General features: G+C 36.2%; 2 protein-coding genes and 2 pseudogenes across 2 annotated transcripts; 2 read left to right on the top strand and 2 right to left on the bottom strand.

Annotated features, from left to right (window-relative positions):
- Positions 1-70,200: 70,200 nt before the first annotated feature.
- On the bottom strand, positions 70,201-76,526 carry LOC124994679 (L-lactate dehydrogenase B chain-like; annotated as a pseudogene).
- Positions 76,527-134,646: 58,120 nt separating this feature from the next.
- Positions 134,647-224,307, bottom strand: Arsj (arylsulfatase family member J). Its single transcript, XM_047566950.1, has 2 exons — positions 223,296-224,307; positions 134,647-136,844 (listed from the first exon to the last, which is right to left on the bottom strand). The coding sequence occupies exons 1-2, from the start codon at positions 223,706-223,708 to the stop codon at positions 135,446-135,448; spliced, it is 1,812 nt and encodes a 603-aa protein (XP_047422906.1). The 5' UTR covers positions 223,709-224,307; the 3' UTR covers positions 134,647-135,445.
- On the top strand, positions 140,361-140,476 carry LOC124995198 (uncharacterized; annotated as a pseudogene).
- A 26,446-nt stretch (positions 224,308-250,753) lies between the features above and the next one.
- LOC124994179 (arrestin domain-containing protein 3-like) lies at positions 250,754-252,235 on the top strand (the record flags this gene model as incomplete). Its single annotated transcript, XM_047565992.1, has 1 exon — positions 250,754-252,235. A coding segment is annotated over one exon (1,188 nt), but the record flags the coding sequence as incomplete, so codon positions are not given.
- Between the last annotated feature and the right edge of the window lie 36,123 nt (positions 252,236-288,358).

Genomic DNA, 288,358 nt, shown 5'->3' with positions numbered 1-288,358 from the left:
CTTCAACTCAGCTAACAAACCACCCCCATACCGGTTCCCTGCAGCAGAGGCCCCTCCTGCCCCTGCTCCTCCATCTCCTTGCTCCATTCTGTTTCTGCTTCCATTCCCCTGCCCAGCCCACCCAGTCCTCCTGCCACAAGGTCCCATGCATATATTCTAGCCCTCCATGGCAGGTGGCTGGTGTGGAGGGAGTAACCCTAACCAGCCCAACAGCCAGTGGCATGTCACAGTAAGGAGTATGATATAGCAGCCCCATTCCTCAAAAGTAGTGGGAGATAATTTTTCATAATTTTCTGCATCCAAACCTGACCTGATTCTCAACCAGGAAAAGCCCTAGGCAACTCCCCCTGCCTATCCTTTCTGAAGCTTACGTTGGAATGTAGACTGTAGCAGGCTCAGCGAGGGACCAACCTGAGACTGAAGAAAAAAAGTGTCCATTTTAAACTTCTCCTGGACTGTAACACAGAACTCTCTCTCTCCCTCTTTATTTTTTTCTCTCTCTCTCTCCCTCCTCATACCCTCTCCCTCCCCCCGACCCTTCCCTCCCTCACTCTCTGTCACCCCCACTCTCTGACTTTTTCTTTCTTGCTCTCTAATGTTATAATTAATGGCCATTATCATTTTTTTTCTTCTAGGACTCTTGTTTTGTTTTTCTTAAATGCTATATTTTTCAAGCTCATAATTTTGATCGTACATACCTAGGTTAATGATTTTTTGATCAGTTCAATTTTATGCAACTCTAGAATTATTTTTGAACATCTGTTATATTATATTGCAAGAGATAAAAGCTACAAGGCCTTTGCTTTTGGGTTATGTGTATATCCTGTTGTCTCATATTGTATTGTCTGTCTATATATGTGTATTCAAATATAGCACTCATACAATTAAAATTTTTAAAATGGATCCAGATACCTTTAATTCACATGATTTAAAAGGTTCAATTTAAATTGGGTAAACAAATGAAAGTAAAGGGTCTCTGAAATTACTTACCTCACAAGTATCTAGGTTGTCAAATTAATATCTATAAGATGTCTAATATCAATTGTTTTTAGGATTTTTCTTTCATAGGAGATGGCAGATACTATTCAATACACTTGTCTGATATCTTGGTTTACAGTAAAGTCAGTAGATTTGACATGTATGAGATTACTCAAATGTGTTTGTTAGAGACATCTGATTAATTTACAAAGTTAAAATGCTAACTCCTTAAATTCTGTGGGGTAACATACTTAAACATTATTGGTGTTTTCATAGATTGGTAAAATTGCTTTGTGTCATCACTAAAAACAAGATTACTAAGACTTAAGTTCTAATAGGTATAATTCTAAATACAAAGGGATCCAAAAATTTCAACTGTGTTCCAATTAGAGTACTGAAAAATAAAAGGTTCTACTTACAAAAATATATTTAGTAGAAGTGAGAAGAAAATGTTTCTGGGTAGGAAAGTCTTTCTGTGATGAAACCTGGGACGGGATCCATGGTCATTGCCTGCTGGCTCTCCCCTCATGGAGATCTGAGCCACCTTAATCATGCCCCCTCCTCCCTGGCCAATATCCACCATGGGAAGTTTCTGCCTTTTGCCATTGCCAACCTCCTTGCCCACCACAGAATTCGACGGTGGACAGTCTTCCCTCTACTGGTGGTGAGTCCTCAGATCTCTTCTATGGTGGCCCTGAACTAACTCTCTCTCTCTCTCTCTCTTTCTCCAAAAACCCTAGCACTGAATCAGGGTCTCCCTCGGTTTCGGCCGCAGACCTGTCATAGACAGTAACATGATGATCTACTCATACGTGGGAAATCAGAGAGGTTGTGGGGACACCCCTTCCTCTCCTGTTTTCCTTCTCCGGGCTCCTAAGAACTCTTAGCCATGGGCTCTGCCCAATCTAAAATTCTCTGCAACCTCCACCCCCTTGGTTGTCTCCTCAGAAACATTTGACCTCTCCATTTGACTCCAGATCTCAAACCCTATAGTCCCATTTTCTACTGCAATACAGTCTAACCCCAATATAAGTTAAATAATGACTCCTCTTGGCCAGAGAATGTGACTTATACAACTTCTGTCACCGCAGCAGCAAACCAGTAGAGATTCCCTATGTTCAAACCTTCTCTTCACTCTCGTCCTTCTTTGTGTCAATAAGAATAGTGTTGGGGATTTACTTATTTAATGTTCTATAACAGAACCTGTTAGAGCCTGATTTGTTTAAAGGTTAATATCCTGAAACATGAAAGCATTTTGCCACTTTGCCACACAAAAGTAAAGTTAAAAGCTCTCTCAGTCATTCTTTGATTTATGTTTTGGATGTAATGTCATTATGTTAACTAACATTCACAAAGACTCAGGAAACAATTTATGTAAACTTCTTAAAATGACATTTAAAAAAGAGGTAAAGATCAGCTTCATAACTAGAACACTTCACCTAAGATTTGTAAAGCACCCCGCCTTACCTGAGATAAGGCTCTGCCTCTCACCCTGCTGCATGTCAGAATGGCTCCAAAATAAGCCAGACTTCAGCTTATTTAAAGTTATATTCAAAAGATTGTGCTTTTTTTTTTGTAAATAAAAGTGGGTAAATAACTGTAAAGTCATAAACATTAAAGTTAAAGCCCAGTACTCTTACTTTATGACTGGTGAGACTGGCTTGCTGGATGTTTAAGACCAAACTTAGAAACTTAGATTAAAATACACGGGGCAAGAAAACCAATATTTGGTTCTTGCCCTCTGAGTCAGCCTGAACACAGGGAATGGGAGAGCTTTCTCTAATGAGCTTTGTAACTCTGGGTGACATGACCTTCTGATCAGGGAGATTAATAAGACTACTAGAGGATGAAAAGACAATCAGTGCACCTGCTGCAAAGAGGAAGGTCATTGAAAAAGGGAGACATCCCTGATGCTTCCAAAGGAAGTCACCTCACCAGGGAAACCCGACCTAGCAAATAGCACTAAAGGAGCTAAGAAGCTGCTCTCAAGTTCTCCATGAGTAACCCCTGTAGGAACTCAGGTGACCCTTAAGAGCAGACAAGAACGAAGTCAATTTGACTAGCTTGATCTTGAACACCTAGCAAAACAGTTAAAACCAAAATATAGCCATTCCTGGGCATTTAAAAGAAGAAATAATAGTTAACGTAACTTAAGATGTACACTTATGTTAGCCCCAAGAATAAGTCAGACTGGAGGCTACTAAAGAGATTCTTAGGCAGGAGTGCTTGATAACCATCAAGAGAAACTGTCCGAGTCAGAAATGTTTGGTCATTTTAACGTCTACATATCTTCGTAAACAGGACCATGCCTGCTAAATTGCCTACAGAAGTTCCTACAAGATCAGATATACAAGTTCCAGTGCTGGTGGACACACACAAGTTCACCAATTGATCAGTCAATCAACTGCTTCTCCTTCAAGACTACCAGCCCCTGTCACCCAAAGCCGAGACGTGCAAATCACTATTGACACCTCTGACTCCAAAAACTTTGCTCCCACCTAAAACCCTCCCTAATCCTCTTTCTTTACAGGAATGAGACTCTTCACTCCTAACCAGCAGGAAGAAGCTACAGAAGAAAGAACATCGTCCCACCCCCGGTATCTGTAAAAACAAAAAGGGAGGAATATTGGCATCGGATCTGCTATTTTGCTGCCACCATTATTCTGCCTCCCCCACACACTTTATAGCCCAGACTGTTAGCCCGCGAACATCCTAACCAGTAATTGGTCCAGACTGTTAGCCTGTGGACTTCCTTGCCAACCATTGGTCTGTTGTTATTAGTCCACAAAATTCGACTAGTTAAGAATAGCTCCCCTGCCATTTTTCTCTCTCTCTCCTCCTGACTTTCACTCTCTCTCTCTTTCTCTCTCTCTTTCTCTCTCACCCTGCAGGGAGACACTCTGCCTGTCCGCTTAATAAAGTCTCTTGCATAAGTTCCCACATCTGGAGTGGTTTCTGGGTGCTTTCAATTATCTTCCATATTTCAATTAATTTCTTTATGCTGCAGTAAGATAATCATAAATATACTGTATTTTTCAAATGGACAATGTTGAAAATATTTAGTTACTTGGGTTTGACTGCTGTTTGAAGAAAAAGCAGAGTCAACTGAGCAAATGGACTATAGAAATAATTTGTCTTCAGGGAAAACAAGCTAAATATCCTTCTTCACTAATTAGCTACCATCGTCCCTAAATGTCAATATTAGCTAGTCAACAACTGTTTTTCCAGAGATTGTTGACTTGTGTTCTGAGCACACTGCTTCAGTAGCAGTCACCTCCAGCTCCAGAAGTTTGCCTGAGTCCATCTTTTGTCTCTCCCTGCTAGGTCTCATCTTCAATTTCTACTTCTCCATTCTTCATTCAATTTCTTATTTTACCTTGGGATAACTCAGGTCTGTAAATTTAGAGTAAGTGGTAAGTGGGGAAGGGAATGACAAACTCTTAAATCTTTACTAGATATTCCAGGGACTAGAAGCAAACACATTCTCTTATCATTCCCAGAACAGCTCAATTTCTTAGCACATTCCCAAAGTTCTCAGCACATTAATTCAGGCTCTTCTAACAGGCTGGCAAAGCCAGAATCCAGGTGTTCCTCAGAAATGTAGAGAAGGATTCACATGCACGTGGGTTTTGTCATGGCTACCACTGCCCTCTGTTTCAGTCTTGTGCCATCTGGCTTCCATCCTTCTACCACTCTGAGGGTCATTCGAATGACCAAGCACTCCCAATGAACAAATCTAGGGAACTGACTTAAGTCTCATCCTCATGGCAATCTGTAGAAATCTATATAGCCAATTATCACTTGTAAACTCTTTTTTACTCAATTCAACTCATTTCTATTCAATTTTGATACTAACACTCAAAGTTAGTTGTCACGGGTTGAGGGATCAGACCCACTGGATTGAATCCACTTCAAACTTGTCTCAGTTTGCCATCTATATGTATAACCAACTGGCTATAAATTGGGGACTCCTACAATTTGATAATTTGCTAGAACAACTTGTATAACTCAAGGAAAAACTTTACTTAATTTACCTATTCATTACAAAGGCTATTAAAATGAATAGCCAAATGAAGAGGTCCAGAAGGGTTCTGAGCATGGGAGCCATTCTGTTCCATGGAAATGGGGCTCGCCACTTTCCAGCACATGGATAAAACCAACTTGGAAGGTCCCCCAGACCTATCATTTAAAATTTTTATGGAGATTTCATTACATAGGAATGATTGAGTAAATCCTAACAATTTATGATTGATTCAATATTTAGCCCCTCTCCCTTCCCTGGAGCTTGGAGAGTGGAACGTCTCAACTCCCAGATCCTGCCTTGGTTTATCTGGTGACCCAGCACTCAACCTAAAGCCATCCAGACCTCAGTTACCTAACCCTTATTAACATACAGAAGATACTCTTAGGTTTTAGAGTTGTTGGGGTTGTGTGCCAGGAACTGAGGACAAACACCTAACATGTAAATCACAACATCTTTGTTTAAAACTGTCTTCCGCAGACTTCCTCATGTCCCGACCCGCGGGACATCAACACGGGACCGCAAACCTGAGAGAGAAGGAATGAAGGGACAAGAGACGCAGGGAGAGGCAGCAAGACAGGAATTCTGATCAAGCTGCAAATTTTTATTGTTCACACAGGGGTATTTATACTGAGGGAAGGAGGGGTGTGACAAGGTGCAGGCTGGTTGGCTGTGTTCTTCTGCTGGGTTCCTGATAGGGTGCAAATTCGCGCCGGCCGGGAGGTGAGGTTCGCGCCGCCGGGAAGGTGAAGTTTGCGCCGGCGGGAAGGGAGGGGCGCTGCTGCTTATTGTAAAGATCAGAATGTTCTCAGAATAAGAACTTCTTGGTCCCTGACATTTCCCCCTTTCTTATATAAAATTATTGACCATTTTTCGATAGCCATATTTTAAGGGGGTGATAGAGGCTATGCGCTGAGGCGGGGGCGCGGCTTGCCCGAACAGGTACAGAGCTGGAGTGACAATCCCTCGGGAACTGCGCCTGTCTTAGGTTGTCCGTGGCAGAGCAACATCCTTACCCGTCATTGGATAATGAGGCTCTAGCCCTCATTTCCTGTCTTAGGTTGGTATGAGCTCTCACGAATCTTACCCGTCATTGGCTGTCCAGTTCAGCTCACAGGGGTGATGGTCTTTTAAGATCACCATCACGATCCATCATCTCCAGTCGATGGTAATGAACCTGAATAGGTTTCGCCTGTATAGCCTCAATTTGAGCTTTAAGAAAAGCCATGATCTTGTTGAATATCAAAGGACCTAGAGATACAATAAGCAGCAAGCAAAGGAGGGGACCTAAGAAGGGAAGAAGATAGGGAAGGAGTCCACTGAATCCAGTCCATAGTGGATTATCAGCCAGTGCTTGTCGGTGTTTTTCTGAGTCTTCCTGCAGCTGTTTGATCTTGTCCTTAACAATTCCTGACTTGTTGGCATAGAAACAGCATTTTTCCTGCAAAGACAGACAAATGCCTCCCTGTTCGGCAGTTAGAAGGTCTAAACCTCTCCTATTTTGTAGGACCACTTCTGCTAAGGAATCCACCTGATCTTGAAGATCTTGTATGGTGCTTGAGAGTATCTGTACATCAGAAATCAATTGTCTGGATAATTTTGTATATTGAGTAAGAGAGACCCCCAAACCAGCAGTACCTGAGGCCACTGCTGTAGAGGTTGTGCAAGAACAGGGTCTGTCATTCAGGGGATTTTTCGCATAGATTGTTAGCTGCATCTATAAGAGAGGAAGATTCATCCTCAGGGGGAAGGTTTCCGTCCCTGGGTTGTGGTAAATCATTGACCTGTTTGACCAGGCGTTCTGGTAACCATCTTGGGGCTGCTTGTTCTTGATCTAAAATACAAGCTGAGCCTCGTCCCCAAATGAGGACGGGATCTGGGCCTTTCCATTTATTTGTTAAAGGATCGCGCCACATAACAGATGGGCGAGCAGAACTAGAAGAGGGATGCCAATGTCTGTCTGCGGTCGAATGTCCTTCATTGTCTAGGGTAAGAAAGTTAAGAGCAAATAATGCATGATTAAGGCGATCCCTGGGAGTGGTAAATGCAAGGGAAGAGGCCTTAAGGCGGGTAAGCCAGGTTTTTAAGGTGAGGTGTGCACGTTCCACAATGCCTTGACCTTGAGGGTTATATGGAATTCCAGTAGTATGAGAGATTTGAAGAGTGGCACAAAACTGTTTGAACTTGGTACTGGTATATGCAGGGCCATTATCTGTCTTAATATGTGCTGGCTTTCCCATTATGGAAAAGGCTGAGACAAGATGAGAAATGACATCCTTGGTAGCTTCTTCGCAATGCGGTGATGCAAAAATAAAGCCACTAAAGGTATCTATGGAAACATGTATGTACTTTGTTTTCCCAAATTCAGGAAAGTGAGTAACATCCATCTGCCAAATCTGATTGGGCAGTAATCCTCGAGGGTTAACACCCAGATGTTGAATAGGAAGGGAGACAACGCAAGCAGGACACGCTTTTACAATTTCCCTTGCTTGTTGCCTGGTAATTTTACAAAGTAGCCGAAGGCTCTGAGAATTTAAGTGGTGAAGTTTGTGTAAATCTGTGGCCTCTTGGATGGATCCAATAAGAACTGGGAAAAGGGACCGAGTGGCTGCATCAGCCTGAGCATTACCCCGTGATAGGGGACCGGGAAGATCAGAATGTGCTCTAATGTGTCCTAAGAAAAATGGATGTTTTCTAGCCTGAATTAGTCGTTGAAGCTGGTTAAACAAAAAGGCTGCGTTGGAGGAAGCCTTAATGGCGGGTGAAATCTCCAATAGGGGCACAGAATGGGCAATGTAAGCACTGTCTGTATAAATATTAATAGGTTTATCAAAAAATGTCATAAAGACTTGTGTTATAGCAAACAATTCTACAAGCTGTGCTGATGGATAGGCAGTGTCAAAGGTGGTGGGCTGATTATCAACAACAAAGGCTGCACGGCCATTGCTGGAGCCATCTGTAAAAACGGTAAGGGCTTGTGGAATAGGAGCCTTCCGAGTAACCCGAGGAAAAATAAATGGATGTAACTGAGCAAAATGCAAAAGGGGGTCATTGGGAAGGTGGTTATCGATTATTCCCAAAAAGCCTGATAGAGCAATACCCCATTCATCCCTCGTCTGTAGCAAAAATTGGGTTTGATCCTTAGTGTATGGAATCAGAATGCTATCAGGGTCTTTGCCAAAATGTTGTCGAGAAAGCAAGCGACCTTTAATAATGATAGAAGCTACCTGAGCAGGATAGACAGCAATAACTTTAGAGGATGTGGCGGGCAAATGAACCCAAAGCAAGGGGCAACCTTTATTTTTAAAATGTGGATCCCGCTGCCAGAATAGTCCCGTGGGTGTATGAGGGGTGTGTAATATAACCAAAACCAAAGGAAGGTTATAAGATATTTGTGTAACAAATTGTTGAGCAATGGCTTCTGTGACTTGAATTAATGCTTGCTGTGCCTCGGGAGTAAGCTCTCGAGGAGAAGAAGGGTCAGAATCTCCCCTTAAAATATCATTAAGAGGCAAAAGCACATAGGTGGGCAGTTTTAAATATGGTCTTAGCCATTGGATATCCCCTAGTAGTTTTTGGAAATCGTTAAGAGTGTGGAGATGGTCCACACGCAATTGTATATTAGGGATTTGAATTTGATTAGTTTGAAGTTTGAGGCCCAAGTAGGTGTAGGGGTCCTGTGTCTGAACCTTATCAGGGGCTATCTGAAGCCCCAAGGCAGTAAGGGCTTTATAGAGATCCAAATAACAATTATTAAGATCATAGGTATTAGGTGCAGCAATTAACAAATCATCCATATAATGTAATATATAAACTTGTGGCCACCGCTCTCTCACAGGGTCTACTGCTTGAGCAACATATTTTTGGCAAAGACTAGGGCTGTTAGCCATACCCTGGGGAAGGACCTTCCATTGAAATCTTTGCATAGGGCCCTGAAAATTGATGCGGGGGAGGCTGAAAGCAAAATAGGGTCTGTCATCAGGATGTAAAGGAATAGTAAAAAAGCAATCTTTTAAGTCGATGACCATTTTATAATAGTCCCTAGGAATAGCTACCGGTGTAGGGATGCCTGGCTGTAGTGCCCCCATCGGGCGCATAACCTTATTGATAGCGCGCAAATCCTGTAAAAGGCGCCATTTGCCTGATTTCTTCTTAATAACAAAAATAGGAGTATTCCAGGGTGAGGTTGAGGGTTCCACATGGCCGGCTGTCAACTGTTCCTGTACTAACATGGAGGCAGCCTCTAATTTTTCTTGGGTAAGGGGCCACTGATCCACCCACACAGGAGTTTGAGTTTCCCAAATAATTTTGTCTGCATGGGGTACAGGAGGGTCAGGGACCGACACTAAAAATCCACATACCCAAGTCCAAATTTGTCTGTTTTTTGTATGGGCTGTACAGGCTCAACCTGTCCTTGTCCTAGCCTCCCAAGGCCTGTACCAGGGATAAAGCCCATACGAAGCATTTGATGAGTGACTAAAGAGTCGGGACTAGCAAGAATAACTTTCATTTGGCTTAGAATGTCTCGTCCCCAAAGGTTGACAGGGAGATCAGGAACAACAAAGGGGGTAACGGTTCCTTTATTCCCTGTGTTATCTTTTGTGTCAGTCCAATTAAGCACCCTGGAGCTAACTAAGGGGTTTCTTGATTGCCCTATTCCTTTAAGGTCAGTTAGTGATGAGGTGAGGGGCCATTCTGATGGCCAATATTTTTGAGAAATAACTGTGGCATCCGCACCAGTATCTAGGATCCCTCGGAATTTCTTTCCTTCAATAAATAAGGTAAGAGTGGGTCTTTTGTGGGAGATAGGTTGGACCCAATACACATCAGAGGAACCTAAGGAGGCTGTGTTTCCTGGTGAATTTCCTGAATTGAGGGGAAGGAGTATTAATTGTGCAATTTTTGTTCCTGCAGGGATGGCAGCTACTCCGTTAACAGCTGTGGCCAGTATTTTAATTTCTCCAGTGTAATCATCATCAATGATGCCAGGGAAGACCTGAACACCTTGTAAGGTGGTAGGAGCTCTCCCAAGAATAAGAGCACACATATGAGGTGGAGGGGGGCCTACAACCCCAGTGGGTATTATTTGAGGTCCTTGCATAGAGTCTAATATTGTATCGGTGGAGGCACAGAGGTCCAATCCTGCGCTGCCTGGGGTAGCACGTTGGAGGGAGGTGATTGTGGAGAAGGACAGGGAGCCTGGATTGGGTTGGGAGTCTGAGAGGGAACAAACCTTATTGCCCCTGGGTTTGCTCTGGGGGTGGTCGGGGCCAGGGGCTGGCCCCGAGAGGAGTTTCCTGAGAAGTTAGAGGGAATAGGCTGTCCAAGGGCATTGGTCTTGGATCTACATTCCTTGGCCCAGTGGCGACCTTTACCACATTTAGGGCAAAGGGTGAGCGGAGGTGGTTTAGCCCCTGTTTGAGGAAATATGGGTCCTTGACCCAGTTTCCCTGTTGGGCAGTCTCGCGCAAAATGGCCAGGTTGTTTGCAAGTAAAGCAAGTACGTGGGCCAGGGTGGTGAAGGGCCTTGGTGAAGGCGGCACCAATGGCGAGACCCATGGCATGGGCTGTTCCTACCCCGGCACACAGCCTAATGAAGTCAGAAAGGTCCCCTTTATCTTTGTGGGGCCGAAGAACATCTTGACATATTGGGTTGGCATTTTCAAAGGCAAGATATTTTACAAAGGAGCTCTCGTTTTCACTTGGTCCAAGTAGGCGCTCCGCAGTTAGATTAAGCCGGGCAACAAAGTCACTATAAGGCTCGTCTGGACCCTGATGAATTTTTGCTAGGGAGGTGGTGGCCGAGCCCTTTTGAGGGAGCCGTCTCCAAGCATGCAAACCAGCAGTTTGAACCTGCGCTAGGAGCCCAGTAGGAAAGCGCGCCTGTTTAGGGTTGGTATCAAATGGCGCATTACCCACTAATTTAACATAGGTCCAGGATTTAGAGGAAGCCTTGGTTGAATTTTTTTGGGCAGTTTCCCGACAGTATTCCCTAAAGTCTGCGTTCCACAACAGGAAGTCACCTGCACTGAGGGTGGCTCGGGCCAAAAATTTCCAATCATTAGGGGTGAGCCACTGTGTACTATGGTTCTCTAGCAAGGCCAGTGTATAAGGTGCAGTGGGGCCATACTGTGTACAAGCCTTTTTAAGTCTTTCAAGAAAGCGGAGGCTCAGCCTTTTATAAGAACCAAGGGCTCCACTCTGTCCAGAGGTGGGCTCCTCCTCATCCCCTGATTCCTGGTCCTCCTCTTGTTCCCTCTCTGGTTCTACCTCTTGTTCCTCCCCTGGTTCCTCTTCCTGACTTCCTTCTAAATTCTCTGCTTCAGTTTGGGGGGGCTGATCTGCTTGACTGCGAGTGACTGGAAAGGCAAGAACAGGCTGACCACGTGGCTTCACCTTACGAGTATTAAGGGGTTTTGGGCCAGTTTGTGTTAACTCCGTGCCCAAGGCCAGTGAGCGAAGCTCGGCATCAAGGGCTTTTAGTTCTTTTAAAAGTTGGATTTGTTCCCGCCTATGTTGGAGAGACTCGCGTAAAGGGGTTAGATTAGGCAAGGGAAGCGGGGAAAAAATGTCTGGGGGGGGCAGTAGGTCTCTGAGGGACCGGAGCACGAAAGGCAGGGGGTGTATAAGTGGGAAGTGGATTTGTAAGAGGTGGCAGGTCTGGAAAATGGTGTTGAGCCACTGCCTCCTCCAGGGTGGCCTCATCCTCTGGGGTCAACTCATCATGGGGATTTAAAACTGGATAAATCTTAGGGGGATTTTTAGGGGACTCCTTTGGTAAGGTGGGGTCTGGGAGGTTCCCAGGGTCTGGGAGGGTCCCAGGGTCCTGAGAAGCCTGAGCAGGGGGCATTTGAATACTAACCGAAGGGCATGCCGATGGGGGGCGAGAGGTAGATTGCATTGCCTGCTCCCCAATCTTTACAAGTTTTAAAGTACCACTGTCAAAGGGTGAACTTTTAAGAATCTCATTAATTAAATTCCAATAAGAAAAGACAGTGACGGGCACCTTTTGAGGACCAAAAGTCTCATAATAATCTTTGAGGCAGTCTCCTACTCTGAGCCACCTTTTACCATCAATCGATCCCTCGAGGGGAAACCAAGGACACAAATCCTCTATGTATGAAAAGAATAATCTTAAATCCTTTTTCTTAACACGCGCTCCCCGAGTCTTGAGGGCCTCCTCGAGACCCGTCAGAAACAAATCATGTGACGAGACTGCTTGTCCCATGGTACGTCACTTACCTTGCGCTGACCTCACTCTCCTCCTGGATCTGACTCCCGGTTGCGTCTACCAGGGCGATCCCGAATCCTGCTTGGCCAAGTCTTCCCCGGAGGGCAGCGTTCCGCTTCTCAAAGTTTCCAATCGACCACGTTGGGCGCCAACTGTCCCGACCCGCGGGACATCAACACGGGACCGCAAACCTGAGAGAGAAGGAATGAAGGGACAAGAGACGCAGGGAGAGGCAGCAAGACAGGAATTCTGATCAAGCTGCAAATTTTTATTGTTCACACAGGGGTATTTATACTGAGGGAAGGAGGGGTGTGACAAGGTGCAGGCTGGTTGGCTGTGTTCTTCTGCTGGGTTCCTGATAGGGTGCAAATTCGCGCCGGCCGGGAGGTGAGGTTCGCGCCGCCGGGAAGGTGAAGTTTGCGCCGGCGGGAAGGGAGGGGCGCTGCTGCTTATTGTAAAGATCAGAATGTTCTCAGAATAAGAACTTCTTGGTCCCTGACATCCTCAATTATAGTCTTTTTGATTTTCCTTTTGCTAGGAATTTTTCCTTTATTATTCACTTTTCTGCCATATTCCTTACTTTTCCCTTAAATTTATAACTTTCCCACTACTCGGAGAAGACTGTCAAAGCCCTGTCTCTTGTCTGCCTTTAGATTACTCCCCCAGCTCTTTTGAGTTGCTCATTTTTTTCCCCATTTCTTTTTTTGCTGCCAAAATATATCCCTTCTAAAATTTCAGTTTCTGTTGATAGTATCATTTCTCCATTTTTTTCTAACATGATCTTTGGAGAAATAATATTGAACTGCTTTCTTTCCTTATGTTCCTCATTTCCAACACATACCAAATCCTGTAGGTTCAATTCTAAAGACATTTTTCATCTGTTAGGATTTATTGCTTTCCACTTATATACAATCATCATAGAGGAAGTCTTTATTGTCTTGGTGTTTAGTAACTGACCTGATCTCCTTAGTGTTTTACCTTTTGAGTCCCCTCCTCCAAACCACCAGCCCAGTTCTCTAGTCTTCTACAAATTCCATTAATCACCTTCCTTACTAAAAGTGAGAAACAAGAAATAAAATTCTAAAAAAAATTCAGACTTATGTACATCCCTTCAATAATAACTATTATTTATTTAGCATCTACTGTGTACCACTTTGTTAAAAATGTTACATGTATCTTTTTAATCCTTTCAACAATCCTGAAAAGTAAACCTTATTATGCCTTTTGTACATTTGAGCAAACAAGATTCAATTAATTGTATATTTGTTTTCATAACGTCACTCTAGAAGGGAGACATACCTGCCATTTGATCCAGCTCTCTTGGATTCCAAAGTCTATTCTGAAAATTTAACATATTATACTACGGCTACAGGGCTGGGGCCTTCCAGAAAACTGAGGCAGTGTGAAGACCCCCCCACACACGCTTCAAACCCTGATTCTCACCATCAAGTCCTAAAGATTTAAGACATCTCCCTCAGAGTAATAGGCATTAGTTTACTGAAGGGATAGGAAAAGGGAAAGAGTACACTCTCAAGGGAGAGAGTGAATCCTCTCAGAGTAAAGGGACAGTGTGCCTCTCTTACAGTCTAGTTTTATTGGGGATTACAGAGAGTCCCACCTAGGTCTGCCTATTGGTTTTATTTATTTTTTTGTTTTGTATTTTTGGCACTGGAGATTGAACTCAGGTGTGCTATTTGTCCCATATCACTACTCAGATACATATATTAAAGAATCAATACATAAAAATGAAAATATTTGTTTTATATGTCACTGACATTAGAAAAAATTAAAAAAATCTAATGATGGTAAAAATATTACTCTCTAGAGCTTTTTATTTATATAGAATGAAATTCAATATAAGTAGAAGAAAATTGATATTGATACTTTAACCTATTCTTAATTTCCTAGCTCAGATTCAAGAAATGGTCATTTCTAGGTCAGCCAAGAGTTCATTTAGATCTAAACTGTGGTTGTTAATGGTGAGAAGGAAAGTCCTCTCACCACAGTGAGAGTCCTGCAGTGGTGGGGACATTCTCTGGGAGATGTCATGTAAACACATGATTACAAAAGAGGCCTCTAAGGAACTATGTACTCAAGTGAGTTTGCCTCTAACACATGATGATAAAAAACAAAACAAAACAAAACAAAACAAAAAAATGAATTCCCCATTCCTCCAGCTGGAGGAAAAGTAAATATGTGCATGAAAATGGCTCTGTGAACACCCAAGATGCCACAGTTTATGAAGAAGTAAAACTTTTCCCTTCCATTGGTAGAGATAAAAACAATCAAACAAATAAATAGAAACAAAAAACTTCAGGAAGTCATAAAATGACTACCCTGAGAGGGCTTATTAACAAACACTTTACGTGGTTCACGTCATTTAAGCTGCATTGGTACAAAAGCTTCTGATTCTTTTCATACCACCTTTCCAATTCTATGTTCACCAATTGTTGCAAAGAAAAAAAAAGGCATTTTATATTAAACAACACAGCTTACTGTCTAGCTTGAGGAATCCTTGTGCATAGGAAGTGAATCAAAACTGAGTTCATTCTGGATGCAATTGAAGGCCAAGCTTTTTGTTCAGTACACTGGAGAAGGATTTGTCAATCCCAGAAACCCTGAGAGACCTCAGCATTTGAAAAGGATCTCAAGAAATCAATATAAAAATAAAAGACAGGCACTTTGACATATTCAAATTCAATTCGATATAAGTTATTGCTAGAATCTTATCAGAATCCACCAGTGATTCCTCGGACATTAAAGCTGATACTTATATAACTAAGTATAATATATATTTTTTTTTACTTCAAATGTGTAGAGAGAGTATTAGCTACCGTAAGCAAAATAAAATAATGTATTATAAGAATTCAAGAATATTTGAAAGAACAGAATGATAGGAATGACCCTTATCTCAAAGAGGTTTAAAATTCAGAAATGGAGAAACATTAAAGACCTAAGGACCTTTGCTACCTCCACCTCTTATTTGAACACCTGTTTCTATGCTTTATTTTGCATGACGTAAAATGGCAAGGCTATACCTTTAGGTTGTACAGGTTGCTCACTGCACAAGGGTGTCCTGCCAAGGGAGTTAAAACACAGACCCAGTTCCGTTAGCCAAGCTGTGAACCCTCAGGGCTGAGTTGTCCTAGAAAGAGCAAATTTTTTTATTTCTAAAAGACAGCATATGGTCAAATGGAGGCCCCATTGAATGGTCATGGGTTTGCATGTGTCAGATCTAATCACCCAAAGAAAATGAATATGGTTCAAACTGCAAATCACCAGAGAAGAGATTTTGATTGAATGTTGCTCCCCTCTCCTGGCTCAGTTAGCTGTGATTCCGAAGGCAAGAACAAAATTTTAATGCTGTAAATTGGATAGAATTTGGTGGGTAGAGAAATTATTCACAATAGTTTTACATTTTTATATTTCAGACCGTTAACTAACCACAGAAATTTCCTAACAGTCAATTACTTTTGAGATTTGTATCAGAATGGGAAATATGCCAACTGTGGTAGAAATGATCTAGATTTGGAGGAAGTACTTTTTTTTGATTTTTAAATTTGTTAAGATATACATGACAGTAGAATATATTTTGACATATTATACATCCATGGAATACAATTTATTCTAATTAGGATCCAATTCTTATAGTTGTACATGATGTGGAGTTTTGATACTGCCATTTACCGGTGGCGAGTTCTGCTTCCTCAGGTGTTGAAGTATAACATCAGAGAAGCACACCAAGGCAAGCATATTAAGCAGGTTTTATTTAAAGGTAATATACGGACTTCTCCAGGGAGGGAGAAGGGGGCCATGGCTGATGTTCTAGAGTCCCAAGAAGTGAGCATGCCCTACATCTTTTATAGGTTAAGGTCTCTTTTGTTCTCCAGTTCTCTCCCTGCTTATCTCTCTTTCCTGCCTATGTGACTAGGCCCAGTTTTGCAGGTGAGATGCAAAAATTGAGAAGCAGATGGGCAGGGGAAGGGCCAAAGTGGTTCAGCCAGGTAAGGACCCAGGGGGTGTTAATTAGCAGTCCCCTGCCTGTAGTCCTTGACAAGGCCAGGTAAATTTGGTAATCAATGGGCTCTGGAGATCTTTGACATTTCATTCTCCCAGGGGCAGTCTCCAACTTCCAGAGGCAGATGACTTTCATGGTCTCCATTTCCTTGATTTGACCCGATCCCCTATTTCTACACTAACTACCTGTCCCCAGTTCTGACCAGTTTCACTGGTCATGTGTTCATATATGCAGAGAGGAAAGTTATGTCTGGTTCATTCTACTGTCCTTCTTATTCCCATCCTCCCTCCCTTCCTTCCATTCCCCTTTGTCTAATCCAGTGAATTTCTAATCTCCTCTGTCCCCTTCTTACTGTGTGTTAACATCTGCATATCAGAGAGAACATTAGGCTTTGTGTTTTTGGAATTGGCTTATTTCACTTAGCATGATAGTATCCAGTTCCATCCATTTATCAGAAGTGCTGGGTTAAAAAAAAAAAAAAACTTTCCATATGCATAAAACTCTTTACAGGTTGGTCTTACATTTTGAGGGGACCTAAGTTCATTTATTTTTCAATTAAAATGTAAGGTATGATTGTTGAAATACTCATTTTATAGATTTCCCTTCAAAATAACTTTTAAATTCTTTGTAGGTTTACCAAATTTAGCACATAAAACTACAGGGTACTAAGATTAATTTGAGTTGCAGATAAAGAGCAAATAATTATGTAGTATAAGTATGTACCTGCAATATACAGTACAGGACATATTTATATTAAATAACTATTCATTGTCTGAAATTCAAGTTTAACTTGGTATCATTTATTTTATCTAACAATCTTACTTCTTTATTATAAATTGAACTTTATCTTACTGTAAGAAGTAAGAATATGCAGACCTAAAATATAAGAAGCTGTTAGGTTGAAGATAATTTCAAGGACACAGATGCAAGAAAGCTCTCTGTCCTCTTTTTATCTGCCTAAAACCGGACATAGATTTATAAAGGTTTAGATCCTCTTATCTGGAGATGATACCAAAGGTGAATGGTTATAGAAAAAAATAATATTCCTATAAGACAGCTCCCCAAGAAAATGGAAGCTCGGAAAGTGGGAGGGGAAATTGGCCAAAATTAAACTTCTCCCAGTGCATTCATGATAACAATGGGCCCTAAAGGAAAGGGGCAGATATGGAATGTCAGGCCCTAAACCTTGGCCTTCCCCAAGTCAACTTAGTCCTGAATGACAATGGGCAAGATTTGAATAGTTATTGCTTGGGGTCTGGTTTTAACCTGTACAGCTAGCCCCCATGGTCAGAACTGGTCAGAACTGCATGTGCACGGTTTCCGATGATTACATCATCCTCATCATACCCTATAAAACCAAAATCCCTTCTGTAACTGGTGGCCATTTTCCCATCTGGAAAGTGGACCCGAATGGCACCGGAGTCCACAAAGGAAAAGGCTTCTCTGAATCTGTGGAGATCTGCTTGCCGTCCTTTTGCACTTACAAAAGGAACCTACACCAAGGAGCTTCACTAACTAGCTTTTATCTGCCACTTATCTTCTCTAAGTTGCTGCCCATAGCCAAAGTCCTCTTCCTTGGTATTCTCATTTCTCTAAACATTTACTCTTTGTTGAATATGCTGAGTATGATGGAATTCGAAGGCACCTTTTTGAGAACTACTTATTTCCTGGGTGTCTGCCATGGTATATATGAAATTCTCATGTTAAACTGTCTTTGGTCCAGCTAATAATCTATGGGGTTTGGAGGGAAAAAACAGTAGCAAGAGCAACTCCCACAGTATTTTCACACATTTTGAGATCTAATTTAGGCAGAGGGTTGGGTCAAGGTAATAGAAACAGGCATATGTCCTTGTATTGAAAGGCAAGTACTTGATGGCTTTAACATAACATAGACATAGTTACTTGTCTACATAAGGATGAAGGCCTGTAGTTTCTTTAATGAAAGAAAATGAAGGGAGAATGATATGTTGTTTTCTTTTCATAGTATTTGTTTCAGTCAGCTATTACACAGCTGGACTAAAGGATCTGACCAGAACACTTTTAAAGTAGGAAAAGTTTATTTGAGGGCTTACAGCTTCAGAGGTCTTAGTCCAGAGAAGGCCAGTTCCATTCCTTGGGGCTTGAGTTGAGGCTGAACATCATAGTGGAAGAGTGTGACAGATGGAAGCAGCTCACATGATTTCAGGAAGCAGAGAGAGACTCTACGCATCAGATGCAAATATATATACCCCAAAGCCACACCCCAATTCCCACCTCCTCTAGTCACACACTACCTGCCTCCAGTTACCACTCAGTTAATCCCATCAGGGATTAATTTATTAATTAGGTAAAGATTCTCAAAATTCAATCATTTCTCCTCCAAACCTTCTTACATTGTCTCACGTGAGCTTTTGGGGGACACCTCACATCCAAATCATAATAGTATTATTTGCATACTCAGTTACACAATGGAACAAGTTTTTTTCTTCTGTGAAAAATGCCATTGAATTTTTTTCATTGGTGCATATTAATTATACAGAGTGGGTAGTATCATTGTGGCATATTCATACATGCTTATAACATAATTTGATCGGTTTCATTTCCCATTACCTCTCCTTACCTACCCCTCCTCTCTCTCACTTATCTCCTTCCTCTATCGCCTAGGTTCAATACAGTATGAAAAAAAAAAAAAAGTAATGCCATTATGATTATTTTCCATGCAGCATATTCGTCAAGTTACAGATTTTTTTTTTCTTTTTGGTTCGAGGTATTGAAACCAGAGGTGCTTTATCACTGAGCCACATCCCCAGGCCTTTTTACTTATTTATTTTTTTATTTTGAAAGAGAGTTTTGCTAAGTTGCTTAGGGCCTTATTAAGTTGCTGAAGCTGGCCTTGACTTTGTGATCCTCCTGCCTAAGCCTCCCAAGTCATTGGGATTACCAGGCCTTGGTAAAATACACATTTTAACTTTATTTTCTTTTCATGATTTCTACCAGTAGATATTAGGATCTAAAATTTAAAACTCTATTAGAAACAGGGGCTTAGAAATTTTTATTATCTCCTCTGAGTAACATTCATAAATAAGTGGTTGCATCTGGTCCTAAAGCCTATGTATTTGATACACCAGTACTAAAAATAAATTTATTGTGTTACTAAATATTTGGCCCATCCTTATGGGAAGAAGTACTGATAATTTATCTTGGTTTCTTGATTTTTTTCTTATTCCTAATAAAGATATATACATGATTTTGAGAATTAATGGACATTGGTAAAATTTTTTTTTAATCAATAATTCAACAGAAACTGTGATATATTGTGTAAGGATACAGATAATGTCTAGTTTTCTTTTGAAAGAAAATGTTTGTAAGTTATGATAGTTTTTTCTTTTCTTTGAAGAATGCTGTCAATTTTAGATAATGAACCACATTAAATTGACCACTAGAGGGCTTGAAATTTGCCATCCTTCAGTACTGGTGGACCTTTCATTGAGAGCTAGGGTAAATTTTGAAAAGGGAAATCAGACAGACTGACTCCAGGGTTCTCATGTGATAAACAAATGTTATAATCAAATAACAATAATTTTAATATTTTTGGAAACATTAAACAATTCTAAGCTATTATGCCATTGGAATAGCTATTTTAAATTTCTTATTTGATCAATTTCCCAGACAATCTGAACAAAAGTAGAAGATAAGTCAATTGAAGCAAAGTATTAGAATAAAATTTAGAGAGAAGAACTTAGAATACCTAGTGGGAAGAGAAGCCAATAGATTATTGGAAGAGACTCTGGATAACAGAGAAAAGATGACAATCAAGAACAAAAAACCAAAATTGAGTATTCTTCCCTTAGATGGATTAACAAGTATTTAGGATTCCAAACTGATTCAGGGTTTGAGAGATTTGGCTAATAATAAAAATAATTATAAAAGCGACTTCTCCAGAATGTGCTATACCAGAACTCTTTGACATTTACATATATTAACTCATGATATTTATTTTATTATTCTTTTTATTTTACATATAAGCAAACAGCCTTCCTATGCCCCCTCCCCCCCACCACATTTAAAAAAAATTCAGTTAGGGTGATGGAGACACAAAGATGTTTTTCTAGAATCAATGAATTCTGTCAAAGACTCGGGATTTGGAGTTTATTGAGTTCAAGATATAGGAAAAAACAATGGTGCCAGATGTGGATGAATCCATTTTAGACTTTGGGAAAACTGAGAAAATATAGTGTCATTTAATAATCTCTGTTCAGAATGGGAAGTTACCCTTAGTCTAAAATCTTGCATGGAAGATGAAGGAGTAATATAATGATTAATGAATTAACAATGTTAAATAACTAAATACTTAAAGACTGACCTAAGTCATAGATTCTTAAAGGCTAAAAACGGTGAACCAAAGAAAAACACAACAGAAAACAAATACCTGCTACACTAAATATATGTTCTGTAGCAATTTCTGGTAATTAAATTTCTTGTTTCAGCTACTGATGAGAAAATTCTGCATGTTTGGTGCTCTCTGAAGACCCCAAAAGAGAGGTTATACCACTGACTCATAGAATGTTATTTGGAGGGAATTCTTTGTAAAAATGCACTTATGATAGTTTCAAATACAAATATACTGAAGGCTGCAAACACGCAATTATAGGTAATATGCCTACAGGAAAAAAAATTGTTCCAAAGAGGAGGAAATGATAGTTGAAGACATAGGATTAGCAATTGTCTTTGGCAAGACGCTGTTCATGCGTGACTCCAATGAGCATAATTATGTAATCTTCTCTATCAGTGTTCAACAACTCAAATGAAATGCGTGAACAAGTGAATAATTAGTTGCTTTTGGCCAGACTTAAAGTTTTGCGAGGAAATAATGATTGCGTGAGAAAGAAAAAAGAAGATAAAGTAGTTACAGAATGGAATTAAGTAGTTACAGAGTGGGATCATAAAAAACAAGATGGATAAAGGTGACCCATGAGAACGTGGGGTTTATGATAAATGAAAATAACTTATAAGGTCAGTGAATTGGTAGTGTTAATGAGCTGCAGGATTGCAGAGTGAAGTACCAGAGTGAGTGAAAGGAGCAGACTTGGATGTAGTGGATGGCAAGTCAAAAAGACATAAGTGTCACAAGAGCGCTAAGAGACGTAAGTGTCACAAGAGCGCTGCACCAAGGAGATAAGACACCATTTGGACCAGAATTGGAAACAAGCCAAGAAGAAGAGTATATAAACTCTCCCCTCAGACAGTTCCTCGGCTCAGCCCAGATCTCCTGGCGAATCCACGTCAGCCAGGTTCGCGAGCCCACCGATCATCCGTCCAGACTGCGGATACTCCACGGCTCTGACGGCTTCACGACCAGCGGAGCCTGCCTGTCCTCGATTCCACGGGAATCTGCCGGCCATCGTCTTCTCCCCACTAGGATACGTCGCATTCAGGGTCGTGGGAACCGACAAGGTAGAGAGGACTTTGGACTATTTGATTGAGGTGTGTTTATTTGCCATACGATTTGATTGATGTATGATATTAGGAATATTAAGGTTTGTGTTATCCTGAGTGTATCGAATAAAGCCAACTTGTTTGGAACCAAATTCTAGTCACTCGCCTCTCTGCCGCTCCCGACAGTGAGTACGCTGAAACAGTAGGAGATGATGACAGAATGAAATGTTTGGAACTGAAATTCAGAGATGGTACAGAGTGAGGATGAATCCAGGTAGGTCCTGTAAGTGGTCTTAGAGAAGGATTAGGGCAAGATTACTGGAGCTAAGGAAACAAAGGAATGTAAAGGCTTAAGTGTTAGTTGGATCATCAACTTGGATTTTGAAATTGATAACCAATGACATGAAAGGTACTGATGAGCAAGGAACAAGGATGCAGAGATCCATAAAAGTTAACAAGGAAGGAGTACAGGTAGGGCTGCAACGTGGAATAGCATATGTTTCAAAAGATTTGAGCATTTAGAAGGAGGAAAGAGGAGTGAAAGTTTGGAAGCAGTAACTGGAAACAGAGCTCTACCTCAAGCTCCAGGCATATGGAATACTTAGAGTATAAGAGGAAATTTTAAAAAAATATTTTCCCTTGAAGGGTTCAAGGGTAAGAAGTGTCTTCAGGAGTCAGGTTAAATTTCAGAAAAAAAATGGGAAGAGTTTAGGACATAAAAGTATTTTCTCAGGAGAGGGAATAATTATTGGTAAAAAGAATGGATGGCCAAGAGTGGATGTGGTCAGATGCTAAGAGAAGGGTGGTGATGAATAGCTACAAAACTGAATTACTTGGCAAGCTTGGGCTCCAACGGTGTTGGAAGTATGATGAGACAGATTTGTTTCAGAAGACCCACAGCATCATGATTTAATGTTATGGGGTGACGGAGCTTTCCTACAACTGGAGCAAGAGTGGTGGGGAGGTGGTGGCCTCATTCATGGGGTATTAGAGCAGGGGATATCTGGCAATCATGGATCCAGTGTTTCTGGAGAAAGAGCAGTCATTCAGTGACCTTTTCTTTCCCAGTAAGTTCTTTCTCAGTAACTGTATTTACTGGAAAATCTCCCACAAAATCTAAAAGTCCCTTGCTCTGTGAACCCTTTCCAAACCTCCACATCCCATAGTTAAGTCATTTCCTCTTAATTCAAAGCACTTTATACAAACATCTCTTGACCTTAATGGCATTCCATTATAATTAGTTGTCCATCTCTCCCATCATATACTGAACACTGTGACCCAAGATCTCTGGCTTACCTTTGTATTTATGTGTCATAAAGTAAATCACATTCATAAACTGAATCAAAAACTCAGGACCTATCAGTTGTTCAATAGTTTCTGAGGAATAAGTGAATTAAAAGACTGCTTCAAGATACAGTCATGTGATCCTATACAAAGGTGCCAAAGACATATGTTGGAGAAAAGGTAGCATTTTAAACAAATGGTGCTAGAAAAACTCAATATCAATATTTAGAAGAATGAACTAGATCTCTAGCTCCCTGCTCCCTGCACAAAAGTCAATGCAAAGTAGATCAAAGACATAGAAATTAGAGCAGAAACTTTACAACTGCTAGAAGAAAATACAGAGCAACACTCTAACATATAGGCACAGGCAACAACTACCTCAACAGGACTCCTAAAGTTCAGAAAATAATACCAAGAGCATATAAATGGAATGGCATCAAATTACAAAGCTTCTGTACAGCAAAGAAATAAGTATGTGAAGATAACCTACTGGATGGAAGAAAATCTTTGCAAGCTACTCTTCTGACAGGTGATTAATATCTGGAATGTAAAAAGAACTTGGGGAAAACACCTTACTACCAAAAAAAAAATAAAAAAACAAATAACCCACTCAATAAATGGGTAAATGAACTAGATAGACATTTTTCAAATGAAGAAATTCAAGTGGGTAACAAATATATGAAAAAATATTCAATATCTTCATCAATCAGGGAAATGTATATCATAATTGTACTGGGAGATTTCATCTCCCTCCAGTTAGAATGATAGCCATCAAGAATACAAACAGTAATACATGTTGGCAAGCATGTGAAGGAAAAGAAATATGTATACAATGTTCGTGGGATTGTAAATTAGTATATATAACCATATTGGAAATCATTATAGAGATTCCTCAAAAGACCGGCTATGCTGCTCCTAAGTGTTTATCCATAAGAAAGTCATCACAGGGATATATGAGTCCCCATGTTTATAGTAGCACAATTCACAGTAACCAAGTTATGGAACCCACCTAGGTGTCCATCAAGAGATGGATATATATAATATTATACATATTATATATATAATATATTATATATATGTCACATTATACATACAGAGAGAGAGATTTTTTTCAACCATGAAGAAGAATGAAATTATGTTGTTTGAAGGTAAATAGATGGAACTGGAAAGCATCATTTTAAATGAAATAAATCAGACTCAGAAAGTCAAGGGTCATATATTTTCTCTCTTTTGTGGAAGTTAGAGAGAAAAAAAAAGAAAAAAGTGTCTCATGAAAATAAAAGGAAGACCGGTAGAGCAGAGGAAAGGAATGAGTGGGAGGGAGGAGGGAAATATAAGGGGAAGTAACAGAGAGTAAAACTGATCAAATTATATTATGTATATATATAAATATGTCAAAAGAAACCCAATATTATGTATAATTATAATGCACCAATAAAAATTAAAAAAGGAAAAAAAGAAAAGACTGCTTTAGCTGTGTAATTATTATTACTAGTTGTTGAGGGTTTCCTTTGGGTGAGCATTATGCTAGTTGCTGTAAATACATAACCCTGATTTCTAAGATGCTGGTTTAATTTTGCTTATGTTCTCATTCTAAGAGATGAGTCTAATTAATCCAGCTGCAGATTAGACACTGCAGTGATAAAGACAGAGAAAATGAAAGTTGATAATTGTATCATGATGTTTATTATATATTAATTTAATTGTTTTAAAACAAATGTAGCGCTATGGAAAATAAAATGGCTTATATAATTCAGATATGACTAAAACTTATTTTGGTTTATAGGACAAAAATATAATAATTATGCTGTGTTTGCGGGTAAACTAAGATAGAAATATGTAAAGAACCCTCAAACACTAATTCCACCCAGACAGAAAAAACATGCAAATGCCCTATAGTGTCATGAAGTTTCACAGAAATTTTGGCATAGGTATTAAAATTAGAAGCTATATTTTGCATTTAAATTATTTAAATGTGTAGCAGTCTTTTAGAATAGAAGAGGCCAAAGAGCTTCACGTGCTTTTAAATTTATAATAGTCTTCTTCATTAAGAAGAATGCTTGGGGAATACACAGGGCTCATGGTGAGCTTGTCCAAGTCAGAATCCCATAAGGTCACTGAGGTTGAATCTTATGAGTTAACAAGAAAATCATACCAACTTCCTCCATTGGTGAAAGCTTACATGTTTAAGATCGGAGGGGGGTTTCTCTGACATTTGGAAAAGAGCAAAATATGAGTACGTCTCATATTTCAGAAGCAACAAAGAATCCTATTTCTATATTTTATGGGACATTAACAGAAGTTTCATATTCGGGCTGGAGAAATGCACATATTCCATGAACTCAGTGATCAGAACGTTCCATGTTGGTATTACACATGTGACAATTCCATGACTGTACCTGGGGTGCTAGGAAAAGTAACATCAGCAACACCAAGTATTTTTCTGAAACAAGAAAGGGTTTTAAGGTTTGGTGACCATGAGTAGGTCCTTGACATATTAATCATTTATTTAATTAATTTGATTCAAGTGGCCAGTAAATCAAATGAGTCAGTAAAATGAAGAAAGTCAGTAAAACAGATGGTGTTGAATTATATAGTACAGTGATTCACATCCACATAGGCAGATAATGTGCAAATCTTTACTTCGTTTGGTACTTCACAGGCATATCTTGAAGTTTATAGGACGGAAGAGTAGTAGGTTCATTATATAATTAAAGGACTATGGAAGAGGTCATATTGTTAAAATTAGAATTTAACTGTGTGGGTCACAATGTCTGAAAGAAAGTATTTAAATTTAATTTGCTAATCTGCCAAAACTGTTGGACTCTGAATGAACCTTAAGATGTTTATGTAGGGTTAGCTATCTTAACATCCAAAAATTGTTGTTTAGACTAAACTGGATGAGGCAAACTCACTAACATATCTACTAGACACAACTTTTTTTTTTTTTTGATAGCAGTTCTTCCTAAGACTATGCAATTCTTTTTTTTTTATTTCATATTTTAATAATAATTGCAGCTCAAATTATAACACGTATTTATGTTCCAGGAGCTATTCTAAATGATTTACATATATTAATTCACCTAGTCTTCATAGTAACAATGTGAGGTAGATATAGTTATTATCCATGTTTTAAACAGTCACAAGGAATTTAAATAGCTTACATAAAATCACACTGTCGGGGGCTTAAGCCCCCTTGCTCTTCTTGACCAGCGACAAGGGAAGGGGACACTCCCCAACAAGGTCAGACCGGGATAGGTAGGGTCAACTGACCGCCTGCTCCCAGCCCTCTGGGCGGAGGACAATCAGAACCAGGGAGACCATTCACAGCAGGAACTCGTTTATTGAGGAAATCACACAGCTTTTATGTAGGGTGGGGACTAGGCAGGAACCAATCAGCTTAAACGTCAACAAGGCATGGAGGATTCACGCAGGTGAGAGTCCCATAGGACTATATGGCAAGCACGAGCTGATCACGTTCGCGGAACTGTTGTTAACCAATCCCTGAGGTGGTCCGATTTATTGTCATTAACTATTGAAACCGCCTTTGAGGACTTAATCTTGCTCACTCGCCAGGGAGTAAGGAGTTAACCTGAGTTAGTTAACGTGTCATTAGTCCCACCATCACACAACGAATAACTTGTGTATCTTGGATTTAAAATTAGGCATTCTTGCTCCATAACCCATTCTACAGTCTTTTTTTAAAATTATAAACAAATGGGGTACAACTTGTTCCTCTGTTTGTACATGAAGTAGAGGCATACCATTTGTGTAATCATACATTTATATAGGGTAATGGTGTTTGATCCATTCTGTTATTTTTATCCTCCTCCCTACCCCTCCCACCCCTCTTTTCCCTCTATACTGTCCCTCCTTCCTCCATTCTTGCCTCCCTCCCACACCCAATTATGTATCATCATCATCCGCTTATCAGAGAGATCATTTGTCCTTTGGTTTTCTGAGATTGGCTTATCTCTCTTAGCATGATATTCTCCAATTTCATCTGTTTGCCTGCAAATGCCATAATTTTATCATTCTTTATGGCTGAGTAATATTCCATTGTATATATATGCCACGGTTTCTTTATCCATTCATCAATTGAAGGACATCTAGGTTGGTTCCACAATCTGGCTATTGTGAATTAGCAGCTGTGAACATTGATGTGGCTGTATCTCTGTAGTATGCTGATTTTAAGTCCTTTGGGTATAGGCCAAGGAGTTGGATAGCTGGGTCAAATGGTGGTTACATTCCAAGCTTTCTGAGGAATCTCCACACTGCTTTCCAGAGTGGCTGCACTAATTTGCGACCCCACCAGCAATGTATGAGTGTACCTTTTTCCCCACATCCTCGCCAACACCTATTGTTGCTTGTGTTCTTGATAATTGCCATTCTAATTGGGGTGAGATGAAATCCTAGGGTAGTTTTGATTTGCATTTCTCTTATTACTAGAGATGTTGAATATTTTTTCATATATCTGTTGATTGCTTGTAGATCTTCGGTGAAGTTTCTGTTCATTTCCTTAGCCCATTTGTTGATTGGGTTATTTGTATTCTTGGTGTAAAGTTTTTTGAGTTCTTTATATATTCTGGAAATTAGCACTCTATCTGTACTATGAGTGGCAAAGATTTTCTCCCACTCTGTAGGCTCTCTCTTCACATTGCTGATAGTTTCCTTTGCTGAGAGAAAGTTTTTTAGTTTGAATCTATCCCAGTTATTGATTCTTGCTTTTATTTCTCATGCTATGGGAGTCCTGTTAAGGGAGGCTGATCCTGGGCTGACATGTTGAAGGTTTGGACCTACTTTTTCTTCTATAAGATGCAGGGTCCCTGGTCTGATTCCGAGGTCCTTGATCCATTTGAGTTGAGTTTTGTGCAGGGTGAGAGATTACTAGACACATCTTGATAGAATAGATTTTGTTGAATATTTGAAAGTTTGGACAGGAAAAAGGAGTAAGAATTACTAAATATTCTCAGGTGTACTAAAGTTATCAACTATAATCTCCGAGTTCTATGTTCACCTTTAACTTTTGTTTGCTGATGATTCATCAGAGTTTTAAATCTTTTCTTAAAGTCAAGTATCCTCCTAAGACTCAGATGGTGAGGTTATAGTATGAGTTAAAAGATGTTAGGACTGAAGTTGGCCATGAACAAATGTAACTGACTAACAAAGGAAGGGAAGAGATTGTGTTTAGAAGGTTTGGTTAGAAAACAGAAGGACAATACAACATATTAAGAGTTTCGAACTGTCAGATTGTTGGGTCTGGGCTTCCAGGCTTAGAAAGCAGGGGAAAATGGTCAGAGACCTAGGAGGAATGGAAAATAGGAGAGGTGAGGTGCTTAAACTCCTGGGGGTATGTGGCAGGAAGCTACAAGATAAGATCATTATTATTAGTTGTATCTATTTGTAGTTATTTTAATTAACTTTGTGCTAAAACTGTTAAATCAAGGTTCTTACAGAGCTCTCACATAAGGCCTTAAAGTACTGAGACTGGATGAACGGCTATTCAGAAGGGTGGGTAGGGAGCTAGATGGTTTTCCTACCTACAAAATTCCAAAAGAAAGGGCTTAGTTTCTCATTACAGCTCCATCACATACTATTTGTATGACTAAATATATTTAATCATTCTCTTAATATTTGAATATAGGATTGCTATGAAATTAAATGAGATAATGGTTTGACTCCATGTCAGATTCAGAGTTGCTTCTCAATGAATGTTCAATTCTATCATTGTTCCTTGAAAGTTAAGCACACCTTCATTTTCAGCAATAAGTGTACATCTTGAACGTTCCATTGGACTCATTTCTCCTTGATGATAAGAAATATGTACTGGCTTTGAGTCGCTAGGACTTGCCTGGCACATAGTAGGTGATTCAAAATATAATTTACAGACACAGCAGATCTGGAAAGTACTCTTCCTAAAAGACACCAGGAAGATAAAAAATCACCTAGAACCTGAGACATTCAAAAACATATCAAGGAGTTAAACAACAACACATACACCTTTATATGTTCTTAGATAAATGTCAATAAAATTTATTAAAAGAGACTGATCAAATTCTTTGGCAGTAGGAATCAAAAACTTGGTCAATTATAATACTCCAAACTGGGCCTGCTTCCCACTGAAGCAATTGAAAATATTGGTCTCTTTTGCTGCTGATAGGCACTTCTCTAAAAAGACATATACCCCCAGTCATGTTAAGAATGGCTTTGGGGGCAGTAGGGACTTGAGGGAGATTACTGGGACAAGCAGTGATCCTGAATGACAGACATATTGGTTGCAGAGTGGTGTCCTTCATGAATCAGTTGTGCTGCATGATTTTGGACATTTGTCATCAATCTTTTTTCATCAACCTCCCTAGAGATTCTGTGAGCAATCAATACTCTTTTAAAATATCCAGTTCTACTTGCAGAAAGTCAAAAAGAATGGACTTTAAATATGTTTTTACCTAAGGTGCTCGGAACTTAGGTTTTTTTCCTTCGTATTTGACCATGATGGTGGCATAATGCAGGGTATCTTGCAGGAGAGAAGGAAAGTTTTATGTTGATATGCTTAAAACAAATTGTTATTTTGACAAGTTGTAATTGTTTCCAACAAAATGAACAAGGACAGTCATACAAAAAAAGACTGTATAATTGTTTAAAAATCGAAGGTGAAATACCAATATGCTGTCAGAAATTTTAAGTTTGGTACTCTGGGAGTTAAGTACTAGTGATTAAGATGAGGGTGTATTCAGATGAGAAAAGTCCAATGCAACTGATTATGTTAGTTCCGTTCTGTTCCTCAGTACAGTTGCTGGCTACCCCCAGAGCACATTCAAATCCATGTACTCCAGAAACTTTGTTCCCCCATTATCTTCACATTTTCGTGCTCTACTGGATCATTTGAACCAACAAGCACATATTCTGTAATGTACAGTTCACCTAAAAAAAAAAAAAAAAAAAAAACCTACCTTTTTATTTCATCTTCTGTTCATAGTATATTCCAGTTTTACCAGAAGTCAAGGAAGCCTTGCTTAGACTCATCTTCATTTCCTCTATTTCCATTTCTTATTGAATTCACTTCACAAGCCTTCTTTCCCATTCATCCGAAGATGCTCTAGTCAAGACCATTTGGGAGGACTGGGGCTGTCACTCAGTGGTAGAGCGCTTTTCCAGCATGGGTGAGGCACTGGGTTTGATCCTCAGCATAGGATGAATAAAAATAAATAAATATTTTAAAATATTTTAAAAATAATAATAATAATAAATAAAGATATTGTGTCCATGAACAACTAAATTAAAAAAAAAAAAAACCACTTGTGAGCCCCTTGCTGTTCACTTTAACAGTCCATCTTTAGTCCTCCAATTACTTTGCCCTCATTATCAGAATTAGGCACAGTTAATTAGTCTCTTGCTTTGGAACAACTTTCTTTATTTGAACTTTAAAATAATACTGTGTTTTTTTCCTTCACTAATTGTTCTTTCTCTGAGTCCTGTAGCTTTTTCCTCATTTTCTCTATGTCTACGTTTTGGACTTTCCCAAAGCTCAATCCTGGGAATACCATTTTCCTCTTAACTGTACTCACTCTCTGTATGATCTCAATGCACTTTTATACTTTAAATGCTATAGATTCCAAAATTTTCCCTGACCTTCAGTGCTATATATATAGTTATTTATTCAATGTCTCTATTTGGATGTCTAATAAACATCTCAAACTTAACATATCTCAAAAGAGACTCCTGATTTCTCCACCCTAAACTTTAGTATCAGCTCTTTCTGTAATCATCTTCATGTCATTATACAGAATGAAAACTCCATTTTTTTCTAATTGCTACAAACAAAACTCCTGTCATCCTTACTTCCTTTATTTCACATTTAATCCATCAGAAAAATTTGTCAGTTAAACCTCAGAATATATCCTAAATCTGACCACTTCTTGATATCTCCATTGTTATCACTTTGGGTAAATATTCCATTAGCTCTTGCCTGAATTACTGTATGTCTAACTGGTTGACCTACATCTGCTGTACACTCCTAGAGTCTACTTGCCACACAGAAATCAGTGTTAATTTTTCAAAACATGTCATTTCTTCTATGTACAATAAAATAAAAAACCTGTTCTCTGACCCTCAAAGTCTGATCTGCCTTTCACTACCTGAGTGTATTAGCCTGACAAGAACAACTTAGAGGAGGAAAAGTTTTTTGGGGGGATCATGGTTTAGAGGTGCAGTTCATTGTCTACTGATTCCATTGTTCTGGGTCTGAAGTGAGGCAGAACATTATGGTGGAAGGACATTGCAGAGGAAAACTGCTTATCTCATGGCAGCCAGGAAGCAGAGAGAGAAAGAGAGAGGCATGGGGAAAGAGGCCAGAGAGAGACGTAGTCCCCAAGGGCATGCCCCCAGTGACCTATTTCCTTCAGTCATGTACCACCTATGGTTTAATTCACTGGAAAAGTTACAGCCCTAGTAACTGACTAAAAGTCCCACCATTGAACATGCTACACTGGGAATCATGGTTTAAAACATGAGTGAGGACATTTCTAGATCCAAACCATAACATTAAATTTTAACTATTTCCATTTTCTACTTTATTCCTTGGCTCCAGTTTTACTGGTTTCTCTGCTATTTGCTTCTCTTCAAGCACCCACATAATTTTACACTTGCCATTTTCTCTGCTCAAGATATATATGACCAAGGCATGATTTTTCTTCCCTCATTCCCTTTTTCTCTGGGTTTAAATGTCACCTTATTGTAAGGCATTGATATTCTTAGACCTTGTATGTTCCTGAAGTTCTCCAGGATACTGGACTATGGTCATTTTTGGATTATTGGCTTAAACCTAGGCCTCAGAAGCTGTTCAATTGCTGCCTAGACTCCAGTGTCTTTCCACACTCCAGTTAACTTCCATGGCCAGTACCCAGCCCTAGCTTTGGTCCAGTTTGACTTAGATCACAATTAAAACCAGCTGCTCACTGGAACAGTCGCTCAAATAGGCAGCTCAGTCTTCTGGCCTATTTCCTTATACTGCTATGGTTGTTGCTGTCCTTTTGAACTTTGATGATGGAAGAGGGAAGTCTATAGGAATTGTACAAAACAAAAAGCAGCAGATGTCTTGGTTGACTAGGTTTCACAGGCCTTACACAGAGTAAATATTTCCCTAGAATTTCTTTTGCAAATCAGGTGCATAATAATGTGCCCAAGAAATAAATATTTTACTTAGGCAACATTCACATTTACAAGAATATAAATGTCTTGGTATAAGTAGAAGATTATTATTCAAGAAGAGGAGAGTTTAATCAGTTTTCAATAGATACTAAATTAATGTGTGACGAGTTCTATTAGTATCTCTCCCCTATATAAATGTAGAAGTAGCATAGGCAGGTTTATAAAAAATTGAAGGAAATGGAGAATACGTAGGTTTTAAGTTTAAAAATTAAGAGACAAATGGAAAGTCAATGACAAAGGTGTAAAAAAGAAGAAAGGAAGGAAGGAGAAAGAAAAGGAAATGCTGATTTGGACAAGAGTTTTACAGAGAATTAGATGAAATAAATTCAGATAAATTTCTAACTACAATCCATTGCCATTGTTGTTTGAATAGCCTTTTTTTTTTTTTTTTTTTTTTTTTTTTGCGGTGCTGGGGATGGAACCCAGGGCCTTGTGTTTGCAAGGCAAGCACTCTACCGACTGAGCTATCTCCCCAGCCCTGAATAGCCTTTTAAATGATCTTTTATATTGCCTTTATATTTTTCTCTGACCTTCCTTTCTATCAGCAGTGATTTGTTGTAAATATGCTACTACTTTGTTTAAAAAAATCTACTGCACTCCAAATCCTAAAGAACCAAGTCCAAAATTCATTGTACAGCATGCAAGTTCTTACTTTTTAATACTTACCCAGTTCAACATATCTGTTTCAGTCAGTTTTTTTTCACTGATATGACTAAAAGACCCAACAAAAACAATTTTAGAGGAGGAAAAGTCTTATTTGGAGGCCTATGGTTTCAGAGATCTCAGTCCATAGAAGGCTGGCTCCACTCCATGGGACTCAAGGTGAGGCAGAACATCATGGAGTAAGCAGTTCACATGATGATCAGAAAGCAGAGAGAAACTCCACTCACCAAAGACAAAATATATACCCAAGGGCACACCCCCAATGCTTACCTCCTCCAGTCACATTCTACCTGCCTATAGATACTACTCAGTTATTCTCCATCAGGGATTAATTCACTGATTGGTTTAAGGCTCTTATAACCCAATCATGTCACTTCTGAATATTCTTGTATTGTCTCACACATGAGATTTTGGGGGACACCTAATATCTAAACCATAACAATATCTTTAACTCTATTTATTTTTGCTCTTCTGGGCCTCTGGTTGGATTATTTTCCCAACCAGCAATGTCCTTATACAGCTTTCCTGGCTGGAGAAGTCTTCCATGTTGTTTGAATGCTTTCCCCCTTTAAAACTCACATTGAAACTTAACTGCCATTATAACAATATTAAGAAGTAGGGCCTTCAAGAAGTTACTAGGCTATGAGAGCTCTGTTCATGGATAGGATTGATGTTAAAAAAAGGCAAGTTTGTGCCTCTCTTGCTACCTTTTTGCCCTTTCACTTTCCATCATGTGATGACATAGTAACAAGGCCCTCATCAGATGATAGCACTTTGATACTGGACTTTCATCCTCCAGAACTCTAAGCCAAAACATTTCTGTTCATTATGAATTACACTTTGTGTCATTCTGTTATAGGAACACAAAATGGATGAAGACATTAGAAGAGAAAATGAAATTAAATATGATTTGATCAAAAATACTTAGGCTCCATTGGTTGTTTAACACACCATTAGCCCCTAAAAATACAATATGCTTATCCAGATGTTTGCAAGGACCAGAAATGAACTAAAGGCACTGAAGCAATTTCTTGCTTTTGGAAGTGTTTATGACTTTTGAAATATGCATTAAATTACTGATGTTTTCCTTTTCTTCCTTCCTTCCTTCCTTCCTTCCTTCCTTCCTTTCTCTCTCTCTCTGTCTCTCTCTCTCTCTTTCCCTTTCTTTCTTTTTCTTTTTTCTTTGTTTTTAAGTGATCTCAGACCCAGTTAATGTGTTTTGGAAGAGTCATATAGATAAAGGACTCCTTGATAAAACTGTAAAGTTAGGCTTCACTCTGCTTTTAAATTTGGTTATTCATATGAACTAATAGTGTTTCATAGATGATGAATCCAGACAATTTCTTGAACAGCTGGGTAGTAAATCCAGTAGTCAGCCCAAGTTCTTCTTTGTCTTGATGATGTTTCTGATTTTATAGCCAGAGTAACGTCAAGCCAAATGTTCAAATAATGTGCCTGCTTCCTAAATGTGCTGGCAGGTTCTGGTTGGCTGGCAGACAGGCCTCTCTGGCAAAATTCAGACCTCTCATGTTCTAGGAAAGGAAAATGTTGTTGATGGCTGGTCCTCAGGCTTTGATTTAGAAGGAATCTGAGTCATGATGGATATACTTTTAAAATTTTTGCCAGCATTGTAGCCATTTCATTCAACACTGTAGAAAACATACACCCCACCTCACACACAAATGTGAAATATACATTTTATGATATTTGTTTCCCTAGACATAGGGGGCATTACCTGTTACTTTCCTGTTCAAAGGAAAAGTCCATTAGTGAAAATTGTAACAAAGAAAAGGGAACCCTTATGTGAATTTATGAACTTTCTGGTAGTTTTCATTTTAGATGACATTTTTTAATAGTTATGAAAAATGGAAGAAAATAAACTTAATTTTAAGTATGATTATTTCCATTAAATTTAATGGCTATATTTTATGATTCAGAATATAAAGATCTTAATCATGCCAATAAACATTTGTAATAATATACAATGTAACCTATTTTCTCTTCCCAGTTTCATTTATCACCTTATGTTCCTAGTGACTGTATGCCCCTTAATACCTAAAGGATTCTTATACCTATTACATATTTTCAACACTATCATTTTTAATGTTATTCTAGAAGTTTAAATAAAAATATAAAATATCTTTAAACAGTCTAGAAAAGTGGATATTTATATGTAATAATTGTAAACTCCCCTGTTCTATCTTAATAATATTGCTTAGGTAAGAAGTAAAGGTCTATAAAAATGCGTTAAGATTGAAGTGATTTTTAGCAGACTTGATGGAGAGAAACCAATTTGTATGTTATATAAATGAAGTTAAATTTAAATTTAATTAATCAATGGTTTGATAGAAAAATAACTATGGCCTTAGTATGTGTAAAAAAATCATAGCCTGAAAGAGCTATGAGTTTCTGTCTTTATAATGATTATTAATTAGGCTTTATACTGGAGTCACAATAGATTTGGGTCCTGCAATTGATTTGTGATAAGGAAAATATGCAGTGAGATTCAAAGAACAATCCATTAATAGCTGAATTTTGGGGAAATTTTTTTTCATGCTAAGTGTAATAACCAAATGGACTCAGCGATGAGATTCAGGTGGTCACCAGAGCTGATAAAATTAATAAAATGTCTTTAATTTCAGGTGTTTTTACTTCTTCTAGTGTTTTAAAGTGTAAATGTTAGGAGGGTCATTTCAACATTTCTGGAGGTGAGAGGTATTACTTAATTACTTGAAACATTTTTTATTTAATTCTATGTGCTGTACAGGATCAATAAAAATTGTTCTTTGATAACTAATTCAAAATATTGAATGCCAATGGAGGGCAATATAGTCTGTCGTGGATATACCCTGTATTAGTTATTTATGGTTACATAACAAATAATCCAAAAATTTAGTGTCTTAAAGTAGTAAAGATTTATTATCTTCTAGTTTCTACTGGCTAGGCATCTGTGAGTGGCTTAGTTGTACACTTCTGAAGGCTCACCTAGGTGAGGGTTTGATTTTTAGTTTACTTATGTGGTTGTTGACCCCTTTGGGCCGGGGTCTCTGTCCTTCACTGCTGGTTGACTTCTCTCAGTTGGTTGCTACGTGAACTTCTCCACAGAGCAATTCTTGACATAGTGGTTGTTTCCATCACATTGACTAAATGAAAGAGCAAGAGAGAGAATCAAGATGAAAGCCAGTCTCTTTGTAGCATAACTTAGGAAGTAAAATGCCTTCTAAAGCTATTAGAAGTGAGTTACTAAGTCTAACCTATACTTAAGAAAAGTTTTTACACAAGGGTATGAATATCAGAGGGTGGGAATATTGGAATGATCTGAGAGGTTTCTTACCACATGCCCAGTTAAAGATGAAGAAATGCTCAGAGTTAGAGTAACTTTTTTTTTCTTTTTTTCTTTTTTTTGGTGGAGGTTGAACCCAGAGGCACTTAACCATTGAGTCACATTCCAGTCTTTTTACATTTAAAAATTTTGAGATAGGGTCTTGCTAAGTTACTTAGGACCTCACTAAGTTGTTGAGGCTAGCTTTGAACTTGTGATCCTCTTGCCTCAGCCTTGTGTGCGCCATGAGTGTGACACTGCATCCAGCCTATAGTAACATTTTTAAGCAAAACAAATAGCAAATTTAGGATCATCAATCAAAACTGAAGCCTGATCAATGTAAAAATCCAAGATTATATTGCAACAAATTTCACTCCTATGTTACTGGAAGAATAAGTGCAAATGACCTGGGGAAACCTGGAATGAGTCAAATAAATATTATTAAGAACTTTTTAAAAAAGAAACTAGATTATACCTCAAAAGATCTTCCAAAAGAAGAATGTATTATTTGTATTTGTAGGAGATATAGAAATAAAGTACAAAAGAGGAAAGGATTGATTGTCTATAACTATTTCAAACAACTTGTATGAATAAATATTAGAATTTGGTAAGTACAATTGGCAAGTTTGTACAAAAATTTAAAATTCATTTGAATTACACCACATGTTTAGAAAATAAAAGTAAAATACTATTTAGGCTGGGCACATGTTGCACCTCTATAATCCCAGTGGCTCAGGAGGCTGAGGCAAGAGGATTGCAAGTTCAAAGCCAGCCTTGGCAAGAGCGAGGTGCTAAGCAACTCAGTGAGACCCTGTCTCTAAATAAATACAAAATAGGGCTGGGGATGTGGCTCAGCGGTTGAGTGCTCCTGAATTCAATCCCTGGTACTCAAAAAACAAAAACAAACAAACAAAAAAACCAAAAAACTATTTAGAATGGCATAAGAAATTAAATGGGAATAAGTATTATGAAATGTGTAAGACTTCTACCGAAGAAATCAATGAACCAATATTATTAAAAGAAATCCAAGGGCTCCAAAATAAATGGAGTGATACACTATGCTCATGGTTTGGAAGACTCCATATTATAATCTATCTATTCTCAAATTGTTTTATAGATTAAGTACTTTCCAAATAGTAAGTCCACTGCTGTATGTGTGTGTGTGTGTGTGTGTAGTTGCAAAATGATCAACCGTAAGAAAACTTTAGTGGAAATAAAAAGGATCCAGAATGGCCATCCAACATAACCTGGAATAAGAAAATATTGTAAGATTTACACCTTATATGAAACTTATTTATGTGTCATTGGTGCAAGAGTATGGTATTGGACAATAAAATCAAGGACACAAGTCCAAACAACATGTCAACACATATATAGTAACTTAATGGTGACACTCATAGCAATGGAGAAAGAAGTATCCTTTCAGAAAATTGTACTGGATCAATTTGATAGCTGATATGAAATAAAGTGAATTCCACCATATACAAATATCAATTTGTAGATCAACAATTTCAATTTTTGTGCTACTTGGAATTGAACCAGGGCCTTGTGCATGCTAGGCAAGTGATCTACCACTGAGCTACACCCCAGCCCAGCAATAATCTTTTAGAGGAAATTATAGTGAAACATCTTCATGATTTGGGATAGGCAACAATTTCATAAAAGGAACACCAAAAGCACTAATATAAATAAAGATTGTTAAATTGGACCACAAAAATTTAAAACTTCTTTTAGTACACTCCAGTAGGAAGTGAAAATTGGAGAAGATATTTACTATATTTACAACTGACAAATGGCTTCTATCCAGGATCTGTAATGAACTCCTTACAAATAAATGAGATGGAAAAACCCTAATTTAAAAAAAAAAAGTAGGCAAAAAAATTGAAACAGTACTTCAGAAGATCATATCTTCATGGTAAATAAATAGATGAAAAAAAGATTAACCTCCTTGGTAATCAGAAAAAGCAAATTAGAATTACAATTAAAGAACCACATGGCTATAGAATGTTTAAATGCATACAAAATTAAACTGATTAATTTTAAGCATTGGTGAGGATATGTGCTGGAAATACCATACTTTAAGTGCGATCACTTTTAAAAACTGTTATGCCTAATCTATTAACTGTGAACCCATGTTACCAGAAATCCTAGCTTTGAACAAAGCAGATACAGTACATAGGTACATCAAATAAATACTCAGGCATATCTGTATCAGTATGATTTTAATAGCTCAAACTGAAAATAATCCAAATGTTCATCTATACTAGAATGGGAAAATAAATAGGATACAGTAATGAAAAAAGGATAAACTACTTATACTTAAAATAACACAGAGCTGGGCACAAGGCACATGCCTGTAATCCCAGTTGTTCAGGAGGCTGAGACACAAGGCTCACAAATTCAAAGCCAGCCTCGGCAATTTAGCGGGACCCTGAGCAACTTAGTGAGACCCTGAGCAACTTAGTGATCTTATCTCACAATAAGAAAATAAAAAGAGCTGGGATGTGACTCCATGGTTAAGCACCCCAGATTCGATCCCTTGCATCAAAATAAATAAATAAATAAATAAATAAATCACCAATAATTCTACAACATAATATTGAGTGGCAGAACCCAGACATAAAATAGTATATCCTATCAATATGAAGTTCAAAATTATGCAAAAACAAATCTGTGTTAGAAGTCAGCATAAAACATAAACAGAGCGCCTACAGACTGGGAGAAAATCATTGCCACCTGCACCTCAGATAGAGCATTAATCTCCACAATAGATGAATATATGAAGAACTCAAAAAACTTAACATCACAAAAACAAATAACCCAATCAAAAAATTGACAAAAGAACTGAACCGACACTTCACAAAAGAATAAAAATGAATTGTCAACAAATATATGAAAAATGTTCAACATCACTAGCAATTAGAGAAATGCTAATTAAAACTACACTGAGATTCCATGTCATTCCAGTCAAAATGGCAATTTTCAAGAATAAAAGTTAACAATAAATGTTGGCGAGGATGTGGGGAAAATGGTATACTCATACATTGCTAATGGAACTGCAAATTGGTGCAACCACTCTGGAAAGCAGTATGGAGATTCCTCAGAAAAGCTGGAATGGAACAACCATTTGACCTAATTATTCTACTCCTCGGCATATGCCCAAAGTACTTAAAATCATCCTATTAGAGTGACTCTGTCACATCAATGTTCATAGCAGCTCAATTCACAATAGTAAGCTATGGAAACAACCTAGGTATGATGAATGGATAAAGAAAATGTGATACATATACACAATGGAGTATTACTCAGTCATAAAGAAGAATGAAATTATGGCATTTGCTGATAAATGGATGGAACTGGAGGCTATCATGCTAAGTGAAATAAGCCAATCCCCAAAAACCAAAGACTGAATGTTCTCTCTGATATTCAAATGCTTACTCACAATAGGCAGGGGGCTTGTGGGGGCAGTAAGGCAGTGGATTGGATGGGGGGAATGGTGGGAAGTGAGGGGGAGTGGGAATGGGAAAAACAGTAGAATGAATCACAAATAACTTTCCTGTGTTCATATATGAATATACCACAGTGTAACTCCATATCGTGTACAACCACAAGAATGGGAAGTTATATTTTATCTATGTACAATATGTCAAAATATATTCTACTGTCCTGTATAACAAAAAAGAACACATTTTAAAAAAGAGTAAAAAAAAAAAAAAGTCAGTATAAATTTGAACCATGGAGTAGGGAGTAGGAGGGCACACAGGGGGTTTTTGGGATATTAGGGATGGTTTATTTCTTTTTCTGTTGGTGGTCACATGGACACATACACTTTGTAACAATTCATAGAGGTGAATATTTATGACTTACTGCAAGTGTGCTGGAACCCAGGATTGTAGCAAGAAGATTGTTGTAAATGTTCCTTTGGTTTAGAATATTGGCTACTTTATGGACAAACCACATCTTTATCTCATTTTAATCCCTATGAAGTAATATGATTGATGTCACTCAGGCAATAGGCTGGATCCCCATTCAGGGCATCCACACTGGGAAAAAAGCTATGGTCTGGGTGGCAGAGTTAAAGGACAGAAGTACAATCATATGAGATGGGCAGGAACAACGAATGAGATTGTAAGGGGCCACAAATTGGAACATATTCTCTGAGGAAGGGGTTCAGCAAAAGGCAGCATGTCTTTTTTATTTTTTATTTTTTAATTTTTTTGTGCTACTAAGAACTGAGTCCAGGGATATTCTACTACTAAATTTTATCCCCAGCTAATTTTTATTTTCAGACAGGGTCTTGCACAGTGACTGAGGCTGCCCTCAATTGCTGTCCTCCTGCTTCAGCCTCCTGAGTATCTGGGATTAGAGGTGCCAACCACCATGCTTGGAGGGCAGCATATTTTAAGGTGCCCACTGTTTTACAGTGGAGCATGAAAATGAAAGTGCTAATGGTTTACCCAAAACTAAAAATATAAGGATGCTAAAAATTAATCATAGAATATCTGTGGTCTCTGGACTGCAATTTTCAATTCTAACACTGCATATGTTTTAGCGTTTAGATAGCACATTATTTTTTACTGTAATCAAACCTATGCTATGAAATAGACATGCCATTATTGATCATATTTTCCATATCTATTTGAGTTCATTATGTAAGAACTTGGATGTATATTCATACATCTCTAAGTTAAATGTTATTTGTCTTTAAAATCTTTTTCAATAGGATTTATTATTCTTTTAAAAGCAAAAATTACTTAGAATTTAAAGGACACAATTAAAGGTAAATGAATTTCATGTATCTTAATCATTTCTTAAGCTGATGACTAATATAAAGTGATGGTCTATGTAGACTAATTACTTATTTTTATACTTTTACCAACCATTATATATATGTGCTTGTAGCATCTGTTTGATTTTGAGATCTAGGGAAATAAAAGGAAGAAGACGTTTGAAGGGTGGCAAATAATACCACTCCATACTATGCCACTTAGGTATAAAGATTATATCAAGCTAACAGCAGCTAAAAAATTCAGGAGGTGGAAGAAGGGCACTCTGATCTTCCCCTTTTCTTCCTGAAAGGAGGAGATAAAATTTCTGTATGGAAGACCTCCTTTCTATACCAGGAGAAATATAACTTTCTTATCACCAGGGATGAGAAGCTGAAGCTGAGAAAAATCAGTACAAGCAAACCTTGTTAAACTAACCTTATATTCCTACTTACTTTTCTACCATTAACTGATCTAGTCTGAGGCCCTTTGCCTTATCATATTTTATAACTTGCTACTCTTTGTACTATTCAGTATATAAACATTCAACTCTAATTGCTTCCTTGGGTCTTCGCTTCCTCATGAGAGCTCCTGTGTCCATAGCATTTATATTAAATAAGTGTGTACACTGTTTTTTCCCCTCTTAATCTGTCTTATATCAATTAAATTCCCAGACCCAGTCAAAAATTCTAAGAAGGTAGAGAGAAAATTTTGCTGCCCCTACATTGTTTTTCTCAGGACAGCTGTGTTTTAAAAATAACTATCCACAGTATCACCAAAGTGCTGGCTTCTATTATGTGATTTAGAGGTGACCTAAATATCTCCAACCAAAAAAGCTAGAAAGTTCTTTTCTCATAGGTACCAGCTGTCGACTATGGCAATGTTTCCCACCCTGTGATGTCGTTTAAAAGGGAAATAGAAAAAAAGAGCCTTAGGATGAAAGAAGAAAGGTTGCTGCTGGGAGACAGAGACGCTGCTGGGAGACAGGGATGCTGCAGGCCACCCTGCTTTACCCCACCCTGCCCTAGGCTCTGCCACAGGGTCCACAGGGAAACGCTGCATCACCAGAGTACTCCCCCCTCCCCCCGGAAGTGTCCTGCACTGTCTATCCTGCAGAGCTTGGCCAGTTCCAAGCCCAGAATCATCTTACTGAGACATTTCCAGGAGGCAGAGTATCTCTTCTGCCTAGCAGATCTGCAGCTGCAGTCCACTCCACCCCGCATCGACCGGCTCCCCCCAGTGTTGCCCTTTAAAGGGGAGTAGTAGTTCTGAAAGCCACTAACAAGCATAATGATCCAGGGTTTATTATTATTATTTTTTTGACTCAAGTCCTTTCAAAAATTCTTAACGTGAGTGAATTTAGGGGAAAAAAAAATCCTTAGAATAAATTATTATGTGAACCAGAATTCAGAACAGAGGGTGTGAATTACTACTATTAGGTGTTTTGCTATAGATACAAAGCTTTAAAATAAATCCTAACTAATTCCTTCTTTTAGAATTTTGACAGAATTCTTTATGCCTTACTTTTTAGAAAAAATAAAAAAGAAGATGAAGAAGAAAAGAACTTTTCTGCTGGTAGAGTAATGTGTAACAAAAAGCCTTTTCAGGATCTTGAGAAATTGTAAGCATAAAATCCAAAGTACTGCAGTTTCATTACAATGGCACTGAATAATCACCTCATTGGTAGTGATTATCTGAATATTAATAGAAGTTTCAGACCCACAGATTCTTCTTGCAAATGTTTAGCATGATTGCAATAATGTGCTACAAAATGTAGCTATGTATTTTTTACTTGCCTTAGTATGGAAGGAATGTGTGGCATGAAGATTTGTGAGATACTGAATGATGTAAAATTTATTGATTGTAAGAAATATTGTTTCAGGAATTGTACCGCTTTTTTTTTACACTCTGGAATCATTCCCCTGTGTTGCAAATAGGAGTGTGTTTGAGTTTACGTGTGTGTGTGTGTGTGTGTGTGTGTGTGTGTGTTTCTCTCTTCATCATTTATTTTCATGTGTATTATCACATACTAAATCAGATTGCATCTTGAAGATAAATACTAGCCTTAGAAGCACTGTATTTTGGTGCTAACTGATTTTGCATATTATGTGTGTTCAGCGGTATAACTGAAGAATTTTCCCATATCTGAAATTTTAAGTCACCAAATATTGAGAGTTAGAATCTCTTTTCTTTCTATTTTCCACCTTTCGACTTTTAAAACCCTCTCTTAGTAATCCGAATTTTCCTTTGCTCATTGTTTTGTTAGGGACAATTTGGAGAAGAACCAATATTTTGTCTACTGAAGACATCTTTCCTTTTCATAAACAATTGTTTTTCTTAATTTAAATAACTAAGACATTTATCTCGGTACTTTTTAAAATTCAGTTAATTAAACAGCACTGTTTATTAGCAACAACAACAGAAGCCCCAAACAGTATTGCTTAATTCTTTATTTTCTACTCACAAAATATGGTTATTTTGCCTTCCCCATTTCAATACACTTTTTAACCTTGTTATTTATCATCTTAAGGAAGTAAGAAAGTCACAAGAAGAAAAAAAGCTGAGATCAAACTATGAAACTGTCATATCTCTTATGCATTTTAACATGTTAGTTACTAGAAACAAAAGCCAAGAATTTAAACCTTTGTTCTTTGAAAGCTGCTTAAAATAAAATGATTTTGTGAGTCAAATTAGTACTTTGGAAAGAACCCCGGAGTGATTACATCATACTTAAGCCATGGAGTCATCCCCACATTGGTTGAAATGATTACTTATTAAAAAAGTGTTTTGGAACACTGGAGATAGCTGGCAAAGCATTTAGCATTATATAATCAGAATTTCTACTTAAATGTATTTTTATTCTACCAAGTATATCCTATAAAATCTAAAAACATCTCTTTGTAGAACCAATTCATTATAATTCCCTTTCTATTTCCTTTGGATATAAATTGACAAGACTATCACCATTCTCTAAGATGCTTGCTAGGGAACATCTCAAACCTAGCCCTTTATGATGGTTTCATTGAAGATTTGAGCAGTCTTCTGCCAACTTTAGAAATCAATCTGATTTAGGAAATCATCTTATGACAAAGTAGTCTTTATTTATGGCAACAGATTTCTCTGAGTTTCCCTTCCACATTTCCCTCCTTCCCACTTTCTTCTGACTTTTTTTTTTTTTGAGAAAACTTAGCAAGAATAAAGTTCAACAATAACAACGAAAACAAAATAGCTACATAATGAATTTTCATGAGAACCTTTTAGAAAAAGAACCCATCCCTTTTGGAGAAACTATGTCCTCTCTGTTTGCAAACAGTATGTTACAGACTGTTTCTTTTTATCCCAATGATGCAAGAAATATGTATGAATGTTGGCCTTATTTTAGGAACAATTTGCAAACACCATGTTGTTTATATGTTCTATTTAAACAGTGAAGAAATCACAATGAAAAGAAGAGATGACAAAGACAAAGGAGAATCCACAGGATAAACCTTTTCTATATACATTGATATTTAACAGGCTGCTTGGAAAGCAGCTGTAGAACATTTGGACCTGTCTGTTAGGTACATTTATAAATTAAGTTGAATTGGAGCCCTGTTGAAGCAGACAATTTGTCGGCATTTAAGAATTAAGACTTTTGGCACGCTAGTAATAAAAACACAAGTTGGACCCTCTGAAGTGGAAAGTTACAACATCTGATCATTGATTTTCTGCCTCTTCTTGAAAAGAGACTGACTGAAGTCTGAGGAATGCCCCAATTGAAACATCAGTTCTCACAAAATACCCTGTTTCTCCAGAAGATGAGCACATTTCATTCCAGGTCTTCCTTATTTTCAGTGCTTAAACATTCTTGTAAATTAAGAATGAGTATGTGCTCAAGTATGCAAGTAGGCATGGCAAAATTTGAGTAGAAATGAGCCAGCACGTTAATATTCTCATGAGGAAGCAAGATATTATAGTGCAAGGAGTTTCTCCTGCTTTGATTAACTATAAGAGTTATGCAAGACATGCTTTGAATCACAGGTTTTCCTTAATGTTTTCTAGTTCCCTGTGACTTTCTTCATAGTCTTCCTGGAAAAACTTTTAAACAAACATAAAGAACCATGATAGAAAAGCTATCTAATGTTCCTTAACTCAATGTTTTGGTCCCTAGTGAATGTAATATTAAATAATTTTCCTTTGTATGGTAAATCTAAATCAGGAATTAAGACTCATAGGGAACTAGGGAAGAATAGAGGTACTTAGTATTAGGCAGAGGGGAGCAAAGGGAGGGGAGAGGGTATGGCAGTACAAAGATTAGTAGAAGGAATCAAGCATTGATACCCTATGTGCATACATGACTGCATGACTGGTGTGTTCCTACATCATGTACAATCAGAAGAATGAGAAGTTATACTCCATTTATGTTTGATGTGTCAGAATGCATTCTACTGTCATATGTAACTAATTAGAACAAATTTTAAAAAAGACTCATAGGCAGCAGTATTGCCTTCATTTTGCTTGTTGGCATGTTTCAGAAGATTCTGATATCCCTTGGTTAATATAATTTCAGAGGAAATTAATGCTTTTGATCTACAATTAGTCTTTTATGATGCTCAACATGTGGCTGCAATTTAGCACTCATTAAATTCTTAAAAATGAAAATATTTGAACAGGGAAGGGAGATTTAGATACAATCTTCCATTTCTTTCATTCTGTATGTGAAGAAAGACAAGTCCTCACTAGATATTCATTCTTATCAAGAAAGGGAAAGTTAAGGTAACATTTACAGTACACGCAGTCCTGATATAGCACTTGCTGAAGGAAATCAACTAACCAAAAGACCAACTAACTACCCACCCACATATCCAACTAATTAACCAACTAATTAACAAACCAACCAACCTGCTAAACAACCAACCAACCAACTATACAACCAAAGAAACAAAAAGACACTTTGTTATGACAGTAAACTTCTTACTGACTATATGAACTTTATGCAAGAAACTTTAAGACCAGTTTCTTTATTTCTGAAAGAGAAATGAAAATTATAATAGAAACAATCTCATTGAATCATTATGAGGATTCAATGAGATAGGCAAGTAAAGTGTTACACACATGATACGTGTAATGGACTGAAAGTTTGTGTTCCTTAGAAATCATTTATTGAAATATGAATCCTGATGTGATGGTATTTGGAGATCAGGTCTTTGGTAGGAAATAATGTTAGATGAGGTCATGAGGATGGGACATAACTGATGGAAATTGTGCCCCAATAGGAAGAAACCCAGGATAGTTTGTTCTCTCTGAGGGCTCGTAGGTAGCTGGTTGCTACAATCAAGACAAAAGGAGTGAGAATAAAACTTAAGTACTGGCAGCTTAATCTTGGACTTTTTAGCCTCCAGAACTGTGAGAAACACATTCTCATTGTTTGAGTCACCTAGTCTATAGAATTTTGTGGCAGCCCAAGCAGATTAAGTGTTAGTCATGATAATGATGATGGTAGAAAAAAGGCACCTAGACTCCATCTTCCCTTTATTCATTACTTTATTATGCTAATTAGTGAAGTATCATCAGATTCTTGGAGAAGAGGTATTCTGTCTCCTGTCTTGTGTTCTCCTATTTCCACAATATGGGACACAAATTGTGCTTCAATGCTGAAGTTGTACCTAAAAATCTGACTCTGTTAATTTGACTATCTTTCCTTGTAGAGGTTTCCTGTACCATCCACCCATAATCTTTCTCCATATCTGTTTCCTTATTATCTTAGTCATAGTTTTACAGAGATTCTAGACAAGTTAATTTTATACCAAATTTCATGGAAAAAAGTTTGTGCATCCTATTTTCTTTGTGTGAGCATGTGAACAGAATTTTAACCTATCTGACTACAAAAAAGACTTCTGCTCTTTTATGAGGGTCCAGTGAAAGGAGCTGCAACTGTTTGGATGAGAATGAACTGCAATGGTATGGCAGGTCCTGACTCACGAAATGTTTATTTGCATGATTTAATCAGCAAAGCTGATTAAATTTGAATAATGAAAGAATATTCTAAATATTTCATTAACTTCTCACTGTGCAAATTATAGAAATGAAAAAGCTAAGTCCCACCTAAAGCGTAGGTGCTGCAGTAGCAATATCAAATATATGATTTTGCACAGGCATCTTTTTTATATAAGAAATGATGTGCCTCATCAACAACTATGGTAGCAAATCATGAAAAATAATATTTTTATTTCAAAACCTAATATTACCTAAAATCAATGCCCAATTTCTTGTGCTTTTCCTTTTCTATTCCTGCTAAGTCCAACAATATTTTTGGCTAAGAAAAAACACATCAGAAAGGGTCTAGCTGTGTTCTCACCCAAGAATATTCAACTAACGATCAATAGTTTACTAACAGAAACAATCACCATGATGGCAGGATAATATTTATTGAGTATTTTCTGTGAGCAAAGCAAAATCAAAGATTAAGGAGGCTGAAGTTTAGCTTTCATAATAGTTCAATGCTGTTTTTCCCATTTACACAGAGAGCCTATGATACAAAGAGAGGCTAAGTCACTTATCCAACCAACTTCCCACAAACTATAAATTGATTTGAAATTGGTCTCTGTGTTTACAAAGCCCAGCATAAAGAGCAGGTTGGCTAGGAGAAGAGATAAACTTTGTACACAAAATGACACCATGGAGAATTCAGGGGATGTTGTTTGTTAGTGTCCTCATTGCTGAAAATATCTCCATCCAGGTTATTTAGGAAATACACTATATAGGACAGCAGTATTCTTTTCTCTTTCCTTTGTGCAAATATGCATAAAATATGAATATATAAGATATATATAATATGAATATATAATATATAAGATATTGTGTTCAGTCATTTCTATGAATTATATATGGAAGTTTTGACTCCTTCTTGGCAAATCTCTGGGTAGAGAGGAATGACACCATCATTTACTTATTAGCTATGAAACCAACCATGAGCAAGTTATTTATCCTCTAAGGGTATCAGTGTTTTAATTTGTAAAATGAGTACAATAATATACTTAGTCATATAGTCTTTATCAGATTAAATGAGGTAATAATACTGGTAAAACATTGAGCACAGAGCTTCTTATAGTAAATATTTTATTGTTGTATTATATCATGACACCTTTATAAGGTGTAAGGAGCAGAGAATCTTGGTTTTGGGGTCTTTTAGTGCTTCTTCCCAACTTGTCAGAAGACATAGTGGATACTCTTTTTTAGATGTTCAGAATAACTCTTGTGGACTCTGGTCTTTAATTTTCGTAGTTTATTTTTTGTTGTTGAAGTCACTTTTATTTCTTCATTTTTTCCCACTGACCTATTACTCTCTCTCTCTTCCTGGGGAAAAACAACCCAGTAACAATCCTGCTGTCCTTTTCTTCCAAAGTTCTGTGGTATAAGCCTTTCCACTCCTCCTAATGATGGTCTTTGATTTTTTCCCTCTCCTACCTCTTCAGATTCCCTACGTCTTAATGGAACCAAATTCTACCTCATTGGGGATTCTAAGAGTAGAGTTTGAATAGAAACAAGAATGAAGCACATAGGAAGAGATGTTACTCTCTCGATTTCTGATGGCTTTACATTTATGGGTTCTAGTTCTGGAGACTGGAGTGCATTCTCTTATTCTTTAAGATAATCCATAATCCTGTAATATATTCCTTTTTTTCCCTAATATGGTGAGCTGTGTTGTTGTTCACAATATAATAAATTTAATTTATATTCTTGACTGACTAACTAGTGCAAGATGAGCTTGGTAAAGATGAGCTCTAAGACTTTGAGTATGGCTGATGGTTGAGGGCTAGAAGAAAACTTAAAATCTTAGAAGGTAAGGAAATTTCTTCACAGAAACTTAGAGCATGTGTAGATGAAAACAACATTGAAAGAAATGGAAAAATCACTCTACCGATGATGAATTATGGTAGTAATGCTGAAGATAATGAGAGCATGCCATGTAGTGAGAACCTACCTTGTATTTATGAGATAGGGAATAAATGTAGTGGCCCCCACTGAAGCATCTTTCAGACTCCAAACTATCCTGTTATCCATATATACAAACCCAGTTATAAGGGAAACAGGTTCCAGGGACATGATCTCTCTCCTATATCCATAACTGATGAAAGTTTTCATTCATCTGAGAGGATTAACTGGTCACATTTAACTGTTTTCCTAGAATCAGTCCTAAAACATCCTGAGTTGCTAGGCCTGTTATTGAGCACCTATCATGAAGAGAGGGCAAATGCAACAGCCATTATTTCTACCCTCATGGGGCTTTGACCTAGATGGAGTGGGCATCTGATCCAAAGTATTGTGCTTTATGCTTCAATATAGGTTCACTGTATTGCTCATGATAATCCTTCAAAGTAAGTATTATTATTCTTATTTAATAGAGTCCCCACTCCCACGTACTCTAGGGAGTTAAGTTGCTAATTACTGAAGAACGGATAAAGGACTGAGGCCAAAGACAATTCTATTCTAATTCTATACTTTTCTTAAATCTTTGTCCTCACCAATCACATCATTCATGCCCCATCAGTAGGAAACAGGAACATTTAGCTAGAAGGTGACAGCTTCTATTGTTGTTAGGATAATCAATGGGATACCTTGATGTGGAGCTGGACTGCCAAAACCAGCTTAACCACCTCTCCACATCTAGTTGAATGTTACTGCAATAGACTAGACATCTCCCTAAATATGTTTGCTAGCAACAGCAGTTTATAGAACTTAAAGATGGCCTCCTCTTCACTCCTGCCTTCCAAATTTGCCTAAGTACATCTTATTGTGGGCAGCTCTTTTGCATTCAAAACCTAACCTCTAAGTGAAGCAGATAAGTAGGAGGGAATAAATTCCTAGCAATCCAGTCCTTAGAATCTGCTATTTCATTTACCTTTCTACTGGGTTCTCAAATGTTTGCAAAAGAAGTATGACTTTTGTTTTTGGTGGTGGTTGAGGGGTACTGGGGATTGAACTCAGGGGCACTTGACCACTGAACCACATCCCTAGCCCTATTTTGTCTTTTATTTAGAGACAGGACTCACTGAGTTGCTTAGCACCTGCTTTTTGTTGAGACTGGCTTTGAACTCTGAATTCTCCTGCCAAGTTCCTGAGCTTCTGGGACTATAGGCGTGTGCCACTTCATCTGGCCTTTTTTATTTTTTAAAATTTATTTCTTATTGATAAGCCTGAACATGCAGAGGATTGTCTGGAGCTGTCTGAGATTTTTCTGGGGTTTAAGTTGTCCCCCACCCCTTATTTTGGTTATGGAATTAATTACCTATAACAATGAAAAGTAAAGCAGACTTTACAATGACAAGTCCAGAAAAGCTGAACTACCTGGGAGTCAGAAACCTGAAGTTTGTCTTCATATATATATATATTGTCTTCATATATATATATATATATATATATATATATATATATATATATCCCCCACCTCCAGGCTCCAAATAACTGTGTGTCACCTTCAACAAGATATCTAACCTCTATGGGTTTTTCAGTGTTTTTCTCCACTATAACAAGAATAATGGTTCTCAGCACTTCCCTGCCTCTAGGGATGTTGTCAGAATTAATGAGACACCAGGGTGAAAGCCTTTCCACTTTTTTTCCCCCTCTGAGAATGCTGAAATATAAATAAAAGTAATATCTCTATTTTGTGAACTCTTTTTTCCTTCTGTTTGTCTTAATAACATTCAGAAAAGAACTTACAGATTTTTTGAAGCAACAGCAATTACTGTAGGTGTTACATATAATAAGAGAACTTTATCTGCCAGGAAAAACAAAGGAGAAACCAAAAACTTGAGTCAGAGAAAGTCTGCTTACTCTTTAATGGAATCAGTAGGAGGGCCGGGATAATCGCAAGTAAAATATTACTGCACAGAGGGCAGATGAAGGTGGGAGGAGAAACTGCTTAATTAAAGTTGCCATCCTCAAAGTAGAAAGAGAAAAGACTAGCTGCTGAGGCGTCGCTGAAATGTTCTTAGAAATACTGGAGAGAGAAGATAGAAGCTGGAGGTCAAAATATTTGTGTCTTTAAGGGTCGAACTGCTCAAAGCAATGAGAATAATATTGCTGATCACTATAACCAACTGCAAGTTAAACTCTAATAAGTTAAAAATGTTTTCAGCAATTTCTTTGATTAATTAACCCATATCTGTTAACATAGGTAATGTCTGTTAACATGGGCAACAGGTACTCTTACTAATTCTGTCACTTCAATGGAATAAAATCCTCTGTATTTTGATGGATGTTAATACTGTCAAAAATATGCTTTGGGGATTGGGGTTGTTCCTCGGTGGTAGAGTGCTTGCCTAGCATGTGTGAGGCACTGGGTTTGATTCTCAGGACCACATATAAATAAATAAAGGTTCATTGACAACTAAAAAATATTTTAAAAAATTTTAAAGATATATACTTTGGGGTTGGGGATTGAGCTCAGTGGTATGACATATACTTAGCATGTGCAAGGCTCTGGGTTAGATTCCCAGTTGTATATCTGTCTACACATGTACACTTCAATAATATTTATTATTTATCATCTGTAGATAATGGATTCTACCTACAGCTATTCTCAGGGATAGAAAATACCCAGCTTCTCGGGTGATTATAGTACTTCCCATATTTTAATAAAATTGCTCTTTGTTTAGACTCCTTCATTTTTGAGTATTAAGCATTTAGGAAAACATCATAGGAGCACATATAATTATCATTTCTGATAAAGTACAGCTAATCAAGGATGGACCAAATATCAAAGAATGAGCAACCAGAGAGACTGAGAATTAAATTTTCTCACTCACTGACCACGCTCTCTGAATGCCACCTGAGAAAACACCACCAATTGTTGCTTCTTTAAAAGGGACTTTTTTTGAGTACATTATTCTTAAATGTATTTAATTCAGTCAGGCAAGGTGGCACACACCTGTAATCTCTGGCTCAGGAGGCAGAGGCAGGAGGATCACAAGTTCAAAGCCAGCCTCAGCAACTTAGTGAAGCTCTAAATAACTTAGTGAAACCCTGATTCAAAATTAAAAAAAAAAAAAAAAAAAAAAAGATGGGAAGGAGAATAGGGATGTGGCTCAGTGGTTAAGTGTCCCTGGGTTCAATCCCCAGTGTAAGTACAAATGATCAAAAATGGGAGCAGACCTCAAATGGATCAGCAAGCTCTCCTTTATTCAACAGCAGAGTCAGTTAGGCATCGGAGGGGCTCATTTTTGCGGTTACAGAAAGAGTCTGTTTTTATAGGTACAATGAGGGTGAATTAATCATTGGAGGATGAAGCAGAATGTGTTGGTTTGGGCAGTCAGACAAAAGTCGTGAAAAATCCGACACTTGTTGTTACTGGTAAGGTATGAAAGTTCAGAACTCAGAAGATAAACTCACTGTCCATCTTCTTCCTATGGGACCCAGTGTCACCCAGAGCTTCACTATTTGCTTTTCTCCTTCCAGGACTCATCAGTAATGGGAGAGGGTGAAAGTCCAGGACTGGATGTTCAGTGACTGCCTACTCCCTTAAGGACTCATTGTCACTGGGTAGGCATGAAGGTTTGCCTTCTCCCTCCCTCCTCCTGGGTCACACAGCTTTCCTGTTTTCCCAGGGGTTATCTTGGGGGATGTTATTTTCCATAATCCTCCACCCAGTAACAAAAAATTAACTGATTAATTAAATAAAATAAATGTAGATTTGAAAAAAGTATTTTATTCAGTTTCAGAAAGTTTTCTATTTTTTAACCTCTTTTCCTAACTCAGATCTAACAGTACTAATTATTTTCAGTAACCATAGCCCTTTTCACATTTGTCTAACAATACTTGGGAAAACAATCAACCTACTAGGACAACACTTAATAAGTTGAAAATATGACTTTTTCTTCTAATAGGTCTTCACATCTTCACATCAAATTCCTCAGGTTCCACATTCTCTTTAGGATGATAATATTCTATGAATACCATATAGAGAACTTTTTAAAGGTAAAAGTGTCATAAAAACTGGGGCCCTGGGAAGTTTAAGTCTATCAGGAGTGAGGCTTTGTAGAGAATATGAAGGTTTATTTTACTTCAAATATGAATAGGATTAGGAAGTAAAACAAGGTCCAAAAATGGTAATTCAAGTTAGCCTTTGTTTTTCATTTTTTCAAGATCATTCAAAAAAACAATATTTGGAGCAAACAGTAATTTGCATATTTTTAAAAAAGGCATTTGTCTTAGAGCAAGATAAAGAACCAAAGTAAAACCAATAAGGGTGTTGGAAGTGTGTGGAGTTGAATGCTCAGAATGAGACTTTGGGCTTGAGTAGAAGTGCCTAAACGTAGGTCTCAAAGTTGAACAGGTGTCAACATGAATGCCTGTATGATTTCCTTGAGTAGCACTAATTTATGCAGAGGTATATGTTGATAATACAACCTTAGAATTCATAATTTTTGTGATTTGGTTTGGTAAGGCAAGAAAAAGATAATAAAATGTGAGAATAAATGGGGCAAATAGGACAAAAGCTGAAATGATCAATCAGGTCCAGGATGCATGGGTAATGAAGAGAGACTCTTGTAAAAGCTGGAGAAGAGGGTCTAAGAGTGATGGAAGTCTCTGAACTTTAGCAATAAAAATGAAAAGATCAGATAGGAAATCTGCTCATAGAGCAAGATAGTTCTCTAAAGTAAGATTTCCATGAATTTTACTTTCCAAGGAGTGAAAAAAAAAAAATAAAAGGTATGAAAATGGGTAGCTGTAATGAAGGAAATGCAAAGATAAATTAATGTATTGATTGTTTACTTCTGTGTAACAAAGCATATCAGGCTTAGTAGTTTAAGACAGCATTTATTTTCTCACAGTTTCTGTGAGTCAGGAGTCCATATAGTGCTTAGCTTGGACCCCTTTATAGGGTCTTAGGGATTTTTTTAAGATCTTATGATACTGCAATCAGGTGTTGGTTTCACTGTTGAGAAATATATCCAAGCTTATGCAGATTATTAGAAGCATTTCCTTGCAACTGTAGGATCAAAAGCCCAGTTTTTGTTTTTGTTTTTTTGCTGACTGAGTGATTGAGTGATGGAGACTGCTCTTATCTCCTGACATCAAATCTCATCATCTAGAGTCCACCCCCACCCCCCACCACACCATTCTTGGAGGTTGCCTCTGGACCCATTCCTAGAGGCCAATTATAGTTCTTTGCAATGTGAACTTTTCCAATATCACTTCATTGAACCAGCAAGATGCTAGAGTGCCATGCCATTATCTTCGCTGTATTTTGTTGGTTAGAAATTAGTCACAGGTCCTATCTGTGAGCAGAGAATTTTGTATTTGACTGGGAAAGTAAGGCAGAAAGCAGCACTAACTAGAGAAGGCAGTAGATTAAACCAGGACATACTAAGTCTGAGACAATCAGTAGACTCCACTGCAGAGGCTTCAGGGAAGGTGGTAACTGGTTAAAAACTAAGAAGGGAAGAGATGATGTTGATGTTGTAAATAGGTTGATATATGAAAAATACTGTTTACCATGGAATGAATTGAAAGAAACCAGTGGGAACATGAGTTGAAGAACAGTAGGGAATTGAGTTAACTTGGATTAATTTTACATTTCCTTCTGGTTGATTAGTACTTACTTGTCTCTATACCTTTATTTTAACCTTCTTTTGTTAATTGTACCTTTTATAACTATATACACTTGTGTTTACTCTTATGCTAGACTTAGTCTTGCTTTGTTTAAAGCTTCTTAGAATTCTTTTTATATTTGGTGTGCTTATTTGTATGATGAAGTAGTCTTTGCTCCATTTTTTCCCCTCTATTTTCCACATCCTATCTTCTTTTTTATTGTTGTATTGTATTCTCTTGTATGGATGTACTCTAGTTGGTTTACTCATTTACCAACTAAAGGGCCTGTGAGTTGTTCCCAGTTTTTGGAACTCATGAATAAAGCCAATATTTATATTTGCATAAGCATTTTTGGGAACGCAGTTCTCTTGGATTAATATCTAAGAGTGAAACAGAAATTGCTCAAAAAATTGCTAAAACATTTTCCAATGTGCTTATGCCATTTTGTATTTATCTCAGTAGTTTTTAATATATTAATTTTTATTTTTTGATGAAAATTTCAATTTGCTTCCAAACCAGTTAGATTAATATTGATATAATTTAGCTGTAAGTTAAGATAATTTATCTATAAGTTAAGTTAACCAAAATATGACATGGTTATTCACTCCAAAATTTATATTTTAGAGAATTATACATTATAATACACCTTTCTTCATGAAAAAGTTACTCATTTATGATTATATAATCATTAGACAAAAAGAAGAGAAAAGTTTGCTGAAATGTTCTCATTGATCTCTGGATTATCAGTGTTGTAGTTAAGATGCTTTATTGTAAATCACAGAAAATCCAGTTGAACATATTGACTGTATTGGTTCTTATAGCTCACATGAAATCCATGCATGAATCTAGATTCAAGACAACAATTGTGTTGAACATTTACAAACTGCTTCAGTAGCATTTCCCTCCATCTTTCCACTTTGCTAAAGACTATTTTTGGCTTCATTCTTTATCTTCATATTGTGGTACAATGGTTACAGAATTTCTGTCTTAGAAAATAATGAAAGTCTTTGTCTTGACTGTCCTGAAATTCTCTTTATTTGGACTGTTTTAGTGCATGTTCCCATTTCTGATGGAGTCCTTGTCTCCAGGGTACTGTGTAGCTCTGGTTGGCTTATGCTTTAGTCATTTGTCCCATTCATGGGCTTAGTGATGGCCTTATTATGGTTTGGATCTGGAATATCCTCAGAACCTTATGGGTTGGAAGCATGGTCCCCAAAGTTCAGAGGTGGGGTTTTAAGTCAGTGATGAGAGCAGTAACCTAATCAATGGATTAATTTATTTGATGTGTTAATAATTTAAATGAACTACTGGGTGGTACTATAGGCAGGTGGGTTATGGTTGGAGGAAGTAGGCTACTGAGGGGCATGCCTTTAGGGATTACATGTTGTCCCCGGCTCCTCTTCTCTCTCTATCACTCTGTGTCGCTCTCTTGTTCTCACTCTCTGCTTCCCAGCAGCTGTGAACTGAGGCTCCACCACAACCTCTGCCTGTTGTTCTGCCTAACTTCAGGCCTAGAGCAATGAAGTTGGCTAACCATGGACAAAACCTCTCAAACGGTGAGCTCGAAATAAATTGGTCCTCCTCTAAGTAGTTCTTGTCAGATATTTTGGTCCCAGCGATAAAAAACTGACCAACAGAAAAACTTACCACACAATTTGAATAGAAAGGTGAAGAGGGTAGGATGTATCCTGAAGGAAAATTGGAACTGTTGGTACTATGGAGGGCAACCAGTGTCCATACTATTATGATTATGAAACATTCATGTATGTGTGTATATACTTAAATGAAAATATACTATATACTGATACTATAAAATGTATACATTGTATTCAATAATACACATTATTGTGTATAAAATAACTGATGCCTACACTTTTATAATTATGATGTTATTATTCAGACCTAAATATTATATATCATATATTATATGTCATATATTATATATACTTCTATTCACACGTATCATATAATCTCCACACTACACAAAATTTTATATGCATACAGAATATATTCTTTAATTGATGTGTACCACTTTTAAAATAGGAAAAAGTAAACATTAATGAAAAATATTGTGGCATCCATTATAATCTTGGCTAAGAATTTATCAGGTTAAAAAAGGTAGGAATAGACATGTGTTCAGATAAAAAAATTTATGTCTTCAGGTCTAGACAAACACCAAGAAGGCATGGATTTCTAAAATGAGATCAATTATACTTTATGTGCCTAAATAAATGATACATGAATCTAAATGCTAAAATTTAATAGTGGCTTAACACTGCTTCAAACAGGCACACTGAGCACAGTTTGGAGTTGTGCGTCCACCTGAACTAAGCTTCAGGGTTAAAAGATGTATGCCTGGCTTCCGCATAAGGAGTTCATATACTAAACAGCTTCTTTTAAAATTAGTCCCATTCAAAGAAACATTTTACACATAATAACTTAAACGACTCAAATAACAAAAATTGGAGTAAAATCATGCTATTTATTTGAATACTTAAAGTGGCTACAAAAGAAAAAAAAAACGAAGGAAAGAAAAAAGAAAGAAAAGAAAAGGAATAAAGAAAAAAGTTATTGAGATGGTCCAAAAAATGAGCTTTGGAGTAGAATGTAGAGATGATGGTCAGGAACAGCCCTTGTTGGATGACCCTGACTGGTTATGTAACACTTGGCAGATTCAAACTTGGAATTGCCCGTGTTTAGACACCATGTGTGCAGTTATTCCTGCCAGAATGCCAATGGTGTAGCTGTCTTTTATTGAAGCCTATGCTGGTGTCCTCCAGGTGGTCAATGCTTCTTTCCACTTCAATTCTTTGTTGATTTTTACAATGCCTAAGATATTTAATAAAAGATTATGAAATGCAACAAAATTGAGGAAAATCCAAACACCATTATGATAAACTACATACCAGTGTTCCTAAGAGTTAAGCATACACATATGCCTCACTGCCTACTCCTGACTAATTTATAATCTCTCTGCACTTGTATATTTTATTTTCACATTTTGTCTCTTTATCAAACACTTATTTCATGCCTACTATATACCAGACACTGTTCAAGGTGCCCAAATATAGTAAGTACAGCCTGCCATAGTCTTCATGGACTTATAATCTGAAGTGGAGGGAGGCATACATGAATCAAGTAATTATAAACAAATGAAATTAAAATGCTTGAAATACTTCATGGGGAAGATACCTGGCTAGACTTCCTGGACATGGTTGGCAGATAGTGATGGTGGATCCTCTATGACCGTTATGGCTAGGCAGTACGTTTGCATCTTCTTGATGGGAGAGTGTTCTCATGCCAATTCCTGACCTATTCAGTCCCCCAACAATTTTCACAGACCCCATCCACCTTCTAAGCTCATATTTCTGCACCTCTTCCTCTGTTCTTCCACCTTCTACATCAGGTGTCTGCCTTTACTGAGCTTCTGAATCATCTTGTTTCCAGGAGCAGAAAAGTTCAACTTCAAACCTGCTTCCTAATCTTCCTTTGCAAACTGTCGCCAAAGACTTCATTCTTTGGGTCTTTGATTGATGGGTTTGGTTATGGGTTAGAAAAAGTGCTTTCAAAGAATTGAGAAAGCAGAAGGAGAGGCAAAACTCAAAAAAAAAAAAAAAAAAAAAAAAAACAAACCCAGAAATTAATACTGTGAGGTATAATCTTGCTATTTTTTTAAAGCAGATATGTAAATGGTATGGAAGGAGGAATAGTGGGTTGCAATCAGTTATGAAAACAGAATAGAGTGCACAGCAATTATCAAAGACATGCATGTGTATGGGAGGGAAACAGAGTAGCTGCAAAATGGAATCCACATCTATTTAGTTGGGGCTTGATGACTGTCTGAAGTCATATCCTGGGCATTCTAGTGGTTTCTGTGTCAGAAACAAATCATGGTACTGCAGTCTTGATTCCTATGGTTTTAGTTGCCTATGATCCACCTTGTGTTATCTCATGTCATCACAAGAGAAAAGATGAGTACAGATCTATATTCACATAACTATTGTAATAGCTGTCCTATTTTATTGTTAGTATTAATATCCCACTGGGCATGATTTTTTAAACTTCATCATAGGTCCATGTGTATAGGAAAACACACTATATACAAGGTTCAGTAGTACCCAGGTAGGCCCTGGGGTTCTGGGAACATATTCTCTGTGAATACTACTGTCCATTTGCCTAGACAGAGCAGGCAGAAACAAGTATCAGTGCTGCACAGCAGAATTGGGAGGATGAAGAGACTCGGAAGAAACTCCTAGTGAAAGCTTATCAACATCATATAGTTCTAGGTCCTGTTGAAGGCTTTTGAAATAATTATATACACTTTAATGCTGGAATAAAAGCAAGCTTCTATCTCAACATTTTGTCTGGAAGAGAGATGTGATTATTGTCTTCAAATCATTAAAGGGCTGTAATATTAAGAAGCATTGGGTTAATTGTTTAGGACTCCAGGTAGAATTTTTGTCAAGTGAATTTTCTGACAGCAACCACTGTTTCAAAATAGACTTGATTACCTTTTAAGTCACCTAGAGTAGAAATATCCAGAGACTTGTGTGTCCTTTCATTAGGGATGAATAGAAATTCGTGCATTAACCACAGGCTTGAAATGCAATCTAAGCTTCCTCCTGCTCCAACACTTGCAGAATGAATATTCCCAACAAGGAGTCTCCTCAAGAGGACAATGGTTTAATAACTATTTTTAAATACTCAGCCATAAAACATTTGAGAAATATGACACAATAGAAAAAAGGCATATGAAATTCATTTTGATTTTGAAGTTGGATTTTTCTATCTTTACATTGAACATGCTGGTGTGTCTTAAGAATGGAGTTGGAAGACTGAATTAGAATGTAGAGAATCAGTTATTTTTAATGTTGGATGTCCCAAATGGTGTTTTGTTGTGTTGAAATTTGCAGAAGTTTAGTTCTCAACTCCATTATAAGCCAAATAATTCAATTTACCATTTCACACAAAATCGACATCATGTTTTTCTTTTTTGCTTTGGCACAAAACACATAGTTATATTAGGTAATATAGGAAGATTTGGAAATGAGTGCTTCTCTTTCTGCCCAGTGTTGATTGTTAGAGAGCCAGCACATACTCTTTAATTAAGACAGGTTCTCCAAAACAAAACATAGTCACTGATGACTAATATATACTGTGATATATGGCATGGTATATACCAGGCATATAAAAAAATGTCAATTTAAGCTTTATAAATTGTACATTTCTATGACTTATATGGTGTTTTTCTGAAGATATGTTCCATGTATGATTCTTCCTACTCATTCATACAAGCAATATTTGTTGATATCCTCCTATGTGTGCAAAGCAATATTTAGACACCCTGAAAAATATGAAGATGTATAAGAAAAATAAAACATTTTTTCTATTTGGTGAAAAATAAGGTAACCCACACAGAACCGTAATTTAAGGTGGTACTGGATAAGCACATTAACAGTGTGGTATTCAGGAGCTTCAGAGAGGCAAATCTTATTGGGAAGACTAAGTTGGGCTTCCTGGTGGAAGGATTATTTCACTAGAACTTTAATCGATGAGGAGGAACTCATTAGTAGAGGTGGGATGTTGTGTCGAAGAAAGGAGAGAACGGAATGTTCAAGGAATAGTCATTAGATGTGATCTGCTGATTTTCTTCAATGGGGTAAGATCAAACATATGCTTAGCAACAAGGTAAGGGGTCTGGACCTGAGTTTGTGAAATGGGATGATGGAAACAGGGCTTTAGGAGAGTCAGACTGAGAACAGTATACAGGGGGAGATCTGAGAGGCAGAGTGAACTGTTCAGAAGCTGCTGTTGGAGTTCATGCATGAGGACAATAGTAGCAGACATGGGATGGTATGAAAGATATTGGGGGCAATTAATCTATTGAGCTGAGAGTATTAGGGAGAAGTGACAAATAAGAGAATGAGCAAGTCAGAGTTCACAGTAACTCTAAGGTTTAAAGTTTGGGTATTAACAAAACATTAATAACTAATAGAAATAGTGGAGAGAGGGCAAATTTTGTATTTTAGATTTTTGAATTTAGATGTCTTGATTTTGAAATGCTGACAGTGTATGGGAAAATTTTTAAGACAAGAAAAATGTAAAGCACATAAAGAGATCAGATATTAAAATAAGAGGTACTTATATTTGAATTCTTTATTATTACTATACATTTCAGGAATTTACTTAGTATTCCTTAATCTAGGTTTCCTAATCTGTTTCCTTATCTGGAGATAAATTTAATGTCTAAAGACCAAATTATTTTATTAAATAAAATCACTGATGTAAAATTCTTCTCATGGAGTGTGATATAATATGCTTCAATAGTAGTCGTCTACTATTTTGTTTGTCATATTGTTGTTAGTAGGCTGGGGGAAACATGAGTTTTGAATATGTGAGAGAAGCAAGGACTAAAGGTATAGTTTTTCTTGTCATCCATGAAGCATGACTGTTTGAAGTTCTTTTAGTGGTTGAAAACAGATTATCAAAACTTGGGGAAATATCTGCATTTAGGAGATGGGAAAAAAGATTCATGAAAAGTGTCAGAGAAAGAGTAGTGCAAAATTTCAGAATAAATGCTATTATAGCTAATGATTGAGTACTATACATTTCAAGGTTGCTAAGAATATATTTCAAATATTCTCATCACAAAAAATTTAAATATTTGAGGTAAAGGATATGTTACTTAGCTTAATGTAATTATTCCACATAGAATTCTAAAATCATGATATTATACCTCATAATACAACATTTTGTACATTATAACAAAACAAATTGAAAAAACAATGAGTAAAAGCACATGGAAATTAGCTATTTTGGTAGGAATTATCTAGTTATTTAGCAAATTTGCTAATTTTCACTCTATAGCTATCATTAATACAGAAAAATAAAGGCATTAAATTCTATTTTTTTTTATTATAAAATTGTAAACAAATGGGATACATGTTGTTTCTCTGTCTGTACATGGCGTAAAGGCATACCATTTGTGTAATCATAAATCTACATAGGGTAATGTTGTTTGATTCATTCTGCCATTTTTTCCCTTCCCCCCCTCCCCTCCCACCCTTCCCCTCCATCTATACAGTCCTTCCTTCCTCCATTCCTGCCCCCCTCCCTAAACCCAACTCCAACCCCAACGCTAACCCTTCCCAACCCCCATTATGTGTCATCATCCACTTATTAGCGAAATCATTCTTCCTTTGGTTTTTTGAGATTGGCTTATCTCACTTAGCATGATATTCTCCAGTTTCATCCATTTGCCTGCAAATGCCATAATTTTATCATTCTTTATGGCTGAGTAATATTCCATTGTATATATATACCACATTTTCTTTATCCATTCATCAATTGAAGGACATCTAGGTTGGTTCCACAATCTGGCTATTGTGAACTGAGCAGCTATGAACATTGATGTGGCTGTATCTCTGTAATATGCTGATTTTAAGTCCTTTGGGTATAGGCCAAGGAGTGGGATAGCTCGGTCAAATGGTGTTTCCATTCCAAGTTTTCTAAGGAATCTCCACACTGCTTTCCAGAGTGGCTGCACTAATTTGCAGCCCCACCAGCAATGTAAGAGTGTACCTTTCTCCCCACATCCTCGCCAACACCTGTTGTTGGTTGTATTCTTGATAATTGCCATTCTAATTGGGGTGAGATGGAATCTTAGGGTGGTTTTGATTTGCATTTCTCTTATTACTAGAGATGTTGAACATTTTTCCATATGTTTGTTGATTGATTGTATATCTTCTTCTGTGAAGTGTCTATTCATTTCCTTAGCCCATTTGTTGATTGGATTATTTACATTCTTGGTGTAGAGTTTTTTGAGTTCTTTATAGATTCTGGAGATTAGCGCTCTATCTGAAGTATGTTTGGCAAAGATTTTCTCCCACTCTGTAGGCTCTTTCTTTGCATTGCTGATAGTTTCCTTTGCTGAGAGAAAGCTTTTTAGTTTGAATCTATCCCAGTTATTAATTCTTGCTTTTATTTCTTGTGCTATGGGAGTCCTGTTGAGGAAGTCTGGTCCTAAGCCGACATGTTGAAGCTCTGGACCTACTTTTTCTTCTATAAGATGCAGGGTCTCTGGTCTGATTCCGAGATCCTTAATCCATTTTGAGTTTAGTTTCGTGCATGGTGAGAGATATGGGTTTAGTTTCATTCTGTTGCATATGGATTTCCAATTCTCCCAGCACCATTTGTTGAAGAGGCTATCTTTTCTCCATTGCATATTGTTGGAACCTTTGTCTAGTATGAGAAAATTGTATTTATTTGGGTTTGTGTCCGTGTCCTCTATTCTGTACCATTGATCCACCTTTCTATTTTGGTACCAATACCATGCCGTTTTTGTTACTATTGCTTTGTAGTAGAGTTGAAGATCTGGTATTGCGATACCCCCTGCTTCACTCTTTCTGCCAAGGATTGCTTTAGCTATTCTGGGTTTTTTATTCTTCCAGATGAATTTCATAATTGCTTGCTCTATTTCTGTAAGGTACATCATTGGGATTTTCATTGGAATTGCATTGAATCTGTATAGCACTTTTGGTAGTATGGCCATTTTGACAATATTAATTCTTCCTATCCAAGAACATGGGAGATCTTTCCATCTTCTAAGGTTTTCTTGAATTTCTTTCTTTAGTGTTCTGTAGTTCTCATTGTAGAGGTCTTTCACCTCTTTTGTGAGATTGATTCCCAAATACTTTATTTTTTTCGAAGCTATTGTGAATGGGGTAGTTTTCCTAATTTCTCTTTCTGAAGATTCATCGCTTATATATAAAAATGCCTTCGATTTATGTGCATTGATCTTATATCCCGCTACTTTACTGAATTCACTTATGAGATCTAAAAGTTTTCTGGTGGAATTTCCTGGTTCCTCTAAGTATACCATCATATCATCAGCAAATAGGGATAGTTTGAGTTCTTCTTTTCCTATTCGTATCCCTTTAATTTCTTTGGTCTGTCTAATTGCTCTGGCTAGAGTTTCAAGGACGATATTGAATAGAAGTGGTGAAAGAGGGCATCCTTGCCTTGTTCCAGTTTTTAGAGGGAATGCTTTCAGTTTTTCACCATTTAGAATGATATTAGCCATGGGCTTAGCGTAGATGGCCTTTACAATGTTAAGGAATGTTCCCACTATCCCTATTTTTTCTAGTGTTTTGAGCATGAAGGGGTGCTGTATTTTATCAAATGCTTTTTCTGCATCTATCGAAATAATCATGTGATTCTTGACTTTAAGTCTATTGATATGGTGAATGACATTTATTGATTTTCTGATGTTGAACCAACCTTGCATCCCTGGGATGAAACCCACTTGATCATGGTGCACTATCTTTTTAATATGTTTTTGTATGCGATTTGCTAAAATTTTGTTGAGAATTTTTGCGTCGATGTTCATTAAGGATATTGGTCTGAAATTTTCTTTCCTCGATGTGTCTCTGTCTGGTTTAGGAATCAGGGTAATATTGGCTTCATAGAATGAGTTTGGGAGAGTTCCCTCCTCTTCTATTTTCTGGAATACTTTGAGAAGTATTGGAATGAGTTCTTCTTTAAAAGTTTTGTAGAACTCGGCTGAGAACCCATCTGGTCCTGGACTTTTTTTTGTTGGTAGGCTTTTGATGACTTCTTCTATTTCATTACTTGAAATTGGTCTATTTAAATTGTGTATGTCCTCCTCGTTCAGTTTAGGCAATTCATATGTCTCTAGAAACCTGTTGATGTCTTCGAAATTTTCTATTTTGTTGGAGTATAGATTTTCAAAATAGCTTCTAATTATGTTTTGTATTTCGGTCGTGTCTGTTGTGATATTTCCTTGTTCATTCCGAATTTTAGTGATTTGGGTTTTCTCTCGTCTTCTCTTTGTTAGTGTGGCTAAAGGTTTATCAATTTTGTTTATTTTTTCGAAGAACCAACTATTTATTTTGTCAATTTTTTGTATTGTTTCTTTCGTTTCAATTTCATTGATTTCAGCTCTCAGTTTAACTATTTCCTGTCTTCTACTACTTTTGGTGTTGGTCTGTTCTTCTTTTTCTAGGGCTTTGAGCTGTAGTGTTAGGTCATTTATTTTTTGAGTTTTACTTCTTTTATTAAATGCGCTCCATGAAATAAATCTTCCTCTAAGTACCGCTTTCATAGTGTCCCAGAGATTCTGATATGTTGTTTCTTTGTTCTCGTTTACCTCTAAGAATTTTTTAATTTCCTTCCTAATATCTTCTGTTATCCATTCATCATATAGTAGCATATTGTTTAATCTCCAGGTGTTGGAGTAGTTTCTGTTTTTTACTCTTTCATTAATTTGTAACTTTAATCCATTATGATCTGATAGAATACAAGGTAGTGTCTCTATCTTCTTGTATTTGCTGACATTAGCTTTGTGGCATAATATATGGTCTATTTTAGAGAAGGATCCATGTGCTGCTGAGAAGAAAGTGTATTCACTCTTGGTTGGATGGTATATTCTATAAATGTCTGTTAAGTCTAAATTATTGATTGTGTTATTGAGATCTATGGTTTCTTTGTTCAATTTTTGTTTGGAAGATCTGTCCAGTGGTGAAAGAGGCGTGTTAAAATCACCTAGTATTATTGTGTTATGGTCTATTTGGTTTCTAAAATTGAGAAGGATTTGTTTAACATACATGGATGAGCCACTGTTTGGGGCATAGATGTTTATGATTGTTATATCTTGCTGATTTATGCTTCCCTTAAGCAGTATGAAGTGTCCTTCTTTATCCCTTCTAACTAACATTGGCTTGAAGTCCACATTATCTGAAATGAGGATAGATACTCCAGCTTTTTTGCTGAGCCCATGTGCATGGTATGTTTTTCCCCATCCTTTCACCTTTAGTCTATGGGTATCTCTTTCTATGAGGTGAGTCTCTTGCAGGCAACATATTGTTGGATCTTTCTTTTTAATCCAATCTGCCAGTCTATGTCTTTTGATTGATGAATTCAGGCCATTAACATTCAGGGTTATTATTGAGATATGATTTGTATTCCCAGTCATTTGGTTCATATTTAAAATTTTTGACACATCTTGGTTCCTCCTTTATTTGACAGTTCCTTTAGGATAATTCCTCCCTTTGCTGATTTGCATCATTGTTTTTCATCTCTTCCTCATGGAATATTTTGCTGAGAATGTTCTGTAATGCTGGCTTTCTTTTTGTAAATTCTTTTAGCTTTTGTTTATCATGGAATGATCTTATTTCATCGTCAAATTTGAAGGTAAGTTTTGCTGGGTATAAGATTCTTGGTTGGCATCCATTTTCTTTCAGAGCTTGAAAAATGTTGTTCCAGGCCCTTCTAGCTTTTAGGGTCTGGATTGAAAAATCTGCTGATATCCGTATTGGTTTCCCCCTGAATGTAATTTGGTTCTTTTCTCTCACAGCCTTTAAAATTCTGTCTTTATTTTGTATGTTAGGTATTTTCATTATAATGTGCCTTGGTGTGGGTCTGTTGTAATTTTGTGTATTTGGAGTCCTATAAGCCTCTTGGACTTGATTTTCCATTTCATTCTTCAGATTTGGGAAATTTTCTGATATTATTTCTTTAAATAGATTGTTCATTCCTTTGGTTTGTTTCTCTAAGCCTTCCTCAATCCCAATAATTCTCAAATTTGGCCTTTTCATGATATCCCATAGTTCTTGGAGATTCTGTTCATGATTTCTCACCATCTTCTCTGTTTGTTCAACTTTGTTTTCGAGGTTAAATATTTTGTCTTCAATATCTGAAGTTCTGTCTTCCAGCTGTTCTATCCTATTGGTTATGCTTTCTATGGAGTTCTTAATTTGGTTTATTGTTTCCTTCATTTCAAGGATTTCTGTTTGGTTTTTTTTCAATATCTCTAACTCTTTATTGAAATGATCTTTTGCTTCCTGAATTTGCTCTGTTAACTGTCGATTGGTGCGATCGTTCAATGCCTGCATTTGCTCTTTCATCTCATCGTTTGCTTCCCTAATCATTTTAATTATGTACATTCTGAACTCCCTTTCTGTCATTTCTTCTGCCATGCTGTCGTTGGATTTTATTGATGTAACATCTAGATTTGTTTGGGGCATTTTCTTCCCTTGTTTTCTCATATTGTTCAGGGATCAGTGGGTCATTAAGATATTGCAGATTTCCTCTATCAACTTATAATGTCCCTGAAGATTGCTAGTATATCCCCTCTTATCCTTCAGTAGCCTGAAGTCTTGGAGGAGGTTGATAATGCAGAGCTCCACAAAGAAGCTGCCTCTCTAGGTGTGGTAACCCTCAGGTGGCGTATATTCCCTGCTAGTGGGCGGAGGTGCCTCCACTTGTTGACCAATGGTCATCCAATGGGGAAGTAGACTGTGGGCTGAGGCAAGGCCTGTTTGTGCCTATGTCTCTGGCTTTACCGTCCCTGTGGGAAAACCTCCCCCGGCCGGGAAGAGTCACTCGGTGGGGACGTCTCGCTAGTCAGTTGCCCTCCTAGAGGTTCCCCTCAATCTACAACTACCTCCTGGGCTGGGCTGTCTTCTTCTGCAACGATCCCAGGGGCCCGGGCCTACGTCCTGGGCCTGGGAGCCTCACCCTTCGCAGGCGAGTCTCCTTAGGCTGCCTCTCCCAGAGAATCTGGCCGCCGCCCTGGAAACTTCGCTCCGCCCCTAGGCGTGTCTCTGTGCGGCTCTTCCAGCAAGAAGCCACCTAGCTCCTGGGACCCTGCTCTGCACCAATCGCCTGGCTATGCAGCCCCTCCCCTGAGCCACCACCTGGAGCCCCGTACAATAGCTCCGAGACACAGAGACCCGCCACACACCTCCTCCTCCGGACAGCCGCCCGGTTTCCGACGCAGTCACTAGGAATCCAAACAACTCACTTCGGGTCTCCTCCTCCCGCCAACCACCCGTAGCCCTAGGCAGTCACTCCAAGTCCAAGTGACCCGCCCTGTTCCCTCTCCTCCTCCTTGGGGTAGCCCCCCAGGTGTTCAGGAACGGTGGCTCCGAGACCAGGTGACTCACCACGCTCCTCCTCCAGGCAGGCCACCGGTGTTCAGGAGCGGTTGCTTTTAGTCCAATCAGCTCACCACTCGCCTCCTCCTCTGGCAACCGCCTGTGGTTCTGATGCAGTCACTCCCAGGCTAAGCGTCCCACCGCTCTCCTCCTCCAGGCAGGCCACCAGTGTTCTGGAGCAGCTGCTCCGAGTTCAAACAGCTCGTCATGCAGCTCCTCCTTTGGCAACTGCCCGCAGCTCTGATGCAGTCACTCCCAGGTCAAGCAACACGCCGCGCTCCTCCTCCTCCTCCGGGCAACCTCCCGGCACTCAGGAGCGCTCGCTCTGGGTTCAAACAGTTTACCACGCAGCTCCTCTTCTGGCAACCGCCTGTGGTTCTGATGCAGTCACTCCCAGACCAAGTGTCCCGTCGCGCTCCTCCTCTTCCTCCGGGCAGTCCCCCGGCGCTCAGGAGCGCCCACTCTGAGTTCAAACAGCTCACCACGCAGCTCCTCCTCTGGCAACCGCCCGTGGCTCTGATGCAGTCACTCCTAGACCCAAGCGACCCGCCGGGCCTCTCCTCCTCCTCCGGGCAACCCCCCCGGTGTTCGGAAGCGGTCACTCTGGGTCAAACAGCTCGCCACGCAGCTCCTCCCCAGGCAGCCATCCGGAGCCCCAGCGGCTGCTCGAGTCCAAGCGCTATGCTGAGCCGCCGCCTCTACGATGATCCCAGTTGTCCGTGTTTACCGCTCCAGCGGGGGGAGGGGCGTCTCGCCGAGCAACTCCACTTCACAAATTCCCTGCGTTCCGGGGCTACCGCCCCATCCGGGACGCCTCCCCAACAGGAGAGACTCACCCGGCAGCTTTGAGTTGGTCCCAAGTCTCTCACTATCTCCTCTTTTGAATCTTGCGTCCTGGAGCAGCGTGAAATGCAGCCGCCCTCTAGTCCGCCATCTTGCTCTCTCTCGGCATTGAATTCTAAACAGGTACATTTCTAAAAGTAATGGTAACAGAGCCAAACAGTCTTTACTAAAAATCTCAACCAGGATGTGGGTGGATAGAAGGCTACTGAATGATATGTAGGTCACTGGTGCTATTGGAAGGCATTTATCAAAGAAGTATGTTTCTAGATTTTTGACCTCTGGTCAGACTTCCCCCAAACTGCTTAATTGGTAGTATCATATTCCATAGTATTAATTATGCATATCATTCACCACCTTGTATCTACAAGTCTTAAACACTCCAGTTGAACATAGAATGGTTTGGGAATTTCTAAAACTTACAAATCTTAAATAGCCATGGGAGACTCTTTACCAGCAGCCATCAGTTTTATGTTTGGTTAAAATGAATATAATAACTTTGAAACTGAATGGCACTTTTGATTTTAATGCATGTTAAATGATAATTAATTAAGCTAATTAACTTAATTTTCAATTATATTATTAGGTAGACGTATTGTGAGTTCTCATTTTATTTGCAAGTGTACTGCAAAGAAAATATTGCAGTATATTAAAAAGTGAGAAGTGTCATGGCTTGTATTTAAAACTTAGTAAAGAATTTGCGTTAAAATGTGTACTGGTTCATTCCCTTCTTTACTTACTATCCTTCCTTTTTATAAACTTTCTATTTTCTCATTTTAAAAGTCATTTCCTTCCTTCTTATATTTCTTTCAATTGCCATTCCTCCTTTTATTCTTTATGAATTACTTCACTTGATACCTCATATGAGTAACCATTTTAAGGCAGAGATGTTAGTCCAGGGTAGACTTTTTTATTTGAGGCGAAAGAGGCATGGTGAACTCTTTATGTAAGCCCTATTTTGGCTCTCAGAAAGAAAAGAAAGAGAGAGAGAGAGAGAGAGAGAGAGAGAGAGAGAGAGAGAGAGAGAAGCCCTGTGATTATCTTTCCCATGCTGTGCTGCCTCACCTTAGGCCCAGAGCAATGGAGTCATTTGATGACTGAGACCTCTGATATCCTTATAAAAATTTAGAGATCACTGTACTCCTTGGCAGAAGTGTGACCTGTAAGGGAAGTCACTTTTGGAATGCTGCCAAGGACTTAGAGGTGGCCAGCAATACAATCTTGATGAGTTCCATCTTTTTAAGGAAAATCATAATTACAATCTAAAAGAACTCTGGACACCCTAACACCAACATCTCAGCTCTCCTTCTCAGATTTGAGGCATTCACAGACATGGTTATTTAGCAGAAGAAATCATCAGTACACTTGGCAGAAGGGCACAGCGGCATGGGGATTGAAGTCAGGCCCTGTTCTTTAGTAACTGTGAGGAGGACGAACTGTATGTACCCTGTGAACCTTCAGTCTTTTCTTGTAGGTGGGTAGGGGTAATGACACCAAAGTGGCAACATTATTTGAGAATGACTAACTGTACTGCATTCAACCCTCCATATTCATGGGTTTGGCATCCTCAGATTCATCTGACCATAGATTGAAAATACTAAAACAAGTATTCAAATTGTATCTGCATGAAACATGAACAGACATTTTCTTGCTAAAATTCCCTAAACAACATAGCATAACACCTATTTACATAACACATCCATTGTATTAAGCTTTTTTTTTTTTTCACGCTAGAACAGTTAATTTTATTTGATCAGGAGCTCATATTGCAAGCATTAAAGCGAGTGAGCCCGGGCTTTGATCCTGTAACCCATATCACATATTAAGGAAGAAGCAAACTGATCCATGTACATAGATGAAGACTAAAGGCTCAGGGTTAATCAATCACATTGTAGTTTTCCAATTTCTATAACCTGCAACTCGGTAGTTACAGGTCTTTTAGGTGCTTCTGGATGTCCCACAGGGTATCTGCACTTTTCTTGAGCTGAGCAAAGTCATCATCCTTCAGCTTCTGGTGGATAATGCTGTTAATCCCTGAGCATTAAGGACACAGGGAAGGCTCAGAAAGACTTGATTCTCAAAGCCATAGATCCCCTCAGCATGGTTGACACTGGATGAATCCTGGATAGATTTTTAAACATGGATTCAATGAGGTCAGCCACACTTAACCCAATAGCCCAGTTGGTGTATCCTTTTAGCTTGATGATTTCATAGACACTTTCTTTTTTTTTTATTTTTTTTTTATTTATTTTTTATTTTTTTATTATAAAATTGTAAACAAATGGGATACATGTTGTTTCTCTGTCTGTACATGGCGTAAAGGCATACCATTTGTGTAATCATAAATCTACATAGGGTAATGTTGTTTGATTCATTCTGCCATTTTTTCCCTTCCCCCCCTCCCCTCCCACCCTTCCCCTCCATCTATACAGTCCTTCCTTCCTCCATTCCTGCCCCCCTCCCTAAACCCAACTCCAACCACAACACTACCCTTCCCACCCCCCATTATGTGTCATCATCCACTTATTAGCGATATCATTCTTCCTTTGGTTTTTTGAGATTGGCTTATCTCACTTAGCATGATATTCTCCAGTTTCATCTATTTGCCTGCAAATGCCATAATTTTATCGTTCTTTATGGCTGAGTAATATTCCATTGTATATATATACCACATTTTCTTTATCCATTCATCAATTGAAGGACATCTAGGTTGGTTCCACAATCTGGCTATTGTGAACTAAGCAGCTATGAACATTGATGTGGCTGTATCTCTGTAATATGCTGATTTTAAGTCCTTTGGGTATAGGCCAAGGAGTGGGATAGCTGGGTCAAATGGTGTTTCCATTCCAAGTTTTCTAAGGAATCTCCACACTGCTTTTCAGAGTGGCTGCACTAATTTGCAGCCCCACCAGCAATGTAAGAGTGTACCTTTCTCCCCACATCCTCGCCAACACCTGTTGTTGGTTGTATTCTTGATAATTGCCATTCTAATTGGGGTGAGATGGAATCTTAGGGTGGTTTTGATTTGCATTTCTCTTATTACTAGAGATGTTGAACATTTTTCCATATGTTTGCTGATTGCTTGTATATCTTCTTCTGTGAAGTGTCTATTCATTTCCTTAGCCAATTTGTCGATTGGATTATTTACATTCTTGGTGTAGAGTTTTTTGAGTTCTTTATAGATTCTGGAGATTAGCGCTCTATCTGAAGTATGATTGGCAAAGATTTTCTCCCACTCTGTAGGCTCTTTCTTTGCATTGCTGATAGTTTCCTTTGCTGAGAGAAAGCTTTTTAGTTTGAATCTATCCCAGTTATTAATTCTTGCTTTTATTTCTTGTGCTATGGGAGTCCTGTTGAGGAAGTCTGGTCCTAAGCCGACATGTTGAAGCTCTGGACCTACTTTTTCTTCTATAAGATGCAAGGTCTCTGGTCTGATTCCGAGATCCTTAATCCATTTTGAGTTTAGTTTCGTGCATGGTGAGAGATATGGGTTTAGTTTCATTCTGTTGCATATGGATTTCCAATTCTCCCAGCACCATTTGTTGAAGAGGCTATCTTTTCTCCATTGCATATTGTTGGAACCTTTGTCTAGTATGAGAACATTGTATTTATTTGGGTTTGTGTCCGTGTCCTCTATTCTGTACCATTGATCCACCTTTCTATTTTGGTACCAATACCATGCCGTTTTTGTTACTATTGCTTTGTAGTAGAGTTGAAGATCTGGTATTGCGATACCCCCTGCTTCACTCTTTCTGCCAAGGATTGCTTTAGCTATTCTGGGTTTTTTATTCTTCCAGATGAATTTCATAATTGCTTGCTCTATTTCTGTAAGGTACATCATTGGGATTTTAATTGGAATTGCATTGAATCTGTATAGCACTTTTGGTGGTATGGCCATTTTGACAATATTAGTTCTTCCTATCCAAGAACATGGGAGATCTTTCCATCTTCTAAGGTTTTCTTGAATTTCTTTCTTTAGTGTTCTGTAGTTCTCATTGTAGAGGTCTTTCACCTCTTTTGTGAGATTGATTCCCAAATACTTTATTTTTTTCGAAGCTATTGTGAATGGGGTAGCTTTCCTAATTTCTCTTTCTGAAGATTCATCGCTTATATATAAAAATGCCTTCGATTTATGTGCATTGATCTTATATCCCGCTACTTTACTGAATTCACTTATGAGATCTAAAAGTTTTCTGGTGGAATTTCCTGGTTCCTCTAAGTATACCATCATATCATCAGCAAATAGGGATAGTTTGAGTTCTTCTTTTCCTATTCGTATCCCTTTAATTTCTTTGATCTGTCTAATTGCTCTGGCTAGAGTTTCAAGGACGATATTGAATAGAAGTGGTGAAAGAGGGCATCCCTGCCTTGTTCCAGTTTTTAGAGGGAATGCTTTCAGTTTTTCACCATTGAGAATGATATTAGCCATGGGTTTAGCGTAGATGGCCTTAACAATGTTAAGGAATGTTCCCACTATCCCTATTTTTTCTAGTGTTTTGAGCATGAAGGGGTGTTGTATTTTATCAAATGCTTTTTCTGCATCTATCGAAATAATCATGTGATTCTTAACTACTCTGTTGATATGGTGAATGATATTTATTGATTTCCGGATGTTGAACCAACCTTGCATCCCTGGGATGAAACCCACTTGATCATGGTGCACTATCTTTTTAATATGTTTTTGTATGCGATTTGCTAAAATTTTGTTGAGAATTTTTGCGTCGATGTTCATTAAGGATATTGGTCTGAAATTTTCTTTCCTCGATGTGTCTCTGTTTGGTTTAGGAATCAGGGTAATATTGGCTTCATAGAATGAGTTTGGGAGAGTTCCCTCCTCTTCTATTTTCTGGAATACTTTGAGAAGTATTGGAATGAGTTCTTCTTTAAAAGTTTTGTAGAACTCGGCTGAGAACCCATCTGGTCCTGGACTTTTCTTTGTTGGTAGGCTTTTGATGACTTCTTCTATTTCATTACTTGAAATTGGTCTATTTAAATTGTGTATGTCCTCCTCGTTCAGTTTAGGCAATTCATATGTCTCTAGAAACCTGTTGATGTCTTCGAAATTTTCTATTTTGTTGGAGTATAGATTTTCAAAATAGCTTCTAATTATGTTTTGTATTTCGGTCGTGTCTGTTGTGATATTTCCTTGTTCATTCCGAATTTTAGTGATTTGGGTTTTCTCTCGTCTTCTCTTTGTTAGTGTGGCTAAAGGTTTATCAATTTTGTTTATTTTTTCGAAGAACCAACTATTTATTTTGTCAATTTTTTGTATTGTTTCTTTCGTTTCAATTTCGTTGATTTCAGCTCTGAGTTTAACTATTTCCTGTCTTCTACTACTTTTGGTGTTGGTCTGTTCTTCTTTTTCTAGGGCTTTGAGTTGTAGTGTTAGGTCATTTATTTTTTGAGTTTTACTTCTTTTATTAAATGCGCTCCATGAAATAAATCTTCCTCTAAGTACCGCTTTCAGAGTGTCCCAGAGATTTTGATATGTTGTTTCTTTGTTCTCGTTTACCTCTAAGAATTTTTTAATTTCCTTCCTAATATCTTCTGTTATCCATTCATCATATAGTAGCATATTGTTTAATCTCCAGGTGTTGGAGTAGTTTCTGTTTTTTACTCTTTCATTAATTTGTAACTTCAATCCATTATGATCTGATAGAATACAAGGTAGTGTCTCTATCTTCTTGTATTTGCTGACATTAGCTTTGTGGCATAATATATGGTCTATTTTAGAGAAGGATCCATGTGCTGCTGAGAAGAAAGTATATTCGCTCTTGGTTGGATGGTATATTCTATAAATGTCTGTTAAGTCTAAATTATTGATTGTGTTATTGAGATCTATGCTTTCTTTGTTCAATTTTTGTTTGGAAGATCTGTCCAGTGGTGAAAGAGGCGTGTTAAAATCACCTAGTATTATTGTGTTATGGTCTATTTGGTTTCTAAAATTGAGAAGGATTTGTTTAACATACATGGATGAGCCACTGTTTGGGGCATAGATGTTTATGATTGTTATATCTTGCTGATTTATGCTTCCCTTAAGCAGTATGAAATGTCCTTCTTTATCCCTTCTAACTAACATTGGCTTGAAGTCCACATTATCTGAAATGAGGATGGATACTCCAGCTTTTTTGCTGAGCCCATGTGCATGGTATGTTTTTCCCCACCCTTTCACCTTTAGTCTATGGGTATTTCTTTCTATGAGATGAGTCTCTTGCAGGCAACATATTGTTGGATCTTTCTTTTTAATCCAATCTGCCAGTCTATGTCTTTTGATTGATGAATTCAGGCCATTAACATTCAGGGTTATTATTGAGATATGATTTGTATTCCCAGTCATTTGGTTCATATTTAAAATTTTTGACACATCTTGGTTCCTCCTTTATTTGACAGTTCCTTTAGGATAATTCCTCCCTTTGCTGATTTGCTTCTTTGTTTTTTATCTCTTCCTCATGAAATATTTTGCTGAGAATGTTCCGTAATGCTGGCTTTCTTTTTGTAAATTCTTTTAGCTTTTGTTTATCGTGGAATGATCTTATTTCATCGTCAAATTTGAAGGTAAGTTTTGCTGGGTATAAGATTCTTGGTTGGCATCCATTTTCTTTCAGAGCTTGAAAAATGTTGTTCCAGGCCCTTCTAGCTTTTAGGGTCTGGATTGAAAAATCTGCTGATATCCGTATTGGCTTCCCCCTGAATGTAATTTGGTTCTTTTCTCTCACAGCCTTTAAAATTCTGTCTTTATTTTGTATGTTAGGTATTTTCATTATAATGTGCCTTGGTGTGGGTCTGTTGTAATTTTGTGTATTTGGAGTCCTATAAGCCTCTTGGACTTGATTTTCCATTTCATTCTTCAGATTTGGGAAATTTTCTGATATTATTTCTTCAAATAGATTGTTCATTCCTTTGGTTTGTTTCTCTAAGCCTTCCTCAATCCCAATAATTCTGCATTATCAACCTCCTCCAAGACTTCAGGCTACTGAAGGATAAGAGGGGATATACTAGCAATCTTCAGGGACATTATAAGTTGATAGAGGAAATCTGCAATATCTTAATGACCCACTGATCCCTGAACAATATGAGAAAACAAGGGAAGAAAATGCCCCAAACAAATCTAGATGTTACATCAATAAAATACAACGACAGCATGGCAGAAGAAATGACAGAAAGGGAGTTCAGAATGTACATAATTAAAATGATTAGGGAAGCAAACGATGAGATGAAAGAGCAAATGCAGGCATTGAACGATCGCACCAATCGACAGTTAACAGAGCAAATTCAGGAAGCAAAAGATCATTTCAATAAAGAGTTAGAGATATTGAAAAAAAACCAAACAGAAATCCTTGAAATGAAGGAAACAATAAACCAAATTAAGAACTCCATAGAAAGCATAACCAATAGGATAGAACAGCTGGAAGACAGAACTTCAGATATTGAAGACAAAATATTTAACCTCGAAAACAAAGTTGAACAAACAGAGAAGATGGTGAGAAATCATGAACAGAATCTCCAAGAACTATGGGATATCATGAAAAGGTCATAGACACTTTCGACCACCAACTTATGCACTTCCTTCCAGTTTTCTCTATTGTTGTCCATTCCCATTTCTGGATTTAATTCCTGGAGAGAAACACCAGTCATGTTCACTCCACTGCACACATCCACACTTGAACCTCCATGTTCTCCCAAAATTCATCCATGGCAACTTCTGGGATGAATGCCAAGTTTCTCAGCCATAAGATAGCGAAATCTAGCAGAATCCAGATTATACCCACTTCCAATCACATGGCACTTGGGTAATCCACTTAGTTTCCAGGTAACATATGTAAGAATGTCCACTGGGTTGGAAAACACAATTATGATGCAATCGGAACTGTACTTGACAATCTGAGGAATAATGAATTTGAAGACATTGACATTTCTCTGCACCAGATTGAGACAACTGTCCCATTCCTGTTGACAAACTCCTGAAGTTACCACCACAATCTTAGAATTGGCAGTTACAGAGTAATCTTTATCTGCCACAATTTTAGGTGTTTGAAGAAATAAGCTTCCATGCTGCAGGTCCATCATTTCTCTTATGAGTTTATCTTCCAAAACAATCACCAGGGCAAGTTCATCAGCCAGAGACTTTCCCAGAATGCCAATGGCACACACCATACCAACTTGTCCAACACCCACTACCATGATCTTATTGTCGGGGACTGCTGCCTCTTCTTCTGCAACTGGTGCAATTAGTTTTTCCTTAAGGGTTGCCATTTTTAATAGGCAAGAGAAGGCTCTGGAGACCACTGGAAGAGTCTGGTGAAGACAACGTCAGCTGCCCCATTGTATTAAGTTTTATAATTAATCTAGAGATGTTTTAAAGAATATGAGATTATATTCATGGAATACAAGCAGATACTATGCCATTTTATATAAAGAATTTGAGCATTCATGGATTTTAGTAACTGCCTGGAGTCCTAAAACCAATTCCCCCCCCTGGATACCAAGGGATGACTTTATGTATTTTCCTAGACAACATTGGCATAAGACAGGCATTTAATAATGAATGTTTATAAATTTTGTTCATTAAAGTTATTTGTAATAATTTCATTTCCTTTAAAAATATTTTATGGATGTACTAACACTCAAAGAATACAACAGTTGAAATATCATTGTCATTTTAAATAATGCATTAGATCCTTTCAACACATTGTTGGGAAACTAGGATATTAACTGTCATTTAACCAAAGAGGAAAATCTTGTTAATGATTAAGAAATATGGTAATATTCATTTTAAGTCATGGCCATATTGATTTTAATTAACCTTGTCTTCTAAGGAAAATAACTACTGAGAATTTATTTTTCCTGGGAGCTTGGTTTATTTGAATTAAGAACAATATCACCATATTTCCATGCCACAGACTTACTATGGTATTTTTCTCTTAGGGTTTCTGTTCACTTGATCAGTTATTCAGAAGTCACAAGACTATTGCCTGGCTGTGAAGCATAAACCCATACATATTAAACATCATCAACATTTTCACTATTCTTTAAAGAAAAAAAATTAGCTTTTGTTTTATTTTAAATAAGGAATGTGTTTAAATGCAAAAAGAAACACACTACCTTATGATTAGGGGTTTAGCAAAAGCACAAGATGGTCTTGGTTGCCATGGAGACCACCACAACCGCTGCTTTATATGCAAATAATGTGCAAGAAGGTTAGGTAGGAAGATTAGACACAGATATAGTTCACAAATGGTGAAATGACAGCAATAAAAAGACCACTGGTCTTAGGAGGGAGGGTCAGTTAACACAAGTAATGCAGGAAGAAAACTGGAGGCTGAAATTGAGGTGAGGGTCTTGGTTGGAAAGTTCAGACAAGGTTTTTGAGAATGCTTGGGCAATAGTCATTTATGCTATGAACAAATATTTCTGGACATCTTTCTCCTGAGTACATGATAGGAATATTACTTCTAGCACCTTTTTGGGTGGGAGGAGTCAGCTAGTTCTGGCCAGTCACATATAAGCAGAAGTGACAAGTGTCATTTCCAGTCCTAGGATTTAACTGCTGGCATGATACCCTCTGGAATTCCATCTGTCTTCTACTCCAGTGATTGGCAATACCCATTAGCTTGAGTCCGTGAGCAATTTATCTTTTAATATTTCAAACTGTACCCTATACTTTTGTCTGGATTGAACAAATGGTATTGAATGCTTACTAGTTGCGAAACATTCTCTCAGGGGCCATCAATATACAAAGGCAAGTTAAATATCTTCCTTTTTTTATTTGTTTTAGATATACATGATAGTAGAAGTGTATTTTGATATAAATACATAGAGTATAACTTATTGTAATTAGGATTCCATAATTGTGGTTGTATATCGTGTAGTTTCACTGTGATATATTCATATATGTACATAGGAATGTTATGTCTGATTCATTCCACTGTCTTTCCTTTTCCTACCCCGCCTTCCCTTTATTCCCCTTTGTCTAATCCATTGAACTTCTACTCTTCCCTCTCTCACTTTTTGTGAGTTAACAACTGCATATCAGAGAGAACCTTCAGCCTTTGATTTTTTGGCTTATTTCACTTAGCGTGATAGTCTCCGGATCAACCTATTTACCAACAAAAGTCATTCTTTTTCATAGCTGAGTAATATTCCATTGTTTATATATACCACATTTTCTTTATCCATTCATCTGTTGTAGGGCACTTGTGTTGGCTCCAAAAAACAAAGAATAGCATGACCATTTGACCAGGTTATACACCTCCTCAGAGGAAAAGTTCAGTGGAGAGAGGACTGACAATGGCTCCAAAGATGGAAAATAATTTGCACATGAAAAATATTTAACATATTCTGTTACACAGCTCTCAGAGTTGCTTTCACAGGTAGGCTTGAATAAGTACAACTTCAGCTCTCCCCTCTCTCATTTTGTTTGTTTTTGTTTTCAGTCTTACACTGTGACCACACTTTCTTCTTCTGGAATAAACTGAACATATGTTCTCATTTGGGACCTTTGCTCACACTGCAGAGATTTGGTCCCCCATTTCTATCCACTGAAATATTTCTCATTCTTAAATTTCAGCTTCAATACTACTTCCTTGGCAGCTTAAATAAATACTCTTTTCCCTTCACATCCTTATCACTGAGATTTTCCATTTCTCTGCCTTGCTTCTGCTTCTAAATTCGCCTTCTCCATCACCTTAAGAAGATTGTGAATTGTGCTGCTATAAACCTGGATGTGGTTGTGACATTTGCAGTATGCTGATTTTAACTCCTTTGAAGCCATTGTCACTCATCTCTCCATGATCTCATAAGTTTCTTCAAAATCATCTCTCAGTGAATGGCTTCTCACTGAATGCTATTCTCTTTGGTCACAAGCTGCTTGTCCTTCTGGCAGAGTCTTCATTAGTTATGTGCTTCCACAAATAGACTACATTGCAAATTCATGATAATGTAGGTGGCCTTGAAATATCAAAAAAAAAAAAACTTAGAGATAATTATTAAAGGAACAAGTAGAGAATTGTTCACTAATCTCTTATTGTGTTATTGAAAATAATAATAATTCTTTCTGGGTTAGTTTTCCATTTTTAACACTCTTCTCCAAAATAATCCCCCATGCCCCACCCCTGCCTCTGCTCTTCTGTCTTTTCTCAAATTACTCAAGATCCATTACCTATTTGTTTCCTGTTACCCATCATGAAATGTCCTCTGGTTACAGCATCAGGGATTAAAAGCTTTGCACTTGCAGTAAAATACTGTCTCATCAGGATTATGTATGTATCTTGTCCTGACCACTAGGAGAGAGTGAGTGTGAAAAGATCAAATAGAAATTACTTTGAACTACTGTTGCTAGGAGTACTTAATATATTGCACCGAAAGTAAAATGGCACTGGGCATATGGATCGAATGTCATTTTAGGAACAGGAAATTGCTTTCTTGCCTAAAGGTGTTTAAATCCATGTGAAGTTTCTTCAGGATGGAGAAGAATATTAGTTTTTCAGAAAGAGGGTAATGATTAAAGCAGAAAACACTGATTCTGGTCCCAACGAGGCACTTCATCACATGGCCTGCAGGTTAGGGTTTATCAGGTGAGCCTGAAAAGTTCTGTGGAAACTGACTGAGTCTGAGAAAATCAACAGATAAGAGTTCTGACACATAATAGGAGCTAAATAAATGTTTGTTAAATTAAAGAAAGACAAATACTTGAATCCTGTGTTTTGGCTTAGGACAAAAGCATAACTAAAACCTATTGATAAGAGCCTTGGAAGAAGAAAACAGATGTGTCAGATCCAATTTAGTTGGACCACAGGAGCATATAGAAATAGACCCATCCTAGCAATACAGTTAGAAAATATCATCAAATCCTCTAGGAAAACATACTAACATGTCCCATATGTATAGTACATATAAGGTTGCATGGTAGGCTTGGAGCATTTTCCATTATACATGTAGGTTCAGTTAAGTTACATAAACATTTTTGTCATTTTCATGACGTTCACAATAAAATGTATTGGAGATAATGTCAGGTATAGATTCTTACATAAGTTGATCATGTCTTACAGTTAAATTCTGGTAATTTGATAGACAAAAACCAGAGAGGGAGGTAAAAAACACAATTAGGCCTTTATGAAGTATGTTACATGTTTTATATTTATTTCTGCTAAATTGGAGATTAACTTGCAACTCAGGAAGCACAAGTAACTTGACCAATGATACCTACAAAGGTAGTATAAAGAAAAACAAGTATCCAGGTATAAGATTGTCTGGCTCTCAAGTTTAGGCTGTTTCCATTATTTGCTATTCAACTCAAGCTTAGGAAATACCTCAGGCCTTACCCTTGAGCCTCTTTAAGGTGTAAGGCATTACTTTATGATAATTATCCTGGCGGGTGGAAGCAGAATTCTTCTATTTACTCACTGATTATTTTTGCTCTGGATATTGAAACTCTCTAATATTTAGTTGTAACGTAAATCCCACACTATTTTTCTTTATTTATACACTTAATGTTGAGAGCCACAGGAGTTTTAAAATGATGCTGCTGAAAATAACAATTCTTCACTTTAATATTTAAGAAAAATGTGCAATTTGTCTCTGTCAGCATTCTTAGAACTTTCCTGTTTGAGTAAATTAGAAGTGTTTCGCTGAATTTATGACTGAAAATGGTATTCAGTAAGAGTATTAAAGAAGGTGATAAATATTATACAGTACAATCTATCTCTGAAAGGTCATTCTGGTTCAGAGGAAAGAATCTTGGCTTTATGATTACATAAGTATGCCAAAGTGTATCTGCAAGAATGAATAGGCAACTATTGCTCTATCAGAACAGCTATGACTTTGGCAAAATGCATAACTTTCAGAGACTCTCAGGATCTAAGAGAAAAAGACTCCTTAGAGCTGCAGACATTAATGATGTCTGCTTGGAAAGATATTTTCAACAGTTGGCACTTTTAGAATTGGCATTAGCTTAAATGCTCTTAATCTGTTCACATGAAAGAAAATTCTATATCAAAATGCTCAAAGCAATGGAGTTTTTCTTTAATGAAGTCTTACATCAGGGATATGATAGAAGCTAAACTAAATTGCACAAAAATAAACAATCTCCTTATGGTCTATATTCTTTCTCTTTCACTCTTGGCCAACTCTTATACAGGTATCTTTAATATTATGTCAACTACTCACTCTTTTTCCACAAGTATTTATGAAAATGATGCATAATATTCCCAAGAAAAACAAATAGGTATGGGCTATTTTCAAGGACATTTGGCCCATTAGCAATGGAACTGACGTGGCTAATTCAAAGATTTAATGTTAGCCTTGAATAAAATGGACGTAACTGGATTACCTTGCTGAATTTCACATGGTTAATTTAAAATACAACTCAAAATACAACTCAATGATTTAATGATAAAACGTTACACCATGTCAAATGATGCAGTTGGATTTAGTAATAATATAATTCCTAATATCTCTAAATGTGTGTGTATGTCTCAAAGGAAAGCATTAAGACACTCTAATGAAGGATAGCAAATACTTTTTACAACTAAATATGCTGCAGAAATGTATTTGTATCACTAAGTATATATTAAAGTTTTTAAAAAGAATTTTTTACTAAAATGCATAAAATAAAAACTATAATTTGTAAATCTAAATGTATATACATATATAACTGCAGATAAAAATAGCATCACACTGAACTATTTTTAATTAAGATTTTTTAATTAAGAATATACTCTAATTGGAGAGACTTGAATAATTTGAACCAGAAGGGATACTGGTCTTTAGTTCTACAGAACAATGGGAAGAAGAAAGAAGCTGGGCCAAAGCTGAGGAAATTAACTTGTTTTTTTTTCCTCCCAGGTTCTTAGCAGAAGGGATGGCCAGCAGCCAACACATGGTGTCCAAAGGGTGATGAACTCGGCTTGAGAGGATAAAGCAGGATGGGTTTGCAAGAAATAGCCACAGGCAGTGTGGGGTAGATGGACACATCATGGTTCCAGATGGTCTCTCCCTAAGCCAGGATTATAGAGAGCAGGATGCAGCCCCTAAAGCTGAGCCAGGGCCCCAGGTTCTATCCCCAGCAGGGGAGAGTGCTACTGAAGGCTGGAAATGCACAGTGGTTAAAATGGTGTGCAGACTTCAGAAACAGTCAGACCTGGATTATAGTCCTGGCTTTCCAGCATACTTGTCATGTTTTGTGACCTCTTTATCTTTAACATCGCTAAATCTGAGTTTTATCTCTGGTAAATTAGTGGAGCTAAAAATACTCAGGATTTTTTTTTTTTTTTTTTTTTGAGGATTAGATGAAGTGTAGTAGAATCTGATGGTTATGAATGGAGGGATTGAGAATGTTCCGATTAAAGTGTGGGTCCTGGAACTAGACTCCTTGAGCCTGCATGCCAGTTTCTGACTGAGGCCATTTTTCTTAACTCTCTTAGCCTGTGTTTTCTCATCTCTATGAAAGAGATGCTAAGTGAACCTATCTTTTAGAATTATTTTGCTAAAACAGTGTCTACTTTGTAATAGTAATGAATAAAGTTAATTATCTTTATCTCTAACATTGTTCAAACATACAAAAGATTTTTATTTTATTACTTTTATTGTTAAGGCCAATCATACTAATGGGCTAAACACTGGCTATTAAAACAAAGGCCTGAGGACCAGGGCTCCCACAAAGTCTTCTAGACATTTCTCTGGCACCTGCTATTTGTATGTGATTTGCCATTGCACAATGTGGCTCAGCCCTGAGTGAGGCCCTGTTCAACAGAAGGTCCTAAGGTAAGGCTGAGCAATGGGAAGTGAAGAAATACAAGACCATGTGGCTGGCACTCTATCTTTTAAGGAGAAAACCAGATATGGGTCTGCTAAGAATTGTGTTATGTCTTTCTCAGAATCGTGACTTGTTCTGCTCTGCTCAGTGACTGCCGAAAATGTGTCAGAATAATTCATTCCTCACTGGGACCATCCCTTTAATTGCATTTCTTTTTGTATTTATATTGAAGAACATTAGAGACATAGCTTCTAAATGTCTTTGTTTCCTTAGCTATAAAATCAAGGGATTGGATGACAAATTCTATGATAATCTTTCAATACATAAATTATACAAGTCTATGATCACATATTGTATTTGGCTTTCTCTACAAGGCCACCTTCAGAGACCAGGACATACGATCATTGTAACCACATTTTAATAAAGTCATTATGGAACTTCATGTAACTAGAAACCTTTGGATTAGGCCCAATGTTGCTAAACTAAATTCTGGGCTGTAGTGAATAGTATCTCTATTCAGTAGAGATTTTAGCTTATAACATGTGTGCATTAAATAAAGCAGTTTATAATGAATCAAAGCCTGAGAGAGATCTGACTATTTTTCAATATGTTCTGTCTTACTAATTTCTAGTAAAGGAAAGTTGCCTAGAAACTTATATCATGATTCATATTGGAAACTTCTCATTTCCCTTTGTTTAAATTAAGCCATGTAGCTGCTCTGAGGTCTGTATCAGGTAAATTCTGGAGTACTCTTGGTTTTACAGATATTATATGCTTCCATAACCATTATTCCTTTTTTTTTTTTTTTCCTTTTTGGCACTGGGGGTTGAACTCAGGGGCACTCGATCACTGAGCCACATCCCCAGCCCTATTTTGTATTTTATTTAGGGATAAGGTCTTACTGAGTTGCTTAACTCCTCACTGTTGCTGAGGCTGGCTTTGAACTCCTGCCTCAGCTTCCCAAGCCTCTGGGATTACAGGCATGTTCCACCACGTCCAGCCACTTTTATTACTTTTGAAAGCATTTTATTTCTTTCTCCTGTGATGTATTATGTCACCAAGAGAGAGTATGAGGCAAGTTCTATGCCCAGTACATTTAATCTTCAAGGAGCCTGCAAGGCAGGTACTAGCTTTGCTTTACAAGTGGTAAAGTTAGGGCCTTGACTACCAATTCATACTTTTAATTGCTCAGCTTTCTAAAAGGGAAAGAGGTGACAATGTGGATGGGAAAGTCCCTGAATTTAGATGTGTCACCTTTACTAATGAAGAACCTCCTGATTTTCAAGTATACGTTATCTGAGCATTGTAGCTATTTTAGAGTGCTTGGGAATTTTCTTATGGTAAGTATTTTGCTTTCTAAAAGTCTGTCTGCTGTGTTTTTCCCAGACAGACAAATCCATTAACACCTATTTTCTTTATCAAAACTAACAATTCATCCATGCTTTTGAAAAATTTGGTAATTATTTCTATTTGGTAATAGCTGATAAACCTTCCCTGGGGCACCTTTTGCTTTTTATACTTTTGAAAAATGAATCACCTTGAATTTCTTGTTTTTAAAGAGCTATTATTGCTAACTGAATCCTTAGCATCACAAATAGGTTAATGGGTAAAAGACTTTTATTGGTACTGTTCATTAAAATATTAATAGATAGAAATTTAAGATGTAGTTCCTGTTGAATGTAATAGAGCTATTATTGCATGTGTATCTTTTACCTCTTTTTTTTGAGGTAATTTTCCAAAGTGTAAAATGTTTTAGTTAGGTCTTGTAAGTAGGATGCATCCTTTTACTTTGGTGTAGGGTCAGAGATAAAAAGAGAGCAGATGATGGAAGCCTTTTTTTTTTTTTAACCTCCTAATATGCCCTGTCAACTAATATTTTATCCAATAATTGAGGCATAGTACAAGGCATTGGTTTTAGTACTGTGACAGAAATTTCTTACAGAAAGATGCAGCGTCCACTAAGTTCCTGTAACCAAGCTTTCAACCTTGTAGCTCTCACATAAGAATCATTTCCTGTATTCTACCCTAAAGGTGACCTTCCAGGTAAGCTTTCCAGCAAAGACTAGGGTTTCCTTTTTATCCTTTTAGGCAAATAGAGTTCTGTCAGACCACAGCCTCTCCTGGGAGTAGCATGCACCTTCCTCACTTCCCTAAAGTTATGATATTTAAATGGATACAAGGAAACATAATTTACAAGTTAAAGAACTAAAAGAAGGTTAATTTAACAATGTTAGGGTATTTTCTTTTTTAAAGTCCCAGAATGTTTTTTTGGAATTTAATCTTTTCGGTAGCCATTTAAAAATTCTAACTGCCCTCTCCTAGACTTCTGGGTGCCTATGTGAAAACTAAAGACAGTAATAATCACTGTGCTATGGGAGAAATGAATGAGTTAACAAATGAAGAATGCTCTGAATCAGCAGTTCCACTTTGGGAAAATATATTTTGTAGCATAAAATACTAATAAGTATGATTATTTATATTTATGTTCTGTGCAACATTGTAGGGGTAAAAAAAAAAACTGAAAAGAATGCAAATAACTATCCAACTGTGTATAGTTCAACAAATATGGTACATAGACATCACAGAACATTATGCAGTTGTTTTAGACATCTCTTGGGCATATCACATCCTTTCAGTTTGCATTGCACTCTAGCTGTTGCTATAGCAACGAGTTGCTTGTAGGTATAATTAATGGCACTTTCCTTCAGTTGTATTCCATATTTCTTCCTTTGTGTCCAGAATCACTCAGTTAACACTCAGGACATTTGTAGGTAAGAATTCAACCTTTTTAATACACATGAAAACATGAAATTGCAAAGGATATGGATCTTCTTATATAAGGGTGTGGATCTTATATACTGGATCCCTGTCTCTAGTGGTCAGAGTTTGGCCAATATATAATTTTCTCTTCTATTTCTTATCCAGACTGTTCTGGGATATGTTCTCCAATTCTCAGATCCTAGCTTCCCACAATTCTGTTTGACTTTCCTGCCACCCCTTCTTCATTCTTGCACATCTTCCTTAAGCTAATTTACCAGAATAAAATGCCCATGGGCAAGTCCTTGTGTTAGGGATTTTTGATGAACCCAGGATAAAACAGTAGTTTAAAAAGGAAAAAAAAAAAATGTGTCCTAATGTTGACCTCTTGGGCTATCCATAGAGGATTGTTAAGTGAGGGAAAGCAAGTTGCAGATTAATGTGTGCTGTCATTTATAAATTCAAGCAACTAGTAGGTATATGAGTGTATGTTTGTGTGTGTGTGGTGTGATGCATTTCTATAAACTTGGAGAAAGATTAAAAGATGCAATCAAATTGTTGGCATTGGTTTCCTTGGGGAGATAGAGCAAATTGTTAGTTTTTCCTTAATTTTTCATTGTGTCCTTAGGTACAGTGAACACATTAACTTCAAAGTTTAAAATATCTTGAAAGATATTTAAGTCCTTTGAAAAGAAAAATTGTCTTTAAAACTAACAAGTCAACATCCCAGAAAAAAAGAAAAGAAAACCTTCCAACCAGGTTATAAAATTGAAAAGAGTTCTGCTGTTGAACTTGAACGAAAGTGTAAACTCTTACCACATGACTTTATATTAACCTTGGACAAGAAAACAATTTCTTGCCTGAATCTGCCTTTGTAGAACAAATACTCAAAGCTGTACTCACAAAACTAGTATACTGCCTGTGACTGAGATACACTCCAGAGATTCCTGTATGAAGAATGAGCCACTCAATAAGGACTCAGAATGATGAATAGATAAGCAAATGGAAGTCCACTTCTGTAGTACTTCCAAAGGTGTATGTAGTCAGGACTCTGTTGCAGAATGCGAAAAACAAGACCGATGGAAAAGAAATGTTAAAATCTCAGATGATGTTAGCAATGCTAATATCATCTGCAGTTTGAATTTCTTGCAACTTTGCATAAAGAAGCAAAGAGTAACATTCCATACAAGACTTTATAAAAAGTTGAAATCTAATCTGAATAAATTTCCATTAGCCTCATTTGTTTTTATTCCCTGTGGATTCATTATGAATTGCTTTAGGGGAAAGAACATTGATTATAAGGGATGTATTTTAAGGAGGATGCTTTTAAATACCTCCCTACAAAGCCAGACCTCGGTTTAGCATCTAGTTCCCCTAGTTAAATATACATAGGATGAAAAAAAATCCTTTAAAATTATCAGACAAAAGAATAAAGAGAAACATAATCTAAAAGGTATATTCTGTCAAGAAATATTTGAGTTGGGTCCAGAAGTTGTATTTTTCTATCATACTAAATAAGTAGTCCAAGTAGGCAAATCCTCTCATGCAAAGGCTAAGATGATTTTACCACTCTGATGGTTAATTTGTGTCACCTTGGTTTAGCCACAGTGCCCAAATATTTAGTCATGGGACTTGCGTATAGGCCCTCAGTAGGTATCATACTTCCTTTTTCCCTTTTTTTTTTGTACTGGTGATGGAACCCAGGAGCACTCTATCACAGAGCTACATTTCCAGGCCTTTTTTTATTTTTTATTTTGAGACCAGGTCTCTCTAAGTTTCTTAGGGCCTCCCTAAGTTGTTGAGGATGGCCTTCAACTTGGGATCCTCCTGTCTCAGTCTCCTGATTTGCTGGCATTACAGACATGCGCCACCATGTCTGGTGTGTTATACCTTTTTAAATTTCTTTTAAATTTATTCTAATTAGTTATACATGACAGTAGAATTCAGTTTTGCAGGGGAGAACTCCCAGGTCCTGACCAAGATAAGAGACCCCATGTTCACTAATCCTCCTTATGTTTTAGATGACAAAAAAGCAACCAGTTATTAGGCAGACAAGGGAATGGGCAAGGTCAAGAGCATGTGTCTGGTACTAGATTACAAAAGTTTTTGAGAACAAAATAGCTCAATTTGTATCATAATGTCTGAGAGTATCAATAGCCTTTGTATCGTAATGTCTGAGAGTGCCAAAGTAAGGATGGTATCATATTTGTTTTGTGACCCTGGTAGTAAAAAGATGATTTTCCAAACACAGTGGAAGAAGTACTAAATCAGATGGAACCAAGAACAAACAGGCAATAATATGAAGACTGCTTATGAGATGAAGATGGGGAACCTAAAGAACTTTTAATCAATTCAATTCGAACTTGACTGCAGTTGTCAAGTTCATATACAAGGTCATAATACTATGAAATTGCTTGATTTAATGAACCAGACTTCCAGTGAGAATAGTCAGTGTATAATTGGTGAACTGGAATATATGGGATGCTGTATTAATTTTCTACTGCTGTCGTAACAAATTGCCAAAAATGTAATTTCAACAAAAAATTATTAACTCATAATTTCTGTAGTTCAGAAGTCCAAGGAAGCTCTGATAGGGTCCTTGGCTTAGGATCTCACAAGGTTAAAATTCAGGTTTTGGCAAATCTGCATTCTTAAGTAGAAGTTCTGGGGAAAAAACTTCTTCCAAAATCATTCAGGGTGTTGGATGAACTTGTTCTCTTCCACTGGGAGTGAGGAGGTCTGGTTTTGTGTGTGTGTGTGTGTGTGTGTGTGTGTATGTGTTTTGCTGACTTTCATTTAAGGGCCAGTTTTCCTCTTTGGGTTGCCTGCATTCTTTATTACAGTTTCCCTGGAGTCCCCCACAGCAGTCCTAGGTTGAGTCTCTCATACTTCCAATCTCTATGAACTCCTTTTCCCACATCTTTCTGACTCCAATCAGAGAAAATCTCTAATTTTAAAAATTTGTCTTATAAGGGTTGGAAATATGGCTTAGTGGTAAAGTGTTTACCTAGTATGTATAAGGTCCTGGGTTTGATCCCCAGGATCACACACACACACACACACACACACACACACACACACAGGGAGAAGAGAATTTATTTGGTTAGATTGGACTCATCTAGATAATCCAAGATATTCTCTTTAAAATCCAGTGACCTTAATTACATCTACAAAGTTCCTTTTGCCATGTGATATAACATAGTCACAGATCCCAATGATCTTCTTGGGTGTTCACCTACTTTTTACATGTTAGGATAGCATGAATAGTAGTATGCTAATGGAAACTCAGGAAGAAAGTGGTAAAATTTTCTGGAGAAAAGTCAGTTCAGGGAAAGACTTCAGTAACAAAGTGATATTTGAATTGTGTTTCTACAAAGAATGCACTTTCCCTAGGGAGAGTGGGTAAATTCAGGATATGGTAAGCAAGTATAGAGTCAGGAAGACAAAAAAACACTTGGGCATGTTTATGATTGGCAAATAGTTTATTGTAGCTAAATTATACCTGAACTTAAATACTAGCTGTGCTAATAAAATGTTTAATTATTAATAATAAATAATATCTAATCATTTACATATTTAAGTATGAACTGTGTAATCATGGGCCAATCCCATAATATCCTAGCCTTAATTTCTTTTTCTGTTAGAGATAATAAAATTATTTATTTTGTGGAATGTAAGAAATAAATGCACTAAAATATGAAAGTATATAACATGCAAATGAAATATCGAAGAGAGCTACTATGATTAGTTTTCCCGTTATTGCTACTACTAGAGGTAGAGAAGAAGTAGAAAGAGTGGAGACAAGCCAGTATTGAGTGAGGCTGAAACTGTAGGCTGGATCAGAGTGTGATGTTAGAGTGGGACAGTATTAGTCACTGTTTCTTTTTGATCGTTTTCCTCTTTTGACTTCTCTGACATCACTCTTCTGTGGGTTTTGTCTTCTTTCTGAATGCCACATCTTAATTTTCTCAGTGGGTCACATCCTGAGACTCAGACTTTTCAGGTTCTGGGTCCATCCTTTCAAAACTTTAGCTCACTTCATGGATTGAATGTCCATATCTTAATTTCTTCTACAGAAATTCTCCTTTGAACTGAGACCTACTCTGGAATATTTCAACGTAAATATTATGCCCCTTTCTGTCCCATTGTTCCTGTTCTTTGAACACTCCCTATTCTCCCTTTTTCCAATACCACCATCTAACACCATACTCAAGAATGACTCCTGATTCCAGGTTTCTGTATCTCAAGCTCTTGGTATCCAGGTTCTCAACAATAAAAATAATTGAAAGCAATAGTCTCTGAAGTGTTGCTCATTCATATGAACCTTCTTTATGCCATTCCCTTTGTTTGGCAGACACTCATCTGAAGCCCAGACATATTTTCATTGGAAAGCTCCTAAAATAAGTGAATATTCTATATTCCATATTCTGATTCTATATTATATATTCTGATTTTCCTAGAATTCGAGTGTGGATACCATACTTCATAGTGAATGTAGTAGATACTCAAAAAAAAAAAAAGACTGAGTCTTCCCTGTAGGCAATAGGGAGTGACCGAAATCAATTTTTTGGTTAGTGAATGGCATTAGCAGATAAGTGTTTCAGTAAGAATTCTGGCAGCAATGCTGGATAGGTTGGAAAGAAATGAGAGACAGATAGAAGAGAATCTATTTAGAAGGTTTATTTATAATCCAACGAGTGCAACGACTGTGGAAATGAAAAAGAACAAATAAATTTGAGAGATTCTTAGAGGAAGAATTTCTATGATTTATTTAACAACTCTACATTTGAGGTTAGGGAGAGAAATCCAGGACAACAGAGCAGTTTTTGGTTTGCCTGACCAGGTGAAATAAAGATTGAGATGGGAAACAGAAAAAAGATTATGTTTATGGGGTAAAAATGGATATGTTAGAACAGAGTGCTGAGGAGCGTACTGGTAGAGGTGTCTAATAGGATACTGGAGATAGTATGTTTTAAAAACATTGTTTCAAATATGTATATTGATTTTAAGAGTCCTTAAATTTATGAAGTTTCTCTTACCCTTTATTTTCTAAAATCATAGTCTTTATAGTTGGCATTTTATCACTTCAGTGAAATGTATGAGGCAATCGATCTATGAGGAAAAGAGGTTCATCTAGCTCACAAGTCTTAGGTGTTCAAGGGCAGGTCATGGGCATTGACTCAGATCTGGTAAGGGCCCTCTCAGTTGCATCACATCATGGCAGATGGCAATGGCAGAGGACGTGGTCTCAATTCATGAAGTCAGAGAGATTGGGTGGGGCAGGCTCAGACTGTTATGACAACCCTTTCTCCAGAACTAGCAAGTGATCGCGTGAGAAGTACCTGACTTCCTTCCAAGGGCATACCTTCAATGACCTATATATCGTCACCTCTTAAAGGTTCCAAGGTCACAGGATGTTGTCACCTTCTTGCCCCTCCTTCATTCCAATCTCTTCATTGAGGAGGAGCAGAGACACACACCACTCATTGCCAGAGAAGCAACTGACACACAGAGGTGAGAAATGGAAAATTGCCAATGTCCTATGGGAATCAATAGTAGCCTAACTACATATCCTGACTCCCAATATTTGTATTTCGAGGGAATTAGACAAATATAGTTTGTGCCTAATGATGTTGTAGAATCCATCTTTTCTCTCTCCTCAAGGATATAACAATAATGTCTTAATGACATTGTTTCTAGAATATATTATGACATTAGCTCTTTAATTTGTCTATACTCTCATGATCCTTGATGAGACATTTAGAGCCACCTGTCCTTTGTGACTCCAATTCTGCAGAAGAGTAAAGTGAAACATGTTTCCCTGAACATGAAGGAAAAGAGAATTGTGAAGTAAGTAGCATGAGGCAGAGTAATTTTCTTGAAGAATGTGATTACAACATTCATGTTTTGTGCCTGCTTAGTGTCTCCAATGTGGATTTATCTGTCCTGTGGTAGCATACTCATACTTACCAAGGATGCAAGAACAAGTAACAGCTTTCTCACCAGCAAGCCATCTTATTTGCCTAGCACTCAACTGGCTGCATAGAAACCACAGACAATAAATCTCTCTTGAACATTTTTGAGATTTCTTCCTAAAATGCAGAAAATTATCCCTCCTACAAATTGCAAACAAATCTAAACTCTCCCCTAAGAGGTTCCTCCTTAAATTTTTTGTGCCAAAATGCAATTTATTTTGAGTACACTTGAGTTTCTTAGGACTTTAATGAGTTTAATGAATGTTTGACTTTAATGTCTCACATCCGTGCTATTTTCAATAGCCATGAGCTTTAGGGGTTAGTTCTTTATTATAGTCTATCAAACCAATTGCTTCCATGGTGTCAAATAGACATGAGGCATTTCGGAAACCATTTGACTCTGAGTGTCATAAGGTACAACGATAAAACGAGTTTAATGTACTATGATGTAAGGTCGATGTCAGAAATAGAAAGAATTCCATCAATGTCAGCACCTGCTGGTATTCCCTTTTCCAATCTTCTCAAGGAGGACAAATACCTATGAAGGGTCACTAGGGACACAATGAACAGGAGCATCACAAATGGTTCTATATGCATGCAGATGGTGGGTGGGGTACACAATAAGATAATGTATCTTTAGCTAGAGGTTAAAGATTTTATATGAGAAGTGTGGGGATTATAAATTCATGAGTCCTGGAGACTGTCTTTATTCATTTGTCGTCTGAGTGGTCAGGGCTTTGTGCTGGATGTACAATGCACAGGTAGGAAATCTTGGTTTTATAGAGAGAAGTGCCAGAGTGGGCTGTATGGGAAAAGGAGAATCAGACTCCCAAGACTGGTTTGACCCTAAGCTTCAAGGAAAAGTGGCCAGAGGGAGGCAAGTTGGTCCTTGAGGCTTTAGTATTGTTTCACTTGGCCTAGGAGAAATGATGTAGATTGGAAGCAAAACCCAGGATATGAATGAGATGTGTACCCGGGACGAGACCACTGCAGGAACTCAAGGATCGGCACTCACTCAGATAAGGAGGGAGATGCCCCAGCATCTGCCAGATCAGCTTAGGGGTAGAACAACATCAGTGACATCCTCAGAACAAACTGCAAAATGGAAAAACAGGAGTTGTTTCCAAAAAAGATTACTATGTGCCAGACCAGAGCATCCTGATTTAGATATTCTTATTTCTTTTTAAAACGGCAATTATGAAATTTGTTGTGTGGTATTGAAGAAAAATCTCCTTATTCGGTTCTAGGAATCTTCAAGATGATTTGGTTTCCACCTGGCTGCCCAAAGAGAATTGCTTGGCTGCTATAGCAACTGTGTCTCTGGATATATGGCAGTTGACAAAAACACTCTTTATATGCTGATTTTTATGCTTAGAAACGTAGGTCGGGCTGGTGGGATGGATAAAATAACAAGCTGGATGATAAAATTGCTGTAAGACAATGTGCTACAACACTCCTTTATCTTATACCTCACATCTCATTCATCAACACATCCTGCCAGCTCCCCCACTGTGACCCTGGCTTAAGCCTCTACCACCTCTCACCTGAATTCTTGCAGCAACCTCCAAACTGACCTCCTGTTTCCCCTCTTGTCTTTTTCTGTCTATTCTCTAAGCAGTCATCAGAGTGGTCTATACAAAAATCTAATAACTACTTTATTCCTTTGTTGAAACCCTCCTATAGTATATCACTCAGATTTTGTTTCTATAATTCTGTTTAACAAGCCACCCTGACTTTCAGTGGTTTGCCATAGCAAACATTCATTTTCTTCCCCACTCCCAGTTCAGTTAGGGTGACTCTGCTTCAGGTTTTAGGATGGGTTTTTTGTGAGTCTGATTCTGGGGTCCTGGCTGAATGAACAGGGACAACATGAAGCCTGCTCTTTAAATGGGAATCAGAGTCATGTCTCCAAAGCCTAGACAACTCTTGTGTGCACATCTAAGGTCTCTGTTTCACATTCATTAACATTCCTTTGGCCAAAGAGAGTCGCATGCATTGATGGTGTGCAGAAATACACTCCATCCTCATGGAAGGGCACAGTGACAATAATGTGGGCAAGAGTTTGAGTGGATAAACCTATTACAGGCAAGTGAAATATTGGGACCGATAATTGAATTTCCCCCAAATGGCTTCTAATGGGCTTTGGGAAAAACAAACAAACAAAAACAACTATAACCCTTACAACAATTTACGAGGACTGTGTGATCTGGCCTCCGGCAACCTTTCTGAAGAATTCCTACACTTTACAGTTTTCACTCTGGGTTGCAGATGACTGTTCCTTTTTTCATTCCTTGAATCCTCCAAGCATACTTTTGCTGTAGGACTTTTGCCTCCATCCTTCCTTTTGCCATAATCCCCCCCACCCCATGTTTGCTGAGCTTACTCTGCTTTGTCTAATTTTGGATGCTGACCCAGTGTTATTTCCTAAGAAAGACAGAGCAACAGTGCTTACTAGAGTAGCACTTCATACTCCTTTGTTAACCTGCTTTTGTTTCCTCTCAGCAGGTAACACTATTTGTCATATGTCCTAAATTTACTTATTTGACTTTTATTCCTCTGGTCCATGAAAACGTAAGCTCTGAGAAGGCAGGGTCTTTATCATCCCAGCACACAGTGAGAGCTTAAAATATAACCGTTGAGTAAATGAATCTACTGAATTGCATTAACTTGCAGGTTCCATTCATTCCTGTTGCTCCACGGGCTTTGAAGCCTCGGGAATATACTGGCATGTAGCCATGGAAAGATATAAAACACTCCCAGGCCAAAGGCAAAAATTTTTTTTCCTTCTATCTTCCACAGATGGAAAATATTGATTTCAGAGCCATTTTTCTCGTGTATTTTCCCTTCCAAGTACTTCTTGTCAGGTTTTTGAAATTCAAGAAGGCCTAACGATTTTGTTATGAGCTTTGATCAATTGTTGCTTCAGTCAATACACTTGGGACTATTTTTGTGTTTGTGTATATCAAAGATTGGCAAACTTTTAACACTGAGTCATGCCAAGTTCCCAACTCGTGTGTTTTGTCTTTCTTTTAACTTTTTCTGAGGTGCAAAAGGTCACCCTCCTGAATAAGGCGTGTGAATGTTTGAATGTCTGATTGTTTTTCCTCTCCAGGTTGGGGTTTCAATTGCAAATAAATGATCTGGCACCTGAGAGAAATATTAAAGCAGGCACTTTCTGAAACAAGGACCTCTGTACAGAGTGATACACAGGCAGATGGCCAAAAGCCCAGTTTCTGCTGGGCAGGTCCAACAACAGTATGCGTAGCATGGCTGGATGATCTCTTATATGTAGATATGCCAAACCTACAATATCTTGAACCTACTCATGGACCAGGCCTAGTCAAGTAGCAGCCCCCAGAAATATGGTATGTATTGCAGAAGAGCTAGGATTACTTCCCCTAAAAAGCTCATTATCGGTTAATAATTTGCAATGAAATTAGGAATAAGAGCTGTGATTTTGAGTTTTGGGAATTAAGCCAAAAGTCTGGAACTGGGATGGGAGCCAATTAGTATACTGAGCTAAGCAGCATGGGAACAAGTGAAGGTCCACCACAGGACAAGAAAAAGAAGCAAGGTGTTGAGGGGCAGTTCTGAAAGTCATCCTACGACTGCAGTTGGAATGCCGTGGTATTCCTTGCAGGCACAGCGTGTGATTGAGCTGTGCCAGGCAAATAAGATCCATGTCCTCAGGATATTTATATGAGTTGTAATTCCTATGAATGTGTTTATTTTAATTGCCCTTATTATTTAGATAAAAGGCATGATTCAAGAGTTAGATAGAAGTATGTAGATTTTGGTATTAGAAAGAAACTGAGCTGCATAAGAACAAAATTTGAAAAGGTTTTCAAAATATTCTACTACCACAAGTCTTTTGCTACAGAAATGTTCGACCCAAATAAAAAACAGATGCTTGCTACTTCAATTAGAGGTGAAAGGGAAAGGATGTGAAAACAATTGAGTCTGTTTCTAAGTCCAAATCTCTTCTTTCGGAACTCTAACAATATAGTTAGACAGTAATCAAGGTGACATTTAATGGAATATATATTTATAAATTATTAAAGTACATGATTTAAGCAAAATATTTTTTGTATATAACCAATAAATATTTCAACATCTTTAAATTTTAATTTATCATCATTTTCTTGTACCTTTATTTGTAGTTTTAGTTCAGAATGCTGAAATAAATAACATTTGAAAAATGATATATAATTCTATCAACAATAGTAAAGTTATAAAGTAGAAAAGCAAGCAGGCCTTATTCATACAATTGTGTTAGGTAGTTTTAAATAATCACTCGTTAAAACTCTATTCTAGTAATTCACACTGGTTTACTCAGTTTTTTTCTTGGTGGAAAATCACATCGCCTAGGGAAACATCTTCTATCTGAGATACTGATAAGACATAATTTCCAAGATAAACTTGGGTTGGTATAATTACTTCTTCTGCTCTGCTTGGTGGTTTTAAAATTTTTCATCAAATTCCTTTCCTTATTCTCTCTCTCTTTAAATGAGTTCCAGACAGTGGATACTTTCAAATCAATTGTCCTGAATAATATAAGTACTTCCTTGTTTATTCATATGAAGTTTTTTTACACTGTTTGAAACAGGAAAAGTTTTCCATAACATTAGTGTCCATATTCTTCCCAAGCCTATACATTCCTCATTTTTTTTTTCCGGTTGTTCCCTCATTCAGCAAATATTTATTGAGTATCAGGCTCAAGAGAGTCACGAACTTTCTCAGTGGGCTACATTGCAGCAGTGTGTGTACAGTTCAGGCAAAGACTATGGTCAAGTTCTATGGTCTACTCATATTTCCTATATTTCTAGGAGAATTGTATCTTTTCAGTTTTAATCTCAAATGGTTCTGTATGCAAAAGCTTCTATTAATTTCCCAAATTCTTTGTCAAAATAAAAAATTATTTTGCATTATTTTAAGTATCTTCATTATATAATTCATATCATAGTATCATTACATTTGCTGTCTATTTCTTTGTAACAAATCATCTCAAAATTTAGGAACTTCAAACAATAAAATTTTATCATCTCAAAATTTTTGGAAAAATCAGGAACCCTGAAGGGACAAAGGTGGGTGTTTTTGGCTTAGGTTTTCTCATGAGACTTTAATCAAAATGTCAACCAGGCTGCCATCAGGTGAAGGCTTGAGGGTGCTCTGTGGACATGCTTGTAGAGGTCTCAGTCATAGGACTTTCGGTGTGAGTTCTCAACTCAATAGGGTTGCTAACCCTGGCATCTACCTTTCCTCAGAATTAACAATCAAGAGAGAGTGAGGAAGGGACAGCAATGCTTCTATGACTTATTCTATGACTTATTCTTGTTCTTCCACCATAATCACTTGTTCTTGAACCAATAAGTGCGGTCCCCACTCAAAGGGAAGAGAATGAGTCTCTACTCTTTGGAGGGTGGAGGGTCTAAGAATTTGCAAACATGTTTTAAAACTCCCACAATCATGTAAGCATGAAAGTATTGGAGCCATTCCTGTACTTTCACAAATGAAACTGAGTCTTGAGAAGTAATGACATATAAAAGTTTTTATTATTCTTACACTTCTGCCCCCCAAAATTGAAGCCATCCTTTTTTCTTTTTTCTTTAAACTTTCTGGCTTCTGGGTTTTTTGATGCTCATTCTGTTCCTTTCACTGTTTTCCATTTAATATATACTTTTCTAAATAATAATAAATATGTATGAGTTATTTAAGAAGGAAAAATTTTACCCCTATTTCCTGACATAGAGCCTGGCATGTAATAGAAACTCAAATATGTACTGATTAGGCTGGTTAATATTTGCTCACCTCCCATGTCTTCAAGTTGGTATGCTATTGTTTGAAGTTTTAGGTTAATAATAGATTAATTTTAGATTAATATATTGCTTAATTGCATTTTACTGGCCTTCAGGGAAGGGTGAGCCCTCTGCAATAGAGGAAGACATGTTATTTGACTGCTCTTATTCTGCTGAAAGAATAATAGAGTAGGAGATGAAAGGCAAATTCGTGAAAGGGGATGAAAATATTTAATAGGCTCATTGATGTTCACAGAATTTAAATTTGTAACATTAAATGGTATGTGATTTAAAAAAAATGGGAACAATTTCTTTTCAGATATCATGGTTTGCTAACAGGTAACTTGCTAACACCAAGGCAAAATAACTTGATAAGAGGACAAATTTTATTCAATTAATGACTGTGTATGGGTGGAAAAGGAAGCACGTTCTATTAGATTCCCTTTTTCTTCTATCAAAGTGGAGCAAAGTTCCAGAAATGTAATGTTAGCATTGAAATAAGTTTACATCCAAGACCTAAATCTCTTTATTGACTGTTAACTGGTTTCATATATCATACTGCTTTCAGGGAACACAGTTCACCTCTACCCAGGTCTCAGACTGAATTGAGGAAAGCAGCCTCCACTGTAGGACTAGGGATTAGAGGCAAGTGGTGGCTGGACTCCACCATAGCATGTCTCATTCTGTTCTCTAAGACACCTCCTGCTCCCTATTCGGTCATCACTGGCATATTCATTTATCCATTTTATTTAAAAGTAAGAATGTATTTATTGGAACATTTAGTGGCTCAAGAAAAGGTGGAAGACAGATACTCAGAAACTTGATTCCATAAAAGATGATACATGAAATATAGAAAGAAAAATATGATAATACTTTGTAATATGTATAGAGCTTTACAACTTTCAAAGTATTCTTATGTGATCTCATGGGAGTCTAACAACAGTCTTCTGAAGTTTCCAGAAATAGGAAGGTCTACATTTTCCTGATGAAGAACATATTCCTGAAGAGGTTAAGTAATTTTTCTTAGGTCACACAACATTAAGGAACAGGCCTGAGACTAGTGCGTGGAACTCTTAATTATAGTACTATATATTCTTATTATTATAGAACACATTAGTATATTTTTATTAATACACTTTTTAGGCTGGAAGGAATTCAGCATTTTCTCTGTTTGTCTTTGTGGCTTCTTTTATCACATTTCATGGCAGAATATCTTCCCAATACCTGATGAATTCTTTTTCAAAAATATAAATTTTTATTTTTTGAAATTAAGTAAAAATTGTATATATTTATGATGTACAACATATTTTGATATATGCACACATTATAGAATAGCTAAATCAGTTAATTAACATGTATTACCTCACATACTTACTGTTTTATTGTGTGAAGTGAGAAACACTAATTTCTATTCTTTCAACAGTTTTCAAGTATACAATATAGTGTTATTAACTGTAATCATCATGATGTACAATAGATCTTTTGAACTTATTCCTACTGTCTAACTGAAATTTCGTGCCTACTTTGGTTTCCATCTGGAATGTCTCCCAATGGCTCATGTGTTAAAGACTTGGTCCCCAATCCAGCAAAGTCCAGAGTTGGGGCTAAATTGGGGGAAGTGGTTGAATAATGAGGACTCTGATACTGTAAATGGATTAGTTCATTGATGGATTCATAATCTGATAGTATTACAGGGATCCCACTGTAGGAGGTGGGATCTAGTTGAAAAAAGTGGGTCCTTGGGGGTGCACCCTTGGGGACTATATGTATCCCGGCCCCTTGATTTCTCTCCCTCTGCTTCCTGACTCCTATGAGGTGACATTTTTACTTCTCCACACCCTTCCACCATAATATTCTGCCTTACTGCAGGCTCAAAATAGAGCCAACCAACCATGGATGGAAATATCTAAAACCATGAACCAAAATAAATCTTTCTTCCTCTAAGTTGTGTTTTCTTAGTTATTATGTCACAGGGAAGAAAGTTGGCTAATGAGGTGCCCTGTGACTATTTCCTCGTCACCCACTGTGCCCCAGTCTCTGGTGACCACCATTTTTTTCTTTTTCTTTTTTTTTTTTTTAAGTTGAAGTTTTTTGCACTCTATAGAAGTGGGATCGTATAGTATTTTTCATTCTGTGCCTGACTGATTTCACCTAATGCGGTATCTTCCAGGTTTATCCATGTTGTCTCAAATGACAAAATTCACTTTTTTAAAAGACTAAATGCTATTCCCTCATGTATATATAACACATCTTTTTAATCCATTCATCTGTTGATGGACAGGCTGATTCTATAGAGTGTTTGAACAATGCTCTAATGAACATGGGAGTGCAGATAACTCTTTGATATACATATTTTATTCCCTTTGGATATATACCTAGAAGTAAGAATGCTGGATCATATGGTAGTTTTATTAATTTTTTGAGGAAACTCTATAGTTTCCATAATAGCTAAACTAGTTTATGTTCCCTCTAACTGTACATGAGAATACTCTTCTATGTATCTTTATTAACACTTATCTTTTATGTTTTTGAAAAAATAACCATTGTAACAGGTGTGAAATAATATTTCATTGTGGTTTGATTTGTATTTATTTGATGTTCAGCATTTTTAAATATACCTGTTGACCTTTTGTATATCTTCCTTGAGAAATGTCTTTAAGATTATTTGCCTATCATGAGGTTATTTGTTTTCTTACTATTTAATTCCTTATATATTCTTGGATATTAATACTTTGTCAGATGTATGATGGGCAAATATATTCTCCCTTTCCTGGACTGCCTCCTCATTCTGTTGATTATTTCCTTGGCTCTGCAGAAGCTTTTTAGTTCCATGCAACCCCATTTGTCCACTTGCTTTTGTTGTCCATGTTTCTGGGGTCATATCCAAAAATATCATTGCCTGGATCAATGTTATGGAGATTGTCTCTTATATTTTCTTCTGGTAGAATTATAGTTTCAGAGCCTACATTTAAGTCTGTAACCCATTTTGAATTGAATTTTGGATATGGTGTGAGATGTGGAGTCTAATTTCATTCTTCTGCATGTGGGTTTGTTTTCCCAGCATAATTTATTGAAGAAATTATCATTTCCCTAATTATGTACTTGGCACCTTTGTCTGAAATTAATCATATATGTGCAGATTTATTTCTGAGTGCTCTATTTTATTCTCTAGGTCTATGTGTCAATTTTTATGCTGGTACCATGATGTTTGAGTTATGATCGATTTATAGTGGATTTTGTAATCTATAGTATCATACCTTGGTTTTGTTGTTTTTGCTCAGGATTGCTTTGACTACTTGGGGTCTTTTGTGGTTCCATATGAATTTTAGGATTGATTTTTCTAATTCTGTGAAAAATGTCATTGGAATTTTGATAGAAATTGCATTGAATCTGTAAATAGCTTTGCATAGTATGAAAGTTTTAACAATACTGGTTCTCTCAATCTATGAAGACAAAACTCTCTTTCCATATCCATTATTTGTTAAGCACTGATAGGCATTGTACTAAGGAACTTAAGGGATTTTTTTTTTTTTTTTTTTTTGCGGTGCTGGGGATTGAACCCAGGGCCTCATGCCTGCGAGACAAGCACTCTACCAACTGAGCTATATCCCCAGCCCATCTTAAGGGATTTAAAACACAATATCTGATGCTAGAGATATGATATTAATATACATTTGTCTTTTAATAGGCTAGATAATTTACATATCTGATCTTTATTTAATGAGTTGACAGGTGTTCTGTCTACAGTCTAGTTGTGCTAGGGCAGTGGGATAAGTTGAGACCAAAGAAAATACCAGGAGACGGCACATGAGACGTAGGGTTTATTGAAACTTACTAACAGAATGTTCAGTGGAGGTTGGACGGTTAGTGTTCTGCACCCTGTCACTATGAAGGGAGGGGTTTTATAATTTAAGCCACATGATGTCCTTAGTTTGCATTGTCCCTTTGTGTGACCAGCATTCCAAGAACAGGTGCCTTCTGTATACATGCAGGGAAAAAAAAAATTTCAGAGATAACACTTGCTTGTCCAGTTGCCAGTGTATGTCTGAGGGAGTCAGAGCTCCTTCAGATGATATTTACCCGGACGTTCTGGCTGTTGTTGTTCCCTTGACTTTGTTGAGTTTTGTAAATGGCAAAGGAGCATCTCAGGGACATGTGTTTGAAGTCCTTCCTCCTTTTTCAAGGATCATACACAAGGGTAGATATTTTCTCCGTTTTAGAGATGAAGAATGTAAGGTTTAAGGCATTAAAAGACTTGGTCTAGATTGCACTCCAGGAAGTGCCCAATTTGAGCATAAACTCAGGTATTCTTTCTCCACATTTAGAGTATGTTTTCTGTGCACAAGACATAGCACCTAGTCCATAGTTAGTGCTCACAACTGTCCACTGATTTTAAATCAAGAACACAAATGACTGAAATTCAAGGAAGATGTTGAAGTTCTGCTTGAGTGTTGTAGAATAAGCATTGTGGATCTCAAGGATGCAGCTTAAAATGTATTTAGTTTTCTCATCCTTTATTGCTGTTATCTCCTTTTATTCATCATCTTGTTTTACCTATTTTTGCTCTTAAAAATAGCCCCAAAAATGAAAAAAAAATGAATTAAAAGAAATAAGAGGGTGCAAATTTTAAGATTTCTTAAGATACCATATCAGTGGCTATCCATGTCCTATTTATGTGAAGGGATAAAGTTATGTTATTAGGTATTTTTTATTAAATGGAACTGTTCATATTATGAATATATGATTAAATAATATTGGCAAATGCAACATATATATTTGTATCACACAATCTTTACAATGATAATTTTTCTACTTTGGTATTAATTTTACTTTTTAAAAATGTCATTTTCCCCAAAAGATGGAAATAGTGTCCTTAGGTCCAAGGGGAGATTACTTTATAGAGGCTATGTAATTTAATAAGATATGTTTTTAAGAATCTGTGATATGAAAAGTTTAATTTTAAATATCAAGAAGAAATTAATTCCTTGGTGAATTAACTAAGAATTGTTTTACTTTACAAATTATTTTGCAGTAGTGTCTTTCTTGCCTGAAGGTTACTTGTTATTGAAACTCAGTTTCTTGGATACAAAATAAGAATGAGAAGAAATATCACTTAAAACAAAATTTTATATTCAAATGCTTGTTGTGACATAAAAACCCATTATTTTATGCACTTTTTCACACATCTTCTATTTTTAGTTTATCTCCTAAATTTCAGAGCATTTAAAAATATGCAATACCTTGAAACCTACAGTCTAGATAATAATCTGATGAAAGAATAATTAAAATTAACAGGCTAAGAACAATTTTCACTTTATTTCATTATGGTGAATTTCCTTTTGATTTAGCTTTTAAGAATAATTATTCCTAAGTGGGTTTTGAAATACTTCTTTCAGTTCATTTAGCTGTAAGCTTTCAACTTGATAAAATAACCTGAGAAATATTCAATACTCCTGGTCAGAATTTGGATATGTTGTAGAAATACCACCCCCCCAGAAAGCAATAAAATAATTGTTTTTTTTGTTAGTTGTGAATCTAGTAATAAGTCATAATTAAAATAGTTTCAAGGCTATAAATAACCTCAATATAATTTAATTCAATACAAAATTTATTCACCTGTCAAATATTTACCAATAACATCATAGTTCTTTATAGGAGTATACAATGAAGGCTCTATTTTCCTGATTATCAATATAAAGCCGTACTTATAGCTAAATGAGTACTAGATAGGATTACAATTTCAGGTTAGGGCTTTTTGAATTGCAAGAATTTCCCACAGATTGTTTACAAATTTGGGAACATTTCCTTAACAACTACACCCCTTTATAACTATCTAGAATAATGAAGAATCTGAGCCCTTGATCTTGGGAAGTTTAAAGAGCAAATAATTACCAATCACAGAGGGACTCAGATAGGAAGTGGAAAAGTCATGATGAATGACTGCTTACAGCTCTCGTGTGTAATGTGGGATGAACCTGCAGAACACAAACCCAGGCTACAGTTTAACAGTCTGTGGAACTGTGGGCAACTCAGTTAACCTCCCTCAGTTGTTTCCTGTTTTTGGAACAGCAACTATCCCAGAGGGTTTTTGTAGGTACTAAATATAAAGCATGAAGACATTCTCAATAAAAATGGTCTTTGCTTATTCATTCCTTTTACACTTGATAAATATTTATTGAACATTTTTATTTTAGGCACTGAACTCCCATACATTAGTGAATGAAGCATACGTGGTTTCTCTCATTTAGGAATTTTTTCACAATAAAGGGGAATTCTACGTGACTGTGGTCCACTTCACGCATAGCTCTTAAACATTCCCAGAAAAAGAATGAGCAAAATATTTAGCATGGTTCCATGAAAGAGTGACATGAAAGTGGCATTTCTAGGTTTCTCCAGACTTCTGTACTGTATGAACATTATTTTAAGTTGTATAAATTAGATTTATAATATAACATTTCTCATTTGGGGGGATAGGGTGATGAAAATACTGGACTGCCAATAATTATTTTCCAAATGCGGATTTAGCATGACATGTAGGTTGGCAAAGATCAGATCAAGAGTGAAGAAACATAATCTTTGATCCACTTTTAAAACATTAGATAGTTGCAATCATATGTAATTCACTGAATCTCCTTGTAACATGAGAACCTACCTGCATTTGTTAAAAAGACTTGGCGAAGGTTGTTTAATAATAATCATATCAACAAATACTTATTCTATGTGTAAAATATTTTACAATATTCTATGGGTTATACAAATAAGTCAGAATGCCCAAATAATTTTTAATTTAGCTGAAAAGGTAAAAATACAAATATGATATTTGAAAATGAGGCAGAAGCAAAAGATTTCATAATTGCCAATGAATGTTGTTTACAACACGTCCTACAGGAACTAAGACAGAAAAAGATTTATTCAGGTACAAAGAACAGGGAAGAATTTGTAGTATGTGTGTGTTTGTGTGTGTGTGTGTGTGTGTGTGTGTTTTGCAGAGTGTTGAATCTGGAAAGACAGACATTTGAATAGACAAAGAATGTCCAGGTGAAGAGAATGTTAAACATATTCAGGACCTAAAATTCTGAGGGAAATTGTAAACTGGAAAAAAATTATCTAGTTCTAGACAAAGTGGATAGACAGTACATGTTTCTTAAACAATAACTAAACTCTCTTTAAAATAGTTCTGCTTAACATCTCACACGGAGCTAACAACAGGACAAAAGCATTTCACAAACACACATACCATGTCATTCCTGGCCAGACATTTAGGACTGAATAATGCCTTAGGTTAAAATCTTTTATTTGCTGACTGATTGCCGACTGTTCACCAAAGTCTGTCCTTTATTTGCATCCTTTATAAAAGTATAACCTCCTAAAATACCTTGTTTAGATATGAGTGTGATGTTGACACTGGACTGCCTGTATTTAAACCCTGGTCCCACCACTTAACCATGTTTGGCTTTGGGCAAGTTACTTACTCTTTCTTTCCCTCAGTTTTCTCTTTAAAAAAGTGGGAGTAATAATAGTACTTATTACTCAGGTTTGGAGAATTACTTAGCATATGTAAAGTGTCTAAAAGGGAGCCTGGCATGTGATATTAAATGTGTATGAGTTACTTATCTGATTTATAAGTTTATAAATTTATATATTATTTATATGTATGCATATATACATATAGACACATGAATATGTAAATATTCATATTTGAATATATAAATAAATAAGAATATATATGAATATATCTGAGTTGCTATCACCCTTTATATAAATTTATGTAGTCATATATAAATATGAATATTACACAAAATATGTTTATATTATATAAAAATAATAGAAAACTTAATAGAACTATAAATAAATACATCCACTTATATAAATTTATGTATGCATGATAGTGACTATTAAATTATAACACTATAATTATTATATCTAGTAATATTTTTCAGTCATAGAATGATTAGTACTAAATGCTTAATATCAGTGGTTACTGAGTGTTGGAGACAAAGACAGAAATTAGAAGCTTCCAAGAATGCATTAGAAAAATCTAACACTGAATATTGCCTCAGCATCATTTTTTATATTGTCCTTGTAAACTTTAATATGGTTTGCTTTTCTTTACAAAGGTTTAGTATATCTGCACATCAGTTCTATAGCCATGGGGGTTACTTGATATGAAGATAACTTCATGAGGCAGTATGAGCTAAAGGAATTTCTAGCTTTGTTCATTCAGAGATATTTTAAAATTTCACTAAATTGGGTGAACTCTGTCATCTTTTAGAAATTATTTCTCTTCTATTCACATTATCCTAGATTAAACAAGGCTATAGACTTAAAATAGTAAGCACTTTTTTCTTATCAGTCCTGGATTCAATGTATAAAGTGAAAAATAATTTAGGCATGCATTGTATTTACATTTGGCTACTAATGTGTGAAGCAGAGGTTTCATATATTATTTATAATTTGCTAAGATGAAAAACTTGATACAAAATACAAATAAAACTTGAGTCATTGTTCATAAATGATATCTGATTTCTTGTGACACATTTCTATGAGAGAAGGCTGGTATCATTTAGAAAATGTTATGTGTGTATTTTTTAATACTGAAACCCAGGGAACAAACCATTTAGTTCCTTGGCTAAACTTAGATATTATTTATATCTTCTTGACTGCCTATGCTCCCTTTGATGGATAATATCACATTAAAAAATTCCCCATTTATTTCCCTCTCTTTTTTAGGTTGTATAGATTCATATTGACTAACTTAAATTCTTGTGCATGAGTGACACATTTTGTCATGTTCCATTTATCATCTAGCACTGTATCAGTGTAGAATTCCCTCATCATAGTTTTTGAAAGCATAATTAATGATAACACAAGTAACTACATGTTAATCATCCATAGTTAAGAAAAATAACACAATTTCTTTTTATGCTCATGAGATAATTTACATGTCATGGATGCACCCCAATCTTTCTTCATAAATATTTAGGATATATTTGTTAATTTAAAGAATAAAATAATAAAAATGGTTTAATTTTATCATTGGTTTTGCTCTCTCTCTTTTCTCTTGGAGCACACAAGAAGTACTTTGGCAATTATACAACATTTAACCACTAGTACTAGACAAGAAAGAATGTCCTGGTCTTTTGTATTTATGACATTTTATATTTTGAATGACTCAGTTTAAATCAGAGTTATTAAGTTACTTAGAGTAAACTTACTTGAAATTCTAGAATTTCATGGATAAACTTTACTGTTTTTAGAATACAGGTTTTCTTCTGGTCCACCTTCACCAAACTTCCAAAGCACTCTTCAAAGAAGACTGCTAACATATTCTGGTTTGCAGCTTGAATAGAATGAGCTGTAGAAACAAGCACAAAACCAAAAATTATTATGCAGAGAAAAAGAAATTCCTTAGATATATTATTAGTCTCCAACAGTTTTCATGGAAACTTTGGAACCCTGTTCACTTACACCATCTCTTTTCAACCCAGAAAGTGATCTTGAAAACCCCTGGTCTGGACCAAAGTATACATTTTCTTTTCTTTCCTAAGTCACTTTAAATACAGTGATGACGTATTTGATAACTAGACTTGTGAAAGACTTATTGAAATGTAGTTATGTGAAAGACAGTAAATTACACAGATTCTAAGATCTTTTAAATTACATTTTGGACTTAAGATTTTCAATGATAGCTATACCATTCATATGCATAACTTTAGATATAATTTGAGCAAAAAATGATATTTTTTGCCTATTATTCTCCATATTGACTAACTCTACAATGTTGTCACATTGAAATCTTTAGTTTCATTTGTATTCATTAGTTTATCTTCCATTCTCACAGTTAACCAAATATCAAACACACATGAGGGGTTGTTGTGAACCTGTTCTTAGAGTCTCCTCGGGGATAAGAGGATGGACATCCTGCATGTAAGCACTCTAAAACTAAGATTTCTTGGCAAAACCACCCTGATTCCTGCTGCTTTTCCCTGCACAGATAATTTTCTGGCATGACAATCATTTTACTTCAGCTGTACTGCTCCTAATATTTTGTTCTTCAAGATGACAGCTCCTTGGTTGGAGGTCGATGAAACTTGGTAGATGAAACATCTATCGAATATCTAATGTTTGAAGCACCGTAACTTCAACTTTATAATTAGGATTACAAAGACAACAGCCTTAGCAACAACCAAAAAAGAACTTGCCCATAAAAATCTGATTATTGGTATGGGACACATACTTAACAAAAATGGGATGAGTACTTCAAACAAGTATAGGTTTCTGAAATTGAAAAACGACCTATCTCTAGCATAGATTGGCAGGCAGAAAAGGGCCAATCACTAACTAAGTATTAATTGAATGAATAAGTATATCACGAGAGGGTTCTGGAATTCTAGCCTGTGTATAAAATATTAAATAAAATTAAAAAGGTTTTTATTTTGTGGTGAATGAGACATAAAAGTTTCTTGTTGGCAATATGGTATATATCAAGAGTTCCAAGAAAATGATTTGAAAACTTTGGATATACAAAATAATTCAATAAAAGGGTCAGGTTTGTGACAGATACAAAAGTCAATAACTTTCCAGTATAATTCTTACTTAACAGATAAAGTGAAAGAAAATTATTTCACTCCAAAGGGACATACACGAACAGACATATTATCAAAGGACAACCCTAAGAAGAAATATCAGATATCATTAAGTAAATTATAGAACTTTATTGAAAAAAGAAAATTCTCATCCATGGAGCAATACAATTCTTAATGGGGGTTTATACATTTCAGTTGTGGAGTGCTTGCTTAGCATGTGTGAGGTCCTGAGTTCAATCCCACCACTATGAAAAGAAAAAAAATTCCACATGAGAATATTTTTGAGATTTCAGTTCTTCCCAAATTAATTTATATTTTTATTAAACTTTTTTTTTTTTTTTTTTTTTGGTACTGGGAATTTTACACAGAGGCACTTTACCACTGAGCCACATCCCCAGCCCTTTTTATTTATTTATTTTTATTTTCAGACAGGGTCTCCTTAGGTTGCTCTGGTTGGCCTTAAATCTGCCATCATTCTGCCTTAGTCCCCTGGAGTCACTGGCATTGCCAGTTCCCAGCTTATTAAACGTCTAAGTGAAAAAGTAAATAACAGAGGGATCATTTTAGGACTTTGAAATGAAGATTTAAGTATTTGTTTGGAATTGTAAAACAATTCAGAACATCTCAACGTCTTTTTTCTTTTTGAGAGAAGAAAAACAAGGTAGGTTATAAAACTAGGAATATACCACTTGATAGCATTAAGAATGAATAAATAAGCTAATCAGACTGTAGTGTATTGTGTATGTATACATACAAGCAATAAGTTTTTTTATTAGAACTTATGTGTACATATGGATATATGTAGATGGATGAATTCTTCAATAAATTACATTGAGAAGTGGCCTTTTGTGTGTTGTGGGTTGTTAACTCAAAACTTTTCATCACATCATATACAAAAATAAGACCCAAGTGAGTCAAAAAGTTAAGTATAAAATATTCTAAAATATACTGTAAGAAAATTTAAGGACATGTACTATGAGATAAAATACAAATTAAAAAATTGATACTCCTCAAAACCCAAGCAAAACAAAACAATTTTGTATGGGAAAGACACCAAAAAAGGCAAATGAGAAACTATAAAAATGTAATAAATTATAAACAATAAATTAATACACTAATTTTATGAAGACTTAAAGATGAAAAAAATGTTTTAGTTTTCAAATAGAAAAACTGGCAATGAACGTAGATAGTTAATACAATAAAATACACGATGGTGAAAAAAACATTTTATACAATCTCAAACTCACTAATTGAGAAAAAACAAGTAAAAAATAAGTTGTAATAAATGTCAAAAATGCAGAGATAGTGTTGCTGAAAATATGATTAGACTAATTATTTTATATACTGTTGATGAAAATCTAAATGGGAATTATTTCTTGGAAAATATATTTCTAGGGAAAATTTTAATATTATTTACAGATTTTTTCATGATTTAGTGATTTGCAAGCTAAATCTAACTCAGTTATAATGATATGTATGTATGAAGTCAGTTTTCCTTTGCCCTTGAATCAGGGCTGGTCCTTTCACTTGCTTTGACAGTAGAATGTGTTGAAATTGTGGAAATTTGGCATCATACAAATAAAAACATTCTTGTCATATCCATCTACAATAGAGCTGTGAGGTCAAGGGGGAGAAAGGCTCAGGTAACAATTATTCTAGAACCTGCCCCACCTGGTCAATGCAGCAAAACAACCTGCTTTATCTTTAAAATGAATATTTTTCTTTTCAACAATTATGGATGAAGCTACAACTATGAATCAGTTTGCCAGCTCCCTTAAACAACTCGTGTAGATTTCTCTGTCCCAATAAACCAAACAACCTTACCTTTGTTCTCTGGATACAGCAAAGGTCACCCTGGTCTGTGCAAGTGTGTCCTGATTTCAATCACTTTCTTTATAGTTTCTTTATTGAAGATTCATCTCTATATTTTTTGTTTGACTTTGACAAAGTGATGTTGTTGACTGCTGGGCCTAAGTCTTAAGATACTTCGCAGCTTCCATTTGTCACTCTCTTGGAAGCTGGCCATCTTGTAATGAATTCCAACTCTCTGGCTAGTAAAAGTCCATGAGGAAAGAGAGAAGAATACTTAAGGATGAAAGATTAAAAAGGGAAGGAGAGAGGCTCCATCAGTCCCCAGGCATTGTAGCCACACCAGCTGAGTGCCAGATTTGTGGGTGAAGTCATCCTGGATCCTCCAGCTCCAGGTAATTTGCTCCAGCTCACAGCATCTAGGGCAGAAAGTAGCCTGCTCTGGAGAAACCTATCCACATGGCAGAGTTGTCTGCCATTTTTTGTTGAGCCACTAAGTAGTTGAATGGTGAGTGATGTGGAGTGGGTAACAGAAATCAATGTGATGTGGCTAATAATGAGAGGGGCTTCTGAGGCATGGAGTTATAGGCCTGGCCTTTTTCCTTTTGCCCTTCTTTTTCTCCTTCCTAAAAAATGATAGCTACAGATGCAACAGTCATCTTCTGACCATGAGATGACAAGCGGAGGAGGAGGGTTTATATGTCAAGGGTAGTCAGAGGAAAAGATGGTCAGGTTGGCGAAGGCATCCTTGAACTGCTGTGCTGGCTCTCACCGCCTATTCCTTGAGTTCTCATAGTTTACTAGTCTGTTAGGGTTGCTCCCTCTTCCAATTGAATATTAATTTAAACAGACTCAGCAGGCTTTTCAAGTTTTATTAAAATTTGAAGACATGAAAGAAAAGAATAAAACTCATGACATAATTATGATACCAACAAATGAGAACACTATATCTTTATGTCTATCACAAGTGAATAAATAAAAAATAGATTGTAATACATCAAATGCCACTTCTAAATTTTAGTGGTTCATTCACTTAATCTCTTAATTGACTTCACTGAACCTTATTTTCTTCAGCTATAAAATAGGGTTACACAGTGTATCTACTTGGTAGGATTGTTAAGAAGTAGAGAAAATATATATAAGTGGGGCTGGGGATATAGTTCAATTGGTAGAGTATTTGCCTTACATGCACAAGGCCCTGGGTTCATTCCCCAGCACCACAGAAAAAAAAAAAGGTATGAAAGGTGCTTGAGTTTGTGCTCACACTAAGTAAATATTTAATAAATGTTAGCTAAAGTTATTTTTATGAAATTAAATCTTTGATTTTCATTTTCTTTTCTATACATTTTAATCATTCAATCTTATACAATATGACAAGTTACATTTACATTCAGAAAGCCAAAAAAAAAAGCAGAATATTATAGAAAAATATCTGAATGGTACTTAGCATTGAGCTCCAAAAAAAGTATAAAATTCTATGGAACAGTTTGCTTTTCAGACTCTTGTGGCTTGGAAACAGTGTCTGTCAGACAAATTTGTTTTTTTTTTTTTTTTTTTTTTAACCTGTAATACTTTATTTCATAGCATAGTATTGAAATATACATATAAAATATATCTCATGAAATACATGTGATACATAATATGCACATAAATATAAATATATACTATATGTGAAATATGTACATTTCTGTAATAAATCTTTTTTTTTCAGATTTTAAATAATTTGTTTATTTCTAGGAGCAGGAGAGCTAAGACACCATAATTCTGACTTGAAACAGGTATGTAAAAGATTACTGTGAGAAAATATAGATAAATAAGTAATACTGAGATAAAAAAAGTTTCATATACAAATTATCCTGAGCAAAGTTAAAGTGGAAAAGTTATAAAGGTGGAAATAAAGGTGGAAAATACTGGTCATGTAAAAATTATTATAAATTGAACCTCAAAACACAAACTAACATTTTTTAAAAAATTTAAAAAAATTTTTACAGACTGCATTTATCCCTGATAAATGGATGATGATATATAATGGGGGTGTGGGTGTGGGGGGTGAAAGAAGAATGGAAAAAACAGCACAAGTAATTTGATTATTTCTGACTAGTGCCCGATTCCCAATGTTGACGAAACCCTGGCAATTATGACATAGCAACACAGGTTAATGGCTTTGGAGTCTGCATCTTAAGTCATTTCATAACTTGAATATGACTGTTCTACTTATGGTCTGTTACTGACTGGCTGCCTATTATCACACTGTCCTGGTTTTCTTAAGTATAAAATGGGGTTATAATGCTGACCTTTTCTTTGTTTCCTTCTCTTTCAGAATATTTCTTGTTTCAAAATTTTTTTCAGGTGGAATATAATGAAGTATATAATATGCCCAAAAATATGTAACTAAGAAAAGTCATGCAAAGAAAATATATCAAAATGAGGAAAATAAAGCTAGGAGTGAGTAATAAGTTGCTTGCCAAGAGATACTGTGTGCTTGTTGGATACTGGCCATGATTTTGACTGTGCTATTGAGCAGCCAACAAAAAAGAAAAGAAAATGGGTTACACCATTCAGAGGGTTAATAGGATAAAATTAATCATATCCATAGCCACAAAACCAAAACAGAACAATTGCTCCAGAGAAACTAGGTTCTGAGTAACTTTTCCACAGTACATTCTTAGGGTAATTTGGCACAACATTCTGAACTAAACCAAAGTGCAATCTTATGTAATCAGTATAGATGGTCCCTAGCTCCTACCCCTGAAGTGATGAGAAGGGGCTGTGCACAGTGAATGCAGTAAAGATATGATGTTGGGGTAAAAATGCACACATGTACACACACATACATATAGTCCCCAAACTCTATATATTTAAGTGCAAGATTTCTGATGATCTGACTTCAACCAGGAATTTATATCAAAGCTCTTAAAGAGATTTGAAAGGGTTTTACATCTTCTAGTCTGCACTCAATCAATTACATGTTGTTCAAATGAATTTTTGTTAACCCCATTCTGCAAATATAATGTGTTTCCATTTGTATTTTAACTTAATTTCAGTGGAGCTGGCAGGGAGAATTGACCTGTTCTTGTGGAAATTGAGTTTGAGAATAACAATGCTGGAACAGAAAGCCACATTCCCTCCTTTTTCATATAGATGGGTTGAGAAATCATCTGTGGGCAGACCCAGGAATATGAGCTATATGGAATCAGGTTTTCAACAGAGCTAAAAATTACCAAGATAAAATAATAAATAGAAAACAGACACTTAAATAAAATAACTATAATTTTAACCTAAGTGAATTTTTCCTAAAGATAAATATTAATTTAAAAATATATAAAGAGCAGTTAATAAAATTGAAATTTGAAAATAAATATAATCCAGATAAGAAGCTAGATTTAATAAGCAAAAAATTATGAGATTATTAAAATTGAAAGTAGTTTTTAAGAATACTCAAATAGAATTAAATTATTTTTATTAAAATGTAAGAATAAGGATTTTAGTTAAAGGAAAGTAAGGAGGTAAAAAATTTAAAATATAAAAATAAAATAATATGATTAGAGTAAAAACTAGGAGTAGGCATTCTAAAAATTAATAAAAATAGAGGTCCTTTGGACTAGGCAGAGGGGAGTGAAGGGAGGGGAGGGAGCATGGGGATAGGATGGATAGTAGGATGAATTGGATGTTATTACCACATGTACATATATGATTACACGACTGGTGAGATTCTATGTTATGTATAGCCAGAAGAATGACAAGTTATATTCCATTTATGTATGATATGTCAAATGCATTCTACTATCATGTATAACTAATTATAACAAATAAAAAAAGAAAAAAGTTTCAGCATTCATTATAAACTAAATTGTGATAAATACTTACATACCTACATATTTTCATAAACTTTTTAGAAAAATTTCAGAAATTTTAGTTGGTTAAAATGTATACATTTTTTGAAAAGGTTTTTGATAATGCATAACATCACTGTGGCTGGTAGCAGTGTACTTTCAACCAATAGTGCATGAAAATGTCTCTTTTTCTTTCCCCTTGTCTGACCTGAGTATTATATTCTTTTTATTGCCACTGAAGGTCAAAAAATATCTTGTTTTAGCCAGGTGCAGTGGTTCACACCTGTAATCCCAGCTGCTCAGGGGGCTGAGGCAGGAGGATCACAAGTTCAGTGCCAGTCTCAGCAAATTAGCAAGGCCCTAAGCAAATTGGCAAGAGCATGCCTCAAAATAAAAAAAAATTTAAAAAAGCAGTGAGATGGTTAATTTGAATCACCAACTTGATTGGATTAAGAGATGCAGATGATTAAGAGGCTTCAGGGTGTGTCAATCAGGGTGTGTCTAGGAATTATTGGAATGCGTGATTGTAAACTGAAGTGGAGATCCTCCCTAAGCATGGGCAGCAGCACCTGATAGGATGGAATAAAAGTTGAAGAACAAGGAAGCAGATGCAGATGTAAGCTTGACTCTTTTTGAAGGGGTTCTTGATTGCTGCTTCAATCATCTGAGGATATTGGACTCTTGCTTCTTCACTCTTCCAAAGTGGACTCTACCAGTGATTCTCCAGGTAGTTTTCAGAAGCCTTGGTCTCAGACAAGGGTAGCACTATTGATCTCTTTTTTTATGTGGCTTCCGCATCTTGGATTGTGCAGCTACTGGTTCTTCCACCTCTCCAGCCTACAGACGGCCATTGTGGACTGTTTAGCTTCTGGTCATGTAGGCCAACCTAATAAATCCCCTTTTATAATCATACTTTCTGTTGATTCTGTTCTCTAGAGAACCCTGACTAATACAAGGGGGAACAGAGGTTGTGGCTCAGTAGTTAAGTGTCCCTGGTTTCAATCCCTAGTACAAAAAAACAAAACAAAACAAAACAAAAAGAAATCACCTTGTTTTAAATTGTGTTTCTTTGATTGCTATTGCTAATTAGAACCAATTCTTAGTAAAGGAAAGCTTGCTTCTTCAGAACACTTCCTTTGTTCTTTCCTGGGTCTGCTAGTCTTGATATAAACAGTCTAGAATACTTTAATTCTCACGAGGCAGATAGCTTAATTGGCAAATGACTTTGGTGTCGTCATTGCATACAAAACATGTTTATTCAGATTGCTTTTGCTAAGCAGGCTTTTCCCAAGCTTCCCGCTTACCAGTTAGATCTCAAACCTGGCTTCAGTCCTAAGAAAATGGAGCTCATGATCAATTAAGGACAAAAGTTGTTTGAATTCCCAACATTATTTGGTGGCATAAAATATGCTAAGATGACCTTATGAACTTTCAGTTTAAAGTTAAAAATGAAACAATAAATTATACCCAAACTTCTCTATTATACTATTCAGAATAGTTATCTTCATCTAAATGGCTGTTTTATGATAACAAAAGCATATTATCAAATTTTTTTGTATATTTTTGTGCTATCAGATCTCAAAAATGAAATCAAGGATATATAAAATTAATATGACCTTTGAATATCCCAAGCAATGAAAATTGTATTCCCTTATACAATTTTTGAACTATACATTTGTGTTCCTGTCTAATGTGCACTAAGTTTCTTTGGTTGGTTTTAAGATGTTTTCTTACTGCCCATTTAGAGGATATTGCATATTCAGAATGAGATAGGGTGAAGGACTCCTAGCTGATTATCAAAGAAAAGGAAATGGATAGATAGCACTTCCCCATCAATTGGTTGCTAACACCTCCAGAGGAGGAGAAGGACCGCACTTTGCAGCACAAGCAATCAACCTATCAATCCTTGTGGCTCTCTTTTGGCCTTTTGGTCCTATAAGCAAGATAAGAGGGGGAGGAGACATGAGAAGAAAGAAAACCTGAAATCTATAAAAGGGGAAAGACACCCTCACTCCCTCCCTTGGGCACCAGTTCTGGATCCTCTCCTCTCTGGAGGAGTCTCTCTCTCTCTCTCTCTCTCTCTCTCTCTCTCTCTCTCTTCTCTTGTTTCTTAAATAAAATTTACTTTTTGCTCTTGTTTCAGTGTTTCTTTTCTTTTTTTAATATCAGTATATATTTTTTATTTGTTCTAATTAGTGTCTCAGTGTTTCTTGGGTGTTTAATCTTCAACAAGGGAGAACCAGGCCCCCACCCTGGTTTTTAACACTGGTTTTGAGAAGATGAGGTCAACAACCCCTAGTTAGTTAGAAAAAATATGATATGTACATTAAGAAATATTTGTATCCACACAAAAATAGTTTCAATATCGAAAAGGAAACATAGATGTTCTCACATTTTACAACTAGATTTCAGATTGCAGCACAGAAAGTTTTAAAATTTTACAGAGAAAATTATAGTTACAGAACATTTAGCTGAAAATCTTAAGTGACTTATACTTTCATGACAATTATTCTACATAGGTGTAACTGTTTGAGAACTCTGGAAAAATCCAAGATAAATTTCATTAAGTACTCTTTTTTTTTTTATTGTAAACAAATGGGATACATGTTGTTTCTCTGTTTGTACATGGAGTAAAGGCATACCATTTGTGTAATCATAAATTTACATAGGGTAATGTTGTTTGATTCATTCTGTTATTTTTTCCCATCCCCCACCCCTCCCACCCCTCTTTTCCCTCTATACAGTCCTTCCTTCCTCCATTCTTGCCCCCCTCCCTAGCTCTAACTCTAACCCTAACACTAACCCCTCCCACCCCCCATTATGTGTCATCATCCACTTATCAGCGATATCATTCGTCCTATGGTTTTTTGAGATTGGCAACCCAGCGGGTTGCTCTGAGTCCCAGCGTCGTGCTGAGCAGCCTCCTCTACGATGCTCCCAGTTGTCCATGTTCACTGCTCCAGCGGGGGGAGGGGCGTCTCGCCGGGCAACTCTACTTCACAAAGTTCCCTGTGTTCCGGGACTACCGCCCCATTCGGGATGCCTCCCCAACAGGAGAGACTCACCCATCGGCTTTGAGTTGGTCCCAAGTCTCTCACTATCTCCTCTTTTGAATCCTGAGTCCTGGAGCAACATGAAATGCAGCCGCCCCCTAGTCCGCCATCTTGAAACCAAGTACTCTTTTTTAGATTTTTTTCCCCCTTGTTTTTAATTGAGTTAAATGAGGAAACTTTTCAACAGGCAAAGAATCATTAAAAATGTAAATCTAAGACTTTAACTAAATGATTCACTAGCTGAGCAGAGAAACAACTCCCAGGATCAACTGTCTGAAGTAATGGATTAAATATAAAAATCTTTTTAAAAAAAAATCATGGCTAATGTGGCAGTAAATTAAGAAAAAGCATGACTAAGTTTTCAGAGGACAAATTGACAAGAAAACCCAAGTGCAGAGTGAGGTTGGAGTCTGGGTTTGCCGGGTAATATCTGGCAGGCTTTGGTAGACTTGAGCTTCCCTTTTTAGCTTCTGTACGTCCCTGCAGGCTGGAGGCAGAACAGGGGACTGCATTCCATAGAAGACTGGACCAGAGATATCAAGAATCTGACACTCCTGCTTCCAGAGGGCATCTTGAACCCCATCAAAGACTGAACTTGAAGGGAATTCTCTGTGTTGAGAACACTTGCCTGTCTGGTCTTACATATTAATTAATGCTTTTTAAATACTTTATGAAGCTTTGACATCTTGAGTTTGCTGATCCCAGACAGACTATCCCTCCAGGGGAAGCAGATTCCTGCAGAGAGCAAACATCTTGTCTATTAGCTTATCTCTCAGATGTAAGACAAAGGATCCTGAGTCCATGCCCAAACAACTTCCTCTAACTCACAGGTGCTTCCAATGTTGTTCTTTCCCAAACCACCTCAGAGTCAGGAATCAGACAACTAGGAACTGTCCCTATAACCTGGAGCCTGCCAAAAGTTTTTAAACTATTCAATCCTAAACCTGCTCAGCTTGCCACCTTACCTCTTTCATCCCTTCCTTCCAAAATCACAAAAAAGACTCTGGACCCTGCCTTCCCCTTCCCCACCCGCCGCCTGCTTCCTGACTGACCCTGGTGCATCTCCGTTTGACTGCCTGCTGTGGTGAGCCCATCCTCTGCCACTGTGAGTAACAAACTTCTCTCAAGGCAGGTGTCCCATTTCTGTCATCTTACCATATTTTATTACGACAATCTTGGGTATTAGAACATGTTGGTGAAGCAGAATGTAAAATTAAAAACAAATAAAGCAACAGCAGCAGCAATAATAATATAAAAATTGTTTGAGTTTTTAACCAGAAGACATTACACACACAGATTTGAGGCAAGAATGACATTATTATGTGCCTTCAAATACCCAAATATGTATATATAAGCATATGTTTTACTTTACATATATTTTAAGGTAAAATGCATATGTAAAATAAAATATATAGCATACATAACATATTTATATATTTTATTAAGTAGAAAATATAAAAAAATACATATTTTATTATTTTTTCTTGCCTTGCCCACACAGTGGGCATTCGGACTGTACCCCCATGCAGTTATATCTTTTCATCATTTCTCTTGCTCCTCTCTTCTCTCATCAGCAGCTTAAACTCTGGGCACCATGGGCTGTGCTGGCTCAGCAGCATAGGAAATTTCATGCAAAGGATCATCAGCCGTCACAGCTTAGTGGAAGGAATAATGACTCTGCTGTCATCAGTCTTTAGGATGGGAGAGAATATATTGAAAGCTCCTTCCTGTCCGTGGGAGGGAGTAACTGCTTCATAAACTCCATTCCCTTCAGCCTCTTATGCAGTCGGGAGGAAGAGGAGAAGTGGAGTTTTGAGACTTCAGATGATTCCAACTGCACTGAAGTAGCAATTCCCAGCAAGTCTCTCTCCAAAATGTTTGAGCTTACAACTGGTTTTTGTTTTTGTTTGTTTGTTTTTTAGAATTTGGCATTAGACTAGGGATTCTGGGCATTAATTCTTTAAAAATAAGAAAATATACTTGCCAAACCTGACATTAGACTATGGACTCTGAACATTCAGTCTTAGACAGTAAGACAGTTTTTTACTCTATAATGACATAATTTATTATCAAAGACAAAAATTGTCTTTTGCATAAATGTTAGCACATAATAGACATCACTGAATGTCTGAACTATATTAAAAACCAGTGTTTACAATGAGAAAATTCAAGCTTTTAAATATGGAAAACTGGTTGTTTGAGGTAATATCAAAGTAAAGGAAACATCAGAAAAAAACATGAGGGTAACAGTTAAAAATGAATAAGAGAGTGTTCTGGTTTGCAGAATTATTCCAAATGAATAGCAAAACAGAGCCACTCAACCTGAGAACGTCTAGGTAGTAATTTCCTTTATAAATTCTGTTTTACAATTCCTAGACTTATCTTTTCCTAAACCACATTGAATTTGGAAGAAAAAATTCATTCTTCTCCTCTCATGTCTATTGTCCCTACTCCTTAATGAGATTGGGACAATAATAATATAAATTTTGTGTGACTAGCAAAATATTCTTTCTACATATTAGTATAAGAAAATGATAAACTCTTTCCACACAGAATTTTGAGCCCAAAGTAAAATTAAGTGAAAAATAAATCCAAGACTTTGCCACCTCTTCTGATGCATAATATTTGTAAGGTTTGTTTTCATTATTAATGAATTCTTACTGGTTTCATACTGATAGTCAATTTCAGGTTTTTGTCCCTCAAGATTGATATATTAGTGGGGTGCGGTGGTATGCCTGGAATCCCAGCCACTCAGGAGCCTGAGGCAGGAGGATAATGAGTTCAAAGTCAGCCTCAGCAACTTATGTGTCCTAGCAACACAGTGAGACCCTATCTCTAAACAAAATACAAAAAAAAAAAAGGGACGGGATATGGCTCAGTGTTTGAATGCCCCTAAATTCAATCCCTGGAACTAAAAACAAAACAAAACAAAAAAATTGATATATTGATGAACTATTGAAATGTATCTATGAATAAATTTAAAAAATGGTAGTTGGTATAATTAGGAAGAACAACAGCTCTTACAAATACAACTAAGATTTATGAATGGCTCTAATCTGATGCAATACCTTAACAAGTTCTCTGGGGAGGGTGTATCACAAACATCTGTGTCACATGAATGGTTGCTATTGAGACTGGCAATGATTGGTCTGTCTCTAAATTTTCCATAAACTCACAAAGTCACACCCTGAAAAAAAGAGGTAAAAAAATCTTTTAAGTTTTATTTTATGGAAGGAATGTATCTCCAAAATAGATTTCCAGAACTTCATTTTGAAGTTTTCAAAAGGTCACATAAATGTAAACTTTGACCCTTTCCTTTTCTACTGCATATTTTGCCAGGAAACTGATTTGATGGAAGCTTTGATTTTAACCCTAGGGTTGATCAAAACACAAAAGTTTGTTTATTCTTGTTGTGGTTTATGCTATCCAGTATGAATTATAGCCACAGAATGTTAGATTGTCATCTGTGATCTTGATTTCCTGATTTGTTAATTTTGTTTCTAAAATAATTAACTGACTAAAATGCAAAAGAAGAAATAAATCCTCTGACTTCTTTCCTAACTCACCTTATTTAAAGTTCCTATTGTTCACAGAAAAGAACACACTCCAATTAAAATTCTTCAAAATGCAATCTTTAGGTTCAAATATATAAAAGGAGAAAGAAGAACACTTACTGGCAAGTACTATTGTTAACTGATTTCCTATTCTTTTCCAGAAAACTCTAGTGGCTCCACATAATTAGCTTCAATATATTAAATAAATTACTGTTTCATAATTTTACTTTTGTAAACCACTTTTACGCTTTTAATATTTCCACCATTTTTTAAAAAAAAGCTAAAATACTGTGCATTATATTATTTGTGAGCATACTTTTCTATTCTAACCTTCAGGATGCTTTATTAATGACTCAAGCTGACATTCTTGGGTCCTCTGGTGTCGTACAGAATGGAAGAATCTAATGTATGATCTAACACGAACATCATCACTTCTCATATTATTTATTCCTAAAATTAGCCAGGGCTCTCTTCAGTATTGCTGATTTCACATCTTAAAATCAGAAACATGAGAGAGGACAGGAAACATCTTTATGTTATCAAAAACAAGGATGCTTTCAGAAATATCCAAGGTGGAATGAAAAACAACAAATAGGCTGGTCTGTAAAAGGGTTTCCAGGGGTCCATTACATAAATTTTAATACCACAAAGGAAAATAAACATGATTATAGTTGAATTGAAGAAGGCAAATATGTTGAAATGGACAGGGTTCTATTGTGAAACTAAAAAAGAAATTAAAAATTGGTTGGAGGGCTCATATATGTTTCCAGTGTTTATGTAAAAATGCATTGTATTGAGCAACCTAAATTATTTAAGACACATTGAAGTTTTGGTCAATTCAAAGATTTTAAGTATCAGATCATCATTTTTTTAAGAGAGGATAAACATTTTAAGGCAGATTTATGTAAAAGACATGAAAAACACCTTGCTTTCAAGGTGGAGATATGTATTTGAATTGGTTAGTAAGAACAAAATGCCAGCAAATCAAGGGGGAAACACCTTGTTAAGGGGGGAATAGCCCCAGATAAAATAAGAAAGTAGAAACTAGAGTTTTAACATTTTAAAAACACAAAAGTGAAGCCAAACAAGAATACAGAACAAATTTGATGAGGTAGGGTTAGGATTTAAGGAAACAAATTGTAATTTGGGTTACCCTGGCAACAGGGTTATCTTCTTCTGCTAACATATTATAATTAGTAAAAGCACATGAAAGTAAAGTAATCATAATTAGAGGTGGCCCTATCTCTCTTGACAACAGGGTTGAAAAGACTATAGGAGAGGCTAATGCTATCCACTAAAATCAGGTCATCAGAGGAAAAATTTTAGTTATATTTAGAAGATGTAAGTGGGACTTTATCCTCACAAGCTTCTGAGTATGGCAAAAATCTATTGTTTTTTCTACTGATTTCAACTGAAATTGGGGGAAATAAACAGAGCATGTATTTAGACGTATATTGACATTGTAATATAATAGGAAGCGTGGACTGGGGAACTAAGAGCCTACTCACTTGTGTAAGCTATTTATTGTAGTTTAGATCTTAAATATACCCCAAAAGTTCATGTGTTGAGGGCTTAGCTCCCATCTTATGGGACTGTTGGGAGGTGGTGGAAAATTTAGGAGATAGAGCCTAATTGAAGGAATTTGGGTCCTTGAGGGTGTCCCCTTGAGGGTGATATTGGGACCTGGACCTTCCTCTTGTCTCTGCTTCCCAGACACCATGGGTGAGTACTCTGTTCCACCAGGCACTCCCTGCCATGTTTTGCTTTGCCACAGGTCCAAAAGACAGGGCAAAGTGTCATGGACTGAAACCGCTTAAAACTGTGAGCCAAAATAAATTTTCCTACTTTTAAATTGTTTATTTTGTATTTTGTCACAGGAATGCAAAGCTGAAACGCCATGACAGCAGTGTGAGCTAAGCTCATTCTTCTGCCCTTGTTAACACAGAAACTCTAGATATGTTTTGTGCATATAGTGACTCTACTTCTAGATTCTTTCAATAACTGGACATACAGTGCTTTAGAGGGTACCATGTTCTGATGAAAGTGGCACTAATTACTTGTTTATACTGAGCTGAAATTTGTCTTTCAGTAATTTCAATTGACTAGTTCTACGTTGACTTTAGAAAGTCACACACTTCTGGTAGTTTAGAAAGCATTTCAACCTATTCTTGAGCTCTAATGACTTTAAGGTAATGCCTTTTATAATGTGTTTGCCAATGATAAATGTCTAAATATGCCTGTTAGTAGTTGTACTTTTATTATTAACCTTGGTAAATAATAATAATGTATAGTCTAGTGCCATATAATAGGTTTTGATCAATGATGACACACATATATAATGGTGGTTCATCAAATTGTATGACTGGTGATAATATAGCCATTGTGTAAATATACTGTAATGTGGTACATTGTGGTTTGTGTAAATATACTCTATTATATTCTCACAATGACAAAATTGCCTAACCGCACATTTCCCAGAATTTATCCCTGCCGTTAAGGGATACATGATGGTACTTCTACTATTATTTGTAGTTAAGTACATATCACTTTATATTTTTATCAACAAAAAGGTACAGCAACTTTCTTTGTCTATGAGTCTCTCCAGGCTGGAGAATAAGTGACAGGTACTGACAGAGAAGAAGAGGGAAGATTGAGTTCATCATTTGACTGATTTTAGACTTCTAGTTGGTTGTTGCTCTTTTACCCACCAGGATAAAAGATGAGGTGAGATTCAGGTGAGACTCATGAGAGGTATTTCAGTCTCAAGGGGATTAGTGACATTTGTTTTTAAACATTATGACTTGTGAAAAATCAATTTTGCCTTTTGTTCTCTGCTTTGATTTTGTCCAATCCCTTCTTTTTATAGAAATCTGAACCCCTGAACAAAGGGCATGCTAAGACCATGCAGTTTTTCTACAAAGTTCTCATTTTTCTCATCTTTAAAAAACCAAAACACTGAAAAACTGACCTAATCAATAAATCTTTTGTATGTTTTGTTTTTCTCTGTGGAAGATACACACTAGCAACATAAAGCTTCCAGCTACCTATTTTTCTTCTGACTTGTCAACAATGTTTATCTGACCTAGAGAAAGGGACCCAAATAAATGAAATAAAGTTATTGATGTCTTTATGTAATTGGCATTCTCCCTTTTTGCACACATTTAAATGAAGTTCATTCAATGATACTGGTTTAATTTTTGACTACTGTAGGATTTCAAAGATAACACATGCTGTGACTGAGAGGTGGGAACTGGGTGAATGATTTTGGCAAGGCATATTTGACCCTATTGCTCATTATTTATAGAGCTACAGTAGACTCATTATCTTGAAGGATACTTCAGGTTCTCAAAGTAAATATTCAGTAATAACAGTAACTCTTTTACTATACATTTTCTGAAATAAAGGATGTTAGGCCCTTTGAGCAATAGCTGAAATCTATGTGTTCAAATTTCTCACTTTATAAAATTGAGATGAACTTTATGAGTCAGACTTCAGAAGTGTATATTTTGCATGAAAATGTATACAATACTTTTTAGTGTAAGAGAACAGACAAGCAACGATAGTGAAATTTTTCAAGGATATACTTGGCAGACTTTTCATGAGTATGTACAGCATCCAAATCAGTTAATGAAATGCCTCAGTCAATAACCAGTTATTTACAAAGGGATAAATGTCAGATGAGAAAGAACTTTCAAAGGTCAAATAAATTATAGGGTAAATTATCACTGACAACAAGTTATAAGGAAATTAGAACATTTTCACCCTCAGAGAAAAGATATATTTATGAGTTATAGATAGAATAATTCATGGTGGAAAAAGGGTCTACAGGTGCTTAGAGAGAAAAGAAGGTTTATATATATCAATAACTTGAAGTTTATCAAAATTATAACTGTTTTTAATTGAAATCATTAGGTAAAATTTGGAGGTAAAATTAGATAACTCATAAAATACCTATTGTTTTTCAAATTAATCAGTCAATTTAGTTACAGCAAAAATAATTCGAGCTATATGGTACAAATATTCTTCCACAACACGATACAAATTATGTAATGACAAACATATCAGTGCATTAAGGTGGGTAAAATATAATTTGATAAACAACTCCTTGCTTTAAAATATTAATATAGTTTAATTGAAAAAAAATGATTTCTTTTTATTCACAAGTATTAAAATGAAATCTTATTCCATAATTTTACTTATAAAATGATTATATATAAAAAATTTAAAAAATATTAATTTTATGGAGTGAGGGACTTGAAAAAATAGATTCCAATTATTGCTTAAAGGTTCTAACATCCTTTTATTTTGATATAAACAAAATAGGGATAATTCAAGGAAACAGAAAATAATAAATGTTAACAATTCAGAAACCATAATGAAGAGTCTTGTTTATTGTTTTATTGTGCAGGGAAATAACATGAATTTACTTAAAATTAACTAATGTCCTGTTGGTATATACTTTCTTCTATGACAAAATATAAGAAGACAAATTTTTGAGTTGTAAACAAACTTATTTAATAGCCACATTTGTAATTAGTTTTGAAAGCCATAATTTATACAAGTATAATTATAATTATATGCATAATGGTAATTATTTTTTTGATAATGGTAAATGAAAATTTTTATTATAGATATATGATCAATATTTTGACTAGAAGTAAAAATATTAATCTCTGATCTGGAGTCCTATTTAACTCATGAATTAAGTTGGAATATAAATGACTAGTAGGAAAAATATCTTAGTATGAAAGTTTGCTCAAAGACTAAAATTTTTTTTTTTTTAAATTATCACAGAAGTTATTAGGGTTCTCTAGAGGAGTACAGTCCAAGAGAATGTATATATAATTATAAGAGGGGATTTATCAGGTTGGTTTACATGATCAGAGGTTGGATTGACCCACAATGGCCATCTGCAGGCTGGAAAGTTGGAGAAACCAGTAATTGCTCTGTTCAAGAAGCTGGAAGCCTCAGCAAGATGAACCAGTGATGCAGCCCCGGTTCAAGGCCAAAGGCCTGGAGAATCATTGGTGTATCTGTGTTCAAAGACTGAGGAATGTGGAGTCTCTTGTCTGCAGCAATGACAGCAGCAAAAATGTACTGGCTTAGGAGGATTGAGCATGAGAGAGTAAGTGCTTTTTCCTCCTCCTGCTTTTTGTTCCATCTGGACCCTCAGGCTATTGGATGGTGCCACCAAAAAAAGTTCAGGGTGGGCCTTTCCTCCTCTGTTTGGGAACCCATATTCCAATTATCTCTGGAAACACCCTCATAGTTTGGCCATCTGTTTGCACACAGCATGTACCAATCAACTTCAACCTCCTCTTCTTCACTCCCATCCACTGCTCAAAGATTGTTTTTAAAACATAGTTGCACAGACCCTAATGTGTTGAATTTAAACAGACAGGTTTAGTTAGCTTTTAGTGATATTACACACATCATAGTTACTGAAAGAGTAGGAAGTAAAAATAAGGACCAGAAGGAGAAAAGAGTCAGAATGAGCTAGAAATGAATAGTTAGAGGAGATAGTGGTGAGGTGGAGCAGGGTAATGCAAAGAAATATAAGATTAGTTACTGAAAAAGATAAGAGCAACAGAGATGAATAGAGGGGGAATTTTGTTTTCTCAGCAGATTTTCATATAATCAGAATGCCAAGTATATAGGGACCATGATTTTTTATTTTAAATTATATTTGTTAGTATTTGAAGTAATTGACTTTGGACTGTGATTATTGGATAGGACTCAATTGCAAATTAAGGTACACACAGATTTTATTGCATATATTGAATAATTATTTGTATTACTTCACTTTTGTGACTAAATTATAAATTAATTGATTTGAACTATTAGAAATTATAAAATTAATTGTATTCAATTTTAAAAATAGTTGAAACAAATTGGCAGTCTTCTATAACATGTGATGAAGGTGAATGTTTAGGTTCCAATAATTTCTGTGTGCTAGATAAATGGTTAAAAAAAAAGAGATTAAAATAGTATATTAGACTTTTTATTGTTGTTCTTCTGTGTTCCATCTTAATCAAATACTTCCATGTGCCAGACACTCTGCTAGGTACATACTAGTTTTCTCTCTGGATTTGAGTAAATATTTGAAAGTGAAATTGCTTTGTCATAAACACAGACACACCTACAACACATATAGTGGACTCTGGTAATGATGGAGTTGATGAGTATATCACAAATGCAGAAAAGCAACTCAGCCACAGTTGTACAGCTCAATGAGTTTTTTAAAGTGAATATACTTACTCTCATCGGGGCACACATAAAAATATTAACAGAATCCTGGAAGTCCATATATATATAATACATATATGATGTTCATAGATGTATAATATTTATATATATATAATATATATATAGGTATATATACAAATTTCTATTGGATATACACCTAGGAAGAAAATTTTTGGGTCACAGTTATACACATATATGTGTGTATGTACACCTATACACACATATACACGACCACATGCATATATACATATATGTTTATCCATATATCCATACATATACATACATGCATACATATATACATACATGCACACATACATTTATACATGTTTAACTTTCACTGATACAACAGAAGAATTTTCTAATGTAGTTGTATCAATGTACACTCTCATTAACCATCTCTCTCATGGGCTTCACGTAGTCATCAATACTTGGTGTCATCTTTTTAAATTTTAACCTCTCTGATAGATGTGTAGTGGTATACCATTATGATTTTAATTTGTATTTCTCTAATGCCTAATGATTCTGAGCAAATTTTTGTGTATTTATTGTTCATTATGTAACACCTTTTGTGAGGACTTTCAAATTTTTTTTTATTGATTTGAAAGTTTATGATCTTTGTTAAGTTATAAGTATTCTCCTTGAATAGTGACTTGCATTTGATAGCTTTATTGGGAAATTATTGACATACTATACAATTTGCCCTTTGTAAATAAACAATTTAGTGACATTTAATACATTGTATAGATGTGCGATCATTCCTATGGTTCAGTTATAAAATACTTCCTTCATCCCAAAAAGTCCCCTCATACCTGTTTGCGGTCAATATTTGTTCCAACATCCATCTGCAGACAACCATTAATCTATGTTAGGAAGTGAATATAGTGAGTATTCTCATGTTTTGGTGCAGCTAGGGCTTTCTGGGCAAATATCTCTGGCATCTGAGGTAAAGGACAAACCTTTGAAGTTAAAGGATGTTAGATAGATCTGGAACCTTCTGCTCTCATTCAAAGGGTAAAAAAAGATTACATTCCTCAGATCCAAATTCTGGGGATTTCCTCCATTGACCTTCCAGAGAGATTTCATTTATATTCCAAAGGATTACAAAAGACTATGGAACAAAAATTTCTTTTCTCTCTCAAGAAGAGAAGAGCAGAGCGTAGCTGTCCTGTTCCTATATAAAATCCCAGTTACATCATTTCAGAGTTTTTCTCTTATGGAGCAACCCCTGTCCTGGAAGTTCCATACATCTGCCTCTCGTGGCATCACCTGTGGTAAAGCCGTGTGTTTACTGCTATAAAGACTCTAATCTGTGCTCTAGGAAATCCATTGCTTCAGGATAACAATGAATAAATACAGATAGTAAAACTTATCCCTTTTGCTAACAAGGATGACATCCTGTGTTAAACATGGTTGTCTGGAAGAGATAGAGAAGAGTCCCATGGGTCAACTAACAGGATTTGTGGGTTGTCAACAGAAACCCGTAGCTGACACAGTGAAAGGATTGGAAGCTAATTATTGACTGATGGCTGGGACGTAGAGTTGGAACAAGTGTCCCTGAATGATGCTTTTGGTTTTTGCGTTCTCTTCCAGGAAAGGTAAGGAAGGATTCAGGAATTTCCCAAACTTGGGTTTTCAGTAGCCAAAGAATCTTAGAAATCTCTGTTGTTCTGTTACTGTTGTACAGGAAAGCGCAGGAATTCCTAAAGGTGTGTGTTTTGGGTAGGCACCAAAGACCAAAAATTACATTGTTCACTGCATTCTTTTCTGGGCAGGAAAAGAAAGCATTCATTAGTTCCCCAAACTGAAGCAGGCTGTGGGCACTCCAGCCACTACACTGACTGGTATCTTAAGGGCGATGGATTTCACTCCAGTGGGCACTGCCACCCATCCCTCACTCTTCTTTCCTCCAATTTCTGCTCTTTTAAGTTTTAGGGGTGGGGTTCAGATCTTCTTGCCACCAGGGGATAGAAATAATTGTATGCACTTCTCCTTTCATGTTGGGTAACCCCAGTGGGGACAGATTCAAATTCTTATAATTTTTTGGACACAAGCATCTATGTCCCTAGTTCTACAGCAGAAAGGCACACGTGGAGCCATGGTTGCATGTGAGGAGAGAGAGATCAACAGCCTGAGCACAGCAGCATGTGATGCTGGCAAGTGTATTGCATATATCAAAGTCAAAATAGGGGGAAAACCTATACCTGTTGTCCTCCTCACCTGCCCACCCCTCTGCCCTGCAGTCACTGCTTCCTCTGGGAGAGAAGGGGTACCCTGCCCCTGTGACCTTAATCTCTGAAATACTAAGTAACTGTAGCTTTAAGTTGCTTTAAGCAAAACCTGAAAAAAAAGAAGAAAGAAAAAAACCAGTTTCATAAAAACACTCTTTGTTTCTATTAAGTCTGAATGCACAGTATAAATTATCATAGGATTTTTTTATGCTTATCATTCCCTACCTCTTAGGTGCTAAAGGGAATCCAATTATTGCAATCCAGAAATACCAACAATAGATAAGTGCTAGTGGAATCTGCATTGGAGAGAATGAATCTCCATGACTGAAGAGTTATGCTTTAGGTTTCAAGGAGGGAAGCCTCTGAAAGTCTGGTGCTAGTGAAATGAAAACAACAGTTTCAGACAGTAAATGCAATCAAGGTTGTTTCTGTTTGTAGTTTAATGTTATGAAGAAATCCAGGGACTGCCATTCCCAGATATGGTGCCTGGTGTTGTATTTTAGATGATAGAAATTTCAACAGCAGAAGATGGGGAAAGAGGTTTTACTCTGACATGTCCCTGTCTGCTAAAGTCTGGACCACCTATGAAGACAACAATCACTCAGTCCCTTCCCTGAGTTTCCATTAATTAAACTTGTTTTGCAGGAAGAAAGATTGAAGTCAGCCCACACACCTAGACAGTCTCTTGTCTATTATGGTCCATTCAATCCAGTCATTTAAAATCCATTGTCTATTCTGCGGGGCCCACTGGACTTTGTCTCTGGCCATTGTATGTTTCTCCAAGTTCACTGCCTTCCTTCCCTTAGAATTGTCTACATTCTCAATTCTCCTCCTCTTCTATGGAAAAGGGATATAATAACCTTCTGAGTCAGGTCAGTCTAGTGGATAATTACACTCTGTGGTCCCCTCCCTGTTTATAACAAATTTGTGTATCTCTTCTATTCCAGAAAAACTTTAGAGGGCAAAGGGAAGCCTTTCCTTTTGGCCTTACACTTGGTTATAATTTTTTTTTTTCTTTTTTACAGTTGCTCAAGATTTACAAGGTCAGTTGAAAGCATTCCTTTATTCACAATTCTCAAAGTTGAAAGAACTTCACTGTCCCCACCCGCGGGACATCAACGCAGGACGGCGAACCTAAGAGAGAAGGAATGAAGGGACAAGAGACACAGGGAGTGACAGCAAGACAGGAATTCTGATCAAGCTGCAAATTTTTATTGTTCTCACGGGTATTTATGCTGAGGGAATGAGGGGTATGACGAGGTGCAGCCTGGTTGGTTGTATTCTTCTGCTGGGTTCCTGATAGGGTGCAAATTCGCGCTGGCGGGAAGGTGAAGTTCGCGCCGGCGGGAAAGTGTAGTCCCGGAAGAGAAGCCGTGGGCGCCATAGGCGCCATACTGTCAGAATTATCAGCCAGGAGGCAGGGAGGGGCGCTGCTGCTTATTGTAAAGGTCAGAATGTTCTCAGAATGAGAACTTCTTGGTCCCTGACACTTCACTTCTTAAATCATTGTTTCTGGAGTAACTGATATGATGTAAGTCACATTGAGAACCTTTTTCGGATTTTTTTCCAAAAGAAAATGTACTTTTACTTGCTTTGTGAGAGAGGATACTCCCCAGTTACAATTATCCGCTAAAGAATTTCTGCAGAGTGAACATGTGGACATTTCTAAGGAGCCTGTGTTATGTTTCTTTTCAATTGTTGGGTTTGATTTTATCTAAAATTACATAAGTCAACTGACAAAACATGTTAAATATATAGCAAATTTGAGGGTAGAGGAGGAAGATCAAGGGGAGGGAGGAAGGAATAAAAAGGGCAAGTACTGGGGAATGAAATGGAGCAGATTATGTTTTGAATATGTGTGACTATGTCACAATGAACTCCACTATTATGTATAATTGTAATGCACTAATAAGAACATAATAAAATAAAGATAAGAAAATTGAAGTTAAAAAAAGGAAAGAAAATTCTGAATTAGAAAAATGGGGAAAAAAGTAGGTATCTTCAAGTCTGTCTGATTCCAAAAGGCAACATTTTGCTCTGCTTTAAATACAACATATCCAAGCAACCAATCCATCAAATTTATATTGAGGCTACAACCAATAAAATGTTCAAGAAAAATATATCTTTAAAAAACAAAATTTCCCAATCTGCCAAATTGTAGAGTTTTGTGATAAAACACAAAGGATGTGAAGCATAGTTCATTTGGCTTCATAATTCTATGAAGATTTTGAGGTTCATTTGATAATTATATTTTTCCTTGCACAAGTTGGTGCAAAGAAATCAATAGTCATTTCAGCCCCCACCTTTCTTTTCTGGAAATTTTCATTTAAGTCAATGTATTCTGTAATGCTCAAAGTAGTGTTAGAATGATCTTGTTCTACCCTGTTAAGTAATAAAGATTATATAGATACAATGTAGTCTCAATCTTGTGTAATTTTTGCTTGGTTTTTGCTGTTACACTCTGTTCCTATAACTATGTTATTAGAATTAGTTTTTATAGTGCTAGAAATTTCTGAATTTTCTATCATTCTGTTATTATGAGGAATGGCATTAAAGATGACTTGTTCTATTTTTAATAGTGAAATCCCTGTATAAGAAATAGTAAGGGAATACCTAAGCTAATATAGTGGATATGTGATTTTCTTTATTCAGCCAAAAATACATATATTAATATGTTGAGTGCTATCAGCAGATAATGCTTTATATATTAGAAATACTGATGGAAATGTAACAGATGTTAATCACTTTTCTTTAGAAGCTTATACTTTAGTGGGATGAGGCAGACAAAGAAAACATTCAAATATGAAACATAGTAAACAGTGGGAAGGGCTATGAAGAAAGACAAAGAAGGAAGAGGTGAATGATGGTGGGAGGGAAGGGAGAGGAGCTATTTGTTTGATTGATGGCCTTATCTTCCAGGAAGATGTACGCTACCTGAAGAAGGAGAATCTGCCTGATGCTACTTGTCATCACACCCTTGAATATATCATCACACTGGGATTTAACAAATACTAACCCAATGGATGGATGAACTTGGTGTGTAGTGAATCCTCCCTTTACCTGATGTACTCTTTTTTTTCAATAATACTTTCTACAGTCTATAATTTAACTCATTATTTGATTATTAGTGACCATTTGCCCTACTTAGCTAGAAGGTAACCTGCACAAGCTTGAGAACTTTATATCTGTTTTGTTCACTGATGTATCCCAAGTACCTAGAATATTGATTGCCTAACAGACGGTAAGATTTAGTAGTTTTTGAATGAATGAATGAAGGAATGAATATATTTTATGACATAATTTTCCTTAAGGGGAAACAAAGTAGCTATTAGCTTATGACACATGAATTTTGTTTTCTGATTTGAGCGAGTCATTTTTTCCCTGCCAACAATACACATTCGGACTGCTACTAACAAATTCACGATTTGTGTGCTTAACAATACTATGCATAAATTGCTTAGGAAGCTAATTCTGATGCCACATTCTGGTATACTGGGAAGTCAACTGTTAAAATATATATATTGTATATTCAACTATCAATGACACGGTTTCCCCTGCATACTTAAGACTTTAAAAGAGTCCTGATTAAGAAAATTATAATGTTCATCAATTGGTTGAATAAGGAGGAAAGAGTAAGTAAAGATAAATGAAACACATCTTTAGGTAGACTTGACAATAGGAGTAAATATTTTCACTGGGTGAGTGGCACCTCCTTGTTGTTTTGTTTTGTTTTTTTTTAATTTGTTCTTTTTAGTTATCATGACAGTAGAATGTATTTTGACATATCATATATACATGGGATATAACTTCCCATTTTGTACATGATGTGAAGTTACACTGGTCATGTATTCATGTAGAAACATAGGAAAGTTATGTCTGATTCACTCTACTGTCCTTGTTGGTTTTTATTTGAGTTGCATATACAAGGAATATTCTGCCAAAGCTAGTGGGATTATCTTTGTTATCCTAAGAAAATAATCCGAGTTGTAAAATAGGTGCAGACAGACACAGACAGACTAGAAATGCCTCTTGAAGATCCAGTTCAGGACATCAGAGAATGAAGGCCTAATAATAACGTGGGCATTTGGTGATTAGGGCACGAATGTCAAATGCATGGTCTTTTTCTTCCTGGTCTTCTTGAAATAACTAGCACTTGCTGACAGCAGTTTGGAAACATTTTTGTTCATGATTTATATATGATTATTATATTAGATTTTGGTTTCTTAGGGACAAGGCAGAGACTCTTAAATCACAGCCTATTCAGAGAAACGTGCAGGCAGGAGGTACTCTCTTTAAAACAGTGATCAATATCCCTAAAGTCATTTCATGTTAGTCTGATTTAGTTTCATTGAGAAAGTTATGGTCATTTATAAAGAACTTAAAATCATATCATAATAGGTAGAGCCTAGTGGACTCCAAATTGAATTAATTTTCATATTTCTGATTTACCTTTTTGCTACTTTTTCTTGTCTTGCTAGGCACATATAGAAGATTTTATATGTGGAAATTTTCAGTTTGTTGCTCCAATGTAATGCACTATAGAGAAGAGTTTTATAATAAAATAAATTAGAAAATATTGTATATAATTTTCCTTCTGTTAGAGAGTTCCAATGCCAACTAGGATTTTAAAAACTCTAAGAAAGTCTGCAGCAAAGTGACACCTTTCACTTTCTTTAACAGAAAATATCTTTGTTATTTTTCTTCAGAAGTATTTTTTAGTGTAATAACTATTTTTTAAAATTTATATCATCTATTATAAGTCACAGCACCAACAAAGGAAAACACGGATAATATTCTTTTAGATTAAACTTCAGGAAATACTACTTAATGTTATATAAAAAAATGAAGCTACATATTCTAAAAATGTAAAAATTTCTAAAAATTTGATTATTTTGCCCATTTAGATAGTGATTTCAGTACTAGTTTACAGATATGTTTTATAGATTCCCTGAAACTATAATGGGCAATCCCTTAAGTTCTAATATACATGTACTTCATAGCATACTGCTATACTACCATGTATATTATCACAGTCATAACTTCACAGATCATAGTTCTTGCTGTGAGTCTTCAGGTGTGGCACATAGGCCTCTGCATTAAGAGAAGACACTTCAAAGAAACTCTAGGGCCTTCAGGAACCACACCCATCTAAGCTTATTCATGGCCCCTGGTAAATTTCATTATGGATAATCCTCTTAATCTTCCTCATTATGTTTGCTTGTACAAGTTCCAAACTAGATTTTTAACTACTCCAGTCAGGATCCATATCTTTTATTTTTCCGTTTCTTTCCTCCTGTCTACTTTGTATAAGACTAGAGACATTATGAATGTTATTTATTAATAAGTGAACATCTTTCTTAATGCACTAGCCAGGTGGAAACATTTCCTAATTGCAAAAACATATTACTATGTTACCAAACTGTACCTACAATTGCCTATTTGTAAAGAATTTTACTGGTTGAGATGAATAATATTAGAGGTTAGATCAGAATACTAGAGGTTAGATACTAGAGGTTAGATCAGAAAAGCCACACTAAATATGCTAATGTCATAAAATAAATCATTTTAATAATTAATATACATAAATAGTTTATGGTAGAAACAATAAAGATGTATCAAATCTGCACATTGAATTTCCAAATAGTTTGTAAGGACTATATTCATCTTATTACATTCAAAATAATGATTGAACAATAATGATTATAATTTTTTTCTGAAAATTTTCTTCTTAAATTCTATGTATTTACACAGTATTACAGTAATTCATTGTATTACAGTGCTTGCTAATCTTGAAGAAATGAAATAAAATTATTCTAATGGCATGTAGAAGTTAAAAATAAAATAAAATTATTTGCATATCTTTTATGAAAACAAAATATTTTTTTCTTTAAAAATAAATTATGCACTTTATATTGAAGTGCTATTCTATTAAAGTGTTTAGAAAATAGTTACATTCATTTTTGGCAGTGTGCTCAAACATTCTTATTTGCCATTCCCTCATGCATGATAAAATGAGGTGCAAGCTGTTCACATGTAAGAAGAACAGCTTATTTTCACAGGAAAGGAAATGATACATGAAATAGAATTAATTTTAAAACCCAAGTTTCATATGATAGAGACACAAAAATTCACTATGAAAATGTATTTTCAATGTATTTTAGGTGACACAAACTTTGACTACATCAAAAGTAGTTTTTTAATCATGCTACCCTGTAATATCCATCAAATCAGCATGCTTTTCAATTGTTGATCATAGTCCCCTCTTATAATATGAAGTATCCTGTTTGGTCACCTGGAGGAAGCACAGCAGTTAAACCCATGACTGACCACCTTTTATAAAGGATCCAGAGAAATAAACATCTCCATGACCTCCAAGTGTGCCTTGCAGAAGCAGCATCTTTGGCATGGAGCTGGACAATTTTCCATGTGACAGCCAGGTGGCAGAAGTCTCTGGAGTGGCACAACTTGAAAATGAGCCTTGTGTTTATGGCAGTGATATTTCTGAGCCAAATTTGCTGGTTTAGCTAGCAAACAGGTGAAGGACCAATAATTTTTAAGTTTAACCAAACTGGAAATATTTATAGTCATCCAGGGATAATACCTGAATAGCAATTTGGAGATGAACATGCTTTGGGTCGTTTCTTCTTTGTCTTACTTTTCTTTTTCTTTTTCTCAGCTTTACTTTTGCTTGCCTTCTTTTTCTTGTTTTCCTCTTTATACCATGGTCCCCAGACTCCTCCATTGAGCCGTGGGTTACTCCTGGGGTCTTTGGGGGGGTACCTGACAGGAACTGCAGTCTTGTTGAATTGTGACAGTCTCCGTAGGAGCTTCTTCACAATCCCTGGATACCTGCTGGATAGGTCCACCCTTTCATATGGGTCAGCTGTGATGTTGAAAAGCCATATACTTTTGCCAGTTGACAAGGTAATCCGTTCATTGTGCCATCGGTTTGGTCCCAGGTTGCTGAAAGACTGAGGGGGAACCCAGTCACTGTAGCCAGGATTTCCAGTGAGCAGTTTCCAGTGCTGCACCCTGATGGCTGATTGGATGGCAGTGTTCCAGATCCCGTAGCCTGCTGCCAAGGAGCCATTTTTTGCCTTTGTGTAAATGGGATCAATATTGTGCAAAATATCTACTCGGGGTGAGCGAAGGCCTTCGCTTATAGTCTCCCAGATATCATAACCATCTAGTTGGATGTCTTCATCAATCTGTCCCTCAGCCAGGGAGATCAGAGTGGGATACCAGTCAGTGATGTGCACAAGTTCCTTACATACTGTTCCCTTGTTTTTCAGAAGTGGGCTATGCACAAAGCCAACAGCCCGTATTCCTCCTTCCCAGTATGTTCCTTTGCTACCTCTGAGAGGCCAGTTACTTCCTCCTGCCATTGGCTGGCCGCCATTATCTGAAGAGTAAATGATAATGCTGTTGTTATAGAAACCATATGCTTTTAGGGCCAGAGTCACATTGTTGATTGCTTCATCCAAGCAGGAAAGCATGGCAGCATACCTCCGTCTATTTATGTTGATAATGGATCGGTAGTGTTCAAAATACCTGCCAGGGGCTTGCAGCGGTGAGTGAACAGCTTGGTAGGCAATATATAAAAATATAGGCTTTGCAGGGTTATGGGAAGCCAAGATTTGCTGCACTCTCTGTGTGTACATCTGTGTGGAGTATAGGCCATTGTCATAGTCCCAGGCAGCGTGGTCATTTTCATACAAGTCATAGCCACACATCCCAGGACTGTCACATTTGTAGTGTGTATAGTAATCACCACTTCCCAAAAGGGAACCAAAAAAGGTATCAAATCCTCTCTTGGTGGGCATGCATTCTTTTTTGTAAAAACCCAAGTGCCATTTTCCAACCATATGTGTTGCATAGCCAACCTCCTTCAACTTTTGAGGTAAGGTTGCATTGTCCAGAGGTAAACAGTTGGGTTGGGTAGGTCTTATGATAGAGTGTTGAAGTCCTGTGTGTATCTGATACCTTGAGAAAGAAAGTAAACATTTTGTCAGGGCAGAATAAAAGAGATATTCTACATAAAAAAGATAATGATTCCTAAATTTAAATAATGTTTTTATGAAGATAAGCTTTAATACAAATTATATATGACCAATTCCACATTTCTACTCTTGACTCAAAATTTTTATTCTAATTAGCTTCATATTTAACATTTGAAATGCATAAGTCTAAATGAATGCTTTCAAAACAATGATTTCACCACTTATTTCACAGTCTTATTAAAGTCTTTACAACATAATTAATTCAAATAAACTTCATTCTACTAATTACAGAGTTAATTAAAATAAAATTTAGTCATAATTATATGAAAACTAACAAGAGGAAGGATACATAGAACTGGAGTATTATCATCATTGTTTTCAATTTAGGGATCTTACATTAGCTTCTAAATCATTTCCTGAGATCATTTATTTCAAACTAGCTTTTAAGTACTAAAAGCTCATGAGAAATTGTACAAAAATTTCTTGACTGATTGTCAAAAAATATTTCATACTTAGTCCCTAACCTGTTAGATCTCAGAATTCCAAAAGAAAAAGAGAAGGGGGCTGGGAAGATAGCTCAGTTGGTAAAGGGCTTGCCTTACAAGCACAGGGCCCTGGGTTCGATCCCCAGCACCACAAAAATAAAAAAAAAAAAAAAAAAAAGAAAGAAAGGAAAAGAGAAGGTTTCTTACCATACAGCACTTTATTTTTGCAAAACCATTTTAGAGTAGAAGTGTTAGCTAGTGCTAAGGATTGTTAGAAATGAGTGTTTGTTTGTTAGTGGCTCCCCTGACTTTTATTAGCAACATTTATAATATAGTCTAAGACAATATGGTAACAGTCCTATATGTTAAAATTAAATGAATTTTAATTTCTCATATTTTTCCTCACATACATTTTTCTCAGGACTTTTGTCTAGAAATGGACCATAATTTTTTTCTCAGGACTTTTGTCTAGAAATGGACCATGAGTGGGTCCAGTTAGGTCCAGATATATTTGTTAGTTCAAGACATTTTAAAAGTGACTCACTAGAGTTGTTATGTAAGTTCAAAAACACTTTTAAAAAAAGACGATATAGAAATTATAAAAGAATGATGGTTGCAGAAAATTGTTAGGGTAAATATTAAAATATTCGTGGGATCAGATTACAGAGAGGAGCATTGAGGTCAAAAAACAAAACTTTTTTCACAGTGGTTTATCGTGAAACATCAGCATGTTATATACACAATGGATAAATGGTTCAATTTTTTTTTAAATTGCCCCAATGACTGGGTAATGCAATCATGAGTTCTTTTGGTGTGTTAATTGTAGATATGAAATGTTTTGTGGGAGCTAAAGTAATAGCTGGTCACTACTGCTAAGGTTTGTCCACTTCACAGATCATTAGCCATAAAAGTTTCACAATAACCATAGTTGGAGTAATTTAAAATGTAATAAACTCCCAAAGATAGACATTTCATAAGCATTATTAAACACTACATTCAGAAGGCATTGTTAATGTCCTTGAATATTTGGTCCAGTTCAGAATACAAAACACTTCTGACACCACTGCTTTTGCACATGACAAATTGGTATCACCTATTAAGGCAAACTTGGAGAAAATTAAAAAGGGAGAAATCTGTGTAGGTAAAAATTTTGGAAAGGATTTATGGGGATGGGTTATGTAAATAAATAATTATCATATGCAGAAAATGTACTGGACCAGAATGTCTATTCAATTTCTTGAAAGGATAACTGGTTGGAGTCTTTCTAGTTTTTTTTTTTTTTTTCTCACCTAGTGGTAAAGGCAAAAGGAATTGAAGTTTATGAAAAACTTGAAATAGAAAATATTTGCAGAAGAAAAGAAGTTTGCTGTTTTCATAGATGGTGTAGCATAGGGGATAAATGAGAGTTCAGAGCTATTAATCAACTACATGGTTTCTGTCTTCTCCAGAAAGTAGCATGGTTTTCATATTGGAAAATTTAGAACCAACAACATAAAAGTTTGGCAGGAGCTTTTAAGAGGCATGAGATACTCAGGGCAACTTCTGTTTAAATGCTGAACTCCTGAGTCTCAGAAGAGGGATTTAGGAGTGGCATTTGTGGTATGGTTAAGTATATAGAATTTGGAAACAGTCAGACCTGGATTTGAATTTCCTTACAGCTTTTTAGGCTTGTGGCTTTGAACTTTACTTAATCCTTCTGATCTCAGTTTCCTTGAGTTCCTGTGGGCACTGGAAGTCCAGTGAGGGGAGTACATTTAATAAAAGTAACTTTTACTTTAACTACCCTGGAGTGTAGAATTGTTTGTTACATAAAGTTTTATAATTTACAGACTTTCCTTCACATACATTATTGTATTTGATCCTTACTACTATAGTATGAACATAACAAGAATCTAATTCATTCTTTATGTTCATTTTACAGGTGGGAAAATAGAAAGGTTGAGAAATTGTGCTATATTTTTCTTATGTCCCTCAACCTGCTCCACCAAGCTGTAACACTGATTCCTGAACAGCAGGGCTAAGTCTAACGCTTGTTCTTTCTCTTTTATTTTATTTATTTTTTTTTTTTGAGAGTTAATATTAGTACTTTCTAAAAAATCAAGGAGCAGAGGAAAGATGCCAGAAAACTTGAGTAGCAAATCTGTTCTAATTTTCCAATAAAAAAGGAGGAAGAATTTGCAAACCGGATTGTGAGGCTTATGTTGGTCATAGAAAAATGTGAGAATGATTTTTTTAAGTAGATGATTTGTGAACATTTCCAAAAGAACAAATTAGACAGAGTCAAGAGAAAAGTCCTGCTGGGATAGTTTCATTTCCTCCCTTTCCTTTCTTTTTTTCTTTTCTTTTTAAGGATCAGCATTACGTAAATGTCTTAGGAGTGCTGTAGCATTTGAAAAATGTTCCCAGGAAGCTTGTCTTATAAAAGAATGGAAAATCAACTAGATTGGAGGTAAGAATGAAAATTTCACACTTTAATACCAATTAATGCAGCACAGAAAATTTTATTTTATACAATCTTTAGACTCCACGATTCTATGAATTAGGTAGTGATATTCCATTGAAACTTTAAACAAAGTAAACAAACAAAAATCTCCCAAAATACTTAGAATAATAATTTAGTGACTTGTCCAAGTTTTACAGCTTGAATCCTTAGGGTTCACACTGGATTCAGGTTTTTGACTTTGTAGATTCTTCCATGGTACACAAACAGCTAGTTAAACAGCTAGATCCATTTAAAGTTTGGATTAATTTATTATTTATTTACCTGAATTATTTGCTAATTTGCTCAGTTGAGCAACATTACTGAGTGCATAATGTGTGACAGGAGAACTAATTTAGTATTCCTTCCTCTACAAAGCTTTGTTATTTACCATGTGAGCTGAAAGTAAAGGTCTACCAAGTACAAATTATCTGGGCCCTGGGATCAGGTGTGGGTGGAGACAGTGCCTGTCAATCACGTGCAAAGCAAACTACTGGTTCTGTTTCTCCCTTCTTTCCATTAAGAATGCTAAGGAGTGCTCGCTTCGGCAGCACATATACTAAAATTGGAACGATACAGAGAAGATTAGCATGGCCCCTGCTCAAGGATGACACGCAAATTCGTGAAGATGCTAACAGACACCATCTTAATCAAGTGATTAAAGTTAACATCATCAGTTATGGGACAAACCAAAATTTTGTTGGATGTTATTGTAACAGATAGGATTCACTGAGAAAGCACAGTGTTATTTCTGTGATGTTGAAGCCAAAGATGTGTAACCTGAATTTAATCCCAAGATTATGTAGTTCAAAGGACTGATGAGCTCTTCCAGTTGGAAAGGAGACATTATAATTAAATGCAATAGGTGATTCTAAATTTGAATGAATATTCTTAAAGAATACACAAAACTTTGATGAAGTCTCAGGTTGAAAAGGGAATAACAATGTTAACTTCTTGATTTTGATGATTGATTTGTGGCTAATTTTAGGAGACTATCCTTACTTGTAGGAAATACAGGGTAAACTATTGGAGATACAGGGGCCAGGTGTTGGCAATTAACTTTCAAAAACTTTGTCATTTGTGTTTTACTTGCAATTTTTCTATAAATATGAGATTGTTTCAAATTTTATAAAAAGTGTATTAGACAAAGCTAACTAAGATAAATGGAAGACATTTCAGTTGAATAAATCAATTTTTTACCTGTTATAAAAGACTGTGCAAAACGATCTGAGATGTTGGATACCTCAAACCATGAATTTAATAAAAACAAAAGCAAAAATGAGAGCTAAAATACTAATGAGAGAATACACTATACAAAAGCACTGTGTGCAAATTTTTAAGAGTAATAATCCCACTGAATGCTACTCAGAGCATATCTGGAAAATAGTCAATATCTAAGCATGTGCCTCAATATGTACACATTTTTCATTTATAAATCACACATATATACTATTGTACTTAGTTTTGAACATTATAAAATGTACAAAATATAGAAATCTAAAAGAATGAGATAAAAATAAATGAGTAGAATTTCTAGCATTTCTTCTTGAATTTCAGTGAATTATCTTGTTTTGCCCTAGGGTGTATGCACTCCAAATTCAACATAGGTATTGAAAGTGGACTGTAGGGCTGAGAATTGAGACACAGAAATTATTTAGAAGGCTATTAGATTAGGTCAAAGATGATGGTGGCTTGGACTACCATCTAGTGGCAGTAAAAATGGAAAGAAGTGGGTGGATCGAATGTATCCTTTCAATTTAGAACTGATAGAACTAAATCCGTAAGTGGCTGATAGAGGAAGTGAGAGAAAAAGGAAATGGTAAAGAATGATTTCCAGATTTGTAGCTTTTATAACTTGGTGAATGGTCCAACTCATCTCTTGTTTTATTCTAGAGTATGGAATTAGGACTAATCGGTAATGTTATAAAGATGATGATTAAAACTTAATGCAAAAAAGGAATTTTCACAAAAGAAAATGAACAAACAGTAAAGCAGGCTAGATGGTCATCTGCCAAGGATTTTGTAAAAAACGATTCCAGAATTGGAAAAGAAGTTCTAGTTGACCTTTAAGTTTCCCTCTGGCTATAATAATCCATGAGTCAAAGACTACCGCTCAGTATTAAAATAAAAGCCTCCATATAATCTGTGAACAGTTTTTGAAACCAAATTTATAATATCATTTACAGATCTTTGATAAGGAAGTTTCCAAAATACATTTGTATATATTTATTTATTCTTTGCATAATATAAAATTTGTTTTAAAATAAGATTTGTTTTCAAGTAACATATTTTGAGTGTTCGCATCACCTAGCTAAAAATAAAAAGAAAATAATTTTGAAATTTAGTGGACTTTTTGTCACCATCTTGCTACCACGTAAAGAAAATGCCATACAAATGATAGTGAACCTAGTACTGATGCCAAATCTGTTAAAAGTAATAGCCATAATCCTCACTTTTCTGCCAATTTAAAAGAAAAATGCTAAGTGGGTCTTTCAACTTGGCATAAAAATATGTAAAAAGTTTTCTAATTAGTTTTATGTTAATTTATATTACTGGGAGCTAGCTACTGTAGTTTGACTTTTCTTTATCTAAAAATGATTAGTACAACACTATTGTTTTAAACTAATTACACATTTATCATTATAAGTGGAATGAAATATGAATCCTAATAGTTCCATGCAGATTCTCAGGTACAGGATGATTAGAGAGTACAAAATAAGCCAATAGTGGAGTACAAATTAATTTTTGAAGGAAGCAAAGGTATAAGAGATTGCAGTTTACAAATTAAATACCAATCAGATATTCATAAGCTAGAAAACACCAATATGCAAATAAAATATCAGATATTCATAAGTAAGAAAATATAACTATTATTACATATTCTGAGAGGTGTTCATTCATCACTTCCTTTCAAAAGATTCTCTTGTGTCAAAGACAAATTCTATTTATAGGGCTTAATTTCATCCTTCAGTTAATTATATCTTCTGGAGATGGGTGCAGCTGGAGGAGGGGTGTCACAACCAGACTATGCCTAGTTTTTTATCTCATGACTGAATAGATGAATGAATTCCTCATTTAATACTCATTTGCCTACTATGTGCCAGAAAATGTACTAACTTTGGGGGTCACAGAGATGATTGAGATGGTCCCTGCTCTCAAGGAACTCAATCTAGTGAAGAGACAGACAAGTAATTAGAGGATTATTATAAGAGTTGTAAGTGCTATCAGTAGATAACTGAAGACTTTTGTAAGTGCTCATATCAGGGTTGAGAACTCTCTCCTAAGGGATAGAGTTTTAGCGCATTCATAAGAGTGTCTGGGTAAACGCAGAACAAAGGCAACCAGTTGAAAGAACATGGATGAAAAACACATTCAGAAGGGTATCAGCATTTAAGGTGATTCTTGTAGGAGGAAGAGCAATCCAGGTGAAAAACTAAAGGGAAGACAAAAAGAGTGTTTCAGTAAGAGGAGCACAATTGTCAAATCCAAAATGCACAAGACTGTGGCCCTCTATGATTCAAGAGTTTAGAATACAAGAGCAAAGATTTAGACTCCACTTGATGGAAGATTAGTCTACGGAAACAGGTATATGCTAAACATCAGAGAGCTGCATTACAATATAGAGCTCTATTTAATGTCAAGGTCATAGGAAGGCACAGAAGTACTTTTGAAAACAGAGTGATATAATAGAAGCCTTGCTTTCAAAAGTTCATTGTGGTCATGTGAAGAATGGATTGGAATGAAATAAGACATAGGCAAGGAGATTTACCCAAATCCAAGAGATAAAGGATGATAGTCAAGACTAGGATAAGTGACAGTGAAGACAAATTAGGAGATCAGAGATTCTAACTAGGGACATTTAATAGGGCTGCAAACTAAAGGGAGCATGGGAAAAGGAAATGTTAACACTAGGCCACCATGTCTGGTCCGGGTGACTGGCAAGAGCAATTTCCTTGCATTTAGTTATGAAACCCAGAAGAAGGAACGGAATAAGGGGAAGATGATGAGTTTTGCTCTGCTTAGCCAAAAGTACCTGGAGGATAGCCACCTGGAAATGTATGGATGAAGCAAAATAAAGGTTTGAGGCTCATCATCTTATAGGTAAGTGTGTTGGGGAGTGAATTAATGAGGCATTATAAAGAAGCTAGAGAGAAAACAGGAATTAAAAAGGGGAGGAGGTGGATCTCTGAAAATGGAAAGGAAAACAATAGAATAGAGTTAGGGGACTGAAGGGTAGGGAGGAGGGGATGGAAGAGTAGGTACTAGGGAATTAAATGGACCAAATTATGCTATCTGCATGTATGAAAATATCACAGTGTATCCCCTTTTATGTGTAAATGTAATGTACTGATTAAAAAAATAAATAAAAGGGTGACCTATAGAGTAGAAGAAGGAAATTAGGGTAGGGGAGAAGGGGAGGGAAAGGGGAAATACTGGGAAATGAAATGGAGCAAATTATATTATGAATATGTCATGTATGAATATGTGACAAAGAATTCTACTATTATGTATAAATATTGTGCCCTAGTAAAAGCACAATCCGAAAAAAGATAGAATGTAGGCTAAGGGCCAAAGACAGAGCCCAGAAGATACTATCATTTAGCAAGAAGTGCTAACAAAAGTCTGAGATGAAATAACTATTGTGTGAGCTGAAGTAGTGGAGGAGAGTTTTAGGGACCTGAGAGCATCACGTACCATAGAGAAGCAGGGAGAGGTGAGCACTGAAAAGCAGTGACTGCGTTGGGCAATAAGCATGCGTAACTTCACAGGTACACTTAAAAAAAAAAGCGTGAGAAGAAACTCAGAACTTAATGAATGGAAAGTGAAAAAGTACAGATAGTGAACATAGACTATTTCAAGAGGTGGGACTACAAGTGCTGATGTGCAGAAGTGTATGTGCTGCATCGTGGAGTTGTTTTCACTCGGCCAGGATGGAGTGTCCATTACGTTACTGTGCTTTTGTAATAAAAATTTCCAAAATTTCATGAGGGAAGGACTATCTTCACTGTTATGTCCATATCACCTAAAAAAACACCAGGGTCATAATAAGACATTATAAATCCTGAATGAATGAACGAGTCTGTGTGTTGCTAGAGAGAGAAAGAAAAACATGTAAGGATGTACATCAAGCTGTTAAACAAGATTATTTCCAGGGAGATATTAACTGTAGGGCAGAAAATTTTACTGTCTGTTTTATGAACTTACACATAAACTTAGATGATCAGGTTTCAAAAAATTAACTTATATTCTACTCAGATTAATATGAGACTGATTTTATCAAGGCAGTGAATTAAAATTAAAAAAGATTAAATCTAAATGCCAATTGAATGGGAACATTCATTCATCTCATCAAGAAATGTTATTCCTGTTATTGACATCTTCTCGGGAGACTACCTGTAGACCACAAGAAAGGGATGGCATGAACTGAATAAATTATTTATTTATTCCCTCAAAACCAGGGAACATATTCCTTATTTTGAAAAAGAAAATGAGGAAAATTTGTCAACTTCTAAATTCTGTTTTCCTTATCATCAGAACCTGTTGTTTGTCCTTCCAAATGTCCTCCTCATTCACAATATGCTAACATTTATGATATCAAAGCTTTTTCTACACTGATTACAGTTTTCCTGGTCTCCATGGAAACTTGGCTGCAAATCACATGTTAAGTAGTTCCTTTCTGGAACTAGTTTCCATCCAAAATTAAGTTTCTTTCCTACTAGAGGATCTTCTCTTTCATTCTTTTCTTTCATGTTCTTTTCTTTTTTCCTTCCTTTCTTCCCTCCATCCTTTCCTTCTCCTCCTTCTCCTTCTCCTCTCTTTCTCCCTTCCTTACTTCCTTCCAGAATTATTTTTTAAAGACCCATTCTTAAAAGGAAAAAAAACTTACTATATAATTTACAAACTACCAGGCTACCTACCATTTATCGAAATGAATATTTGCTTATGTAATCAGTGAATTCATCATTTGAAAAATTACTTACAGAATACAATTTAAGAAGCAACTTTGCAGATGCATTTAAAATTATTTAATTTACAGAAATTATTCCAAGCAGACATATATTCCTTAAAGCAAAGTGTATCCATAATGACAAAATAAAATTTATATTGTTTTGCCCTGTTGATATGACTGCAGAATACTATTGTTTTAATATCCTTTATTCTCATCAGAAAATTCACTTAAGGTGTAAACCAGGGAGATACTTAAATATTACACCATGCAACTTTGACCTAGTAGTAAATTGCTCAGGGCCTAGCAAGTTGCTGAGGCTGACTTTGAACTTGTGATCCTTCTGCCTCAGCCTCTTGAGCCACTACAGGCATGCACCACCAGGCTCAACTTGGAATTTTCAAAGTAAGATATTAATTTCCTAATAAAAATTTAAAGTTCTTTCAATTATTTAAAATTATAATCTCTCACTTTCTTTTATATTAATTGCTTCATCAAGATTTAGTTATTCTTCTAGAGATGGGACTGCTTTATATAAGAAATTCAACATATTCTTTGTATTTCTGACTTTGAAGAAAGAAAAGTTATGAGAAGTTTGACATTTATTGTTATCAGGAGTCTTCTTTAGAAATTAGCTGAACAAAAAGTTCTACTTTTTAAGCAGAATTTCCTCTTAGATGTGTCTGGGAAGCATCTGTCAAGCAATTGAGTATCTTTGCACCTGAAATTATCCACAGAGAAAGTATTTCATGTCAGACTCATGTGGAACTTATCAGTGTCTTAGCTGCAAGCCATATGAAAGCAAACTGAAATTCAAGACAGCTTACCTAATAGAGAAAATGAGGCAATTCCCAGAAAAAACCCACAAGTTCAATTTAATAAAAACCACATTTATTAAGTACCCACACTTGCCAGGCTCTGTACGGCAAGCGGGTAGGGGAGAGCCTAAAGGACATTAAGATAATATGACAAATAATTCTGTGGGAAATGTTGCACTACATTAGATATCATAAGTAGAGAAAAATTTTTATGACTTAGAGAAAGCTGAGAATATATTTGTTTATTTTTTGTGACAGTTGGGTTTATTACACTTTCATTATATTATTTTAAAAAGATGTTTATAATTGTATGTCATAAAGAAGTTTCAACTAAAGAGAAAGAGAATTATTCAGTGAATAAAACTGCATAATTGATAAGATCAGATCCTTAATGCTAATGAAATTCGTTTAGGTATCATTAGAAACAGGACATAGAAACTGATTAACAGGTATTAAGTATTTTTTTCCTAAAAGATAAATTCATGAACTTTAATCTGTGACTTTGTCCTTTCATTATTATATTTTCTAAATTCTAACAGTGATGACTGCTGACTCTGTCTTGAATGCAAATATTGAACTATTTTGAATAGCTTAGGATTTATTAACAAAATGGCAGTATTACTAAGCAATTACTGCTGGCAGGTAAGGATTTAAAGTTGATATTTTATATTCTGAAGTATTGAACTTTATAAGTAGTTTTCTATAAGTGTAAAAAAATTAGCAAATTAAAAGATTCATTGCCCAAATATTAATTATAAATCATCTTTCTTCCCCTATCACATTACAGTAGCATGCATGAATTTCATATTGCAATTCTTTTCACTTAACATTCTCCTTTATGTAGAAAAATACTCGGAGCATTGGCTATATTGTTCTCTGGACTTTTTAGTAAATTGGAAATATTTAATAGTGATGATAGTAATTTTCAAAACCAAAAAGAAAAATAGAAAAATAAACACACTCTGAATATTTCTAGTAGATGAAACCTACTGCCTTGAAACACACCCTGGGGGTGAACTGCTCCCACCTGCCTCATTATCTGAATGTCATTATCACAGTTCATGCTACCTGTATCTCTCTCTTTTTTTGGGGGGTGGGCGGGGCAGGTCACCAGGGATTGAACTCAGGGGCACTCAACCACATCCCCAACCCTATGTTATATTTTATATACAGACAGAATCTCACTGAGTTGCTTAGCGCCTCACTTTTGTTGAGGCTGGCTTTGAACTGGAGATCCTCCTGCCTCAGCCTCCCCAGCTGCTGGGATTACAGGTGAGCAACACCGTGCGCGGCCACCTATATCTCTCTTGCTGCAGTTAAAGAGCTTTCTCTTTCTGTCATTGCTAAATATGAAGAGCAGATGGTCAACACTTTCTCTCTCACAGTGATCAGATATTTTTTCTCTGAGAATGATATCCGAAAAGTACTAGTGCTGTGAAAAGTAATCACAGTGAAGGCAGATCATTTTCCTTCAAGAGAGAGCTCACTGCTTGCAGGCTGGAAAGGGCACTAACTGGAAAACTCCACAGTTTTATCTCTCAGGCTCTCTGGCAACTCTGTTTTGCCTTCTGCAATAAGTTTGCAAACTTATTGGATCCACAGTCCAGCATCTCCTTGGAGGCAATCACTCATTTTTGGCATGCATGTGAGAAAGGAAATATATCTGTCAGAAGTGAGGTTGGTGGAGGATTGATAGAGGTTGTACTTTATCTCTAGATACTCTGCCTTGACATTATAGGAAGTTTTTCAGCACATATTGTGTGAACAATCCAGTTTACCTGGTCATATTAAGAAAAGCCCACTAAGAATCAAAATTCCTGGATTTTGAATCCTGTATAACCTTGAGCAATTCAGTTAGCCTGAACCTCAGACTCTTCATTTGTAAAGAAGATATTAATAATAGCATTATATGAACTCCACAGGATTATTTTGAGGGAGAGTGAAGGATTAAATGAAATAAAACACAGAGTGTGTTGTAAATTGTAAAACTTTTTGTAAATGCTAGTTATAACTAATTTTTCCCACTTCTTCTCCTTTTACCCTCCTTGTTCATCATCCTTCAATTCCATATCTACTTCCACCTCCTGCTCTACTGCGTGCAGGTGAAGAAACTGAAACCAAACTAATGCAAAACAATACCATTTGAGGGAGTAGCGTAATACTATCTCTTTCTATTTCCAAGTAGTTAGGATGGAATTCCCAAATGTCAAACTAAACTAAGGTTTAGTCCATGGAGCTGCTGTCTTTACTTTTCTTTGAAAAATGTGGCATTTTCTTTAAATGTTTATGAAGGAAATAGGAAAACCCAAGTTACTTGCCAATTATTCAAGGTTTTTTTTTTTTTTTTTTTTTCCCCCAAAACAACAAATATTCTGAACAGGGACAGCTTGTAAAAAGGAATATAGGTATAGAATCTTTAGGAGTATTTATGGTTTGCTGACTTATAGCTACTTATAAACAAAATTCAACTGTTTGTAGGTTGGGTTAGTTAGACTTTCCATTATTAATTTAATATGTACATCTAGATATATTCCAAATGTAGAGATAAGTTTTTTTTCCCCAAAATTCTCTTTGGAGTGCTTTTAATATTAAGTAATGTTTATTTTATTTTCCAGAGGAAAGATTTGATGGATAAATCTCAGTTGGGATATTCTATCCATTTTTTTTTGCTTATTCTTTACTCATATTATAAATATCAAGATATTACAAAAACATTGTACCTATGACCCAGGAAACCATACCCATGATTGATCATAGATTTCTCACCTGATGTATCATGGAAAGCTCCCAAAAGGTAACTTTAGGATTCCTTGCAGTAAATACTATCCTTTATAGTCCTGCTTCTAGTGCCTGTTGCCCCTTGACCTGTACCAAGAGGAATCATGGGCCCATCTGCTATGCCTTGCCTGCCACCTCCTCTCACCCTCATGAACTTTTACAATCTTGAAAGGTAAAATGTTGTCTTAGCTGTCTTGCCACTAGGATACAAGAGTCTGAAAATCAGGTTAGCAATATTTTATAATAGAATGAAAATGCTTTTAAAAGCACATTCGATTAACTAAAAATTATATTCAGAAACTGTGTTAATGTATTTCTTGAATGACATATTTAGAAAATTTAGAAAAACACATTAAAAAAATAGATCATATAGACAATATAGTTAGAAGGATACTAAGGGAAATATAAGTGACTGGACCTGCTAAAGAAGAATGTTATTCCCTTTATGACTTACCAGTGTATTATTAGGGTGTTTTATATGTTTGATATATGATTACCAATCACTCTGCAATACTATTTCACATTAATTTCATTGGGTTTATTTTACTTTGAAATTACTATCCTCTGAAACAATGTAACTGAGGATTAAAATGGCAAATTTATTAAAAAGAATTTATATGCTTCTGTTTGCATAAATGGGTTTTATAATAACAACTTTCCCATTGAGTCACTGTGAGGAGAGAAAGAGTCAGTTTATGTGAAGTTCTTAGAATAGTGCCTAGCACGTAGAAGCACAGTCATTTCAGAGTTCAGTAGGATCATTGAACTGTTGGCAGATCTCATACATTTTCTGGCCTATAGGTGGTTGTCTGGTCTTACCTAAAAATAGTAAATAAAATTCTCCAAGAAACCACCACTTGTCAACTTTTGGTGCAGTACCAAAAAAAAAAAAAAAGCCAATATTATCTGTAAAAGCAACACAAATACATCTACCTTTCCCAACTGAATACCTCTTTGAGGCTGATTTTTCTTAATATGCTTCAACAGAAAAAACAAATGCAAAGAGAAATCCAGTTACCTTCTATTAAGATAAATGTTAAAGGGACTAGCAAAAATGACAAGGAATGCCACTCTTTACACTATTCATTTTTTTTGAAGAATATATATATGTGTGTGTATATATAGTATATATACTTATATATATTTTATGAAAAATCTATTTATATTAACAGGTAATTATTATTTTTAAGTGAATGCATATTTAAAATTTTTTTTATTTCTATTATGGTAAAAGCAAGTAAGTGTAACTCATATAAGCAAATGTTTTGGTATCTCCAGTGATTTGTAAGAGTGCAAAGGTGCCCTGAGACCAAAAAATCTGAGAACTGCTGATGTCTTAAATTTCTCTAAATCACTCTGGTTAGAGCTGAGAATGTAGCTCAATTCTATGGCACTTGCCTAGCATGCTTGAAACTCTGGTTCTAATCCCCAGAACCACAAAACTGAACAAAACACCTTATTCTATGGCTAAATTTTTCTGAATACATGTATCAGCCAATGCCAATATGTCAACCTTTCTTCCTTTAAATTTCAAAAGTCTTCTATTATCAAACCTAAATAGCACATAATTTTATGAAACAATATTTTATAGTAAACAGAAAATGGGATTTGGAATAAAAATTCCAAAATTGGCTAGGTGCAGTGGTGCACAACTGTAATCCCAGAGGCTGAGACAGGAGAATTGCAAGTTCAAAGCCAGTTGCAGCAAAAGTGAGGTGTTAAGCAAGTCAGTGAGACACTGTCAGTAAAAAAAAAAAAAAAAAAAGACTGGGATGTAACTCAGTTGTCAAGTGCTCCTAAATTCAATGCCTGGTACTCCCACCCCCCATAAAAATTCTGATATTGAATCCATTACTAAATTTGTAACAAAATGAAAAAATTATTTTTAAAGACAAAATAGTGTGTAGATTTGGGTATTACTCATGTTAATGGGGAAGATTTTTTATGTTTCTTTTTTCAACTTCTAGAGGAGTTTGCTTTCATTTTTTACAAAGAGTTAAAAACAAGTAAAAAAGGATCATTCTCAGTTCTGGGTTGCACTGGACCTGAGAGAGATTTGTAGTCCTAGACTAGAGGATAAGATTCATCTGAGACCAAGGAGTCGGCTATAGAAAGAGCTTACCATGAGGCTGTGAACCCCTAGTAATTAACAGAAATCCTCAAGTGACTACTGGACCACTAGGAGTAGAAATCAATTTTACATAAATCAGATCTCAAATGAAAGGGTAAATCCAGGTGACAGCAAAGCTACAGGTACAGCATTAGGGAAGTCACTTCTTGATGTCCCTGCAAAGTGGGAAAATAATACTTCCCTCACAGGGGTATTTAACAATGGGTTAGTGTAAAGAAAATGAATGTGTAAATAATAATGTACAAATGGTTATTGTTGATTTTGTTAAAGTAGCCAAAGGGGCCCTGGCTCTGCAACCAGAGCATGTGACTTTCAGGCCATGCTTCATCATCTGTCTCCTCTTCTCCCTTCAAAACCTAACTCTCCCCATCTGTTTATGGTAGGACAGACATGCATGATGGTTGTGGGATTTGGGACAGGGTAGTGTGTGAGTTGGGGAGCCAAAGAGATGGCAGAAACCCACTGCTATGTCGCATAAATTCATGTTTTCAGGAAAGCTAGTAATTTCTCAAAAGGGCGAGGGGGATTTGTGAAGTGGGCATGACAAGGGGAGGAAACTGGAAGATGGAATAATGCAGGAGTGCAGCTTGAGAAAGGCAAAGAAAGGATGAATGTCAAAACAGTTCTGTGTGTTATAGAAATCTTGTTCTGTAGGATGAGTATGACCAAATTTTATTGAAGATTTCTAGAAGGAACTAGAAACCAACTGATTCTGTAAAGGGAAGCATTTCCTTCTGTGTATTGTATTCAGTGTTCCACTCCTCTTCAAATCGTAATAGAAGAAGGGGTAGTTTGATATTCCTTGGCGTATTTGTTGGAGTAGAACCTTACAGCTAACAGCTAGTTTCTGAGAGAACAAAAACCACCATCCTGCCAAAGATACAGTTTTTCTCTAGGTCAAGATAGTTTCAGTGAGGACGAAAAGGCTTCCATGGAAATTCATGTTTTTAGGAATGTTCAAATATCATAAAGTGTTCTCTGGGAAAGCGTTCAGTTGCTATTAGGTTCAAATGAACATGCTTAAAACAACCAGAAACATAAAAATTATCAAGATTACTTTCCAATCTCCCTGCCACTGTGGACTTTTCATATATTTGCAATAATGAATCTGAAAAACTATTAGTGATACACCTAAAATAATACATTAGTCAACATTAGGAAAATGCTTCAAAAGTTAACAAAATTTCTTTTAGAAAATAAAGATTCTGGAATTAGAGAACTCCCTGGTTGGCAACTTTCATTAGCAACTAAAAGATGAGAATTGTCTCTCCTAAAATGAGAACTTTGTCTAAGAAGAGAAATTATATCTGTATCATCATATTTTAGAATATAAATGAAGATTTAGAATTTCTAAATAGCAAGGTGGCCCAGTAAACCACAAATATGATATTCATATTCTTGAACAATTTGATCTGGGCCACTGAAAAACCATAAAAATCATTAAATAAAAGGCAGGGGCACTTGTAATATTACACTGGAACATGACTGCACTGCATAGATATAGTAGGGAGCTGGTTAAGTTCACCAGAGAGAGCAGAATGTTGCTCAAAATTCTCTGAAACACACACACACACACACACACACACACACACACACACACACACACATTTTAAAATAACCATAACTGTGACACTAACTGGGAATCTAGAGAATATAAATAAAAATTGGAAGCTTCAAACTTTGGGTCATCTTTGGTTAAAACAAACCATAGAACACAAAGGCATTTTGTGACAAGCCTAGAGAGAAAGGAAATGTGGGTGTTATAAGTGGTCTGCAGCTTTCACAAAATGTGTGGAACATTACTCATTTTAGTAATAGAGGGAAGGGTACAAAGAATAGGGCTGTTAGGAGACTGGAGAGTGGGGAGTGTATTGGTAAAGGACTCAGTAAAGATTCTTTTAATCTGTACATGTTCTTTTTCTTATTATCTTGGATGATTGCTCCTTTGTTTACTGAGAAGGGGAAAAGGGACTTTCTGAGTTACTCACCTGAAACTGTAAAATTTGTTTAATCTACCAGGGACAAAACTTTTAACTAAGAGATTCAGGGCTCCAGACGCTACAAAGCTGATTAAACACAATTGTTATGGGGAATTTTGTTCATCTAGGCCATAATGAAGCTAGCAGCTTAGTGAATATTAACCCATCACTCTAGGAATAATCTCCCCAGCCTTGTGTTAATTAAACTAGCACACAGCCTAGCTTTTCTTCTTAATCATGAAGCTGCAAGCATGTTGTATCCAGCTTTCTTTTTTGCAAACTACTGAAATAAAGACTGCACCTGGCAATTTCTAGTCCAAATATAAAATTTCAACTTTTACAATAACCACAGACAACCTGCTGCACAACCACCACTAAATCGGATACCTCGATGAGAACTTCAGCTAACAAATGGACAAATACCAAGGAATTCTCGTAAGAACAATTCAAATAACAGCCAGTTGCTTGACTACATGGACAGGGTAGGTTTTTCCCCTTTGTGATCCATCTCCCATTCATTGACGGAGGTTTGTCCTACATGAGAGGACATTGAAAAATTCCAGGAAATATCTCCTCTAAATTCTCAAGGTCCAGATTAGTAAAACCTTATACCTTAGTTAAAGAAGTTATGTTGGAAAAATACTGGGTTCAAATTCTTGGTGTGAAATTATTAACCAGCCTATTCAATTTTAAATAGTTTTAATTGGTAAGAGTTTGTAGTCATTGAGGAAATATAATTTAATACTTAATTTTTATACATGAAATGTAAATAGGAGGATGACAAATATCCTAATTGTTCCTTCATGATTAGTTATTTTTCCATGTTTAATTGTGTTGTGTGTAACATAATATTGTCATGGTCAGTCTGTTGGTAGGCTTTTATTTTTTTCCTAACATATTAGACATGTTCTGCACCTATTTGACAGAAGAATGATAGATTCAACTCTGATCAGTCTCTGTTATATTCTCATGAGGGGAAAATCCTAATATTTAGAGTCATCTTTATAATTTTACTCATACATTAAAGAAAACAAGAACATACTATTTGATCATAACTGGCAGCAAGGAGTTATAGAATACCATGAATCAATGTGACATTACTTCAGAAGACTCCAACTGGTGAATTATTAAACACATCAGTTTTGTTTGATTACATGAAAGCAGTTTGCTGTAGTTATAGTCAAATTCCTCTCCAGTGCACTACATGGAACAGTGCAACTTGTTTTACATATAAAAATGTCCAATGACTGATATGATGGTTAATTTTATGTCTGTTTATCTAAATTAAAGTCTACTGGTCTACAGTGCTCTAGTCTAAGACTGTGTAGGTTCAAATTTTAGTTATAGACTTATTAGCAGTGTGAATTTGACCTCTCTAGGCTTTAGTTTTCTCATATTAAATGATAATGGAAGAATTTACTACCTTAAGTTGTTTTGAGAATTAAAAGTTGTAATATGTATAAAGCACTTGGCCTTTTGTAAGCATTTAATAATTGTTAGCCCTTACCTTTAGTAATATTACTAGGAGTCTTCAATTCTAAAATAGACATTTTTTATAACTTCATTCAAAATTGTTACATATTTCACAATCAACTTACACACTCAGGGAGGTTTTATTTAATATATTTGGTTCTGTACTACTAAAATGACATTTTATAATCACTAAAATATGAAATAATATATTCTAGAAGTGGTGCATTTCTCAAATTTACATATTAAAGTAATATAAAAAATTAAAAGCACCACAAGAAGGAAATAAGATAGGAACATTGAGAGGAATAATTTGTGACAAAATAGTCTTTATTTTATGTCATCACTATAAAAATTCACACTTATGTTCCTATCCCTCATATTATGAAGACTTTTCACCATTTACCTTTGTGTGTTTGAAGGTGGAAGCAAAGACCCATCACTTTTTAGTCTTTTTCAGTTTTATAATTCACTTCCTCCTTCCCTCTCTTCGGTCATCCATCCTTCTTTCCTACTTTCCTTTCTCCCCAACAATGTGCTATTAAAGCACGTATGAACAAGACAGTACCTTATCTCAAAAAGTCTACAGCCATATAATAAAGGATAAGGTAAATGTATAGGTAATTTCAATTTGATGTGCTAAAGTGCTTAGATAGGGTTGATGATAGTCATATGGAGACTCAAATGATCATAGGTCAAGGAGGTTCAAAAAGAAATATTCTTTGAGGAAATTTTTAAGTTGGAGACTTGATGTGGAAGGGAAAGGTTAAGAGAGTGAGAAAGAAAGCAATCAAAGCAGGGGTTAAAATACTGTAAGCAGGTACAATGGTAGAATTTTAAGTAGTACAATTTATGGCAGGCACGGGTCAGGGAGGGAGATGTGGAGGAAGGATTCTCCGTGGTAAAAGACTGGATAAAACTAGCTCACTGGAGTGTCTACTGACATGACTTTGTCCAAAGAGCTATCATTTTCAAGCTGTTCTGATTTTCAGTTACAGCAGGAAGAAAGTACATATACTAAGAGATGGGGAACCATAGTATTTCAGAAAGTAGGATGTGGGGAGACAGGCCTAGAGCTTTGGTTTCGTCCACAAAAGGCAGGACTGTGCAATGACGCATACCTTGAGTGTACCACCAAACAGGGGACCGAGGGCCAGCCATGAGGGAGAGAAAGGCTGAGATAGATTTGAGCTCTGGGAGCTCATGTCATATACCTCACCTTTGACAATGTCTGATCATTCAGAGGAAATTCCATAGATGAAGACTAGCTTCACTACAGGCAATACCATGGTGTGAACAGCCGTGAGGGTACCCTTGAGAGCAGCAGTCCCATAAATACAGAAAAAATAAAAAAGGTGTAGCTGTTAGAACTAAACCTCAAAAGTAACTATGTGAGGGAAGAATTTGGGTATATGTCAAAGTCACTGGGTGGAGAGATTCAGTACTCACCTCAGGTAGGCACAGGGCAAAAACCACAGATTAGAAACATCATTTTTATTTTGTCATCCCTTTAAAATTTCTATCTTGGGATTTTCTTTTTATTTTCTTTCCTTTGTTTTTTGGACCAGGGATTGAACCCAGAGGTGCTTAACCACTAAGTCACATCCCAGCCCTTTTTATTTTTCATTTCAAGACAGAATCCTGCCAAGTTGCTTAGGGTATCACTAAGTTGCTGAGGCTGGCTTTAAATTTGTGATCTTCCTGCCTCAGTCTCCAGAGCTGCTGGGATTACAGGTATGTGCCACCTTGCCTGGTTGGGAGTACCATTTTTTTGTATTGTATATTATTTGTATATTTAATGCATGATTAAATAAATACCCATTTTGGGGGGATACTTGCTGATATTTTCATTCAAAGATGCAATTATTAGAAACCACAAAACATTTGAATCACAACATTTCTACCAGTTCTAAACTCATTCACCTGTTTTTGCTTATAATTTGACTTCCATTCATGGAAGGAGTAAACACAATGTTTATGCCAACATAATAGCTTTTAAAACCATGTGACAATTTGTATTTTAGGTTAATAATAAGTAATCTGGTATGTATGTATGTAAGAATTTCTTTCTAAAGAAAAGATCTATTTTCATTGAAGTGCCTGAAAACTCAAATATTGGACTCTGAACCATGGAAACTTAAAAGTGAAAAATCACCCAATTAAGTACAATAATTAAGTCATGCTTTTTAATCTTATTTTTCAATATGGTCTACACATGTTTCTGATTCTACTAAGTGTAGGAAAATATCCAGCCAATAAAAGTAAAAATAAATATGCATAACAATAAAGACAGTCAATGACTCAGCCTCCTTTTACTTTAGTCCAAATTCAGCATTTTAACCAAGAAGGAAAGGAACAGAAATGGATTTTCCCTCTTTATTAACAACTTTACTCTTCTCTTGGATGTCTCATGATCCAAGATTAAGTGAAAAATGAAAAGTGGGGAAAAGATTTATGAGATAACTAAAGCAAAAAAGGCTAGAGGAGGCCAACTGAGTAAAAGGAGTTTGAAAAGAATAGATATTGTTTCCACCTGCTTAGAAGAGATTAACACTCTCAAGAAAGAACATATGAACTCTCCCTATGCTCCATGCCTCATTTCATGATGTTACCAAGATTTGTTGAAAGTAAATGTCTCTAAGAAACTATTTTTACCTAGTCATAATTAAAAATAATTTTTGGATGATTTTGGAATGGGAAGAGGTTAAATGTTTTTTTCCTTCGAGGAATCTTTACACACAAGCAAGAGCTCATGTCAAGAATGACATGAATTATTATAAGAAAAAAATAGTAAATAGAATTGAAACCAGGAAATATCTTGATCCAGGAGACATTAAAATTTAATTTTAATTTCTGAATCAAAACAAACAAAAGTGAATGAAGGTCCTTGAAATTGTTAATATTCATCGGGAAAGGATAATGAGAATTCATAATAAATTTACAATAGACTAGACCTCAGCATCACAACCTTGAAAATGGCTCTGTGAATTCAGTTTAACATGACTGTAGTCATCTTGATCTGCAAGTACTATGATTGCCTCAGAGAAATCCTCACCAGTTTTCCTTCCATAGTTTACCAGTACACTAAAAATAGACAAAACCATTAGAGTGATTATCGAGTTTTAAAACCAGATCCTGTGATGACACATAATGGGGGTGGGAGAGGGCAAGAATGGAGGAAGGAGGGACTATATAGAGGGAAAAGAGGGGTGGGAGGGGTTGAGGGGAAGGGAAAAAATAACAGAATGAATCAAACAACATTACCCTATGTAAATTACCTACACAAATGGTATGCCTTTACGCCATGTACAAACAGAGAAACAACATGTATCCCATTTGTTTATAATAAAAATAAATTAAAAAAAAAAGCAGATCCTGTTGCCAGGACTGCGCTTGACTCTGATATTAGCTTAAGATAAACCAGTTACATTCTGGCATGAATGAACTCACTTTTGTCCTAACCAATATATTAGTCCCTCCTTCAGAACCAAATTGCAGGACTTTAACTGGTCTTGCTCTTGTCTAGCACCATGCTTCCACCAGTAAGTCCCCAAGAAATTGCACTCTGCAGTCTTGGATCTGTCTGCCTCTTTCTTCAGTCTCGTGGCAACTTGGAACTTATTCTTAACAATGGAACTGGGTTGTTTTGGAAAAGTAGCAGTGAGGGAGAATCCACCAGAAGACCGGAAGAAAAGGAAAGGATGAAAGAAATGGGAGAGAGGAAATAGTTTAGAGACTTCAATAATTTGATATTAGACAATTGACAATTATCTAATTGCTAAACAGACAATTTGACTAAAAATGTATTTTTAAATAGCTAAAGTTCATTCATGGATCAGAAATTTGGTTTACCAGAGTATTAAGCACCTGTCATAACCATGGTAAAGCTAAATTTTGTTAGTGAAGGTTAGACTCCAGGGAACTGAAGGGGAACATGGGAGACAGGAAGTTATATGAAGCTACAGAACTACTCAAGAAGTAGACAGCAAAACATTATAAATATCTGGAACTGTAGCCTAGATCTGACAAAACTTATAAAAACCATTCCCTAAACAAGTTTTTTTTTTCTTTCATAAGCTGAGTCAACTTCCACAGACTATTAATTTTTAAATGATTGAAAATGGAATTTTCTAGCAAAAGTTAAAGACCCTATTATTATTCATATTCTGCCTTTCCACTTAGGAACCTCGAACCACTCTCATTTAAGAACGTTTTTTTAAACTGTCTATTCTGTCTGTTGGTAAGACCTGCCCCCAATGACACTGAGGTCCCCATGACTCTCTGACTCAGCTCCAATTCCATTTTATCTTTTATTTTTATCTAAGTCATGCATCTGATGAAATCTGGGTCTCCGCCTGTTTCAGAATCTAATTCTTCTCAGGCTCTGAACGTTCCTTTTTGCTCTCATTTCTGACTCCTCTCCAGGAGACTGCGCCCTCTGGAACTCTCAGGTAGTTAGAAACAGTTTCTTTTGTCTCAATCACTTGGTGAAAATGACCTGCATCTTCATGGTGCCACAGAAAACTGGCTCTCAGAGGACACTCCAATCCCTGTGGCTCTTTTTTAGTGGTGTTCCTGTTCTACACCTTTCACATCACTGGGCCTGAAGTGGGTAGATATCCCACTTGCATTTCATTATCACTTCCAAACTATCTCTCTTCTCTATAAAGCCTAACTCTGAAGCCCATGTCATCAGACTATAGAGTCTACTGCTCTTGTTTGGTGTTTGGCCTACTGTCAGGTACTATTCAGTTCTACTTCAATATCCACATGGAGGACTTTTTCAATGGTTTAGACTCTTGGTTTCTTGACTTCTTCTCTTCCTAAAATCTTGTATTCCTAGTGACATGTATGATCATGACCTAGAAGATCTAATCATTATCATTAATAGAAAGACATAAGTCACAGTTTCAAGCACCTAATTTCTAATAACTCTTATTGCGACAACAAACCCATTTATTCTATTACCTTTTTGCTGTCCCTATACTGTGTGTCTTTTTGTCCAGTTTAAATTCCATGTTCCCTCATGGTAATTGTTCCTTCCACATTTGTGCAATTCTATTTTCTTCCCTATCACTTTATCACAGTCTCTTGGTAAAATCCTAATTCTGCCTAAGTCTACCCCATTGCCTAAACCATTTCAGAGAAAAACCTAAAATGATGCATACTGTTTGCTATGGTCTGAATGTATCCCCTCAAAATATGGAAGCTTAATTACCAATATTATAGTATTAGAGATAGGGCCTTAAGGAGGTGATGAGCTTATAAGGATAGATCCCCCATGAACAGGATTAATGCCCTTATTAAAAGCAATCAGAGTTACTGTCTTTGCCCCTTTTGCTTCTTCTGCAGTGTGAGGACTTAGTAAGAAGGTGACTGGTGCATAGAACAAGTTCTCATCAGACATGAATCTGCTGGTGCCTTGATCTTAGATGTCCCAGCTTCTAGAAATGTAACAAGTAAGTTTCTGTCATTTATAAATTATAAGATATTTTGTTAGGAGTCCAAATGGACTGGTATACTGGTTTCACTTTGAAGTCATGGCTACTAACCTCAAGTAGGCCCTTAGTGCTGGCCACCAGTCCTGCTTGATTTCATTCGTTCATTGCCTCACTTACTTTCCTAAATAAATATTTCACACCACGCTCTTCTCCTCAGATCTCTAACAGTTTGTTATGGTTTAGACATGGTGTCCCCCAAAAACTCACACATGAGAGAATGCAAGGTTTGGAGGAGAAATGATTGGGTCATAGGATTAATCTAATCAGTGAATTAATTTCTGATGGGGTTAATTGAGTGATAACTGGAGGCAGGTGGGGTATGGCTGGAGAAAGTGGTTCATGGTGAGTATGGCTATGGAGTATATATTTTTATCTGGAAGGTAGTGGAGTCTCTCTCTCTGCTTCCTGATCATCATGTGAGCTGTCCTGCCTGACCTAAAGCCCTGAGGAATGGAGCCAGCCGTCTATGGACTAGGACTTTTGAAACTGTGAGCCCTCAAATAAACTTTTCCTATTCTTTTTAAGTCACAGCAATGAAAAAGCTGACTAAAACACAGTTCCTGTTTCGTCTTTATTTTCAGTGGTAAATTTGCTTCTTATTTTGCAAAGGAAACAGAATAATGTAGCTTCTATTCTAATTTTCATAAGTAGCCACCCTAATCTATTGCTTCTCTGATTCTGCTCAAGCACTCTTCCTTCCTTCCCATGTTTTTGACTAAGGCCAGCCCTTAGCTGTGCATTAGATCCCATCCTCTCCTGCCTATTTCAGAGCATTTCTCCAGAGATTCTGACATACTCTAGCATCAGCAAATTTTGTCTTTCTGCTGAACCATTTTCCAAAACTTACACAAAGGTTGTTATCACATCTTGCAAAATATCTTCTCTTATTTCTACTACCCTTTCTCTATACTGTCCTGTTTACCTCTTCACTTTTCTAACAAAATGCCTTGAAATATTTGTCAACACCTAATTTTCCCCATTTTCTTTTGATCATATTCTAATAGACTTTTTATATCAATCATTCCAAAAGATCATTAGTTGCCTCCATGCTACTAAATCCATGCTAAGATCTCAATTTTCATTCTTCTTCTTCCTTGATCCTTGAGTAGCATTTGATAAAGTTGATCATTTTCTCCTTCTTTCTACACTCTCTTCACTTGTCTTTGGAACACTCTCTTGATTTGCCTCCAATCTCAGTGACTGCTTTTATTCTGCATTCTTTTGACCCTCTTTCAGGCACTAGACCACTTAACTCTGGGGTAGTTAGAGTTCATCTTTGGATACCAGACCATCTTGTGTCTTTTAATTCTTTCATTTGTATCTTCTAATTTATTTTATTGTATTTTTAAATCTGTCTTCTAAATCCCAGTTTCTTATATTAAATTGCTTACCTGACAATTCCACTTTAGCATCTAATATGCTTAACAAGGCTAAAACCAAACTATTTACTTCCTTTCTTGAAAGACATAAATGATTTAAAAGAATAAATAATTTAAAATTGTGTATTCTAAATTTGGAGTTTATCTTTTGCCATGCTGGAATATGAACTGGTCTGAGTTAAGAGCAAACAAAACAAATTTTCTAGTGCAAACTTAAATTAAGAAACTTATATTTCCTTTTTGGTTAGTTATTTATCTTATTTCATTATAAGATTATATGTTTTTATCTTGCACAATGTGATATTATGATATATATGTGTATATATGCATATATTTACATACTGTGAAATGTTTAAACCCGGCAAATTAACAAATGCATTACCTTACATAGTTATCATTTTTGTGGTGATAATACATAATAGCCACTCTATAAATTCATTAAGAATAGATTATATTGTCATTGACTATAGTGATCTTGCTGTATAATAGATGTCTTGAAATGTAGTCCTCCAATACATATATGGAATTATGTATCCTGTGATCAAAATCTCTCCATCCTATCCCACCCCATAACCATCCTAACTTCTGGTAACTGGTATACATTCTATTTCTAAGAGATCAACTTTTAAAAAATTATTTTATTTTTGATTAACATGTATTTATTGCACATATTAATGGAGTTCTCTATGATATTTCAACATAGGCATACAGCATACATTGATTAAATCCAACTTCCCTTTTCCACCTTCTCCTAACCTCATTCTTCCCAACATCTCCTAATCATTATTTAACATTCAGGTTGACATTTTTTACCTTCCACTTGTGAAAAAGAACATGTACTACTTGTGTGAGGTTGACTTTTAAAAATTCAACATGAGTGAGATCATGTGGATTTGTCTGTGTTTGGCTCATTCACTTAACATAATGCAGTCCAACTTCATCAATGTTGTCACAAATGGCAGAAACTCATATTTTTATGGGTAAATAGTATTATATTATGGATAAAATATTTTATGGATAAAAGTATTCCATTGCATGTGTGTATATATATGTCTATATGTCTATATATTTGTGTGTGTACATATATATGTGAAGTGTGTGTGTATATATATATATATATATATATATAAAATACATGCAGTCTAGTGAAACATAAACATATTACCACATATTATTAAATTCACACATTATTAGCCAACCAATTTTGGATAAATGTGCCAAGAACACACATTGGAGAAAGAACAGTCTTTTTAATAAACTGTTTTGGGGAAACTGGATATCCATATGCAAAAGAATAAAATTTAGACTTTATCTCAACTCAAAATGAAAAAAAGATGCAACTGTAAGATCAGAAACCATGAAACTACTAGAAGAAAATAAGGAAAATACTTCATGACACCAATCTGGGCAAGGATTTTTTTTTTTTATAAGGCCTCAAAACATAGGCAACAAAGCAAAAATAGACAAATGCAACTACATCAAACTAAAAAAGGATTAATAATATTTATTTTAATATTTCAATCACTTGGTCATCTATTCCTCTATTTTCCCATTTATCCTAAGTATATACCATGATTTTCAAACTTTCTATAAAATAGAAATTAATAGTATGTAGTCAGTCTTTATGAAAATTTAACATGCATTTTAAATGTTCTCCTAAACTTAAGTAATTAAGGATATCCACTGAGGGAATGAAATGTCAAATAAAATCATATCATTATATTAAAGGATGTAATGTCCATCATATCCTTTCCATAATATTTAATGAAAATATTATATTGAAACCTATAAAAAAACAATGAGATCATATGAACAATGCTCCTGATTTAGTTAGTTTTTTCCCCCTCATTCATGTAATAAAAATGTATTGAGCAACTTCATGGATTTGTTACAATTTAGGCTGTTATGAGGACTGACACAATATATAAAAAATAAAGAGCTAAGTGAAGAGGATAAAACATAGAAATGTATGCAGGACAGAAAATTTTTCAAGTGTTCCAAGGAGGAGAAAATTAATTCTGACTGTGTGGAAAAAAGATGCTGGTGGTGGCGAGTGGTTATCATCAGAGGAGAGGAGAGTCTGAGTCTTATCATTTTGGTTTTCTACTTTATACAAACTCTGAAGGATGATTGTCAATAATCAAAGTTATTGAATAAATGAGTGAATGAATGAATTCATTTTTGTGTATACATATTCCCTGGAATCAGGTTGTCATTCAAAAGAAAAATAATCTGTCACCTGAAAATGGGACATTTGCACGTAGTGGTAGCCATCAGTGGGACAGAAAATAGTGAAAAACTTTTGAAAAAACATCTACAACTTGCATTAGGTAGCTACTTCAATGCATTGCACATACAGGCACTTGCATTTATAATTTCTGGCATATCAGAAATTTTACTCAGAAAATAAACAAATTCGATAACTATATGCATAAGTAAACATTTAGTGTTTAATAATATTCTCTAACAAATCAATCTGTTAATTTTCTCATCATAATCTGAAGTAATCTTGCTGATGGGATTGTTCTCTCTTCCCCATTGGCTGCTCACTAGAATGTATAAGTTCCATGCAGATAAAGGCCTTTTCTGTCTTCCTCAGCACAGATTGCTGTTGCATAGCACAGTGCCTATAGCCTGAAACAGTACAGCAGGAGTATATTAATGCACGGACAAGCCTGAGGGGAAAAGGTAATAGAGGTAACTTTTATAAATGAGAAGTTGCCTTGAAAAATGGTCTCATCACTAACAATGGATATTTAGTGAACGTTCACTATGTATATGTCATTAGGCAGGATGCTATCTGGGATCTATACACTAAAAAACAATTTAGAAATATAAAAAAATTATAGATTTTTTTGTTTTTAACCAATGTTCATGAAATGATGACAGTTAATGTGGTCTTCTCCACTATAACTCACTAATGCAGAAAAAGACATTTTTATTAAACATTTTGAATTGATTAGATAGATGATGCTGCAACTTGTTTCTGTTGAAGAAAAATATTTAATTTTTAAAATAGTGTACTTATTTTAAAGAAAAATATATTGATTTCCACTTTTTATACTGCACTGAAATAATATAATCACAAAATAAGTTCTCAAAAATTTAAAAACCTAGCATGCATTCTTTTTGAATGAGAACCAGATTCACCGTAGGCTTTCCTTAATCTAAAAATAATTGGTAACACACTGTCATTAATCATAAAGGTGAAGATATTTTATTATGGTGTGAATATCAAACCATTTTTATGTTGCAGTTGATACAAGCAGAATAATAATGAAGCAAATGTAAAAAAAACCTCTAAATATATTTAGTTATTTCAGATAAGATATTAATATGTCTTTTACATCTTCTGTTCCTATGCTTATGTCTCCACTTTCAATTATATTGCATTGAGTTCTGTGAGAAAAGAACACTACTACATATAAACACATTATCTTGGAAAATTCAAGACACACAAAATAATTTTCAAAGAAAATTAACCAAACTAAAAAAATGCGTATGCCATTATTAACTAGCAAATACGTATGTACAGTTAATAAATATTAATAACTGGTAATCAACATATTCTAGTTGTAGTGTGATTTGGTGGTACCAGAAGATCCATTTTTTCCAATATCTGATCTATGAAAGGTGAGAGATTCTGAATATTCACACAGGAATTCTTTTGGTTATATCTTGTTTATCTGTCTATAATCATTCAAATCATGACAATAATCTTGTAGTGACACAAAAGAACATGAAAACCTTAGCAAGAATATGATCTTACCAGAACCAAGCATCAGGAAAGCTCTCAATACCTAGACAAGACCCAGCAAAAGAGGTGGAAGTACCACAGACGGATTTCTTCCTAGAGCTGGCTTTAAGAGTTAATAAAGAGTAAATTTAAAATGAATTAAGGATTTTAAATGAGAAAAAAAATAATGTTAATTACAAGCATTTTGACTGGCAGCTTGCATACTTCTTGAATTTGGGTGCATATTTAAAGGCAGGTGACTCTGGGGCAAAGGTCTCATGGACCTTTCACACAAGTCCTCTTCTTGTTTGTACAATATCTTCCCTGAAGTAAACCTCCGGGTTACAGGGGAAAGGAAAGAGTTTGACAGCTGAGTAGACTTCAGAGTTTTGTCAACCGAGAGCAAAAAGATCATTCCATTTGGTTCTGCCCCTGAACTTCTGGGTTCATCACAGAGCCAGGAACAGTAGGGACTATAAATATCTCCAGAAAGAATGAACAAATTCTTCTGTGATATAAATGTGATGTATACAGCAATGTGAGAAACACCACATATTCTGAAAATAGAAGGCACTGGTCAGAGTTTCTAAGGACATTGCAAATTGTAAAACAGCACAAATGCTTCTCAATAATATAATTGTGTAAGTCAAAGTATAGGTCTTTGGCATCACAGAATTTTAAAGGACATGGGATTTGCTTTTTCTTATTCATATTTTGGTTTAGCAAATGTTTATTTGGTTCCTACCACATGGAAGGAGTTTAATGAGATAGTACAAAGATGAGAAGGTCTATATGCCTTTAAATGACTTGCATCTGGTACTAGTGTTTTGCCAACAAGCCCCCGAATAATCATAATTTAAGATAGATGTGCTGTGAAAAATGTCATTTAATTAAACTTAAAAACATTAATTAAATGTCATGTCTAATGTGTAAAGCATCACACCAAACTATGGTGGAAGTAAATATAAATATACCATTTTCAACTTTCAATTAAATTATGATCTAGATGAAGCAATAATCCATGTATTCTAATTACCAACAGCCCAACAAAATGCTAAATTTATATTGTCAGGTTAAAACTTAAATAATGAAAAAATAAGAATGCTCAAAATTCTTTTCATTCATTATCTACATTTGCACAATTTTGAGGAAGATACTATTGTTCTTACAGATCCAAAATGAGGGGTTTGGGGAGGTAAGAATTGTGTAAAAAAATCTTCCAGAAAGCAGAGCTGCAGGGATAGTGGTAGGAGAGGATGAAGCTCAAGGACTTGAGCTCCTTGAAGTTTGAGATTGTTGAGATACTGAGAAAGGAAGATGGGGTTCCAGTTGCAAGAGATCTCAGTAGGTCCATGTGTTGGACATAATTAACACAGGAGTGCAAGAACAGCCCAGTTTGGTGGAACATGAAAGGTTGTAAAGGTAAGTAAAGGTCAGATCAAGGAAGGATATGAAAACATAAACTATGATAACAGCCTCTGAATTTATGTTTCCACTGCTTCTCATGTCATTCTGATCAGATTAATTTATCCATTTCCAGATCAATATGGTATAAGTGAAACCTTATCATAAATTCTGTGGCTAAAACCACAGTTACCTACAAAGTACACAAAGGATAGACATTTCAGAATACTAGACTCCTGAAATTATGGTCACACCCTTTCAATATTTATAACCTTTCACGAGCCCAAGTCACAAGGGACCTCTTCTTCTCTGTCTTGAAGAAACCCCAAACAACACCACTCCTATGACTTGAAATAAATCTTTGCTCTGAAACCATGTACAGATAAAAGGCCTGTTTCAAAGGCCACCTCTGTCAAGGACTTTCCCTACTCCCTTAAGTACAAGGCAGAATGCAATCAGCAACCACTAGAGAGTGTTAGATTTCAGCAAGCAGTGGAAACAAGTGACCTTTTCAGATTTTCATTTTATTTTGGCATATACACAACAGGCAATGTTGACAGAATTTCAGAGTTTTTAAATGATAAAGTCAAAAATATATGAAAATGTACCATGTTTCTTTTTAAATTATTAAACAGCAACTCAAAATGTGTATTCCATCATAGCATAGAACAGTCATTACCTCTTTGGTGCAGCTAATAGATACATGTGGAAAAAAAAATCTTCTTTTTGAGTCATAAATTTATCTAGCTATTAAAAACAGTAAACTAAGAATGTAGAACATCTTTCTATTAGGAATCACAAGATATTCATTCATAAATTTGGATTTTGAAACTCTCTGATGGATCCCAATACATCTCAAACCCAAGCATATAAGAGTTAAACTGGAGGCTGCTAAGCTTTTGTCAAAATTCATCACTGTAGATTCAAAGCTATTCAGACACCTTCAAAAAGTTGACAGAGAAGGGTCAGCATCTGCCATAGGCTTCATTTTCAAACTCAAGAACATGACTTTTGAGCTGAAATCAAGTAATGAGATGGAGTCAGTAAAGGGAAGACATGGGGAAGTCATCCCAGCAAGAGGCATGATAAATGTCTGGGCCCTGAACTGGGAATCAAATGGGTCTATCCATAGACAGAGAATGACAGAGACACCTTTGGGGAAAGTAATAAGAATAAAAAGGCCAGGTAGGTAGGGAGGTGTCAGAATATGTTGTGCCTTGTAGCCCATGCCATGGAATTAGGCTTTTATTCTATTTAAAAGGACAAAATCTTTAGAAGGTTTTAAGCAAGGTAGAAATATGATCTAAGCTTTTCAAAATATCTCTGGTTGACTTGTGGAGAATGGATTTTGGGTGGTGAACAGAAAATAATATAAATACTGCTGTGAAAGTACTGCTGTAATCATCCAGGAACTGATATTTGTTGCTTGGACTGTGATTGAACTCAGGAGATGCATATTTAGGAAATGATTTGAGGTTCAGTTTGACAAGGCTAGACAAGAAATATATGTGTATGTGTGTTCTGTGTTTTTAAGGTGGGGAAAATGGGTAAACAGAAGCCAGGATGATTCCTAGGATATGGTTTTAAGCAACTCTGGTAATGACCTGGAATAAAAGGACATCAATAGGTCTGTCTGAAAAGTTTGAGATGACTATTAGTAGGCATATATCTAAGATTTTTCACAAGAAAAAATTGTTGCATAATTTAGTGTCATCTAGCCACCAAAGGGACCTATTAACTAAAAAATAAATTTAAAACTAATGTGTCCAGCAAAATAATATACATTGTCATAGAGCTATTTTCCATGACTTGGAAACAGGCAAACAATGACTGGGTGTTATGGTTTGTATATGACATGTTTCCCCAAACTTCTGTGTTAATACAGGAATGTTCAGAAGTGAAATGATTAGATTACAATAGCTATAATCTGATTAGTTCATCTTAGTTTGAATGGACTCATTAGGTAGTAACTATAAGAAGGTGGGGTGTACCCTGGAAGGGTTCATCTTTCCTGTGGTCCCTTTCTCCTTCCCTCTCTCTCTCTCTCTTTGCTTCCTGGCTGCTATGAGCTGGGTAAATTCTCTCCACCATGTTCTGTAGCTATGAGGCCCCACCTTACTTTAGACCCAGAGCAAAACTGTTGACTAACTATGGATTAACCCTCTGAAGTCATGATCCAAAATAAACCTTTCTTCCTTTAAGTCATTCTTGTCAGGTATTTTGATCATAGTGACAAAAATCTGACCAACACAGAAATTGCTACCAAGAAGTGTGTCATTACTATGACTAACCTGACCATGAGTTTGTGAAGTCTTTGGAACTGACTTGCAGTAGTATGGAAAAGTTTGGCAAAGAGAGGTTCTAGAACATTGTAAGTGACACCTAATGGGTGATTCTGGTGGGAGTTCAGAAGACCAGAATGCCAAGAGGAACACAAACAGCAAATACTGTGCTCATGAGGTTTTAGAGAGGAATGGGGAACTCAACTGGCAATTGGACTAGAGGCCATTTGTGTTATATTATGCCAAAGAAGTTGTCTACATTTTGCCTATGTCCTGAGACCTTCTGTGAGGCTTAATTTAAAGGTTTTGGAATAATTAATCTGGAAGAGAAAATTTCAAGGTAGCACAGAATTCAGGGGTGTGGATATTGTAGCTTTTCACCAGGTTTACTGTGAGAATTAGGAGCAGAAAGCAAAGAAGGATTTTAATTAAACACTTGTAATTTGGCCAGAAAAGTGTAGGTAAAGGAAGACATGATTGTTGAAGAGATTATAACAATTAAAGAGATGCTAAATACTTTGCACACAGACAATAGGAAAGATGTTTTGAGGTCATCTCAGGAATTGGGAAGATAAGGCCCATCATAGGCTCAAGGGTGTAAAAGTAAGCATTCCTTTGAGAAGAGACCGGGGGGAGCATCTGCTTGCATAGAAAATTCTAGAAAGTTGTTTCATCAGGGTCAGTCACCCAGGTACTCAGAAGTCATTGTAGCCATGGTCTCAGGGTGCTGAACTATTTCTCAAATTTGTGGCAGATCTTGGTGTTATCCACATGGTTCTGGTTCTGTAAGAATGCAGAATTCCATAGTTAGGATGTTATGGAAGAATTCCATTGAGATTTCAAAGGAAGGTCTAGGAGGCCAGCAAAGTGTAGCAGGGTCAGAATCCCAGTGGGTAGCCCATGAAGAGGGTAATGCATAAAACTGATAGTGAAGCCAAAGCTTGAATGGAGACCCCAAATTAAGAAATGTTAGTTATGTGAACCATCTGCCCAGGAAAACTATTAGGTGTGAAGAGAACCAGACTAAGAGAGACCATGAGAACTGCAGCTGGTAAAGGCAAAGGGCAGAACTGCTCAAGTCTTATGGGGAAAACATCCCTCTCATCCCCTTGTGCCCCACATGCTGGAGGTGGAGCTACAGGATATGTTTGCCTGGTTGGATTTCAGTCTTCTTTTGGTTATATTCCTTCTTTGTATGCTCCTAATCCTCCCTTTTGATATGGGAATGTTTACTCTGTGCCATTGCATATTGGATATATGTAACTTGCTTTTGATTTTCACATGGGTTAACAGTTGAGAATTTGCCTTGAGTCTCAGATGAGACTTTAGACTTGCACTTTGGAGTAATGCTGGAACTGTTAAGACTATAAGAACCCTTGGAGATGGACTAAATGCATTTTGCATTGAGTGAACCTGAGTTTTGAGGGGCCAGAGGTGAAATGTTATGCTTTGGATATGAGGTGCCCTCCAAAAGTTCCTCTACTAATTTAAAAATATTCAGAGGTGAAACATTAGATTATGAGAGTTGTAATTAGTCTACCCTAGTTTGGATTAATTGGGTGCTAACTTTAGGCAGGTGGGGCATGCCTGGAGGAGGAGGTCAATGGGGGTGTTTCCTGAAAGAGTTCAACTTCCCAGTGACCCCTTCCCTTTCTGCTCTCTGCTTTCTGGCCATCATAAACAGAGCAGTCCTCCTTTATCAGGTCCTTTGGCCATGATATCTGCCTCACCTTGGGGTGCAGAGCTTATGAATTGGCTTATCATGGAATGGACCTCTGGAACTGTGAGCTAAAAATAATTTTTTCCTCTTCTAGGTTGTTTTTGTAACATATTTTGTTACAGTGATGAAAATCTGACTAACACCCTAGGAGTCCTTTCTGGGAAATGCTAGTAGTTGGGTGTCTAGCAGATCCGGTAGGGACATCTATTCTATAGGGGTGTAAGTCTTATGACTGACAACTCCATAGGGGTAGAAGGTAAGTGATAGAAAACTGAGAGTAATACAGATTAGTTTTGCTCATAGCAGTGTAAATAAATTTTGGGTTTATTAGCAATAAAACTGATTTCTATCCTATAGAAAAAATGACTTCAAACATATTTAAAGCCTATGAATATTAGCCAGTTTTATGTTTATTAACAAGTTCATTTCAACATTCCTGGTAGCATATATATGTACTTCAAATTCTCACTTGAAATAGTAATGACATTTTAATTTTTGATTAATTGATGGCATTTTAATTGTTTAATTAATGACTAAGAAAATCTTGGACATGTTTTTATTCTCAATTGAATGAGAATAATATTTTTAGCTCTTGAAAATGTATGTTAACAAGAATAACAATAGTATATTAAAAATCAAGAAACATTTTTGAAGTCCAAATAAAAACTTACATGCTCTAATTAGTTATTTGCTGGTTTCTCCTTAAATGCTCATTTCCAACAATGAGACAAGAGAAGATAGAAGTAAGTGAACTTTTAATAGTTGGGATCATATTTGACCAGCAGAATTTGGGAAATATTATTCCTATGATTGAGTACATGTGAATTTGATCCTAAGATACCCACAATTATAGGGGTCAAATTTTCAAAAAGGCATAATAAATAACCATAAGAAAACTAACTTAATAGTTATAAATCCTTTTATTCCATTCACATGCCAAGACCCTTAATGCAGTTTACTTTTACGTATATATGTGCATATATATATATATATATATATATATACACAACCAGATATAAATACCATTGTTCAGAATTACCCTTATTGCATTTTGTCAATTCTTTGATTTTTTTCTTATTTTCTTCATGATGAAAAGAGCTCTCTCCCCCATAGGATCTTCTCCAAATTGAACAAACAATCTTGGTAGTCAACAGGATCCCCAGGAGCTTAAAAGTATCAATCTGCTCATAGGTGCTAGAAGAGTGATCTAGGAAACCAATTTCTCATAAAACACATTTCTTCTACTCCTTAACTTTTTTGTGTGTCTCCCAATTTTTTTTTTCTCCCTTGGCTCAAAATAATTTGCTTTGTGGCTTAAAATGATTAACTTAAAGGAGGTGTAGGTCGCTTTAAGCTATTTTGCTCTGGTTAGGCAGCAGAAAGTAAAAGGCAACCCAGAATTTACTTCTTTACTCTTTCCTAAGTGTCTTTTCCTCCACTTTATCATCTGCCTCCTTCATGCTTTCCTTGAACTGGAAACCAGAGGAACTGTGTTTGCTCTCCAAACTTGCAGTAAATAGAAATTCTAAATGTAACCTCCATCTTTGAATTACTGACAAATCACTATGTATAAATACAATAATGTGGGCACACACAAGTTTCACACCAAAAAGACTCTTGCATGTCAAGTGGAATTTTTAAGTGCATAAACAGTTGGACTGGAAAGAGAAGAATGCTAAGATTTTGAGATAATTTAAATATGTCATGTTTCACAGTGAACTAGCATCCCAAATTTGCCCATGTTTTCCACAAAACAGTTTAGAGTAAAACACACACACACACACACACACACACACACACACACACACAAAGAAAAGATGGTATTCTGTGTTAATACAGGAATGTTCAGAAGTAAAATAATTGGATTGTGAGAGTTGTAACCTAACCGATCCATCCCAGTTTGAATGAACGATTGGATGGTAACTGTAGGCAGGTAGTTAATTGCTGGAGTAGATGGGTCACTGAAGGTGAACCCTAGAAGGGTTCTTCTGCTCTGTGGTCCCTTCTCCACTTTCTCTGTCTCTCACCCTGTTTCTGGCTCCATGAGTGAAGCAGAGTTCCTCCACCATGCCCTTCCACCATGAAGTTCTGCCTCATCTGGAGTCCAGAGCAATGAAACCAGACTGAAACCTGAAACCAGAGCCCCAAATAAACTTCCCCTTCTCTAAGTTTCTCTGGTCAGGTCTTTTGGTCACAGCAACACAAAAACTGACTAAAACAATGACATTTTGGAAAAGGCAAAAGTATAGGAACAGGAACAGGAAATTAGTGGTTGCCAGGAAGTAGAAGTTAGGGAAGGGCTGACATCAAAGGAATAGAGGAAATTTTGTAAATAATGGAATTATTCTATATTTTGATTGTGGTGATAGTCATGTGACTATATAAATTGTCAAAACAGAACTGTGAACTAAAATGGGTGAATCTTCTTTCTGTGTAAATTATACCTCAATTTTTTAAGTGTATCTGTGGAGTTCATACTGTACTATTATCATCTTAAAATACTTGGTTGAAAGATTTCTTGGAGGTGGATATGATCAAAGTGTGCTATTTGCATGCACAAATGTGTTACAGTGAAATCCATTATTTTATATAACTAAAATGCACTAATAAAGAAAAAGTTAAAAAAGATGGTATTATACATATATAGTATATATATAAACATGGCAGTAAATATGATTTATATATTTTTAATATGCCAATTCTAATTGCATTCTAATTTACATAAATCTACATTTCTCCTTGACCTCAATAATAATAATGCATCCAATATGCTTTACATTTGCATAAATCACACAATTTATTTTCATACACAGTATTATAGTTGAGTTCAGTAGGTATTCCTTGAGGAAATAAATGCATATTAAACTTATTTTGATTATCTGAATTATAGTTCTTCTATTTTCTTGTACAGTGGTTTCTGGTTCTTTTTTTTTTTTTGGATTATTTACTTTTTCAACATATAAAGGTTAAGGATATTTTAGTAACACTTAAGAGGCAATATATTCAAATATTAATCAATTAGAGGCAAAGCATCAGCAAAATGAAGTGGTATCTAATACTTGATGATTTCATTAAAAAAATTACAAATATCACCTCTCATCAATTCCATGAACTATTTGGGAAACACAACATTTAAAATTTGCCCATAAAGTATTTTAAACAATACTGACATGTATATTTGAATATTTCAAGTTATGATATTTAGTACTCTAATGGTGATTTAACATAGAAAAATACATTTTTCTTTATTTAGTAGGGAATAAATTGGCTGAACAATTAAGTAAAGAAAGGATATAGACTATATTTTACAAGTTACCTAATAAATTTTACCTTTTTCTTTTCCTTACTTAGTTCGTATTTATATTCTTCAGTAAGTGCAATACGGCAAAACATTATGGAATTTATCTGGATATAGAGTATGTTTTGAATTATAGAATTTTTACAAAGTAAATTTATGATTCCTATCTAATAAGCTATATTAACATACAGTTTTATTTATTATATTATGAAGTAATGGGCTTATGAATAATTTAGAGCTTCACTGTAGTATCATATTTACATAAACTTGAACAGGAAATTACTTGTTGAAAATTACATTCCATCATAACTATGGGCGAATAAATCTAGGGAACATCACCAAGAATTTTGAATCAGGAAAAACTATTTTATTCTCTTCTTCCAAAACTTTCTTACAATTAACAAAGATTCAAAAGGTATTATTCCCTGGAACCATTGAGGTATTGTTAAATGTTACATTTTACAATATCTAGGCAGTCTTATTTACTATAAAACCAAATACTTATACTTTATTATGCTTTGATAATAGCTGTAAGAATGCAGTGTTCTAGATTTTTTTTAATGTTATCCTTATAGGCTTAACTTATTTATTATGCTTCACCAATATGTTCAGGCAATACTATTTTAGAATGAAATTCCAAAGCACATATTAGAAAACCTAACATAGGTTTTTCAAGATGGCGGACTAGAGGGTGGCTGCATTTCATGTTGTTCCAGGACTCAAGATTCAAGAAGAGGAGATATTGAGAGACTTGGGACCAACTCAAAGCCACCGGGTGAGTCTCTCCCGTTGGGGAGGCGTCCTGGATGGGGCGGTAGCCCCGGAACGCAGGGAACTTTGTGAAGTAGAGTTGCCCAACCAGACACCCCTCACCCCACTGGAGCAGTGAACATGCACAACTGGGAGCATTGTAGAGGAGGCCGCTCAGCACGAGGCTGGGACTTGGAGCAACCTGCCGGGGCTCCGGGCAGCTGCCCAGAGGAGGAGGCAAGCGGTGAGCTGTTTGGACTCAGAGAACCGCTCCTGAACACCGGGGGGCTGCTCGGAGGAGGAGGAGGAGCGCGGCGGGTTGCTTGGACTCAGAGTGACTGCACCAGGGCTACGGGTGGCTGTCGAGAGGAGGAGGTGCGCAGTGAGTTGCTTGGACTCCTGGCAACTGCTCCTGTACTCCGGGCGGCTGCCTGGAGGAGGAGGAAGTGCGTGGCAGGTCACTTGGACTTGGAGCGACTTGGACTCGGAACACCGGGCGGCTGCCCGGAGGAAGAGGTGTGTGGTGGGTTGCTGGGATTCAGAGCGACTGTATGGGGCTCCAGGCAGCTGCTCAGAGGAGGGGGCGCATTGCCAGGCGATTAGGTGCAGAGCAGGGTCCCAGGACCTAGGTGGCTTCTTGGTGGAATTGCCACACAGAGACAAGCTGAGGGGCGGAGCGAAGGTTCCAGGACTGTGGGCAGCTTCTCTGAGGAGGGGCCACCTAAGGAGACTCGTCTGTGAAGGGCGAGGCTCCCAGATCCAGGAGGTAGGTCCGGGTACCTGGGAACATTGCAGAGGAAGACAGCCCAGCCTAGGTGGTAGTTGTGGATGGAGGGGAACTTCTAGGAGGGGAACTGACCAGTGAGACCTCCCCACCAGGTGAGGTTTTCCCACAAGGATGATAAAACCAGAGACACAGGCCCAAACAGGCCTTGCCTCAGCCCGCAACCTAGTTCCCCTTTGGATGACCATTGATCAACAAATGGAGGCACCTCTGCCCACTATAGGGAATATACCCCACCACTCCTAGAGAGGCAGCTTCCTTGTGGAGTACCGCATTATCAACTTCCTCCAAGACTTCAGGCTACTGAAGGATAAGAGGGGATATACTAGAATCTTCAAGGACATTATAAGTCAATGAGGAAATCTGCAATATCTTAAGGACCCACTGATTCCTGAAAAATATGAGAAAACAAGGGAAGAAAATGCCCCAAACAAATCTAGATGTTACATCAATAGAATCCAACGACAGCATGGCAGAAGAAATGACAGAAAGGGAGTTCAGAATGTACATAATTAAAATGATCAGGGAAGCAAACAAGGAGATGAAAGGGCAAATGCAGGCATTGAATGATCGCACCAATCGACAGTTAGAAGAGCAAATACAGGAAGCAAAAGATCATTTCAATTAAGAGTTAGAAATATTGAAAAAAAAAACAAACAAATCCCTGAAATGAAGGAGACACATCGAGGAAAGAAAATTTCAGACCAATATCCTTAATGAACATCGATGCAAAAATTCTCAACAAAATTTTAGCAAATCGCATACAAAAACATATTAAAAAGATAGTGCACCATGATCAAGTGGGTTTCATCCCAGGGATGCAAGGTTGGTTCAACATCAGGAAATCAATAAATGTAATTCACCATATCAATAGACTTAAATTCAAGAATTACACGATTATTTCAATAGATGCAGAAAAAGCATTTGATAAAATACAGCACCCCTTCATGCTCAAAACACTAGAAAAAATAGGGATAGTGGGAACATTCCTTAACATTGTAAAGGCCATCTACGCTAAACCCATGGCTAATATCATTCTAAATGGTGAAAAACTGAAAGCATTCCCCCTAAAAACTGGAACAAGGCAGGGATGCCCTCTTTCACCACTTCTATTCAATATCGTCCTTGAAACTCTAGCCAGAGCAATTAGACAGACCAAATAAATTAAAGGGATACGAATAGGAAAAGAAGAACTCAAACTATCCCTGTTTGCTGATGATATGATTATATACTTAGAGGAACCAGGAAATAACTCCAGAAAACTTTTAGAACTCATAAGTGAATTCAGTAAAGTATCAGGATATAAGATCAATGCTCACAAATTTAATGCATTTCTATACATAAGTGATGAATCTTTGGAAAGAAAAATTAGGAAATCTACCCCATTCACAATAGCTTCGAAAAAAATAAAATACTTGGGAATCAACCTAACAAAAGAGGTAAAAGACCTTTACAATGAGAACTACAGAACACTAAAGAAAGAAATTAAAGAAAACCTTAGAAGATGGAAAGATCTCCCATGTTCTTGGATAGGAAGAATTAATATTGTCAAAATGGCCATACTACCAAAAGTGCTATACAGATTCAATGCAATTCCAATTAAAATCCCAATGACATGCCTTACAGAAATAGAGGAAGCAATCATGAAATTCATCTGGAAGAATAAGAAACCCAGAATAGCTAAAGCAATTCTTCCCAGGAAAAATGAGGTTGGGGGTATCGCAATACCAGAATTTCAACTATACTACAAAGCAACAGTAACAAAAACGGCATGGTATTGGTACCAAAATAGACAGGTAGATCAATGGTACAGAATAGAGAACACGGACACAAACCCAAATAAATACAATTTTCTCATACTAGACAAAGGTGCCAAAAAAATGCAATGGAGAAAAGATAGCCTCTTCCACAAATGGTGCTAGGAAAATTGGAAATCCATACGCAACAGAATGAAACTAAACCCATATCTCTCACTGTGCATGAAACTAAACTCAAAATGGATTAAGGACCTCAGAATCAGACCAGAGACCCTGCAGATTATAGAGGAAAAAGTAGGTCCAGAGCTTCAACATGTCGGCTTAGGACCAGACTTCCTCAACAGGACTCCCGTAGCACAAGAAATAAAAGCAAGAATCAATAACTGGGATAGATTCAAACTAAAAAGCTTTCTCTCAGCAAAGGAAACTATCAGCGAAGAAAGAGCCTACAGAGTGGGAGAAAATCTTTGCCAATCATACTTTAGATAGAGCACTAATTTCCAGAATCTATAAAGAACTCAAAAAACTCTACATGAATACAAATAACCGAATCGACAAATGAGCTAAGGAAATGAACAGACACTTCACAGAAGAAGATCTATAAGCAATCAACAAACATATGAAAAAATGTTCCACATCTCTAGTAATAAGAGAAATGCAAATCAAAACCACCCTAAGATTCCATCTCACCCCAATTAGAATGGCGATTATCAAGAATACAGGCAACAACAGGTGTTGGCGAGGATGTGGGGAGAAAGGTACACTCATACATTGCTGGTGGGACTGCAAATTAGTGCAGCCACTCTGGAAATCAGTGTGGAGATTCCTTAGAAAACTTGGAATGGACCCACCATTTGACCCAGCTATCCCACTCCTTGGCCTATACCCAAAGGACTTAAAATCAGCATATTACAGAGATACAGCCACATCAATGTTCATAGCTGCTCAATTCACCATAGCCAGATTGTGAAACCAACCTAGATGTCCTTCAATTGATGAATGGATAAAGAAACTGTGGTATCTATATACAATGGAATATTACTCAGCCATAAAGAATGATAAAATTATGGCATTTGCAGGCAAATGGATGAAATTGGAGAATATCATGCTAAGTGAGATAAGCTAATCTCAAAAAACCAAAGGACGAATGATCTTGTTGATAACTGGATGATGACACATAATGGGGGGTGGGAGGGATTAGTGTTAGGGTTAGAGTTAGGGTTAGGGACTGGGGCAAGAATGTAGGAAGGAAGAACTGTATAGAGGGAAAAGAGGGATGGGAGGGGTGGGGGGAAGGGAAAAAATAACAGAATGACTCAAACAACATTTCCCTTTGTAAATTTATGATTACACAAATGGTATGCCTTACTCCATGTACAACCAGAGAAACAACATATATCCCATTTGTTTATAATAAAGAAAGAAAGAAAGAAAGAAAGAAAACCTAACATATTGCTGCAAGAGCTCAAAGAGAATCATGTATCTTTGTGCCACAGTGGAGTTGTCTATAGGCATTCCTAAGCGCTTTGAGGCTTCTTGGATTGTATCTTGCTTTGTTCTTAGAATTTTCTGTGTGTCTTCATTGCAAGAAATACTCAAAGAGTTTTTTAAAATCCAAATGTAAGAAATGTGCTACCTCTCTTCTAGCATTTTCTTCAGACTACAGTCGAAGATATGGTGAATACAGAGACCCTTTCTTTTACTTATGTTTGATAAAAATCAAAGGAGGGGAAAAGGGCACATGGTTCAAATGGGGTGGTACATACTAGGACCGGCCATTTCTAAAAGAAGTTCAAGAATTTCACACACTGAACTAAGATTGGTATTCAGTGACCTTCCATTCTTCCATAGATATTTACTGATGGCTCCCTCAGTGTCCACCTTAAAAACAAAAAGGAATCAAGTTAATAATTGAGTACGATTGAGGATTTATTCCATGCCAGTCCCTGTGTTAAGGAATTTGCTTTCATTCCTTATTTTTGCCCCAGAGTTCTCTGTGGACTAGATATATTAGCATCATCTTAAGTATGAAGAAACGAAGCAAAAAGAGATGGAATTGATGATCTCATCGCTGATAAAGCACTTTTGAAATCTCTGTTCTACACCAAGTGTGTTTTATTAACTCCTATACCACCCAACACCTCTGTTGAAGTAGAAGATCATTGTTAGGGCTTCCAGCCTCTCCTCTATTTAATTTTAAAAGAAGCTCTTTAGAGGAAATAACAAAGGTGTAGGAGATTTTCTGTCTTCTAGATTTTCCCTACTTTTCATCTGAGAAGGGAATCAGAAGCCAGGCTCTAGGGGTCCACAGACATGCATGTTACACAGATGCAAACTATATGGTTTCTCAGGAAATAAAAGGAAGTTCTAATAAAATGTACTGAAAAGTGATTACACAGGATATATTATTGGGCTGTATGAAAGGAGAAACCTGCTTCTGGAAGAATAGCTTTCCATTTCCCTCCTTTTGAAGTGAGGTCAGCTGCCTGGGACTACCCTGAAGGAAATCCATCAGAAAGAAGAAAGGAAACTTCTGTTCTCCCCTAACCCCATTCCCTTTGATGCTCCCCCAATACGTGTCTCCCCATGCACTCTTGTCACTGCTCCGTGTCCAGCTGCTGAAGGGAAACACTATTCCAAGCACAGCAGATATAGCAAGCACCAGCCAGATGTGCCCTGGAACTGGCTGTTGGTTTGGTTTGGTAATAAGGAAACAGATCCAGGTAAACGTAGGAAGGAGCACTGAACATTCCATTGAGAAACACTATCCAGCAACTGGGAGATAGAATAATGGAAGAAGGGCATACGAGAGAGGGAGGAGGGGGAAGGAAAGGAGGGAGTGAAAGTAGAGAGAGGAGAGGGAAGGATGGGAGGAAGGACAGGGTTAAATACTGATTTTGCACCTAAAAGCCAACAAATTATTGAAGCATATAAATTCCGTTTGTTTCTGTAATATGAATATCAAGATATTGCACATCAGTTCCTTAGACTGATGCTATAATGACTATGTTCTCTTTGTTTTTATAGCCACCAATTATGAAGGTTTTCACATGAAGAGGCTATGGTTTCCTGATCATAACTAGGCAGAGGAATGGGGATTATTTTCTCTGGAGTCTGTTCCAAGATAGAAATATGATTGAAGCACTGGCATACTGATGTGGCCATGATATCATATAATTCCATAAATGGCACTGAACAGGGCCAACTCTGTACAAGACTATAAATTGGGAAAAGGAATTGGGAGTAAGAAAGTAATTGAAGATTTTTCTAATGTTTGAAAAAATAAATATAAAAGAGGGAAATGAACCAGAATCATAAACGTTACAGATTTATGAGAAAGGCATTAGAAACCCAGAAGAGTAAAGCTATAAAAAACCGTACTTGTCACCTAGTCCTACAGCTTGTTCTAGAATGCTTCCCATGGTGGGAAATACAGTGTCTCACCAAGACTTATTTTGTTTCTCAATGGCTCATTTTATTTCTGAATCATTTACTAATAGTTTCTTATTTGGATTCTTTCAGGCTCTACTTGTCTGGAATCCTCATAAATGTAGAATCTCCTTTACATTACAGTTCTTCAAATATATGAAGACAGTTGCCATGTTTCTGAGTCGTCTCAGTTATTCCAGCCAATCCTCTCGCCCTGTGGTTGCCAGATCTCCCTCTCAGCACACACTTCAGTCTGTCGGTGTCTTCTTAAAACCTGGCACTTTGAATTGAACATAATACTCCAGATGTGGTCTCGACCGTACAAAGTTCAGTGGGACTATTACCTGCCTTAATCTGAAGTTCACATTTTATTAGGTCCCATATTAGCTCATTTGGCAGCTCACCACATGGTAAACTTGCAGGAGGTTAAAAACCCAAGATATTTTCTTCCCACCTAAGCTGTTCTTAAGCCAGGATTCTTGTGTCTTGTAAAAGAGCAGCTGATTTTGTGAATCTACACAGAGGATTTCCCATTTCTTAATGATTTCTCTCATCCTTCTTGGTACTTAAAGGTGGAGAAGATACATACAATATGCTAGTTGTTCATCCCCTGTTAATTTTGGTAAATAGTTGTATTCTGAATCATTTGTTAAAGAGTATGAGGGGACAGAACAAGACTTTATAAATTGTTACCAGATACCTGACCTAGGTTAATCTTGATTTACTACTCAGATCACTTTGAATGGCACAGTCAACAACGTTTTACATACCATTCTCCTTTCTTTTAATTTAAAAGGGTTGTCTATTCTATCATTCCTTGTTCTATGAGATATGTACATTTAACATCCCTGATGTCAGCATGCTAGAACAAATCTAAACCATATATATTTTTTGGCTTGATGTCTTCTCAACTCAAAGCAGCTTCTAATGATCACTAATTACCATAGTAATTTGCTCAGTAACAGCCAACTGACTAGTCAAGTAGTTTTTTGTTAATCAAGGCCATAATAAATTTATTTTTTCCTAAAACTCAAACTTTTTATGATATTGGAATATGTCACATCCTCAGTGTACTGATCCTTGCTTTTCACAAGTCTTCAATTACTCCTTTTAAAGATTCTCACACATGTATTGATGTTCAAAGTATGATATAATTTAATCCACTCTGGATTCTCATCTCAGCTAACTGTTCTTACAACCCATTAGCCCAGGTAATCAAGTGCTTCTTTCCAAGAATAAACCGGGGGTGAGGCAGTGCTGAAAGCAGTCACTAGAGGGCAATAGAGGGCTGAGAAATAGGTGTTGGAGTGAGTGACCAGGTTAGAAGGACCAATAGACTAATAGGACCATTCTCTATGGGCTAGAAAATACTGGTCTTTCATATGAGAAGTTAATCTCTTAGACTTATCTAAAAATTTCAGTTTAGATACTGTCACAGAAGAACTGGGATAAAACTGATGATGAAGAAGGGTCAGCCAGTTAGCACTAGGTTGAATGACACAGCAAGTGACAGAACACTTTTAGGAAATTTGATATAAATACCAGACAATAACCTTGACACAAGAAGTCTTGGTGCCATAGTTGAAGTCTGCTTTCAAAGTTAAGATCAGAGAAAGCATAGAGTTAGCAGTAATAACTATAGTTTATTGAGTGTCTACCATATGTCTAGCAACAGAACAACGTATCTCCCATTCTTAAAGGAATCATTAGAAGTAATATCATCCTTAAATCACAAACAGGAAACTAAAGCACAAGGGCTTAAGGACTTTGAGTGGCAGAAATAGGATGTGAACAGAGTAAGCTGAGTGCAAAGCCTGTGCCCTTTGTGCTGAAGAACTGCAGCAAAGAGAATTCTGGAAAGGGAACATGGTAAAAAACTTGTGGCAATCTGCTTCAAAGACTTGGCTTTCTCTCTTAGAACTTGTGCAGATACATTTTACCTATCTTGGGTTTCTTTTATGCAACTAACACATCTCATCAGTCCTTCACAGTTTGAAGTTCTTTCTGTTTTAAGGATGATACAAATAAAATATTCTATTAGTATATTCTATTTTCTTTCAAGTCTTGAAGCAAACATATTTTGTAAACATAACAAGGGGCTTTATCTTTAGTTCTAACAAATCTAGTGTAATGAAAATTCTCAGTGACAATTTGAATTTAAAATAGAACCTGTACCTTCTGACCCAAATAGAGCCCACATAAAAACATGGTACCAGATTGATCTAGTGAAAATGCATACAAGTAATTAAGGGAGGAAATGTTTGAAGGGGATAAAATAGATTTCAAGTTTAGCCACTATAAAATGAATACTAGGTAGACGGAGAAATGAATTAGGAGATAAAATGATCAGTTAGGCTAACAAAAGGATTTTTAAAAGGGACTAGAAAATACCAGCCCACTTTAAATTTAAGATGTAAAGTCATTTTAAATTGTAAATAATTTACAAGCAAGGTCACTGATGTCAAAGATGCATGACATGTTTGAATAAAATTGTTTAAGAAATCTGAGATTCAAAAAGACAATATTTCTAAATATAGCGGAAGCATTCTAGAACAAGATAGAGGACTATGTAATGAGTATGGTTCTTGATAGTTCCAACTGTTCTCAGTTCCTAATACCTATGTCAGCATAGAAGTAATTAAAATAATATAGTTCCATCAAAATCTACTCTAGGTCTTCTGATGGGATGTCATCTGGTTTCCTAGAGTCACTGACACCTCATTAAATATTTGAATATATTCCTTATAGGTCTAATGTGTGGAGATCATTAACAGTGGTCACCCTCCCCTTTGCTTTTCTCCTTCCCAAAATATATAAATAAGAGTCCTTGCAATTAATACAAATTTTTCCTTGATTTAGCAGACAATAACCAAGCAATTTTCTCTCATCCAAAACAATATCGTTTACAAGGAGCTCAAAATACAAAAAAAAAAAAACCCAGATTTATGAAATATAAGCCTTAATTCATATTATTTCCTTAAGTTTTATTTTTTATGAGAATATAGATTTTAAATGCATGTAAAAGAAAATAGCAAAATACCTAGGAGTTATGTTTCAAAAAACTAAAATTTCTTCCTTTTTTTAAAGTTAAACATAGAAATATATTTTAGAAGCCTATATCTATCTCCATTAACTCTCACTGCACAAACTGTCCTAAGGATAAATATTTCCATAGTTGTTAACAGCATTTTTTGTCCAAGTATTATCAATATGTGGGAATTCATCTCATAGCAGTAGGACAGATGAACCTAACTATGAACCTAACTCTTGCTTGTCCTACTCAATTAAAATAGAGCCAGGTCTTCAAAAATGGGACTATTTCTAAAATACCCATGGACATCCAACACCTGTACTTGAGCCAGATGTCTGGAACCTCTCAGAAATGATTTTCAACCTGTTCTAATACAGCAATGTCTTTCTTTTTGCTGTTCTTTGTGCACTTTATTGTCATGTGTTATTTTAGTCCCTCTTCCTGTCTGTAAACAGAGCTATGTTCCCCCCCCCCACTTTTCAATTTCTTGACTATTTTCTTTAGCACATGTGAGCACACAGCATCTGTTTTCGAACCCATGCCAGATGGATAAAATTAATTATTGAAAAAATCTGAGGAAAAGGAGATCAAGGTACTTTTAGCATAGATAGGAGATAACAGAAGGGTAGAACTGAAAAACAGACACTCATTGTCAAGAATAAGCTAAAGCCACTTCTCAGAGTTTTGCCAGATCCAGTGGCACCACATAAATCTCATTTGAGTTACTTAAGATATACTATGCTTACCCACCCCCCAAGTAAAATCTTTCAAAATAAATGGGCAGACTAGATATTATTTAAATATTTGATATGTGCTATGATCTATTATTCTATGAAGGTAATATTTTAACCTAACCCAGTAAAATTCAACTAACCCAATTAACTGACATCTTTTAGGTCTTAAATATCCATAGATTTGTGGTCAATTAAAGGTCTATATAATTAAATAGAAAATATGGAGGAAAAAGAATCAACAGACATACTTTAAGTCCAGGTTTCATGCTGTCCTGCAGAGACTATGCTATGACTTTATTATGAAAGTAACTACCAAGATGCTCAGTCTGGTATTTCTAAGCACCAAATTCACATGGGTAGAGCTCAATAAATACCATGAAAATTATAATGACTAACATCTGTAGAGTGCTTTCCGGTCTACATGTTGCTTTGTTTAACCTTCATAACTGTTATAATCCTCATTTATAGCTCAGGAAACCAAGGCTTAGGAAAGTAAAGGGATTTAGTGAAGATCACCTAGTAAAAAAACCATGTTTTAAACCATATCTTTCAACTCCAACTGAGGTTTTCTGATTCCAAATCTAGTGTTATTTCTACCATTTTTGTGCTGCTTCTTCAAAAATACTTCAACATGGTCTACATGGCAGGAATAATAATGTTGTAATTTATGTCTTTCAATGCAATTTTAAGAAAATGTGGCTCTTTCGTATCTTCCAGTCGTAGGAGCTGTGATCTAATATTTTATGAAGACAATATTTCTGAGCCATTTATAATATGGAAACTGAACATTTGAAAATGTTATTGAAATCCATTTAAACATTTTTATTTGGTTCTACTTGTGAATAAAAATATTTTTCCATGTGCTAAAGCTTGCAGGTTGGGTGGACTATAGCCATAGAAAAAAATAGACCCTCCTCCTTCCAGGTCCCCTCATGGTTACTGACTCTTGCCCTGCACAAATGGGCTATTAAGTTACAAACAGTGAAACACCTCAGAACAAAGAGCAATGATTTAAAATGAAATGTGTTAAGAAAAAGTTTTAAAGCACACTCTCTTGAGCACCTTTACCTAAGGTGCTGTGCCAGAGATCAATGTTTTTGAACTAAAGGTAAGGATATATATTCCTTAAGATGAGGGAAAACTAGATAACCATGTCTTTAGAGAAAGCAATAACCACTCACATGTTAAGCACACTCGAGCTTATGTTGTTGTTTCTATTTTTTTAAGGCCTGAAATCTTTCTATAGCATAAATTTTCAAGAAAACCTAAATCTCAGATTTTAAAGTAAGTATGTCCACTCTTGCTTGTGGCAAAACATAAAAGTATTGATCTGCAATAGGAAATAGTTTATAAAGTTCTGCATGACTAAATTAAGAAAAAAGTTTTTAAGCACTGCAAAACAATAGTTTTATGATTTTAATAGAAACAAAGAATATAATTAGCAAGTTTGTTTTTTGCTGATTTTGATCTTCCCAGCAGGCAAAATAAAATTAACTCTTTGGTCCTGGTAGTTAAGTGACTATGAATAGAGATAGGAAATTGTAGTACACCATGGGACCCAGGCTTTCTTTTGCTCTGTGAGACTGTAGCCCTCTCTCCTTCAGTTTGTCTGAGGTACTAAGATTAAGATAAGTCACTTGGAATATAAATAAGATCATGTCACACCTGTGGTGAAAACCATTCAGTGACATCTCTTCACATTTGAGCTGAATTTCTAAGTTCTTAGGATGAGCGGTCAGTCAATATGCAGTCTGACCCTGACTTTGTCCAGTTCTTGTTTCCTACCACCCTGCCCTCTCGCTCCACACCAGCCTACTGACCAGTTTTCAAATATGCCACAACAGCTCCTATCTCATGCCCTTTGCCATTTTGCTCTCCCAGCCCGGACCAATTTGGGGATAGTTTGTCCTTCATTTTTATTCCAGCCTCAAATGCCTCCTCGTCACAGATACCTTCCCTGAGTGCACTTTTAAAACAACAATTCCTGTACTGTAATCCCAAGGACTTGGGAGGCTAAGGCAGAAACATCACAAGTTTGAGGCCAACCTGGACAAATTAGAGAAAACCTATCTAAAATTAAAACAATAAATAAAATGGGGTGGGGATGTAACTCAAGTAGTAAAGCATCTCAGGGTTTAATCCCCAGAACCACCCCCCCAAAAAAATTGAACAAACAAAAAACCAAAAACAATTTTTTTCCTTAAATTGCTTTTTTTTTCCCCATTGTATTTACCACCTCTTGACATTGTATCATATTTTCATTAACATAAGTCTCAGGTACAAAAGTACCATTTTTATAATTAACAAAATTCCAAATATCAGGAATTTACATAACCTTATGATTTACATGCAACCTATTTATCTTCACTGACATATTTTCTTTAAATGAGAATTTTCTTGTAAATTCACTTCTGTTAGGAAGAATACAACATGGGTTGGCTTATTCTAATCTAGTTTATCTATTCTGCTCTATCCTGTTTATGTTAGAAGTTAGGAGAGTAGTTATTGCAACAAAATGTTCTTTTCTGTGTCATAAAATGTACTTGTTATATGTAAACTTTAATATATCTACATAACCCATAATATAGTTTCTGAAAACTACAGTGCTTTACTAGCATTTATTTCACATTGAGCTCTTAGTATATGTGTAATCCAATCTTGATAAAAAAGAAAAATATCCATGAAAACAAAAGTTCAAGGAACTAGAGACTGAGGAATGAATTAAAGTATTTATAAGGTATGAAAATGATAGCTTCTGGTGAGTATATAATCCCACTGAGTACGGGGGAGGGCAGAAGCAGCCTAACTGGAATTTAAAATTGGTCATGAAGGGGCACTTTCCTGATTATGTGGTTGAAAACAATTTTACATCAGAGAAAACTTTGGAATTTTCTTCTCCAGATTTTTTTTAATGAAAATTATCTTTTGTGGATCGTTTAACTCTCATGTAACTCAAATCGAACATAAAGAAATGGACCATGTTCAGAGCTGCTGCAAACTCATTCCTAATTGTTCCAGGACAACAATATAACGTGTTACTCATGAGAAGACAAGTAGATAATTCAACCCCTGTGTACAGACCCTGATTTTAATCAGAATACTAATGTGTTAATGAAATGTGGCAAATACAAATTCTTTCCATTTATAATAAGTAAAACTAATGGGTTTTATCCAAATGAGTTTTATGAGAAAACAATTTTATGATTTGAAATTTATGAAAGAGAGATATAATAGTTTTCCTACAAGATAATTACCAAGCCCAAATGGTTATAAAATATGTGGTAAAAACTTAGCATATATTTATGTTTCCATGTCAACTATGTACAAATGGTAGCTGTTTGGCTTACAGGCTGATAATAATTTCTCTTTTTCCCTTTCTCTCTTTCTTATTTTTATATTTCCGACTGGCTTGACTTAGGTTACTCTCTCATAATCAAGTATTCACTGAACCCCATCTATTAACTGACTCTGGATGAGTAGTTGGTGGGACAAAGTAATGTATATGTATTGAAACATAGCAATTTTTCAAACCCGTATTGGAGAAGTTGAACATCTATTGAGCTATAGTCCCAAGCTAAAACAAAATATATCTCCTGTAATTTCTTTGTCTAAAATAAAATATTGAGGAGAACAGTTTGTGGTGATTCTGAAAGCAAGTGAAATAAAACCACTTTATAGAAAATGCATTTAAAATAAAATAGATTCAGATTCAAATTATTCATAATAATAAAGGAACCTCCCCTTCTCACAGAGTGTATTTAAAATATTGTTCTCCCAGAATACAGAGAACATTATTAATCATTTAGAATGAATAAGAGATGGAGATCTAAGATATTAAAGTAGAAAAATAAAGAAATTTTATAAAAATATTAGAAATCAGTGGAACCACACGTTCATCTAATATTTATTGGCAGTTTACGTCCTATGATGTCAGATACAGGGGCAGACAAATTTATAAGGGCCATGGAAGATTTCAAAATACAATGGAGAATACAAGGATGAGGGCTGTGGTACTGGCAATTGAACATAAAATGAATTGAAAAGGGGAAACTTGTCTGCAGGAATATATGAAGAAATAATATTTGATTTGAGTTCTGAAGGATGAATCAGATATACACAGGACAAAAAAATGGGTCAGGGACACTTCAAAAGCAATAGCCTGTGGTAAGACATAGAAATATGAGAAAAAGATACATTTCTGAGATGATGACATGACCATTGCAAGTAGAAGAAGGGGTATTGAAGGAAGTAGTGGGAAGGATTCTGGAAAGATAGCAAGGTGGTGGAATATGAGGAGGCTCTTGTGCCAAGATGGGGTGTTGCGATTGCAGCCTCTGACAATCTTATCCTTTTCAGGCCAACACTAGAATCATGTGATGTGCAACTTAGGAAGACGATTGCAACGCCTTAATGGAGGAAAAATGATAAAAGGAAAAGACTGATGGCAGTTGACCATTTCCAGGTTGTTGCAATTTAGTAGCAAAATGAACCTGTAGAGTTATGTATGTGGTCATAAATTGGAAGATGCATCCTACTTTGGAATAGCTAATGTCTTTAATACTTGTAGATAGCTCAGAACATGAAATGTTTTTGGACAAGGCTAGGTTTGTGGAGGAGGACCTTCAGAAAGATTCATAATAAGCTAATAGCAATGAAATCTTCAACATCATGTCTGATGCCTTCGGCTCAGCTCTCCAAAAAGTCTTATGAATATTTTATTTAAATATTTGTTAGCATCCTTAAACCGTAAGGATTTCTTTTTTAAAAAGTTAATTTCAGAGACATTTGCTGAGAAAAGTGAACAGAAAAAAGTCCTTTATGTTTGCAAGGTTAATAAACAATACAATTTATTGGAAGATAAAATGTAAAATAAGTAGAATGATCCTATAGTTGAGAGTGGCAATGGGTCTTTAAAGTTGTTCTTCTGCGACCAATGTGGTCTTTAGTTCCAGTGAGTAGGAAAATCTTAAATCAACCTTTTCAAGATAGAAGATTGAAGAACACAAACCAACAACTCTAAGCCCTGCCTCTACTGTTGAGAACAAAAGTACCATCACGAGTGCCCTGCATGTGCTTTCACACTGATGACTGATTTGTTTGCATCTTAAAGGCAACGATTTACTTCTTTTCTGCTTCTTAAAAAAATTAATATTAACCTGCAGCCAAAACTACAAATTTTTTATGTGATAAAAAAAAAAAAACAACCTAAGAGCAAGGTGGAATTTCATATACAAGGCTTAAATACTTCTTTCTCTTATTTTTATGATGTAATGGCAGTCTTAAATTTTTGGTTTTATTTATTTATTTATTTATTTATTTATTTACTTACTTATTTATTTATTTATTTTGTGGTGCTGGGGATTGAACCCAGGGCCTTATGCATGTGAGGCAAGCACTCTACCAACTGAGTTATATCCCCAACCCCAGTCTTAAAATTTTTATTAATATGTAATAAATGGGGCAAACACAGATCTAAGACATCCTGTCTGGAGAACATCTTCTAAGTTAAGACTTAGTGATTACCACTCTATATTCCATGCTAAGGTGCTCAAGAAAAACAACTTAATATTGAGTGACATATACAAGTGCAACAAATCTTTTAAAACTTGCATGTTATGCTGGGAACCTTTTAAAAGAAACTGGTAAGCCGGCATATGGAAAACTATGAATGCAGCCCAAGTTCTCCCAGAATATAATTAGAGATGCCTTCCAGCTGTTGCCCTTGCTGGGAGCCTCTATTTCCTCTGACTCCCTCCTTCCAGACGTACATGGAAAAGAAAGCTGAATACCAGTTCTGATACATCTTGAATCCAGTGAAACATTCTGGTAAAATCAGCTACCTTATCAAAATGTTCCTGTGCATAAAGTCTTGTACTATGAAAATCCAGTCTAATTGGCAAGAGAGGTATAGAAGCAAAATTAGTGTTAAAAATTATGTGCACGACCAGAAGCACAAATGGTGTTATCGGTGTCATAACTAATGACAGGATGTGGACTAATGCTTACCCATGTGTAGGAAAATTAAGGAATCCATTATTTTTCTATTCATACCCACACCAGACACCTATAATAATCAAAGCAGCTCTTTAAACCTTTAGCTTTGATAAATACCAGGTCCCTACATTACAGATCGGTTACTTTTTTCCTTTATGGATATTAGCTACCATATTTTATCTTTAGCTGTTACACATATACAAGTATACACACCCAGAGCTTAGGGCATGGAGGATTTGGAGAAGGACATGGCATTAGTCTGGATCTTCAAGGACAAGTAAAATTTCAAATAGGCAGAGAAGAGGGCAATTGTGGTACAAATTGACTTCTTGTACTTTTTAACTTTTATTTTCTAATTCCCCTACAAATTCTGCTCTGCCTTCCCTCACACCTTTCTATCTTGAAAATATCCTTCCTCTGAACCCACTACCTTTTTAATTACCACAGTAATTCCTCTTTTCTTTGCTTCAAACCCCTCCCTCAGGTTACACTCTCTCCATTTCTTCTCTACCACACTTTCAAGAACTCTAGAATCAAAGCTGTTCATATCCAGGAGGGGGCATAAAAATGAACTTTCTTCTTAAAATAGTAATTTAAACACAATAATAAATTTTAATAATGAGAACTGTAAGGGAACAGTTCTTTTCAGACTAGTGTTGTGAAATCAAGTACTCTGTCTCACATTGCTGTGGACACTGCTGAACAGATCACACAGAACATAGGCCTCAAAATCCAACAGCACACTGTTGCAGGGGATAATTTGTTTACTCTCAGTCCAGTGTCCTGTCTCATTAACAGCTCTCCTTTTAAATATGCCTGACATTTCCTTCGAAAAATCTTCTGTTTAATGTTCCAAATGCACAGACTCAGACTGACTTGGTGACTCAATTCCCTAATATTGAATCATCTGGCCAAATATGAGTCAGAGTAATAAAGTTCTCTGAGACACTTAGCTATTTGAACTTTAGGGACAAATGTAAACCTGTGAACAATTTCATGATCTCAAGGGATAAAAAATTTTTAGCTGTTATGAGGCACTTGGGAAGAAAGAAACAGCATTTCCTGGTTTTCCTATATCTTTTATGAATTTGCAATATTTATTAGGAGAATCAACGTTCTATCATTTTTTATTTAAAGAGATGATGATGATCAAGTGTAACTTTTAAATTTTAAATGTTTACAGACATTCTCTGTTTTACTTTATGTTAATTTAACGTGATTTTTAAAGACCATTTGGTGCCTACGGCCAACATGGGATTAACTGCTTCAACAGAATGTGTTCATACAGTGGCATATTATCAAATGGCATTTGGTTTCTGAAAGATGGAATGAAAATATGGAGCCAAATGGCACAGTTCAAAGTCACAATATTCCTCGCCTTCCATCATGGTGAATGTATACTTTGGTTCATGTTGGTATGATTTACCAGCCACCCAAACAGAACATTTTCTGAAGTCTTCTAGTTTCTCCTATTCAAGCCTATATTCTATGGGGCTTTAAGTAATGTTCCTTCTATCACTATCTTTTTAACTTTTAGTCACTTTCCAGTTTTTACTATTATCATTATGTTTTTTCAGTTTCTTATTTCTCATCTCAGCAGTTTCCTACTGATTTCCCTTTTGCAGAGAAACCATAATGAGATGTTGATAAAAATAAGGCTGAAATGATGAAATGTTAAAAATGAGGCAATGATAATGAGCTGTAGTAGCATCTCAAAAAATATACATCAATGGAAAACAATTTTTTTGTGGTAGTTGCCTGTATCTTTTTTGTAATACACTTACCTACAACTTAGTTATTGAATAATCATTTCCATGTATTCTCTCTCACTCTACTGGGTTACTGAAAAGGTATTTGATGACAAGAGAAAAACTTGAAAGTCTGACATTATCTGAGAAATTGTCTCTACTTTAGGGACATTTCTATTTCATTGTTATTTTCCATGTCCCTCCCTGTGCCCTGTTTTAGATGTCAACCTCCACTGTAGCTTTGTGATGCCATAAGATTATTATCAAACTGCTTCACAGCTATACTTGATTCTGGCATATGCATCAAAATGAAAGCCACACTTTGCAAAAAATACAATCAAATCTCTTTTATAAAAGATGCACTTAAGAGATCTGGTGGCTTTTATTGTTGAGTCATTTATTTTACATTTTGTAACTTGATGCCTATTGAGCATGATTACATTATGAACATGTTACTCATTTGTAGCATTAAGTCAGCAACTTATCTTTCTTGATATGTCGGAAAAACACCCCTGGAGTACATGAAATAAGCCAGTGTTTCAAACATGACCCAGGAGCCCTAGAGCTTGGGCAGAAGTACCCTGAGCCTGCCTTGGAAGGGGGGGGTTAGTGTTAGGAACTTCTGCCAGGAGCTCTGCTTTCATCTGTTTTATGTTCTGTGTTTTTCTGTCAAAGAAGTCATTTGAATGAAACATTCCACAGCGTAAAAGTGTTTGCAAATCATAGAACAAGTTTCAAGTCCAACAAGGAAATAAGCCAATTTACCTATGGCAGACAAACATGTGTGAACTGGCCAGCTCCTCTAGGTCAAATATAAGTAATGGGAGAAAAGTACAGTATAGTTCCTGCCTAGACAGCAGGGCGACCTGACACTCAAAGGCTGCTCAGTTCTGCATGCTTCCAGCACTAGAAAAGTGAAAGAACACTTACATGACAAGGTGATATGCTCGCCGAAAGTTTCACACTGAGATTTAAAATCAAGGGACTCAGAAGAGGTATCTGAAATTGTAAAATACTTCTTAGATTTGAGTTTCTTTAAGAAATAAAGAATTGAAAATTTTCTTCTGCATCAGAATGAAATTTCTTGGAGTTCTTGTCCTTAAAACCCAAGAAAGGAAATGTTTGGGCTGACGTGGTATCAGATGGAGGTTGGATATTTTGATTTCAAAACTGGGTGTGGTTGCATAGGAAAATGCATTAAAGCAAACATTCATCTCAATAAAAATTTTCTCAGTGTCTGTGCAGCTGTTAACTCTCTGGCCCAGATGACAACAGCAGAAGATGGTGGTAATACAATTTACCGAGGGTGCTTCATAAGCTATTCAACAAGTGCTTTGCTCTTAGAGAACAAAGAAGAGGCGACCATGTGCAACAGTTTGAAATGAAAATTGTTTTCTAAAAATAAAAGCAAAGGATGTATTGTTAGCCACTTTCAAACATAAAGGGTGTGCCTAATTTTTAAAAATATCTTGCCAGAAGTAAATCCCCTAAAACAATAACTCTAAAAATTCAGATGTAAAGTCAACCAGTAACTACCATTCAAACTCTTGCCATGTCATGCATCCAGAAGAAGAAACGTGTAGGTGTGCATGTGTGCACATGGGTGTGTGTGTATATGTGTGCATGTGTACAAAATTGATATTTAATGCAATCAACTGAAGTTAGCATTTTTTTTTGATGGAAATAGGAATATTGAGCTCATACATAGGATCTCCTTGTTGTTTTCCTTTTCTCACCAACGATCTGAGCAATTGGATGGGCTAATATTATGCAGGGTTTGCACCTGTGAACCTGAGGTTGGACAGAGGTGGGGAAAGGGAAATTCACCCAGTGAATGCCATCCTGGGACAGGCACAGGGCCAACAAGCACTTCTGCCCTGACAGGACCCCTCCTCCACATTCATCTGCACTGCTTTGTCTTCTTTTGAAATATTAGTGAGTATCTAAGCCAGAATTCAAATGCAGACCTTCTGACTGACTATAAGACTAAAAAAAAAAAAAGTATCTCTAATTGCTAAGGGAAGACATTATTACCTCATGTACATAAATGAATGCATGACCAATGTGATCCTATATATATAATCAGAAAAATGAGAAATTACACTCAATTTATGTATGATCTATCAAAATGTATAAATGCATTCTGCTGTCATGTACAACTAATTAGAACAACAACAACAAACCTAAGGAAGTCGCACAAAGGAGAGGAGGAAAAAAAGTCAATTATTACTCATTAGTGGATTTGAAGTGACAGATGTAATTGACAAAGAGATTCCTAGAACTTGTAACCAGTTGGAACTATCTGCTTGGCCAACCACTGCCTTTTTCTGTTTTCTTTTTGCTAGTATTTGAATGAGTAACCTTAAAGTTGTCTTCAGTTCCTCCTTTTCTTCTCATCCTGTTTGGAGTCCATCAATAACTTTTGTCTGCTCTAAGTGTGGAATATACTCAGTATCCACCCCTCTCATCACCTCTCTCCACACCCCATTCTCTCTCACAATGCCAGGGACTCATTAACAGGTCTTCTGGGGTAAACCTTACTTCTACAATATATCCACAACACAGCTGCTAAAGCAACTGTGCTAAAACTCAAGTTGGATCATGTCACTCATCTGGTCCAAGCCTTCCAAGGGCTCCCATTTCACTCAAAGGAAAAGTCCTTGTCTTGGTGTTATGGTTTGGAATATGGAAGTGTCCCCTTAAGACTCCTGGTTTGAAGGCTTGATCCCCAATTCTTCAATGCAGAGGTGGGCCTCTGGGGAAGTGATTCTATCTTGAGGGCATTAAACTCATCGATGGAGCTGATGGCATTGTAGAAGGGTGGTGGACATTTTAGGAGTGAGGCCTAGTTGGAGGAAGTAGATCACTGACGATGTGTCCTGGAAGGGTGTATATATCTTCTGCCTCTCCCTCTCTTTTTCTGCTTCCAGGTTGCCATGAGGTGAGCAGCTTTACTCCACCACACCCTTCTACCATGGCATTTCTGCCTTGGAACCAGTCAACCATGGACTGAAATCTCTGAAACCATGAGCTCAAATAAGTATTTCCTCCTTTAAGTTGATTTTCTCAGATATTTGTCGCAGTGACAAAGAGCTAACACACTTGACCTGCAGGATCCGACTTTTTTAACTGCTTTGACCCCAATTACTCTTACCCTTTCCTGTCCTCTCTCTGGTCCAGGCTAACTGACCTCTTCATGGTACCTGAACACACCAGAAGTGCTCCTGTCACAGGACCTACACGTTTCTGCTCAGAGCAGCTACTCATAAGGCTTCCTCTCTCACTTCATCTCTTTGTGCGACCTTCCCTGAGCAGTGCATAGTATTGCCCTCTCAACTGCTGTGACTCCACATTCTCTTTACTGCCTTATTATCTGTCATAGAGCACATTAGCCTCTAGTATACTATCTATTTTTCTTATGTGTATCTCCTTGCTCTGAAGTTAAAATGTCATGAGAACAAGTATTTACATGATTTTTTCCAGTGTCTCAGAATAGTACCTGACAAAGACTAGGTGCTCAATATTGAAGGAATGAATGAATGATGATTAAATTTCAGGAAAATAAACACAAGACCAATTAAATTAAGGGTAGCAACTTCAAGAACCATTAACTGGCAATGGAAAGTCAAGAAGGCCTACAAATTAATCAATGCATAGTTTTCTCTATTATAGAGTTTCTAAGGATGTGAATTTAACCTTGGAATCTCTTTAAAAGCTGAGAAATAATAACACCAACCTTATGGTTCCAGGTGAGCAAAAATGACATAATATTAATATTAGTCTCAAAAACTCTATTTTTAATTACTTGTGTTTTTTGTTTGGTTCTTTTGACATCTGACATCATTCAGAGGCACATCAGAAAAGGGATCTACAAAGTTCTGTTAGAAACAAATCATTGGGCTGGGAGTGGTGGTAATGTGCCTGTAATCCCAGCAACTCTGGAGAGTGAGTCAGGAGGATCTTGAGTTCAAAGCCAACCTCGGAAACTTAGCGAGGCCCTAAGCAACTCAGCGAGACCCTGTCTCTAAGTAAAATACAAAATAGGGCTGGGGATGTGGCTCAGTGGTTGAGGTCCCTGAGTTCAATCCTCCATACCAACTCCCCCCAAAAATCACTGGATTATTTTAGCAAATCTCAGATCTTTGATCCAACTGACTCAGCTTTCTTTTAGAGGTACATGATGGCAACAAACTCCCTACCTAATTCAGATGGTTACAGCTCCTTAGTATGTTATGCTATGTATGAATACACCCAGAAACTGATGAAAATTAAGATCAAATTCATAGCTTAATTATTTGAATCCAAGAGAACCATCCATTTTTTTCAAGTTGGCATTATGGCTGAAAGTTTTAAAGAGAGCAATATTCCATATGTTTATATCTCCTAGTACCTTTAATTTCACGATTTTGTTTTTAGAAATTCAGTTGTTCTTTGTTCTTGAGCCAATGGCTTTGCCTAAAATAGGAACATTTTTATCACTCATTTTATGGGAGAACAGAAGCATTTTAATATGGACCATGTCTCTTTCAAGGGATGAATCTGTGAGACCTGAAACCAAGCTTTCAGTTGCAGAGGAAAACAGATATGTTTGAGGAAAAAAAGACATGAATCAACTGACTTGCACAGTAAATGTCTATATGCATATACTAGGTGTTAAATAAATGAGAGTGGGAAAACAAGAGAGGAAGACAGTAATAATGACCATGGAGCATCAAAGACCAGGACTCTATTGCAGTGTTAGGCGGTATGGTCCCAGACCAACAACTTCACTGTCACCAGAGAATTTCTTGGAATTTAGATTTCTGAAATAAAATTATTTCTAAGGTAGAGATGAGAGGAATAATGTTTAACAAGTTCTCCATGTAATTTTCATGTACTGTTTGCAGTTCTAAACGTCTAATTTTTAATAACTTAAGAGGTTATTAGAATCAATATATATGGAAAAACTATTAAAAGTCTTCAAAGTCAAATTTAAAGTATGTTATAGAAATTATATAATGGTTACTTCAAAATACAGTAATAAAAATAGAATTGGAATTATATTTTAAATATCTTGAGGGATCTGTGCTTGTTGAATATTTAAGAAATTATGATAATAAAATGTTAAGATATTTCATCTCAATAATGAGAAAGTATAGTTTGATTAATGGTTTAAATATTCTTAGAAATTGTGTCAGACTATTGTCATTTTAAATTTATATATGAAATAAAAAAGAAGAAAAACTTATTCCAATTTCCCAAAATTTTATGGGAAAATCAGTTTGAAAATGAATTTCTGGTTTTAGAATAAGTATATTTTTTTCAGTCTGCTCTTGCTCTACTTGAATATTTATTGACTTCCACTCTGAAGATAAGTTGTGCAACTATACCAAACCAATCCTATGGATCATCGCGGTAACATAGTTGAAAAATGACCTTTGATTTGGAATCCTAGCTTCATTATTTACCATGGGACCTTGGCCAAAACAATTTACTTCTCTGAGCTTGAATTCTCATATGTAAAATGTAGATAATGATTATTATCTTAGAGTTATGAGGCTTAGAGAATATTATGAAGAAGATACAGATGTAGATATACACACATATTTAGAGATAGTTATATTGGAGGATATACATAAGAAATTAATATATAGAAAGTAAATTCCTTATCACTTATATGCCATCTTTAACTAAATCCTTTAGTTAAGAAAATAATCAGAGCAAAACACTGATTTTGAGTGTTTGAGTTTATACTTTCAAATGTGTTTTAAAAATCTGAACCTAATTAAAATTTAATTTGATAAGTCTGAGTTGCTCAGTTCAGATAGCTTAATAGCAGTCTTACCCAATGCAAGAACCTGCTGTTCAAAGACTATCTTGCAAACTGTCAAACCCAAAGATAATTTTTATAATCTGATAAAATAACTTAAATTTTCAGTTCTTCAGTTTCAAAATTATAGCACTATCTCTCTATAAATATATAGTAAATTATAGTATCACTTAAAATCTTATAACATAGATCGCCTGTAGTGAAAATGAATATTATGATACAGAAATACCATCAAATTTATAGTCTAGATTTAAATAAAATGGGTTAATAATTGGAATGGAGTTGGCAAGTACAGATAGCTCTTTTGTGAATTTTTGCAAGGTAGGAGAGCAGAGAATTTGGAGCAAGGGTGTTCACTTTTTTTGTTGTTGTTGTTTTTAGATAGAAGGAATTTAAACTCATTTGCACTGATAGAAATGATTTAGTAGGGAGAGAAATCAATAATGAAGGAGAGAAAGAGTGAAATTGTAGGAATCAGGTTCTTGAGGATATAAGAAAGAGCTCAGAGCTCTGGAGACTTATGTCTTCGATTGATGGATGTATTTCAATGCCTAGGAGAAGGAAGGCAGAAAACATGGCGGTCAATGCAGGTAAGTTCATAAATTTGGTGTTGGTAATATAAAAGAGATAATTTATTATTGCTTTTGTTCTTCCTGTGGAACTTTGAAGTAAGGAAATGAGCTGATGAGAGGACATTTGCAAAAGAGACAAGAAATTTGGAAATAGTAGTTCTGAGGAAGGGGACACAATAGAGGGAGGTAAAAAAAAAAAATCGCTGGATAGTTCTGAGTGCCTGTTTTGTTTGTGGCCACGCATTTAATTTCACCAAGTATCAGTTGCCGAAGAAGTCCTTGTTGCTGTATCTACCTGCTGAATGGACCTTCTTGGGCACTGAATGTTGCCAAACAGTGCTTACCAAGTCTACTTAAGCCTTGAAATGATTTAGTAGAGAGAGAAATAGAAATGATTTAGTAGAAAGAGAAATCTGTATTCTGGTACTCACACGGGGTCCAGTCAATTTCTCAGCTTCTCTGTTTTTGTTTTGTTTTTAACTCTCTCTACCAGGTCTAAGGACAAGGATGTATGGAGAAAGCTTATCGGTGTACTACTTCAGCAAGGGGACAATGACCTTAGTGGTTAGTTTTTAGATTGTCTCCCCATGAGGCCCAGCTATTTGAAGATTTGGTGTTGGTGATATAGGAGAGACATTTTATTATTGATTCTATTCAGTCAGTGGAGAGATATTCTAAGTCATTGTTATAAAATGAAGGAACTGGAAAAATGATAAGCAACATTTTTGAGCTCTAAGAATTCTTTTAGTCTGTGTTAGCTGCCACTTCTTGTTATAGTAATGAAAAGATGTGGAAAACCTATCCATATAAGGTAAACTTATAATATCTTATTAGGATTCTACATAGATCCATTTGGGAAAAAAATGATAAGAATAGTTGAGATTTTTGGAATGATTCGTTTTTCTATTCAAAATATATCCCTGGAAGAGGAACAGGGTGGGTCACTTGGACTCGGAGTGACTGCCTAGGGCTACGGGCGGTTAGTGGGAGGAGGAGACGCGAAGTGAGTTGCTTGGACTCCTAGTGACTGTGTCGGAAACCGGGCGGCTGTCCGGAGGAGGAGGTGTGTGGTGGGTCTCTGGGTCTCGGAGCTATTGTACGGGGCTCCAGGTGGCAGCTCAGAGGAGGGGCCGCATAGCCAGGCGATTAGGTGCAGAGCAGGGTCCCAGGACCGGCTTCTTGCTGGAAGAGCCGCACAGAGTCACGCCTAGGGGCGGAGCAAAGTTTCCAGGACTGCGAGCAGATTCTGTGAGGAGAAGCAGCCTAAGGAGACTCCTCTGCGAAGGGTGAGGCTCCCAGGCCCAGGAGGTAGGTCCGGGCCCCTGGGAACGTTGCAGAGGAAGACAGCCCAGCCCAGGTGGTAGTTGTAGATTGAGGGGAACCTCTAGGAGGGGAACTGACCAGCAAGACCTCCCCACTGGGTGAGTCTTCCCTGCCGGGTGAGGTTTTCCCACAAGGACGGTAAAACCAGAGACACAGGCATAAACAGGCCTTGCCTCAGCCCACAGCCTACTTCCCCTTTGGATGACCATTGGTCAACAAGTGGAGGCACTTCTGCCCACTAGCAGGGAATATACCCCACCTGAGGGTCACCATCCCTAGAGAGGCAGCTTCCTTGTGGAGCACCGCATTATCAACTTCCTCCAAGTCTGCAGGCTACTGAAGGATAAGAGGGGATATACTAGCAATCTTCAGGGACATTATAAGTCAATGAGGAAATCTGCAATATCTTAAGGACCCACTGATTCCTGAAAAATATGAGAAAACAAGGGAAGAAAATGCCCCAAACAAATCTAGTTGTTACATCAATAAAATCCAATGACAGCATGGCAGAAGAAATGACAGAAGGGAGTTCAGAATGTACATAAAATGATCAGGGAAGCAAACGATGAGATGAAAGAGCAAATGCAGGCATTGAATGATGAGATGAAAGAGCAAATGCAGGTATTGAATATTGAATGATGAATGAAAGAGCAAATGCAGGCATTGAATGATAGCACCAACCGACAGTTAAAAGAGCAAATACAGGAAGCAAAAGATCATTTCAATAAAGAGTTAGAGATATTGAAAAAAAACCAAAAAGAAATCCTTGAAATGAAGGAAACAATAAACCAAATTAAGAACTCCATAGAAAGCACAACCAATAGGATAGAACACCTGGAAGACAGAAACTCAGATATTGAAGACAAAATATTTAACCTTGAAAACAAAGTTGAACAAACAGAGAAGATGGTGAGAAATCATGAACAGAATCTCCAAGAACTATGGGATATCATGAAAAAGCCAAATTTGAGAATTATTGGGATTGAGGAAGGCTTAGAGAAACAAACCAAAGGAATGAACAATCTATTCAATAAAATAATATCAGAAAATTTCCCAAATCTGAAGAATGAAATGGAAAATCAAGTTCAAGAGGCTTATAGGACTCCAAATACACAAAATTACAACAGACCCACACCAAGACACATTATAATGAAAATACCTAACATACAAAATAAAGACAGAATTTTAAAGGCTGTGAGAGAAAAGAACCAAATTACATTCAGGGGGAAACCAATACGGATATCAGCAGATTTTTCAATCCAGACCCTAAAAGCTAGAAGGGCCTGGAACAACATTTTTCAAGCTCTGAAAGAAAATGGATGCCAACCAAGAATCTTACACCCAGCAAAACTTACCTTCAAATTTGATGATGAAATAAAATCATTCCATGATAAACAAAAGCTAAAAGAATTTACAAAAAGAAAGCCAGCATTACAGAACATTCTCAGCAAAATATTCCATGAGGAAGAGATAAAACACAAAGAAACAAATCAGCAAAGGGAGGAATTATCCTAAAGGAACTGTCAAATAAAGGAGGAACCAAGTTGTGTCAAAAAAATAAATAAATAAATAAAATTTTAAAAATGAACCAAATGACCAGGAATACAAATCATATCTCAATAATAACCCTGAATGTTAATGGCCTGAATTCATCAATCAAAAGACATAGACTGGCAGATTGGATTAAAAAGAAAGATCCAACAATATGTTGCTTACAAGAGAATCATCTCATAGAAAGAGATACCCATAGACTAAAGGTGAAAGGATGGGGAAAAACATACCATGCACATGGACTCAGCAAAAAAGCTGGAGTATCCATCCTCATTTCAGAGAATGTGGACTTCAAGCCAAAGTTAGTCAGAAGGGATAAAGAAGGACATTTCATACTGCTTAAGGGAAGCATAAATCAGCAAGATATAACAATCATAAATATCTATGCCCCAAACAGTGGCTCATCCATGTATGTCAAACAAATCCTTCTCAATTTTAGAAACCAAATAGACCATAACACAATAATATTGGTGATTTTAACACACCTCTCTTACCACTGGACAGATCTTCCAAACAAAAATTGAACAAAGAAACCATAGATCTCAATAACACAATCAATAATTTAGACTTAACAGACATTTACAGAATATACCATCCAACCAAGAGCGAATATACTTTCTTCTCAGCAGCACATGGATCCTTCTCTAAAATAGACCATATATTATGTCACAAGGCTAATGTTAGCAAATACAAGAAGATAGAGACACTACCTCGTATTCTATCAGATCATAATGGATTGAAGTTAGAAATAAATGAAAGAGTAAAAAACAGAAACTACTCCAACACCTGGAGATTAAACAATATGCTATTATATGATGAATGGATAACAGAAGATATTAGGAAGGAAATTAAAAAATTCTTAGAGGTAAATGAGAACAAAGAAACATCATATCAAAATCTCTGGGACACTATGAAAGCAGTACTTAGAGGAAGATTTATTTCATGGAGTGCATTTAATAAAAGAAGTAAAACTCAAAAAATAAATGACCTAACACTACAGCTCAAAGCCCTAGAAAAAGAAGAACAGACCAACACCAAAAGACAGGAAATAGTTAAACTCAGAGCTGAAATCAACGAAATTGAAACAAAAGAAACAATACAAAAAATTGACAAAATAAATAGTTGGTTCTTTGAAAAAATAAACAAAATTGATAAACCTTTAGCCACATTAACAAAGAGAAGATGAGAGAAAACCCAAATTACTAAAATTCAGAATGAACAAGGAAATATCACAACAGACACGACTGAAATACAAAACATAATTAGAAGCTATTTTGAAAATCTATACTCCAACAAAATAGAAAATTTCGAAGACATCAACAGGTTTCTAGAGACATATGAATTGCCTAAACTGAACGAGGAGGACATACACAATTTAAATAGACCAATTTCAAGTAATGAAATAGATGAAGTCATCAAAAGCCTACCAACAAAGAAAAGTCCAGGACCAGATGGGTTTTCAGCCGAGTTCTACAAAACCTTTAAAGAAGAGCTCATTCCAATACTTCTCAAAGTATTCCATAAAATAGAAGAGGAGGGAACCCTCCCAAACTCGTTCTATGAAGCCAATATCACCCTGATACCTAAACCAGACAGAGACACATCGAGGAAAGAAAATTTCAGACCAATATCCTTAATGAACATCGACGCAAAAATTCTCAACAAAATTTTAGCAAATCGCATACAAGAACATATTAAAAAGATAGTGCACCATGATCAAGTGGGTTTTATCCCAGGGATGCAAGGTTGGTTCAACATCAGGAAATCAAGAAATGTAATTCACCATATCAATAGACTTAAAGCCAAGAATCACATGATTATTTCAATAGATGCAGAAAAAGCATTTGATAAAATACAGCACCCCTTCATGCTCAAAACACTAGAAAAAATAGGGATAGTGGGAACATTCCTTAACATTGTAAAGGCCATCTACGCTAAGCCCATGGCTAATATCATTCTAAATGGTGAAAAACTGAAAGCATTCCCCCTTAAAACTGGAACAAGGCAGGGATGCCCTCTTTCACCACTTCTTTTCAATATCGTCCTTGAAACTCTAGCCAGAGCAATTAGACAGTCCAAATAAATTAAAGGGATACGAATAGGAAAAGAAGAACTCAAACTATCCCTGTCTGCTGATGATATGATTATATACTTAGAGGAACCAGGAAATTCCACCAGAAAACTATTAGATATCATAAGTGAATTCAGTAAAGTAGCGGGATATAAGATCAATGCACATAAATCTAAGGCATTTTTATACATAAGTGATGAATCTTCAGAAAGAGAAATTAGGAAAACTACCCCATTCACAATAGCATCGAAAAAAATAAAATACTTGGGAATCAATCTCACAAAAGAGGTGAAAGACCTCTACAGTGAGAACTACAGAACACTAAAGAAAGAAATTAAAGAAAACCTCAGAAGATGGAAAGATCTCCCATGTTCTTGGATAGGAAGAATTAATATTGTCAAAATGGCCATACTACCAAAAGTGCTATACAGATTCAATGCAATTCCAATTAAAATCCCAAGGAAGTACCTTACAGAAATAGAGCAAGAAATTATGAAATTCATCTGGAAGAATAAAAAACTCAGAATATCTAAAGCAATCCTCAGTAGAAAGAGTGAAGCAGGGGATATCGCAATACCCGATCTTCAACTCTACTACAAAGCAATAGTAACAAAAATAGCATGGTATTGGTACCAAAATAGAAAGGTGGATCAATGGTACAGAATAGAGGACATGGACACAAACCCAAATAAATACATTTTTCTCATACTAGACAAAGGGGCCAAAAATATGCAATGGAGAAAAGATAGCCTCTTCAACAAATGGTGCTGGGAGAATTGGAAATCCATATGCAACAGAATGAAACTAAACCCATATCTCTCACCATGCACGAAACTAAACTCAAAACGGATTAAGGACCTCGGAATCAGACCAGAGACAGTGCATCTTATAGAAGAAAAAGTAGGTCCAGAGCTTCAACATGTCGGCTTAGGACCAGACTTCCTCAACAGGACTCCTGTAGCACAAGAAATAAAAGCAAGAATCAATAACTGGGATAGATTCAAACTAAAAAGCTTTCTCTCAGCAAAGGAAACTATCAGCAATGCAAAGAAAGAGCCTACAGAGTGGGAGAAAATCTTTGCCAATCATACTTCAGATAGAGCACTAATCTCCAGAATCTATAAAGAACTCAAAAAACTCTACACCAAGAATGCAAATAATCCAATCGACAAATGGGCTAAGGAAATGAATAGACACTTCACAGAAGAAGATCTACAAGCAATCAACAAATATATGGAAAAATGTTCAACATCTCTAGTAATAAGAGAAATGCAAATCAAAACCACCCTAAGATTCCATCTCACCCCAATTAGAATGGCGATTATCAAGAATACAAGCAACAAGAGTTGTTGGCGAGGATGTGGGGAGAAAGGTACACTCATACATTGCTGGTGGGGCTGCAAATTAGTGCAGCCACTCTGGAAAGCAGTGTGGAGATTCCTTAGAAAACTTGGAATGGAAACACCATTTGACCCAGCTATCCCACTCCTTGGCCTATACCCAAAGGACTTAAAATCAGCATATTACAGAGATACAGCCACATCAATGTTCATAGCTGCTCAGTTCACAATAGCCAGATTGTGGAACCAATCTAGATGTCCTTCAATTGATGAATGGATAAAGAAAATGTGGTATATATATACAATGGAATATTACTAAGCAATAAAGAATGATAAAAGTATGGCATCTGCAGGCAAATGGATGAAATTGGAGAATATCATGCTAAGTGAGATAAGCCAATCTCAAAAAAACAAAGGAAGAATGATATCACTAATAAGTGGATGATGACACATAATGGAAGGTGGGAGGGGTTAGTGTTAGGGTTACAGTTAGGGTTAGGGAAAGGGGCAAGAATGGAGGAAGGAAGGACTGTATAGAGGGAAAAGAGGGGTGGGAGCGGTTGGGGGGAAGGGAAAAAATAACAGAATGAATCAAACATCACTACCCTATGTAAATTTATGATTACACAAATGGTATGTCTTTACACCATGTACAAACAGAGAAACAACATGTATCCCATTTGCTTACAATAAAAAAATATATATATATCCCTGAGGATATATTAAACCTAAAACTAAAATGTATTCAGCATCTATTATATGCCAGGCTTTTACAAATCTGGTCTCATTTATTAAGATAAGTTCAACAGTAAGTAATGATCTGTGAAGTTCCTGTTCTCTCATTGAATGAGGAGACTCACAAGCTCCAAGGAACTTAAATTTCATTGTAGTGGGGAGCTAGTGCTTAGACCTAGGCATTCAATCTTATGCCACTCCTTCTCAAATAACTCCCAATAATTCTCAAATAACATGTATGCTTTCCCTGAATATGAGAAAGTTGAAAATTATTTGAGCAATTGTTTGAAATTGTTACCAATCTCAATATCCATGTCTAATTATCAACAATATTATCTCAGTTGATGAGCAAAGGTGATATGAATGTTGATAATTTTTAAATCAAAACACTTCTTTATATTTTAAGTAATTACTAGTTGATAAAAATGTGAAAACTCCTGAAATTAAGAATTAACTCAAATATGTTAGTCATTAAAAGTTATTTTAAGATTTTCTCAGAGATTTTCACTTGATTCAATGTGATTATTAACTATTTTTTGAGAGTCTGTTTATCAATAAATATTCAGAGACTAATTATGGGGTAGTTTTAAATTGCTCTGCCTGGAGATAACCAGGATTATTAAGGTTACATGGGTTTCCGCAAGGCAGGCCCTGTTCTAAGTTCTTAATGTACATAAACTTAATCCTCTCAATAAACTCCACAAGTTAAGTACAAGAATCATCTCCATTTTTCCTTGAGAAATCTGAATCATAAAGTTATGTGACTCAGGTCACACAAGTTCCTTGCTTTTAACCGTAGTTCTTTCTGTAAGCTTTTAAAAACTAGACTCTACAGATTTTATAATTTGGTTTATTATACTAAATTGTGGGGGATTGGGAGGAAAGCGGTAAGTAAATAATCGTAACATTTCATTATAAAAATTGAAAGAGAAATATGAAAAAGAGACTAAAGAAAATGTACTCAACTTTGCCAGGGTGGGGTGAAAAGATGGTCAGAAAAGGATTGCAGAGATGAGGGTGGTGGACCATCTGAAAGGATGCAGCAGTGTCTTCCCAGAGGACAAAGAAGGCCATTCTAGCAAAGGAACCTATTCAGAAGGATAAAGGAGATAAGGGATGATGCCCTGGGGGGAAAGCAGAAGCATCTGGGCAGTGATAATCCAGAGAGTGTAAGTGAGGAAGCACTGAGAGATTGCACCATAACCTTATCAGAGACTGGACTTTGCAGGTCCTTATATGGAATTCTTAGCAATTGGGCAGCTGTATACAGGAAGTAGGAACTGTTAAAAGTTTTAAAGAGGGGGAGTGGCAGGAGTTGGACTATGTTATAGAAATTTCACTCAGGTCCTATTGTGGAGTATGGATCAGAAGCGGCAGGCATCATAATAATTTAAGAGGCAATTGAAATAATTACCACAGAACACACATGGTCCTGAAACCTAGAACACAATATATTCATTCGAAATTATTTTCTGTGTACCTGTGGGGCAATAGTCCCTGGGTGAGCTGACATTCAAAACTGAATAAGATATATCAATGCTATTCAGTAAAATGCTTTAGAAGTATTGTTGATTTAAGGAATGTTAAGTAATTACTGTTTTTCCCATTACCTTGTTTGCAAATTTCTCCTTTAGTGTTAGACTTTTAACATCGCTGTTGAAATACACAGCTGTTCTCGCTTGTCACAGGCTTCGTGGGGTTCCAGTAGGTTCTGCCAAGCGTGACAACCAACAACTACAACAATCTGAAAGTGCAGAAATTTAAGAAAATTCACCCCTCACCACTTTCCTGAACACTTTCGAACAATATCATGATGTTCTTAGAAGATAAAGTATCTAAAATTAAAATATATAGGGTTAAAAAATATACATAGGGTTTAATTTTAATTTTGTAAATTGACAATGAAATTGGAGAAGAGAGAGAGCTGAATATGCTCACAGAAATCTTTAAAAAAGAACAAATAGCCAGTTATTTTAAGGTTTGCATTGATTAAAATGCATGGAGACATAGATCTAAGTTTAAAAGAATTTTTACTTAAAAGTTATGTAATATGCAAGTTCTCAAACTATTTTCATGTTACCTCATTTGATCAGTGAAATAATTTCTGAGGTTGGAAAGGTAAATGACATTCATTTTCATATTCTACAGATGAAAACAATGTGGCTCAGAAAGATTAAATAACTTATTCAAGGTCACAGTCAGGAGCTTGTTAGCCGAATCAGCACTGTGACTGGATTTTCTCACTATGCTATTTCTGCTCAATCACATTGCCTGTCAGAGGGAAATAAATACTCATTACTCATCTATTCATTCATTCATTCTTCACACATTTGCTTAGTGCCTATTAGTACAAAGCACCGGATTGGGTGCTGTGAGATTTATGGAGATTATAAATCAATCTCTCTTCTCAGGGGACCAGGAAAGGAGCAAAAAGGTTCGGTAATAGCTGTGAACGAGTGGAAAATCATGGCTAATAAGACAGTTCTAGAAAGAATTATGAAAGGTCATCGTTGAGATAAATTATTTCTGGCTAAGGAAACATGGAAAATTGTATGGGGAATGTGGTTTTTTAGCTGAGTCTTAATGGGTGGTTGGCATTTGGGGCAAAGAGAAGGCTATGAATTCCAGGGAGCAGAGACAGCAAAAGAAAAGAGGTGTCAGATTTTGCTGGAGAAATGAAACCATCTGACTCTCTTGAGCAGAGTTTGAAGGTATAGAGGCTAATATTTTTGTTTGAAGACTGGACTAGGGAGCTTACAATTTTGTAGGAGGCGGAATGGGGTGATGGAAACAATGAGGATTTTGTTAAGTCAGTGAGGGTTTTTGAACAAGCTTAGGTTCAAGCATTTGCTCTGTGGATTAGAAGCTCTGTGATGTGACCTATTTATATAACCCTCTAAAATTTTTAGATGCCATCCATAAAATGAGGACATTTGTTAAATATTTTATTAATATTTCTCAAAATAATAAAATTATTTTGCCTTCGGGGCAGATGTGAAGATCAAATGACAGGATGTCTGAAAAGCAAGTGGCATAGGAAGGCCCTCAGTAAAAAGGATTCATTTCTTTTCTCATTTTTTTTTTTTTTTACACACCTGAACAGAAATTATTTATTCTTGTTAGGTTTTAAAAACAGAAAATTAGGTTGACTAGAAATTCTGCCTATTTAATTTCTTTTTCTTTTTATTGTAAACAAATGGGATACATGTTGTTTCTCTGTCTGTACATGGCGTAAAGGCATACCATTTGTGTAATCATAAATTTACATAGGGTAATGTTGTTTGATTCATTCTGCCATTTTTTTCCCTTCCCCCCCCTCCCCTCCCACCCTTCCCCTCCATCTATACAGTCCTTCCTTCCTCCATTCCTGCCCCCCTCCCTAAACCCAACTCCAACCCCAACACTAACCCTTCCCACCCCCCATTATGTGTCATCATCCACTTATTAGCGATATCATTCGTCCTTTGGTTTTTTGAGATTGGCTTATCTCACTTAGCATGATATTCTCCAGTTTCCTCCATTTGCCTGCAAATGCCATAATTTTATCATTCTTTATGGCTGAGTAATATTCCATTGTATATATATACCACAGTTTCTTTATCCATTCATCAATTGAAGGACATCTAGGTTGGTTCCACAATCTGGCTATTGTGAACTGAGGAGCTATGAACATTGATGTGGCTGTATCTCTGTAATATGCTGATTTTAAGTCCTTTGGGTATAGGCCAAGGAGTGGGATAGCTGGGTCAAATGGTGGGTCCATTCCAAGTTTTCTAAGGAATCTCCACACTGATTTCCAGAGTGGCTGCACTAATTTGCAGTCCCACCAGCATTGTAAGAGTGTACCTTTCTCCCCACATCCTCGCCAACACCTCTTGTTGCCTGTATTCTTGATAATCGCCATTCTAATTGGGGTGAGATGGAATCTTAGGGTGGTTTTGATTTGCATTTCTCTTATTACTAGAGATGTTGAACATTTTTCCATATGTTTGTTGATTGCTTGTATATCTTCTTCTGTGAAGTGTCTATTCATTTCCTTAGCCCATTTGTCAGTTGGATTATTTACATTCTTGGTGTAGAGTTTTTTGAGTTCTTTATAGATTCTGGAGATTAGCGCTCTATCTGAAGTATGTTTGGCAAAGATTTTCTCCCACTCTGTAGGCTCTTTCTTTGCATTGCTGATAGTTTCCTTTGCTGAGAGAAAGCTTTTTAGTTTGAATCTATCCCAGTTATTGATTCTTGCTTTTATTTCTTGTGCTATGGGAGTCCTGTTAAGGAAGTCTGGTCCTACGCCGACATGTTGAAGCTCTGGACCTCCTTTTCCTTCTATAAGATGCAAGGTCTCTGGTCTGATTCCGAGATCCTTAATCCATTTTGAGTTTAGTTTCGTGCATGGTGAGAGATATGGGTTTAGTTTCATTCTGTTGCATATGGATTTCCAATTCTCCCAGCACCATTTGTTGAAGAGGCTATCTTTTCTCCATTGCATATTGTTGGAACCTTTGTCTAGTATGAGAAAATTGTATTTATTTGGGTTTGTGTCCGTGTCCTCTATTCTGTACCATTGATCCACCTTTCTATTTTGGTACCAATACCATGCCGTTTTTGTTACTGTTGCTTTGTAGTAGAGTTGAAGATCTGGTATTGCGATACCCCCTGCTTCACTCTTTCTGCCAAGGATTGCTTTAGCTATTCTGGGTTTCTTATTCTTCCAGATGAATTTCATAATTGCTTGCTCTATTTCTGTAAGGTACATCATTGGGATTTTAATTGGAATTGCATTGAATCTGTATAGCACTTTTGGTAGTATGGCCATTTTGACAATATTAATTCTTCCTATCCAAGAACATGGGAGATCTTTCCATCTTCTAAGGTTTTCTTTAATTTCTTTCTTTAGTGTTCTGTAGTTCTCATTGTAGAGGTCTTTCACCTCTTTTGTGAGATTGATTCCCAAATACTTTATTTTTTTCGAAGCTATTGTGAATGGGGTAGTTTTCCTAATTTCTCTTTCTGAAGATTCATCGCTTATATATAAAAATGCCTTAGATTTATGTGCATTGATCTTATATCCCGCTACTTTACTGAATTCACTTATGAGATCTAAAAGTTTTCTGGTGGAATTTCCTGGTTCCTCTAAGTATACCATCATATCATCAGCAAATAGGGATAGTTTGAGTTCTTCTTTTCCTATTCGTATCCCTTTAATTTCTTTGGTCTGTCTAATTGCTCTGGCTAGAGTTTCAAGGACAATATTGAATAGAAATGGTGAAAGAGGGCATCCCTGCCTTGTTCCAGTTTTTAGAGGGAATGCTTTCAGTTTTTCACCATTTAGAATGATATTAGCCATGGGTTTAGCGTAGATGGCCTTTACAATGTTAAGAAATGTTCCCACTATCCCTATTTTTTCTAGTGTTTTGAGCATGAAGGGGTGCTGTATTTTATCAAATGCTTTTTCTGCATCTACCGAAATAATCATGTGATTCTTGACTTTAAGTCTATTGATATGGTGAATGACATTTATTAATTTCCTGATGTTGAACCAACCTTGCATCCCTGGGATGAAACCCACTTGATCATGGTGCCCTATCTTTTTAATATGTTTTTGTATGTGATTTGCTAAAATTTTGTTTAGAATTTTTGCATCGATGTTCATTAAGAATATTGGTCTGAAATTTTCTTTCCTTGATGTGTCTCTGTCTGGTTTAGGAATCAGGGTAATATTGGCTTCATAGAATGAGTTTGAGAGAGTTCCCTCCTCTTCTATTTTCTGGAATACTTTGAGAAGTATTGGAATGAGTTCTTCTTTAAAGGTTTTGTAGAACTCGGCTGAGAACCCATCTGGTCCTGGACTTTTCTTTGTTGGAAGGCTTTTGATGACTTCTTCTATTTCATTACTTGAAATTGGTCTATTTAAATTGTGTATGTCCTCCTCGTTCAGTTTAGGCAATTCATATGTCTCTAGAAACCTGTTGATGTCTTCGAAATTTTCTATTTTGTTGGAGTATAGATTTTCAAAATAGCTTCTAATTATGTTTTGTATTTCAGTCGTGTCTGTTGTGATATTTCCTTGTTCATTCTGAATTTTAGTGATTTGGGTTTTCTCTCATCTTCTCTTTGTTAGTGTGGCTAAAGGTTTATCAATTTTGCTTATTTTTTCGAAGAACCAACTATTTATTTTGTCAATTTTTTGTATTGTTTCTTTCGTTTCAATTTCGTTGATTTCAGCTCTGAGTTTAACTATTTCCTGTCTTCTACTACTTTTGGTGTTGGTCTGTTCTTCTTTTCTAGGGCTTTGAGCTGTAGTGTTAGGTCATTTATTTTTTGAGTTTTACTTCTTTTATTAAATGTGCTCCATGAAATAAATCTTCCTCTAAGTACCGCTTTCATAGTGTCCCAGAGATTTTGATATGATGTTTCTTTGTTCTCGTTTACCTCTAAGAATTTTTTAATTTCCTTCCTAATATCTTCTGTTATCCATTCATCATATAGTAGCATATTGTTTAATCTCCAGGTGTTGGAGTAGTTTCTGTTTTTTACTCTTTCATTAATTTGTAACTTCAATCCATTATGATCTGATAGAATACAAGGTAGTGTCTCTATCTTCTTGTATTTGCTGACATTAGCTTTGTGGCATAATATATGGTCTATTTTAGAGAAGGATCCATGTGCTGCTGAGAAGAAAGTGTATTCGCTCTTGGTTGGATGGTATATTCTATAAATGTCTGTTAAGTCTAAATTATTGATTGTGTTATTGAGATCTATGGTTTCTTTGTTCAATTTTTGTTTGGAAGATCTGTCCAGTGGTGAAAGAGGCGTGTTAAATCACCTAGTATTACTGTGTTATGGTCTATTTGGTTTCTAAAATTGAGAAGGATTTGTTTGACATACATGGATAAGCCACTGTTTGGGGCATAGATGTTTATGATTGTTATATCTTGCTGATTTATGCTTCCCTTAAGCAGTATGAAATGTCCTTCTTTATCCCTTCTAACTAACATTGGCCTGAAGTCCACATTATCTGAAATGAGGATGGATACTCCAGCCTTTTTGCTGAGCCCATGTGCATGGTATGTTTTTCCCCATCCTTTCACCTTTAGTCTATGGGTATCTCTTTCTATGAGGTGAGTCTCTTGCAGGCAACATATTGTTGGATCTTTCTTTTTGATCCAATCTGACACTATATGTCTTTAATTGATCAGTTCAGGCCATTAACATTCAGGGTTATTATTGAGATATGATTTGTATTCCCAGTCATTTGGTTCATATTTAAAATTTTTGACACATCTTGGTTCCTCCTTTATTTGACAGTTCCTTTAGGATAATTCCTCCCTTTGCTGATTTGCTTCTTTGTTTTTTATCTCTTCCTCATGAAATATTTTGCTGAGAATGTTCTGTAATGCTGGCTTTCTTTTTGTAAATTCTTTTAGCTTTTGTTTATCATGGAATGATCTTATTTCATCGTCAAATTTGAAGGTAAGTTTTGCTGGGTATAAGATTCTTGGTTGGCATCCATTTTCTTTCAGAGCTTGAAAAATGTTGTTCCAGGCCCTTCTAGCCTTTAGGGTCTGGATTGAAAAATCTGCTGATATCCGTATTGGCTTCCCCCTGAATGTAATTTGGTTCTTTTCTCTCACAGCCTTTAAAATTCTGTCTTTATTTTGTATGTTAGGTATTTTCATTATAATGTGCCTTGGTGTGGGTCTGTTGTAATTTTGTGTATTTGGAGTCCTATAAGCCTCTTGGACTTGATCTTCCATTTCATTCTTCAGATTTGGGAAATTTTCTGATATTATTTCTTCAAATAGATTGTTCATTCCTTTGGTTTGTTTCTCTAAGCCTTCTTCAATCCCAATAATTCTCAAATTTGGCCTTTTCATGATATCCCATAGTTCTTGGAGATTCTGTTCATGATTTCTCACCATCTTCTCTGTTTGTTCAACTTTGTTTTCGAGGTTAAAATATTTTGTCTTCAATATCTGAAGTTCTGTCTTCCAGCTGTTCTATCCTATTGGTTATGCTTTCTATGGAGTTCTTAATTTGGTTTATTGTTTCCTTCATTTCAAGGATTTCTGTTTGTTTTTTTTTCAATATCTCTAACTCTTTATTGAAATGATCTTTTGCTTCCTGAATTTGCTCTGTTAACTGTCGATTGGTGCGATCGTTCAATGCCTGCATTTGCTCTTTCATCTCATCATTTGCTTCCCTAATCATTTTAATTATGTACATTCTGAACTCCCTTTCTGTCATTTCTTCTGCCATGCTGTCGTTGGATTTTATTGATGTAACATCTAGATTTGTTTGGGGCATTTTCTTCCCTTGTTTTCTCATATTGTTCAGGGATCAGTGGGTCATTAAGATGTTGCAGATTTCCTCTATCAACTTATAATGTCCCTGAAGATTGCTAGTATATCCCCTCTTATCCTTCAGTAGCCTGAAGTCTTGGAGGAGGTTGATAATGCAGAGCTCCACGAAGAAGCTGCCTCTCTAGGTGTGGTAACCCTCATGTGTCGTATATTCCCTGCTAGTGGGCAGAAGTGCCTCCACTTGTTGACCAATGGTCATCCAATGGGGAACTAGACTGTGGGCTGAGGCAAGGCCTGTTTGTGCCTATGTCTCTGGCTTTACCGTCCCTGTGGGAAAACCTCCCCCAGCCGGGAAGAGTCACTCGGTGGGGACGTCTCGCTGGTCAGTTGCCCTCCTAGAGGTTCCCCTCAATCTACAACTACCACCTGGGCTGGGCTGTCTTCCTCTGCAACGATCCCAGGGGCCCAGACCTACGTCCTGGGCCTGGGAGCTTCACCCTTCGCAGGCGAGTCTCCTTAGGCTGCCTCTCCCAGAGAATCTGCCCGCCGCCCTGGAAACTTCGCTCCGCTCCTAGGCGTGTCTCTGTGCAGTTCTTCCAGCAAGAAGCCACCTAGCTCTTGGGACCCTGCTCTGCACCAATCGCCTGGCTATGCAGCCCCTCCCCTGAGCCACCACCTGGAGCCCCGTACAATAGCTCCGAGACACAGAGACCCGCCACACACCTCCTCCTCCGGACAGCCGCCCGGTTCCCGACGCAGTCACTAGGAGTCCAAACAACTCACTTCAGGTCTCCTCCTCCCGCCAACCACCCGTAGCCCTAGGCAGTCACTCCAAGTCCAAGTGACCTGCCCTGTTCCTCCTCCTCCTCCTTGGGGTAGCCCCCCGGGTGTTCAGGAGCGGTGGCTTCGAGACCAGGTGACTCACCACGCTCCTCCTCCAGGCAGGCCACCGGTGTTCAGGAGCGGTCGCTTTTAGTCCAATCAACTCACCACTCGCCTCCTCCTCTGGCAACCGCCTGTGGTTCTGATGCAGTCACTCCCAGACTAAGCGTCCCACCACTCTCCTCCTCCAGGCAGGCCACCAGTGTTCTGGAGCAGCTGCTCCAAGTTCAAACAGCTCGTCACGCAGCTCCTCCTCCGGCAACCGCCCGCGGCTCTGATGCAGTCACTCCCAGGTCAAGTAACACGCCGCGCTCCTCCTCCTCCTCCGGGCAACCTCCCGGCACTCAGGAGCGCCCACTCTGAGTTCAAAGAGCTCACCACGCAGCTCCTCCTCTGGCAACCGCCCGTGGCTCTGATGCAGTCACTCCTAGACCAAGCGTCCTGCCGGGCCTCTCCTCCTCCTCCGGGCAACCCCCCGGTGTTCAGAAGCGGTTGTTCTGGGTCCAAACAGCTCACCACGCAGCTCCTCCCCAGGCAGCCGCCCGGAGCCCCAGCGGCTGCTCGAGTCCAAGCGCTATGCTGAGCCGCCTCCTCTACGATGATCCCAGTTGTCCGTGTTTACCGCTCCAGCGGGGGGAGGGGCGTCTCGCCGAGCAACTCTACTTCACAAATTCCCTGCGTTCCGGGGCTACCGCCCCATCCGGGACGCCTCCCCAACAGGAGAGACTCACCCGGCAGCTTTGAGTTGGTCCCAAGTCTCTCACTATCTCCTCTTTTGAATCTTGCGTCGTGGAGCAGCGTGAAATGCAGCTGACCTCTAGTCCGCCATCTTGGCCAGCCCCCCCAAATTTTTCTATGAAGCCATTTTCACCCGGGATTCAGTCTCCCACTGTTCGGGCCAGATAACTCCAGTGTTGTCCTTTATCACAATCTAAACCCCAGCAGGAGGAGCTCTTTTCTCATTTTTTTTGGTAGTTAGTGGGGAACTAGGAGGACATTTGCTGAGGGTGGCGATGTAATGAGAATCATGTTTTAGCAATGCAAATGTGTTGGGTGAGTTAGAAAAGGGAGTAAAAGATTAGAGGCAGAAAGTCTTTTCAAAATAGAGCACACAAGAGAAATAGATGCCTCCCGAGTAGGGAACACTACTGGGAATATTTAATATTTAGAATGATAAAAGAACATCTCAACAGAGTCTAATTATGTCAGAATGAAGTACAGGAAAAGATTAATTTAAAATTAATTCTAGAATATTACTACAGAAAAAAAATGAAATGAAACCAAACTTTGAAATAAAAGAAGCTTTCACACTGAGCCCACATTAAGAGCAGGAGCTCCCAGTCTTTCAATCCTTCCATCTCTGATCTCTGAGAAAGGTCACTGGATGAAACCAGATGTGCTTAGCCCTCTGCACCTGGATAAATCTCCACCTTTCAGAACATCTAATCAGGAAACTCAATAGTATTACCTGAACAGGGATTCACTTCAAAGCATGTCTTTTTAGAAAAGACTCTCTTAAAACTGAGGGCTTTGATCATCAGGGTGAGCCAATAGCTTACTTGACCATGATTCTATCATGAGAGCAACCTCAGGGTCAAATAGGAATTGGCAGTTCCTGTAGAATGGTCACAACTGTTGAACTACTATTTATGACATGCACATGTGAGGTTTTAAAGCCATCTTATCCACTTGCTATATTCATTTTTCCAAAGTAAAAGTAAGACTTGAAGAAAATTTCTATTTCTTCTGAAGTTCTAACCATCAGTATTAAATTTTTAAAAATGTTTACATATTAATTATTTATAAAGGTAATGAGTGAACTCTTACCATATTTACTGAGTACTCTCCAGGTGTAGAATGCTACTTAAAACAGGCCCTTGAGTAAAGTGAATGGACAAGGAAGCACCCATGACCTTGACCTTTCAATCCAAGCTGAGAGGAAACCCATGAAATGAACTAACTGAACCCTAGTCCCCTAAGCTTCCTCTGGACTCTCTCCTATGAGAATAGCTAAAAGAATTCAGCTACTTTTTCAGTTTCCAACACTAGCACAATTATAAACTGAGAATTTAGCATCTTAAGGCAGTCCTTGGTTATCCCCTAGAAGACTCATTCTTCTGCCTATGCAATCCCCTGCAGTCCACACAGGTCTATATTCATTCTCATCTTCCTGGAGCTGCAGGCTGCATGCCTAACTCTACCTATTTCCACTCCAATAGTTGGTGATGGACAGTCAGAAGACCCAGCTCAATCTCCAGAGAAAAGCTATAATTAAAACCAAACCCTTACTATTTCTTAAGAGAGCTTCTAGAAAAAAAATCTCACTATACCTTTCAGCCCCATTTAAGTCTTCACCAAAACTCCAATCTTCCCAACATATCAACTTTCACTGAGTCTAAACTGTCTGCATCCTCTACTCTGATTCACCCTTCTCTATATGAACTCCTAGTCCTCTTCAACAAGCTCTGTTGTTGAAAGTCTGTTATTTAGAGAGTCCCCTTTGCCCTTAACTCTTTCCTGGACATTTTCTACCTTTTTGCTCTAATTGATTACTGGCTATACTGTTAACTCGGGACTGGGCTTTTACCTACATCCAAATATCACAGAACCTGGAGAAGGGATGGGAGTTCTAATTCTCTCACGGATGCTTCTGAACAATTTTGGTTTCTGACTCCCTTTATAAGCTCAACTCCTTTGAAAAACAAGGTAAGGCACTAAAGATAGACACACTATTGTTCCTGTAAAAGAGTTTTTTAACCAGTCCCAGGTCTCTCCCCTGATTCCCCATTCAAAGATGATCCGCAAATGGGCTTACTTCCTCATACCACTACTTTGCCCCTAACTATCAATGACTTAGACATTCATGGGAATGATCCATCCAATTTCCAATATCTTTCCCTTTTCACTTCCAAAAATGTTTTCCTCCATCTCACTTTAGCACTCACTCCCCCATCATTTAAAAAAAAAAAAAAATTCACTGCTTACAAAATTTTGGTCCCAGTATACACTACCCCAAATACTATTACCTATCTTTGTAGCTTTTCAAATTTACTGTAGTGTCTCACTTCACCTGCTTCAAGACAGACAATCCATTTACCCCAGCGCTCTTTTAGAGAACATAAACTCCCCAGAGATTTTCTCTCCTCCTTGCTACATTCAGAGTCCATGACCTACCATGCTATTCATTTGGGAAATCCCCAAATATAGTTCAGTCCTCCCCTTCACCTTCACTGCCTCTGCACCAAAGCAACTGAGTGTGACGGGAGAAAAGCAAACAAATGATGACTGGGCTCTGCAAAAATTTATGACTCCAAATCTCAAGTGAGCTTTCATTACTGCCCAGCATCCCTACTCAATATGCTTACTGTCCTAGAAGAGTATTTTAACTCTCTCTCTTTAAACCTCTAGATCTTCTTTCTCAGCTGATGGTACCACTTGTTATATTACTTAGTAGAGTAATCCAGAATGACTTCATATTTCCAAAATCAAATTTTCTGACCTATTTGTATCTGTATATCCATTCTCCTCCTTCTTTCCTATTAAAATAAATGAATTGGTAAAGATTAGCAAAGGCAACTTTGAATAATAAACAGGAGGACATAATTCTAAATATCAATATATATTATAAAGCTACAGTAGTTAAGAGAATTACATATTGGCACAAAGACAGACAAATGGACAGAACAAAGTCCAGCAACAGACAAAATGAGGACATTCATCTGTTTCATGAAGAAGGTGGCACTGCAGTACAGAGCTTTTAATAAAATCAGATAAATAAATATACAGGTAGAAAAAATCATCTTGAACTCTGATTTATACCATACTAAAATTAAATATAAAATTAGATATACTAAATACTAAAATTAAATATAAAATTAGATATACTAAATACTAAAATTAGATATAAAAGTAAAGCAATAAGACTTTTGGAGAAAAAAAACCTGTTATGATCATGAGGTAGGCAGAAATATCTTAAATAGGATGTAAAAAGAAAAAGAATGTAAATGGATTATGATAAAATTTAAACTTACCAAAATGAACAAAAAACATTGAAAGTGAATAAGCAGGCTGGAGTGGAAGAAGATATTTGCAATATAAATATATAACAAAGGAACAGAATAGAATTACCACAAATCAGTAAGGAGAAAACAATCACATTAAGAGAAAAGAGGCTAAAGACTTGAATGAATGCTTCTTAAAATGAGATATCCAAATGGTCATAAAACTATATGAAGACACACAAGTTCATTAATTATCAGGGAAAGGAAAATTTAAAACAGTAATGGACTACCAGTGCAAAATGACCAGAAAGACTAAAATGAAAAAAGACAATACCAAATGCTGACAAGGATGTGAAGTAAATGGAACTCCCCATACAATAGCTAGTGACAGTGTAAACTGGTAGCATCACTTTGGAAACTGTTAGGTAATATTTACAAAAACTGAACATGTACATTCCCTATAGCCCAGCAATTCCACTTCTTGATAAGTATCCAAGAAAAATGCATACATGTGTTTACCAAAAAACATACAGAAGCATGTTTATGGCAGCACTATTCATAATAGCACAAAACTGGAAAGAACCAAATATCTATAAACAGTAGAATGGATAAACTGTAGTATATTTATACAAAGGAACACTATTTAATGCTGAGAATGAATAAATTGTATTCACAGACAACACCATGGAAAAGTTTTATAAACATGATGTTAAAAGAAGTCAGACATAAAATAGTACCTTCACTTTAATTCCATTCATATAAAGTTCAGAAATAGACAAAATTATTCTAAGGTGTTAGAAGTCAGGAGAGTGATTATCCTTGGCAAAGTGCAGCAGTTGAGTAGGGGTATGTTTTAAGTGAAATGAATTTATCAAATATCCTGGCACACTGTTGGAGTTACCTTTGTATTTGTTAAAATGATCATCAGAGTATTTCAATTGGGCTAAATAAAAAACAGAATAGAAAAACCACAAAATTATTGTTAAAGATATGAATTTAGTTCAGACTGCCCATCTTCCCTGTTCTGTATGCTTCAATAAACACATGTCTAAATTTCACAAAACTTTTCACTCTGAAGCCTTCATTATGTTCTCTTTTAAGAAGAAATGCTGCCATTTCTCCATGTCATTATTTGCAGCGTGTCATTATTTTCTTAAAAAAAAAAAAAAAGAAAATTACCTTGAAATAAACCCAACCAATGCAGCCACTTTCCCAGGCAAACTTTTGTCTCACCAGGTCAACATTCAACACCGAGAGTGCTGTTTCTCAAAGTCCAATGACCAGAACGTCTTTATAATTAACATCTCTTGGAATCTGTTGTCACATCTATATAAAATGCAAGTAACAGTCACAGCTATCTCCATAGAGTTGTCATAATCATTAAATGAGAAAACGTGCATAAGACACATTATCCCAGAACATAGTGACTGCTCAGTAGATGCTACCATTTAATACTAACACTCTTAATTTATTACCAGAGTGTTATCATCACGATAACCTGACATGCTCATTAAATTCCTGGTGATTTCTGGATTCAGTTCTAGACCTACTGAAGCTGAATCACTGATTAAGTGCAGAGATCTGCATTTTAACTAGCATTTTGATGATTCTTTTTGCACACTCCAATTGGAGAATGACCATCTGGAGATTAGGGCTTGCTCCTTATCTGCTCCTCACAGCTCCAACACAACAGTCTGAACACAGTTGATGCTTACTCATGGGCTAATTGATATTCAATACTGCTGGACTGGTATGATGAATTTTTAAAAGAATTTGGAATTTGTTATAGATGTGTACAGTCAAAAAAAGTTTTTTTTACATTTTGACCACAGCAAAATATTATGGAAGGGCTGTTTTGTTAAATAGTATTAAAGTAAATTTAGCTTCTATCATTTCAACTCTTCTTTTGTCATGTGAAGATATTTGAATACTCTTACATTTCAATAACCTCTTTTTCCCCTTGAAATAATTCAGTCCATTTGAAATTTTATTGCTTCCTTTTTTGCTTAGAGGATCCAGAAAGGCTAGACATGTGCTCATAGAGAGGATAAATGACCATATTCTCTGGGCCCTGTAGTATTAATATTAAGCCTGGAGCTAAGTTTCTATAACCACTTTCTTTTTTACATCTGTGTTCATTTAAAGGAAAGTTCCAGCAATTTGTTTAAAAGGAAAACTAGAGGTGAAATGTCTTTAACTGTTAATTTAAATAGAAATTTAAATCAAGTAACACAAGATATTTGAACTTTCTGTCCAGAGAACAGTAATACAACTTGTTGCACTGAATAGAAAGTTTTACTATGAAAAGAAATCTTCTTATTAAATGTTTGCATTGAGAGTATAGAAGAGTCAACCTCTGACCAAAGAGAAAAATTAGGAATTATTTCCAGCTTAATTTGTTTCATCTTAAGCAAACATGAATATCAAAAGATTAGAACCTCAATATCTTATCAGTGCAAGATATTTTTCTTGTTTGGTGAAAAAACCCTGAACATACACTTTATTGTGAAAAATATACTCATACAATTTAATAACATATTTTTCAAGTACTGTTGGCTATCTGCACAAATTTCAGTTTTATAAATTAGAAGAAGAGGTCTAGTGAGGCTATATGACACATTCATTTCATGAGCTAAATATAAGTATGGTTGAGATTAAACATGAAGAACTTGACCTCCAGGCCACCAGATGGACTTCTTGTTTTCCAGCCAACAATCTGTTCCATTGTAAATATCAAATGCCCTTGACTTTATAATGCATAATTAACCTTTAAGTTGACTCAGAAGTACATACAGTGGGATTCCTCTCTAAGGATGTTTTTTTTTTGTTTGTTCGTTTTTCTAGCAGTGATGGTAAGTTTTGACAGTTTGCTAATCAGTGGAAATTATGCTGTAAGCAAAAGTCTTTGCAAGACAGAGATTCCTAAAAAATACCATAGTCTTTATTTTTCCAAGGGATACTGGCTACTCCTATAGGATCCAATTCCAAGAACAACTTCAGTAAAGCAAGAGTTCCCTGTCCTGCAACTGAAATCGCAAGGCCCATAGAGTGAAACTATTAAGGTTTCTTTTCTACCTCTATCCAGAAGTAGTTTGATTCCTGGTTCTCCTGCTTTCTCTCCATTCTAGACTGAACTGGCACAATGAAATCAGTTACAGTAACCTATATCCTGATCGGATAGAGCAAAAATATGAAAATGTGTGAACACCTTAATTAAGTGGAAGATTTGGCTATTTAGGAAAACAATGGCAATATTAAGAACACTTAAGCATTCAAATAACCTGAGCATTGTTACTCAGAAAATTGTTAGTTCTGTGAGAAGCAGTAAAAAACTTCAGGACTCTCATTTCTGCTGAGTATTTACCATGAACTTTCTTGCATTTTGAGAACTGCCTTGGCAATTAAATATGGCCTCATAGTGACGCCACAAGAGGAAAAAATTAACCATCAAAGACCCAAGCAGAGTCCTATACGCAATGATCAGATTTTACATTACCTTCCATCTGTTGTTGTGACCCCCTTTCTCTTTGTGGTGACCTGTGACTTTCATCATTCAATTCTAGATTTAAGAACAAGCAAGAGTTGTAGAAAATTTTGGGCTGTGCTTCTTATCACTGATGACCAGTGTGAATTTTTTTTTCGGGGGGTTGGGCGTTACTGAGGATTGAACTCAAGGGCACTCGACCACTGAGGCACATCCGCAACACTATTTTATATTTTATTTAGAGACAGGGTTTCACTGCGTTGTTTAGCACCTCGCTCTTGCTAAGGCTGGCTTTGAACTCAGGAAACTCCTGCCTCAGGCTCCTGAGCCAATGGGTTTACGGGCGTGCGCCACCGCATCATCAGGCGACCAGTATGAATCCTGTGACACCAGAAAGCAAAACTGAGCATACTTTAAAGTCAGAATAAACTTGGAATCGGTACTGCTTCTGGAGTTCTCTGGTTGGTGGAGGAGTGTTACAGTCCTGACCTCATTCAAAAGCTCACAGCTGGCTCTGATCCTAAGGAAAACGAGATGACTACTGACTAGATGATCAAGATTCATTAAACAGGGCATTAATGTTTAATGCCATGCCCCAATACCGTACATCATTCATTCATTCATCCATTCAGTTGTTCCCCATACTTTGTTACGTCCTTAAATTAAGAGCTGGATCTTAATCAAATGCTTAATATTTCTCCAAGGAATATATATAAGAATAATACTTACTTTCCAGTAATGAACTGACTCCTGGATGGTGTGCAAATGGGCTGGACATAGTAGTTCTCCAGTTTAACTCCTTCAGCTGCAAGCTTGTCAAGAGTGGGTGTCTTTATCTCAGATCCATGGTAACCCACATCTCTAAATCCCTGGTCATCTGCCAGGATGAAAATGAGATGGGGCTGGGAGGTGGCAGTCGTGCTGGGCTCAGGTCTTTCTCCAGCTTGAACTCGCAGGGACCCTTCTTCCTCGTCCTCTAAGCCCTGGCCCCAGGACAGGTAACCATAGGTGAGGAGGCTGAGGACCCAGAAGCCTGCAAGAGCACCCATAGCTAGCATTTTTCCAGGCCAGAGCCAGACCTGTTGAGGTGGAGGAGGTGGAGGCTGCGGAGGCGGAAGCTCCGCACGGCCCCTGGGGGCCATTCACTCGGGTCCAAGCTGAGACTCCACGCGCAAAATCCAGCACCCCGCGCCGCCGCTGGCGCACACATGCACGCAGGAAGGTACACCCAACAGACCGCGAAGGGTCTCCACCTGGCAAGTAATCCTGTGCTCTTCTCAACTGTCACCCCTTCCCACAACTTTAATCTTCTAATAAGGATGACTTAATAGATAGGACGTCCGGAAACCTAGGAAAGACCGCTCTTCTCCATCGGATTTCACTTTTTCCTTCTTCTCGCTTCCTAGAGTAGCTTCCACAGAAAAAAAGTTAATATTTCCGCTCAAAAGTTCTCGGGAGCGAAAAGGAAACAAATAGGGACCAGATAATCACACTGGATAGGTCCATTTAGTAACAGAGCGTCTTCCACGTTGTGGAGTCAGTTTGAACCAGGCGCGCACGCACGGAGGGTGATGAGGTTGGCAGTATGTTCGGTGGTCCCAACACCTGGAAAGCACTGCAAAGTTGAGCCGCTGCGTCTTGCTTTTATCCCGGCAAATGAGCAATTGCCAGGAGCGAACCGGCTTCCCGATCACCTTCACTTTCCCAGGGCTCTGTGTTTCCCGATTCTCCTAGGCGTTTGCCAATCTTCCCAACACTCACCAGGCGGCGAAGTGAGAAAAAAGCCGTTTCCTGATTCCCTTCTGCCGCTAACCACCCGCTTCTCTGCAGGCATTTGGGGGCAGATTCCTTCTCCCGGCTGCAGCAGCGCGTGGGGAGCGAGGCAGGGTCCCGGCCGGGTGGCCTGTCTACACCGGGCCCACTTGCTCGCCGCGGGCTGGTGCATCCAGCGGAGGCGCTGTACCCTGCTTGCGTTTTCTGGGCTAACTTATTTAGTTTTGGCTCTCAGAGTTCTTTTGCCTCCTCCCTCTTTTCTCGCCAGTGAATCATAGAATAGTACTTTCTTCCTTTGGTCCCCCAGGAAGAGGGGGAAGGGGGAAGGCCGGTTTAGAGGCTCAGTCTTTCCTTTTTTCTTTTCCTGGAGGATGGACGATAGAAGGAAACCTTTTACTAGAGGGAGACCTGCGTGCTGCCGGAGCCTTAAGGGACCCCGAGGGTAGCTAGGGCTGCTGCTTCTCAAGAGGGTCGCCTGCTGCACCCCATCGCCGGGAGACGGGGAAGGACTCGGCGGGAGTCGGGAAGAGTAAAGCAGACGCTTCTCCACAAGTCTGAATGAAGTGCTCTCTCGCATCCAGAACTTTTCTATCTTCTGGAGGGAGTGAGAGAAGAGCATGAGAATCAACAAATTGCAAAGCGTACTCTTTTCCTTTTTCCACTTCAGGTTTTCTTTGACCAGTCCCTTTCTCCCCTGCCATCCCCCGCCCCCCAGCCATTATTTCTCTTCCTTTTCTCCCCGCCCCTTTTTTTGAACAGTCGCAACTGCAACTTTTTGAGTTGAATTTCTTCTCTCAATAGCTGGCCTTTACCGCCTGACTTACTCATTAAATTCTTCCTAAGTGAAATATTAAAACTGCCCGCTTCTCTTTTTCCTCTTTCCAAACTTAACCCACAGGGTACCTCCAGCCAAGAACGTGGAGAGGAAGAGGAGTTAACGTTTCACCCTCAAGACCCACGAGTCCAGTCTGCAATTCTGCAGTCAAGAAGTCAGAGCTTCTTATGCAGTAATTTGGGGAGCTTAATTTTTCTCCTTTTCCTTTCTTACTTTCTTCCTTCTCTGTCTCAACACCCAAAGTTTGTCTTCACTGAGAAGATAGTCCTGCTTTTACTAGAGTCATTGAGTTTTTAAGCTCAAAGGCAGGAAACGGATTTATGGCATCTCTTTTATAGAAGAGAGACATATCATTGCCAAGAGTCACCAAGACACACGCCCCACACGCAATTTTTTCGACGTTATTTATTGAACACCTACTGTAGGCTGCCTCTTGTTAGAGTTTCTCAATTGACTAAAGAATAAAACTGGGTTTCATTTAGCCATTTAGTTTTAATTCTTTTATGTTACTAAAGATCCTCTTGAGAACTTTATGAAATGGAAACTTAACTTTGGAAGACACAATGAAGCTCCATGAAATTAATTTTGCTAACATGCCTTCTGCTAGTCTTCGCTTTTTTTCTGAAGCCATTCTGATGTCTGGGGAGAGATGGTAGTTTTAGAACACATGTTTGGAAATGTTTAGTAATTTTGTTTAAATTTGCAAATATGTAATGAGAGTACTGAGTATCATGGGACTGAAAAGTACTAAGAAGTAGGACTCAATTGTTTGCAGTTGCTTGGTCCCCAAAGCAACAATGTTCAAAGGATTAATCCATTGATGAATTCATAATCTGAATGGGCAATTAGGAGGTGGTAGAGATGACAGCTGGAGGGAGTGGGTTCTTGGGGACTGTATCTTGTCCTAGGCCCCTTTCTCTCTCCCTCTCTCTCTCTCTCTTCCCTCCTAAGAGATAAGTAGCTTTCCCCTGCCATAGCCTTCCACCATGATGTTCTGCCTTGCCTCAGGCCCAGTGCAATGGAGTAAGCATGGATTGAAACCTGTAGCCAAAATAAATCTTTCCTTCTTTGTTTATGTTAGGTATTTTGGTCACAGCAATGAAGAGTTCATTAACACTTTAACAAGTGACATATTACAAGAAATGTCCATTTTTCTGTGCAAGATGGAGAGACATTTTCCAGTTTAGATTTCCAGCAAGAGCAAAAAATAAAAAGTCAACATTTATTGAATATTTACTACATGCTAACCATAGCACTCTATATACTGATATACTCATGTACATACATACATATATCTGTTTTATAATGTTTACATAGTGCTTTACATACTTTAACTCTTTTCCTTCTCCATCAATCTTATGGAATATTCTTCCATCCGACAGTATTTGAAGAACTGAGCCAGTGCTAGAGACTGGGAACATTGGTGAACTAAACAGTCTCAGCTCTTGATGGAAACTACACCATGGTGGGGAAGAAATATAGGGATCAACTTATCACCCCTGACTCCAATGTTGTGCATGAAGTAAGTATTCTTCAAAATTCAAAGAAATTTTATAACAAAGAAAGCTGACTTAAGCTGAGTGTGGTTAGTAGGTGAGGTAGTTCAGGGAAGTGACATTTCAACTGAGGGAATATTACTTTGTTATCTACTTTTTGCAGAAAATTTAGATTTACAAATCTTCCTGACTTTGAAACCCCTACTTTTCAAAAGATACTCTTCCTGCAAATGGGCTTTAAAATCTTTCTTTACACAAATCACAGAGTGAACACTGCTGGCAGAGTTAGGACTGTATCCCCACATAAGTCGTGCAGACCCTCCACACTCAGGATGTAAGAACAAACTTCAAGTTGGAAGAAGCCATTTCTGGAGTAAACCAGACTAATACTAAAGGAGACTAAGAACTATTTATCTAGTAAAAGAGCCAAGAAACAAGAATGGTCATTCCATGGTAGAACAAATAAGATGTGACTCAGAGGAGAATTGAGGTCAACTGGAGGCCCTACTCACTGTAGGTCAGGCTTATTTTAACATCCCTTTGGAAAACAGAGAATGAAACTGGAGGTTGTTGAATGCCCTATGCTTTAATGTATGTATGTGTATATGTATTTTACGTATATAAATTTTGCATTTCTCTTTATAGAATTGAGTTTCATGCCTCTAAGCATGGTTTTGCCATCATGAACTCTCAAATTCAAGTACCTCTACCATTTAATAGTGTTTTACTGATTTTAGAATCAACATTTTGGTGTTCAGTTTCTCTTACAGAATCCTATCTTGGATTTATTTCAGCTTGAATATGTGCACACTGCAAACACACCCCTGATGTATGACTGACATTTGGGAAGGAGGAGAAGTTAAAAGAAGTGCATTTCAGGTAAAAGAAACTAGGAGATCAGCTAGCTGAAGACATGATTGTATTGGAGGAGATGGAAAATGATGATAGGAAGTTCAGGTGACATCAGATATGGAGGGGCTGTGTAAAGGTATAAAGAGCTGTAACTTGATTCCAGGGATGTTAGGAGTAATGAAGTCTTATGAATATAAGATATAACATGATAAAATATTTTAGTGATAAACTTATAGGGAAATGGTATGATGTCTTACTAGGCCTTCCTTCAAAAAAATTTTTTTTCAGGTATATATAATTTGTAAGCTAAAGTAATTCTGTCTATGCATTCTGGAGGGTTGCAGAAAATGTAATTTTTATGGTGAGATTTAATATGAATGTTTCAAAGAAATATTATTCAGTTTTGCATTTTACTGCCTGTCTCTGATAAGTAAGAAATGGCCTGCTTCAATCCATCAGAGTTTGAAGAGTTGTAATTTTACTTGGAGAGAACTGAATCTATTGACTTTTTAAAAATGTTATTACCATAAGACATAATGAAAATAGAGGAAATTTCAGTACACTTTCAAGGAGAGATTTGAGGGAATAAAGTCTAGAATCATATAACTGTCTTAACATCTAAAATTTGCATAGCAATATATTCCTTGGGTTAAAGAACTATGCTTTGATTGTATTATATGACTGGAGAGTGGCATTCATGAAACTTTAAAAGAATGAATCATTTAAGGGTCCAAAAGAGTAAGGGACCCAAACTGGACCTTGTTTGATTGGATAATAGAGAAAGAAAGACAGAAGAGTAGGGTAAATTGGGAGATGGTCAATACCAGAAAGAGACAATCTGAATAAGACACTCTGTGTTAACCTGGGCCACCCTTAGGGTACTGGGTGCCCAGGGTTGGAAGGTTAAGTGAAAAGGTGAGTGTAAGAAGCTCATCATTGAATGAGAAGTTAAGAAAACCAGAAACAGGCAGTAAAATACATAGCTGAATAATATTTCTTTGAAACATTCATGTTAAATCTCATCGTAAAAGTTATATTTCCCGAAACCCTCCAGTATACATGAACAGAAGTGCTTTTGCTTATGAATCATATATACCTAAAAAAAGGTTTTTGAAGGAAGGCCTACTAAGACATAATGCCTGCCGCACTATTTCCCTTTCTTCTGGTGGTATTTATTTTCAACTTAACAGGTAATCAGACACTTAGGAGATACATTAGAATTTTAAATATAGGTTTTAAAAAAAGAGAAAATATAGTCAAATTTTTACAACCACGAAAAATGTGTAAAACCCAGCTGATTCTTGATTAGGATTATAAGTACATTAAATATTTAAAAGTGAAGGAATGTCACCACATTTAGCTTAATGCCTGAATAGTCTGAAAGGGATGTTGATCCTAGCATGATCATCTTGACGGACTCCCCTGTTAATAAACTCTTTAATGAGTTATGGCACTAAGGCTGCTTTGAGCTATTAAATAATCACAGGCAACATGAGTTTTTTGGATCAGATCAAATAGGATGATTTGGTAATTGTTAGGTTTTGTTTGCTTCCATTTTGGAGGGAAGTTTGGATACAAACAAATAATTTGTGAAGAAAAGAAAAATGTGGTAGCAACTAATGTTTCTATAATGTCTATATTTAACAACCAAAATAGCAAGGTTTTTGATATTAGAAACTTAGAAAATCTTAACTGTCAAAGAGCCCCTTCTTGCATTCAACAAACACCTTTATCTGAAAGCTTAATTTTAAAGAATATTTTTATAATGGAAAAATATGATAATTTCTACAATTTAGAAATCTATTTCTATTTGCTTAAATTGTAAACTGAATTCTATATTATTATTTATATAGCAATTTTCTGCTTAGAATACCAATTTTTAAACCTGGCTGCCGATTATAATTCCTTAGGTTAATTGACACAATCATTAGTTTTTCCTAATAAAATAATACCTGCTATAGGCAGGTATTATCTGTGAGTTAAAAAAATGAGAAAAATAGAGCTCTTAAATGTTGAAATATGGACAAATGAGGCAGGGTTGAAAAGGAAATAGGACTTTAACTCAGAATCTATAAAAAAAGAACGAATAATTGTCAGATATAAATGTTAGAAAAAACTAAATGAGATGTGTGTAGAAGTTTTATAAAGAAATGAATATATTTATAGTGGGAGATAAAGAAAACAGAATGAATGTGTTTGATTAAACTTTTTTTTTCAAAACTGAGGGATAAGTTTTGTAAAGATGGTTAAAATAAGAGAGAACCATACTGTCCATTTGATAGCTAGGACCTTACTTATTCACTATTTGCTTCATTTTTCTCCTCTGCAAAATAGGTGTAATAATAATACCTAGTTTATGGTGTCACACATAAGCTACCATCAATTAATACTATTTAACAAACCACCCCAATACTCAATGTTTTAAAGCATTAACAGTTTCTTCTTATAAATCTGAGCATTGGGTCTACTCTGCTCTGTGTTTCCCACATCCTCCTGGAAACAGAAAGGCAGACACATGTTTTTTGCAATGGTTAAAGCCCAAAGGAAAAAAACTTAACTGAGGAAGTACTTGGCAAGACTCGGCTTTATCTGCTTATATCCCATTAAACAAAGCAAATTGTGTGATTAAGCCCAAAACCAATGGTAGGGGATAAATTCTTCCTAGGATGAGTCCATGTAAAATCTATGGATGCAAGAAGTGGTGAAGAATTGGAGCTGATAATTAAATCCACCAGAGTTGTTTTGAGAAGTAAGTGAGTTAATATTTGAAAAGCACATAGAACAGTGCTGGGTCCATTGTAAACACTATTAATTATTTTTATTGTTGTTGCTGCTTTATTGTTTTGTTAGTGTGGCACTGGAGATTGAACCCAGTTCTTTGTGCATGATAGGCAAGTTCTCTACTATGGAGCCACTAATGTTTGTTTTAATTTGCCATTTCTGTTATAATTCTTCCCAGATTAATTTATAGTTTAATGTCCTTCTGAATCACAACTTCAATCCAATGAAAATTCAGAGCTCACTGTATAGTTGCTTCAAAAAGAAAAGAATATCCCAAACTTACTACATAGTAGAACATAATAGAAAATAATAGTAAAACATTAATAAATGTTGATTAAGAAAGAGACCAAAAATGGATCTGATGTTACAACAAAACAATATGTGGAAATAAACTTCAAAATGAAAGAAAGGGCAAACATTTCCAGTGATAAGCATAATATGTGAATAATTATGTATCTACATTAAAAAAATTGATGCACATCTTATAGCACAAGCCAAAACAAAAACATGTTTAGTTAAAATCAGAAAACTAAATTGAAAAATAATTTATATTAAAGAAATCCCAGCAGAATATTTAATGGTCAGATATTATGGATAAATGACTCTTATTTTCAGCACTTAAATGATATGGAAATTTCAATGGCAAAATGAAATAAATTTAACAGGTGATTAAATCAAAAGTTTTAACTGAATCACCAAGATTCAAGGCTGAGATTTTCCAAAGAGGTGTGTCAAGAAAAGATGCCAGTTTTCAAGGAAGATTATTGAAAACCAGTTGGACGACTCTTAAAATTCTTACCTCCACCAAGGTAATGAATGGGTGTGTAGAGATTGGAGAGGATTTGGTAAGAGACATCTTTTAAAAGCCCTTGGTGTGCCCTGCTTACTTGGCCTGAGGTGGGAGTTGCTGACCTGAAAATCAGGTGGACTGGAGCCTGGTTCCTGCCTGAGAAAGTCTCAGGATTAACAACTAGTGAGCCAGAGGAAGAAGTTACAGAAACTGGTCAACTCTCTTTGTCAAGGTAAAGGATGCTTGAGTGTTATCTGGAAATCATGTGTAGGCCATGTGTGAAAGAAAACTGACTTCCACTATCTTTGGTCCTGTCCTGGAGGGCTTCTTATGGACTCAAAGAAACGTCTATAAGGGTCAACTCTTCACTTGGAGGTGACTCTTCTGAATACCCTTGGAGATGCCTGATCCATTTCAAGGGAAGATAAGGGATCCTTAAAGGTTGATGGGGAGCCCTTATAAAACAAAGCCACCTTTGAACAAGTGTCAGACTTAGAGTGCATAACACTGGTCATTTAATAACATATTTGCCTTCTTTATCTTTTCTCCCTCTCTGCCCATTGATCCTGGAGGAGAAGTTGAGAATAACAAGCTGGGGGAGGAGAAGCAGAAATACTAGGCAGGGAAATAGAGAAATACTCTTAATTTCCCAACTGAAGAAGTGCTGATCTGGAGAAAGGATAAAAGATTTGCTTTAACTGAAGCCTAGAGTTTTCATACTTATTCATCACTGGGCACCCTATTTCTAAATTGAGATCAGGTTTTGTGGTGCATAGCAACCAGAAGACTATTTGTTAGTTGAATGACTCCAGAAGTCTGAGAGGCAATAGGGTAAGATGGAATATAAAGGGTCACTGAGAAAAAAAAAGGAAAAGAAATTGCCTAACATTCTGGTTGTATTTGTTCAGTGGAACAGATATAAAATTTTTAATTGTGCATAAAATTTTTAGTTGTATGAAAATTAATGACAGAGTCAAATCAAAACTGAAAATAACCAGGAAAATATTTTCAGGAATACAGCAAAGACTTACTATGTATTTCATAGAGTTCATTCAAATTTATAAGAAAAATAACCATCATTAATAAATATGTAAATTGGGCAATAATTAATGCAAATAGAAATGGATAAAATAAAAATATTAGCAGTGAGGGAATATAAAATAAGATATTTATAACTATTACATCAAAAATAGTGGTAAAAGATATGTAGTATTAGTAAGTTTGGAGTGAAATGGTAATTTTCTGAGGCCCTTGGTTTGATATATTTCTCTTAAGAATAATAGAGTAATAATTTCAAATAATACAAACACCTCTACCTAAGCTCAGTGAGATACTGTTTGACATTTACACTAAGAAAATAATTCAGCAGAATAAAAATTCTTACAAAAGTGATCATGATAATACCAGCTATAATAGCAAATGTGGAAATTACAATATTAAATAATAGGAAATGGTAAAAAAAATCATGGGGCATCAACATGATGTGAAGTTATGATTAGAAGTGATCATTTTGAATATAATAAAATATACTATGAAATAATGCATAGAAAAAATGAGACTTTGTTTACTAGACCTATAACAGTATATAAAATATCCAATATATAAAATATATATTGTATAACTGTAATATGTGTATAAGCATTGTATTAAATAGGTACATATATATTGCCCATAGTTTAAAATTGATGATTTTGAATAATTGGGCAGAGATGGTGTTAAACTGAAGAGAAGCTAAGAAAATAAGGAAGAATGTAAAAAATTAACTGGAGGGAGAGAATACTGTTTTCAGAACACAGGGAAAAGGAAGCCTGAGTTCTACATCTGGCTCTTCCTTCCCTCTGTGATTTAGGGCAATAATGCACTTAACATTTCTGAGCTTCTGTGACCTCAAATAAACGCAAAGAGTTAGATGAATTCCAGCCCTAAAGTTATATCTTTTGTTTCTCTTTTATATTCTTTTCTCTCTCTCCTTAATAAAAGAAAGTACAGGATTTCTAGGGCAGAAGCCAGTTGGACACCAGCCACAATGATGAAACTGGAAAGATTCAAAAGGGAAGCAGTTAGAGAGGATTGTGTCTTTTCAAAGTCTACTATGCCATCTTGTCATGATGAAATTATATATGTATATATATATGTATTATATATATTTACATACATGTTATATTCACTGTCAGTTTACATATCTTTTATTTGAATTTTTTCAAATTTTCTAAATATATCACTTATTAAAATATAACAGGATTGTTAAAGACTAGTTTTAAATTCTATTTATGCTACCAACCAAGATCCAAATTCTTTTGAATTTTAATTTCTTCAATTGTTAAAAGGTTAAAGAATATCTTCCCTTTTACTTTATAAGGTTTTTCCAAAAATAAAGTTTAGGTAATATATATTAAAATGTTTTATAACCATTAGGCATCCTGTAAGTTCCTCATCTTTCCCCAGTTTTCTCCATTTCTCTCACTTCAGGCAACTTCTTTTCCATGGGATTCCTGAGCAAGTTAATGACTCAGTTTTCATCTAAAATCTGGAACTATTGTGGAATAGTCCAGTTAGGCAGCCCAGGCTAACCTCTAGTGAAAGATCTACAAAGTAGACATCCTGGTCAGGCCCCTAACATTGCAGGGTTGGTACTAATTTTAAAAAAGTAGAGAACTATATATCATATCAATAAACATTTAGCTATAAGTCAATCTAATAAATTATTGAATAATTTATTCTCTATCTTCCCCTGTTTTCTGCACTGAATCCCTCTGGTTAGTTTCTGTGTGAAATCGCTCAGATTTCATCAGTTGAACTGAATCCCTTTGAGTCAAAGGAGTTAAAGGAATACACATGGAAGCTAAGATAAAATGGAAGAGTTGGAAGATACGGAAGATCTTTTTAACCTTCAAAATGGTCTGGAAGCCTGGCTCAATATGGCAATGCCTGGACTTGCTGGAGTTCCATGTCATTAGTTAATGTTTTCTTGCCTCCAGCACATGCTCACTCTTTTCTCTTTCTATTCCTACTCCCTCGCAATACGGCTTTTGGATACAGGATGTAAGATACCGCAGACCACATGTCCATACTGTCCAGACCTTCTTAAGACAGTCTCCTCTGGTTGTCTCTGTGATTCAGGGAGCTTGCAGTAGCTGTGGGGTCCACTCTCAGGAGGACAGACCTGAAGAAGCATGTCCATTTCTCTCATTTCAGAAAACTCCTCACGCATGAGACTCTTGAGAAAAGTCAAGGCCAGTGGTTGTGGAATAGTTTGGTTAACCAGCCAAGGCTAACCTGTAGCAAAAGATCATTTCAGAATCATCCTGGGGTACTAGATATTGAAAATATAAACTAGAAAAAAAAAGTATTCTCTGGGCATTTTGCCCTTTGGGGAGAAACAGGACTAGACAAGTGACAGAGCTGAATATGAACAGAGAGTACTTCTCCTATAGGGTGGGACACAGGGCTTCTTATTAATTCCTTTAATTGCCCAATCTCCTTCTTGGCTCAACTTTAAGCACTGTTGGGTTTGGTTTTACTTTAGGCCTCTTAATCCTGGAAAAGAAATGAATTCAATGGAGGTTTTCCATTAGGATATTTCAGTGTTATTTATAGCATATTGTCCAAAACTGTCCATATTTTTAGGAAATTATTTTACATTACATTTATTAGGGTTATAAACTTTATACCATCTTCATGATATCTTGCTCCAAGAGAGCTCTCTCTCTATATATATATATATAAAACTTTCCCCGCTCTAGACATTAATTGGGTATGGAGAAAGAAAAGATGCTGAGAAGGCTTCATGCAAAGCATCTGGCAGGATATGAAGTGTTCTAACACTTATCCAATGGCTTATTGGTGCCAGACATTGTTCTTTGTACTGTGTATATTAACATATTTAATCCTTACATCAGCCTTACAAGCAGGTAGTCTCTTTGCTTTCCACTTTATAAATAAGGAATCTGAGCTGGAGAGGAGCCAAGTAATTAGTAACACAACTAATACATTGGACCAGGGATTTGGACCTAGTCAGACTGGCTTCTCTCAAAACCATTGTTTCTTTTTTTTTTAAATTAAAAAAAAATATTTCTTTTTTGATACACATGACAGTATATTTTGACACATTTATGCAAACATGGAGTATATCTTACTCTACTTAGGATCCCAGTCTCATGGATGTACATGCTGTGGAGATTCACTGTGGTATATTCACTTATGTACATAGGAAAGTTATGTCAAAATAATTCAGAATAATTTCTACCATCTTTTCTATTCTTATCCTTCTCCCTTCCCTTCATTTCCCTTTGTCTAATTCTCTAAAATTCCATTCCCCCTGGCCCTCCCACCTTGTTGCAGCCACATATCAGAGAGAACATTTGACCTTTGAAAACCATCTTCCCTTTTATTCTTCATCACTTTTTCTTTCTGGAATTTTGCTAAGGGTTTTTACATATAAAAGATCAAGTCATGTAATTCCCATAATTTCTCTCTCAGGTACTATTATTATCTGTGTTTTATAGCAGTTGCTTGAAATGTGTGCTATTTTTGGGTCTCCCCTTCCATTTTTATTTTGGTCACTTTCCCGTGCACCCTCTCTGCTCCTGGTTCTGCAGGGACTGGAAGAGAACCTGCCTCTCTCCTGTTTTCCAGCCTCATTCTCTGGACACTCTCACCTGAGCTGCCTGGCGCCATTGGGGTGGGGTCTGGCTTGGGTCTGAGGCATTTCAGATGGAACCTGTCTCTTTGGCAGTAGACAGGCTCAGCCAGGCCAAGCTGGAGTGCATTTATGCATCTTGGGAAGACCCCACCCAGGCTCATTAAACCTGAAAACATTTGGTAACTATTACTGTGTATCTGCTTTACAAATAAATAAAGGCAGGCCTTGAGTTATTATTTGACCTTCTCAAGGTCACATAGCAAATCAGCATTTAGGTGGCATAAAAGCAATGGCCTCTGGTCTCTGCTTCTGTGCTTTCTTTTGTCATTACATCTTTATTTTCTTCAAAAAGTATGTCTTTTTTCTTGTTGATAAATTAAATACCAAAAGATTTTAATTTAGAAAATTTTAATTTAGAACTATAGTCCTCTATAATTATTAATGAAATTAGTTCTTATACCCCATTCAGAACTAATTTAATTTTCAAAAAATAAATTGAATTGGCAATGATGATGTTTTTGTATTATGATGGAAGTCTTAGGGAGTACCCCTTTTTCTCCTTCCTGTTCAGCTCCTGTGATGATTAATCTTGGTTATAAGCTTGACTAGATTGAAAGATGCCCAGAAAATTGATAAAGCACACTTCAGGTTGTATCTGTGAGGGTGTTTCCAGAGGTGATTGACACATGAATAAGAGAAATGTCAAGGGGTGGGGGTGTGACCCTCCCTGAATGTGGGCAGTACCATAGACTAGGCTGTGGTCCCAGATGGAACAGGAAGCAGAGGAAGGGAATGTACCATTTTGCAAACATGATTTTTTTGACCAGGTGCTTTCTAAGCTACTGCCATCACCCATGGATATCAGACTTTGATTCTTTCAGCCCTTGAATGTGGACTTGCTCCAGCAACTCTGCAGGGAGCTTCCAGGCCTTCTGCCTTGTATTGGTGAATCATCGTTGGTCCTTCATTTCTGAGGCTTCTTGAACTCAGCAGTTACTGCTTTGCCTGGCTGCAGATGGCCATTGTGGGATATCCAGCCTCGCATCATGTAAGCCAGTCTAATAAATCCCTGCTCATAATTACATATACATTCTATCGGTACTGTTCCTCTGGAGAAATCTGATGAATAACATCCCCCACCCAAGTCTTTTAGGAAGCATTTGAGTCCTTAAAATTTTTAAGTCCCTGGGTCAACTGAAGCAATAAAATACAATTATTTTACCATATTTCTTATACAAAATGAGAAATGCTAATTTGATAAGATTTTTAAAAAGCTATTTTAGAATAAAACTACAGATTTTGAAACATTGTCAGATATTCATATTAAAATAATCTTATGAAAAATATGTTGAGTACTTCAACAGTTTAAACATTACTGTAGTTGGAATAATTTCTTTTTGAAATGAGAGATATGGCTCATTAAAATAAGATTTTATAAGAAATAGTTCCCATGATTATTTTGCTTTCTTACCACATTACCACATTAAATAGAAAGACAGATTTTCTGCAGATGTTTCTATTAGTATACTGAGTATTCTGAGACGTAAAGTCTGACTTAAGTTTAATTAAAAGGATGCATCCTTTAAAACTCATGGAAATAAATCTAATGTACTTATGCATTTTCTTTCAGTTTGATGCCATATGGAAACTGTTTTTGTAACATTCATAAATTTCTTCTTGTGTGAATTAATATAAGAAACCTGTACTTCCTTTACAATGGTATTTTAATAATTATGACAAAAATATAAAATGTAAATATACATATAATCATGTATTATATCCTTGTGGACTCATTCAATTAACTTACAGGTATTTGAATTCAACATTAAATGACCAATAATTATATATGTAAAGTTAATGTGATGGGAACTTTTCAAATTCATAAATTATTAAGTATAAAATAATTCTGGTTTTGGTTAATTGTGCTTTTCAACACTTCTGTAAACTTTGATGAAGTCTGAAATCAAAGATTGCTTTGCTTGTGGTCACATCTATGGTGTGTTATGGTTTGAGTGTGTTCCCCTAGGTGTCATGTGTTGACATCTGGTCCCCACTGTGAGACTTATTCCTCGTAAGGTGTTTAGAAGTGGGATCTTTGGGAAGTAATTGGGATTAAAGGCAGTAGGATAGAGCTCCTATGATTGAATCTTGGTGGCTTTATAAGAAGAGGGAGAGAAACCTTGGGGCACTGCCATTGAGAAGGTCCTCATGAGAAGTGACCCCTTGTTCTTGCATTGCTAGAACTATGAGCTGAAATAAATCTCTTTTGTTTATAACTCATCCGAGTTTGTACTATTGTACTATTGGCTACAAAAAATAAAGACCTTCACCTTGTAAAGAAATAAGAAGTCAAAATGCAAGAAAAAGTAAAATACTAGGCAGGGGAAGTGGTAAATGTCTCTAATCCAAGCTATTTGGGAGGCTGAGGCAGGAGGATTGTGAATTCCAGGCTAGCGGGCAATTTAGCGAGTCCCTATCTAAAAAGAAATAAAATTAAACAAAATGGATTGAGGATATAGCTTAGTGGTAGCGCACCCCTGAGTTAAATTCCTAGCTACCTAGTCCCCCCAAAAGTAAAGTCTTTATAATGCTAGAAATCTTCTAAATTTAAGATTGGAGAGGTGTGGTAAGCATATAGTGGTGTTTCAAATAGTTCCAGTTTAAATAGCAAAAAAGAAGTATTTGGAATAATAATGGAATATTTAAGGACTTCATATACACAAATAGATGTAAAAACAAAAATGGGACTTTTTTTCATTTATACATTCTAAGATGAATTTTATTTAAGTAGATTTCAATAAAATCATAATGCTTTTCCCATACTATTATAATATTAATTCCTGTGTCATATATATTAGCTGAATTTCTTAAGCCAATATTATTTTCTGGAAATTACTAGGTGAATCTAGTATGAGGAATCAATTTTGTGTTGCAGTTTCTTGTAAGGATTCATGTTTATCATGTTTACCTAATCCTTTGACTCAGAAATAGAAAACAACCATTTGAATCTGGTCTGACTGGTAACTGTATTTTGAAGCAAATAATTATAACAAGTTTAAACAAAGGGTATTTGCTCACCACCCACTCAGAACCCACTCTAGTTAAAACATGCACAAAAAGAATACACAACAAAACATCAAAAGCACTATGAACATAGAGAAAATTTACCCCAACATTATTCAGCTTATAAGTTTCCCATAAAGACAATAGGGTTTCTTTCACAAAGCTCTAGACAAATGCACATAAAATGAAATTTCTTCTGTATGCATATTTATTAATCTAATACAAAAAATCAATTTTTTCAAAATGACTAGAATGTTTTACGACTGATTGAGTAATTATTTGGCTTTCCTTCAATTGATTTTCTATACTCAGCAATTATATTTTTTAAAAAATTTACACATCCGATCATGTATCAGTTCTGTCCTCCATGCACCCCATGTCTGTTTTCCTCAGAACATTTATTTCTGTTTTTAAGGTGATGTGGATATTTGATTAACTCCTGTCTTCTCATAACATTATAATGGAGAAGGAAATAAATCAGGTTGGTTTGCCATTCTATTCTCAGGGCCTAATAAGCACCTGTCCATAACAAGTGCTTAATAATAAGTAGCTGAATGATGAAGGACCATGAAGATTGATGTTGGGTAGAACAGAGTCCTTTATGCATTGTGCCTAATTATCTGCCAGGAATATGAAAGTACTGGGATGTTTAATATTGTGCCCTTGACTTCTAAAAATACTTCATTGAATACTCTCCTTTCCCACCTTTGGAAACCAAAGATTAATTGGAAAACTCTTTATGCTATTGATATTAAACTCCATTAAATATTTAGCTGAACAATGATTGTTGTTGCCTTTTGTAGGCACATTGAGATAATTCCTAAATTCATTAATTTACTCTTTCTATTCAACAAATATTTAAGAAATATGTCCCACTAATCATTAGGATAGAGGGAGATGGAATTGAGACTATTTAGTCAAGTCCCCTTTCACCACTGGCAATATTGCAGCAGACTGCTAAGGCATATTGACTCACTGGCCACTTCTACTGCTTGAAGGATCCCCCAACTCAAAAGGACTGTTGTTACCTTTCTAGAAAGGTGGATTGAAAAATTAATGAGCAGTTTTACATGGTCCAGATATTCTTTCTTCTGTAGGAATATGTGACCCAAATTGAAAAACAAACCAAAACAAAACCCATTATTCCAACCCTTTAATCCCCACTGTGGAAACTTAAAATAAAGCCACATTCAAATAAGCTTTAATGGAAACCAGTGCCTGTATTTATTTCCTATTGTACACTTTGCTGTGCCCCAAGGGACTAATTTTCCATTAGGAATGTCAACCCTAACAATGGGGATGGAAGCTGGAAGGTTGTTTGGGTGGGAGCATTACTCCTTCCTGCCAAAGGCAATCGCTAGACTCATAAACATACCAGACTATATTTGAAAAGGGCTTAAGGCTTACATCACACAACATATAGCTCTAGAGACTGAAGAGTTTGGGGAGTTTGTGGAGGAAATAAAACCAAAAATAAACCAAACAAACAAACAAATAAACAAAACACCATAATGTGAAAACTTCCATAATGTAAAAGAAATACAAATCTGGCAATAGCAGCAAGAGAGAAGAAAGTTGAGATGATACAGAGGATATCATTTATAGAAAGAACAATTCAAATTTTGGAGAATTCAGAAGCAATAGGAAACATCTCCAACAATGGAAGATACAAGTAAATCTGCTAGTGGCCCCATGAGGAGAACACTAAAGGTACCTGGTCCTTTACTAAAGGACTAAAGGTATCTAATAGGGCCCTCCTGAATGGTTGTGTACTGCCTCCTTAAAGCACATCTTTGAGGGGTGAAAATAGTGATGGAAAGAGGCCAGTTCAAAATCAAATAAGCCTGTATACAAGCCTTGCTCTATCAATTGCTAGATAAGACCTTGAATACTGTGCTTGTTTTTTGTCTCCCCAAATTCATTTGCTGAAGCCCTGATGGTATTTGGAGATTGGACTTTGGGGAAGTAAGTAAAGTTGGATGTTGTTATGAGAGTGGGGCCTCTGTGATGGTCTTAAGGAGCTTAAAAGAAGAAGAAAGGTCAGAGTGCTAGCAGTCCCTCCCTCCCTCTCTTTTCCTGCTGTGTAAGCCAGGGAGAGAGAGTCTGCACCAGAGAACTAAATCCATTGCATTCTTTTTTTTTAATGTAAAAAAAAGTTTTATTATCTTTAATATGAAGAATTCTTGAAGGTCAATACAAATTACAAGTAGGAAAACAGGCTGTGAAGATTGTAAGATATATCACTTGGGAATTACCTCATTGCTTGTGACAGAGACCAAAATTAGTCAAGTAGAAATTATCCTTCATGTAAAAGAAATTTAGATACAAAAGATTTACTACTCTTTTGTTTAAAAAAATATTTATTTATTAATTGTTTACAGACTGCATTTTGATTCATTGTACACAAATGGGGTATATCATTTCGTTTCTATGGCTGTACACGATGTAGATTCATACCATTCGTGTAACCATACATGTACATAGGGTAATGATGTCTGTCTCTTTCCACCATTTTTCATTCGCCCCCCCCCTCATTTCCTTCTACATAATCTAAAGTTCCTCCAGTCTTCTCTCACTCCCCACCCCCCCCACCACCATTATGTATCATTCTCCATTGCATTCTTGATATTGGTGTTTCCACCCTCCACAACTGGGAGTCATATATTCTGATTTTGAAGTCACTCATCGTATGGTATTTTGTTATGACTGCCTGAGCTGACTGAGACAGTGCTTAACTTGTTGAAATGTCTCTTAGTCAATTTGGACTGCTATAACAAAGTACCTGAGACTGGGTAGTTTCTAAAGAAAAGAAAAGTGTTTCAAATAGTTCTGAAGACTGGAAGATCAAGGTGCTGGCTTAGCTTATAGTTAGGTATGGAGTGCAGTTTAGAAAAGATCTGGTCTGTACAGCAAAAGACCTTCATAGGGAATTTTGAGGAAAAGAGAGGCCCATGCAACTGCAACAGAGAGTGTTGGCCCCAGGTCAAAGCAGGGTCAAGTCCAGGGCATGAGTGGGTTTCTTTTGATTTTTTATTCACCTCTGAGAAAGGTCTGGCCCATATGTGGGTTTTGTTCCTGTCTCCCAACAGCAGGATCAGAGATCTGTATGGGTTTCTCTAGGTATTCCTGTTTTTTCCTCAGACTTTAGCAGATGTAATTACCCTTTGTTATCCACAGGGGATTGGTTCCAGGGCCTTGCAGATAGCAAAATCTGTGGATCCTCACATTCCTTATACAAAAATAAATGTATTTGTATCTAATTTAAACATATACTCACATGTTTTATTTATTTTATTTTTTATTTTTTGTGGTGCTGAGCATCAAACTCAGGGACTCACACGTGCTAGGCTCTACCTCTTTGCTACATATCCAGTTCCTACCATATATTTTAAATCATCTTTAGATCACTTATAAATACATTATAAATACTGTGTAATCTTTTTGTTTTACTACATTTTTTAGGGAATAACAACAACAAAAAACGGAGTCTGTACACATTCAGTACTGATGCAATTTTAAAAAAAATATATTTTTGATTCATTGTTGGTGGAGCCAGCACTTTCAGAATTTGCAGATGTGGACTCGAGGGACTTGAGGGAAGGTTGTCTGTATGCTGAACTTGGGTTACCTCACATCCCCTGTCCTGCCCAGATCTTCCTTCTGGGCACCTGGAGGAGGCTTGTGGTGCTGAGGACGTGGGGTCCCAGAGTTTCCAAAAAGTCACGATAACTAATCCTCAACCTTCGATAATAGACTTTCTCTGATTTTTTCTTTTGTGACTGTCATCTCTTTCTCCTGTGCTGTTAATACTATGAATTTGTTATAATTTGGATCTGCAATGTCCCCCAGAGACTGATGAGTGGAAGGCTTGGTCCCCAGCTAGTGGTGCTGTTTGGAGGTTTTTGAAACGAGAAGAGCCTAGATGCAGGGAGTAGGTCCCTGGAGGTGTGCATTTAAGGTTTTTTGAGACCCTTGAGTTCTTACTCTTTCTGCTTCCTGGCTGTCAGGAGATCAACGGCTTTGCTTCACATGTTCCCTTTCATGATATTCTGATTCATCAAAGTCCCAGAAACAACAGAGCCATGGGATCATGGACTGAAACCTCTCAAACTGCAAGACAAAATAAACCTTTCCTCCTTTAATTTTATTTCTCTTAGGAATTTTGTCACAGAAATGGAAAACTGAATAACACATAGTTCACATGCCCTATTTCTCCTGGGAGGAGTTTGACACTTTTGGGAATTCAGTTTACCTGATTGTGTTGTGATGTAAGTTTTCTAGTGCGATTAAAGTGAGTATTTTATAGATGATCCAGGTTTTTGTCATCAGTAGATCGAGAGTTCTACTTTTTTTTTTTTTGCATTTTTATACAATATAAGTAGAAGAACAGCCTTCCTTTTCCTATTCTATTTGATACACTCTTTTTCTTTGGCAAAACACAATGAATATTCCCTTACTGTACTCCAACTTTAACTATTACTGAAAATCTCATTGGAAGATACTGATCATCACTGCCCAACATTCTTCAGTTTGCATTTCCTCCAAAGTACGTATGATGTAGATCAGGGTTGACTTGTTTGTTTTAAGTAAGGTTCATGGCCCACTGATAGGCAGTTAGTGTCGGCCAAGAGATAGACAAATTGATCCAGAAATTCCAGTCTTTTCTTTGGAAAAACAGCTGGGGAATTCCATGGATTTCATGGTTTAATACAACCAAGGATTATTTACCATTAGCAAAAGGAGTTACTAAGGGTGATATGATTTTATTATTCATAAACAAAATTCATAAGCTTTTATTAGAGTTAACTGAGGAATCTAATTTAGTGTTTCTTAAATGATGTCTGGTGACTAATGTTGCCATCTTATATATCATATTACTCCAAAACATGGTGTCTTTTCTTTTCTTTTTTTTGGTACCAGGGATTGAACTCAGGAGCACTTGACCACTGCGACACATCCCCAGCTCTATTTTGCATTTTATTTAGAGACAGGGTCTCACTGAGTTGCTTAGTGCCTTGCTTTTGCTGAGGTTGACTTTGAACTCTTGATCCTCCTACCTCAGCCTCCGGAGCCTCTGGGATTATAGGCAGATCACCTTATCTAGCTCCAAAACATGGTGTCTTAAAGCAATAAACACTTATTCACATATAATGCCTGTGAGCAAGAAATCCAGGCACACTTTGGTTTCTTGCTTCAAGCACTTACAGTCTTTAGAGGTTGTGGTCTTATCCTAAGGCTCATCTGAGGTGGAGGTTGGGGAGAGACCTACTAAGCTCATTCAAGTTGTTGTTGGCATGCCTTGGCCTCTATCTGCATGGCCACATTGTGACATGGCAGCTAGCCTGGAAGAATGATCTCAGTGAGAGCAAGAGACAGAGTGACTGCCAGACAGAAGTTGCCATCATTGTAGGACTGAATATTGAAAATGATAACCCATCACTTCTCCCATATTTCTATACACTGGAAGAGAGTCCATAGGTTCAGGGTATACGTGATGGGAGGTCAGCAAGGGCCATCTCAGAGGTTGTCAGCATACCAGCTGAATTTCTACTTCTAATTACTAATATAGGTAGCTGAAATTACTATCACTTCTAGAATTCCTGTATTATCACTGAAAATGTAGGGTTGCCTTCATCTAATTATGACTTGACATATATTTGTTGAAATCTATGCATTTGTGGATTTAATATTCGTGAGTGTATTTAACCTTAGAATGTATTCACCTCTTACTGTTATGTATTCACTGCCTTTTCACTATTTTAATGATATTTTATTTTTAACACTTCATTCTTATCAGTGGGAGTCCTTCTCCACCTCTCTTGGAGAAGAAATCTCAAATACTGGAGAACAACTGGCAAATAAATTGAATAGGGATTTTTATTTCAGTATTCAGCTTAAAGTCATGAGCAATAACAATAGTTTGAACCCCAAATATCTTTTCCTAATCTAACTTTGAAAATATACTTGGTTAAGATTAGGGTAAATTCTCTTCTTTCATACTTTGATTATAATCAGGCAACTAATTAGAGCAAGGACATTTAATTTCTCAGTTTTTTCTATGGATAGGATTTAAAATCAAAGTAGATAACCAAAAGGAGTATCTTAGAGATGATTTACTCATTCTCTTACCTTATGGATACAGAAAGTGAATCTCTAAAAGCTTTAGTTTCAAAGTTAGAATTCAAAAGAAATTACAAACTTTAACACAGGTTGAGCATCCCTAATCTGAAGATCCAAAATCTGAAACATTTTGTGTGGTGACATGATACCACAAGTCTGATGGCTCAATGTATGCAAATTTGTTCCATGCATATAATTATTAAATAATGTATGAAATTCCCTTCAAGGTATGTATAGAAGGTATATATGAAATTAATTCCATGTTTGAACTTGGGTCCTATTCCTGAGATATCTCATTATGTCTGTGCAAATATTCCAAAATCTGAAATCTGAAACTCTACCAATCTTGATTTCAGATAGGGACACTCATTATGTAGTCTACAATCAGACTCTTGATCTTTTCTTGCAAACATATTCTGCTTTCTAGACAATGGAGTATATAAGTTCCTTTTGAGAAGATTATTCACTATGTTCAGTCCCTCTTGAAGTCCTATTGATTGTACTTCTTAAATAAAGTATATCTTGGATCTATTCACTTTTGTCTCTTCCTAATACCACCTCTTTGGTACAAATGACCACAGTCCACATTCTAAAGGAATCATCTTTCTTCTGCTCTCGCCCTGGTCTAGTTCATTCTCCACAGGTTAGGCACAGAAACCTCCTTTGAAATGAAAATCTAATCACATTGATTTAATTCTTTCTAATTTCTGTTGGGCATTGAGAACAAGATCACAAATTTGCCCTATTAGATCCTGCAATATCTGTCCCCCTCTCCTGCCCTGTCACATATGGAAACTCTTTCTCTTACCATGAAGCTTATTCTATTACCTCAGGTCCTTCCCTTAAAATCTTTCCTCCCTTGCCTGAATCAATCTTTCCTGTGCCCTTTACCCAACCTGTATGTCATATTTCAGGTTAGTTATCACTTCCTACAGCGAGAATTCTTAGGCATATGCAGTCAAATTCCCCCACTTTCTAATGCACTCATCACATTTGGTCATTATATTTTTATTTGCATAATTGATTACCTCTTGCTTTTCTCACCAGACTATTAGTGTCATGAAAGCAGGGACAATGAGTGTACTGTGCACTATATTATATCAGTATCTGGCACAAAATTTGTGATCTAGAAGCACTTGCTGCAGAATGTCTGAATGAATGAGTTGGGCTGTAGGCTCAGATGCATTACACTTTGGTCCAGTGTGAGTTTTACCACATTTTACTGCCCTTTTCTTTTGTTAAATAAACACTTTTAAATTTTAATTGAAAATGAAGGAAACATACAGTTTTTAACCACACATTTTAAAAATGTAAGGTGAATAATAATTAAAGTTTAAAAAAGATGGGCAATTCAAAATTCTTTAGTAGAAAAACTAAGCACATACAAATTTCAGAGAAAACCTACAAGAAGAGTACCAAAGGAGCACCAAGAAGGAAAATTAAGGAATTCGAGAAAATAAAAGCAGAGACTACATGTTTAATTATGTTGTAAGTTGATCTAGTTACGAGAGTAAGTTAGGAGGACACAGGGGACATGAAAAGAACACATAAGTCACTACCACTGGCAGCACTCCTAAGGAGAGGGTGGGCAAAACAGTGGCTTCTTTTTAAGCTCTAAAGTACGGATCTTGCTCACACTTGGTTATATTATTTTTTTTTTTTTTTCCCAAAAAGGATGAGCTTAAAGTAAGGGTAAGGAATTCAGTGACCTACTAACCTAGTTAGATCTTTAGAGACAGCCTTTGGCTGCAAAACGATTTCCTGTGATTCATATTCAGTTTTGAATAAATATTCTAAACCTCTGGGCAGTAGTTTTTTAAAATCATGATTTCTTTTTCTTTTTCTTTCCTTTTTTGCAAATGATGAAAAGACCTACCTTTAAAGTTATGGATATATATAATTCTCTGTAGAAGAAGCAAATAGAAAACATTGCCAAAAAATAATGAAGCACCTGGAAAGAAGAGGTGCCAAGCCCTCTCAGGGAACGATCATGCTCTGTCTCACACCTGGCTGAGGTGTGTGTTTTACTAACATCTTGAGTAGGACTATGTTCTTTTAACCCTGACAAATGATAGACCTGCTTAGACCACATCTCATTGTGTAATGCTTCTTAAGGATGATCATGTTAACAAGAAATTGCTGTTACACAAGTATTCACAGGTGCCATTTGAATATATTTTTGATTTAATACAGAAGTAATGTCAATGAAAGTAGATTAAAATAGAACAGAACAGATTAAAATAGAAATAGTATTTCAACTTAAAAATCAATAATTGTATGACAAATTCCTGTTATTATTTTGTATACATGAAAATCATTCAAGAAGTAGTCTATTTGAACAGTGAATGTTAGTGACATTATTGAAATATAAGGCAATAATACTAATGGTAAGTTACACATTTTTGTGTTTCAGTTTCTTAACTCACAAAATAAGGATCATACTTCATTACCTCATAGGGTTATTGTGAGGATTTACATGCTATTTCAACAATATGTTTACTTGCCGATCCTGAACACTTTATAACTTGGTATTATAATAAGCATCCAAATAAACTATAAAGGAAGACTAAAGAAGCAGGAAATTAAACACACTCCAAACACACATATAAACACACAAAGAAAATCACTCTTTTGGTTTCCCTGCCTTTTTGTTGGAACAGAAGTAAACATAATGGTGGCTTTTAAAGGTTCATTTTAAAGGTATTACTTTACAATAAGCAAAAAGAAACAGTGATAAATCATCCAGTGCCACAGTATAAATTGATTTGGGTTTCTTAATTTTCTTAATGGATGTTTTCCTATCTATAGACCCCTTTCTCTAATACTTTATGAAGCAGAGCTTGGACAGCCTCTGTCCCCACTCCCTTAACACCAATAAAAATGGGACAGCTTATAGCCTGTGGTTAAGAAAACACAACGGAAAAATAGCAAATGTGTTTTTTATAACTGGAAATTTTTTAGGGTGTTGGGAAATAGTATTGCTTAAATAAAATAAGGATTTGATTCTAACTACTGATTTTCAGAGAAACCTTAAGCAAGATACTAAGTGTAAGTTTATGGTCTGAAAGCTAATTGATAAGAATCTTGAAATACTTTTTAGAAATGCCTTGTCAGTTTTTCAAATTATGCATGTAAGATTTATAGAACTATTTACTAAGTTTTTGTTATGCAAAGAGAGTCATCTTTTGACAGGGTATAAAACTCAGGGAATTAATCCAAATATAACAAATTAGAAGCATTCTAATTTTGCTTAGCTCTCCAAGGCATAAATAGACTATCTAATTGGTCTTTCTTTTGCCTATTAGATTTATATCAAACATTTGCTCTGAGTAATATTAATATAAGTGGCAAACTGGAGAACTTCTTGTTCCTTTTAAAATCGCATTACTTAATCTCAAGGTCATGGCCATTTGGTAATATGCTCTCTTTATCTTCTAGCACCATCCTACCTTATTTGGAATAAAAGATAAATTAGTTGAATTTGAGTGAATAATTGTCAGAAATTCAACATAGCTTACATGCCAAATATCCTTCCTTGCAAAATGATGCCATTTACATTAAATTTTGAAATCTTCCTCTTAGCCTATTTTTTGGAGTTCACAAAAAGCACAATACCTAACAACAGGTCAGAACTGAGAACACACGTTTTCTCTATTAAAAGGATGCAAAAACTCAAAGAGAATAGGTATGTCTTTCTTTGTGGAAATAACCCTAGTGCAGTGTGCTATGGATGAAAAGAACAAGACAGATGAATAAACCATAGGGCTGGGAATATAGCTCAGTTGATAGTGCACTTGCCTCTCAGGCATAAGGCCCTGGGTTCAATCCCCAGCACCACGAAAGCAAACAAACAAAACCCCAGCAATATAGATTCATCTGATCTGTCTTGCCTCTAATGAGTATTTCCCAAACTGGATGCATTCTTTTGGTTTCCTGTCTGCCTGGCCCTCCTGATTTAGTGATGTGTTTGACTCTCTCCATTCACAACCATCCCGATTCATTTCCTGGCTTTTACAACTCTTTCCTGGCATAATGCCTTCTTGGGCTGCCATCTCAGAATTATTCTCTTCTTTCTTCTTTGGACTTATTCCAAAATCAACTACATTCAACTCAGACCTTTTATGTGAAGTCTTGACCAATCATTGCTTAAATCCATTTGCTTTGCTCTACACAGACAAAAATACAGGCAGAAGCAACATAAATCCTTTGGTCTTCTTTACTTGGGACATTAAAGGTCAAATTCTAAATTATTTTATTGCCTTATAGGAAAAAACAGTGTTGGTTAAGAGGACTCCATAACAATGGGAAAGTATTATAGGAACATTGATATCAGAACCACAAGGATTTGTTAAGCCCAGTGAAGGATTTTCAGACGTACATCCTGGGGTTCTCCCTGAATCTTCTACTAAACCATTAATTGACTTAGAGGATCACTGGGTATTTCCAAAGCTCATTTCTATCTCTTGTGTAAATGTGGGAAAAATTATGGTCTCAAACCTTTGGTAAAATAACATGACAGACATTTTGTTCTTACCTTTTTAATCCATGAGGCTGAAGATTTTCTTACTACTATAAAACTTCTAGGTGTCTTGATGGTACATTTAATATGAAGACTACAAGGAGCAAAAGAAAAAAATGTAATTATCCTGTGTACCACAGTTTTCATTGAAAAAAATAATAGTGGACTTCAAAATCTCAGAAGAAAAAATGAATGATTTTTGAACCTTGGTTTTAATTGTAATGTAATGATACAGTAAAATATTTTCTTGAGTTATGAAAAACATTTGTGGTTATTTTCTGGTAGAAAGATTCATTTAGAATGCTTACATTAAAATTTGATCTCTTTATATGAATAAAACAATTGCATACATTTCATGCCTGCCTGCCTTCCTTCCTTCCTTCCTTCCTTTCTTCCTTCCTTCCTTCTTTCTTTTTCTCAATTATTGTGGAAGAATGAGTTGTCACCTCATTATATCTTCCCCATGTGCAATGGAAATTTGAAGGCATCCTTATGATTGTGGCCTCTTTGTCATAGTTTTAGTTCTTATGAAAGTGTGCTAGGCCAAGGAGAAAAATTCCTATTGCAAGATTTAAATTGAGCTAGTGGTGTTAAATAACTGCTATTCAAATTGAGATCTGGGTAGAAAGAGTAGGAGAAAGAATGAGGATAACACATAATCTAGAATGGTTAATATAATTAGCATGTAAGTAAACTAATATATGGAACACCCCTGAGAAAAATGTACCTTGATAAGCTGTAAGAGTACATTTCAGTTGTATAAGTGATTCTGGTTTCATGTCAAGAGTATGATGCCTCATAATAGAGGTTACAATATGGTAAGTGGCACCACGTATAGTACATTGGATCCCAAAGCTGGTTTGCTGTTTGAATCCCTCAGATAGTCCTTAAAATCTTTAGAATCAGACTTTCTAAGATATGTCCTGAGAGTCCTATTTTAGAAATCTTCTACCATGGAAGCTACAATTGTAATGGCCAGAGTAGTCTTGAAGTCACAGATGACAAGATCTAAGTTTTCTGAGTCATATTTTTCTTATCATTAAATGGAGTGAAAGGATACCTGCTTTGAAGAGTACCTCAGAACTATTCTAAATCACATATAAAATTCCTATCAAAAATTCTATTCCGTCTTTGTAAGGAGACCACTGAGACGAGCAGGATCGCGGAGCAGCAGCCTCTCTGCTGCCCTGACTTTTTAAGAAATCTCAATGAACTATTTGTGAAGAATCACTGATCCTGCCTGCAAGGTTTTTGCTGGCAAAGACATCGATCAGTGTTAAGTGAAGATCACATTTTATATGCTATCTTGACTTTTTTTTGTCTTACATTATATTTTTATAGATTTTGTTATAATCGTGGTGCTGGGAAAGGTGAAGAGTTTGACAATAAGCTTTGACTGTCTCAATGACAGCAATGTCCCTGTGTATTCTAGTGGGGATACTGTCTCAGGAAGGGTGAATTTAGAAGTTACTGGAGAAATCAGAGTAAAATCTCTTAAAATTCATGCAAGAGGACATGCGAAAGTACGCTGGACTGCATCTAGAAACGCCGGCTCCAATACTGCCTATACACAGAATTACACTGAAGAAGTTGAATATTTCAACCATAAAGACATCCTAATTGGGCATGAAAGAGATGATGATAATTCCGAAGAAGGCTTCAATACTATTCATTCAGGAAGGCATGAATATGCATTCAGCTTCGAGCTTCCACAGACACCACTTGCTACCTCATTCGAAGGCCGACATGGCAGTGTGCGCTATTGGGTGAAAGCCGAATTGCACAGGACTTGGCTTCTACCAGTAAAATTAAAGAAGGAATTTACAGTCTTTGAGCATATAGATATCAACACTCCTTCATTACTGTCACCCCAAGCAGGCACAAAAGAAAAGACTCTGTGTTGCTGGTTCTGTACCTCAGGCCCAATATCCTTAAGTGCCAAAATTGAAAGGAAAGGCTATACCCCAGGTGAATCAATTCAGATATTTGCTGAGATTGAGAACTGCTCTTCCCGAATGGTGGTGCCAAAGGCAACCATTTACCAAACACAGGCCTTCTATGCCAAGGGGAAAATGAAGGAAGTGAAACAGCTTGTGGCTAACTTGCGTGGGGAATCCTTATCATCTGGAAAGACAGAGACGTGGAATGGCAAGTTGCTGAAAATTCCACCAGTTTCACCCTCTATCCTCGATTGTAGTATAATCCGTGTGGAATATTCACTAATGGTTTATGTGGATATTCCTGGAGCTATGGATTTGTTTCTTAATTTGCCACTTGTCATCGGTACCATTCCTCTGCATCCATTTGGTAGCAGAACCTCAAGTGTAAGCAGTCAGTGTAGCATGAATATGAACCAGCTTAGTTTATCCCTTCCTGAAAGACCTGAAGCACCACCCAGTTATGCAGAAGTGGTAACAGAGGAACAAAGACGGAACAACCTTGCACCGATTGATCCAAATCCTGATCAATCTTCAGATGATAGACCATCCTGCCCCTCTCGTTGAAGGAACACTTGGTTGAATCAAGTTGATGTGGGTTCTGAACTGTATCTCTTCTGGCTGAGGACAGAGAAGTACCTTGGAGACATGTTTTCAGAGGAAGTGGAATTGCTTTTGCCCAGAAAAATGGCAAATACATGAAACAACAAGTGATCATGCTTTAGAAGCCTACAGCAACATTCTGGGACTGCTCCAATATGCTTGAAGATCTAAGCTTTTCTTCTTTAAAACTGGCACATATTAAGAGCAGTCTTCTTAGCCTATGGTCATACGTGTCAAGACACCATGTTATAAGAGGGATGATTTTCTTCTTTTGATTTGAAAATTTGCACAAGCTCAATGCTTACATTGTGCGGTTCAATGTCACTACAGCTTTTTTTTTGTTTTTCCATTTCAATCAGACTCTTGATACTCTTTTAAAACTTGTTGTGGTCAGCACAACAAGGAACAAAAGAAAGCTTTGAAAAAACTTTAACATGAAAAAAACGCACTGACATTTTTTTAATTTAATATAGCCTGGACTTTACCTGCGTATGCACATGCTCAGAATTGTCCTACTAGGTTGACCATGTATCACCTCTTCAGCTTGGATCCTATTGTGGATTTATTTACAAACATCAAATGCCTTCAAGCCAATCCTTTTTGCTGTATGTTTTGCAGCCTACTGTAGTAGATCCGCAACAGATATGTGGGGAAAAGGAGATAAGAGGAGGAAGCTAATAAGAGACCTTGTCAAGATTGTATAACTTCTTGGTTTCTTTTGAGAATTTGTTGCCTTTCTACTATTACAGCAAAGCAGCATTTTGTTATTGACTGCCTAAAATCACTTAATCTCAGGTGAACGCATCACTTGCCAAACTGTTGGAATGCTATTTGTGTTTTGTTGCACTGTTGAGTTTTTGTTGTTGTTGTTGTTTATTTGGTTGGCTTTTTGGAGAGGGAAATTTGGAAACGGGACATACACAAAAGTGATAAACCCACCCACATCCCCTTTTAGTCATTACATACAAGAAGAAACTAGCAGAGCTAAGAATGGAGTATAGAAAGGCAGTATGGCAGGCACCAGCAAAGAGTTAAGGGCTGTTGCTCTTAAAAATTATTATTTTTATTATTATTTTAAAACTGGTGGAAGTTTTCCAGTCACTGGGGAAAGGAGGGAAAAGTGCATTTATTTTTATACAGAGTTACTTAATTACCTCCAAAACACATATGTTGGAAATCATTTTTGCTGATGCAAAGTATTTTAATGAGGATATATATATGTATGTGTGTGTGTGTATACATATATATATATATATATATATATATGTAGTTATGATTAGAGCTCAATTTATACATTTGCTATCCTGGTCAAGTTGACAGTATGAAAACCCAAGTTTATTCCAAAAGTGTATAACTTCACAATTAAAAACACTAGAATGTTTGCTGAGATGACTTTTTTCCCCCCCATTATTTAAAGAACAATTTGCTAAGTGTAAAAAGTCATTCTGAGTATAGAGCGATGAAAGAGCAATCCCATCAGTAAATTGTAGGGTTTTTTTGTTTTTTTTTTTAAAGTAATTCACAGTTGGATCATAACATACCAGCATTCATGATAACATTTAAAACTATATTGAGGTTCTAGTGTACCGAATTTTTTTTTTTAAGAAGAAATTCAGCTGTGATATTTTTGATGAAAATCAGCATCTCATGTTGCAACATACGTGTGAAATGGATATATCTATCACCATTTAATCCCACAGTTAATAAAGTGACTGAAAATAATAGTAACTCTGGCTTGGTGCTTGGTTAAATACTGTCTTAAAGCTTCATACAAAACAAATAGGCTTTTCCATAAGTGGCCTTTAAGAAAACATGGAAGACAATTCATGTTTGAAATAATGCTGACAGGGTGAAGAAAAGTCCAGTGTAAAAATGAATCGCATTTTAAGTGATTCGGTTAAAGAGTTTGGGCTCCCGTAGCAAACAAATACTAGATAATAAGGAAACGGGGGTGAAATATTTTTTTACTGTTGTTAAATCATTTTGTGAATGTCCCCCTCAAAAGAAGCTAGTGGAATATTTGGCATAAAGGGCATTTGGTGGTTTTATTTTCGTTCGGGGGGAGGGGGTTGTCAGAAAAATCCCTTTTCTTTTCTTTCTTCTTATGTCTGACTAGGGAACAATTGTTGATATGCATAGCATTGGAATACTTATTACCACATACTCACAAATAACACAAGAAGCCAGAATGACCAATATTGTGATAATTGGCATGGGATCACAAAATGTGATAAAATTTTAAGTTTATAAAGCTTTATCAAATAAAGTTTTATTTTTCCCATTTAAAAAAAAACAAAAAAAAATTCTATTCAGAGAATAACCACTACTTAAAAAGTCAGCTTGTTTTAATCATCTCACATGTGTATACACACACACACACACACACACACACACACAAACATCAAGTTGTACACTGTAGTCTACACAATTTTATTTGTCAAATATACCTTAATAAATTTGGTAGAAAAAAATGAATGCTATAATGTAAGATGAGTAACTTTAAAAAGGAGAAAAGGATTTGTCAAGAAGGACTAGAGAAGAGTTCAGAAGCTGAAGGTTAAAAAAAATATAAGAAAGGAAAATGGTAGACAAGGACATTAATGAACATTTAAGAGTGATGAGGAAGGCATTAAAGTGGGCAAGCATGAATAATGGAGTTCAGAACCCTGAAGAAAGAAATAATCAAGGCATCCAATAGTGTTGGATCCAATAGCCAGAGGGAGCACAAATCCAGAACTCAGGGAAGAAAGTCCCTGAACCCTAGATTAAGAATCAAGGCAGGGAGCCTGGGCAGCAGCTTGATCTTGAAGCTTAGCTCAGAGAAGGAGGATCCACCTTCTGCAAGTGTACAGTCTAGGACAAGGGTACTGTTGGAGCAACCCTTCTAAATATAGGGGACAGAAACAGGCAACTGGAATTTGTGATTATGGATCAGGGTGAACACAGGCAGTTCTGCACCATGAAGTCTAAAATGATATTCATTTTTCCCATTTGTTCACATTCGACAGATATGAAGAAGCTGATCAAAAGACTAAAGCAGCAGAAATTCTTATCAAATTTGCAAAGAATCTGAAAAGATGTATCTTTCATGACAGAAATATGACATCATATTTTGTATTAATTCACATAGAAGATGTTTTCTCTCAGTGCAAAAGTTAAAAAGATGGGAGCATTAGAACTGTTGAAAGAAGAGCAAAGACTTCCCCTGTGAGAAAATATGAACTGAGGATTGGAGGCAAGAATGACAGTGTCATTTCAGTTAGAAAATTATTTTATTGAGTTACCTGTAGACTGGAAGTAGAGGTAAAGACTGAGAGTAGAACAATTAGAATGTTGCTGTAGTGATTTAGAGCGGGCATTTACTGAAATTTTCATTATCTATTCCAGATCATAAGACTATTTTGCACATAGTGGGGGGTGGGAGGGAGGTAAGAATGGAGGAAGGAGGGACTGTATAGAGGGAAAAGAGGGGTGGGAGGGGTGGGGGGGAAGGAAAAATAACAGAATGAATCAAACACTATTATCCTATGTAAATTACCTACACAAATGGTATGCCTTTACTTCATGTACAAACAGAGGAACAATATGTATCCCATTTGTGTACAAGAAAAATAAATTTTAAAAAAGGAAAAAAAAAAGACTATTGTGGATTAAAAACCAAACACTTTTCAATTCTTTTTCCTTTTTACATTTGCCTGACGTTCTATTTCCTTGAGTTTCATTAAAATTGTTCATATGGTTTTAATCCTGCTGAGTCTAAATACTAGACAGGTATAAAGACAAATTTGTTTGAATGTTACTTAGCAATGTCATTTAATAGAAGTAAAGACTACTTATTTGAATGTTGCTTACTCAAAAGGTTTATCAAAGTGAATACTTTGGCTGGGGTGTGACCACTTTAAAGCCTTCATAGAATCTGGGACTCTGAAAGATCTTAGTTATATTAAGTATATTAAGATACTTTCACATCCCACATTAAATATTGTTTACATCTAGCTAAATAAACCGAGTTTCAATGTAAATGAATAGTTGATATACTGTATCCTATATACTTTTGTGTAAACAGTTAATAATAATTTCAGTTTATAATTTTCTTTTTATATTTTTGAGCCAATAATATTTTTAGAGACAAATTTTTGGCAAGCTCAGGATGCAATGCTTTTTTTGGGGGGAGGGAGTTAATTTTTTTTTCAACATGTATTAATTGCACATATTAATGAAGCATAGTGTGATATTTAAACACATGCATATAGTGTATCCTTAATCAGGATAATTAACATTTCCCTTTATCCCTTTATCATTTTTTAAAATTTATTTTTTATGAGAAACAATTTGGGAGCAGAGATTATTTTTTACGTGTAATCTAACCCCTCAGAAAAGTGGTGTCTTTAGACTCATTATCAAAAATTTTGAGAGAATGTCTATTGATCCATCAAGTGTCTTAAAATAATAGGGTTTACTAGTTAGTCTCTTGGGTTGGTGTAGTTTGTATTTGTCTTCTTTCCTAAATTATTTTGGAAATTCTTAAAGACTTCTTATAACTATTTTTAGATATCCTTGCACCTTAGAATCAGTTATGTGATCTTCTACTTGATGAAAATTTATAGATGAATTGTTCTTTGAATTCTAACCACCTCATAATTAATAATTATTATTTTTGTTATTGTTTTTATAAGTCGCTTTCTAAATTTTTGCTTAACATTATGAGTAAAGTTCTTATGCTGTTGTCAGTAGGCAGAAATCATGAGACTGTGTTACCAATGGATTGATAGAACAATATTTAAGAATTTACTGATGATTTCCTGTGTTCTGACCAAAAGGGAAAATTTTTAAAGGTCGGCATATAGGTTTTTGTATTAAAAAAAAAACCTCAAAATTCATATCTTTGCATTTTAAGTTCAAGGCCAGCCCTGAACTCAATATATAAGTAGGAAAAGAACATCTGCCATTTCATGGATTTGCCAATAAAAGTGTTACAAATTAACTATTTCCTTTGCTGAGTATTTTCTAGTATAAAGAAAATGTGTCTTATGAAACCAGTAAAACCTAGCCCACACATAGCTCATCTACTTTTCCTTTTCAACTGGCAAATCAACTGCTTAAAGTCAGTTGGTGTTGAAAAGACTTGAACCACTTTGGAGCCTGAGAACTGCAAGTTACTTGGGTGGAGGTACAAAAACAAAACAGTCCACAGGAAATCTATTGTGAAAGGCCATGGGTACCACTCATGCCAGTGACGTAAGGCACTCAGAAAGTGACCAAACGCTAAAATATTTTTCTCTTTTTTAGTTGAATAAAAAGATGTAAAATGGTAGAATATATATAGAATGGGGTGAGTAAGAAAGGGCACAAATGTCTTAAATTACTATTACATAGTGGAACTGATTTTCATTTTTTTGAAATGGTTCTTCTGTTTCTGTAATCACTGTGTTGTTGTTACATTGTTATAAAAGGAAATGATAAATTCTCCTAAAATGTTACCCATTTGGAAAAATATAGAAAATATGCAATAGACAACATCTACATAGACCAGTAAGAGGTACTGATTAAAAATATTATTCTATAATAAAGCATTTTAAAAAAGAAAATAGAAAATTATTTAACAGTTTTTAAACTTGCAAAAACGAGCAAACATACCCAGCCATCTTAAATCATTAGAGATTGTTAAGCATACCTTTATTCCTAACAATCAAACATAAACAAATGAAAATAATAGAGGGGCATATATTATTAGTCATAGCTTTCAATACATTTCCTTAACAATGTTTTTGTTACATTAAAATTTTTCCAAATTGAAGCACAATAACTCATTAGATTTTTGCCTGTGTTCAGGAAAGCATTTTGTTTTCAGTTGCCTTATTCCTTAGAGAAAAGAGAAAGGAATGAAATAAAGAGTGTGAAGAGATGCAGGAATAAAGACATCTATGTGGTCTGATAGAGTCATGTGATGTGCAGGCCTGCAGAGAGATCCCTTTGGATTTGGGAAAGTATTATTACTCCTGAAAAGAGCTTAGTCTAAATAAAAATAAAGACCTTCCCAAATGATGGAAGGACCAGAGTGCTGAGTCCCAGAATATATTTGTTGAACTTAATCAAATAGCTTATGGTATATTTGAATATCTGGTTCCTGTTAGAGGAGAGAGAGAGGGAGGGAGGGAGGGAGAGAGAGAGTAAAAAAAATAAAAATAAAAAGAACAGCTAAAAAATCTGTAGCTATTTGCTATTCTTCCCCAAAGCTGCTGCCATGGAAACCATACTCCACTCTAAGCAAGGATGATTCTTTCAGACCCATGGGCTTAGCAATGCTCTTTTGGCCATTTTCAAGATGGTGGCTTTTTTCCACAAACATTAGAGCTCAGACTCTGAAGGAAGAAGTCTTGTGATAGAACAAAGTCTTAATCCACTCCCCAGGATTGAAGGTTTGAATCCTTTTGAGCAAAGGGGAAATGGTTTGCAATTAAAAATGGAAGGAATTTTGCTGGACCAACAATTTAAGGTGGTGATGCTGCCTACAGGGAGCATGCTGTCTTGCTGCAAGCAGGACTGTTTCAGCAGCAGGCTGGAGAAATAGTATGTCCACATCAAAATTTGTCTTGGTACAGACTTTCCAGAGGAAGCTTCATTTTGGGGAAGGTATTCGGGTTTCTCCAATTCTTGTTTTAAGACACTTGATCAAAACACTAAAGGTCTTAGAAACTTTTTTTAAATGGAGATTAAAAATAGCTACTTTTCAGTGTAACTAAAAAGATTAAGCCAAACAACATATTTTATATATATATAATATCTATAATATGTATCATATATAGTATATATCTAGTTCTATCTATCTATCTATCTATCTATCTATCTATCTATCTATTGGGCTCACTAAGTTTCTGAGGCTGGTTTTGAACTTGTGCCTGTGCCCTGCCTCAGTTTTCTGAGCCTCTAGCATTACAGGTGTGCACCACCATGCCCAGCTAAGTCAAATGAAATTTTAAAATGGACTAATGCAATAATCAGGATAACAATATTAATAATAACTATTATGAACTAAATTGTACACTCTCAAACTTCATATATTGAAACCCTAGCCCACAGTATGGGACTGTTTTGCAGAAAGAACCTTTACAGGGGTGCTAAATTACACTGAAGATGTCAGGGTGGGTCCTAGTCTAAGAAGTCCATCTTTGGTATTTTGGTACAACAGCTCTAGAAAATTAAAGCAATAACTGATAAAGATTGAGAGCATCCTGTAATTTTTATAATTGGTACTATTTAGAGAGAGCTGGTGATTTAATTTAGAGGGTGGATGGGGATTCTGAATGGAATAGTCTCACACCTTTGCCCTCAACTTCCCAAAAGATTACTGATTTATTGTTTCCGTTATTATTACATGAACAAAGAGAGACCATCTCCCGTAGTAACCGAAAGAGTTCTTCATAGTTTATCTTTGTTATATGATTTAGTTCTGGATGGAATTTACTTATCAAATGAAATCTGGATATTTTATTAAATTTTTATTTACACTTCTCTGTATGAAAATTTTTCTTATAAATATTGTGATATTTTGAGCATGAAGTAAATAGACATAAAAATCCTTCCCACAGAAGATGTGAGTTACTGAGTTTTTGGAAAGCACTCTCTGTATTGGCCCAACTTGAAAGATCTACCATCTTTTCCACTCTGAACAACTTAGTTAGTTTTACTTTCTCACATTTTAACACAAATTTCTCTATTCTTGAAAATATAAAAGTCTATTCTTTATTTCTTGGTAAAAAGGAATTCTGAATCATAATTTGGCATGCAAATTAGTCTGTCAAAAAAGGAGGGATTACTAAATAAAAGGGCAATAGTATTTTGAGGCTCTAAGAATGCCATCAAAATTTCTGTTGGTTATGATTTATGTATGTGTGTAGTTATATAAGCAAATAAGTGAGCGTTGTTAATTATGAAAGAGAAATAACCTTCCTGATATCTAATTATTATCTATCGTCTACCTTCTATCATAAAAACCCTTTAACTTGGGACATAGATGCAGATCTAATAATTAACCCTTAGTGTAAGGAGCAAAATATATGTGTGACATTCTGTGTGCTGTGTAACTTGCAAAAAACAACTTGTTTACTCTGTGCTGTGTAACTTGCAAAAAATAACTTGCTTGTGTTGTAATGAGGTAATGATGTGGTGCTGCCCCAAGATGGGATTAGATAGGATTGACATTGCCCCCAAGTTGGAGACATGTGCAACTGACCCGGAGTAAGATAACTAACTTCCCTCTGACCAAGACCGACTGGCAGGGTCTGATAAAAAGGATTTAAAAGGACTCATGATAAGCCTAGCTCCAGTCTCCGTTTTACACCAATGACGCCAGTGTTGCGCCAAGCCTGAAGGGGACTCACTGACTTGCTCGTTGCTTGCTGGAACATCCATCATCCTGACCGTGACTGAGCCGTTCCTGTGGAAGTGACAGTGGGGCTGCCCGTGTGCATCCTGCCTGAGACGTCTCTGCCTGGCCTGCCTGCCATGACCTCACCGCCCTCCTTCGCCTTCCAACTGTCCTCCGCAGATCAGAACTCTGGCCAGAAGGAGTTCCCCAGTGAGATCTCCTGAGCTGTCTTCCTGAGTGACCTCTGGGAGTTGCTGCCCTTCGACTCAAGACAACGTCACACAGGGGTGGACCTTAGGAACGGGTCTCAGTAAGGAGTGAGTCTTGCTTAATCGGGGCTTATAATAATTTAGTGATTAAGTTGTGTGTGATATTGGTGTGACTAAAAGTCAGAATAACTGTAATAATTGTGTGATCAGCATCAAATAAAAGCCAATTGATTTTGAACCAAATTTACTCTCATTGACTCCTCCTTGCCACTCGTGACACTTAGCAAATTATTAAAATTGAAATTCGTTTGATGAGATTACATATACCTAAGAAAATAAGGACAAAACTACATGTTGTTTTCAGTGTTGCTCTTTAACTTTAAAGATCAAATTTAATTACCAGTTGTATGTTAATTTTCAGGAAGTTGTTTGACTAACATCTTGGCTCACTTACCTAATTGAGAGAAAAGAGAAAGACTTGAGAATATTCATTTACCATTGACGTCAAACTGTGATAATGCTAGAGTTCTTAACAAAAATCAACTCTGTTAAGATTTGGTTATACAAGTTAATAATGCCTGGGGACAGCTTAAATTTACAGAATGTGTACACTACTCTATCTAAACTGTAATTGAATAAAGCACACTTTGTGACTTGCTTATTTCAGTTTCTGTTAGTTTTTTCATGCTACTTTTTCCCATGGTCTGGTAACTTTTCATATATTTGTTAAAACACAAAATCTCAAAATTGTCTTTTATGGAATATTCTATTACTAAAATTAGTATAATTTCATGGACTCTTGATCTCAAATCTCAAACACCCATTCAACACCACTCATTGATTCTGCTGTTTTCTTCTAATGGGGACATGTTGCCACTTTGAAGATGACAATTTCATACTTTCTCTGCTCTCTTCAAATCACCCATAACTTCTCCTTTATCCGCACTATGACTCATTGTGCTCTCATTTTTTCCCCTTCCAGCTACACCTCACCACACTAAGGCCAGCCTTCTGTGCCTACCACTCTGCAGCCAGCATTCCGCTGAAAATCCTCTCAGTGAGCTCATCATTAACATTCTACTGTCTCCAGCTTGCTCTGCTCCTCACCATTATATGAGATAGTAGGTAATGCTCCCCCATCACTCTTTTTTATAAATTTACATTTTTAATGTTTGTAAATATTGGTGTGGGATATAATATGATAATTCTACACATGTGCAATGATCAAGTTGGAGGAATTAACAGTTCCACCTCCTTATTCCTGTTTATGTGTTGAGGACCTTTGGATTCTTCTAGTTATTAAAATATGTCATAAAATTGTTGTAATTAGTCTATTGTACTCTCCTTTTGCTTCTGTTCTACTACTTTGCTGATTTTCTTTAACTCAATAATCGTGTCTTAATTTTTTGGTGTTTACCCCTCTTTAATTAGACATTGAACATCCAGACTGCTGAATTCTCAATCCTAGATCCACTTTGTTTCAGCAACATGCCTTTTCTAGGCAATTTCATTGATTGGCATTCAATATTTATTCCGATGGATCTTAAATGTTTAGACTTACCACCAAATTCTTGACTTGCATTTCAAACATTTTTGTTTTTTTGTTTTTATTTGTATTTGAGTACTGGAGATGGTACCTGGGCCCTTGCACATGCTAGGCAAGCACTCTTCCATTGTGCTACACCCGCAGCCCTTGAGTTTCAAACTATTTGCACCACAGTTGGATGTTTTGTATACCTCTTAACATAATCTACCAAAAAGCATAAACTCGTGGTTGTTCTAAATTCCTCTTTGAACTCCTCTTTCTCTTTGCCACTTTAGTATATAGGATTAACATCACTTATTTGTTTCTTTGGGAAGTAAAAGAATAATTTTTTTTCTTTTATTTACCATCCCCATCCATCAGTAAGTTGTTTATTTTATCTTCAATTTATTTTCCTAATCTAATTCTGCTTCCACTTTCCTATATAAGTTCATTCAGATTACTATACTTTCTTGCCTGGAATATATTTCACTAGCTTGTTTCTTTATGTCTACTATTGTTTTCTTCAAATCATTCTCCACAAAGCAGCAAGTGAAATTTTGATCTCAAAACTAAGTCTATCCATACCATTCGTCTGCTTAAAACCCATCAATGCCTTTTAATAATACTGAGAAAAAAGAGACTTCTTTCCATGACCTACAGAATCATGCATGATCTGGTCTCCTTCCACTTATTCAAATCTATTTCAGGCCCCTCTCCCACCTGTCTACTGTGACACCCAGCCTTATAGACATTCAAAGACCCCACCAAGATTTTTCCTAACCAGGTTAAATGAAATCAATGTAGCATTAACATGAAGGGATAGGTTTGTAGACATCAATGCCGATGCTACAAGGACTGTATCTTTACTGTATCTTCTTATTCATTGTTGACTTTCTAGCATCCAGAATGGTATCTGCCATAGAGTAGAAGCTTGATATGTGTTTGCTAAATTAAGTAAATAAGTAAATTTTACCCCTAAAGTCTTAAGGGTATGTCCCTTCATGCGGTGGGGATATTGCCTCTAGATTTTCAAATCTTGCTTATTTACTTGTTTGCTTGGTTATTGTCTGTATTATCTTTTAAAATACATTCATTTATTAGTTCTAGAAGTTTGCTGGGGGAATTCTTTGGATCCTCTAAATATAGAATCACTTTATTGCAAATAGTGACAACTTGAGTTCTTCTTTTCCTATTTGTATCCCTTTAATTTCTTTGGTCTGTCTAATTGCTCTGGCTAGTGTTTCAAGGGTGATGTTGAATAGAAGTGGTGAAAAAGGGTATCCCTGCCTTGTTCCAGTTTTTAGAGGGAATGCTTTCAGTTTTTCTGTATTTATAATGATGTGGGCCATGGGCTTAGCATCAATAGCTTTTACAATGTTGAGGTATTTTCCTACTATCCCTATTTTTTCTAGTGTTTTGAGCATGAAGGGGTGCTGTATTTTATCATATACTTTCTCAGCATCTATGGAAATAATCATATGATTCTTAACTTTAAGTCTATTGATATGATGAATTATATTTATTTATTTCTGGATGTTGAACTAACCTAATATCTCTGGGATAAACCCCACTTGATCTTTTTAATATGTTTTTGTATACAATTTGCCAGAATTTTGTTAAGGATTTTTGCATCTATGTTCATCAGGGATATTGGTGTAAAGTTTTCTTTCCTTGATAAGTCTTTGTCTGGTTTTGGTATCAGAGTGATACTAGCTTCATAGTATAAGCTTGGAAGGGTTCCCTCTTTTGCTATTTCCTGGAATACTTTGAGAAGTATTGGTATTAGTTCTTCTTTAAAGGTCTTGTAGAATTTGACTGAGAATCCATCTGGTCCCAGACTTCTCTTGGTTGGTCAGCTTTTGATGGCTTCCTCTATTTTGGTGCTTGAAATTGATCTGCTTAAATTGTGTATGTCTTCCTGATTCAGTTTGGGAGGATCATAGGTCTCTAATAATTGAATTCAGCAAAGTAGCAGGATATAAAATCAATACATATAAATCTAATGCATTTCTATTCATAAGTGATACATCCTCTGAAAGAGAAATTAGGAAAACCACTCCATTCACAATAGCCTCAAAAAAAAAAAAACTTGGAAATTAATCTAACAAAAGAGGTGAAAGACCTCTACAATGAAAACTACAGAACACTGAAGAAAGAATTAATGAAAACCTTAGAAGATGGAAAAATCTCCCATGTTCTTGGATAGGCAGAATTAATGTTGTCAAAATGCCCATTCTACCAAAGGTGCTATACAGATTCAATGCGATTCCAATTAAAATCCCAATGACATTCCTCATAGAAATGGAAAAAGCAATCATGAACTTCATCTGGAAGAATAAGAGACCTCGAATAGCCAAAGCTATCTTGAGCAGAAAGAGTGAAGCAGGAAGTATCACAATACCAGACCTTAAACTATACTACAGAGCACTTGTAACAAAAACTGCATGGTATTGGCACCAAAATGGACAGGCAGACCAATGGTACAGAATAGAAGACACAGAGACAAACCCACATAAATACAGTTATCGCATACTAGAAAAAGGAGCCAAAAACATACAATGGAGAAAAGATAGCATGTTCAACAAATGGTGCTGACAAAACTGGAAAAACATATTTAGTAAAATGAAATTAAACCTCTATCTCTCACCTTGCACAAAACTCAACTCAAAGTGGATCAAGGACCTAGGAATTAGACCAGAGACCCTGCACCAAATAGAAGGAAAAATAGACCCAAATCTTCATCATATTGGCTTAGGATCAGACTTCCTTAACAAGACCCCCAAAGCACAAGAAATAAAAGCAAGAATCAATAAATGGGATGGATTCAAACCAAAAAGTTTTTTCTCGGCAAAGGAAACAATCAATAATGTGAAAAGAGAGTCTACAGAGTGGGAGAAAATCTTTTCCACATGCACTTCAGATAGAGCATTAATCTCCAAAATTTATAAAGAACTTACAAAACTACACCAAAAATACAAAGAACCCAATAAATAAATGGACCAAGGAACTGGACAGTTTACAGAAGAAGATATACAGGTGATTAATAAATATATGAAAAAGTGTTCAACATCTCTAGTAATTAGAGAAATGCAAATGAAAATAACTCTAAGATTTCATCTTACTCCAATTAGAATGGCTATTATCAAAAACACAAGCAATAATAGATGTTGGCATGAATGTGGGGAAAAAGGCACACTTGTACATTGCTGGCAGAGTTGCAAATTGGTAAAGACACTCTGGAAAGCAGTATGGAGATTCCTCAGAAAACTTGGAATGGACCCACCTTTTGACCCAGTTGTCCCACTCCTCAGTTTATACCCAAAGGACTTAAAATTAACGCTACAGTAACACAACCACATCAATGTTTATAGCAGCTCAATTCACAATAGCTAGATTATGGAACCAACCTAGATGCCCTTCAACAGATGAATGGATAAAGAAACTGTGGTATATATACACAAAGGAATATTATTCAGTCATAAAGAAGAATCATATTATGGCATTTGCAGATAAATGGATGGAACTGGAGAATATCATGCTAAGTGAAATAAGCCAATCTCAAAAAACCAAAGGCCGAATGTTTTCCCTGATAAGTGGATGATGATACATAATTTGGGTGGGGAGTGGGAGAGTTAGAGGAGAATGGAGGAACTTTAGATTACATAGAGGGAAATGAGAGAGGGGAGGGAGTGGGGGTATGAAAGATGGTCAAATGAGACAGACAGACATCATTACCCTATGTACATGTATGATTACACAAATGATATGAATCTGTATGGCGCACAACCATAGAAACAAAAAGTTGTACCCCATTTGTGTACAATTAATCAATTAATCAAAATCTGTATAAATAATTAAAAAAGTAAAAAAAAAAATACACTCCGTGAACTCACCTTCTGTCTTGTTCACCACTGAAATTCCAGTACACAGCCTAATGTCCATATGCAATAATTGCTAAGTGTTTGTGAAAAAAATGAACAAATGAGTAAATGAATGTGTTTCTCAGCTTTTCATTACTGTGACTGAGAAAACTGACAAGAAAAACTCAGAGGAGAAAAAGTTTATTTGGAACTCATGGTTCCAGAGGTTCAGTCCATGGTTGGCTGACTCCATTGCTCTGAGCCTGAGATGAATTAGAGCATCATGGCAGGTGACAGAGGAAAGCTCCTGTGCTTGGGGCAGCTCAGAAGCAGAGAGAAGTGCTAAGGACAGAATGCAAACCCCAAAGGCACACTGCAGTGACCTGCTTTCTCCTCTCACATCCTACCTTCCTACAGTAGCCACCCAGAAAAGTAGTACTTTTCAAATTATTACTCTATCAAACAGGTTAATTCACTGATTACATTACAACTCTCATAACATAATCATTTCACCTCTGAACATTCTTGTATTGTCTCACATATGAGTTTTTGGGGGACACCTCATATCCAACCCATAACAATGAACAAAAAGAACAATACAGAGATATTTCTGGGGAAAGATGAGGGAAGATTAAGGCAGACTTTACCCTTTATCAAAGCTTAACTTGAGTAAACATAAGGAGTCTGTTGTTTACTCCATTAAGATTATTTATAAAAAATGCCAGATTGTACAGGATCTTACATCAACTTATATTCCTGTACATTTTAAACCAGAGAGTACAATTTATTCATTCCCTTTATATTTTCCCCTTGTTCTGAGCCAATTCTTATCCTTGACAAATGTTTCCCCTAACAGTCAGGTTAGTAGAATTTTTTTCTTCGATGTGGAAAATTTTCAGTGGTATTTTTTCATTAAAATGATTTAGACTAGTCAACTAAATGTTTTTTTCTCTGTTAAACCATGAATACTTTTCTCCACAGTGAGAGTTTTTTTTCTATATGCTTATTAATCCTATCTCTAATGTATGCCCAACTTTAAATAAATATGGAAAGATGTCCATATGATATTTTATAGTTGTCAGGTTTTTCTTGAAAATTACTGGCTAGCAAGTTTTTGAATTTTTTATAAAACATATTTTAAAAAGCATACAAACTTTGGAGATAGAGACCAGTGAATTGTTCACTTTCTAGACTAAGAAATAGAAGATTTCCAGTACTATGAAAGACCTCTCATCTTATGCACTCTTAATTCCTATCTTTTTCATTCTTTACTGTATTTAGTTTGGCTTAATTTGAAATTCACATAAACAGAATCATAAAATACACATTATTTTGTGACTGACTTCTTTCTTACTGCATTATGCCTGTAAGATTCATCCATGTTGTTATGAGCAGCAGTATTTTATTCTGTCATTGCTATTTATTGTTACACTGGAGATTCCACAATTTATTTATCCATTTCACTGTTGATGGAAATTGGGATTGTTTCCAGATTTTTACTTAGGAATAATGCTCCTATAAAAAATTCTTCTGTGAGTCTCTTGAGATACATGTGCAAGCATTTCTGTTGGAGATAATCCTAGCTGTGGAATTGCAATGTTATAAGGTTATGTATATGTTCATTTTGGGGATATTGCCTGTAGATTTTCAAATTCTTCATAGCAATTTAAACATTAACTAATGCTGTATGAATAAGAATTCCAGTTGCTTCAAATTATTGCCATCTCTTGGTACTGAAAGTCCTTTGATTTTAGTTATTCTTGTGGGTATGCAGTAGAACCTCACTGTGGTTGGAATTTAATTTTCCTGATGACTAGTACTGTTAAACATTTTTTATTTGTTTTGGGCATTCAGATTTCGGTCTCATGCCCATTTTTCTTTCTGGTTGTTCTTTTATTTATTGCTTTTTCTTACTTGTGTTTTATTTAGTCTGCATATAAACTCACTCTCAATTATTTGTGTAACAAATATGTTATTTCTCATTCTGTGACTTGTTTTTCTGCTTTACTCATGCCATCATTTAAACTTCTATACATTAAAGTGTTATAATTTATCATTTCCCCCATACTGTTAGGATTTTTTATTTTATATTTAAGACATCTTTAACTCAAGATTGTGAATATATGATCTTTTATTTTCAAACAGCTCTTTATAACACTGGTGTCCACACTCTCATTGGAATTGTGCTTTGTGTGAGTTGTGAGGTATGAATCAAGGTTGAATTTTTTCCAAGTGGGTGTCCAATTAAACCAGCCATTCATGGAAAAGGTCATCCTTTCCCCATTGTACATTGTAGGACTGGCTTGGCAAAAAAACAAATTTATTTATTTATGATCTCTATTCTGTTGCATTGGTTTATTTTTCTATCCCTGCACTAATACTATACTGATTTAATTATTGAAGTTTTATAATGACTTGATATTCCATATAACAATTTCGTTTTACTTTTCTTCAAGATCATATAGCCACTTTTTGCCTTTTTGGTTTCATACAAATTTTAGAATCAGTATGTCTAGTTCCACAAAAAACAAAAAAAAAGTAAAAAATGTATCCTTACCAAAAAACAAATCTTGTTCCAATTTTGATTGGGTTTGCATTAACTTTATAAAAATATTTGAGGAAAATTAACTTCTTTATAATATTGGTTCCTCTATTATATGATCATTGCATTTAATTTATGTAAGTCTTTTAAACTGCAATGTAAATTGTCCACTAGATTTACAATTTTTGTTGAAGACCCTGCACGTATTTTGTAAATATATTCCTAAGTATTCATTATTTTTGGTGCTACTTTGAATGTCATATTAAAATCTTAAAAATGATTTTTCTGCTTGTTCTTGTTTAAAAGTAAACATAACTTTCTGATAGTTAAGAAGTCCTTTTTCTGAAAATTTAATGGGAGATAATCGCAGGATTATGCAGGGAATAAAGGTAGTCTTGAATATTTTGAAGATTAAATTCATAGTTTTTTTTATTATTATTGTATACAAATGGGATACATGTTGTTTCTCTATTTGTACATGGAGTCAAGGCATACCATTTGTGTAATCATACGTTTACATAGGGCAATGATGTTTGATTCATTATTTTTTTTCCCTTCCCCCCATCCTTCCCACCCCTCTTTTCCCTCTATACAGTCCTTCTTTCCTTCATTCTTACCACACTCCTTATCCCTAACCCTAACCCTAATGCTAACCCCTCCCATCCCCCATTATATGTCCTCATCCGCTTATCAACGAGATCATTCGTCCTTTAGTTTTTTGAGATTGGCTTATCTCACTTAGCATGATATTCTCCAATTTCATCCATTTGCCTGCAAATGCCATAATTTTATCATTCTTCATTGCGGAGTAATATTCCATTGTATATATATGCCATAGTTTCTTTATCCATTCATCAACTGAGGGGCATCTAGGTTGGTTCCACAATTTGGCTATGGTGAATTGAGCAGCAATGAACATTGATGTGGCTGTATCTCTGTAGTATGCTGATTTTAAGTCCTTTGGGTATAGGCCATAGTTTGTGAGAGTGTTTATGGAAAATTCATTCATTCATTTATTCAAAACTTAACAACTTTCTTTCATTACTAGATACCATGAGAGGCACTGGGAACATACAATGGTCCAAAGTACAATATAACAACTGTGATAGAGGCATATAGACAGGACTATAAATTATATATATATGTATACATATTATATATATTATATAACTATATGTATACCATTTAAAAATTTATAAATTTTTTTTCATGTGTACCATCTAATTGAATCCCTGTGACAATCTTGTGAATTTAGTCTTAATACTCTGTAGTAGGAATGGAGACTTTGACAGGAAAGATACTCTTTTATACCTTGACTTAAAATTATGGGCCTAAGACTTAAACACAGGGCCTTGGACTCTGAATCAGGAGCCCACTGTGCTTAAACTTGCATTGGCACTGAAGATCCCTGTCTGTAGGGTGCAGTGTTATCACGGATACCTTTGTACAAATAGACACATTGAGGAGCTCAGCATGCATTTCCCTGGGTCGTAAACTCCATGAGAGCAAGAATTTTAATCTGTTTAATTCATGACTACGAATCTACTATATAGAGTAATACCTGCATCATAGCTAGCAATGAATGATTTTTATATGAATAAAAATGAAGTAAACTTTACTCTGAAGTAGACAAAGATGAGGAAAGCCATTGGTTTAGTCAGCCTTTTCACTGCTATAATTAAAGGATCCCACCAGAACAACTGTAGAGAAGAAAAGGTTTATTTGAGGGCTTAAGGTTTCAGAGGTCTTAGTCCACAGAAGGCCAACTCCATTCCTCCGGGCTCGAGGAGAAGCTGGACATCATGGAAGGAGAGCATGGCAGAGGGATGCAGCTCACATGACCAACAGGAAGCAGAGGGAGTCCACTTGCCACATTCAAATTCATACCCAAAGCCACACCCCAATGCCTACCTCCTCCAGCCCCAATGCCCACCTCCTCTAGCCACACCCTACCTCACATGGGGTTACCATGCAGTGAATCCCTATCAGGGGAATAGGACTCTCACAACACAGTCATTTCTCCTCTGAACCTTCTTGCATTAACTCACACATGAGCTTTTGGGAGATACTACATCTAAACCATAACAGACATTAACATTACTGGTTTAGATTTAATCTAAACATTTAAATTTGGTATAAGAATTAGAAGGTCATGCGCAGGCAAGGGATGACCTGCACAAAGGAAGTAATTATAAACATCTCTTTGATATTTAATGGTGAGTTTTCTTTTCCAAGTTGTTTTGCTCTTGCTTCCAAGTGATATATGAGTCATCCCATGAGAAAGCAATGAAAATACATTTTAACACAGAGATAAAGATCCTGAATATAATCAGACAAATTTTGAAAGCAAGAAGTGAATATTTTTGTATTATCAATTCATTCAGGTCATTTGCTGTTACTCTGTTGTCGCAGAGAATTGACAGCTAACTGGCTCTTCAACTCACCTGTCTGACCCTCAATGCATTTTAAAAACTTAAATAAATATGTAATATTCATCTGAAAGCATACTGGATTATGTTCTTACGTTTGTCTATTAGTTTGTCAAAACCTTGGGGCTGTAAATATTCTGTTTTAAAGCAATGGAGTAATTTTATATGTAAACTTTAAAATTTTTTTCTGTTAGTGAAATATAACAATGTTTCACTAATTTAGTTCAGAGTTATAATTTAATTTACAAGTTTATCATGGGATCATAGAAATAAAATATTTTTATTAAACCTAGACTTTTTCTAGGTTTTTTATTATTTCCTTGGAATGGTTATTTCTTCTCCAGCAACACCAAATTGTCATAATCATTATAACATATTTCTTTTTAAAAAATTGAGGTGAAATTCACAAACCTAAAATTATTATTAAGTATATAATTCAGTGGTATTTAATAAATACATTTACAACTTTACAAACTATAATCTCTATCTAACTCCAGAACATTTTTAGTACTCAAAAGTAATCTCATTAAGCAGTCCATTCCCATTCCTCTCTTGTCAAAGAACTTGGCAAGCATTAATTTTGTCTTTATAGATTTATCTATTCTGGATATTTTTTATAAATAGTGTTCTGGTTTGGATATGAGAGTCCCCCAAAAGTTCACATGTGAGACAATGCAAGAAGGTTCAGAGGAGAAATGATGGGGTTGTGAGAGTCTTGATCCAATCAGTGATTTAATCCCCTGATAGGGATTAACTGAGTGGTAGCCAAAGCAGTACCGTGTGACTGGAAGAGGTGGGCATTGGGGTGTGGCTTTGGGTATACATTTGTATCTGCTGAGTGGAGACTCTCTCTCTCCTTCCTGATGATGCAAGCTATTGTTCCAGAATTAGTCAGCAGTAATTATTGTACAATTCTTTATATCTAGCCAAAAATTTGTTTCTTAATTTTATTAAAATCACTTAAAATATATTTGTATATAAGTCACTCAAGGGAGAAACTGAAAAAAGAACATATTTAGGATAGCCATTGTACATGGTCATATTTAAAAAAAAACATTTGTTTTGTCTAATATCTTTAATTAAGAAAGAACTTCAGCTTCCTTTTACTTTAATCATTTCTTTATGCTATTCTATGAATTTTGATGTTGTTCTCCTCTAGTAACTCCCGGAAGTTTCTTCTCTTCAGAGTATTCATTGTAATCAGATAGAATTTTTGAAAGTTGTCTCTTTACTTGGAACTGAGAATTCTGAACCATCTCCTAAAAAATCTGAATTTTTGTGTGGAAAAAGAGGGCTCAGAGATTGGGTAGTAATTCCAGTCCTGTTATAATAAGTCTATGGTTTGATACTCCTCTCCTCTAAAAATACATGTAGTTACCCAAAGTAGCATTTTGTTTTTCACTCTGACCTCAAATGCGTCACATTTTATAGTTCACCAATTAGCATTACTTGTCATCATGGGATATATCATAATAACAGCTGTGTCTGAGTCAGTTTCTCTAATAAGAAATTTAGTTGGACTTGGTCTTACAGCAAAACTAAATTTTATTCTCAGGTGAGTTATATTGTTCTGGGTTGTAGATAGTTGAAGTGAAAAAACTCTTCCCTCTCCCTCTTTGGAAGGCAATGCCTGTGCATGTGTCTCTTCACCAATGCTGGGTTGTGAGTTTTACAAGCTCAACCTCACCAGGGACAAAAGCGTTTTATTCATGTGACAGAGATGCTCTATACAGCTAAACGAGTGTTCTGAGATTTTTGACACTGCCAATTTTGTATAAAGGTGGATGCTGACCCTGTGTAGGGACATTAATAGCTATGCTCTCAAAGCAATCATTGCTAAAAATTTGTTGTTGTTGTTGTTGTTGTTGTTGTTGTTTTAGAGAGCAACTTATTTTACTGTACTTCATTACTAAGATCTCTTGTTTTGTTGTCATTATTTTTTTCAGTCTTGTGTATATTTGGATTCTGCCCAAAGACTGAAGATGAGTTCTAAGATAGCCTCTTGGAAAATGGTATTTACTTTTTACTTAGTGTCTGCTATATGTGACTATTGTCACTGAAATGTAAAGAACCTATTATTAACTCTCCATTTAGTGCATTTGAAGAGCAGCATTATTTATGTTACTTAATTCCTGTCATGTCTGAAATAATCTTACATCTTCTTTGTTAACATAAACCAAGTCAGTGTTCTGTGGTCTGGTTGCAGCCTTGGTAGGCATGTTAGGCATGGTGGATAAATGGCATGATGCATACCTGTACAGAGAAACAGAAAGGTCTGGTACATGAAGTAGATTTCTAGAAAGGGAAGAGTCCCCATGGATGAATTCCTTCCACCTTCACACTACAGTTGTGCAGAGACTTGCCCAAGGCCATAAGTACAATATTGGCAGAAGCATTATGTCTATAGATCCCAAAGTAGTGTTTCATCAAACAGTGTCTTTGGCATTACACTGTATAGAATTATGTAGTGGAAGACAGGGTGAATGACATTAATTTTGATAGTTGCATCCACCAAGAACTAGAGAAACAATGGTACTTGTTTTATTATTAAAAAGTGTGAACTGAAATTCTTAATTTTCTCATAATCAAGGTTCTTTTACTTTTTATTGCAAGGAAGAAAAGGGGGAAATATTCATTAATTTTTATAAAATTAACACTGATAGTTTAGCAGAAAACTATCAAGTACTTCATTTAAGCATCACTTCTTTAGATGATATATTTAAAAACAAGAGGAATGGGATACATCATCTGTATTTAAAGCTATAGGAGAAAGAGGCTTGGTTGGAAGCTTGTACATTAAAAAATAATATTTATACTAGAAGAATTTGATATCTGTACGCATGGTGGCAGGCAATTAATTTATTAATGACAAAATCAAGTGTTTGAATTGAAAGCTAAACATCTGGCATTTGAAAAAAAATGTCTTAAAATGCAGCACCTACTTAAAATATAGAACTGAGGGAATTTGGTCAGTTTCAAAATAACTATGCTCGAGAATCTTCATGATTTCTTTTTCCAATCTGTTGGCTCTTCCACCCCTGATGCATTACTTTAGGAGCTCTCTTTTCAAGCAATCAATTAATGAATTGTTACTATGAACCAGGTATTGTAGTAAAAATTCCCAACGATTCTTACATTTAAAACTCAAAAGAACCCTGTGAGGAAAGTTTAAGTAATGGGATAAAACATCCCCCAGTCAGTAGGTAGCAGAGTCACAGACTGAATGCAAGTCATCTCAAGTCTAAGCTGGAATGATAACAGATGAGGTAAGGAGTTGAGAACTTTACCCACCCATAGACAAACAGGATGTAATGTCTTCAGGAATGATTTCTACTCTGAGAAAAAAAAAATAATCTGGGGGCTTCCAACTGGACTAAATTCCTTAGAAATAGGAATAGATATAATGAATATTTGTTGAACTTATAAAAGTTCATTAAGTTTACCATGGTTATTAGAAGAATAATCTATAAGAAGTTCAATTTCAAGAGATTTCAGGAGTGCGACAGAAAAGTGGGTCCTGAAAGCGTTGTCACACAGCAAAAAGACATAATCACCTCCTCCCTGTTTTGGTGAGCCCGCATATAAAGAGGCTGAGGATATGTTTTTAAAACATATATAATCTGACTGTGAACATGACAGACGGCAGAATAGCTAGAAACATGAGGCATTCCTTAATTACAATCATCCTCAATATGGTGATTTGGAAGAAGTATTAGTTCAGAAAACAAAGAGCAAGACCAATAAAGAATAGTGTGTGGTTGGTTCCCTCTCTCCAGGTGTAGTGGAAATGCTTAAAGCGGTATAAAGCATTATCATTTAAGGACTAGATACCACAGAAGAAGTGTTGTTATGGCAACTGAAAATAACAAGGGAGGGGCAGGGGACAGGAGGGATGGGGCCAAGGAAGAAGGGATGAAATAAATCAAACACCTCGTAAATGTTGGACCCTCAGCTATGGATTTTATCTTTACCATTTCCATTTACCTTTACAGATTCATTCTAGCTTACTAAAATTGCACTGCCACTATCTAAAGACTTCTAGTTTGTTGTGTATAACAGGGTCCTATTCCACAAGCTTCTCTATTTTCCCGATGAAAGCAAGCAGGCACATTCTCACAGATGGGATTTGTAAGGACACTACTTACAAAAGGGTAGAGAAGAATCATCAAACAGTGGTGTAATAATGTGGCCTTAGGAATAGCCAGGAGACTCTGCCTTTACTAGGCCTTAGGAGGCAAGGGAAGGAACAGTCATATGAATATGAAGGATGTAGAAGAAGAGCAGGCTCTGTTAGTGTAGAGGGCTAGTTTGGGTCAGAGGTGGTGGAGGGCATAGAATCCTGAATCTTCCCTTCCTCCTGCATCCCAGATCTCCTGTTCATGCCTCTCTATCCACAGCAGAAACTTCTAATTCCACAAACTTTTTCTGAATCATAAGGTTCAAGTATCTGGAGACCTTGTGCTACAGCCCAGACCTGCTACAAAGCCTCTTCTTGATGTGAAACCCTTTCCAAACTGACAGCTTAAGCTAGGAATATCTTGCTCTGAAATCCAAAAAGCCCTGCTAAGCATTATGCCTCTTTTCTCTGTGGCACAATAAAAGGTATGACAAACTCCTCTTACTTTCAAAGTCATAGTCTAACATTTCCTAGACTATTAACTGAGTTCTTAGAAACTTCACTAAAGTGACAAACTTCTGTAACTTCCTGGGGTTTAGCTTTTCATCCTCTGGTATGCATAAGTCTTAATTTGGCATCTAGGGTTCTTAGTTCTGGATCACCTAAGGTATTCAGTACAACAATATCAGTGTTAAGATCAAGTTAGTATATACAGCATATAAAGACTATCAAGAACTTAAACATGAGAATGACAGGAAAATTGCCTTGTCCACAGACAAAAGGGTAAATATACACTGTCAGATATTATTAATTGGCTAAGTCATTAACAATATAATAACTACTGGGACTGTAGTAATTTCTTCTTATTTGGAGCTACAGATTAAGTTTGAGATAATTCTGTAAGACCTAAAAGGTTTGAGCACTATCCAAAAAACTATTTAGAGGGTGTGTTAGTTAGTTTTCCATTACTACAACAGATACCTGAAATAATCAAGTTATAAAGAGGGAAGGTTTGTTTTGGCTCACAGGTTTGGAGGTTTCAGTTCATGGTTAATTAGCCCCTCTGCTTCTGGGTCTATGATGAGGCAGCATATCATGGTGGGGAGTGCAGAGTGGATGAAGCCATTCTCAGTACGACTAAGAAGTAAAAGAGAGGAGGAAAGGGCTGGGGTCCCACTTTCACTTTTGAAGGCACACCCCCTTTGGGCTGAAGATCTCCCACTAGACCCCCCTTCTTAAATATTCCCACACCTCCTCATAGTGCCAAGCTGGGGATTAAGTCATTAACACCTGGACCTTAGGGGACACTTAAGATCCAAACCATAGCAGATGTGTAAGTGGTGTGAATCAACTTCCCTGAATTTAAAAAGTCTTTTGTTATGGAGCTAACTTCTTCAATTCATGCAGGCATGTGTTGTCACTTTCAGATTGTATTTTCAAGAGTTGGGGGAAGAGCATTTCTCAAATCAGAGGGAAGACTTCTATGGACTTATTTTTCAATCAGGAGAGTCTGTAAACAGCAAACTGATTTGAGATTCCTAATATTTTTAAGACACAATAAGCAACCTCTGCAATTTTAAATTTCAAATAGAGCCCCCCTCACCAGTCAAATATTGAATGTTGCGCACTGAATTCCAAAGAATGCAAAGGAAGTGTTGTTGCAAAAGAGAGAGTCCTAAGATTGCCAAGGATGCCTATGTTTTTCTGAATTTATATGGAATAGAGGCGAACAACTAAATGAAAAGGAAAAGGAAACATTTTAAGATTTAGAATTTCTTTCTACATTGGTCCACAGACTTTAGACTGAAAAAAAGAAGAAAAAAAGTCACTCTGGTAAACATCTGGTTGAATTTTGCTAGCTCTTTATGTTTTAAGCATTCCAGCTTTCCTTGTGTGAATGAATAACACTTAAGTGGTATATTTGTTACTGTTCATAACTCTGATCTTTCAAAAGAGAACATCACATTGTTTGTGGAGCCCTAGTGATGTGGGAAATTGTTGCTTGTCATTCAATTAGCTTGCTCATTTTTGGTGAACATTGCCTATCCTAGCAGAAATGATGTGGTTTACAGAGTGAATTTTCTTGCTCTCAGTGACTCAAACTCTCTATTCAACCATACCCAGGGTGAACGTGTCTATCGGAACATAGAGCTCTTGTCCAGCAAGAGACCCCTTCAGGAAAGGAATCTGGGCAAGGCCTGTCAGAACTGTAAGTAAAACACAGGGTGTAGTAATACCAGAGTGGGTTCCCACAGGAATTAAAGGCTCACACATGCCTTCAGGCGAAACAGCAAGTTTTAAGGTCAAATGAATTTTAAGGCTGTTTTTAAATGGAGAAGAATCTTCTTGTTTGATTTTATTACATAAGTATTTTGTTCTAACAAAATGTGGGACAGAATAATTCAATTACTTCTGGTAGCAGTTTTTGCATACTTGTTCCGTTCCATAAAATAAATATGATGATAGCAAAGATCATATCCAAATTACCATTAGTTTTTTTGTGTATTTTAGTGAAAATCAACTGGTTTCTTGTTCTTAGATAACAGAGGGTTTTAAAAATCTTTTCACCATGACAGATTTTAATTGTATGGGGAAGTAGAAAAAGTAAAATCTCATTATCCATTATCAAGCTTTAACAATCTTGATCATAGAAATGTTTTTCTGTCATCATTCACAGAATTTGAGTTATGAGGTCTCCAAAGATCAGCCTGATATAATAACAGTATTTTATAGACCATTTACATAGACATAAAGGGTGTTGCAAGTTCTTACCAATTTGGATGCATGTGGAAACCAATGCATCTGGGTCCTGGAGTCTTCACTGAGAGTTTTATTTGAGGACAGTAACTAAGGTTCCAAAGGAATTGAGACATGCAGGTAACAATCTACTTTTATCCAAATATACTACATTTATCCACTGACTTTCTTCAGAGTAAACTCAAATAATATGCTAAAGTTCTGTCTTTCTGTTATACATTAGAAATCCCCATCTTTTATATATTTTGTTTTTCTGTATCTTTTTCCTATTATATTACTCAGTAGATAACAATCTCTTTGGCCTGGCTTATATCTCCAAATTGTCTGATATTATGAAAATTGGATCACTTCTAGTCATGTTCCAGTTTCACAAATGAAAACCATAACATTTTTGTACAATATCACTCAATAAAGCAAAATTACTCAAAATATGGCCAAATATATCACTGATTCTTTCTACTTTAACACATGTGGATTTTATCAAATCTCAAATCTTATTATAGGCCCTTGACATATATAAAAATGTTGAATTAAAGCTTTTATTTGGTCAATTGGTAGAAAATATCTTAATAATAAAATAGTTTGTTGTTTTAGAAACTCTAACCAGCATATAAATAACATCTCATTTAAAACCCAGTTGTTTGCAATTTAGGAATAAGTTAAACCAAGCAACTAAATTTTATGAGCATCAAAAAGTGGGACAGACTAATTCAATTACCTCTAGTAGCAAATTTTGCATATTTGCAAAAAAACACTTAAAAAGTTGTTTTTATTTCCATAGTTTAATAACTTAAAAATATATGAAGCAATAAACAACCAGTAATATATTTTTTGACATAGTTCCTCCCAACCCCAAGTAGTCCCTCTCCCCCAGTAGCTCACTCTAAGTGAAGAATAACTATAGGGAATGACTCATAGGTGTTACTCACAGCTCTTTGGGGAAGAGCTCTTCGTGGATCAGGGAACATAGATCCTATCCATGCCATTTTGCTATACCTTGCTTATTGGGGTCTGATGGAGAGGTAGAGAAACCATCGAGGTAGACAAGTGGGTTAGAGACAGGAAAGAGTCAAGGATAGAAAATGCATGTGGCGTGCCCAAATAGACTTCACTAGTTCACATTTGTGCCTTTTGTTGATCTTATTGTAACACAAAGCAGGCTCCGCAATTTCCCTGCACCTAATTTCCTATTCAACTGCCTTTATAATCAAGACTTTTTCTTTTTCTTTTTTTTTTTTTTTTCCTCTTTTGGTACTGGGGATTGAACTCAGGAGCACTTAATCACTGAGCCACATTGAAAGTCCTTTTTCTTTGTATTTTATTTATTTAGAGACAGGGTCTTACTGAGTTGCTTAGCATCTCCTTAAGTTGCTGAGGCTGGCTTTGAACTCTAGATCCTCCTGCCTCAGCCTCCCAGCCACTGGGATTATAGCTTCCGCATGCCACTAAGACATTTGTTCTTTAAAAAAATTTTAACTGGGGGCTGGGGTTGTGGCTCAGTGGTAGAGTGCTCACCTAGCACATGTGAGGCACTGGGTTCAATCCTTGGCACCACATAAAAATAAATAAGTAAAATATTGTGTCCACCTACAACTAAAGAAATATTCAGGAATCTTTTAACTGTTACATAAAGTATAAAAGTTTTATGTATTTCTGGGGTACCATGTGTGAATATTTATCCTAAGACCTATTTGGAACTGATCTTCATAAATGTTTATGAAATATTTTCATAAAATATTTTTCATAAATATTTTGACATTTGTTCTAACCCTAGGGAATTGACCAATCTTTACATTGTCACACTTAAAAAACAGTTGTCTTTGTCTTTGATTGATTCACCCGCTTTTCTTGCTCAAACTCATATCAAGCCCACATAAATTTTTTTCTTTGATTACTGAACGTTTTCAGATCCTCATAAGTATTGGTATTGAGGACAGAAGGCAAATTACATCACTATTTCTGATTATTTTACAGCTTTGTTTCCAAGGCAGGATGCTTATTCATGCAGGTAGAGTACGCCAAAAAGGAAGGGTGGTTCCTTCTGTGAAAAACTGATAATCTGGGCTTTTCTGGAACTAAGGCCTGATGATTAAATGAAGGTCAACATTAATGGTACTTATAAGCAGTATGTATTCTAGATTTTGGAAGTTAGATTTCACTCTGACTTAACTCTTTGTAGGTGACCAGGTATTTTGAGTTAGAACTTTAAAAACTAAAAATAGAAAAGGTACTCAGAGTACAATACAAAGAAAGAAACCATATACCACTTTTCAACATCATCCCTTACCTTTGTTTTTTTTTCCAGGTTACAAATATCCACCAGTAATTTCTACATCTACACTGATCTATTTATGACATTGAGAATTGGGACATTGAAATACTGTTATGTGTGATTGTATATCACTTTAAAATATCACGATTATTTTAAAACTCATCTTCCAAGATGTGGAACAGAAGTACTGTACTTTGACTTTAAAGCATTTATAAATATGTCCTCTTCTTAGAGAGCAACTGACAAACTTGGGATCTGTATCATTGTTATTTAGATCTGCCTCTTTCTCTGACATGCTTCTTCTGTATTTGTGTAAATTTGTATAAATAAATATACATATGAAATATGTTAAATATATTATAAGTATTATAGATACATGATCAAGAAACTTGAAATATATTTTATGGTTTCAAAGCAAAGTGAGTTAAGCATTTGAAATGCATCTTAACATGAAGGTGAATTCAATGAAATCAATAGTTAAAAGGACCTCACAGCTTAGGAGAGTCAGTTCTGCTTTTCCTTGTCTAATAAGTGAAGAGTACTGTTTCTATGGAAACTGCATTTGGAGAAAATAGCTATTATTTTAAGCACTAAACTATCCATGGTGTTATAAAGTCAGTAGCACACGTACTCAATGGGAGAGAAGCACTTTAACATTTAGAATATATTATAAATTCTGAACAGATCAAATATTCTATAGTTTAAAACTAAATTTCAAGGGATTTTTTCCTACTAAAATCAGTGGGTTACTCAGTGTCCCTCCAGACCTCCATTATATATTACTTTAAACAAAAGTATTTGAACACATATGTAGAATATTTGATATTATCATGTGCAAATAAGTACCTTTGACCAACACTGGCTGTGTGGTAACACCATAAAGAGTCAAAATAATACAAAAATACATTACCACAAAAATTAAAGTAATATTAAATGAAAGAATTTTAGTTAGGATAATCTCTCTCTCTCTTCTACATATATATGTATGTACATATATGTACAAAGAGATTATATATGACATCATTTTCAAAACTTTTTTTATGGTTCTTTTCAGTTATATATGACTGTAGACTTTAACATATCATTTCTACATGGAATATAACTTCCCATTATTGTGGTTGTACATGATGTGGAGTTATGCTGGTCATGTATTCACATATGAACATAGGAAAGTTATGTCTGATTCATTCTACTGTCTTTTCCATTTACATCCCCCTTCTCTTCCCCTGATTCCTCCCTGTCCAATCTGGTGAACCTCCACTCCCCCCCACCTCCCCAACTCCCCATCCCCACCCCCAGCCTATTGTAAGTTAGCATCCACGTATCAGAGAGAATATTTGGTCTTTGGTTTTTTGGGATTGGCTTATTGTACTTAGCATAACAGTCCCTAGTTCCATCCATTTACTGGAAAATGCCATGATTTCATTCTTCATGGCTGAATAATATTCCATTGAATATATATATATACCATATTTTCTTTATCTATTCATCTGTTGAAGGGCATCTAGGTTGGTTCCATAGCTTAGCTAGTGTGAATTGAGCTGCTATGAATCATCACTATAGTATGATGATTTTAAGTCTTTTGGATATAGACTAAGGAGTTGGATAGCTGGGTCAAATGGCAGTTCCATTCCAAGTTTTCTGAGGAATCTCCACACTGCTTTCTAGAGTGTTTGCACCAATTTTCAGTCCCACCAGCAATGTACGAGTGTATAAATGGTTCTGGGAAAACTGGAAATCTGTATGTAATTAAATGAAATTAGACACTTCTCACCCTGCTCAAAACTCAACTCCAAGTAGATCAAAGACCTACACATTAGACCAGAGACCCTGTGCCTATTAGAAAAAAAAGCAGGCCCAAATTTCCATCATGTCTACTTAGGAGGTAATTTTCTCAACAAGACTCTGAAAGCACAAGAAGTAAAATCAAGAATCAATAAATGGGATGGCATCAAACTAAAAAGCTTCTTCACAGGAAAGGAAACAATTAAGAAAATGAAGAGAGAGCCTACAGAATGGGAAAAAAATCTTTGCCACCTGCACCTCAGATACAGCATTTATCTCCAGGATATATAAAGAACTCAAAAATTATGTATCATCATCCACTTATTAGGGAAAACATTTGGCCTTTAGTTTTTTGGGATTGACTTATTTCACTTAGCATGATATTCTCCAGTTCCATCCGTTTATCTGCAAATGCCATAATATGATTCTTCTTTATGACTGAATAGTATTCTTTTGTGTATATATACCACAGTTTCTTTATCCATCCATCTGTTGAAGGGCATCTAGGTTGGTTCCACAATTTAGTTATTGTGAATTTGAGCTGGTATAAACATTGATGTGGCTGCATTACTGTAGTGTGCTATTTTTAAGTCCTTTGGGTATAAACCAAGGAGTGGGATAACTGGGTCCAAAGGTGAGTCCATTCCAAGTTCTGAGGAATCTCCACACTGCTTTCCAGAGTGGCTGCACCAATTTGCAACTCCACCAGCAATGTACAAGTGTGCCTTTTCCCCCACATCCACGCCAATATCTATTATTGTTTGCATTCTTGATAATAGCCATTCTAATTGGAGTAAAATGAAATCTTAGAGTTGTTTTAATTTGCATTTCTCTAATTACTAGAGATGTTGAACACTTTTTCATATATTTATTAATCACTTGTATATCTTCTTCTGAAAAGTGTCTCTCCAGTTCCTTGGCCCATTTATTGATTGGGTTATTTGTTTTTTTGGTGTAAAGTTTTATAAGTTCTTTATAAATTTTGGAGATTAGTGCTCTATATATGATATGGGGTTGGGAAGGTGGTGGTTGAGAGAAGAATGGGGGAACTTTAGATTATGTAAAGGGAAATGAGAGGGAGGTGGGGGTATGAAAAATAGTGGAATGAGACAGACAGATATCATTACTCTATGTACATGTATGATTACACGAATGGTATGAATCTACATTGCGCACAACCATAGACATGAAAAGATGTACCCATTTGTGTACGATGAATCAAAATGCAGTCTGTAAAAATGAAAAAAATTTAAAAAAAGAAAAATTTGCTACAGGTATTTGTTACAGTTACAATGCCGTTTTAGAATCATTCAAGCCATAGTTTGTAAAATGGCAATGACTGAAATACATGCACATTAAAGTTTGAACCCTCCCCCCAAAATAAACTCAAAAAACTTAATACCCACAAAAACAAATAACACAGTCAATAAGTGGGCAAAGGAACTGAACACAGAAGAAGAAATATGGTCAACAAAAGACCATACAAATGGTCAACAATTATATGAAAAAATGTTCAACATCGCTAGCAATTAGAGAAATGAAAATTAAAACTACATGAGATTTCATCCCACTTCAGTCAGAATGGCAATTATCAAGAATAAAAGTAACAATAAATGTTGGCATCATTGTTTTTAATGTAATTGAAGTACATAAATTCAGCCTTTCATTTAGCTAGGTATTACCTATGATCTGCTGAAATAATGATACATATCAAGAAAGTCTCATTTCAGCATCTTTTATGGCACTCAATGGAAAGTAGAATAATTTTTTAATCAATAAAGTTGCATTTTTACAGTACTTCCGCAAGCATTTTATAGATTATATTATTCTCTTATACAGTGTGATGATTATACAGAGGCTCCTTGACTTACAATGGGGGTCACATCCTGTTAAACCCATCGTGAATTGACATATCAGAAGTCACAGATGCAGTTGATACAGCTCTCCTCCCATCATCATGGCAACACAATACACTGTAGAGTGTCCATTGTTTGCCCCCGTGATCACAGGGCTACCTGGGGGTGCGGCTCACTGCTGCTTCCTGCATCACTAGAGAGTGTGGTACTGCAGATTGCTGGTCCTGGGAAAGATCAGAATTCAAAATACGAAGCACAGTTTCTACAGAATGTGCATCACTTTTTCATCATTTTACAGTGAAACATTGAGGAGAGTGGCTCCAGAAAGCAGTGGCGGCAGTCTCGGTTTTTGGAAGGTGAGGCTTGCTCCTTAAGACACTTCCAGATGTTAAAAAGTTAAAAGTAGTTGGGACGGCTAAGTGTCAAAACAAGTTGAGGTTTATCAATCAAAACTTGAAGCAGCCTTCCTTCCATGGGTGTTCCATCGGTCTGAGCTTTTAAGAAATCTCTTTCATATTACTGGTTCAAAGCCTTTAAGATATCTGAACCATCAGGCTTATCTACTTTGTACCTTCTGTGTTCCATTTTCTTCTTTATTAATAATATATTGGAAGGAGGGCTGTGCCAAATCCCATAAAGTATTATCCCACTTGCAGTAAGACTGACATCATGGAGTGAGTGGGATCAATGGAGATTTTCAGTTAAAAGGCTTCAAGCAAACGTCTATGCTAAGGTGAAACTCAATGTAAAAGCTGATAAGTCACTTGGTACCACAGTCCTTTGGCCTGAAATACATGCACCCTTGCAGAAGCAATTTTTAATGAACCACAAGTTAGCAAGTTGTTATACAAAAAACAAAAGTTAACAAAAGAACCAAACCAAACCAAAACAAAACAAAAAAGATTGTATGAATCACTTACCTTCACTTATATTGTGAAATATTTATGGGAATCTAGTTTCTCTTGATTTCTGGATAAAAAACTTTATTTTCTAGATCTGTGACAAATTATAATTTAAAGTGGGATAGTTACATCATGTCTGCTGCTAACTTATTTTTGATACTGACTTCATTTAAATAAAAGGGTATTATGTAATATCTCCTATAATATGTAAAAAGATATTTGGGTTAGAAAATATTGAAAAATACAAAAAAGAATAGATTTGTTATTCATGGTGCCCCAATTCACAGGCAAGGCATTAATTTTTGAGCTGAGATTATACTGTGTCTTTTTGCATCCTGCTTTGTCCAGTTAACCTTATAATGTGAGAATTTTTCTCAAATGTTTTAAGTGTGTTTAAAAATTAGGTCATATTTTAATTTTAGTGTACATGTTATCTTAACTCATCCAGTCAACAATACATTATTAAATATTCAGATTTATTTTGATTTACAGAATGTATGAAAACACATGAGAATGCAAGAGCATGAGGCAAGATCTGTACTTTGGCTCTCTTCTTTAACCTAAGCACATAGAGCAAAGACTCAATGCGTATTTGTTAAATGAAAGAAAGGAATACATATGCTTGAATATTTCTTCTTAACCTAACTGAATAAGATTTCTGCCCCTCATTGAAATGAAGTAAGACATCTCAAAGGTGGTGTTACTAATAGATCAGAAGAGTGCAGAATTTCTGCAAAATGAATGGTAGCTAGTTCCCAATTAATGTTGAGACCTAGCAGGGCTAAGAACCCACAACAGAAAACCAAGGGCAGCAAAGCATGGGAGTTTCCCAAGCAGGCTTTTAGAATAATTCCAAGATCAGAGACTACAGAATTGTAGAAAAGTAACTAAATAAGATGAAATAGAAGAGCTCTTCTCAGGATGGCTGATACCTGCTGTTTCAGTCAGCTTTTTGCATCGCTGTGAGCAAAATGCCTAACAAGAACAACTTAGTTCAAAAAAGTTTATTCAGAGTTCATGGTTTCAGAGGTCTCAGTCCAATCCATAGATGGTCGACTCCATTGCTCTGGGCTGAAGGTGAGGCAGCATATCATGGGGGAAGAGTCCAGTGGAAGAAAGCTGCTAACCTTATGGCAGTCAAGAAATAGGGGGGAGATGGAGTGGGAAACGGGCCGCAGGAAGATAAATCCTTCCAGAAAACACCCTCAGTGACTTACCTCCTCCAGCCATGCCCCACCTGCCTACTGCTCCTATCCAGTCAGTTCATTCAAACTAGGATGGACTGATTAGGTTCCTCCTCTCATTATCTAATCATTTCAACTCTGCATATTCCTGAATTCACAGGAGCTGTGGGGTACACTTCATATCCAGACCATAACTCCTGTGTTGGCACAGAGGTAAGAACAATGCTCCAAAAGGAGAGTTCTGGCAGGAGGACTCACAGTGCATCTGCAGCACTAGAGAAGCAGATAAAATTGGGAATTTTAAAAATAATAAAATTCTAGGGGATGGTGGTGTAGCTTAGTGATGTAGTGTACCTAGCATGCATGAGGCCCTTAGTTTGATCCTTAGCACTACCAATAATTAATTAATCAAATGAATAAAGTTTAGATCTGAAACTCTAAAATTCTGATTAATGGTTTGGGGATAGTGTAAGCATTAGGATGTTGACATTTAAGAATTATTGCTCTAAATATTTTTGGGGGCTATCAACAGGGTGGTAGAACTCTTCTACTACAGAAATGACATATCTACTGGAATATTCCAAATGCAATCACAGGAGGGCTTTTATAATCAGAACTATATTTTTTTCTAGGCCAGTCCACAAGGGGTTAGGAATATAAGAAACACATCACAGCTACAAGAAGTTTTCAAGTGTAGGTCTTATTTATTTAATTGTTTTATTAAATATTTTTTTTAAAAAAACAGGAATTGTTAAATTATCACAGAACAAATTCTCATGAACAGAATTAATAAAGGAAAAAAGACATAATGATAAAAAAATTCATCTCTCTGTGGAAGCATAATAGGATATTATATCCAGCAGACAAAGAACACAAAACAGTTGCTTTGAAAAAAACAACCGAAAATTTAAAAAGTTATTGTAAAAATTAAAAATAAATCTTCATTAGATTGGTTAAATAGCTAGAGAATAAGCACAGAGGAAGTCTGAATTGAGGACAAGGAAGAGCGAGGCTGGGCAAGCACCTCATTTACCTTTCTGCTTTATAAAAAGTGAGAAGTCTGGGGAAAGCACTTAGAAATGTGGAAGACAGATTCAAAAACCCCAGTGTTTATCTGAGAGAGGCTCCCAAAAGAAAATAAAAACAAACTGAAAGAGTGTTTTCAAAGAAATTGGGACAAGATATATCCCAGATGTGAAGAAGGATGCACACTTTTAAGTGGAATGTGCCCACCTGGTGCCAATCAAGTTGAATGAAAAGACCTGCACATAAAGATATCCTGACGAAGTTCCAGACACAACTGTCCTGTGTACATACATGAATATGTCACAGTAAACCTCAATATCGTGTACATCCACAAGACTGGGATCCTAATTAGAATAAGATATACCCCACGTTTGCACGACTATGTCAAAATGGACTCTACTGTCATGTATAACTAAAAGGAACAAATAAAATTAAAAAAAAACCAGAATTCCAAATGTAAAGAGAAAAATCCTAAAATTGTGGGAAGATAAGTAATCTACACAGTCATATTATTATTATAGAGAAATCATATTAATATAAAGAGGTCTGAAAGTTATGAAGGGAAATTATTTTAACCCTGAAATTCTGTATTTTTCTACAAATTCAAATAAGATTACAAAATAAAGATATTTTCCTACTAAGTTTGCAAAAACTTGAAAGATAGGAGGAATTTTTTACATTAAAAAAGACAACATATCTAAAGAAAATATAAAAGACATTAATCTTTGATGCCTTTATCAAAATTTCAAATTTTATATACTGTAAAAAATGCAGGAATTTGACAAGTTCACAGTTGTATCAGGAAATCTGAACATGTTTCAATGGCTATGGCTGCCTCCTCAAATCATATGTGCTTTTGGAATTTTAAAAATTGTTTGTATATATTATCTATTGATAACTCCACTACTCTTCTTTTTATTCTATGGGTTATTTTCCATATGAAATTTAATTTTCTGCCATATGCTTTCAAGAGAAATGAAGTCCATGTCATGACTTAAAACTCAGAATCTTTAGACTCTTTAATAAAAGTGCCTGCTTTTAACTTAAGGATATCTGCGATTACCCTCTAGCCAGGGCTCAGATTGTTACCTGTTCCTTGTATTTTTAAGTCACTGCACTTAAATTGCCTAATTTCAATTCTTTGCTCTCAGAAGGTGATAATTATCTTAATTCACATTAAGTATTTCTTAGAATGATGATAATACTCTTCTACTCACCATGGAATTTCACAATATGAAAGACCCAAAGATTATTGTTATATATCTTCCTTTTTGCTTTCTTTTCTTTTTCTTTCTTTCTTCCTTTTTTTCTTTTTGATGGGGTTGTACTGGGGAGAACTCAGGGGCACTTCACCACTGAGCCACATCCCCAACACTATTTTGTGTTTTATTTAGAGACAGGGTCTCACTGAGTTGCTTAGCACCTCACTTTTGCTGAGGCTGGTTTGAACTCAAGCTCCTCCTGCCTCAGGCTCCTGAGCTGCTGGGATTACAGGTGTGTGCCACCACACCTGGCTATTGACTACATATCTTTCTATGAGCCTGGACCT

This window comes from Sciurus carolinensis, chromosome 10 (assembly GCF_902686445.1).
Source record: "Sciurus carolinensis chromosome 10, mSciCar1.2, whole genome shotgun sequence".
Classification (NCBI taxonomy): domain Eukaryota; kingdom Metazoa; phylum Chordata; class Mammalia; order Rodentia; family Sciuridae; genus Sciurus; species Sciurus carolinensis.
Note: the sequence above shows the minus strand (reverse complement) of the source record. Positions and strands in the feature narration are given on the sequence as shown.

What these genes read in the sequence shown, in the direction of transcription:
- Arsj (XM_047566950.1), bottom strand. Translation starts at nt 223,708, where the DNA reads ATGGCCCCCAGGGGCCGTGCGGAGCTTCCGCCTCCGCAGCCTCCACCT. An exon ending in AGTCAGTTCATTACTGGAAA is followed by an intron (nt 136,845 to 223,295) that starts GTAAGTATTATT and finishes TTCTTTCTCAAG; the next exon opens with GTATCAGATACACACAGGAC.